Source organism: Tiliqua scincoides, chromosome 1, assembly GCF_035046505.1.
Source record: "Tiliqua scincoides isolate rTilSci1 chromosome 1, rTilSci1.hap2, whole genome shotgun sequence".
NCBI classification, from domain to species: domain Eukaryota; kingdom Metazoa; phylum Chordata; class Lepidosauria; order Squamata; family Scincidae; genus Tiliqua; species Tiliqua scincoides.
In genome coordinates, this window is record NC_089821.1 from 14703013 (window position 1) to 14991107 (window position 288095).

The 288095-nt window shown below is 44.9% G+C and overlaps 2 protein-coding genes and 1 pseudogene across 3 annotated transcripts; all 3 read right to left on the bottom strand.

Annotated features, from left to right (window-relative positions):
* Positions 1 to 10656: 10656 nt before the first annotated feature.
* LTK (leukocyte receptor tyrosine kinase) lies at positions 10657 to 157781 on the bottom strand. The gene is made up of 29 exons (XM_066613728.1): positions 157658 to 157781; positions 88207 to 88320; positions 84805 to 84957; positions 82466 to 82682; positions 68520 to 68659; positions 63298 to 63447; positions 62439 to 62588; positions 61030 to 61130; positions 57866 to 58032; positions 56354 to 56448; positions 46482 to 46583; positions 44875 to 45052; positions 44555 to 44705; positions 41589 to 41720; positions 39867 to 40023; positions 38246 to 38428; positions 36350 to 36448; positions 35268 to 35420; positions 34135 to 34242; positions 30743 to 30929; positions 27031 to 27121; positions 25789 to 25853; positions 19435 to 19564; positions 17683 to 17780; positions 15517 to 15609; positions 14764 to 14865; positions 13713 to 13847; positions 12200 to 12290; positions 10657 to 11430 (listed from the first exon to the last, which is right to left on the bottom strand). The coding sequence occupies exons 1-29, from the start codon at positions 157779 to 157781 to the stop codon at positions 10657 to 10659; spliced, it is 4440 nt and encodes a 1479-aa protein (XP_066469825.1).
* On the bottom strand, positions 83845 to 83964 carry LOC136637139 (5S ribosomal RNA; annotated as a pseudogene).
* Positions 157782 to 223133: 65352 nt separating the features above from the next.
* RPAP1 (RNA polymerase II associated protein 1) lies at positions 223134 to 275743 on the bottom strand. 2 transcript variants are annotated; one of them, XM_066631728.1, is made up of 24 exons: positions 275523 to 275743; positions 271010 to 271155; positions 270134 to 270226; positions 266432 to 266612; positions 265238 to 265414; positions 264754 to 264984; positions 255126 to 255241; positions 251518 to 251616; positions 250493 to 250594; positions 249939 to 250106; positions 247853 to 248047; positions 243185 to 243319; positions 242812 to 242991; positions 241952 to 242109; positions 240170 to 240349; positions 234930 to 235131; positions 233334 to 233443; positions 232004 to 232199; positions 231534 to 231683; positions 230746 to 230888; positions 227136 to 227940; positions 225996 to 226172; positions 224708 to 224764; positions 223134 to 223526 (listed from the first exon to the last, which is right to left on the bottom strand). In XM_066631728.1, the coding sequence occupies exons 1-24, from the start codon at positions 275710 to 275712 to the stop codon at positions 223371 to 223373; spliced, it is 4347 nt and encodes a 1448-aa protein (XP_066487825.1). In that variant the 5' UTR covers positions 275713 to 275743; the 3' UTR covers positions 223134 to 223370. The 2 variants fall into 2 exon arrangements, with proteins under 2 accessions (XP_066487825.1, XP_066487834.1); XM_066631737.1 differs by lacking the exon at positions 275523 to 275743 and having other exon boundaries at positions 271021 to 271100.
* Positions 275744 to 288095: the final 12352 nt, after the last annotated feature.

Consider the following 288095-nt stretch of genomic DNA (forward strand, 5'->3'; position numbering starts at 1 on the left):
GGCTTACAGGAAGGAAAAGATCTCCTGTAAAAGAAGCTGTCTTTAAAAATAACAAAACAGGCTTCCTCTCTAAGCCTACTGCTCACACTATAGCCAGGGCTATCCATAACCCATACTTTTGTGTCATGAAGTTTGGAATTTGCTGTGGAATTTATAGACTTTGAACTCTCTCTCTCTTTTTTTAACAAAATGTCTAGTTCTGCTAATGCAGAAAAAAGTAAAAAATATGCGTATAGTCCTACTGAAGCTTCAGCAATGGAAGGGCAACTTTTGCACCATTGACAACTCCTTGCTCCCTTCCCCTTCCAGTCTACAACTTCTCACCTTCCTTTGCAGCTTTTCTTACTCCCATCTTTGCCAAGATATTGTGCAGCCTTCCAGCAAAAGTCAAATAGTTCAAGTAAATCTAGGCTGTAGTTTTGTCCACCAGTTATGTATGGATAACTTACACATTTTTCAACTGACCACCACACATAACTATAGGCAAGATTGTAGTCAAAGGAAATATAATTTGATTCTGTGCATAGAGGTGGTCTGCGTGGACGTAGACCCACTTCTACACATTCATCTTGGTTCATTCTACCGTCATACCCTAGGAAATAGGGTTAAAAAATGAGAGAGTCTGGTTCACATCAGGTTTTTATATTAGGATTTTGTTTACTGTAACCTTCTTTATGATTGCTAGTTTTTACCTGAGAACACAGGTAGAGAGAAAACACACTTCAGTGTTGGTGGTGGTTCAGCCGTGCCCTCTTGCCACTTGGCACACACTTCTGAATGCCAATGAGGTCTCATTTTAGCACCTTAGTTTAGTAAATGAAGCAAATATACTAACTAATAATAAAGTCAACCTCAGCGTTTTTGACACTCAGGGATTAGAATCTGATCTTGCTGCTTGCTGATGAGGTGTTTGTCCTTTGATTGCCTTCAAATCTGTCACTTGCAAGTGAGTGCATCAGCAGATTGCTGCAGGAATTGAGATAATAGTCCTCCTCCCCACACAGACAGATGCATTGGGGACTTGACCCATAGAAAGTGTCCAGCACCTAGTGTTTCAAGTATTAGAGATCCAGTCAGTATTTCAGATAAAATGTGGTATGCCTGGTGCAACTTTTCATCTAAGCCAGGGGTGCCCAAACACTGGCCTGGTGGCCACTTGCACCCCTCAGGGACCGCCAATCTGGTCCATGGGGAGATTCCAGTCTCCAATGAGCAGCTGCCCCACAAGAGACTTGCTGGAGCCCGTGCTGGTCCGATGTGACTGCACTCAGTAGGAGGGCCAACTGCTCGACCTCTCATGCAAGCTGCAGGCTCCCTCCACTGCTTGCTGTTTCATGTCTGTGAAGCAGCAGTGGCAGCAAAGGAAAGGCTGGCCTTGCTTTGCACAAGGCCTTTTATATGCTTTGAGCTATCATGAGACCTTCATTCATTCATATAAGTTCCATCTCTAATATATTCATTTATATAAATGTATGTAAATTTATTCAAATTTTACATGTAAATTAACTTTTTTTTCCTGGCCGCCCAACACACTGTCAGAGAGATGATGTGGCCCTCCTGTCAAAAAGTTTGGACACCCCTGAGAGCCTGTGGTTCGGGGACCACAGGTGGTCTGTGAGACCTTGAGGAGTGATATGTGAAGTCTTGGGGGGGGGGGGAGGAAAAAATATGAAATTATCAGGAAAAAATTGTGATCTAATTTTCTGCAATGATTTTCTACATTTTAGAGACTTAGGAGTACGCTTGGTTTTCTGTATTACTGTATCTAGCTGTTGGCACAGTGTAGACAGGTAGACCTGGGCTTCACATTGGGAAGCACAGTAGGCCAGGGACCCAAAGACTCTTCCTGCTGTTGCAACCCTCTCCCTGCCCTCTCAGGCAGGTTTCATCCCAACCTGCTCCGGTTGCCACCCTCCCCAGCTCTGTTTCACCCCTTCTCTCCCCTTTGGAAAGGGGCCCAAAAGAAACATACCCCCCGATAAAATTCCACTTGGAGACCCTGGTTGCATGGGGTCCATGCCTTTTCCAATTTTTGTCCCAGTGGTCCATGGGCTCCTAAAGGTTGGGATCCACTGATCTAAGCAGGTAGCCTGGTTTTGACTGTGAACAGGAAAATACTGTTTTAAAAAAATCTTTTCTCCCGCAAGATGAGAGGCTCACTATGGATTTTCTTTCCCACAGGAAATACACTTTTCTGTGTTCACCAGTCTAGCCATGCAGTTCCAGTGAGCATCACTGGCTACAATCTACAGCTCTGTGCATGCATGTGTTGAGTGTTTATGGGTGATGTGACAATGCTGCACACGTTTCATAATGAGCAATGGGGGAATGAGGGCCGTTGTGTAATATGTGAGCAGTTTGACTCCGTGTTCACATGTCATGCCATCTCTTGATTAGACAACTGGGAAATTGAACATAATTCCGGCCTACCATGTTCTCTAGCACTGCAGGTAATGAGGATCCCTAGTGAGACAGCATTATTTCCACTTGTGTAAACAAGAAGTATTGCCACTCAGACCCAACACAATAATCGTTTGGTTTTCAGATATTTTGCTCATAAAGTGAAAAAAACTCACCCATTTAAAGTAAAATAGTTTCTCCTTCCTTCTACCTCGGTTGATCAGCAAAAAAGGCTGATGGGCACTGGGAACAAAAGTGGCCTTCTGTTCTTTTGCCACTGATCTGGTGTCAGCTCTAGCAGGCATCATAACAAGCAGCTTTGCTCCCTGCCTGCTGCCACTTGATGCTGGCCAGAAGGGCCTGCTGAGATTGGGTAATGGGCCCATGACTCTTCCTAGGTTGAACGTGGGAGGTGACCATTCCTTGGTGCCAAACCTTAGCAGGTTGTAACATGCAGCGGAGTGAGGCTGCAGCTGCCATCCTATTCTGTGCTTGCTCTGAGCAAAGGTCATGAAACCTGCATGCGTTTCTGACCAATAAGTTAAAAATTTACTAAAATGCACAGTCGTTACGGAATTCAGAGAAAGATTTGAACCAAGACACAAACTTTTCCATTTTCCTAGTAATCCTTGTGCATGCCAGGCTTCTTCTAAAACAAGTAACTCTGAATTAAGTTTGTGATTAAGTATCCATGGGTCAGAGTGTAAGAAATCGGGGATTAGGTAGAAAAATCCATCTATCAGAAAGGATTTTTTGAGGGGTTGACAATTGGAAGCATGACTGAAAATAACACAGTGATTTGTAAGGGCTTCAGTAGTTTGAGCAAGTCCTTCTAGATTTTCAATGGAAAACTATTCATTTGTACAAGGCAGCTTGTGGATAGGGAGGGAGACTGTGGGACATGGCCATTTCATACTGTACTGGCATCTGTAGCAAACATGGTTTATTTTGCTTGTTTGAGAATAGTAGTTTCCAAAATGGTGTGTTGCCACTTTGTGCATGGTGCAAGGGATCTGAAGCAAGTGGCTGGGAGAGCTTTTTGTTCATCAGTTTTTTTTCTGATGTAAGCCCAAAGATTCAAGGTGGATTACACTTTATTAACAAAATTAAGAAATACAGCAATACAACAGTATTGTTACCTGGCTTTTAAAACACTGAAACTAGTTAAACAAACTTTTAAAAATTCCAATAGAACTCCACCCCACCTGTTCACTGAACCACAGGAGACATCCACTAAAACTAAGTGTCGGGAGAGTTAGGACAGACAAAAGAAAGTGTTTCTTTATTCAGCATGTGGTTGGTTTGTTGAACTCCTTGCCGCAGGATGTGGTGATAGCAGCTGGCCTGGATTTCTTTAAAAAGGGATTGGACAAGTTTCTGGAGGAAAAATCCATTACGGGTTACAAGCCATGATGTGTTTGTGTAACCTCCTTGTTTTAGAAATGGGCTATGTCAGTTGCAAGGGAGGGCACCAGGATGCAGATCTCTTGTTATCTGGTGTGCTCCCTGGGGCATTTGGTGGGCCACTGTGAGATACAGGAAGCTGGACTAGATGGGCCTATGGCCTGATTCAGTGGGGCTGTTCTTATGTTCTCACTCAACAGTATTTATTGGGGCTGTCATGCAACTTTTGAGAGATCTGACCTTAGGCACGCCTGCTTTCTCTCCTTCCTTCTCATTTAATTCCTGGGCCTGGGGGCCTCTCTTCATCCATCATTGCCTTTAGGAAGCCTCTCTTCACAAACCATGCATGGCTTGCAAAGTTCCAGTGGTGTTCCCATTCCTTCTTCTCTCAGTGCATCCTGGCCAGCCACTCTGTTCTGGGGCTCCCAGCTCTTGTCCACAGGACCTGAGAAGTAGTTGTTGCTCAGGTACCCCACTATTTCATCCCAGGTCTCCCTGGTTGTCTTGCCTATTTTCTTCCCTTCCCATCCCTAGTGCTCATGGCATCAGACTCTGACCTTCACCCCAGCTGGTTCTGCAGGAGCACTTATCATCAACTGAGAAAGAAAACCCTTTCCATCTGTTTCTGCAGCAAATGTGAATATTGTTCCTTGCAAATTGCTGTAGAAACACTTGGGAACTAGGGAAAGAACAAACCCGGAATTAGTGACCACTGTTTCCCTTCGTGATTATAAAAGAGATGTACGTTGTGTGAAGGGGAAAACAGGGCTGTAGTGCAGCACCTGGATCTGGAGAATAAGAACTCCTCTTCCAAGCTTGCTGTTCTCATTTTTCCCACCACTTAAAAATCCGCAAACCTGGAATTGCTCACCTCACAGGGTTGTTGTGAGGATCCTAAGTTGTTTTAAACCATTTGCTTAGACTCATGGAAGAAAAGTGCAATATAGAGAAATGGAAAGAATTTGTATCTTGTGCTGGACATAAAATTGTGGAAACCTCAATCAAGAGATGACAGGTATACACTGATGTGAAGTGATAAAAAAATCACTAAAGGCCTGATCACCTCCTTATGTTGAATTCCATTAATAGACTTCATTGTTGGGGAATCATGTTTTTAAATGGTTGAGTTGACTTTGGTGACAATTACTACAAATCAGGCAGAAAAACTTGTCTACAGGGGCTCTTGCTCTGAACACTACAGTGCAAACATACTGATTTTGACATCCTAACTGTATAGGTTGAGAACTTTAGTTCTTTGAGATGTGTGATAACCAATAAATTTTAACTAAAAACAGATCTCTATTTTTACTTTTAGAGAGTCTTGTGTCATCTTTTTCTGCAATAACATCTAAGCCTTCCAGATTTGCATTACACTCCCCTATTTTTGCCATACAACTGGCCTGTTTGTCATAGATCACAGCAGTGCCTTACAGTGCTTGCTCAGTGCTAGTTTTCCTAATCATTTCTCGACATCTAAAAGAATGCCGAGAATGAGCTGCAAATCAAGCAGATTTCAAAAGGGTACTGCTCAGCAGTACAGCTTGAAGAATGTTTTTGAAGTAATGCACCGTTTGGGGTTTCCCCTGGCCAGCACTGACTGAACTCAGTGTGAGGTTTCTATTTTGAAAAGAAAGGTGGGGAGTATAAATGTTACAATAACAATAAATAAATGAATACCTCAGTGGTAGAAGAAGAAAACACTTTCTCAAATGAAAATATCCAAGTGTAAGTGGATATTCTAAATCCAAGTGTAATTAGTGATCACTCTAAATAGGTAAAGTGCTTTGTTCATTAAGACAACTCTGGGAGATATTCTGCTGCTTAATGGAAAGGTTGATATCATCTCAGTTGCCTTTGGGCACCTGTCAGAGGCAAAAATGAAGTTCCTGAACTGTTTCAGTGGTCTTGTTTCCATTCACTTTAAGCTGTGGTGCTAAGGCTGGTTTCTGCTTATAGATTCCCCCCTCCCTCGCCACTGAAAGCAGATTCTGCTCATTGCATATACTCTTCTGTATATACTACTCATTGTATATACCACCTCAGTTCTGTCACAAATCTGTCATATTTCAATTCTGGTTTTATAAAACAGCTTGTGTGAAGCTGGCTATTTTGACAGCGCAGACTTGAGACATGCCTTCTGGCCTGATTTGGTGTTAAGGATCCAGGGGAGCAGAGCTCTGCTGGTCCCACCCCCTCCCACCCGGTTCCTCCCCCACCCTGAGGTTCTCACTGTCACCCGGAGTTCTTACCTAGCACTGGTCGGCGTCTGGCTGGGGCAGCACCACCACTGACTCAGTGCAAGGTGTTGTGAGCTTACCTAATGGCATGTTTGCATCACCCAGTACCGCTGGCACTGAATAGCTCAGGCTTGGGCTCTCAGGGCTCAATCCTATCCAGTTTTCCAGTGCCAGTGTAGCTGTGCCACTGGGGTGTGCACTGCATTCTATGGTGGGCAGGCAGTCACAGAGGCCTCCTCAAGGAATGGGAGCATCTGTTACCTTGGGGCTGCATTGTGGTTGCACCCATGCTGAAAAATTGGATAGGCTTGGGCCCTTAGTCCTTATGTGAAATGTGCAATGTATTTTTCATTGTATATGCTTCTTTCCCCACCTGTTACTTTTTTCTCCCCCCTTTTTTTTCTTTGTAAAAGATGCTGCTGTTAAACTTCATTTTATGTCAGACATGGATCATATATGTGTTCCAACATACGAATTGAAGTCCAGGGATCTAGTTGAAAATTAACTTCCTTTTCCTCATTCACCTCTCATTAAGTCTAGGAACAGTTAGAGAAGAATGACTAGCTGTGTTAGGATGTCTTTATTTCTGTGTTGCAAATATAGAAGTATACATTTATCTGATTTGAAATTGCATAGAAGCAGGCTTGTTAACCAGGCATTTACAATGACCCCAAGGGATGGGACAGCAAGCAGTGTTGCCAGTCTCAGAGGTAATCGCAGATCAAAAGCAAATCATGCAAGTATGAAAAGTGTGAAGAGGAGGACATTTCTTTTATCTTCATCACAGAAAGCTCTTGTCTGGGTTATCTCTGCCAAAACACTTTTAATGAGAAAATGAGGTTGACCCAGTCAAATTCATAAGGGGGAGGCTGAATAAGGTGATGAAGTGAATGGTGTCTGGATAAGGTAATTGTGAGAGAGCATGTTACAAAATGTATCAAGAAAAAAAGGGAGTTATTAGAGGGGAAACCCCCCAGAACTTAAACCACACTTTTTTTTTTTACTTGTAACTGTATTACAAAGCCTTCTCAATATGTATGTAGAAAGCTGCCTTATGGAGTCAAGCACATGGTCTGCACTGACTGCAGCAATTCTCCAGTTTCAGTCAAGGGTCTTTCCCAATTCTAGCAGAAGATACCAGGGCTCTTTTACATGTAGCAAAGCATGTCCCCCTCTAAAATGTACCTTACACATTAAGCTCTGTAAGCACAGCTATGAAAACTTAGCACCCTACCAGCCAGGGTCTGATTTTTTCCAAAACACCTGCAATAATGAGAGAGTTTGGAGAGAAGGTTTTAAATAAAGGTGCTTAGCTTAAAGGGGTGGGAGGAATTGTAAAGCCAGCCTCCTAGCATGTTCACTGCTTTCTCAATGTTGATGTCTCCACCTCCTCCCCTCAAGCAGCACATGACCCAGGTAATTTAATGACTTTGATGTATTACTTCAATAAGAGAGTAACTGGGGAGAGTAACCGGCCCACCTCACCCCAGCACTGTCTGTTCTAGTGGCCGTCTGCTGGTGTTCTTTTTGCATCTTTTTAGATTGTGAGCCCTTTTGGGACAGGGAGCCATTTAGTTATTTGATTTTTCTCTGTAAATCGCTTTGTGAACTTTTAGTTGAAAAGCGGTATATAAATACTGTTAATAATAAATAATAATACTTGCTCCAGTTCTCAGAAACAGAGGGAAAGGGCCCATTAATGTTGATGAATGTATAAGGTCATTAGATCTAGGAGGAAAACGATACACAAATGTACATATGTATATTACTTGTACTTTCTATGAAATTATAAGCTGTTAAAATCTGAAAAATCTCAACTGAATGCAACAATGAAGACCCCCCAGAGAGAGAATGAACTGATACAGCATGAAGAACACTCTGCTGTTTGCCATGTCTCCTAAAACTACGAGGTGACTGTCTTTTTCTTTTTTTTTAAAGCAAGCATGTTGGCTTTCAAAGTTGCTACAAAATCCCAACATGTTTGTTAATAAAGGCTTTTTCTGATGAATAAGCTATCAACCAATTATGTAAATTTTAGTTGTTCGCTGCAGGAATTTGCATACGTTTGTACACAAGTAATCAATCTGAAGCAAAAAAAGATAAAGTACTTCATTTTTAGATGACGCACAGCTGAGTCATATCAGGTATCAACTGACAGCCCAATCCTAATCTGTGCTGGCACAGCCAGGCCACATGGGCTGCATTGTATCCAGTGCAGATTAGGAAGAGGGTGGAGATTTACTTGGGGATAACCTTATGGAACTTCTTGGATCTCTGCCAGCCATTTAGCTGGTAGAAGTCAGAGTGGCCCGGTGCAACACTGAGAGGCCCAGGATGGGGTTAGGATATGGTGGAGGAGGCCTCAGCCAATCCTGCCCCCCTCAGGCCTTGATCAGCTCTGGTCCCCCCCACCTCCAAACCACCTTCCTGCCGCCCCTGTGCCACTTGGTGTTTTAGTGGTCTGTGCTAGCAGCTGGGGGCTCAGAATGCAGCATTGGTGAGACTGTGGTACTAACTCACCAGGTCTCAAGATTTGGCCTATGGCATGTTTGCAACACTTTCTGCTGGTGCAGGGACTTCTGCACCGGTGGAGCTCCGAGTTAAGATTGCTCAGTGAGTCATACTTTAGGGCAAATAGGGATGCCTTCTTTAAGATGACGCTTTCCACCTCTGGTCTTTATTAACAGCTTAATATATATTGATAAACATCCACTGTCCAATTCATTGGCACATCTTTTCTGTTTATCAAAAAATGTTAAACCAATTGAACTTTGTAGCACTAACTGCTATTGCTTCAGTTCTTAACTTCCAGTTCTTTAATGCAAGTAATCATTCTGTACCTGCTGCTATTGATTAAGATGAACATTAAAACAGGTTTGTGGCTGCAGGGGAACCTGGCACTAGAAGCTCCAGTTTTTCTTGCCTGCTATGACTTCAAGAACCATCTCTTCAGAAATCTGGTTCTTTACTCTTCTACACACAGATTTAATCTTCTGGCACGGAAGAAATGGAGCATGGCTACTTTATTGCCAGTCACAGCTGTATCTGAGTTGGGCCTGAGATGAACCTACCTTTGCCCTGAAAGGATCATGCCAGAATTCTTTAATTCAGTCGAGAGGTACAGCAATACCTCAACTTTCATCACTTTGTCTTTGAGCCGTTCTCAATTATAACCACCTTCCAAAATTCATCCATGTGCTTTCCTCTGTTGTCCAATTTCATCTAACCTTCCACAACATTTCTCAGTGTTGTGTCTCTTTTTCATTTATTTCTGCTTATTTAGGTTTTGCATGCATTAACTTGTGTTATATAGTTATTTATTTTTTCCCCCCAGCCAAAATATATTTGCAAACTAAATAAGGTTATGCTTTGACATTCACCCATTTTTGACATGCATCAAAAATGAATGTCCCTAACCAGACAAAAGTACAAGGTATTGCTGTAAAGGTGAATTTTCTCTCTCAAAGTAGGGGTGTCAGTGAACTTAAGCACCTACATATGCCTTAAAACATGTTATTGTAAAGGATATTCTGAGTAAAAATGCCTGCACGTGAAATGGTGAGAGGCTGAAGCATGCAAGACCATGAAGCAAATGACAGCTCCAAACTGTGTAGTGTTTCATTGAGGGGCAAAGTGGAATTCTTTCTTTTGTAATCACATGAAATGGCCCTGATGTGTTTTGTGTGAGCATGGTAGACTTTGCCAGAAACAATGCTTGAATTGTGAGCCACAACAAGAATTTAAAGGAACCTTTTCAGTTCCCATTTTTCCATAGTTCACCTTGCCCTATAGGGCAGCTAGTGTAGATGTGCTGTAACCCATACAAATACATGCTCCCCACCCCACTTCAATCAAGGCTCTCCTTAAACTTTCTTGTTGGCCTTGCATCAAGTAACAATTCTTGTCATGTTTCACCTTAGAAGATCTTTCCTGTTATACAAAAATTGAATCCTAAATTGTCACTTTACAAAAGTACTACTACTGCTGTATGAGTTACTAAAGTCAAATAGAGTTCCTTGAAAATAAAGTTCCTTAACAGAGAGTTCATTTCTCTATATACAATGAAGGGATTCCTGAAAACCACCAGGGTTGAGAACCAAGATCATCTGAGTTAGACTCTATGGTGCAAAGTAATTTTCAGTAATCAAAAAAGATAATTCTGCTTTTGCATTAAAAATTTCATTTTCTGAATTTTAAATGTTCTTGGTGAACACCTAGTATTTTCTGCTCACACCTTAACACTGGTTCGTTTTCACTGTGAATGCTCTGATCGCTCAATGTTGTTGGGTATAGGCAATGTATGGTTTTGCCATTTCTTACCTATTTAGTTGATGGTAGAAACCATCTTTCACCAGATGCAACCACTACTCTGGACTAGTAGCACCCCATTCATTGTGAACAGGACCGTCATCACAGCCTGTAACCGCAAGCACTGGTTTAGTAGGCCAATTTTATCATTTTGACGAGCGGGAGCATAGCCCTGGAGTCCAGTGCAAGACAGTGTTGACCCAGCTGCTTTTAGAACATGGTGAGAAGGAAGAGGACAAAAAATTTAATTGCTGTCTCAGCCCCGCTCCCAAAGTGAAATGCTGACCTGTTGGAGAAGTGCCCCTTGCTATACCGGTGTAACATTCAAGTCATCAGATAAGGAGAGACCAGAGTCTCGCTCCCTTGCAGTTTCCTCTGGTTTAGTGAAGAGCTTGCCTTCTCTGTGCAGGCTTGCACTCCTCAACACTGTGGCTGGTTCTGCTGCCAAAGTTGAAGGCTGGCCAGTATTAAAACAGAGATCATCATAAGCATAATTCACATTGCCACAGGGGAAATTCTGAAGCTTGACTAGTTCTATTCCACCAATATCAATATGAGGAGAATGGCTCTGGCTTGGGGAGGCCGGTGATGCCCGAGAACTAGGGGAAGAGCTGCAGTTCCCATCAAAGCCTGAATCCTCCCGCTCTTGAGTTATTTGAGGCATGGAGTTGAGACTGGGCTGGCAAATGCTCTCTAGGACCCAGGACCCGTAAGTTGGGTTCCAAAGGTTTTTGGTTTTATTCTTCAGCTTGTGCGCTGGTTGGCTACTGAATTCCAATTTCCGGTTCAGGATTGGCTGAGCCAAAGCCTCACCGCTGGAATCATTGAAGCAAGGCATGTTTGGTTCTCTGCTGGTCCAGTTAGCAAGATTTTCTACCAGCAGCTCCTGTGGACACTGTTCAGATTTATGCCCTGAATTATGGTCTTCTGTTGTTCTGGGGCTCAGGTGAGGTGCAAGGGAAGGATTCCCTAGCAAAGGAACCATCCCGCTGGAACTATTTGGATGCAACATAGCACTTCCTTCATCCTCTGGTGTTGGGCTGCATTCAATGGGTAGTTCTGTGTTGATCACGTCAGGGTCCTGAAATACAAGCAAGCATGTTAGACCTTCCAGCTACTACAATAAGAACATAAGAAGAGCCCCACTGGATCAGACCAAAGGCCCATCTAGTCCAGGTTCCTGTATCCCATGGCCCACCAGATGCCTCGGGGAGCACAAAAGACAACAAGAGATCTGCGTCCTGGTGCCCTCCCTTGCATCTGGCATTCTGAGGTAGCCTATTTCTAAAATCAAGAGACTGAATATACCCATCAGAGTTTGTGACCTGTGATGGACTTTTCCTCCAGAAATTTGTCCAATCCTCCTTAGAAGGCACCGGGGCCAAACGCCATCATATCCTGTGGCAAGGAGTTCCACAGACTAATTACATGCTGGGTAAAGAAATATTTTCTCTTTCTGTCCTAACTCTCCCAACATTCAGTTTTAGTGGATGTCCCCTGAGAGGGAAAAGAACATCCCTCTATCCACTCTATATATCCCCTGCATAATTTTATGCAGACAAGAGACACTCATGCATTTTAACCCCTTCTCCGCTTGCTGTTTCTTGGTGGGGGGAAGTTGAGAGAACTAGTTCTTCCCTTCTGGCTGCAGCCAGTTGTGCCACCCCCCCACTTTAGAGAAGCACCAAACCTTTGTAAACAGCTTCTCAGAGGCACAAAGGTGGGGACCAAAAAGGCCCAATAGGCCTTCAGAATGCTCTTGAATGCATGCCGTGGACCCTGGCTTAACATATCGCTCTCTCCACCCCACCAGTTTTGGGGCTGCTGCATTTTACAAGGCAGACCCTTACCTGTGTGCAGTACTTGATTCTTTCCAGAATGGTGGAGAAGTTGGGTCGGTACTCTGGACTGTGCTGCCAACACTGTGTCATGATTCGGTAACTTGGAAAAGAAAGTCAAGAAACATTCAACATCAGAATGGCTTTTAAAAAAAAAAAAAACAAAGCTCCTTGTATTGCTATTTTCTTGTTCTCTCAGCGGTTTGGTTCTGAGCCTCAGTAAATGTTTTGAGTATAAGTGTTTAGATCAGGAAGTGTCAGGAAAAGCAGTGATTCTGGTCACTGTTTTTAAGCAGGTATGTAAAGTCTCTCTGTTTAACTTTGTGCAGAGTGCAAAATTAAGATGCTCTTTTATGATGGGGAAAGAGGTGCAAGAAACTTTCATATCACCTATACCAAGGCTGTCAAACTCGTTTCATAAAGCAGGCTGAATAGCATTCGTGATGCCTACTGAGGGTCAGAGGTGATGTCATTAGGCAGGAATTGATGTCACTAAACAGGTCGTGACCAGGAATAAGCACTTTTTTCTCACTTAGGAACTTATTTGTTGCAAATAACAGAAGAGCAAATATGCAAATCTTAATTATATTTCAAGATATAAGAGAGCCCAATTATCATGTGGGTTGCCCTTTCAGCAGTGCCACCTCAACACTGCTCACCAGCTGAGAGCTTGAGGGTCAGATAAAAAACTTCAGTGGGCTGCATCCAGCCCCTAGGCCTCATGTTTGACACGCCTGACCTATACCATCAGTTCCCAAACTATGGGTCTGGGATCCAGTAGGGGGTCATTACTAATTTTTGGTGGTTCATGAAATTGACAGGGCAGATTATGCTATGTGCCAATGGCATAGCTAGAGGGGGTGCAAAGCACTAAGTTTTACAGGGACCCCCACCATGGCATACAAGCAGCCCCTCCCTTTGGAGCCTGCAGCTATTCTGGGTGGTGGGAGCAAAACAGCTGAATACCTCCGTTTTGCTCTCACTGTCGGGAAGGGCTCCGAAGGGGGGGGTGCTTGCATGCCACAGTGAGGCTCCCTGTAAAATTTAGCGCTTTGCACCCCTTCTAGCTATGCCAGTGCTATGTGCATCAAAGATTAAACAAGCTGAAACTTGGGGGGCACTGCTGACCCATCACCATTATAGCCACACCCCTCAGCATTTATAAATCAGGCAGCAGCCTCTAGGGCCTCTAAAATGTTTGAGAACGGCTGACTTGTACCATAAGAGAGTCTTCCGCTTTCTCCTCTCCCACTTCTTGGAATTCTCTTACGAAAGCATAAACCTGTCTTTTCTATTCTTGACAAAAGGATGCAGTTGAATGTGCTTTGCACTTTCTATACATAGCAGGCAGAATCAGTTGCCTGGGTTTTATTATATCATCGGTACACAATCCTGCTCCATTTGAAACATGAATATAAACAATTTACATTTCTCATTGATGCAGCGGTCACTCACACCAAACACCTTCTGGCCTTGAGACCTGGTGTTTTTCCTTTTGTTGCTTTAAGAAGGAAAATATACTTACACAGGCCCTGGGCAGTTCTTTGGTGGATCCATTCGGCCCCCACTGGTGACAAACTCTAGCACTTCCTGGTTGGTTTTGCAAGGGTAAGGCATGTAGCCCAAGGAGAAGATCTCCCAAAGCAGGACTCCAAAGGACCTAGCAGAAACCAATGAACACAAGCCATTATCCTCTTAAATCTGTTCCTTAACAGTTTTATTTCAGTACAGAAATCTGGTTCACTCTAGACAGAAATATTTACAAGGCTCTTGACTTTGTCTCATTTTATAGATGTGAGTGATAACTCTCATATAAATGTCCTTGTCTTAAGTATGACAGACACCCAATATCACCAAATGCTTATGTTGCATATGCTCTGAAATGTTTTATTCTTGTGGGGGAAGTCAGAAACATACTCAGGGTACCACTGAAAGCAGATGATATGAGGTTGGACAGTGCCCACCCTAAATGTCTCAGTCCTCAGATCAATAGCTGCAAACAAAGTGCTGCTAGGAAAGGACTCCTCTAAAACTCTAAGCTAGAGTTCACTGAAAGGCAGGCAGTTATATACTGTTTCCACAGCAACAACTTGGCACTTCCAAATAAGGCTGGCGTCACTTTGCATTTAGTGGCTGAGTTTTAAAATACACAACTAAGGGCAATGGAGACAACATGTGTAGTTGCTGCAATTGCAGTTACACCACAATCAGTAGCTACCTTTCTTTTCCCCGGAGAGCCAAGCTGCACTCATGCTGTATTGTAGACTGAAAAGCCAAATTTGTCTTGCATCTACCAACCTGCACAATTCTGAGCCATGAATCACACAAGCCAGCACTGTGTTGTGGCTGGTTTTAATGCAAACACATAAAAAGCAGCTTGGTTTTTGAAAGATGCTTGCTCTTGCCAAGCAAAACTGGAGATTCTGACCACATCACCCCACACTCATTCGGGGGCTGTTTCCTGTTAGCAGCAATAATGACACCAAACTGCTCCTTGCAGTGATCTGAGTTGCTTAACCTGGGTTTAAGCTTTCTTTTCCATGCTGGATTCACAGCAGCAACCTAACCACGCTTACCAGGTGTCAGTCTTAGAGGTGAAGATGCCTTCCAAGAAAGCCTCTGGGGGCATCCACTTCACCGGCAGCATGGCTCGCCCTCCTTTGCGGTAATAGCTGGCCCTGGCACAGCCAAGGAAAGAGAACTGTGAAGGCTTCAAGCAAGGCAGGCCCACTCCCCCCCACCTCCCAGCATTTCCCCCTGGAAGGCAGGCACATAAACAGCTTTCAGTGCCTGTTCACAAAAGCAGGAACATGTCCATTTCTTTCATCGACATAGACAAAGAACCTAATCCTATCCAATTTTCCACTGCCGATGCAGCTGCAATGCAGCCCTCAGCCCAGGGAAAAAAATGTTCCCTTACCTTGAGGAGGCCTTTTTGACTGTCCCACTCCCCACTATAGGATGCCTCATTGGCACAGCTGCAACAGTTCTGAAAAGTTGGACAGGATTTGGCCCAAAGCCAAGTTCTGGTTTGGGCATGCCACTCTCCCAGTCTACTATGCTCTCCTTTCCACTATGGATCACACTGGGGGTGCCTGCATGACCAAGCGACGGTGGAAGGGTTCTGTCAGCAGCCCTGCCACTAGGTAGGCAGGAGGTGTAGGGAAAACCAAGGGGGTGGGAACAAGAAAACTAAACTAGGTTGCACTTGCAGCTAAATGTTTTCAGACATGCCTAAATTCTCAGCACCTGCACAGATGGGCTGAATTTAATTAACCTCGGCCACCTCCAAAGGCAAAGCTGCTTTTATGTAGATACCAGATATTCACCTGTAGATATCTCGGGCCATGCCAAAGTCACCAATTTTGGCTACTCGCCCAGGCCCGGTGCATGTCAGAAGGCAGTTTCTTGCAGCTATATCCCTATAAAAGAAAATATATGCACAGACAGAAGGTGGAAGCCATTAATCTGGAGTCTTGACTTGGGACCACAGACATGTAATTGACAGTATGCAGTACTTAATCCTTTGAGCATTACATCAACTCTTATTCCTGAACTCCCCCAACTGTACTTTTAACAATTATTAACATGTTCTTATTCAAATACCATTTATGGTTAAAAGAGACATGATGCTGTGACTTTGTCGCCTGGAAACACTGTCGGAGAGCACAAGAGTAGCGCTCTTAGTTTAGAATGCTGGCCCTTCCCAGAACAGCCCAGCCCCGCCCCGCCCCAACATGTCCCTTGTTTGGTGTCCTTCCCAGCCTGGTGCTGATCGGGCAAGAAATACTCTTGGACTTTGCCCCACCCACATGTGCCTGGTATGCATATTGCAGCGGCATAGGACTGAACAACAGGAAAGGGGCTCCCGTGCTGCTGTGGGTACCTGTGAAGGAATAATTGAAAATAAGCTGAAAGAGGGTTTAAGGAAATCTTGAATGGTCACCTGTATGGTCACTTCACCTGGAGGGGCTGGTGAGTGAAACATAGTAAGCAACTACTGTACTGGTTTGCTGTTGACCTGGCATCGTGAATGAGGTGGCTAAGCTGCAAAGCAGGAGGCCCCCAGTTTGAATCTCACCTCTGCCACAGATTCACACTAGGTAGCATCAGACAAGTCACTCCCTCTCAGTTCCACCTCCCCAGCTGCAGTATGGAGACAGTAATACTTACCTTGCATGTAGAACTGGAATCCAAGAAAATGCTTAGGAATAACTAGCAGATATACCCTACTTATATACCCTAGCAGTTAATCTTTTGGCTATTTCACCAGGGGAGCCTGTTAAAATAAGACCAAGCCATGCAAAAACTGAAATGGTAGAGACAGAGGTGTAGCTAGAGGGGGTGCAAAGTTCTAAGTTTCGCAGGGAGCCTCACTGCGGCGTGCTAGTGGCCCCTTCCCTCCCATCCCCTTTGGAGTCATTCTGGGCCACAAAAGCAAAATGCATACACTCCACTTGCATGCCATGGTGAAGCTCCCTGCAAAACTCAGTGCTTTGCACTCCCTCTAGCTATGCCACAGGGTAGAGACACTTATTAAAAGCTAAAGTACAACTGTGAGAAACAGCCATCACAAACATTTTTTTGCCTGATCAGGCTTACTTCCAGCTCTGTCAAACACTTTCAAATGCAAACATTTTGCCTTGTTTGAATCAAGCAGCTCAATCCTCTGCATGCTTACACAAAAGCAAGTCTCACTGTGCTCAGGAAAAGTGTGCATAGAATTGCAGCCAACATCAGTTTGCCTTGAGAGCTTGGAGTATGTATTTGCAAACATACACAGTGTATAGGAATGCTGAAAATGAAAAAAAAAACACAACAAAAAACTAAAGCAAGCTTCTATGGTCACACAACACTACCATCTAGTGGGCAAGATGAAGAATCTCAGATCTGTAATTCATGCAGGTATCCAAGAAGAATGGCAAGGTGTTGAAACATAGGAAGTTGCATCACACTGAGACAAATCATTGGTTCACCTTGCCTAGAATTGTCTAATCCAACTGCCAGGGGCTCTACAAGGTCTATGGCAGATGTCATTCCCAGTAACTATTATGTGATCACTGTTAACTACTAATACTGTGATTAACTACTATTAATTACTACTACTATTGCTATTAAATATTATTTAACTGAAGATGATGGAGCCGGAAACTGGGACCAAATTTTTCGAAAGTATAACAAGGACTGGAGATCAGTGGAAGTTTTATCACCTATCTTTTCCAAGTGTCTCTTTGAAAATGTAACACACAGCATCACAAAGATTTCACTGCCTTTCTTACTGCTAGTAGAAGAAGAGCCACTGGCTTCTTAATAGAAATGAAAACCAGGTACCCTGCCTCTTTCTCCAGACATCTTTCATCAGCGGTTCTTTAAGGTAGTACAATTCCAATTCAAATCTGCTTGGCAAATGTATGCTTATATACTGAAGCACACATGCACGACTCCCTGAAAAGCAAATAGAGGATTGCAGCACTTTACTAAGAAACTTCTCTTACCTGTGGATGAAGTGGTTCTCCTCAAGATACTTGCAACCACAAGCAATGTCCCTGGCTATGTTGAGGAGGTCCTGCATTGTCAAAGTGGATGGCTGAGTCTGCATGGAAATAACAAGGAGAAAGGGGGGGAAAAAGAGATCAATATAAAAGGGAAGTTGGTTGCTTGGTAGGTAGGTAGGAAGGTAGGTAGAAAGAAACTGAATAGGCAAACTGGGGAGCTGCCTGAAGCACATGTTTATCAGACACAGCAAATTTGAACTCCACTGTGTACTCATCCTACACCCTTTGCCTGGATGTGAACTGATGTCTTTTAGAGCATGATCCACTGCCAGCCGTGATCTATCAATATTCCATAAGGACTAAGGCATGGTTAGAAAGCAGGTCAGGTGACAGATCACTGCCTAACTCTGTCTAACTTACCATACGGGTGGTACAGTAAGGACGATTCACCTGCAATTTGTATACAGCTTCTTCTGGAATTCCATAGACTGGCACTGAATTCAGGTGTCCTCAGTTCACCTGCTTTTTGCTTGTTACGTATGTGTTGTACAGATGCATAGAACTATGAATTGAGACAATCTGACCTGATCTTAACAATGCACACAATTGTTTTAATACAAGAATGTGCCATGAGGGAGTTGAGGTGGATTCCCATGGTGGAATGGGGGGGAAATCCTAAATTATCACAAATATCACACAGAATATCAACTTGCCACAAGGCAAGTGTGTTGTTGACACCGGCTTTTTGTCTGCCAAAGGTGGTACTGATGGCATAGCTGGAGGGGGGCGGAGCACTCACCCTGGCAGGAGGGTGAGCGAGCAGCCCTTCGGAGCCATTCCCGGCGGGGGGGGCAAAACGGAGCCATATGAAGGAAGGGGAAGCTTGCCCACCCCCCTGCCAGGCTGAGTGCTTCGTCCCCCTCCAGCTACGCCACCGGGTGGTACAATTCAACACAGAAACTGCAACTAGGGCTTGGCAAGATAACCCAGTTCTAAGCAAGGCAACAATGAACATCCACTAAACCTGGGACAGATTTTAAGTTGATGATGAGGAAGTGCCCTAACTTGGAGTGTTCTGGAGTACAGTCTGCACTTACGTGTAATGCAAGTGGCCCTATATCATTATCATCAACCTGATCTGCAATGTGTGGAGATCTCTATACTGCCTTGCATTTTGGGGGCCTGCGTTCCCTTTTTAAAAATGTATTCTGGGGCTATGACCTTCAAGTCAATGGGGTACACTGTGGGCAATTCTGTTACAGCTTTAGTTTAAACTGAGCAGTTCTAGTCTAGTTTCAGCTACGTAGCATGGGTTGCTTACTGCAGATGCCACAATGCACCATGTAAGCTGTTCCTCCCACTTGCTCCTGGAGCCACTTCAGGCAGCAACAGAACACATGCATTGCCATCACTGCCTGAAATGGCTCTGATAGAGAGTGGGAGGGGCCACTTACATGGTGTGTTGCAGCACCTGAAATACTTGCTGCACCCCCCTTTAGCTACGCCACTGGTTGGAGGGAGTTTTCAGGTTAAAATACTGATTTACCAATGGAGCTTATTCTTCTTTGCTATAATTCTCTCTTCGCTTTCTGACAGAAAAGAAGTCAATCATGTCCATAGTGAAGACCTATCTTTTAATGATCTCTTGGGGCATGGAAAGGTACTTATTTGGATGGCTGGAGCTGGGCATTGGCAATAGGCTCTCTTTCAAGAAAATATCAAATCACAGAGAGGAAAGAAGGGCTGGCTTACCACCCGTGGCCGATTCTGCCGAAGGAAGCTCTTCATATCTCCACCGGTCATAAGTTCCAACAGGATGAAGCGAGGCAAGGTCTGGAGGCTCACCCCAACGCACTGCACGATATTCTGGTGATTGAACTTGCTGTAAATTAACCACCACATAGCAGAGAGAAAGAACTGGGTATCAATTTTATCCATTGGTCAGAATCCTTGATTGAATTTCTTCCTAAGCTCTGGTGAGCCAAGAGCTTAGGATCATCCTTGAATCTCTATGCAGCCTAGAGATTTAAGACTCAAGAGTTGCTTCTTTAAAGTCCAGGGCAGCAGTACATCTCACTGAAAGTCAGAGGAAGGGGTATAGAAAAATGTGCCAAGCACTCATTATCACTTCTCAGAATGTTCTGCTGGCAAGTTCTAAAATCACAGGCCTTGCTAACTCTTAGCCAACTCTCTTTGTGCGTGTTTGTTGGGGGGAATGCTAAGTGGGAGCTGGATAGGCCCCAGAGCTACTGGTTGCTGACCAAAAGCATTAAAGAAAGAAAAATGACCTCTAAAGAATCACTTAATCCAGTGGTTCTCAAACTCTCTGGGAGAGCCACTAAGTTCTTGCGTGGGCGGGAGGGGGGAGGCAGCAGGGGCGGGGGAAGGCAGTGGCGCGATCCCCAGGATCGCGCCTCTCAGGGGGGCTGCAGGGGCTTGGGTACCCAAGCCCCTGCAGCCTCCCGGGGGTGCGGGGAGCCCGGCGCGACATGCAGCAGGACTCCCTGCAGCAGTGAAAGTAGATGTGGAGCGATCACGCTGGGAGTTATAACTCCCAACTCTTCCCACATGCAGGACTGCCCAAATGCCCTTGGCAAGTGTCCCATCTACCTGTAGCAGGGAACATGCAAGTATGTCAACAAAGGTAGTATGTAGTTCACATTAATAATACAATTTGCTCTTTGTAACGATTTGGAAAGGTCCTTCCTCATAGTGAAGTGGCTGTCAATGGATGCTTTTCTAATAATTTAGAAAGAGCAGATGGGGACATGCAATCACAGACCAGCACAGGCATTTCCTGCAACATGTGCTTTGGCACTAGGAGCGCTCAAACCTGGTCATAGTAAGCTTCCCTAAAGAGGAGAAAACATTTTGCCACAAAGAGTAAAATGCAACACAAAGTTGAAGTCTCTATAGCAGCTTTCATCATCCTAAAATTATGTTTCACAGTTGAAATTTGTATTTCATTAAACAAAACTGAATGTGCCCATTTGAACTGGGCACATCAGATCAGATCTCCAGCACTGGGTGGTGGTGGTGGTTTTACGCCAGGTTGTTGTGTTGGCTATAACATCAGCTCTGCCCCATCCAGCAAGAGGGCTGCACCAACCAGAATGAATAGTGCTATATGCAGTTGTTACAATTAAGTGCACAGAAGGAATTACAATTTAGTCAGCTATTAGAAGGAACAGCAAACTAGCTGAATTGCTTTAGAAGATATTAAAATCTTTGAATTTAAAATGTTGTTGAATTAATCTCAATTTCCTTAGCTTATGTCACTGTCATTATTGCCAGCTGATGTTGGACTTATGAACAAAATGACTGACAGATAGTGGCAATCCTAGCCCCTGTGCTGCGTGGGGCCAGGGCTGCAAAATGCCTCCCCATCAAGGAGAATTCTGCCCCCAGGGGTCATCTGAGAGCCTGAGGAGGTGTGTGTCTTCCTCCAGCCTTCTGAAGGCCTTCCGATAATCCCTGGAGACCTTAGAAGGCTTCCTGAGGGTCAGGAAGTCTGTACATGGCCTCCCTAGCCAGTGGCCTCTGTATGGAGGCAAGGAAAGTGGGAAGGGCGAGGAAGGGGGTGCTGCCCCTGTAGGTGTGGCTCCCCAGGCATTTCACCCCTTGACCCCCCAGGTATGCCAGTGCAGACAGACCCCTGGAACTTTATGTATTTCTAAGTAGGGTGGGTGTCTGTTATGCTGCTGGTACTGAACAGCATTGCAAGTCTTCTATAATAACTGGGATGCATGGGATGTTAACTTATGGTTCCCTGATGAGCAATTGAGTTGAATATATTTGAATTTTTTTCCCTTCTAACTCACATCTGCTCTCCTGTGCCTCAAATTGCCACTCAAAAGCTGCATGAACTTGTGAAGGAGGCAGATTCTTGTCATTGGATTAGTCCATAAACTTAAGCGAGAGGGAGAAAAAGGTCACCTCCCACAAATGTGTCCAAGGGTGTCTGTCTTCCAAACATGCAGGGAGAAGTGGAGAGCAATTAAGGTTGATCGATTAAACCATAAATAATGCAATCTCTCCCATTTACTCAGTAGTTTGATGTGTAAAAATGCACGAGGAACTTTACTAAGGTATGTCTTGCTTTTATAGTTCAGGGATAAAAAGACAAGCTGTCACACAACATGGCTTTGGGACTGTCTGTCAGGAGAAATCAACTGTGTTCTGCTCTTAGTTAAGCACACCTGCTGGGATACATCTTATATTAAGGGGAAGACAAGTTCCTATATGCCCAGCATATTATCTTCACAGTAATGCATAGAGAAGAGGTATGTGTCTAAAATAACATGTGCCCAGGAATCTTTGCCAATTGTAGCTTTTGAATACAAGCAGACCACATGTTTAGACTTGGGCTCTCTTCCTCACATTGTTGTGGCTGCAAAAGCATGAAAACAGGGAACATTTTTTAACCCTATAACACATGGCGTGCCTGCCCCTTTAACCCCAGTCTTCAGCAAAAGGAAATAGGAAGAAGCCACTGAAGGCCAGTTGGCCAACAACTTGTATTTGCAATTCTTCAGCAGGGCCTTCCTGTGTTCTGTAGCCTTGGTTGCTTCTCCTGCCTTCTAAGCAAGTCTCACTCTCACTCCGGTCCTGCCTATTTGCCTGCCATGTATATTTCTGGCCTGAAACCTGCCTCTTTGGTCCCTGATCCAGCTTTGTCGCTTATGTCTTGATAAATTCCTAATTTTATCTGACAGTATCTGGTTATCGAGTAATGCCCCAGTGAGAGGATCTCCAGTAATACTGCGGATACCCGCCCATAAGTCAACACCACAGATAAGTCAAGGGCAGGTTTTGAACAAACAATCATGGAATATTCTATGGCCCTAGGATAAGTCGGGGGGGGGGTGTTAAACTTAGGGGAGTATCTAACTATAATTTTGTCTGATTTTACTTGGGGCCAGATCCTGAAAAATAACCTACCACTAATTGTTACCTAAGAACTGTAGTCTCGAATTTATTAAAAACACAGTAAAAGATCATAAGGTATATCTTTATTCTTTTTAAAATTCTGGTCTTCACCACCTTTTTGTAAACACTATCAGAGTAAGTGCACTATAAACTACATAGCAGTAAAACAGTGGTTCCCAACCTGGTATTCACATACTCCCAGGGACACTCAACAGGACCTTTAGGGGTACTTGAAAAAGAATGGAATAATGGCAGAAAAAGGCAGGCCGTGCTCCAGAATGCCTTGCAAGGACCAACAAGGCAGGAAGGTAGCTAGTTGGCTGTGAAAGCCCCACCAATAGCTAGTTTTTGGTCATCAATTCATGTATGAACCAGTGATTGAAAACCAGCACAGTAAAAAAGCTGAACCATAATATGGAAAGTGATCAATCAACCAGAATTTCTCAGCACACTTCTGGTGCAAAACAGTGCAAAGGCAGAATCTTCTGTTCCTCAGACATAGAAAAAGAGAAAAGACTGTGATGAATACATGAAGTCTGGGCTTTCATATGGAGGAGATGAAGGTTTGTATTAATTACAAACATTTTGCTAATATAAAGGGTACAATTTATGGAAATGGGCTGCCAAGGGATATGCAAGTGAAAAAGGTTGGGAACCACTGCAGGAGATCCATGAATCAAATCCACCTTTAAGGTGGACATGAGGGGAACCATGAATCAAAGACACCTTTAAGGTGTCTGGTGTGTTAAGCCAGAAGCTCTACATACAACATACAACCCATAACACATAACTGAGAGTGTGCAATTCAATTCACAGCAGAGAGATAAGAGATTTGCAACCCTTTTTACTCAGAAGTAGACCCACTGCTTTCCATGGGTGTTATTCTTAAATAATGGTGCACTGAATTGTAGCCTGGGATGGAGGGTCCCAACCTGGTGTTTCAAAAAACAGACCTGCTTTGCAAGCATTTGCCAAGCAGAACCAGGCTGCAGCAGAAGGAAGGAGAATAAAAGGTTAACATTGGCTGGAATGTCCCTGGAAAGTAACTATAGCAACTAATGAGGTGCCTGCCTGAGCTGAGCTCAGCTGAGGAAGGAAACTTTACAGAGTTGAAAGGCTCTGCCCTCTGATTGACTAGGAGATAAGTCAAGTGTGTCTTGTATCAAGTGTGTATCAAGTGTGACAAGTATCAACTCGAAGTGATAATTGGAGCTTGATTACTTGGCAAAAATTTCACATACTATACCTGAGTATCTACAGTAGATTCTGAAGTACAGGTTCAGAAATTTTCTCTTAATTAAATTTGTACTTTTCTTTAAAAAACTGTTTCTCTGTAGGTGGAAGGAGTGTGACGGTATATAGTAGAATACCATACAATTTAAGTTTACAGTTGCCTAGAATTCCAAGAATGAGCCAAACATTTCACTTCCAACTGGCAAAGAAAATACGAAAGGCATTTGTTTGCTTGCAGGTGCTTTTGGCAAATACAGCTGATCTGATCAGAGGCAGTAAAGTTACTAACGGTGAAGCATTGGGGATACCTACCTTTGACATCTGGAGAGTTTTCAAAATTACCATGAAATAGATCAACAGCTATTAAAATAATGTTGTAAGTTTTGCAAAGTTTCCTTCTCAGTACAGAATAATCAAGACTGCAATCCTAACAGGCCCTAGTGCCAGTGGAACAAATGTATGCACAAATGTATGGCAAGCTCCTGACACCAGTACTAAGGCCTGCACCTGCCTGCTGGCACCAGATCCTAGCGAAGCATCCAATGGAGCAGATAAGCTCCCACCAGGGGGTGGGGAAAGGTGAAGCAGAAGCAGGGAGGGGGTGTAATGGGGCAGGAGAAGGGCAGATTGGGCCCAGGTGGGGGAGCAAGAAAAATGGCAGAGGCTACCGCCACACCCTAGTTCCCTTCCCAGGCCTGATTTCCCAACACAATTCCAACTTGGAATTGTGCTAGCCAGGGCTTTTTTTGTAATAGAACGCACCGGAACGCTGTTCCGGCACCTTTCCCCCCGACTAGCTCCACCCCTTTTCCCCCCACTAGCTCCATCCCTTTTTTTTTGCACTGCAGGCTAGGGCGGGATTTGAACCTCCGACCCCCACAGCCCAGCACTCTCTCCATTGGGCTATAGGATCTCCTGTAGTCAAAGTGCTCAGAACTAATATATAAGGTCTTAAACCCAGCTGGTGGCCATCAGCACCTCAAGTATTAGTTCCAAACACTTTGAGTCTAAGAGCTCCTATGGCTCAATTGCTAAAGTACTGGTCTGTCGAGCCAGAGGTTTGGGGTTCAAATCCCCATAAGGAATAATTTTTTCTTCTTCTTCTTTTTTTTAGGTAGGGAGGTAAATAAATAAATAAAAGATTAACAAGTGAGTTCCTGCACCTTTTTAAAAAAAAAAATACAAAAAAAGCACTGGTGCTAGCTATTTTGCTGATGCAAGCCCAAGAAGCCCCATAGTGGCTGCTAGGGCTTACTCCAGGGAAAGCGGACAAATGTCTCCTTCAGGGAGACCTCCAGCAACCTCTTTTCCCATATAGTGGAGGCCATTTTGGTGCCACTGTATTGCAGTGTGGAATGTTAGTAAGGATTGGGCTGTAAGTTTGTTTTTAAAACATACAAGTCTTGGAGGCACTGTGGGGAACAGAGGGAGGCCGAAGCAGAGGCATTTGTGATGATCTATAGTAGCCCAACAGCTTCTGAATAGGACAAGCCAGTCTTCCAGGGCCAGGAGAACTATAAAATTGAACAGCACAGCATTGAAAAGGCATAACCATTCTTAACATGCCCTGTTGCTGGATTCTTGGGAAGAGGGATGTAGAGCTGGGAGCAGGCCCTTTTAACTGATATTATCCCTGCTTTCTCCAAATTGCTGCTGGAATTGAAAAGCAAACCTAAAGAAGGCACCATGAGACAGATTTAGGGCCCAATCCTATCCAACTTTACAGCACCAAGGCAGCTGCAATGTAGCCCCAAGGGAAGGTTTGTTCCCTTATGTTGAGGAGCCTTCCGTGACTGCTTCCCCCCAACACAGGATGCAGCCCCACATCCCATTGGCACAGCTGCACTGGTGCTGGAAAGTTGGATAGAATTGAGCCCTTATTCTCCGGTCTTGTCTGGTGAGCCAAATGATCCGTTCAGCTAGGAAAGTTAAAAAAAAAATTACCTGATTATCAGAGCTTCCATGAGGAAATCCATCTCATCCTGCTCAGAACAGATTTCTGGCAGTGTCTGTTGACAGGAAGAGAAAAATCCATTTCAAAGAAACAAAATTACTGGCATGCAAATAAAGGAGGCGGTGCCGTTGAAGTCTTTAATAAAAATATTTCTTTGTGTTTTGTTTCATTTTATTCTGCTTTTTGGCCTGAAAAAGATAGTGTGTGCTCACAGATGCACATACAAACCACTCACCCTAGGGAGCAAACAGACCCAAAATAGAATAAAACACCCCCATTTAAAAACAAATCCTTAAAATAACATTCTTATAACTTTGATGCCTTCTGTATTCATTTGATACTTAAAACATTTAAATCCATCCTTGTTTTCTGTAGCAAACTATTTTCAAAGCCACAGTCATGCCAACTGTAAGAAATTATTGTGCAGTTTCTGAGTGGAAATGATGCAGGGTTAGGGAGGAAGAGAAAGAGGGTGGTGTGGGATACTGTATGTATATTACAGGGAATTTTCAAAGACAAATTATTCTCCCCCACACAAAGGGTGGGTACAATCTGTTTCTACATTGTTAAAATGGATTAATAGAAGATACACCCCCCCCCCCATTTGTTCTGCACCTCAGGGGTAGGCTGATTTTGGTTCTGCTGGTAACCTTTGTTACTGGAGTAGCCATGATGGACTTATGAGTTCTAAATGTACAATGCAAGAGCTCATAAGAGTTCAGGTATAAATAATCTATGCCAAGTGATCCTAAAGGTGATCTCTTGCTAGAAGCAAAAAGAAGCACAAGGTAGATCAGTTGAATATTATTCAATGTAATAATGAATGCATGGAGCTTTACACAGAATAAATCCCTGCCCTGAGGAGCTTACAATCTAGGGAGAGAACAGAGGGAGGGAAGGGGATAGCTGTATTTTTCAGGAATTCCCCCCATACTGTAACACTTCCATGCTGCCCATGGCACAGCTAAAAGGGGATGTGGTAAGAACTGCAGGTGACACAATATGTTGTATAAGTGGCCCCTCTCAATCACGGCTGGAGCCATTCTGGGCAGTGACGTGCTCCTATGCGTTGTCATCACTGCTTAGAATGGCTCTGAGGCGAGTGGGGCAGGGCGTTTACACATTGTGGCACCTGCAGTAGTTAGTGTGGCATCCCCCCCTCCCCACTGTAACTATGTTGCTTAAACAAACCAATCAATCATAATTTTAGTTCATTTGCTACAAGCACTAACCTTGACGGCCACTTGTAAAGGGCTGGGATCCCCTGTGATCCCTACCACTGTCCCCTTGTAAACTTCACCAAATGCCCCATGTCCAAGCGCACTGAAAAGAGGAGAGACAAAGCATGCATCACTTTGCTAGGTAAAGGTATGGGCTGTATACAAACATTTTATTATTTCATGTGATGGGACATTCTACATGCAGCTGCCACAGATTCAGATTCCTTGTGAAAAAACCATACTGGAGATTAATATTTTTGGTTTACATACAAATGGGCAAGTTATGTACAAGTGGGCAAGTGAAGGCAAGCATTCAGGCCGTGTTCATTTTCCAGCATCTGTTCCTTCCAAATAAAACAGCAGGCTTTTGGAGCAGCCAGCCAGTACAACCTTCAGATTCCCCTCCCCTTTCCTGGCTACATTCCAGCTCTTAAACTGTTCGTCTCCAAACCACACCTGAGCATGGGTGAGGAGAAGCTTGTCACAACTGCATTAAGTACTGGCCATTGGCTAGTATGCAAACTCCTTCAGCTACCTTTAAAAACATTGACTGCTTGCAAGCGATCGAATTACACGTCACTTCATTGGACACAATGCATTATTGTGGTGGTGGCGTATTTTGGAAAGGTTGACTGTAAACCTCTCCTGAACAAGTTTCAGTGCTCCTGACCACATGCAGGAGTGTTACTACAAGGGTGCATAGGAACTGTAGTTTTCTATGCCTCCTGGCCCAGAAAAATTACAAATCCCAGGCACGGTGGCAGAAAATGTTGGGCAGCTCAATTCTATTCTCTGTCTGGGCATAGCACACAGCACTGCCAACAGAGCATATGCTGCATGCTACGCTGGGGGAGTGACCAGACTGCCAGCAAGAGGTAAGTAGTTTTATACTTCCTAATAGGTCACCTGGTTGCTAATGCCATAAAAACAAGTAGCCTCAGGGGGTGGGTCTGGGCTAGAAAAAGGGGTTAGGATCCAGTGTGTTCGACTGCCACTGAGATCCATCCTTGAACCACCCGATTCAGCCCACCACCATTCTCCCCTGCAAACTGCTCATGAACCACCCTCACCACCTCCTTACATGCACCAATAGAGCATCTGGATCGTTCTAGTGCATGCATGGACCCTGTGGCAGTTCTTCTGGTGGCTCTGCAGTGTGCAATGGTGTTGTGACATCTGCACTGTCACAAGACAACTTGCAGCAGTGGATCACTAGATGTATGTATTTAATTATTTGTAGTGTAACTGCTCCAAGAACTATTTTTGTTGAATAACAGCATGTAAAAATTCTTAATGATAAGGCCTCTTGTGCCACCTGTTCTCCCTTCTTTGAATGTGACAGCTTGCCTGGAAGAGAAGGGGACTGGAAGGAGGAGAACCGCCCAAATATTTGCTCTCCTCAAGTTTTCTTTTTAAAAAATTCTCAGAAGACCAGAGTTTTTCTCAAGAATTCTCCTAGAAAGTTGAGAAAAAACAAGAGGCAAGCTGGGGGGTACATACCCATCACTTGTTACAATACTGTCCAGGAATGCAGGCTGCACTTTCTTACATAGGCAGAAGTGTTGGGGGAGTGACAATACCCTGTATATGGTCAGCAAGTGTGTAGATGTTGGTCTTAACCAGTAGGGGGAGTTAGTTTGTTTGCTGTCTGCATAGCAATGGCTGCTGCTCTATTTTCAAGTAAAGCTCTTAGCAAAAGTCTGCTATTGCTTCTTTAATCCCTCAGCTCTACTAACCAGATGGAATCATCACATTTATCATCACCTCTGGAGTTATACTATACAAACTAAAAATGTGTCCATTGTCGCATTTTTCACAGTACTAAAATTTGTGGAAATGGTTATACTACAAGAAAATGGCTTAACTGTCTGGTAATGCTTGGTTTCGCGCAAGCTCTGAATGAGGCTATTATTATAGAAATGAAAAGATGTTTGTATTATGATAAATTATTTCCATAAATCTAATGAAAAATGACAATTAAGTATCTAAGGAGCTCCACGGAAAAACTAGTCAACAAGAGGAGTTGGGGCTATCTGTGCTCAAAATGGAATGTTTTCTTGAAATGATGCTTTTATTACAGTTTTTACACAACAGAGCTCTGGAACACAGGGCAGAGTCCAAGAAGCAGAATAGCGTTAGTGATCCACCCACTGAAGACTTCTTATGAGATACCTGATTCTTCATTTTAAAAAGCAAGCTTTTACATACATGTATGCAGTTTTCAATTCAAAATGCAATGATCTATCATACCACTAGGCTGCCAAAACCTTATTGAAGTATCTAGTTCAGTGATTCTCAAACATTTTAGCACCAGGACCCACTTCTTAGAATGATAATCTGTTGGGACCCCTGGGGGCTTACCCCTGGGGGCTGGAGGATAAGAATAGGTCCTCAGTTTGGCTGTACTTGTCATAAGAGGTGACTAAACAGCCACCGGATAGATGGGACTCGTTAGCCTGGGAAGGCAGCTCATCTGAGAGAAGGAAAACTCTGATCCCAAACCTCTACTGCCTTGTGGCTTCATCCAGTTATGGAAAAGGCTTCAGGAGTCAACCTCGAGGCAAAATCCGGAGCCGGAGTCCCTGAGGCAGTTCATGGCTGAACACAGTCACATTCTGGCAACTCCTGCAACGCTGCTGGAACCAACCGTATTGGCTTCTGCCTTTCCATTGGACCATTCCAGCGACGTGGAGAGGGGGGATTTGCTGCATGGGTAACAGTCTATCCTCGATATCTACTTTACCCAGGCTTTGCGCACTGGAGAGGACACTCTGTTCCAGAACCACCATTCAGAGCGTGATACCATAGTCTTCCAAGACTGAAGGATGCCAACACAATCTGTTGGGACCCCTCAGAAGTGGTCATTAACCTGGAAGTGATGTCATGGCCATAAGTGACATCATCGATTTAGGCTTAAAACTAAGCCGCAATCAGCCAATGGTCCCACTACACAGTGTGCTCATGCTGTTATTTTGCAGTGCTTGGAACTGAAATATTTCAGCTCAGAAGTCAAAGGAGAATGCAGACTTGGGACACTGGAAAGGGTTGGAAAAGCAGCCATCTTCCCACCTATTCAGGGCAAAGTACCATGCCTCTTTTCTACCAGGAGCCCACCCTGACCTGCAGCTCTGTACCCTGTACTTTCATCTCTGTATTTTCAATGGCCGAGTTAGGCGCTACACAACCCACCTGAAATTGTCTTGTGACCCACCTAGTGGGTCCTGACCCACAGTTTGAGAAACGCTGATCTAGTTGAACGGAAAAGTTTTGGGCAGAGCTTGAAACAGTCAGTTGCTTACTACAAATCCGAGTTTCTTCCTGCATTTCAAATGTGTCTGTCTCTACTCCTCTAATTCCCATGTATGTTCTGGGTTCTAATCCTCGTCTTTAAGCTTGCACCAGGAAAAGGATAACTTATCCTGTCTTTGAAAACATCTCTAAAAATATTTATGCAGCCATAAGAACAGCCCCACTGGATCAGGCCATAGGCCCATCTAGTGCAGCTTCCTGCATCTCACCAGAGGCAGTATTTAATTTCTTAATGGATGCAAATATCTTAATTCATGGTGCAACTGAATCCAATAACACAACTGAGTTTTAGCCTAATCAAATAATTTAATATGTTTTTAGTGCCAAATCCAGTTAGCAGGAGGACATTACTCAAAATGAAACCATCGCTTTTGCTGGCAAGGATCCCTTCTTCAAGAATGCAGCAAAACTTTACCGAAGCAGGGAGATGTTCTTCCGTGGGATCTCCTTGAGTTCATTGAGAGTGGCGGCCTTTCCCGCAAAGCTGTAGTTGGGGTTGTAATCTGTCATTATGGTAGAAGTGCGGATTTTGCTCAGATTATATTCTGGGCTTTGCAGGCGTGTTCTGACACCTTCTAGCTGCTGCTTCTTACGATGATAAACTGAAGAAACAAATCACAGAACTAAGAGGGGAAATAACATCTGGATAGAGCAGCAGCAGGAGGAAAATCCTGCAGAAGAGTGAGGACAGCAGCATTCCAGAAGTGCCATCTAGACATTTATTTAATTACTAAGACACTATTGTTTTTAATTGGTTTTGTTTGATTTGTTAACGTTGTCAGCTATCTTATTGTAGAATCATAGAGATGGTAAGACAGGCCTATCTATTCATCAGCGTCCCAAAGATTGATCCCCACACCCTTCCTTAGAATGTATCCCAGGGAATGGCCATAGTGAAATGGCACAAGGCACAATCTTAAATTTCCAAAATATTTGTAACTGTGAAATTCTATTGCAAAAGTTTTTGCAAGCTGTAAGTTGGTAGCTGCTTATGAAACAATCCATAGAAAACACACAAAAAAGAAAGAAATATAAAGCCTTTCAATCAAATCCAAACTGTTCCGCATAAAAATACATACAGGTCAACCCCTGGTATCCATGAGGTTTTGGTTTCCCCTCCCCCCCCCACAGATACTGATATCCACTGATACTGGGATTTGCTTTTTAAAATGCTTACAAGTATTGAAATAAGTCAGAAAATAAGTTTTCCCACCTTCATGATGCAAAATTGCTCTGTTTTCAGAGCTGCCAAAGGAGGCAGTCATGTGAACTGGAAGTGGCTTCCAGGAGTGCAGAAGACTGCCCTGAAGCCCTGATAATGGAACAATTTTGCATCGTGAAGGTGGGGAAACTTATTTTCTGATTTATTTCAACATTTGTAAGCATTTTTAAAAGTAGATCCCAGTATCCATGGCATCCGAGGTTAGTCAAATCTGCAGATGCTGGGGCAGGCTGTATACATTATCTTTTTGCTCCTGTAAAATCGCTGATGAATTTTGGGTCTTATATGGACCTCTTTCAAGGGTGAACAAAATAATTTAGAAAGCTCAAAACATTTAGAGGCAAGATAGATTTGAGTTACTGCAAAACTTAGTGCTTTGCACCTCATGTAGTTATGCCACTGCTTTAAATCAATCATAGTTTGAACAAACCACAGTAAATTTGGATGTAACAAGAAACTCTGTTTAGCTCAGAAATTAAAGTAGAAGCTTTCAATCTGCTCTCATTCATGAAGAACATGAGAAGCATGCAACCACAAGGCTTATGCAGGTTTATTCACAATAATCTCTAGATCAGGGCCAGCCCAAGACCTCCTGATGCCTGAGACAGCATGCCAAAGGCAGCACCTCTTATCTGATGGCATGCTAGCCTCTGCTCCTCACACTCTCCCATGTTCTAGCTCAGTACTATCCTCCCCTTCATGTTTCCTTCCTTCCTTCCTTGAGAGCGGAAGGAAAAGAAGCAGCAGTGAAAGCAAGAATTTGGCAGGGATGAGTTCTCCCTGCCGCTGCCTGAAGCAACTGCTTCAGTTCATCTTATGAATGGGCTGGTCCTTGTTTAAATGATCATTTGAACTGGGCCACTATCTTCCAGTAATTCTGCAGTTTTCTAATATGCCTGGAACGTCCACAAAAGTAAGAAAATGATGGAAATACAGAAGCAGCTTCCCCGGGCCTCCCAATGCCTTTTAAGGCATTAAAAATGACACTTCGGATTTCATGGAGAAACCAAAAGTCACATGTTTTCAGCTCTAGGGCTCTGTTCGAGAAGCTGTAAAGGGATATCTGCGGCCTCTGCTGGGCTCAGAGGACCTTCCCGCGGCTAAGGGAGCAGAGTTTCCCTTGGCTCTGGAGTGTATGGGGGGGGGGTGGCATTCACCCATACCCATGGTTTGACACACGGCCTAGGAGAGGGGGGTAAAGGGGGTAATTTGTACCTGGGCCCAGGATCCAAAGGGGGGCCCAGGAGCCAAAGGAGGGGGCCCAGAAATTTTCTGGGATCTGACATTTTCCTATCTACTCAGAGCCCAATCCTGTGGTCTGCGCCGCACCTCCGCGGCATGGACCACAGTCACAAATGTGCCATAAGGCACATTTGCGGGGCTTACTGCCGGGCTCCCGCCAGAGGTGGCTCAGCTCTGGCTGGCGCTAAGCCATCGCCCAGTGGGCGCCCGCGTTCCACAGCTCAGCGGTGCCTGCGACTGCTGGGCTGCAGAACAGGGATTGGGGGCGTTTCTGGGGGCATGGGGGAGGCGTTCCGGGGAGGGGGAGGTGTGGTCGGGGTGTTCCCGGGGGCAGGGGAGAGGCGGGTCCGCGGAGCCGAGCTCTCCAGGATCCAGGGCGCTCAGGCAGGGCTGCTCACCCTACACGAGTGCCTTCACTTTAGCGGTGACCAAACAGTTGCCGCTAAAGTGAGTAGTCCCATTGCGGGACTGCTTCCCTTACTCGGGGGAAGGGGATGAACATCCCTTTTTCCCCGAGGAGCCTCCCACGGTAGCACAGGAGGCTCTGGATCCGGCGGGAGCCCTTTGTGGAGCTGCCGGGTCCCGCAGCTCCAGGCAGCTCAGGATTGGGCTGTCCGTCTTGTTGCCCATACGGGATGCTGGGGACACTACCATGACTGGGGATGCTGGGGACACTACTGATGCCACATGGGTGGGTAAACCTTTTCCAAAGACTTTTCCAAAGAGTTTTCCAGCTGACTCTAGCCTACCCTCACCCTGCTTCACCCCTCCCTGCCCCTATTCTGCTTGCCTGTCACCACTCTCCCCTGCTCTGTTTCACCCCTCCCCCCTTGCAAAGGGGCCCAAAAGAAACTTTGTACCCCGATAAAATTTCTCTCAGAGGCCCTGGTTTCACATAACCACAGGGGTTTCCAGAACAGAACCCCCACAGATACAGGAGCAGGTAAGAACATAAGAACATAAGAAGAGCCCCGCTGGATCAGGCCAAAGGCCCAACTAGTCCAGCTTCCTGTATCTCACAGCGGCCCACCAAATGCTTCAGGGAACACAGCAGACAACAAACACAACCTGTGTCCTGGCGTCCTCCACTACATCTGGCAATCAGAGGCAGCCAACCTCTACCTTGCACATACCTACCATGACTTGTAACCCGTGATGAACTTTTCCTCCAGAAATTTGTCCAGTCCCTTCTTAAAGGCACCTAGGCAAAATGCCATCACTACTTCCTGTGGCAAGGAGTTCCACAGACTAATTACACGCTGGATAAAGAAATATTTTCTCTTTCATGTTTGTATGAACGGGTGAGATAAGCAAAAGCACAAAGTAGAGTAGATATTTCTTACCAATTGACAGGCTGCCACAAGTGAGAGCTGTTCCAAGCACCACAATAACAGCAACCACAGCCAAGAGGAGCGGGAGAGGTAGATGTCCTGAGATGGGTCCACGGAGAACTGAAAAAACATTTTTTTTAAATAGCACATGCCATTGCTCTATACCAGGGATCTCTAAACTTTTTGGTCAAAGGGCCGCATCAAATATCTGGTACAGTGTCAAGGGCCAGAAAAAAAACGTTAAATATAAAATTTAAATAAATACATTAGAGATGGAACTTAGATGAATGAATAAATGAATGGGCTCAAATGTCCAGGAGTTCCCCAAGCACGAACACAGCCCAAGAAATAAAGAACACACTTAAATGGATCCCCATTCCCCCACCCTACAAGCACAACTCTGGTTGGGTTTGGTCAACTGGGCCAGAGGCTCTCAGGGGATCAGAGGCTGGCCGCGGGCCGGATTGAGCCTGGCTGCAGGCCACATTTGGCCCCCGGGCCGGGGTTTGGAGACCCCTGCTCTATACAGTGCTGCAGAAGAACTGCTTGAACTGGAACAAACTGAGAGCCCAATCCAATCCAACTTTCTAGTGCTGGTGCAGCCATGTCAACAGGGTGTGTGCTGCATCCTGCAGTGGGGGGGGGGGCAGTCACGGAGGCCTCCTCCAAGGTAAGAGCATGTTTGTTCCCTTACCTGAGGGCTGCACTGCAGCTGCATTGGTGTTGGAAAGTTGGATAGGACTGGGCCCCGAAGGTCCATATAATCCAGCAGTGTTTCTAACAGTGACCAAAGAGATGCAATTACAGTTTGGAAAGTGTTGAAAATTTTCTGTTGCAGATTTGTTCACCAACGCCTCTTATCTACAGCTTTGATTTATTTGTTTAAAACTTTTACATCCTACCTCTCCAAGGCCTGGAATAGCTTACAACAATAACTAAAATTATTTCTAAAAATACAATTTTAAAAAATCACTTTCGTATCCCAACAAGCCCAATAAATTCAGAACAGCAATAAAGACATTCAGTACCCCAGCTTTCCATAGGAAATGATTATTAAACCAGCTTAACTCATCATCATCTTTCCTAATGAGACAAAGTAAGAAATGAAACAATTTCTTATTTGATGAGAACGTTCTATGTTTTACCTGTGCAGGAGACATTGTCACTGGCCAAGGTGGCTCCAACAACACAAATGCAGACTGGCAGGTTGGCGTCAGGACTCTGTTTGCAGATCCCCGACTGGCAGTGGTTGCAATTCAAAAAGACTTCAATCACCACTTCACCGTGACTCTCCATAACTAAACAATAAGGAAATCAGTGGATGGAAATGAGGGTTTAACTGGCTTTCTAACCAATCTCACATCTCAAATAGGGTCCAGTTGTAATTCACTAATGAAGAATGCACATCACCCATTCTTGGAAAATAATCATCTCACTTCTTGGAAGTGAGAAAATAAATGATGATTTCTTCCTTCATACCATCTCCACGATCCCTTGCCACTTGTAAGGTCCTACAGATTTCAACTGGCCACAATCATTGGAAGGATCAGTGGTGTAGCTAGAGGGGGTGCAAAGCACTAGGTTTTGCAGAAAGCTTCATCGCAGTGTGCCAGTGGCCCCTTTCCCCTTCAGATCCATTCTGGGTGGGGGGAGTAAAACAGAGGCATTCTTCTTCGTTTTGCTCCCCCGCCCCCATGCCGTCAGAATGGCTCTGAAGGGGAGGAGGAGGGGCCATCTGCACACCATGGTGAGACTCCCTGCAAAACTTAGTGCTTTGCACCCCCTCTAGCTATGCCACTGGAAGGATGTCTAAAACTTGAATATATACAGTCCCTGGGGCTATGTCATATAGCCCCACCATGTGAAACCTACTGAAAAACACCTCTGTATGGCGGACTTCAATGAAAGCGTGAAAAAGAGAGTTTTGTGAACTTATCCCTGGACAGTTATCTGCATGGGCTTTACCAACAACGCTGACTGCACTATCCACTATTTGGAACAACAGCAATCAGCATGATCAATGATATAGGTTCTCCTGAGGCTTGCACAGTTTGGCTAAATTAAATCAGCATGCCCATCACTTGAATACCTCTGTACATCAGCGCCCTTAAAAAAGCAACAAAAAAGTGGAATGCTGTACCTGGATATACAGGTAGGACACAAGAGTAAAAATGAAGTAGCCACCAGAAGGGGTGGGAGAGTGATGAGAGATAGAAATCTCCCTTACCTGCTAAAGGACTCAAGAAGATTTCCCCTATTGGATTCACAAAGGAAACGCCATACCGCCCATCTGCTGTGATGTCATCTGTTTCAGCGGCATGACCACCTGGGAGAAAAAAGAAAGGGTCACATTCCAAAGAAGAAGCCTAAAGGAATTCATTGGTTGTCAGGAGTGCCAGTTTCTCACAAGACTTTTCAAAGGTGGAATTAACAGATGAGTTTTCTCATAAGGCGATATAATTAGACTTTAGAGCTGCTGAGGCATTGCTCTTCTGGAAGCAGGTCTGTTTCTGTGCTTCCACACAGCACTTAACACAATATAGTATTCTATTCCCAATTCCAATCTCACAATCCCTGTTCCCAAGGCAATGACGTGAGCCATAATACGTCATAATCCTAATACATAACATAATCCTAATACAGTTTTCAAAAAACGTTTTCTGATGATTTTGTTGTAGTGGCTGCTGTTGCTCCAAGAAGGAAGTGGAAGGTTTTAAAAGATTATTTCCTATGGTCATCAGCTATTTTAAAACAATATTTTAAATTATAAAAATAAACTGGACAGATCGATTCATGGATGGAGGGGGACAGTGAAGAAAATGAGGGATTCACCAAACAAATCACCAACTAGCTCATGAACCAATCCTCCTGCTGGATGATCAGGAGTGTTTTGCTAGTCCTTGGCGCAATGATTGTACAGGAAGTTGAAAAAAAAAATCACACAAAGCAGCTCTTCAGAAAGTTGGGATGCAATGATTTCACCAGCAACATCATCACTCAGCAACACCACCTAACATCAAATTAAAATTATTGTTTTAATGATCACTAAATAAACAAATAATGATAATTTCAGAGAAAAGGACTTCTGTGGATGCAACCATGGCTAGCCACTTTCACAAATGATACAATGAGTTTTGCATTTCCCAGGTTTGTAAAGGAAGCAAACTATGCATTGTCCTTGATGCACACTGGATTTTAAAACAGTTCTCTCTCTATTTCCAACAGCATTATCAACATTCACAAGAAGTATGTTTCAAAGAAAGTGTTAGCATCACTTATAAAAGTGCCCTTAACTGATATGTCCTCCAAGAGGATAATGAAATCATCATAACTATCCAAGTCTGGTTATTGATCAACCAGCCCACAATTGTCTATTATGGCTGCCAGCAGCTCTCCAACATCTCAAGTAGAGGCCCTTCCCAGCCCTGGGACTATGTGCTTAGAAAAGCAGGTCCCAAGCTCTGGGGCTCCCATTTCCCTTTCCAGGTTCCACTTAGAATGGTCTCAGGGCTATAGAAGGCTGCCTGTCCATTGTGCAAGCCCATTATCCAAAATTTTTGGCAGAAGGGCCACATCATCTCTCTGACACTGTGTTGGGGACCAGGAAAAAAAGAATAAATTTAAATTTGAATAAATTTACATAAATGAATATATTAGCGATGGAACATATATGAATGAATGAAGGTCTTGCAATAGTTCAAGGCCTATAAAAGGACTTGCACAAAGCAAGGTCAGCCTTTCCATCACTGCTGCTGCAGCATCACAGACATGAAAAAACAGCAAGGAGGGAGCCCTCATCCCACAGCTCACACAAGAAGTTGAACAGTTGACCTCACGCTGAGAGCAGCTGCGTTGGGCCAGCACGGGCTCCAGCAGTCTCCAGAGGGCCAGAGGCTCATTGGAGACTGGGGTTTCCCTACAGGCTGGATTGGGAGTCCCTGAGGGCTACAAGTGGCCCCCGGGCCAGGGTTTGGACATCCCTGCTCTAGAGTCAATTGTTCTGCAGAAGTATCAGAATAATATCTGCATTACAGCTTCTTGATACATTGTTATCCATTTAGCTCCTTCATTGGCTACCACAATAATATTTGATTGAGTGAAATGAAGGTATAGCCTGACATACCTTTGTAACCTCCACCTCCTCCACCAGATGTACATGCTCCTCCACCACCACCAAAACCACCTGACGTGGCCCACTGAAGTTTCTCTAGTGCTTGGGGGCAAGCCTCACCACCTTCTCCACCCTCCAAAAGAGATTTCCCAGTCCAAGGAAACTGAGTGATATCATCCCAGCCACCACCTCCACCTGTACAAATGAACATAAGAGGACGTGAAAAAAAGAGGAGATCACCTTCACAGAAAGGTAGACATTGGAATTCAGAATAAGCATTTGAGAAATATAGCAATTCTACTCCACAAATAATTACCCAACATTTTGCTTACATATGAGAACCATCATGCAAGTTTCTTGCAAAATGTGTGATAATATAAGCTGATGTAAATCTCTTGGAAACAGGTTGAAAATTCAGTTAATGAAAAGGGAATCTCATACTGATGTATTGATTAACCTTCTGAAAGAAGAAAAATCACTATGGTTTGTGATCTTACACTGGCAAATCTTGACAAATGCCACTCTAGCATTTCTGTGCCTTCAATACTAGATCATAGGTCAGCAACCTTTTCAGGAAAAGGGGCCAGATGTTCAGTGATGATGTCATCGCAAACCTTCTACGTTGCCAAGCTGTGGAAATGGCTGTGGAACTCAGCTTGGGAGGCAGACTCACACCCAATTTAGCGCATGCCAGAAAGGCTCTGCCATGCCTTGTCTAATTTGTCCTGTCCAGCAAATTGGGTGGGAGGCTTTGCTTCCCGAGACAAGCCCTGCGCAGGCCAGATGCCTTTGGGTGTTGGGCCACATCCGGCCTGCAGCCTATAGGTTGCTGTCCCCTGCTCTAGATATAAAATGAATTCTACCACATGCTTACAAAATCATTTTGGAACAGTGTAGTCTCACTTCTAAGCACAGACATAGATTTGCTGTCCATCTTTGAAATCTAGCCTGTCCCATGTTGATATTAGAATATATTTGTAGTGATGTATTATTACCCACAAATTAAATATCTTTCTATTGGATCTTTCCTTTTACAAAGATGAACTTATTATTACTACAGTATTTTTTCCTGACTCACTTTCTCAATATCTCCATTCCTAATTCCATGTCCAAAGGTTCCATGGATCACTCTTGCTCTTCAAGTCAAGATGTTGGAGCCATTTTTTGCAAAGCAGTGCTTCTCAAACTGTGAGTTGGGAACCACTAGGTTCCAATTTCAGGTGGGTCCCCATTCATTTCAATATTTTATTTCTAAAATAGTATACTTGATGCTCCCATGGTATGTGACTGCATTTGTGGAAATGTTACAGACCTGTACTTTTAACAAGCTACTATGTATAATCTTTTAACAATTATAGTAAATGGGACTTATTCCTCAGTAAGTGTGGGTAGGATTGCAGCCTATGATTGCTAAAAATTTTCCTGCTTGATGATGTCATTTCTGGTCATGACATCACTTCTGGTGGGTCCTGATAGATTCTCATTCTAAAAAGTGGGTCCCAGCGCTAAATGTGTGAGAACCACTATTGTATTCCCATTAAACTTTGGAGAGCTACCCGAACAACTTTGTCACTTGTTCCTAAAATCTGCAGGTGTTGTTTGTTCAATGGCTAAATCTAATGCAGACTCTCACCTGCTGCTCCAGTCCTCCCACTGACTCCAGGCACTGCTGTGCTGTTCACATACTGTTCCAAGAACACATCCTCCGAGGAAGCATCCTGATATTTCAAGTAAGCCTTTCCTCCACCTCCTGCCGCAATGAGCAAAGGTTCAAAAGCTCCATTGTTCTTCTGCTCAAGAATACACATATGGACACACACAAAATACATTAAGAAAATTGAAAAAGTGCAGCAGGGTTTAAAATCGGACACCAATTTAAGAAAGACAACAGATACGTGGGCTCCGTATCCACAGATCCTGTATCTGTGGTTTCACTTAACCGCAGATTGGATCCGAAGCCCCCCCATGCTGCCTCTGGAGGCAAGGGAAACTGGGCTTCTCTCACCTCTGGAGGTTCTTCCCTGGGCCTCCCAAAGCCTTACAAGGCATTAAAAAGTCACTTCTGGTTTTATCGCAAAATTGGAAGTAGCTTTCTTTTTTTTTTGCCATTGGTCATTCTGAGCTCTGCAGCAGGCAGTTGCGAACGACCTCTGCGGGCCTCAGAAGAACCTCCAGAGGCGAAGGGAGCCCAGCTCTCCTTGCCTCTGGAGGGGGGGGGCATTCCCCGGTATCCACAGTTTCAATTAATAGCAAGTGTTCCAAAACAGAACCCCTGTGGATACCGGGGCCCTCATGTACGAATAGCTGAAAATAAAATTGACAACACACTTAGTGTTTCTATCCCCTCCTTCTTGGTTCTGTGGGATTGTTGTGAATGTGTGTGTTGAGAGTCTAGGACACCTTATCTTTTCTATTTCCTCCTTTCTTCCATTGTACATTTGAGCTGTCCTGAGCTGTCTGTGACATCTTCAGTTAATTGTTTTATTTTGATATGCACCTTACTTTGTGGCCTTCTACATCCCCTCCCCATTTCTTCTATTTTGCCTTGTTTATTCAGGACCTTTTAATAAATTCCTTTTTGTTGTTCTTTGTTACCTGCCTGGTCTCAGTTCACAGGATGTGAGTTGGTCACATTCTCCCATATTGCTTAGTTCTCATTTGCAGTTTGTTTCTGAGTGAGAATCTTCCAGATTTTGGGAACCCCTTTTTCCAATCAAGGATAAAGGCTTTCCAAGGTGGACTCTGTTTTTCTCTCTCTAGTCACTTAGGGTTGGCAGTGTAGGCCTATCAAATCCCTAAATAGTCCCAGCCCAACCACTGGGATAGGAAACAGGGAGAGCTAGGACAAGATGGCTGTTACTAACTGCTAGGCATTGCAGCTGGTCACCCTTCTCCCATGCTTCCTGCAAATGCCCTTTTCCATCACAAAAGCCATGCCAGTTAAACTGATACATAAAAGTTTGTAGTATAAATAATGGCCATGAAAAACAAAACCTCCAAACCTTCAGTGCAGAGGAAGCCAGAAAGAAATAGGGCAGCAGAAGTATCTGTAACATAAACTTAAAATTACAACTTCCATCTGGGGGCTGCTAAAAAAACTGGTGTCTTCAATTTGGAGCAGCAGGCAGCTACTTGCCATGTGGGTCAACCAGGTGGGAAGGATAGTCTGCACATCCCCACACTGAGATTCTCAACAAAACAGGTTGAGGCACGTAGCGAACGGCTTACACAGGCTGCAGGACTAGAATGTTGCTGTTTTTAAACAGTCTTCTTATGTGGACATAGAGATTGAACTGGCCCTTACTTAATCACTGGCTACCTTCAGGAGGAAACTGGCAAGAAGCAGGACACTTACCCTGAAGACATAAGTGGCCCCTCCGCCTCCACCCCCTCCGCCAGCCCATTCAGTCAGTCCTTTTTCTTTCTTGTGCTCTTCTTCAATTTCAGAGGATTCCCCCAGGCAGATCTGTTGTGTCTGAGAGTTCCCCTGAAAGGCAGCAAAAGGCAGCAAAAGACTAGATACTGTCAACCAGTTAAGGAGAATTCTGTCTGAAGAAATCACCCTGTATTGAGCTCACTGAAATGTTAACTGTTTGATCACATTGAAATACATGTGCATATTGCAAAACCTTAGCCAAGTTGCCTTTCTGAGATTCTTGAAGGAAGAATTAGGATGGCCGATCTGAAATGCAATGTAAAAATAATACACAAAACCAACCAATTATTTGAAGGCCAATTTTAAGACTTTATTTTTTTTCAAACTGGGTAAAATAGAAAATTCGCTCTTTCCAAAACAAACCGCAGTGAAAATAGCTCTGAAAATAAACAAGTGTAAGACTCATAACTATTGTGCAAGATTTAGCTTTAATGATGTTTGCTGAGAAATTTCAATTTCTGTTACCTGTAGGTCTAACTCTTAGAAGAGAAAGCATTGAAATCTAACCACAAATGGCAAAATACCTCCAAGCTTTGGACAGGACAAGGAGGAACAGCAATCCTTATGCTTCCGTTTGTGAGATTCTGGGACAATAGGTACACGCCATTTATGTCTCAGACTAGAGAACAAACTCCACATAGAAGCCTCTGAAGTGAGGCTTACTCATCAGCTGCTCTGGGCTTACATGCATTCATATGCAGTGGCGGAGAAAAATGGAAGTGCTGTTCTATTGGCTCCTATGGGTCCCTGGTCAGGTCGCTACCCTCCTTAAGGGTGCAGCATCCCAAATGAAGGTTGGGAACCACTGTTGTAAACAATAGATCTTGCCATGCTAATCCATGTTTTTGTATGGATAATATAGGATTAACCAACATAAAGTACATAAGAAAGGCTGTGTTGGATCAGACCATCTAGTCCAGCATTCCATTTACCACAATGGTCAACAAGATGATAGCAAACAGCCCTCTTCTCAGCAATAGATATGCAGATGCATGCTGCCACTGAACCAGGAGATTACATATAGCTACTGTAATGCACACTGCACATGGCCAACAATGAAAACAGTCTAAACGCTGTATCTGGTTCAAAATGTACCTGGGAGGGGAGGGGATGTTGAGCTGATTGCATAATTATATTAGTTGCTATTCTGCTTTCAGACTGTACTCCAGGTGCTGGTGCTCATTTTAAGGCTTTACATGGCTTGGATCCTAGAATACTAATTTTTCTTGTATAAGTCCCAGTCACAGCTGCACTCTGTGGATCTGGCTCTGCTCCAGGTGCCATTGTTTCAGGAGCAAAACTACACCTGCTGGAAAGAGCAGCAGAAATGCCTTGACAATAGTGTTCCTGAGGCTCTGAAACGCATCCTTTGCCAAGGTGGGTACTCCCTGCTCTTCTTGTATTGCTTTCTGAAGACTTGCAAGACTTGGCAAGACTTGACAAGGTCAGCAGACCCATTTCCTCTGAAAGAGACATTTGTTGGACTGGTGTTTATATTCTTTTTTTTTTTTTTATAAACAATTTATAGCTTGGGTTGAAAGTCAGCAAAATCCAGTTTGTGGAGAAATATGATCTGAATGAAGCAGATCACAGCTTGACACTGACTGTGGTTGCTCCAGTACAAGAAATGAAAAAGGAGGAGCCCTCCTTGTGAATCCAGTGGGGATTTGATCTTTCAACACTGGCACGTGGATAAAACCTGAACCTCCCTGGCAGAAGGAGCAATTAAATTCATCCTGTGGAATACGCTTTACATGAAAGCCCAGCATGTGGTGGCTTCATTCAAGCAAATGAAAGGAGGAAGCACGCTGGCAAGCCAGTTTTGAATTCCAGAATCAATATTTTAAAACGGAACTTGCTGTAGCTATTTTTCTCTTTTCCCCACTTTTCATACAAGCTTATTGTCCTTTGAAGCCCTCAGACTTGGTCATTCAACAGAATCAAGAGACACGACTTTCTCTGGACTGTACCACTTCAGACTGCAGGGAGTGGGTTTTCCCCCACCCCGACAGAAAGCCAGGCCAGACCCTTTCCCTTGATCTGTGTGTGCAAGGAATTATTTAGTGGAGTGTCATCTCCACTGCCTCCTTCCACAAGGGGAACTCCACTACCAGGGTGTTAGTGCCGTGACACTTACCACCTGGCGAGTCTGTGCTGAGCCAGTGCTGGGTGGAGAACAGGCAACTGCTGCCTGGAGCTCCAGGCGAACGCTGGGTGGCAGAGAGGTGAGTGGGGGCATGGGGGGAAGCGTTAAGGGACAGGGGGAGGGTGGGGAGAATGTGTTGTGGGGGAGTGGAGCAGGGCAGGAATGTCCCCTTCCCCCAAGGAGGTGTTGGGAGTGCCTGCAGCTGCCCAACATCCATAGGTTACAGTGGCAGCCATATCAGCACTGCTGCAGCCTTGGATGCTGGGCAGCTCAGGATTGGGTAGCCCATCAGTTGGTCCACCACACATACTATTAACACTTTCTTTATTACCTCACAAAAACAAATGAGAGAGGTCACCTCCTCCCTCCCCCTAGGATTTCTCTTCACTTTCCTCAAGGAGGCCTGGCCTGGACTCTCTCACAGGGAGGCCTGCCTCCTATAAGGCAGTCTTGGGTAGGACCTCAGCCCCCAAGCCACTTGCTGCCCCCCATCACAGTCCAGTCCATTGTGCAGATTTGATCTGGTTCCCCGAGGCCTCATCTCCTGGCTCTCCCTTCTCACTCTTCTCCCTTGCGGTACTGGTGATGGAGGCAAACTGTCTCTGCCTCCACTGCTATGTCCGAACTCCTGCCTTGGGCTCCCTCCTCATATAACCACCGCTGCTTCCTCATCCATCATCAAAGTCTGTCGCTTTCTCTGGCGCAAGTCTGCTCAGTGTTGCAAGTTTACGTCTCTTACCCCTGGGCAGGCATCTTCCCCCTGTTGCCCCACCAAGATGTAGAGGAGCTCATCTTTCTTCAGCTGGAAATTAGCTGAAATAAAGACTCCATGGGATTGCTTGTTGTGATTCTTGGCTCCTTTTCCTCCAGCTGCCCCATAGGCTGAAATCCTGGAAAAGAACAGCAGCAGTTAGGGGATAATAGCACTGGCCCACCTTACAAGTGTGTTATCGGCACTATTGAAGCAAATGAGTTTGCAATGCTGGGAACACTTAAAATTGCCATACATATATATATATGCTCAATATTAGTATGGTGACAAACCGCCATGATACTCACGTATACCGCTTTGATGCTGGCACTCGCCAAACTTGCACCCCTCGCAGCCGCCCCTCTTTCTCCACAGTCACAGAAACGTTGGTGTTGGTATAGGCACTATCACACTGCGCTTGGGTTGGCCCTCGAGGCCCACTGGCCCCACAAGAGCCGAACCACCAGACATTTTCAGGCACTTCCCCTGCAAGCAGAAAAACATCCAGAGTTGAGACTGAACGTTGAGCTCCTCTTCTTGCAGAGACAAATGCCATATTCACACAACTTGTCTGGCTAGCAAAGGAAATTCTTTTTCTTATCTTCATTATTCCTGCCAGTTTTAGTATGACCAGCAGAGGCATAACGTGCTGCCCCGTTCCTGGGGTAATGATGTCATGTGACATTGTGACATTGCTTTCGGGTTCTCCCTAGAGGAGGAAGTGCTCGCGGTGGCAGCTTTGCACTCCCCGTTCCTTCTCCTTTAAAGGGGAGCCTCCACAGGAGAAGGAATGGAGGGCACAAAGCCACCAGAAATGCCTCCTCTGGGGAGAACCTGGACGTGGCTGCCTTGTGCTAACAAAGCACATACCCCTCAGGCTCCACCCTAGTTACACCTCTGATGGCCAGTGAAGGAGACATAAGACCACCTTGACTGCAAACAGAAACTGATCAGCAACAAGATTGTTTGCAGAGGTTTTCAAACTGTATGCCATATAGGTACTTGCACATCACCTTCTTTGTAATGGAAGTAGACACAAGACAATAGGTTGGAAGTCAGAGCCCAAAGAAGGGCAGGAATTGGTTTCAATATATGAAACACTTATGACATCGGCTTTTGCATATGAATCTCCAGTTCTGTTAGGGATAGAGAGGGCAAGAGAATCAAGGAATACCCAGTCAAAAAGAATTCTGACTACATTTCTGGCCAATGCAGAATTTTTCAAGAATTCTATCCTTTTTTCCCTTGTGCCCCAGGTATGCCTGGACAGGACATAAGAACATAAGAACAGCCCCACTGGATCAGGCCATAGGTCCATCTAGTCCAGCTTCCTGTATCTCACAGCGGCAACCACCAAATGCCCCAGTGAGCACACCTGATAACAAGAGATCCACATCCTGGTGCCCTCCCTTGCATCTGACACAGCCCATTTCTAAAATCAGGAGGTGGCACAAACACATCATGGCTTGTAACCTGTAATGGATTTTTCCTCCAGAAAGTTGTCCAATTCCCTTTTAAAGGCATCCAGTCCAGATGCCGTCACCACATCCTGTGGCAAGGAGTTCCACAGACCAACCACACGCTGAGTAAAGAAATATTTTCTTTTGCCTAACTCTCCCAACACTCAATTTTAGTGGATGTCCCCTGGTTCCTGGTTCAGGAAAAGGAAGATGGAAACCGATCAAAAAAGGATGTGCTAAGGGAAGGAAACTTCCTCTCTTCTTTTCCCAATCCAGGAAATGAGAGTAAGAGAAGCAATGGGACCGAGGAAGGTATTTAAAATTGGTCGCCTTCACCAACCTGCTTCCAGAGGCAACTACATCAGTCATGGATAGGCAGGCCCTGGTTATAAGATAACCAGAAGTGAGCTAGTAATAAACAAACAGCATGGATACACAGTGGGGTACCTAATCACCTAGAGGAAGGGGCTCTTCCAATGGACTGAGGAGACGTTCACCCAGCATGTCTGTTTCCCGTGGGTGCTGTTGCCTTCCATCAGGGTGGCTTTGTCTTCTTCCTGCCAGAATGTGAGAATGAGTGACAAACAGGAAAGAAAAAGGGATTCAGGTGAATAACTTTTGCTGAAATAAATACATCATGTCCAGGGTATAAGCCACAGGAAACAAAGCCTTTTTGTTTAAAATATCAGAAATTACACCATCAAGAGGAGCAAAAGGAACACAGAACTCCGAGTGGGTAAGCAGCCCAATCCTATCCACATTTACCTGGGACTAAGCCCCATTGACTATAATGTGACTTACTTCTGAGGAGACATGCATAGGATTGGGCTGTAAGTACTGTACCACAATATACAAACATCTGGAGTTGGATAAGAAAATTAAGAGGGGAAATAAGAAACAAAGAGCATTTAAAAGTTTTCCCCCCAATATGGTTTTGGTTATTATGTTTAGTCAAACATATTTCAAACTCCCTCTACATACTCAAACCCACTATGCAGATATTGGGCGTGGACGCTTCCCACAGTTAAATCAGGATCAATGATAGGTCACTGATCACAAGACCAGCAGATTTGCTGCAAAACAAAAACAAAACTACCCCCAGACTAAACAATCCAATATTTCTACTGCATTGCTCCCCAAAGTAATAGGCTTTGAGACTTCTCTAGCCATGGGAAGAGCAGCAGTGATGTCATGGAAGGTTCATGATCATTCTAATTGCAAACAGAAACAGTGTGCTGATAGTAACAGCTATGAACTGGGAAGGGATGCAAAGGAAATACCATCATACTGTTGCAGTGGAGATCAGTTATTTAGTCGAGGGTGAACACAACAGCTTTAGAAAGATAATTTTTTTTAAGTCTGTGAATTTTCAGGGTTCTCTGCTTGTAATATAAAATATGCTGCTCTGAAGGTCAGAGTGACGGGAACAGAACTCTCAAAAAGGGGTTTAGGAATTGATGCGGGGTAAGGATAGAAGGCAGACATGACAAATCAGCAGTTGCGAGTTTCATCCTAGATGGTGTAGTTCACAAATGTCCACACCTGCAATGGAGGGGACTAGGGCAGTGTTTCTCAATCAGTGGTACTCATACCACTGGTGGTACTTGAGGTGGTGTCTGCTGATACACATGGGACCCCCACATTCCCACCACCTGGCAGTGAGACCAGCAATACCACCCAACAAGCAGCAGTAGTAGGTTCAGCTTGGAGAGCTTTTTACATACTCAAAAAAGCCCTCTCGTCTGCCCCAAGCATCATACTGGTGCTTGTCACATTGTGTCTGGCCTCCCAATCCAGAAGTAACTGGTGATAACATCACCATGAGAGGACCATGAGAAGTAGTACAATGGGGACAAATGGTGGAGAAATGCTACACTTGGGGATTAGCACACGCTAAAACAGGGGTCTCCAAACCCCGGCCCAGGGGCCAGATATGGCCCGCAGCAAGCCTCTTTCTGGCCCGCAGCCAACCTCATGTCCTCTGAAAGCCTCTGGCCCACTCAACTGAACATGACCAGAACTGTGCTCTGATTGTGTCTGGAGGGTGTTCTGAGGGCCAGAGAGGTTGAATGAATGAGCCCATTCATTCATTTATTCACTCATCTAAGTTCCATCTCTAATTTATTTATTTAAATTTTTTTTCTGGCCCTCCACACCACGCCAGATATTTGAGGCGGCCCTCTGGCCAAAAAGTATGGAGACCCCTGGGCTAAAGCATTAAAAAAATGTCAATTCAATATGCATCTAAGGGCGCAATCCTAACCAACTTTCCAGCACTGTGCTGGACATAGCTGTGCCCAGGGCCTAGAAGAGGGGGGGTAAAGGGGGTAATTTGTACCTAGGCCCAGGGCAAAAAGGGGGTCCCAGAAGTCAAAGGAGGGGGCCCAGAAATTTCCTGTGATTTGACATTTTCCTATCTACTCAGATTTGTTGCCTGTATGGGATGCTGGGGACATTACCATGACTGGGGGTGCTGCGGACACTACTGATTCCACATGGGTGGGTAGACCTGGGCTCCAAAGACTTTTCCAGCTGTCTCTACCCTCCCCTCACTATGCTTCGTCCCTCCCTGCCCTATTCTGCTCACCCATCACCACACTCCCCGGCTCTGTTTCACTCCTGCCCCTTTGCAAAGGGCCCCCCCCCAATTTTGTACCCCCTGATTAAATTTCTCTCAGAGGGCCTGGCTATGCCAATGTGGTGTGCACTGCATCCTTCAATGGGGAAGTAGTCAAGGGGGCCTCCTCAAGCTAAGGGCATGTATATTGCCCTATCTTGAGGGATGCATTGCATCTAAGGCAGTGCTGGAAAGTTGGTTAGGATTGCGCCCTAACACCCATAAAATTCTCCATGTACTGTAGAGTTGTTCACTACAAACTCATAGATATTTTCTACTGATAATACAGGGTAGTTTTACAGGACAGTTCACACAATGCACCCAACCCGTGGCCTGATTTTACCCCAAATCAGGCTAGCAGGTGGGACAACTGTAATAAAATTAGTGTAAAAGAAATTATCTGGATGAAAGGAAAACTGAATAAAGCTACTTTACGCTGAACACAAAGAGGTTCTTGATCTTCTTGGCCTTCAGTTTAATTTCATAGGAAGCGAAAGGTCATGAACTCCTTCCAGCTCAGCTGCTGATATCCAGAGATGCACAATAAACTCAGTCACATACACAGGATGTAAATCGCTCATGAGAACAGTCTGTATCTCTGGGTTGATCTTTAACGTAACAGGATCCTAACCGGCTGTCCTCAGGCAGTTCTTCATCAATTCCAAACAAACAGCCTTTCCTCCTTTTCCAAACAGTCTCAATACTTCACCAACTATGTCTCCATAATGCTTGCAAAAGAGACAAACTAATTTCTGACCCCCCACCAAGAATCAGGTTGCCCACATTCTTGGAATTTTATAATCTGATGTAATATGTAACAATAACTTTGAGGGACTGACCAGTGCCAGGAGCGGGGCAACACAATGATGCCAACACATCACCTCCCTGCATTATCACGGCACCCTTCATGTCAGGAAACTGTATCCGATTTGGAGCCAAACTGAGCCGGGGCGGCAGGGAGGGCCCTCAGTGCTCTGCTGATAACTCTTAGCACTCAGGTAGTGAGTGCTGGCCCTCCCCAAAGAGGGGCCAATCCACCCCAGATACTCCACCCACACTATGCTACTCATCAGTAATCAGATGCTAACTACAGTATATCATATGAATCAAGAGCCCTGGTCATCTCTACATTCTAAAAACAGCCTGTATTTAAGGCCAGTAACAGACTTGTCAAGCAAGTGGCCCACTTGCTTAGGCCAGTTCGGCACTGGGAGGATGAACGAAAATGGCCAACGCCTGCTAGAGCTTTGCTGTCATCACGGTCTCTGCGTCAGCAACACCTTCTTCAACATGAAGCCCCAACATAGAGTCTCTTGGAGACACCCAAGATCAAAGCACTGGCACCAGCTCGACCTGATTCTCACCAGACGCTCCAGCCTTCCCAGCATCAAGATCACACGCAGTTATCAGGGTGCTGCCTGCGACACTGACCACTCCCTGGTGTGCAGCAGAGTGAAACTGCAAACTAAGCGACTGTATCACACGAAAAAGGAAGGAAGACCTCGCATTAATACGAGCAAGACCCGGAATCAGAGAAAAGTGGAGGAATTTGCACGAGCGCTTGAGGAATCTCTTCCAGGCCCGGCCGATGCAGATGCATCCAACAGATGGAAACATTTCAAAAATGCCGTCTACAACACCGCCTTGTCCATATTCGGCAAGAAGACCAACAAGACGGCAGACTGGTTTGAAGCCCACTCTGAGGAGTTGACACCAGTAATTGAGGAAAAGAGGAGTGCTCTAGCAGCATATAAGCCTGTCCCAGTGAGTGCAACCTGCAGGTCCTCTGAGCTGCTCGCAGCAAAGTCCAGCAGACTGCCAGGAGATGTCCTAATGACTACTGGCTCCAACTCTGTTCCCAGATTGCAGCTGACATGCGCAACATCAAGGGGATGTATGACGGTATCAAGCTGGCCCTAGGTCCAACACAGAGGAAAACTGCCCCTCTGAAGTCTGCCACAGGCGAGGTCATCCAGGACCGGGCGCAGCAGATGGGACACTGGGTGCAACACTACTCTGAGCTATATTCCCGGGAAAATGCAGTAACCGAGGAAGCACTGAACAACATCGAGTGCCTGCCTGTGTTGGAGGAGCTTGACAGTGGACCAACCCTAGCAGAACTTCACATGGCCCTGGACTCCCTTGCCTCTGGCAAGGCACCTGGGAAAGACAGCATCCCTGCTGAGGTCCTAAAGTGCTGCAAAGAGATCATTGCCACTGAGCTGCATGAAATCCTCTGCTGGAGAGAAGGTAGAGTACCACAGGACATGAGGGATGCAAACATCGTCACGCTGTACAAGAACAAAGGCGACAGGGGTGACTGCAATAACTACCGCAGCATCTCTCTCCTTAGCACTGTAGGAAAGCTGTTTGCCCAAGTTGCACTGAAGAGGCTCCAGGTACTTGCAGAGAGCGTCTATCCAGAATCACAGTGCGGATTCCGAGCCAACAGGTCCATCACCGATATGGTATTCTCCCTTAGACAGCTGCAGGAAAAATGCAGGGAACAACAACAGCCACTCTTTATACCCTTCATAGATCTCACAAAGGCTTTTGACCTGGTCAGCAGAGACGGCCTCTTCAAGATTCTCCCCAAGATCAAATGTCCACCCAGGCTCCTCAGCATCATCAGATCTTTCCACGAGGACATGAAGGGCACCGTAGTCTTTGATGGCTCCACATCAGACCCCTTTGACATCCGAAGCGGAGTGAAGCAGGGCTGTGTTCTTGCGCCAATCTTGTTTGGGATTTTCTTCACTGTCCTGCTGAAGCAGGCCTTTGGAACTGCAACAGAAAGCATCTATCTCCGGACCAGATCAGACAGAAAGCTCTTCAACCTCTCCAGACTGAGAGCAAAGTCCAAAGTCCAGCTGAAATGTCTGCGTGACTTCCTCTTTGCCCACGATGCAGCTGTCACCATCCACTCTGCCAAAGATCTCCAGCAGCTCATGAACTGTTTTAGCAAGGCCTGCCAAGACTTTGGACTGACAATCAGCCTGAAGAAAACACAGGTCATGGTTCAGGATGTGGACTCACCTTCCTGCATTGCAATCTCTTCACATGAGCTGGAGGTTGTCCATGACTTTGTGTACCTTGGCTCAACGATCTCCGACACTCTTTCTCTCGATACCAAGCTAAACAAACGCATCGGTAAAGCAGCTACCACGTTTTCCAGACTCACAAAGAGAGTCTGGTCCAACAAGAAGCTGATGGAACATACCAAGATCCAGGTCTACAGAGCTTGCATCTTGAGTACACTTCTGTATTGCAGCGAGTCCTGGACTCTTCGCTCACAACAGGAGAAGAAGCTGAACGCTTTTCACGTGCGCTGCCTCCGATGCATCCTTGGTATCACCTAGCAGGACAAAGTTCCAAACAACACAGTCCTGGAACCAGCTGGAATCCCCAGTGTGTATACACTGCTGAAACAGAGACGCTTGCATTGGCTTGGTCAAGTCGTGAGAATGGGCGATGGTCGGACCCCAAAGGATCTCCTCTATGGAGAACTTGTGCAGGGAAAGTGCCCTATGGGTAGACCACAGCTGCGCTACAAGGATATCTGCAAGAGGGATCTGAAAGCCTTAGGAATGGACCTCAACAGATGGGAAACCTTGGCCTCTGAGCATCCCGCTTGGAGGCAGGCTGTGCAGCATGGCTTTTCCATGGGCAGGAGGGCAGGAGGTCTGGTCTAGAGAGTAGAGCCTCTGTTTGCCTGAGGATAACATCTGCAGGTCGCCAGTTCGAGACCACCTGCTCCGTGAATGGTGAGACCTTGAAGCAGCTGACAAGCCGAGCCAAGTTATTCTACCTGCTCTTTGGTGTGAGCGAAGAAGCTTCTTGGCTGCCCTCCATGTGAGAGATGAAGGAGCTGCTTGTCAGCTTGCGTGGGAGGAAACTGGAGGCCAGAATGTGATACCAGATCAGAAAGATCCATCTGAAATGTTGTGGTTCTTGAAAGATAGAACCTTTAAATTGTAAAAATCCCTACGGGGATTTAGAACAGCCTGCCTTGAATAAAGTCTGAGGAGAAATCTGACGACCAAGAAAGGCGGTATATAAATACCTGTATTATTATTATTATTATTATTATTATTATTATTATTATTATTATTATTATTATTATTATTATTTCCCAGTTTGAAGAGACACTTTGCCAACAGACTGAGGCAAAGAGGCAAAGAAGGAAGGCCCATAGCCAGGGAGACAGACCAGGGACACACTATACTTGCTCCCAGTGTGGAAGGGATTGTCACTCCCAAACCGGCCTTTTCAGCCACACTAGACACTGAGCCAGAACCACCATTCAGAGCGCGATACCAGAGCCTTTTGAGACTGAAGGTTGCCAGCAACACACTGATTCATTCCCACACATGCCAAGAGAGAAGCTCTTCAACTCCTTCTCTACCAATGAGGACAGCAACAGCGACAGTGGCAGATGCCTTTGTTAGGCACCTCAGCAACTCACTACCATTTTCATGTGTGCCCTAGTTTGCCCCACTGTGCAAACTACAGTGAGCAGCTGTAGTGCATAAGGGAACAACCACTACATTGCATTCTGAATAACATTTTTTGTGTATACACTGGGGCAGAAAGAGTTAAAAGAGCCCTCTGTATCTCAACTTGGGAGAAAGTAGTATACTACAGGATGTGAGAAACCGTGGGTGGGGTTCCTTGGAAACAGCAGCTGGGCAAAGGCTGTATGGCAAGTCTTTGGGGGTAGATTCAGCTTCAAGCCTCCAATTATCTACCCCTAATCGAAATACTCCAAAAGCTTGGATCTGAACTTAACTAAACATAGAGTTAGGAAAGGGTCACCTTGAAGATCACTAAATGGGGAGGTTATGAACATATCTGGACCATGTTTCAGCTGGAGCTGAGGTCTCCGTCAGCTGCTCCCTGGCCTGAAGAGTTCCTTTGCTAGTTTATTGCAATTCCAAACAGAGCGGCTGCTTAAACAGCCAACTAGAGTACCCTTAAAAGAAGTGCAGCCAGAAGCAGCCTTAGGTTTTTCGCTGCTTGAGACAAAAATGCTAAATGGTTTCTCTGTCCAACTCTGCTTTCTTCTCCCCATGTACCCCCCTCATGAGATATAGTGTTATTCTGCAGCAGGGGGGTGGGGTGGAGGAGGACTACAGTCAATGGGTCTCATTTGACCCACCAACACATTTTGATCAGCCTGCTGAAGTCAATGGCATTATAATTACATGTACCCCCCTCTAATTCCGCTTCTCCCCCAACTCCTTTCCATTACAATGTGCCTTCTCTCTCCTGCTGAATAAAACAATTGCTGGGCTGGATCACTCTTGCTGGGAGGGACAATAAGCAGCCCTTCAGCAGCAAACAGTTTTCTCCTATTGTGAATAATCTTAGTTATGTACAAAATATTTATTATTGTCTATAACTGACTCTCTACAGTCCACCACACTAGCAAGACTGAATGATGTGGCCCTGGCAGTGCACAATAGGCATCACTGGTACCAGCTTGGAAGTACAGGCTTAGTATCCCTTATCTGAAATGCTTGGGACCAGAAATGTAGAATTTTCCACTTGTGTTATCAAGTTGGCACTCAAAAAGTTTTGGATCATTTCAGATTTTTGAATCGGGGATGCTCAACCTGTACTTCCCATCCACTCAAACACCTTCATTACCCTTTGGCAACTTTTAATAACTCTCTCTCCTCCAGATGCAATGAAAGGATGAAAGTCCTGGGTATGGGTCAAATAGCCAAGCAGTTATGGGTGAAGATGGAAGAGAAAATGAGACAGCAAGAGAGAAAAAGTTTGCAGCTGGGAGAAGCGGTTTTCTCATCCAACTTCCTTTGTGTTCCTTTCCATGATTGAGACAGTAGCAACAGATTCCCAGAGAGGCCTGCCTTCTTGGTTTATGCCCCAGATGCATTCACAGCCTTCAACATGTGCCCTCTTCAAGAAGTGTTCTTGGTGCTTGCCAAGTGTTTATAGCACCAGTTAATGAAGTAAATTAAAAGCCTGATAGCAGCAGCTGCCTGCCGGTTGTACAAAATCCCTCCAGGAAAAATGCATCATTTTCAACAGCAGGTGTTAAGCGTGAGCTCAGAAAATAAGCCAGCGCTAAGGCAACCCTGAGGACACGGATACAAGGACAAATACGGTGACAAGCAAAGGCAAGAAGAGCTGCTGTGGTCCCAAATCATCAGATCCTGGTCTAGGATGCTAAACAGAAAAATGATCCAATGAACAAGAAGATGGCATCTGACCAATCAGAAACAACACAGGTACATAAAACTGTGCTTTCACAACCTACTGAACTGCCATGGCAATGAGGTTTCATTCAATGAGGTTTCATTCTCTGCCCCAGAATCCAAGGAACTACTACTCATGCCCAATGTAACTGTGGATCTTTACACCCCACCCCTTTAAACAAAAACCCACATACCCACATGACATTCAAAAGAGAAAGGCAGTGAAATGTACAGCCAGAACACATGAGGATATAAGCATTTCCATCTAAACAAGAACTAAATTGCACTTTCCTGCTGGCTCTCCTTCCTTCCTTCCTTCCTTCCTTCCTTCCTTCCTTCCTCCCCCCCCCCCCAAAGCTCCCAACATAATCTCTTTTCTATTAATTGGCTCCGTCAATGACATCTGAAACCTCTCCTGGCAAAGGGAGCAGTAATTTTATTACTAAGAGCAAAGCAGAGCTGCTGGGATTCTGCAAGATCAAATTGAATTAAAAGGATGAGATGATGAATGAAATGGCTTGTACTCAGAGGCAAAACAGTGCCAGTTTACAGGAATTCAAGAGATAGTTACGGACCTGAGTATTTCAAGAAGCAGTTACTTGTGGCTGCATTTCATGTTGAAAACTGTAATATACATTTCAGCTGTCCCAATTTCCCAGTAAGAGTCTCTGTTTTCTGATAAATTGTTATCTTAATCTTGTTCCGCTTTTGCCTTTGTGAAAGATGTTTCGGAGGACTTAACATTAGGTTTGAACTGAAACACCTCCTCCATTTCACTGTTCCATTTGCAGGTACAAAATGAGGGGAGCACTTTGGCAATTTTCAGAGAAGCGGGAACGGGGGGGGGGGCTTACCAGGGCACCTATATTCTTCCTGCTGGTTGGTAACTACCAATTTTTACCCATAATTCCAGTCTGCATCATCTAGGCTGTGTTAATTTTTCAACTAGAAAATAGCCAGAAGTGAAGTCGCTAGCATGCCTCTAGCATGCTAGAAGCATAATTCATTAAAAAAACGAAAGGAAAATGTCAAACGTACCTCAGGGTGCTTCTGCAACATTTAAACATTGTCTTATAGCAGTGGTTCTCAAACTGGGGGTTGCAACGCACCAGCCAGAGAGTCCTGGCCTTTGCCCCCTTAAGGGGCAGAGAGGGGGGGGGAGGCAGCAATGCAATCGCCAGAATTGTATAGCTTTGGAGGGGTGCAAGGGCTTGCGTGGACTCACCACAGCCTGCAGCAGCTTTCTGGGGGTACGGGGAGTCCTGCGCCAGACTCTGCAGGGCTCCCCAACATGCAGAGACAGTGCTGCTAACAAACATGACTCACTTCTGGTTTGCGACTGCGAAACCAGAAGTGTGTCGCAATCATTATTTTCACTGTTTCCGCATGTTGGGGAGCCCTGCGGAGGAATGCTGAGAACTGAAAGCTGAAAAACAAACGCAGCCATGGTGTCATTCTGAAGGAAACCGGTGCATTATGAACAACTCACCATTAGAAAGGCAATCTAGACCAAAAGTAATATTGTCTACAGCAATCTCGGCTTGAGAATTCCAGCCCCAGTTGGCCAGGAGTTGCAGGTGAAACCTTTGTAATAAAGCAGATATTATAGAGAGGGAGGCTGACAAAGAATATATTAATGATAAAACCAAGACACAGCAGAATTTGTAGTATAGCTCTGATAAACGAAACATAAACATCAATTTATTTCTTCACAAAAGAAGCTTTCATAAGCAATATTGCTTGAAAAATAAGAATGCTCTGTACTTTGTTGCAATTCCTAGGAAGAATAAGCTATAACTAAATTATATTACAGAAAACATGCTTGAATGCATACACAATAAAACTTTAAGGAGCCCTGATTTTGCTGTCATTAACAAAGTAATAGTCAATAGATATCAGATCACCAGTCAAGGATCTATCCCTGGAAAAAGAAGTTTAGCATGAGAGCTCTGGCTAGTTTACATTCAGCATAAGCAGTTGCATTACCCAACCACAGTTGGCAGAAGTAACCACTAAACATCAACTGTAATAGTTGTATCACAAGAGCTGTACATTCGTTTGGAGGTTTCCCCATTTACCCTCATCTTCATAAAGTTCCTTCCCTCTATGATCTCCCATGGGTAAAATATTATACTGTAAACTCTTGGGGGGAGGGGGTCATTTTATTGTACCTGTCATTTTATTGTACAGTTTTATTGTACCTTTTAAAGGCTATAACAGGCAGGCTTTGTCCTGGCAGGACAAAGTTCCAAACAACACAGTCCTGGAACGTGCTGGAATCCCTAGCATGTATGCACTGCTGAAACGGAGACGCCTGTGTTGGCTCGGTCATGTCGTGAGAATGGATGATGGCCGGATTCCAAAGGATCTCCTCTATGGAGAACTCGTGCAAGGAAAGCGCCCTACAGGTAGACCACAGCTGCGATACAAGGACATCTGCAAGAGGGATCTGAAGGCCTTAGGAGTGGAGAATGGATGATGGCCGGATTCCAAAGGATCTCCTCTATGGAGAACTCATGCAAGGAAAGTGCCCTACAGGTAGACCACAGCTGCGATACAAGGACATCTGCAAGAGGGATCTGAAGGCCTTAGGAGTGGACCTCAACAGGTGGGAAACCCTGGCCTCTGAGCAGCCTGCTTGGAGGCAGGCTGTGCAGCATGGCCTTTCCCAGTTTGAAGAGACACTTGGCCAACAGTCTGAGGCTAAGAGGCAAAGAAGGAAGGCCCATAGCCAGGGAGACAGACCAGGGACAGACTGCACTTGCTCCCAGTGTGGAAGGGATTGTCACTCCCAAATTGGCCTTTTCAGCCACACTAGACGCTGTTCCAGAACCACCTTTCAGAGCGCAATACCATAGTCTTTCGAGACTGAAGGTTGCCAACATATCAATTGTACCTTTTATTGCACCTCCCATTTTATTGTACCTTTACAAAGTGTCATGCAGACTGATGGTGCAATACAATATAGCCCTGTAATATACACTGCTGATTTCCTACTTACCAGTTCTGAAGCCTTGGCATTTCCAATGTTATGAGAAACCACTGGTCACTCCAGGTCCCTGTCCTTTCCCACACCAGTGGGGTGGCACTGGTGTCACCTGCCTCTTCGTGGACAGCAAGCGAGATGGTGCCATTGTATCGGCCAAACACATATACTGAGTACTGAACCTAAAGTGAAGAGGCATAAAGCAACTATCAGTGAAACTCTTTCTTGATGTATGTAGGCTCTACGCTGGACTATAGAAGTTTTTTTTTTTTCAGGATGAGAGCCATGGTCTAAATTAAATCCAAAAACTAGAATGAAAATAAGAACTAGAACTAAAAACTCTGGTAAAAACTGAAAATAAAAACTGATAAAAGTAGAAATTGAGAACTAAAACTGGAAACTAATACTATAGCCTCTGAGGAAGCCCACCAAAGTTGTGGGTGAAACGCAAGGTTTTCGTTTCTAGCGTGCAGTTCTTGCTTTTCATTGTCGATTTTAGTTTTTAGTTATTTCAGCCTCTAGTTTTAGTTTCCACTCCACTCAGATTATTAAGGATCGCAGTGCTGTGCTTAACACACTTTGGGCGCAATCCTAACCAACTTTCCAGCACTGACTTAGCTGTGCCAATGTGGCATGCACTGCATCCTGCAGTGGGAAGGCAGACAAGGGGACCTCCTCAAGGGAAGGGCATGTTTGTTACCTTAGCTTGAACCTGCATTGTGGCTAGGTCAGTGCTGGAAAGCTGGTTAGGATTGGGCCCTTTGTTCTTCTAGGGAATAACTCAGACAATTTCTCCCCTATGAGTAAAACATGATATGGAATGGGATACTGAAGTGGCCTCATGCAGCACACCTGTCTGAACTGGTCCTTATTCTCTGTAGCTTTATCACAGCGAAGGAATGAGGAAACACAATTTCCTCAAACTGTTCTCATGAAAAGAAAAACATGCAGAAACCACTATGTCCTGGATGGAGGTGATATCACCCTGGACCTGAACAGAAATGCTTACAGGGATTAACAGGAAAAAAGATTTTCCCCCTCCTTCTTTTGTGCTCTACTTTTCACTTTACCACACCACCTGTTCTGTGCGCAATGTGTGCAAGTGCTCTCCCATCCCAAAATCTTCACCAAAGTAGCGAACACCTTGTATAAAGAATAACTTAGGGCACAATCTTAACTGCGTCCTGGGCCAGTGCAAGTCCCTTGCACCGACCTGGGAGGGTCGCAAATGTGCTGTAAAGCACTTTTGCGACTCCATGGGAGTAACCTGTGCCAGCGCACAGAAGTGTGCTAGCCCAGGGAGGCCAGATCTAGCCTCTCTAGAGACAGCAGCACCTGAGTTTGCGTCGGCCAAGTTCAGCTGGTGCATGGGTCGGTGGGGGGGGGGAAATGGTAAGGGCAGGGAGGAGGCAGGAGGGAGGTGTTCCAGGGTGAGGGGAGGGTGGGGAGCGGGTAGGCGGGGAGCAGGAGACAGGGCCAGGACCCAGCAGTTATGCTGGATCCTAGCCCCATTCCTGAGCAGCGGGGCATAGCTCCAGTCTGCTCAGATCTGTGCCACCTCATTAAGTGGCGCAAATCCGAGTAGACCCATTGGGGCTGCTGCCACTTTACCCAGGGTAAGGGGGAAAGTTTCCCTTTGCCTCGGGCTGAGCAGCAGTCAGTCCCAACCTTGCGCTGGATACAGCGCAGGCCTCCTGGCCTGCCCGTTCCAGTGCAGGTTAGGATTGCACTGCCCATTCTGGTACCTGCCTGCATACAGTAGCCAAAACGGCATATATTTATTTCATAGAAATAATTTTGCTTCTGCTCAACCCACACCTCCTCCACACAGGTATCAGCCTGTGATATTTCACAAGGAATTGCCAATGCTCTTTCAAGTCTTAGAACAGAACACAATGTAGTAGAAGAATAGAATGGCTGAAATTCTCAGAAAGCTGAATTCTTCCTATGTCCATTACCAGTTTCTGTGCTTATACAGTACAGGAATACACACAGTACTGAAGGAAATGCAGGTTCTTGTATTAGAATGGAAAGGAGTGAAAGTGAAAATAAAAATCATTCCTCAGTGTTTATTATGTATTTGGCACTATAGCCATACTATACAGCAGGGGTGTCCAAGCTTTTTGGCAGGAAGGCCACATCATCTCTCTGACACTGCGTTGAGGGCCGGTAAAAAAAGAATTAATTTACATTTCAAATTTAAATAAATTTACATAAATGAATATATTAGAGATGGAACTTATATGAATGAATGAAGGTCTTTCAATAACTCAAGGCCTGTAAAAGGCCTTGCACAAAGCAAGACCAACCTTTCCCTCACTGCCGCTGCTGCATAACAGACGTGAAACAGCAAGCAGTGAAGGGCGCCCTTGTCCCACAGCTCACATTACAGGTCAAATAGTCGCCCTCACACTGAGACCAGTTGTGTCAGACCAGCATGGGTTCCAGTAAGTTTCTGGAGGGCCAGAGGCTTATTGGAAACTGGGAGCTCCCTGCAGGCCAGACTGGGAGTCCTTGAGGGCCACAAGTGGCCCCTGGCCCGGGGTTTGGGCACCCCTGCTATATAGAAAAGGTAGTAATATTCATTCGTGCTTGAGAATTCCTTTCCCAAATTAAGCAGGGACATCTGAATTCTCTATAGGGCATAACAAATGCTTCTCAAGTCAGAGATTTGTTTTATTTATTGTAAAAGATTATACCCCACTTCATAAAAAAAAAAAACCTTTAGGCAGCTTACAATTCAATTTAAAACACAATGAAAATACAATACAATAAAATAGTGTGAAAAAATAAACCAATGAAAACTTAAACCTAGCCAGGGAAGGCCTGGAGAAATATGGTTTTGAAGAGCACCAAAAGAAAAAGAAAAAAGTTCAGCAAACTTCTCATTAGAGCATGTTCTATAAAGAAGGGGGCTATCACCAAGAAGGTCCTCCTGTGAGTCTCCTCTGACCAAATCCTGGTCGGATGAGGGATGAAAAAGGGGGATGACTCTGAACTCCATGCTAAATTTAACTGCACAAAGATTTCTTGAGCTATTCTTTTCAAAAAGTCATTTTTTCATAATCTGAAAAGATCATTTTAATTTTGGGGTTTTCAAAACAGCTAACAGTCAGAACTACATGGAAAAAGAATGGGCTGTGACAGGTTTTAGAGTACAAGGATGAGAAGCAATGTACCTGGTAGGTTCCATTGGCAAGAGCAGCTGGTAGACTGGCACTATGTGCCTTGGCGATGCCATCTGTGTGATCGCTGTGTACGTATAGATATAGAAAGTGACCTGGAAAATAAGTTTAAATTGCATTTCAGCAGTTAATTTGGTTTGTACTTTGTTGGAGCTCCTGGAGAATTAGACTTGGAACATTCCAGAAACTGCCAGCTTCACAATCAGATTGTGGTAAATTTTCACTCTTCACCCAGCCACGAATGAGTGGAGGTCTCCAGTGTGTTCTGTCATCCACATCTCTGTGTCAAACACTAGAAGCTCCCCACGGATGCTCACAGAAGATCAACAATGGTCCAGATAGGTTCCCAGGTTAGTTTTGCTAAACTACTAGATGGAGCATCACTTGATTACCAGGTGCACTCACAGAGAGCTTAGCACTCAGAAATCACAGGCGGGTCACATTTCCCACTGCTGGTCCAAATGGCAGACCAGAATGACCTAGCAGAATCAGCATGGCAGTCCAAAAGACTAATGGCTGCACAAGCTCAGTTGCTAATTCCTGATGGGTAGCTGTGTTAGGGCTCAATCCTATCCAACTTTCCAGTGCTGATGCAGCCATGCCGACAAGGCGTGCATTGTAACCTGCAGTGGAGGGACAGTCATGGAGGCCTCCTCAACATAAGGCAGTGGTTCTCAAACTCTCTGGGAGAGTTTGAGAGCCACTAAGTCTTTGCAGGGGAGCAGGGAAGGCGGTGGGGGGGGGGGGAGGTAGCAACGCAAAGGGGGGGGAAGGGGCTGCAGGGTCTGGCATTTACTTACCAGTCCCTGCTGCAGCCTCCTAGGGGTGCAGGGAGCCCTGCACAACCCTCTGCAGGGCTCCACAGCCAGAAAAAAAAACCTCCACAAAACCAGAAGTGGAGCACGATCGCTCTGCTTTCACTTTCTGAAGCTCGGGCTCCTCACACCCCTAGGAGGCTGCAGCAGGGACTGCTGCCTCCCCCCTGCCCCCACCCCTTTTGTAGAAAGGGGGGGATCCAAACATTCTAGGTAACCTTAGTTTCACAAAACAATTGACACAGTTACACAAAAAGGCTTGGGATCATTTTGCTGAAGAACTATGGGCTACTTTAATAAAGTAGCGATAAAGAATAGTGAAGTGGTGATACAGGAAACGTGTGATTTATACTAACTCTTCTACCACTTCCAGTTTTTGTGTAAAAGAAAAAGATATGCTTGCCCACAGTGAAGAAACACACATTCTCCAATGTGGGGGCTGTGTGTGTCTGCCCTCTCAGGTATGACGTAGAAGCACAAAGAGAGGAACTGCAAGTCTCTCATGCTTCCTCCACATCAGAGTCTTAAAAATGTCCCAAATGGCATTGTGCTTTGGGCTAAACTGAAGATTGTAAATATGGAACATACCTCCAGCAGCATGTAAGGCAGATCCTCCAAATAGGTCTCCATTCCTTTTTGTAAAGCCCTTAACAGACCATGAAAAATTCATGTTGCCATCCAAAATCCAGCCACAGGAACCTTCCTCAAAAGAGCAATGTGCCTCCTCTGGGAGATTGTCTGGTAAGGACAGAGCACTGGCAGTCAGGAAAACATAGATCTCATTAATAAGCAAAACAAGATGAACATTATGAACTGAACTATGGCCTCCCTTGTTGAGTTCGATTAGGAAATACAGGGTCTTGTTTCATCCTCATCTATATATAGTGTCATGATAACTTGATCTTAATTACAATCATCACATTCCTTGTAGCACATTATTTCTTTACTTCTACCCCACACATCTGTCTTTTTACAAGACTCATAAGTCAGACATTAAATATGAAATTTAATGAAACCATGACAACATCACAACACGGCACAAACACCGTTGAAAGATCTTGACTAGTGCAGTTTGTGGGGCTGCCGGAAACTAGGAACCTGGTAGGGAATTGGTATGTGCACCTAGCACATAGATGCTTGTCAGACTTAGATCTGAGACCCAGGGGATCATGAGCCAACACTTGGACTTCCTGAAGGAGAGCAGCGGCGGTGCTGGATACAGAGGCTGCTTGTGGAGGGGAAGAGATTTAGCTAAAGACGCTGCAGGCTGTGGTTGCAAGTGTGGCATAGGGAGTTGGGAGTAAAGCAAAAGCTGCTTCACTCATACTGAGGTAATTTTCCCAGATTAGTCTTGGAGAGAAGGGCAAGATCAAAATGCTCATGCAACCAAGCTGACAAACCAGAACCCCCAACCAGACAGCATGAAGGAGATACAATTCACACTCACCGCAGATGGATTCATCTTTATCAGAGGGGCAATCCGTAACAAAATCACAAATTTGCAGGTGGCTGACACAACCCCCAGGTGGACAGGGGGTTGTGGAACTCTTGTCAGTGGGACCCTTGTCAGATTTAGAAAGATGGAGACCTTCTTCATCTAAAGTGAAAAACCAGAAAATCACAAAATGGAAGAATACTGTGGCATGGTCCATAACGAGATGTTTCCTCCTCAGGGCCAAACTACTTGTGGCAACAAAGATGTTTCAGAGACATAGTCAACACTCCTTGCTAGATAGAGTGCTCATGTTTTTCGGTGGGGCCACGGTCAGCCTACTAATGAGGTGCAGTGATTATGCCACATATTGGTGGCATAATTGATGATGACTGCCACATATTGGTGCACCATTCTTAATTCTTCTCCTTACCCAATTGGCACCTCTTAGTCCTTGCTACCCTTTCTGTTGCTGCTGCTCCCTGACTTTTGAAAACTTAGAGACTTTCTTCTGCTTCCCATTCTTTATCTTTTCAAAAGGCAAGGAGTGGGAGAAGCCACCAAACCGCTATCGACTTCAAATAAAAGACGAGGGGTGTGTTAAGCATAGTAAAGGATAAAAACAGATAGGGAAGAATGACTAGCAGTGCACTGTGTGCAGGGATAGGGAGCAGTAATAGCACACGGCATGCTCTACACACCATGGGACAGGGCAGGGGAATAGCACACTGCATACTTTTTATATTGTGGGGTGTGGAGGTACTGCTTTGCTGTCCTCAGGCATCAGAGAAGCCAGACCTGGGAGAGACTTCAGATACACAATAGGGAAATCAGCGATTTCCTTCAAACCCACAAAAACGTACATAACAGGCTATGTCAATAGGGTGGTGCAGCCCTGAAGCCTAGTTAGCTTAGCCTAGATGCCAAGCTAGCTGGTGCATGCAATCTTTCTGTTCCTCTCATGGAGGTTTGCTTTCCCCAACCCTTCCTTATTTAAGAGAATGGAAAGGGAGCAGTACAACTTTCCAGTTCAGGGAGGAGAGAGGTTCCTGTTCCCAATCTAAACAAGGTTATTCCTTGGAAGAAGGGAAGGCAGCCTGACCATTTCTGTACATGCATTTCTGTGGAGTGAAATGTTCTGTTCTTTTTGTGGGGAAAAGTCATGCATATGTTTGAGGGCTGTTCCCACATGTATAGGTGTGTTTTCATCCTTTATTATTCTTAAGTGCTCCTAAAATCCCCCCTTTTAGCCACCATGATTGCAAGTGCAGCAAGATACAGCCCTAAAAGAGAAATGGGTAACTATTCAAGATCACTTTATCTTTCCCCCCCCAACCCCATTAAGCCCCCTGCTCAACTCTCTATCATAATGATTTAGGGTGTTTTTGGGGATCACACTGGCTGAATGTACTGTAGATACTCACTTATAGTGAAATTTTTGCCAAGTAATCAAGCTCAAATTCTCACTTCGCCTTATCTCCAGGTCAATCAGAGGGCTGAGCCTTTCAACTCTGAACAGTTTCCTTTCTCAAGGGCAGGCAGGCGCCAAGTTTCTCAAGCAGCAGGCAGGCACAGCTCCATAGAAGCAATGTGATAACCTTTTATTCTCCTTCCTTCTGCTGCAGCCTGGTTTTGCTTTGCAAATGCTTGCAAAGCAGCTCTGTTTTTTGAAGCACCAGGATGGGACCCTCCATCCCAGGCTACAATTCAGTGCACCATTACTTAAGAATAACACCCATGGAAAGCAGTGGGTCTACTTCTGAGTAAAAAGGGCTGCAAATATATGCAGCTGCATCTCTCAGCTGTGAATTGAATTGCACACTTCCAGTTATGTGTTATATGCTGTACGTAGAGCTTCTGGCTTAACACACCAGACACCTTAAAGGTGGATTTGATTCTTGGTTCAAACTTTTTCACTTGCATATCCCTTGGCAGCCCATTTCCATAAATTGTACCCTTCATATTAGCGAAATGTTTGTAATTAGTAAGACAAGCCCTCATCTCCTCCATATGAAAGCCCAGACTTCATGTATTAATCACATATTTTCTCTTTTCATCTGTTTGAAGAACAGAAGACTCTGCCTTTGCACTGTTTTGCACCAGAAGTGTGCTGAGAAATTCTGGGTGATTAATCACTTTCCATATTATGTTTCAGCTTTTTTACTGTGCTGGTTTTCAATCACTGGTTCATACATTAATTGATGACCAAAAACTAGCTATTGGTGGGGCTTTCACAGCCAACTAGCTACCTTCCTGCCTTGTTGGTCCTTGCAAGGCATTCTGGAGCACGGCCTGCCTTTTTCTGCCATTATTCCATTCTTTTTCAAGTACCCCTAAAGGTCCTGTTGAGTGTCCCTGGGAGTACATGAATACCAGGTTGGGAACCACTGGTATGTTGTTTACAGTGCACTTACTCTGATAGTGTTTACAAAAAGGTGGTGAAGACCAGAATTTAAAAAAGAATAAAAATATATCTTATGATCTTTTACTGTGTTTTTAATAAATTAGAGACTACAGTTCTTAGGTAACAATCAGTGGTGTGTTATTTTTCAGGATCTGGCCTTGAGTAAAATCAGACAAAACTATAGTCAGACACCCCCCTAAGTTTAACCCCCGACTTATCCGAGGGTCATAGAAAATTCCATGATTGTTGGCTCAAAACCTGCCCTCGACTTATCGGTGGAGTCGACTTATAGGCGAGTGTCTGCAGTAGCTCTGCTATTTCTAAACATTTGCAAAAAGTAGCTCCATGGTCCCCTAATACAAAAAGAAACCTTGGTGTGTGGGTGTTAATCCTTCCCCCCTCTTGTTTTCAAAATGAAAACTGGCTTGCAAACCGACTGGAAAATACATATGCATGTATGTTTTTCTGATTTGGGAAGACTGCAGCTGGGGGAATAGGAATTTTCATCAGGAAAATCATGCAGACAAAAAGGGTTAAACTCCTCTGTAGATCTGATTCAGATCAACTGCTCTTGTGCTATTTGTTGAGTTTAAAGATAACAAAAATGCATTCATCTAGTCTGGCCTTCAGTCACACAGCAATGGAAGAAGATACTCATCACTGGGAATATGACAATGATATGGTGAATGAAACTTATAAGTGAGTTCTTGTAAGCAGCATGAACAGGTCTGGCAAGAGTTCTTTATTTTGTTTTAAATATTCCACCAAAATATTTCTACCAAGTTCAGTACTCCAAGGATGAATTCATTCACAAGCAGAGTTTGACTTTTACAGCTCCAGGGGTAAACTTCTGCAAGGTTAACAAGTGATCCTTCAAGAAAGAAACTCTCCTGACCTCTGGGCACGGGTTTGATGACACCAATTATACTTAATATTCAAGAATAGCAAATATTAGCCTGGTTTATACTTTTGTCACCCTTTGTCTCCAAGACACATGTGAAAGGATTGTCAGCCCAATCCTATGCATGTCTACTCAGAAGTAAATCCCATTAGAGTCAATGGAGCTTACTCCCAGGAAACTGTGGATAGGATTGGGCTGTGTGTCTGAGTTGACCCATACTTTATCTGCAATGATTCATTAGTGATGTCTGATTCACACATATGCAAACTATCCCGAAACAGTTCAAAATTCAGTGCTAGCAAGAGAGATGGTATTGGAAAGTTGCAGACACTTTTTCTCTCTGTTTTTTAAAGACTATCAGTTTCTGTATTTAAATTCATGTGCAGTACTTCTGAAATTCTTTCAGATGGACAACAAATTATTTAAAAGAAAAGTAAGTCAATCTTAGAAGTTCACTTCCTGAATAACTAAAAAGTGACCTTTGCAGTGGTGGATTACCACGACATTCCAGCATGAAATTCCCTTGGGGTGGTAGCTCCTTATCAAAGGAGCAAAATGTATTGCCTCTTTTTTCAATTCTCTCCTCATCCTGTCATCGTATTTCTTTGTGCTTACATTAGACTCCCATTCAAAGGCATGTTGATAAATAATCCAGGTTGACTTAAATCACTCCAGTTCCCTTCCACAGAAAGAATAAATTCCTTACTTGGGGTTACTGCTTTTTTAAAAAGAAAAATGGTAAGAAGGGTGACAAGGATAATATAGGAGAATGTATACAATCTAACAATGCCAGAACTTATTTATGAAATTCTAAAACCACAGTGCCTAGTGTAAATTCTACAAAACCACCACTAAAAGGATGTCCCTTGTCCCTACATGTATTGAGAACTGTTTATTCAGTTGCGGACCAGGCCCCTGTGCTGCCCCACAACACAGGACCATAACATGCTGCCTCCCCCCAAAGATACTGAACAAGCCATACAGAGCCTCACGCTATGTTCCCAAGCATTCTGAAAGCCTTCTGAGGCCTCTGGAGCACAGTTAAACAGTACTTCTGGTTTTCCAACAAACCGGAAATACTGTCTGAGAGCACTCCAGAGCCCTCAGAAAGCTTTTGGAGTGCCCTGGGACACTGAGCGGGGCTTCGTCTGTCTGCGGAACAGCTCTGGAGGGCAGGAGGAGGCAGCAGCAGAGGCACGGCGATGCCGTAGGGCCCAAAGGAGTGGCGCCTGGGGCTTTTCCCCCCAACCCCCCTCCCAGGACTGCCACTCTAATTTATAAATTCAGTAGAGTTTTGGATCCAAGATGCTCTCTATGCTGGACTGAATTTAAGAACATAAGAAGAGCCCGACTGGATCAGGCCAAAGGCTCACCTAGTCTAGCTTCCTGTATCTCACAGAGGCCCACCAGATGCCTCTGGGAGCACACAGACAACAAGTTACCTGCATCCTGTTGCCATCCCTTTGCACCTGGCATTCTGCGCTAGCTTACTTCTAAAACCAGGAGGTTGCATATACCCATCATAGCTTGTAAACTGTGATGGACTTTTCCTCCACAAATCTGTCTACTCCCCTTTTAAAAGTATCTAGGCCAGATGCCATCACCACATCCTGTGGCAAGGAGTTCCACAATTTAAAAAATATTTGTTTATACATTTATAAAGGTTTTTTCTCATTTTATACCAATATAACAAAAATTTTTTAAAAAACCAATTAAAAAAAGAAGGTAATCAAGGAGATTTTTTACAGGATGTTTCTTAAAAAAAATGTAGTATCATTCTTCAACACAGCATTTAAAGTTATTTACTCTATTTACATTGTTGAATGGTAAGCTGGATACATAGGCAGTCCTGAGGTTTTTCTTGTTCATTGATTATGCTGAACAAATCTCCCAAACTTTTAGGCCTGAATGGCAACATTAAGAAATACTTACCATGAAAGCAGTTCTTGAGCTGCAAAGCGCCCAGTGCCAACAGCCCAGAACTCTGGTCTTCACAACTTGAATACAGCAGAGTGATCTCAAAGGGCCTCTCCATTCGTCCAACTGAACCCACAAGCACTTTCCACTTCACCCTACAAAATTTATTTTATTGGTTTTAAAATACTCCTAAACCACTTTTTTTGGCCTCATTGAAAGGGCCACTAAGGACCCAATCTTACCCAACTTTTCTGCATTGATCAAATGGGCCAACAGGGCATGAGCTGCACAGAGGTCTCCTCAAAGTAAGGGAACATTTATTCCCTTAGTTCAGGGCTGCACCGGTGCTGAAAAATTGGATAGGATTGGGCCCCAAGACATCCCACAATGGTTAATGAAAACAGTATTAAAACAATTTAAAAGCAACCAACCACAAAATAATCAAAATAAAAGTGGAGAAGAAAACACAATAATTAAAAATCATGGAAAGTCAGGTTAAACAGACAGTGAAGAAGCCAGGGGAGGAGTTCCAGAAATTGAGGGTTGCCACTAAGAAGTTCATTGTGTGGCCCCACTAGCCACATTCCAGCTTACAGTGGAATGTGAAGTATCCAGGCCCCAAGCCATGTAGGGGTATTTTTCAGCACGTTGAACTGAGCCTAATGCAAATCAAACCATGTGGGTGTGATGCACTTAGATCAGTGGGTTCCCAAAAACACCCTAGCCTAGCTGATACATTCTGCATCAGCTGGAATTTCCAAAACAGTCTTCAAGGGCAGCCCCAAATAAGAACATTACAATAGTTCAAATAAGCCATGACTAAGGCATGAATCACCTTAGCTAGCCTTCTTAAAGAGAGGCTATGCAAAAGCTGGCATATCCAGAAGCAAAGTTAGGTCCAGGTGCACCCCCAAGCTGAGAATCCAATCCTTCAATAGGAATGCAACCCCATCCGGAACACCCCAGGATCAGCTTCCCTACTGTCTTGCCCAGAATAAGTTTAAATTTATTCCAGCATCCAGTACTTAACAGCTGCCAGGCAACAATTCAGGATATTCAGAGCTGCCCTGGAGCCAGATAAAAATGAGAGGCAGAGCTAAGGTCTATACCTCTATACACGGATGACACTGCACTCCAAACCCCTGGACAATCTCTCACGGTGGCTTCATACAAACACTGAATAGCATAGAGGACAAGATAGAGCCAATAGTCAAGGGGTCAAGCAGCTGTCTCCCAGCTCTATCTTCTGGAACCTGTCTGTTAGGTAAGAGTGGAATCACTGCAAAACAATAGAATTGCCCTGCTAGTGAGGAAACATTTGAACCTGGGACTTCCTGACTCATAGCTCGCACACTTTTATCTACCACTGTTCTGCTTAAATCATTATAACAGTATCATAAAAAGTACACTCAATTAAGACAGAAACTTTGCTCATTGTAATCCCCAATGTCTTCTGCTGGATGATCTGGAGGAGAAATGATTCAGCAAGCCACCCTTCTGCACTCCCATTCTAAGAATATATAATGACGCAGACTAGTCATGATTCTCTAACTCCGCGTTTCTCAAAGCATGTTCCTACAAGCCCTGGGGCTCCCTGAGATCTCTTCAGTGGCTCCACAAATACACAATAAGCAGCCACTATCCGTTCAGTGCTGTGTGCTTTATGGGCTCCCTTTGACTCTGCATTCACTGGTGGAGTTTCCCGGGACTCCATTTAGAAGCATAAAGGATTCTGGAGACTGAAAAGTTCAGGAATCACTGCTCTAACTTATATTTGTGATGTCGCCCATAGTGAACCATGCTGCACTTTGAAGTAGACCCATTACGTCAGTATACTAGATCCTGTAGTGCTTGAGCCACCACCTTCTTTCTTCTGTCCATCTTCCAGGACTGCCAGCTCAGCTTCTTCGCTTGACTCATAGTGCATCACACCAGCCAGGACCCCATAGCACTGAGTCACTCTGCATTAACACTCTTGCTAATTACATCAGAGCACCCAAGCAACCTCCAGAATTTAATCATGAATACATTATGCCAGATGTACGATCACAGCACAATATCCAGTCAGCCCCAGCAGTATCCATTAATGCATTTCTCTACAACGTAATCTTGACAGCAGAGCATCCAGAATATGGAAGGGAGAGAGAGAGGCAGCTTTGCATCTCCAAAAATAAATGTGTTAACAGCCTACCGCTATCATGCTGTAATGAGGCATTTCCTTGTGTCACTGGATTTTGGCAGACACCAAACTTCTAGACAAAATGGTCGCTGCATTTCACCAATGCCATCAATAAGGCTCTTTCTAGGATTGGTCCAAATAGGAATGATTTGGAGCCAATTTAATTTCCTAAATGGAACCCAGACCAAAGCTCTTTGTATACACAGCAGAAGACAGATTGTCACAGCAATAATTCAGCTCAGCTCAGCTCAGCCTGACAATAACTTTACAATTGATTTCATGTCAGGGCAACATATCTTGTGAAACTGCCTAATATTACTCTGCTGCTAAATACAGGCATTAATGCTGCGATGTGGGGTTCAACAGGTCTCGAAGAACGATGCATGTAGCAAAAGACTTCGGAGCAGCAAGCCAATTTCAAAATGAAGAACAATTAGGTAGGTATATTGTGGTGTCATGGTGCAGCAACAACTTGGTCATATTTCACAAACACTGGAATATGGTGTAAGAAGCTGTCACTGATGCCATAAATTCCAAGACACACAGTGAGACGCAGTAACTGGCTGTTTCTACTGTTCTTCACGGGTTGTTTCATAAGATCAGGAGCCTTGCATGCTTTTTCTCCTACATTTGAACAAAAACACATCACTAACTAAACCCAAGGCACTGAGTTTCTAAGCAGAAACTGTTACCGAATTTGAAGCAGGGACAATTGCCTTACCTAAGAGAGAACAATTTCTTCTTGCACTTGCAATAAGATGCTGTCAGGCAGGAAGAGGGACTGAGAATGAGCATGTCTGTGACCATGTCAATGTCAGGCTCTAGCATCTCACCTCCTGTGCTCTATTTCTGCTGCAACTCTCCACCTAGCCAGAGCTCTGTAGTTTGAGGAAAACTTCAAGGCTAGGAGTTCCCAAACTGTGGCTTGTGACCCACAGGTGGCTCATGAGCCCACACAAGGTAGGTCTGGTCCACCTTTGCTGCCCCTATTTGGAACCATTCCAGAAGCTGAACGACATATCGGGAGATTCTGGAGGGCTTCTCTGGGTTGCATCAGGCTGTGCAGTTACTCTGTCGGCCTTCGTGGGCCTCAGGATGGCCTGCAGAAGCCTCTGGAAGCCACTTCTGGTTTCAGGAAACCATTTCCAGTTTGGATTCTTCCACAGGCCATTCTGAGGCTTGCAGAGGCCAACAGAATGGATCTGCAGCCCAGCGTGACTGGGCTCCCTCCAGGGACAACCAGGAGTGTCGCAATCCAACGCAGAGGACTAGGTGGGTCATGGCACTAAAAAGTTTGGTAACTGCTGTTCTAGGCTGCAGTACCAGTCAGCTGACCTCCAAGGGCTGCGCGAAAGACCCTGTAAAGCCCTTCCTTGGTAAGTAACTTGTTTTTTTGTGTAAGTACATTACCTATCTAATTGGGTAAGAGGCACTTTTACCCCCTGCTAATTGGATGAGGCACTTTTTCAAGTGGGTGCTCCTTTTTTTAGCAGGGGGAGAGTAACTGGCCCACCTCACCCCAGCAGTGTCTGTTCTAGTGGCTGTCTGCTGGTATTCTTTTGCATCTTTTTAGATTGTGAGCCCTTTTGGGACAGGGAGCCATTTAGTTATTTGATTTTTCTCTGTAAACCGCTTTGTGAACTTTTAGTTGAAAAGCGGTATATAAATACTGTTGTTTAATAATAATAATAATAATAATAATAATAATAATAATAATAATAATAATAATAATAATAATAATATCTAAGGGCCCAATCCTATCCAATTTTCCAGTGCCAGTGCGACTGTTCCAATGAGGCATGTGCTGCATCCTGTGGTGGGGAGGAAGTCACAGAGGGGTCCTCAAGATAAGGGAACATTTGTACCCTTACCTTGGGGCTGCATTGCGGCTGCACCGGTGCTGGAAAATTGGATAGGATTGGGCCCTAAGTCCACCACTCCCTCTCCTTGATTGCTACTATTAGACCCCTGCTTGAGCCACATACTTGCTTCTCAACAATTTGGACTGGCACCCAGCACCCCCAGTCCCAGAATCAGATTGCCTGGGGCCTTACACTTGCTGAGCCCTGATGGAAGCAAGAGAATTGAATTGAATTAGCAACACAGGTAATGCATATCTCTGGTTTGGAAGAAGTCTGGCAAATGTTGAAAACACATAAACTTTTTAACATTATACTTTTCTATTACTTAAAGCAAAAATACAGGAATTTATAAAATGAAAACACTGTCCTAGGCAACCCCTGGGGGCTGGGGGCTAAGAATAGGCCCTCAGTTTGGCTGTACTTGTCGTAAGAGGCGACTAAACAGCCACCGGGTAGATGGGACTCGTCAGCCTAGGAAGGCAGCTCATCTAAGAGAAGGAAACTCTGACCTCAAACCTCCACTGCCTTGTGGCTACATCCAGTTGTGGAAAAGGCTTCAGGAGTCAACCTCGAGGCAAAATCAGGAGCCGGAGTCCCTTAGGCAGTTCATGGCTGAACACAGTCACGTTCTGGCAACTCCTGCGACGCCGCTGGAACCAACCGTATTGGCTTCTGCCTTTCCATTGGACCATTCCAGCGACGTGGAGAGGGGGGATTTGCTGCATGGGTAACAGCCTATCCTCCATACCTTCTTTACCCAGGCTTCGCGCACTGGAGAGGACACTCCAACTTCGCCATACGGCGTCGGCACAACACGGGAAGCAGCAGTTTACCGGTTATAAGTCTTTGCTCGATTGGCGTAGAGCATGACGCCAGGGGCTGCTTCCGACGGTGGGAGAGATCATTGCATCTCATTGGGCAGCTACCGCCTGCCTTAAGCTGGGCAGTCCCCAGCCAGTAAGGTGTTGCCTCGCCACGGTCCGTTAACCTCATGGGGTGCGTGGGGTTTAGGGTGAAAACCGACAAGCGGATCGACAACTCTGCACCATGCAACAGAAAACAGAAAACTACTGCCCTAAAGCTGGGCACCTGGAACGTTAGGACAATGACACCTGGCTTCTCTGATGACCTGCAAGAAATAGATGACGCACGCAAAACAGCTGTCATCGACATGGAGCTGAGCAGACTGCAGATGGACATCGTCGCCCTTCAAGAGACTAGGCTGCCAGATTCCGGATCTGTCAAGGAGAGAAATTTCTCATTTTTCTGGCAGGGAAAACCACCAAACGAAACCAGGGAACATGGCGTTGGCTTTGCGGTCAGAAATACCCTGCTGAAATCCATCATCCCACCTACTGTGGGAAGTGAAAGAATTTTGTCCCTGCAGCTCCAGTCATCAGCAGGACCTATCACTCTCATCAGTGCTTATGCACCGACTCTGTCGTCTCCAGCAGAAGCCAAAGACAAATTCTATGATGACCTGGCCACCACTGTCAAGAAAATCCCTGTAAAAGAGCCATTGTTCATCCTCGGCGATTTCAATGCTAGAGTTGGTGCTGATAACAGTTCATGGCCCACTTGCTTAGGTCAGTTTGGCACTGGGAGGATGAACGAAAATGGCCAACGCCTGCTAGAGTTTTGCTGTCATCACGGTCTCTGTGTCAGCAACACATTCTTCAACACAAAGCCCCAACATAGAGTCTCTTGGAGACATCCAAGATCAAAGCACTGGCACCAGCTCGACCTGATCCTCACCAGACGCTCCAGCCTTCCCAGCATCAAGATCACACGCAGTTATCATGGTGCTGCCTGCGACACTGACCACTCCCTGGTGTGCAGCAGAGTGAAACTGCAAACAAAGCGACTGTATCACACGAAAAAGGAAGGAAGACCTCGCATTGATACCAGCAAGACCCGGGATCAGAGAAAAGTGGAGGAATTTGCACGAGCGCTTGAGGAATCTCTTCCAGGCCCGGCCGACGCAAACGCATCCAACAGATGGGAACATTTCAAGAATACCGTTTACAACACCGCCTTGTCCATATTCGGCAAGAAGACCAACAAGGCGGCAGACTGGTTTGAAGCCCACTCTGAGGAGTTGACACCAGTCATTGAGGAAAAGAGGAGAGCTCAAGCAGCATACAAGGCCTGTCCCAGTGAGCGCAACCTGCAGGTCCTCCGAACTGCTCGCAGCAAAGTCCAACAGACTGCCAGGAGATGTGCTAACGACTACTGGCTCCAGCTCTGTTCCGAAATACAGATAGCAGCTGACACGGGCAACATCAAGGGGATGTATGATGGTATCAAGCAGGCCCTAGGTCCAACACAGAAGAAAATTGCCCCTCTGAAGTCTGCCACAGGCGAGGTCATCCAGGATCGGGCGCAGCAGATGGAACGCTGGGTGCAGCACTACTCTGAGCTATATTCCAGAGAAAATGTAGTCACCGAAGAAGCACTGAACAACATTGAGTGCCTGCCTGTGCTGGAAGAGCTTGACAGTGAACCAACCCTAGAAGAACTTCACGTGGCCCTGGACTCCCTTGCCTTTGGCAAGGCACCTGGAAAAGACAGCATCCCTGCTGAAGTCCTAAAATGCTGCAAAGAGATCATAGTCACTGAGCTGCATGAAATCCTCTGTCTCTGCTGGAGAGAAGGTGGAGTACCTCAAGACATGAGGGATGCAAACATCATCACGCTGTACAAGAACAAAGGTGACAGGGGTGACTGCAACAACTACCGCGGCATCTCTCTCCTTAGCGTTGTAGGAAAGCTGTTTGCCCGAGTTGTACTAAAGAGGCTCCAGGTACTTGCAGAGAGCGTCTATCCAGAATCGCAGTGTGGATTCCGAGCCAACAGGTCCACCACTGATATGGTATTCTCCCTTAGACAACTGCAGGAGAAATGCAGGGAACAACGACAGCCACTCTTTATAGCCTTCATAGATCTCACAAAGGCTTTCGACCTGGTCAGCAGAGACGGCCTCTTCAAGATTCTCCCCAAGATTGGATGTCCACCCAGGCTCCTCAGCATCATCAGATCTTTCCACAAGGACATGAAGGGCACTGTTGTCTTCGATGGCTCCACATCAGACCCTTTTGACATCCAAAGCGGAGTGAAGCAGGGCTGTGTTCTTGCACCAACCTTGTTTGGGATTTTCTTCGCTGTCCTGCTGAAGCAGGCCTTTGGAACTGCAACAGAAGGCATCTATCTCCGGACCAGATCAGACGGAAAGCTCTTCAACCTCTCCAGACTGAGAGCAAAATCCAAAGTCCAGCTGAAATGTCTGCGTGACTTCCTCTTTGCCGACGATGCAGCTGTCACTACCCACTCTGCCAAAGATCTCCAGCAGCTCATGGATCGTTTTAGCAAGGCCTGCCAAGATTTTGGACTGACAATCAGCCTGAAGAAAACACAGGTCATGGTTCAGGATGTGGCCTCACCTCCCTGCATTACAATCTCTGAACATGAACTGGAGGTTGTCCATGACTTTGTGTACCTTGGCTCAACGATCTCCGACACACATTCTCTCGATACCGAGCTAAACAAGCGCATCGGTAAAGCAGCTACCATGTTTTCCAGACTCACAAAGAGAGTCTGGTCCAACAAGAAGCTGACGGAACATACCAAGATCCAGGTCTACAGAGCTTGCGTCCTGAGTACACTTCTGTACTGCAGCGAGTCATGGACTCTTCGCTCACAACAGGAGAGGAAACTGAGCGCTTTCCACATGCGCTGCCTCCGACGCATCCTCGGCATCACCTGGCAGGACAAAGTTCCAAACAACACAGTCCTGGAACGTGCTGGAATCCCTAGCATGTATTCACTGCTGAAACAGAGACGCCTGCGTTGGCTTGGTCATGTCGTGAGAATGGATGATGGCCGGATCCCAAAGGATCTCCTCTATGGAGAACTCGTGCAAGGAAAGCGCCCTACAGGTAGACCACAGCTGCGATACAAGGACATCTGCAAGAGGGATCTGAAGGCCTTAGGGATGGACCTCAACAAGTGGGAAACCCTGGCCTCTGAGCGGCCCGCTTGGAGGCAGGCTGTGCAGCATGGCCTTTCCCAGTTTGAAGAGACACTTTGCCAACAGTCTGAGGCTAAGAGGCAAAGAAGGAAGGCCCATAGCCAGGGAGACAGACCAGGGACAGACTGCACTTGCTCCCGGTGTGGAAGGGATTGTCACTCCCGGATTGGCCTTTTCAGCCACACTAGACGCTGTGCCAGAACCACCTTTCAGAGCGCGATACCATAGTCTTTCGAGACTGAAGGTTGCCAATACTAATGTCCTAGGCACATTGTTTCTCTAGTAGCGTGTAGCTCCATGTAGCCATCATACCAAACTATGGTTAAGAGGCTTAACCATGGCTTTGCAGGATGTCTGAATGGACCAACCACAGGATGAAACAACATGTAAGAATCATGTGCCGAGCGTTTCCATGTTTACTTTTTTCACAACAAATAGCAGCCAGGTTGTGGCTCCCACAGATGGAGAGTGTGGTGGGTTTAGGGGGGCTTTAACCTACCATATGCAACCCATCATGGTCCTGATCTGGATTGCTGCCCCCAATGCCTGCTATTTGTCAAACTCTAACCACAGTTTGCCTGTGTGTTGGAATCTCAAATATGGGTACTAAACTAATTAATGTAAACCATAATATAGTGTGGTGTATGAGGTGGGTCTATATCAGGCACTCCTGGAATCTAATTCTGGCCTTCAGTGTTACTAGTTACCTTTATTAATTACACAAGCCCTTTGATGAGGATTTGCAACTTTGAAAAAGATACTTTAGAACATAAGAACATAAGAACAGCCCCACTGGATCAGGCCATAGGCCCATCTAGTCCAGCTTCCTGTATCTCACAGCGGCCCACCAAATGCCCCAGGGAGCACACCAGATAACAAGAGACCTCATCCTGGTGCTCTCCCCCACATCTGGCATTCTGACTTAACCCATTCCTAAAATCAGGAGGTTGCGCATACACATCATGGCTTGTACCCCATAATGGATTTTTCCTCCAGAAACTTGTCCAATCCCCTTTTAAAGGCGTCTAGGCTAGACGCCAGCACCACATCCTGTGGCAAGGAGTTCCACAGACCGACCACGCGCTGAGTAAAGAAATATTTTCTTTTGTCTGTCCTAACCCGCCCAACACTCAATTTTAGTGGATGTCCCCTGGTTCTGGTATTATGTGAGAGTGTAAAGAGCATCTCCCTATCCACTCTGTCCATCCCCTGCATAATTTTGTATGTCTCAATCATGTCCCCCCTCAAGCGTCTCTTTTCTAGACTGAAGAGGCCCAAACGCGGTAGCCTTTCCTCATAAGGAAGGTGCCCCAGCCCCGTAATCATCTTAGTCGCTCTCTTTTGCACCTTTTCCATTTCCACTATGTCTTTTTTGAGATGCGGCAACCAGAACTGGACACAATACTCCAGGTGTGGCCTTACCATCGATTTGTACAACGGCATTACAATACTAACCGTTTTGTTCTCAATACCCTTCCTAATGATCCCAAGCATAGAATTGGCCTTCTTCACTGCTGCCGCACATTGGGTCGATACTTTCATCGACCAGTCCACCACCACCCCAAGATCTCTCTCCTGATCTGTCACAGACAGCTCAGAACCCATCAGCCTATATCTAAAGTTTTGATTTTTTGCCCCAATGTGCATGACTTTACACTTACTGACATTGAAGCGCATCTGCCATTTTGCTGCCCATTCTGCCAGTTTGGAGAGATCCTTCTGGAGCTCCTCACAATCACTTCTGGTCTTTACCACTCGGAAAAGTTTGGTGTTGTCTGCAAACTTAGCCACTTCACTGCTCAACCCTGTCTCCAGGTCATTTATGAAGAGGTTGAAAAGCACCGGTCCCAGGACAGATCCTTGGGGCACACCGCTTTTCACCTCTCTCCATTGTGAAAATTGCCCATTGACACCCACTCTCTGCTTCCTGGCCTCCAACCAGTTCTCAATCCACGAGAGGACCTGTCCTCTAATTCCCTGACTGTGGAGTTTTTCAGTAGCCTTTGGTGAGGGACCGTGTCAAACGCCTTCTGAAAGTCCAGATATATAATGTCCACGGGTTCTCCCGCATCCACATGCCTGTTGACCTTTTCAAAGAATTCTATAAGGTTTGTGAGGCAAGACTTACCCTTACAGAAGCCATGCTGACTCTCCCTCAGCAAGGCCTGTTCGTCTATGTGTTTTGAGATCCTATCTTTGATGAGGCATTCCACCATCTTACCCGGTATAGATGTTAGGCTGACCGGCCTATAGTTTCCCAGGTCCCCCCTCTTTCCCTTTTTAAAAATAGGCGTGACATTTGCTATCCTCCAATCTTCTGGTACCGTGGCCGTTTTGAGGGACAAGTTGCATACCTTAGTCAAGAGATCTGCAACTTCATTCTTCAATTCCTTAATAACCCTTGGGTGTATGCCATCAGGGCCCGGTGACTTATTGATCTTTAATTTATCAATGAGGTCTGAAACATCTTCTCTTTTAACCTCTATCTGACTTAACTCTTCGGTTAGGAGGGGCCGTTCGGGCAGCGGTATCTGCCCGAGGTCTTCTGCCGTGAAAACAGATGCAAAGAACTCATTTAATTTCTCTGCCATCTCTAAGTCTCCTTTTATCTCCCCTTTCCCTCCCTCACCATCCAGAGGGCCAACCGCTTCTCTGGCGGGTTTCCTGCTTTTAACATATTTGAAGAAGCTTTTATTATTCCCCTTAATGTTGCTGGCCATGCGTTCCTCATAGTCTCGCTTGGCCTCCCCTATCACCTTCTTACATTTCTTTTGCCACAGTTTATGTTCCTTTTTATTCTCTTCATTAGGGCAAGACTTCCATTTACGGAAGGAAGCTTCCTTGCCCTTCACAGCCTCTCTAACTTGGCTGGTTAGCCATGCGGGCACTCTCCTGGATTTAGTGGAACCCTTCTTTCTTTGCGGTATACACCTCTGCTGGGCCTCTATTACTGTTGTTTTAAGCAGCCTCCATGCACTCTGGAGAGACTGGACTCTTTTTACCCTCCCTTTCAACCTCCTTCTAACCAGCCTCCTCATTTGAGGGAAGTCCGCCCGTCGGAAGTCAAGGGTTTTTGTTAGAGATTTGCCTGGTATTCTTCCCCCAACGTGCACGTCAAAACGGATCGCAGCATGATCACTGTTCCCCAATGGCTCAGTAACGTTTACATCTCTAACCAGGTCCTGCGTACCGCACAAAATTAAATCCAGAGTCACCTGTCCTCTGGTGGGCTCCGTGACTAGCTGATCTAAGCCACAGTCATTTAGCATGTCAAGAAATCCGGTTTCCTTATCGTGACCAGAACACAAATTGACCCAGTCAATATGAGGATAATTGAAGTCCCCCATGATTACAACCCTGTCCCTCCTTGTCACCTCCCTGATCTGTTTCCTCATTTCAAGGTCCCCATCAGATTTCTGGTCTGGAGGACGATAGCACACCCCCAGTATTACATCGCTGCACAAGCCTGGTAATTTAACCCACAGAGATTCTACGGTGGAGTCGGACCCACCTTCAATCTCTACTTTGCTGGATTCTATCCCTTCCTTAACATAAAGGGCCACCCCACCTCCAACACGCCCCTGCCTGTCCCTCCTGTAGAGTTTATAGCCCGGGATTGCGGTATCCCACTGATTCTCCGCATTCCACCAGGTTTCCGTTATGCCCACTATGTCAATATTTTCCCTTGTCACCAGACATTCCAGTTCTCCCACCTTTGCTCGTAGACTTCGGGCATTCGCATAAAAGCATTTATACACGGAATGCCCCAGGATGGGCTGCTTATTAGCTCCTTTGTCCCCGCATCCTCTCATTGTGCCAAACCGTCTATCACATCCCATCTCCCTACCTTTCCCAATTTCTTCTCCTACCCTGCCTTTGTCTTGTTGTTCTCTAACCTCCCCATCCTCATCCCATAGGGATGAGGAGTCCCGAACCGGATGCCCCTCGGCTCCTGTCGGCCTTCCCCCAGGGATCAGTTTAAAAGCTGCTCTGCCACCTTTTTAATGTTATGCGCCAGCAGTCTGGTTCCATTCTGGTTCAAATGGAGCCCGTCCCTCTTGTACAGGCCCCGCTTGTCCCAAAACGTTCCCCAGTGCCTAACGAATCTAAACCCCTCCTCCCTACACCACCGTCTCATCCACGCATTGAGACCCCTGATCTCCGTCTGCCTAGCTGGCCCTGCACGTGGAACAGGTAGCACTTCAGAGAACGCTACCTTTGAGGTCCTGGCTTTCAGCTTCCTGCCTAAAAGCCTAAATTTGGCCTCCAGGACCTCCCAGCTACACTTGCCCACGTCGTTGGTGCCGACATGCACCACAGCCGCTACCTCTCCCCCAGCACTGTCTACTAGCCTGTCTAGACGAGAAGTGATGTCCGCAACCTTCGCACCAGGCAGGCAAGTCACCATGCGGTCCTCACATCCGTCGCAAACCCCCCTCTCTATGTTTCTAATAATCGAATCCCCCACTACAAGAAGCCCCCGACCCCCCTCCCGCCGAGGAGTATCCCGAGTGCGCTCGGATACGGGCCCATCCCCTGGAGAAGGGATCCCCCCTAGGGGATTGTTTCCCTCCTCTCCAGGATGACGTCCTCCAGTCCCGAGACTTCCCACCCGGGCAGCCGAGGAGCTGCACGCCTGAGGTTGGGACGAAGCCTGATCGTCCCCGGAAGTCTCCCAAGATATACTTTCAGAAATATCTGTGAATTTCTCAAGAAATTAAATCTGTTAGCATACCAGCTGTATACTCATCGATGTCATTGAGTTCTCCCCAAGGGAACTCAAGGCGGCTTACAAAAGGGCAGGTACAAAAAAATAAAAACACAGTTAAAACAAATGTACTGCCCTAAAAATCCAAAAAAAATTTAAAACAGGGGTGTCAAACATAAGGCCTGGGGGCGAATGCAGGCTGTGGAAGCTTTTTATCTGGCCCTCAGGCTCTCAGTCGCTGAGCAGAGCTGAGGTGTTACCTGAAGAGGCAGCCCACATGAAAATGGTTACCTGAGGTGCCACATGAAAATTGGGCTCTCTTGTAACTTGAAATATGATCAAGATTTGTGTATTTTCTCTTCTGTCATTTGCAGCTAATGAGTTCCTCAGTGAGAAAAAGTGCTTATTTTTAGTTATGACCTGTTTAATGACATCAATTCCTGCCTAATGACATCAATCCCTGCCTAATGACATCACTTCCAGCCATCAGCAGGCATCACGAATGCTATTCGGCCCCCGGTATGAAAAAAGTTTGACACCCCTGCTTTAAAACATTACCCCTGCTTTAAAACATTACCCCTGCTAACTGAGTAAGAGGCACTTTTTCAAGTGGGTGCTCCTCTTTTATTTAGGGGGAGAGTAACTGGCCCTCCTCACCCCAGCAGTGTCTTTTCTAGTGGCTGCTTGCTGGTGTTCTTTTGCATCTTTTTAGATTGTGAGCCCTATTGGAACAGGGAGTAATTCGTTATTTGATTTTTCTCTGTAAACCGCTTTGTGAACTTTTGTTGAAAAGCAGTATATAAATGCTGTTATTAATAATAATAATAATAATAATAATAATAATAATAATAATAATAATAATAATAATAATAATAATAATAATAATAAACCATAAAACAAAATTTACATACAAAGACCAACAACAAGAAGAGATTTAAAACAGAGACTCTTACAATCTGCTTCCTTATGCATCTGTAGGAATTGTTTATATCACTGAATGCCAGAGGGCCAGTTCTAGTGTGGTACAGTGTCTCCCTGGAAAACTTTATCAATATGCTTACACCAAAGTTCTTGTCAGAATAAATAATCCATGTACTTTGCTCACAGCTGATTTACTCAATCACTGGTTTTTCAGAATCCAGGTCACAGATCAATTCAAGCATCCACTGCAAGAACAAATCTTACCAGACTTTCTGTTCTGGTCCTTCTTGCAGCACGATCATTGCACTCTGGTTAGTGTCCACATATTGCATTTGGACAGACAGCCCTTCAATAGTGGTGGCCCGTGAATAAACTGCCAGTTCCAGCAGACAGGAAGTGGAGCTCCATGGTAAGATAGGGCTACGGAGGCTGAATGTGCACCGGTCGGAGATCCTACTGGTGTTCAGAAGAAGAATGTCCCCTGTAGGATAGGAAGAGAAAAAGAAGAAGCAATTGGAGCAATAACAATATGCAAGCAAGGAAGACTGGATGGAAACTAGACGCCTGGGGTGAAAAGAAAGAATAAAATAAAAAATAAGGTAATAAAGTAGTGAGAGATGTATAATTTACAAAGACAATGAATACTAATAAAGAGGTCAAAATGAAACTAAAAAGACAGATAGGGTTTTTGCAGGAAAATAATTTAAGGAATAAATTTCATGAGCAAGAGCTCTGTGACAGAGGTTCTCAAATCCTATGACTACTCAATAATATGTTCTGCTAAGTACAATAAGACTTTCTTCCACGTAACTTCCTATGTGCATAGGATTGCAACCTTAGGATCAAGGTGCAGGCAAATATTAAAATGTTAAGAGGAACATTTTGAATCAGAAGCATCCCTCTTCTCATTAGAGAAACAGCCTGGGGAGTTCAGTCCTGATCTGAACAGCAGTGTGCAGATATGAGGGGGATTACTGTTTCCCCAAACTCCATTTTCTCCCAAGAAATCATCACTGCCACCATACCCAAAGCTGCTTCCCAAAGGGGCTATTTGCTGCAAACAGCCACTCTGGGGCAAATAGCAAAAACAGGAAAGGAGAAAGATGCAGGAAGCATATTCCAAAGTTGAGCATAAAAAAAGGAAACAGCCCCCTCCCTTCTCTCACATAAAGGAGGAGTGTGGGACAGTTTTCAATGATGTGCTGAGCTTTGCAGCAAACAGAAAACAGTGTGAGAGATGTGTGCTGCTTCTGGCTGCTCCAAAACCACAAATTACATGAGAGACCTTCCTTATCCCAAATCCTGGAAACATGCTGAGAATATGGAGGAAGGGAAGTGTTGGTAGTGAACACAAATAACGCTGGTTACTCAGCCAATACCAGCCATTCTTTGTGAAGTCCTGCAGAAATCACATTGGTGGGACAATGATGTTGCTTCTTCCCACCAAAATACTGACTGGTAAGAAAGAAGGGGGATGTTTGGGTGGTAATGTATTGTGTCAATCATTGATCTAGGCCAGGGGTGTCCAAAGTTTTTGGCAGGAGGGCCACATCATCTCTCTGACACTGTGCCGGGGGCTGGGAAAATTAAATTACATTTCATGCTATGGTTGGCAACCTTCAGTCTCAAAAGACTATGTTACAAGCCTACAGCACCCGGTATTCCCAGGCGGTCTCCCATCCAAGTACTAACCAGGCCTGACCCTGCTTAGCTTCCAAGATCAGATGAGATTGGGCATGTGCAGGGTAACAGTTGCTGTCAAATTACATTTGAAATTTGAATAAATTTACATAAATGAATATATTAGAGATGGGACTTATGAATGAATGAAGGTCATGCAACAGCTCAAGGCCTATAAAAAGCCTTGCACAAAGCAAGGCCAGCCTTTCCTTTGTTGCCGCTGCTGCATCCAGATGTGAAACAGCAAGCAGTAGAGGGAGCCCTCGTCCCACAGCTCACACAAGAGGTCGAACAGTTGGTTGAACAGTTGCATCAGGCCAGCGCGGGCTCCAGCTGAACAGGGTCAGAGGCTCATTGGAGACTAGGGGCTCCCTGAGGTCTAGATTGGGAGTCCTTGAGGGCCACAAGTGGCCCCAGACCCGGGGTTTGGGCACCCCTGGTCTAGGCCACACAGCTCCTGAATCCACATGTGACCAGACCAGCATATGAAGAAGTGACTAGGAAGTGACTCCCATGCTGCTCCTATAACATATGAATCAGATCTTGGTTTCAACTTCTTCATGAGTTTTACTTACTGAGAGAGAAATGTGCAGGACACAGAGGAAGAAAAGAACAGCCAGTTCTCTACAACTGCAGCACCATATAAAAACCATACAATACAACTATTGTATTCATTTTAATTATTTTATGACATAAAAAATTTAGCACATGATGCAGTGCAATGAATGGAGTGTTATTAGGAGGAAAATATTTTACATGTCTCCTAATTGCACGTCATCCAATAACTGATATCAGCTACTGCAGCAGAGAAGCGGGAGAACAGAATATCACCTGGCAGTCTGCTGCTTGAGGCAACTTCAGTCAGCCTCATGGATTGGCCAGTCCTGTTCGCTACAAATGTGCATATGGAGTAAATGGAGTACCTTCTAGGTTTCTGTTGGATGAGCTGTTCTCCATGTCCTGCTGTGGCTCCTGAGAAGTCAGAGCAATTACTGAAGATAGCAACCAGTCTGGTTTTCCAGAGGCATCAGTAGATGTACTCCAGGAGCAATTCCATCCAAAGTAACATGGCATTTCTATCATAAGAAACACACAAAAAGAATAATTAGGGTAATCATTGAAGGAGATTATTATAATTTAATACACACACACATGTACACACACACACACACACACACACACACAGAATTTTTTTTATCTTTTTACAATACTCAAAACAGCCATGCCCCCCCCAAAACACTACTGTTGTATATAGAAGCTATAGGCCTGGCAATGCATAAACATCAAACAGAAGACCCTCTCAGTTGAAAGTTCAATAAATGTTCACATTTTTAAAGCATCAGGACTGCTCTGAAAGCATCCTCACTGAGTTCAGTTTCAAATGCACCTTTCCTTTGTAAGGGCAAGCTCTGAAAATATAGGCATGCCCCCATGTCTGCAGGGGTTCCATTCTGGAACCCTCTGTGGATAGCTGAATCCACAGATATAAGGGAATGATTCCAGGAGCATAGCTCCCCTCGCCTCTAGAGGGTCTTCTGCCTGCGGCCACAGGGCATGCCCCCATATCTGCAGGGGTTCTGTTCAGGAATCCCCCATACATAGCTGAATCCATAGATACCCACCCTCCCACCCACACCTCCCATCCTCCAAAGCATAGCTTCCCTTGCCTCCAGAGGGTCTTCTGCCTGCAGCCTCTGCCAAGCTCAGAATGATTCAGAAGTGCAAAAAAAAAATCAACTTCTGGTGTTTCGAAAACTGGAAGTGACATTTTTAATGTCTTATAAGGCATTAGGAGGCCTGGGGAAGCCTTCAGTGATTCTTTTCACATGCCCTGTTCCAGTGATTATTTTGAAATCAAAATGCCAGGGATTCTTATGACAGTTACCACATCTCAGTGACACAGAGGCACAGTCTATGAAAATCTACCAAGGCCAACCTCCAATTTAACAAACCTCCCCCTTTTCCTTCACCCCACACACTCAATCTCTTGGGTGAATTACTCATAACAGCTGCACTGGGGTGCGGAAGGCACCAGGTTTTAATTCAGAAGTCTTCCAAGCATCATCTCAAACTTGAAACATTTCTCCACTAAAATGTTGTAGATTGCAAAGAACAAGCAAAGCACTGCACTTTTCCTCAGTGCAACAAAGCTTGAGAATTGCAGGTCTGGACATTTTGGTTAGGATATAAGAGACCATAGACTGGGTTTTGTTTGCTTGTACTTGGTAAAAAATTGCTGTTCAAAAGCAGCCATTAAAAGCTCATTTTGCTATGTTGCACATCACATATGCCTATTTCCTTGATTGCAGTCACCTGCAGAGCAGAACCACAAAGAATCCGAAAAAAGCGAGAATAACTTCACTGAAGCTTGGTTAGCCTCAGGGTAAAATTATTCATCCATAGCAGAACATACATGGTTCTCATTATTTAAGTATCTGGATATTTTTCAACTGTATAAAACATACAATATCTGTGGCTTTTCCTTCCAACCCAAACTGTGAAAGGATTGGGAAATACCATTGCTGATGCATAAAGACTTTGGAGAAGAGAGTGAAGTGACTTTGAACTGAAAATCAATCAATCACATTTCAACTTCCAAATCTGGGGTGTTTCTAAACTATTTTGTACTGTGGTGAAATGCAGGCATTAAACAGACTGCTGGCCTTCTTCTGAATTCCCATTATGTTATATATGAAGAATCCATGCCCCATAGACTCTAGTTTGAAACGAAAACAAACCAATTCTAATAACTTATTAAAAGAGTGCAATCTATTAAGACATAACATTCTTGTCCCTTTCAAATCAACCATATCAGGAACAAACTGGTGGTTAGAAATGATTGAATTGATCTGATTCTTTGTAGGAGTCAGCGAGTGACAAATATAAGGCAAAATAAAGATGTCCCCCAGTATCAACAGGAGATCTGTTCAGCCACCCATCGCGGATACGGAAACCGCAGACAGTGTTGGGAAAATCTAGTGTGGCTTGACTCAAGTCGAGTTGCCGAGTCACCGCCCCCTGTGACTCGACTCAAAAATGACTCATAAGGGGGACACGTTCCAATTCACCAAGTCACCCTCTAGTGACTCTAAAAGACTAGAGTTGAGTTACCCCCCACCTTTAAAAAGGGTGCTGTGGAAAAAAATACAGGGCTGCTGCCAGTGTGAGTGTGTGTGAGTGTGTGTGTGTGTGTGTGTGTGTGTGTGTGTGTGTGTGTGTGTGTGCGCGCATGCGCGCACGCATGTCGGAGTTTTCTTTACTCAGTCCCCTACTGTCCCCGCCCATCTGTAAACAAGGTGGGAAGGGTGGGAGGGACAGAGAGAGAGAGAGCGGGGGTGGAAGTGACAAGAAGGAGGAGGGTCGCAAGCAGCAGCTGCAAGGCTTACTAGGACAACCCGATCCTTGGCAGCTCTATGCAGAAGTAGTTCCATTGCAGCTACTGCATTCCATGCAGTAGGTCATTCAATGAAGCTTGCTTCTCCCCAAGTAACAACAGAGCTTACTGCAGCCATGCAGAGGAAAGCGTGATTGCTATGAACCTCCCCCCCTTTTTGCTGCCTCCCTGGGCTTCTCAAGCCAATTGTAAGGCAAGAAAGCTCTTGGCTCCTCCTTCTGCCCTCCCTCAGTTAATAAAAATATGAGAATGCCCATAGTTTGTCCCATGATCATTGGTTCTTTCCTTCCTATCAGATGGGGAAAAAGAGCTCACTTCTGTCTCCTCCCCTCCCGCCCAATTCATTAACCCTTCCCTGCCTCCTGAACTTCCCTGCTGTTCACCCAGTCAGAATGATGAACCCACGAGGTTTTCCACGTCGCGAAAGCAGTAAGGAAGCACACCCAGACACAGGGAGACTTGACGCAGCATGCGTGGTAACAAGTGCCAAGTCAGGGGGGCCCTGACTCGAGACTTTTCAGAGTCTTCCATGCGCGCAACTCATGAGTCACTGAGTCAGCAAAAATCACATACTTTTGCGACTCAAGTCCAAATCATTGACGAGTTCCCAACACTGACTGCAGATACAGGGGAACTCTATCTCTGTGCCCCCCCCCCCGATGCCCATCAGTGTTGTTCAGGTGCTTAATAGAGCAAAAATGTTTTACAGAGCTCTATAACTATGCAAGCTCGTTGCATGTGCCGGCAGGTTGCACAAATGTAACAAATGTAAACAGAAAGTAGTTTACTTTTACTGCTTTTATACATAAAATTAACCTCTAAAATGAATGAATGTTGCATGTGAAGAAAGATCCACAGTCTTGGAGAAGAGTTCCACTCCTGTCTTTGGATTGATGAGATGTTCCTAATGCACAAAATTTGTAGTACCTACCTGAATGGGAAGACTGATCAGATGAAACTATCCCATTTCTGCTTGGAGACAGCCTAGAAGGTATATGCAGAAATGAGGGGGCTTTTGCATGGGATTTGGTAGAGGCAGCAACAACTGCAACAAAAGAATCAAAAATAAAGTAGTGAAAACCAAGTAAAATAGAAAGAATACAAAAAAGAAGAAAAGGAAGGATGAGTTGAATCCATTTATTATACAGATTTTAGATATATTTCCTGGGGCTACCACTATCAATTCAAGTATTACGTATAGCCCAGTCCTATCCATTCTCTCCCCCCCCCCAACAATGCACTGGTACACAAAAAAGTTATTGTTGCTTTCTGTGGGGGATAGAGCAGTCATGGGGGTCTCCTCCGGGGAAGGGAAGGGAAGTGTGAAGGGTAGCCTCCACAGCACAGAGGGGTCTACCACGACATGCACTAGCAAATTTACTGGTTCAGGTTCATGAGGATCCATGCTCTGGGATCAGGTCCAGGATAGGGGCTATAGCAGCCACCATTTACACTGAACCCACCCCCTTTGCAAACCCAATCTGCCCTTCCCTAGTCTTGTCCCACCAACCCCCATCACCTGCAGAAGAAAGCAAGTAACACAAAAGAAAGAAAGCAATTTTCACTTTCCTCATTGTACAATAATAGGGCTACCCAAAGATGGCGATTTAAAGTGCAACTTATGCTATTCTATTCTTAGATGCCCGATAACTTTATTTCTACCACCCAGCAAGACTTTTTCTTGCACATACACCAATAAGCCAATTTCCAAGAGACAAAGTTTAATTAAAGACTTCTCAGTATCAAAGTCACTATATGTATACTCATATACTCTACGCACGTGTGTGAACATGCACTATTTTATTACAACAGCAAAAGCATTTCTCTGAAGATGCCAAGCGGGACAGGTACGACATCTATCTTCTGTATACCGGTACTTTGTGCCGTTGACAATAAACAAGGGTTAGGCAGAAGCCATTCTGAATGATTCCCAGTGTCACCCAGGCTATTTGGATAGTTTGTGCCATATCGTACTTACACAAAGATTGAATCTTTTTCTGAGAAACTCAGCTATTAAGGGTCTGACTTGTACAGATTATTGCAGTGGACGAGGCAGGTTAAGTTTTTCAACTTCCTGAAGGCTAGCAAAGTCTCACTACTGGCATCTGTGTTGCTACCAATCAAGTTTTTGTTAATTTATTATCCCGCTTTTCGGTCAAAATTGACTCCCAAACCAAATTAGCATTAAGATCTACAAGACTTACCAGTTAACCAGGACAGACTTCTGAAAAGCTAGTGAATTCCAGGTTCTTTCCTGCTCTGCCCATTACCCACCATATTTGCCAGGCTATACCCATAGCCAAGGCTGCAATCCTATACCTGGGAATAAGTTCCACTGAACTCAGTGAAGCTTACTTCTGAGTAGACATGCATAGGATTGGGCTGATAGCCAGGTTGTGCCCTGGCAATATTTCTGAGCTGCAAGAGTCTGCACTGGCTCCTTCTGTTATTCTCCTGGTTCTATTGCATCTTTAGCCCCAAGCCTGGTATTTCTCCAAGCTCTCTTCAGTTATGCCTCTGTCAAGATCTGCCTGGGCTCCATCTATCCTGGCTTGGTTCCCTTGCTCCACTCAAAAGGTCAGTATTTTTGAAATATTTTGAAATCAGAAGTTGACAGTCCTAGCTCTCAGCAGGGTTAAGACATGATGACTAGTTCCCTCTGTCAAAAATAGCACCTTGGTACAATTTGTGATCTCCCATAGGATGGAATTCAGAAAGCTACCTTCATACCATAGTCTTTCGAGACTGAAGGTTGCCAACAACCTTCTACCAAGCCTGACCATCCATCCTTTTAGCTTGGCACTGACGGGCATGCAGATGGGCATGAATGCAAGAGTGCAGAGGTGGCAATACTGGGGGCAGATTCAAGCAGTGCGGGGGCAGGGTCCTCCACTGATCTCAACCATAAATGGAAGAATAACCAGGAGACATTTCAATGTATGGAAGGAACAATATAAGCTAATTTATTTCATGGGCAATTATGGAGGAGAACCAAATGGTCACATGAGAGTTCATGGCAAGAAGAACCCAAGATGCATTAAAGTAACACAGAGGCTTGGTCAAAGAAGTAGCACTGAAATAGATATTAGAATGCTTATGATGTGCCAAAATGATGTTACTGTATGAATTTCCTTTTGGTTAAAGAGGATTCATTCCTCATACAATACAAAGGATTTTAAGCAACTGAGGTTTCTCCCTGCATTATGAAATTTTACAAGGTTTCTGAGATGCGGTGGGTGTTATAAAACTATAGGCATAGTGAAAGAAAAATGGAGAAAAGAGAATGTCAAGAACTTTTGTGACAGGAGATGAAAATTAATGCAGATTTGCATAACTGGACGATGCTAGCAACCGTGGGAAAAACAGCAATGGTGAAAGTAGGCAAGACTCTCAGCACCAGGGACCAATTGTGATCCTGCCCCATGTGCCCGCCCAGGACCAGGACCACAAAATGCCACCCCCATGCCATCCCACTCTCACCGGGCATGTGCGGCCAGACAGGCCACCTGTGGCATCCCTGGTCCCTACAAGGCCTTCTGAGGCCTCCAAAGGGTCTAAAAATGTCACTTCCATTTTTGCCTGGGTGCCAAAGGTGGCCTCCTTGGGCCTCAAGAGGCCTTGGAAAGGCCAGTAAAAAAATTTTTTTAAGGCAGTGGGGGGGTCATGGTGGCATCCCTTGATGGCACCCTGGGCATTTGCCCCCTAAACCCTTCCCCTGTACGCCACTGCCATGGACCATTTCAAAACTGCAGCTACACATTTTACCCACATTTATCATGAAGCCCTGAAAAAAGGTAGAATAGCAAGGGATTTCCAAAAACAAATATAATCCACTCTGATCACTGGAAAAAAATTGCAGCATAATTAACTCTCCAAAATGTTTGTGCAGGTCAAATTTTGAAAGCCAATTAGAACCGAAATTTCTTTATTAAATTTTTAAAAATTTATTTTGGAAAAAAGGGAAAAGATGGTATGTGCTGCGATTGTGGTAAGCGCTTGAACTGTAGATAGCTCTCTCAAACCAATCTTCGTATGTGGTCACATTGGGCGACAGCCCTGCTGCCCACTTCCTTTCAAGAGTGAAACAGAGAATTCGGATAATTCTCAGGACTGGGGGGAATCACTTTCACTTTCATTCACCAGAAGTTAGAAATCCTACACCTTCAGGGAGCTGATAACGAAGGAGGGCGCTTCATGGTTTAATAGAAGCTGAATTACAGCTGCAATGGATGAATGCATTCGGTAAGATAAGGGCCTGGTTTGCTTTAATTCATACGCTCTGTATGAATAGAGGTGTGAGCTTTGTCTGATAAGGCCACTTCAGGCTTTTTTTTTTTTTTTTAAAGAAGCAAAAGATACATGTTCACAATAGTACCTGTACTCTACTTTTTTACTACCTTGTTTCTTTTGGGTGGGAGAAAGCAAAGAGAAAATTCCAGGGACAAAAACTCTCCATTTTGCCTCAGCAATTTTACATTTTGGGTCACTGTTCTCTTACTGAAAAATCACACACACACACACACATATTACATGTATTGCAATGAGCTCTCGCAACAGGTGACACAACCTCTGCTACTTATCTGAGAGCTGTACCTAGTTACTATTTGTCTAGGCTTAGAACTACTCAGGTTCCGGAGGAGATTGCACTGACTCACAGCCCAGTCCTATCCATTTCCGCAATATAGCATGCTGCTGAACCAAAACAGGCTGATTGGAGGAGCTGATTGGGAGACTTATGAAATATGAAAAAATAATTTCCCTTACCTCCCTGTAAGCCACCCAACTACCTATAGGTATTCTCAGACCTGTGCCAGCTGTTTAGCTGGTGCAAGTCCAAGGAGAGAAAGGGGTCAAGAAAGCTGCCCATGGAGGTGATAGGATCTGGTATGTGCCAATATTTATCTCTTCTGTTTACTATGATATTAACTCAAGAGTATCACAGAACACTGCTGGCCTTCCAAGCCAGCAGCACCAGAATCCAAATGATGTTGTTAAATTATTGCAGTCCAGCAATATGCATGGCAATTTTGGGGTTTGGTATGAAATACAATTATAGCATCAGCATATACATGAGGCTAGGCAAAGTGCTAAAAAGACTTTTTCAGGGCTCTCTTAAATTAAGTATGTCCATTTGCTGGTTGTTCCCATTTTAAGGCTTCCTGTTGATCATGGCTTGAGGACAGTGGATAATTTCTTAATTAAAATTATTTTTCCTCTCTCATTTTTATAGTAGAACACCATTTTGCTATTTAAAAAAAATGGGAAAAACAAAAATAATGCAAAGATCAATAATTAAAGCCTTTTCCCTATTCAAAGGAAACAGACATTGCCACTGGGGCAATACTGAGAGGCTATTTGTGGTACAATTAAGAAGCTATGTATCACTAATCCCCAAACCAGAATCAACAGGAAGCAATAAAATGAGCAGAACCCCAGAACAGGACACTTTTAATTAACATTGTGAGTGTTTGCAAGACTGACTTATAAGTAAACAAGGCTGCAATTCCATCCACACTAACCTGAGAGTAAGCCCCATTGACTATAATGGAACTTACTTCAGAGTAGATATGCATTGGCTTGGGCTCTAAGGATCTTAATGCTATAATCCTTTACAGATGTGTGTTGTTTAAGATGCTTCCACTTAACGATGGACCACAAATATGACGGTGGTCAAAGCACAACAAAGAGGCTCTTTATGAGTCAAGTCTTCCATAGCCTGCAGCAGAGGGTATGATAACACCACAAAAGAGCTCTTAATGCAATGAATTGGCAATCCATCTCCAGTAGCTTGTGCAGTCAGCTGTTGTCTGGCAGGGAATGTCTACACAACAAAGGCACTAGATTGGGATGAATGTTCGCTTAATGACCTAATTGTGCAACAACAGGTATTGGAGACGCATCCCCCATCGTTAAGTGGCACACACCTGTACACACTTTCCTAAGAGTAAACCCCATTGGACACAATGGGACTTCTGAGTAGATATGCATCAGTTTGTGCTGTACATTGTTATTTGTAATATTTTTACCAAAGGATCTTGGCATGGAGAATATAGCATTACTTAAAGCACCAAGTGGAATCTCCATTAGTTCCACTCCATTATGGGAAAGTAATATCTCAGTTAATAGCCACTCTGTACACAACAATTCAGAAAAAAAAACTTCATACAGCTCTTAAGTGGTACAACAGTATATTGAATGGATGGAGTTGGGGCAAAATGCCTTTCCTCTTCTATTTCAGGATGGGGCGCATTATGGTTGATTTGGTGAGATGTCATTCTGCAGTGATAGTTTTAAATAGGTGTGCTTTGTATATATAATTGTATGCATCTTTCAGTGTATGCACCTCCAAGGACCATGTTATACTATACTCTAAAAAAGCAGTGCATCCTTGTGTGGGAGGCAGGGGAGAGCTTCCTACCAGTAGGAAGCAGGGGAAAGCTTCCTTCCCAAAGCAAATAGCATCTTTGAAGGGCAAAGGAGTTAAACCCACCCTGGCCTGCCACAGTTCCAATTCTGAGTGGGACCCTCTCTCACAGTTCGTATTTTGAAAGGAAAAAAAATCCACACACACAAGGTCAAATTATGAGCTTAAAGTAATGTGACTTTTGTTCTTGGTAGTCACTGTGTCCTAGTTCCTTCCAGAACTTCCACGTGTCTAAAAACTGATATTTCTCTAGATGTATCTTGTTAGATAGATGTTTTTACTCAGTATCCCCATGGTTCTGAAGTGCAGATTTGACCCATGTGGGATCATAGGAAGTCTTTTTGTAAAAAATAAAATCAAACAACGTAGCAGCCAAAAAGCATTTCCAATTGAATGAGAGACAAACACAATCTGTAAATCCTTAAAATCTGACATTATTTTGCTTAAACAACATCAAACCCACTAAAATCAACACATTAAACTGATCCATATTACAATTATGCTGCTTGCTTTCAGTAACTCTGTGAATAGCAGCTATAGTCTGCTGACCTAATGGCATTCTGCTGTCCACAGAATTGTGTCATTTGCTTCTAGCATCCAAAGATGTGGACACATCAACCACTTTTATAGTAACGTCTTTCCGTAATCGAAGAAATAATAGTAGCAGTGAGGACTCAGTTGAGATTGGTGAAGACTAGGATGCTGGTAATACACGTGATTGGTGAAGTTTTGCTAAATGGTAAGGGTTTTATTAGCAGAAAGAAAGAAATTCATGGTAAGGTTTAGGCTGATTGCAGCTTTTTATCTTCACAGAGGCAGGGGACCGCACTGAATGGTCTGCTCCTGGAGGCTAAAGGACCCTGAAGATTTCCTGAGGGTTCTGGGGGATTTTCCAGCTGCCAAGACTGGTGTCTCATCTGAGGCCCTGGTTGACCTCTGAAATGGGGAAATGGGCAGGGCAGTGGATGAGATTGCTCCTGAGCCACCTCTGCCACGTTGCAGACTCAGAGTGGCCCCTTGGTGACCTGAGGAGCTGCGAATGATGAAGCGGCAGGGTAGACGTCCAGCACAATGGTGAGAGAAAACTCATGATGAGTCCAACTGGACACGGATTAGAGCCTATTCTGTGGCAAGTAATAGCAGCGAAAAGATCTTTTTATGCTGCTGCGACTACATCTGGAGGGAGCAGTCCAGCAGAATTGTTCCATGTGGCAATGTCTAGTGATGTCCCTTGGCATCTGTTTGTCCAGTTTTGTGGGATTCTTTTCAGCTTGTGCAGCCTGAGGATGTGGACAGACTCCCTTAAAGTGTGTGGCCATCTACCTATTGCTTGACCCTTCCCCAGCTTGGCTAATTACAGCTGCCCAGGAAGGTTTGGCCAAGCAGCTGGAGAGGGTGGTCAGCTTCTCTTTGATGGAAGGGATGCTGTCGCTTGCTTTGAAACAGGCAGTGGTTCGGCCCCTCCTGAAAAAGCCCTCCCTGGACTCTACTATACTAAACAATTACCAGCCAGTCTCTAACCCATTTCTGGGCAAGGTGATTGAGTGGGTGGTGGTGTCTCAAATTCAGTGGGTCTTGGATGAAGTGGATTATCTGGATCCTTTTCAGGTCTGGTTTCAGACCAGGCTTTGGAACAGAAACTGTCTTGGTCACCTTGGTGGATGATCTACACCAGGGATAGGACAAGGGGAGTGTGTCCCTGTTAGACCTCTCAGCAGCTTTCGACACCATCAACCATAGTGTCCTTGTGGGTCAACTGGCCAAGTTGGGGGCACTGTTTTGCGGTGGTTACACTCCTACTTGAAGGATCAGTCCCAGATGGAGGTGCTGGGGGATGCCTGTTCGACACCCTGGCTCCTGAGGTGTGGGGTGCCACAGGGTTCAATCTTGTCTCCTATGCTATTTAATATCTACATGAAATCAGTGGGAGAGGTCATCCAGGGATTTGGAGTGGGGTGCCATCAATATGCTGATGATACCCAGCTCTTTCTCTCCTCCAGAGATGAGATCCTGGAGCACTGCCTGGAGGCAGTGGGGATCTGAATGAGGGCTAATAAACTGAAATTAAACCCAGACAAGACAGAGGTTTTTCTGGTTCAAAAATCCTCGATGCAAGTACTGGAGAATTGGCCTGCACTGAATGGTGTTGCACTTTCCCTGAATGAGCAGGTCTGTAGCTTGGGGGTTTGCCTGGACCCCTAATTCCCAGGTGGTGCCTGTGACCAGGAGTACTTTTGCTCAGCTTTGACTGGTGTGCCAGCTGCAGCCATACTTGGACCGTGTAGACCTGGCCACAATGATCCATGCCATTGTGACACTGAGTTTAGGTTATTGTAACTTATTCTCTATGGGGCTGCCCTTGAAGATGGTTCAGAAACTGCGATTAGTGCAGAATGTGGTGGCCCTGCAGGTAGGTCAGGTTGCTTCTCCAGGGGCTGCATTAGCTGCACAATTGTTTCCGGGTGCTTCAGGTGTTTCCAGGTACACTTCAGGGTGCTGATTTTGACCTTTAAAGCCCTATGGCCATATAGTTGGCAACCTTCAGTCTCAAAAGACTATGGTATCGCGCTCTGAAAGGTGGTTCTGGAACAGCGTCTAGTGTGGCTGAAAAGGCCGATTCGGGAGTGACAATCCCTTCCACACTGGGAGCAAGTACAGTCTGTCCCTGGTCTGTCTCCCTGGCTATGTGCCTTCCTTCTTTGCCTCTTAGCCTCAGACTGTTGGCCAAGTGTCTCTTCAAACTGGGAAAGGCCATGCTGCACAGCCTGCCTCCAAGCGGGCCGCTCAGAGGCCAGGGTTTCCCACCTGTTGAGCTCCACTCCTAAGGCCTTCAGATCCCTCTTGCAGATGTCAATGCAGATACCTATGCAGATACCTATGGCCAGGGTATCTGCAAACCACCTATTTCCATACAATCCAGCTTGTCTCCTTAGGTCAGCCATTTTCAACCACTGTGCTATGGCACACTGGTGTGCCGCAAGTGGTTCATAGGTGTGCCACAGGAATTTGGGGGAAGGTCATGTATTAATAGGGCCAATGGGAGATGTGAGCCCCCACTGGCAGCATGGTGTACCTTGTCAATTGTCAAAAACCTGGTGGTGTGCCTTGACCATTTTAGTGCCTTGTCAGTGTGCCGTGAGTTGAAAAAGGTTGAAAACCACTGCCTTAGGTCATCAGAAAAGGCCCCCTTACAAGTGCTGCCACCCAAGGAGGTATGTGGGGCAGCAGCAAGAAACAGGGACTTCTCAGTAGTGGCACCAACACTATGGAATTCCCTCCCCCTTGATTGATGAACTGCTCCCTCTCTTGAAATTTTCCAGCAAGGCCTGAAGACATTTCTTTTTAGACACACCTTCTGAGTTCTTGGCCTTTTTAACATCTTTTAACATCTGGTTCACAGGCTTGGGGCTTTTATAAAATTGCTGCTGTTGTCCTTTTTACTCTTTTAATGCCTGATTGTAGTTTTTAACATACTACATATTGTGATTTTTAAAATTTGTTTTAATTGTGTTTGTTTTTGCATTTTTTATTTAATGTAAGCCACCTTGGGTCCCTTTGGCGAGTAAGCCGGGAAACAAATGCAGTAAGTAAGTAATAAATAAATAATAAGGAATTGTTTATACCAGTGCCTCAGCTAACCTTCAGTGATACATTAACTCTGAGAAACCTATCTGCAGAAACAAGGATGCCAAAGAGTTTCCAATTACAAGTCTTACTGATTTCCTAAGTTATTCCAGGTCACTGAAGCAGCCAACACTGCTATTGTTTACACTATCACTTATCAGAATAATCACCCATCATACAATAGGGAGCATGCTGGATTAAAGTCTCGGTGACAGTGGTGGAATGTAAGTTCAAGCATCTTCACAGTCTGAGGAATATGGAATGATTAAACCATGCATGTGACTAGAGGAACAGAAAGTCACAACATCACAATCATACACAAAAGCAGCATGCAAAAATCCTGGGTGTGACACTTAGGGTGCAAACCAAACCTGCGCTGGAGCAGGCAAGCTAGGAGGCTTGCGCTGCATCCAACGCAGGTTCGTTGGGTGCAGCAGCTCAGCTAGGGGCAAGGGGAAGCTCTTCCCCTTACTCCTGTGTAAGGGCTGCTCACTCCAATGGGTCTCCTCGGACCTGTGCCACCTCTGGTGGTGGCACAAGTCCGAGGAGAGCGGAGTGGCTTGAAGAGATGGAGCCGCCCATCGCCCACCCGTCCCCTGCCCAGAAATGCCCCCCTCCCGCCTCTTCCCTGCCCCCCACGCAGGCGCGCCAACACAAGCGGCTGTGAGGGCGCTTCTGCCAGCCTCTGCCCGTCAGCGCATCTACATGCGGCTTCCTCCCATGGAGGTGCAAACGTGCTTTATGGCACATTTGCAACCCTCCTATGCTGGCCCAAGGGCCAGGCTGGCATAAGGCACATTTAGGATTGCGCCCTTACTGCCTTAAAGGTGAGGCTCATCTCCTGAAAAGAGTGACTCAGAGACCTTTCAAGGATGGATGATTTAAATCAGAGGTAACCCAACCAAGGGTCATGCAGATGTTCCTGAGGTTCACAGAAAACATTTCCTCTAAGCTGTGCAGCCATGCAGCTGGAATTGAAGCCCGAGAAGCTTCCCTCTTAGTGTTCTGGAGTCTTTTGTCATTACTATTACTAGCAGGGATGTGCCCAAATCTCTAAGTTTGAGTTGAGTCACAAGTCACCAACCCCATGACTCGACTTGTCAGTCATAGTATACTGCCGTTGCAACTCGATTTGAAAAAATTTTTGAGTCCCAAGTCTGAGTCAATTCAAGTCGTGAGTTGCAAGACCTTGAGCAAAAATGCACAGAAAAAAAGAAGGTGGTAGTGGGGTAAGTAAGCAAGAACATACATGCGCTAAAGAAATAAGGACTTGAGTCATTCCAAGTCCAGACTCTTTATTAGAGTCATTGGCCCCAAGTCATGAATCGAATTGGGGTCAATGACATCTATGACTCGAGTCGTCAAAAACAGCCGCTTAGCGTGACTCAAGTTGAATCAACCTGAGTGTCCGTCCCTGATTAATAGCATGTATCAACTCCATGGATTGCCTGATGGAGAGCATAACAACTGTATTTATAGTTCAAAAAAGTTTGGAAAACATGGATTTCTAATGGTTTTTAAAAAATTTTCTTCAAGCTAAGAAAGCTGAAGTTGTCACAAAGGAGGCTGCCTGTGTAGAAAACAAAAATCATGGTTTCTTCCTGAACAAAAGGGCTGCTAAGAAAGTGGTCTTCTCGTATCTTTGGATGAGGCAGCGGAGAATACAATGGTCCAGCTTGCACAAAAGGCACCCAGGAAAGAAAAGAAGGCACAGCTGATACCTCTAAAATGATCCTAAAAACAAAGGAAACTTCATTGGGGCAAGTTATGTCCCAATTAGGCCGTGTGCTGTGACTGGTCAATACAAACACGCACCATGAAATATGTAGAGTCTACATATGGGGGAGAGCCCACATAAAATGAAATGGGGTGTGAAACTGAGTGTATAAGGGTATAAGAAAAGTATACTGATAAATGAAAAAAGGGAGGATTGTTTTCCCATTTGGGGGTAATCTTTGTTTTTAAACCTGGCACTTTGTTGGTCCCTCTGAGACCATGCACATATTTTTATTTTCCTTTTAAATACATTCCTCATGTACTTTATTTGTAGATTTTTCCTTGTTCTAATTTTACATTATCAGGTTTTGCTTTTCTACAAAGAACCAGTTTTGTCATCAAGGTTGTGGACTAACTTTCATTTCTGGGTTGTTCCTGCAGATTAATCTAATTTCTGCATCTCTGGCAATCTTTCTGCATCTCTTGCTGCATCTCTACCAATCAGTCCTGAGAGATTCAGACATGCCTGGTAGGCTGTGAACTTGATTATTTCTCTTTAACGTAATGGGGTTGGCTTATTGAATTAGAGAACTTCTAATGCAGTCCTGTTCCAGATTGTTCAGGACTGAATCTCACTGTATTCAGTAGGGCTCATTTTCTGAGAAATGAGTTCGGGGACTGCAGTCTGCAAGTAATCTGACAGGCTTTTTGGCTTTAAGGAGTTTAGGAGGGCTTTTGCATAATACTGAAGTATTATTCAATTATGCTGTATTGTGCAATTTAATTTAAATTTGTTATTTGAATGATTATCAATCATTAATCTAATGCATTCCATTTTATTATTTTATAGTGGCTGTTCTGTCAGTTTCACTTTAATATGCTCCACAATCACATACGCCTCACTGTCTCCCCCATAACTTCAGAATGTGATGCATTCTGGGGCAAGCAAAACCAGGGCAAAGAGAGGGGCTTCCTTGTGATCCAGAAGAGACTGCAAAGCCCTCAAAAACACAGTGGGGAAGCTACTGGGGTTTTTTTTTTCTTTACTTTTCAGACATTTTTAAAGTAGGTCCTGGGTATCCACGGATTTGTGGCATCCGTATCGGGGTTCAAAACTGAACCCCTATAGATATGGTGACCCTCCTGTACCAATACATCTTTTTCCAGCACATAATGTGGTCTGGCTCTCCTTGGCTAGTCTGATAAAAGCAGAATTTGAGTAGACCAGCCTCTGAACTTGAAGACACACAGTACTATTAAAATCCCACAATTAGGAAAATCCCACAAATAGGAACTGGGGAAATATTTCTACCCTGTGTAATTATGAGGAGCTGAGATTGGGTAGGTGGGGAGTTGTGCACTTTTTCTCCTCATGCAACGAGCCTTTAGTTTTATATTATTGTCTGACCAGCCCATTACTTTTCATACAATCTCTGCATCTACCCCCTGAAAGGAGAAATGGAAGGGAGAGAACACAATTTAATCAAAAAATGAAATAAATGACTGGTTTTCTGTTCTTCCACATGAGAATCATGCTGAAACCAGTAATCATAATATCTAGGCCAATCTATAGCACTTACGATAGAAAGCAGATACACCAGAAATATACATGCATCTTGCTTTTCTTTTTATTAATATTTTTCTCTTCTTAAGATTTAGTAAGTATATCTGGAGCACTTCCTTTAAAAAAAAAAAAATACAATCATCCAGCCCAAATGCAGAATTCCAGAGAACTCAAAAGCTTGCTTAAGACTGCATGTCTTTTTGATCAGCTCTAATAAAAGTCTTACCAGAATCTGACTTCTGGATTATGGGTTTTCTGATAGACCATAATATAAATATAATATAAATATATATATTATATATATATAACAATATATAAATATTTTTTTGATTAATTTGATATCAGATTTTGTGGTCTAAACACATTTTCCTAAGATCTCAGTTAGGATGGAGCAGCAGATAAGAATAGCTTTTACTCAACTTTATGAAGTTCTGATTCTTGCTGATGGTCCAGGATGCTTACTTGATGTTTCCTTAGTGGGACCTAATCATTAGGAGGTGGTATCCTGATGCAGATATCTAGCTGGGATGTTTGGAATGGAAATGCCATCAGCATTTAGGAAAGGTGCAGGGTATGTGAATGGGGGGAGCATATGCACGGTCTCCCATGGGATCTGGTGTGTGATTCAAATGTGTCAACTAATAGGAGTGCTGCTTGCTTCTCCCTACATATTTGTGAATAAAATGTAAAAAGGTATTATAAAAATGCCACAAGTCTTCAGTGATTCCCTCATGCAAAGGAAACAAAAATCCAGCTAGCACTATTACTGGAATATCTTACCACTTGGGGAGGTAGGGAGTATGCAGCAATATGAAATATTTCTGTATGTTTGAAACAACCATTGGCTAACCAATGACATTTTTAGTACAAAGTTGCTGCCACCAGCACATTCTTTTAAAAATAAAGACATTAAACAATTTACCATGTATAAAAATTCAAACTTACTGACTACCATAGCAGAAGTAGTAGTTAATGAGTTTCACTGGGACAGTAATAATTCAGAAACAAGATTGCAGCTGGGAATCTGTATCCTGATATGTCAGTGAAACTCTGGTCTAGCGCACATTAGATCTGAAATGACCTGAAATTGCCAGAAAACCCTGCAGGTCAGTGTCCTAACAATAGAGGAGGATACCCGATAACAAGACAATGCTCTCATGGGCAGTAGGGTAGAGAAGCTAGGTTATCAGTAACTCTAGAATCATCATAGAAATCCTACCATCGACGGCATGAGCAAAAAGCCAAAATAAAAAAGATCAAAGAGGATCGCTTATTACCTGATTTGCAATGGACCCTACAAATACTTCATGCAGACCACATGCAGGAACAAGGCCCTCCAACTCTTTACTTATTGACAAAGACACAATCCACCAGAAGTCACGTATGGAGGTCCAATGGAAACGTGCTCTTGAGTAGTTCCTATTCATTTCCAGGAGATTTATAACACAGATCTTCTGGTTGGACTTCACTGCCCATAACTCTCCTGTTCTGAAAAGGTACTAGGGACAGGTGAAGAGTGCTCCTTGGCTTTATACCACCCCCCCCCCTCAAGTGCAATGAGATGAAACAGTGTGCCGCAGGGGTTTTGCTATTTTGGGGAGAAAGACATAGGACCAAGGCGGATACGTAACTACAGACTAGTCCTAAATATTGGGGGAATACTTATATGTTCAAGTGACCTCACATTTTGACTAACCTTGGTAGGAAGCCCAAATCTGTACTTCTTACCAGCTGTGCCCTTCCCCTTAGGGAGAAGGGGCAGAACAGGGGCTCTCATCTCACAATGAGCTCACAAGTGTGATGACTAGTTCTTGCCCTCTTCTTCAGTACTAGCTGAGGAGAAGGGAGGAAGCTTGTCCCACTTGCACTCAGCTTCACATTCAATGGAAGGGGGAAAGATATTCCCATGGTTTACCCCTGCTAATTGGGTAAGAGGCACTTTTTCAAGTGGGTGCTCCTTTTTTTTTTTTTAGCAGGGGGAGAGTAACTGGCCCACCTCACCCCAGCACTGTCTGTTCTAGTGGCTGTCTGCTGGTATTCATTTGCATATTTTTAGATTGTGAGCCCTTTTGGGACAGGGAGCCATTTAGTTATTTGATTTTTCTCTGTAAACCGCTTTGTGAACTTTTAGTTGAAAAGCGGTATATAAATACTGTTAATAATAATAATGGTGACTGTGGTGTACAAAATTTGTGGACATCTGTAGATGGATAAGGGACTCTTCTGGAACCCAGTTTTGACAAACCTGTAGGTGGTTTGTAACTCATCCATTGGTAAAATGTATTGTTCTGCCTATATACACAGAAGGAGCAAAATTGTTCCACTTATCTAAACCCCTCAGGTAAAAATCAAATTTGTTTTATTAAAGTATATATTTCTAAAGCCTCTCACTTCCCTACACTCTCAAGACAATGTAGGCTTTTCATTAGCAAGTTGCCTGTAAAACTGCTGGTATCATCCCTCACATGTCTGACAGATTAGTCAGGCCTTTTTTCCTCTTCATCCAGAGGGAAGCCTTTGTTCTTCCCACCTTCCCCAGAGGCATAACACTTTTGACTGACGGCACATTGCCCACCCTTCCATATGCATTTTTTTCCAAGATGAGGAAGTATCTAAGTTCTTCAAGTAGCTACTTTGTTTTTCCTTCTTAATAAAATATAAAACAAAACCAGTAAGAACCTCAGTTAAACCGACTTGCCCGTTTGGAGCATTTCTTTTGCAATGTGGAGGCAAGAAAAGAACTTACAAGGGTCATTGGTCCACAGACCTTCCCATTTAATTGCTATACCCTTGTCCAAAGGTCTGCTTCCCAGCTCATTCCATGGTACCGGTGGAGTCGTTTGTTTGGCTCCACAATGTAGGTACTACCTTCCTCCAAAAGGAACTCAATGGCTCCATCCCCTGAGAAGTCCACTATATAACTCAGAAGAGGGAATGATGGTTTGCATTTTTACTAGCTGAATGTCCTATTGGTCCACTTTTGGGGAGGAATCTACCATGTCAAGGTTTGTTTCAGGATTTTATGGAACCCAAAGCCAAAATCATGTCCCCACGACAATCAATACTGCATGAGCACACAGGTGACAGAATCTAGATGTTCCAGTAGCCCTTCTATCCCATCTAACAGATGACTACTCATTTCAGTACCTTAAGTTACTGAGGTCCCAATCCTATTCAACTTTGCAGCACCCATACAGCCATCCCAATGGGGTGCACACAGCATCCTGTGTTAGTGGTGGGTAGTAACATTTGTTCCCTGACCTTGGGGACTGCAAAGTAGCTGCATTGGTGTTGGAAAGTTGGATAGGATTGGGCCTTGAATCCCATTCTGACAGTGCTGGTTGCCTATTAGGAAAGGGATGCTCAAATTCAGTTGGGCACTGGAGCGGGGAGGGAATGGACAGAGAAGCATCCAGAGGTTCCTTTGATTTTGTACCTCTGCCAAACTCTGGCCATGCACACTGACCAATGGTTTTAAAGGTCTTCCTACAACAGTACTTCTGGTGAGCTACCTCCAGCAGGAATGAGTGCACAAAGCTGTAGATACCAGAGTGTTTATTCACAAAGTCCCTCACCAAAGTCTACTTTGTTTATTGTTTATTTATTTTATTGTTTTGTTTATTGTTTATTATTTGTTTACAGAGTGTTTATTCACAAAGTCCCTCACCAAAGTCTACTTTGTTTATTGTTTATTTGTTTATTGTTTATTTGTTTGTTTATTTTTATTGTTTTGTTTATTGTTTATTCTTTGTTTACAGAGTGTTTATTCACAAAGTCCCTCACCAAAGGCTACTGAAAAAACTCCACAGTCAGGGAATTAGAGGACAGGTCCTCTCATGGATTGAGAACTGGTTGGAGGCCAGGAAGCAGAGAGTGGGTGTCAATGGGCAATTTTCACAATGGAGAGAGGTGAAAAGCGGTGTGCCCCAAGGATCTGTCCTGGGGCTGGTGCTTTTCAACCTCTTCATAAATGACCTGGAGACAGGGTTGAGCAGTGAAGTGGCTAAGTTTGCAGATGACACCAAACTTTTCCGAGTAGTGAAGACCAGAAGTGATTGTGAGGAGCTCCAGAAGGATCTCTCCAGACTGGCAGAATGGGCAGCAAAATGGCAGATGCGCTTCAATGTCAGTAAGTGTAAAGTCATGCACATTGGGGCAAAAAATCAAAACTTCAGATATAGGCTGATGGGTTCTGAGCTGTCTGTGACAGATCAGGAGAGAGATCTTGGGGTGGTGGTGGACAGGTCGATGAAAGTATCGACCCAATGTGCGGCGGCAGTGAAGAAGGCCAATTCTATGCTTGGGATCATTAGGAAGGGTATTGAGAACAAAACGGTTAGTATTATAATGCCGTTGTACAAATCGATGGTAAGGCCACACCTGGAGTATTGTGTCCAGTTCTGGTCGCCGCATCTCCAAAAAGACATAGTGGAAATGGAAAAGGTGCAAAAGAGAGCGACTAAGATGATTATGGGGCTGGGGCACCTTCCTTATGAGGAAAGGCTACGGCGTTTGGGCCTCTTCAGCCTAGAAAAGAGACGCCTGAGGGGGGACATGATTGAGACATACAAAATTATGCAGGGAATGGACAGAGTGGATAGGGAGATGCTCTTTACACTCTCACATAATACCAGAACCAGGGGACATCCACTAAAATTGAGTGTTGGGCGGGTTAGGACAGACAAAAGAAAATATTTCTTTACTCAGCATGTGGTCGGTCTGTGGAACTCCTTGCCACAGGATGTGGTGATGGCGTCTAGCCTGGACGCCTTTAAAAGGGGATTGGACAGGTTTCTGGAGGAAAAATCCATTACGGCTTGCAAGCCATATTGGGTATGTGCAACCTCCTGATTTTAGAAATGGGTTATGTCAGAATGCCAGATGTAAGGGAGGGCACCAGGATGAGGTCTCTTGTTATCTGGTGTGCTCCCTGGAGCATTTGGTGGGCTGCTGTGAGATACAGGAAGCTGGACTAGATGGGTCTATGGCCTGATCCAGTGGGGCTGTTCTTATGTTCAAAGAGACCATCTTTAGCTCTTCAGCAGGTTTTCCAAAGTTCAAAAGCCTGCTGTCCCAACTACTTACTTCTAAACATTTATAAGACATTTATCCTTGTCTGTAACCTGGCGATGCTCATACAATAGACCAGTCCGCACACGAGGGATCTATCCCTCTCCTCTGGCTTGTTAATGCAAATTGGGGACTAAGAAAATGCTCTATCTGGCAGAGTCCTCAATGAGCAAATGGAGACCAAGCTAAGTAACTTTGTGCCCTGTCTTTTTTCAAGGTTCTCATGGCATTTCCGGTGAAAAACAGAGTCATGCAGACCCCTTTGTTTCATGCCTTCAGAACTGAGTGGCAAAGACTCAGGAACTATCCTGGGGGCATCCTGATCTCTTAACCTCATTAAGCCATTTGCTGTTAGAAGGATGGGAAATTTCATTAGTGGTGTCCGAATGAGAGTCCGATTCATCTTCCTCAAAGAAACCATTCTAGTTATCAAGTTAACAAGGAACAAGAAGGAAATGGATGATTCCTATTTTCTCACTGTTCAACTAGTTGGGCTAGCTGGCACCAGGACACACAGCTAAGCCTCATTTCCTCAGAGATGGCACTGGAATGCAAAGCAGATCTTTTGGAAAAATTTCAGAGCCTACTGAAAAGAAAAACAAATATCTGGTTCCGTTACAATGTCCCAGTTAATGGAAAGCATCCCCCCCCCCCGAACAAGGCTATTACATGTGTATAATAAGAGTATAAGATAATGTATTGTTTCCAATAATTCTCATTGGAAATAACAGGACAGTGACAAATAACTGGAAAAACTTAGTGCAGTATTTCTCAAACTGTGGGTTAGGACCCACTAGGAGGGTTGCGAACCAATTTCAGGTGGGTCCCCATTCATTTTAATATTTTATTTTGAATATATTAGACTTGATGCTACCAAGGTATGTGACTTCACAGGAGGAAATGTTACAGCTCTGTACATTTAACAGGTTACTACATATGTTTTTAACAATGATAGTAAATGGGACTTATTCATGGGTAAGTGTGGGTAGGATTGCTACTTAGGATTGTTAAAAATTTTCCTGCTTGATGATGTCACTTCCAATCATGATATCACTTCCAATGGGTTCTGACAAATTCTCATTCTAAAAAGTGGGTCTTAGTGCTAGAGGTTTGAGAACCACTGACTTAGTAGCTCAGGGAGGAACCAGATGTTGTAGAAGTCACTTATAGGTCTCTTATAACATCTAATTTGGCTCTTCATGCAGTATTAAGTATATAGTGTCCTGAACCTTTATTTCTGACTCAGGTCAGGATAATGAAAAATTAATATTCTCGTCATATGAGAAGGCTCTCCACTGTCATTCTCTCAGTTGGTTATTTTTACCTTCCTAGGCTTTCAAACAAATGCTGAATATGAAAAGGTATCAAACAGAAGACAAAACAGCTGAGATACTAACAGGGAGAACAAACTGGGAGATAAGGATGCCTGATGGCTGAATAGTTTATTCTGTTTTTTTCTTTATTTAATGATCTGTGAAATACTAATGAACTTAAGATCACACAAGCCTCTAGTATTCAAAAAGGGCTACTTGGGGATCAGTGATTGACCTGCTTGACACTGCTGCTACAGCCATTTCATAGTTTCCCAAATTCTATTTCAGAAGCTTGCAAAGTCAGTTTTAAAGGATATCATGCATGTTTAATGTTTCTGTATCACACACAGAAAGTATGTTTGTGAATTATGGTTGAACTTCTTTTCTTTTCCTGGAATTCTCAACTGAAATGTTGAACAGTTTGTAACTAAGCAGGAATGCGGTTCCCCATCTCAGGAGTATCTGAGAAAGGAAGAGCATCTCAAAAGAGCAAACCCATCTCAGACGATATCATTCACGCCTTGTCCAGTTCTAACTAGACCGAGATCCTGGACATAGGCATGATCTTGTTGCAAAAGTGAGCAAAGATTAACAGGCATATTACGCAACTGGACAAATCACCAGTACGCCTCTTGGAACAGGGTCATTGTACCATATGGGACAAGAGCCACTGGATTTGCACCTGCTCTATGATTAGCATGCTCTAGTGTTCAAAGGAAGATACCAAAACCTAAAGGCTTCCTTCCTCCTTTCAGCTTCATACATCCAAGGACTGAAACGGTTGCCAATGCAATTCTCCCTGGGTCACTTGCAAGAAACCAAAAACCATCTGTCTGATCCTCTATTAGGGAGTGTAGGTTCCCTCTAGAGCAGGGGTGCTCATTATGTCGATCGCGAGCTACCAGTCGATCTCCAGGCGAAATGAGTCGATCGCAGGCTTCTCTCCCATCCATGCATCCCTAGGAGTGAGCCCCTGGCAGGCTTGTGAGCCCAGGGAGAGAGCCCAGGGAGCCTAGGGAGTGAGCCCCTGGCAGGCTCCTCCCTGGGAGAAGAGCTGCTGGCAGGCTTTTCTCCCGTCCACGCATCCCTGGGAGTGAGCCCCATTGACTCTACTGGGGCTGACTTACATACCAGTGCAAAAACAGGGGAAAGGTATGGAGATCTACCCCCCCCCCACTTCCATCTGTTGGTGCTGTGTGCAAGGGGTTTTGCACTGGTCTTGCTGTGATGTCTATACAGAGATCTTCCCTCCCTCACACCTTTCCCCTGTTTTTGCACTGCTCTGTATAGAGATCTGCTCCTCCCCCCCTTGTATTGGAATCGAGGAAGATCTGGTGAGGAGGTAGATGTGGTATTAGCAGTGGCCCCTTTAAGGGCAAGGCCTGGGCATCCAGCAGAGTGTGCTGCACAGCTGCAGCCACTTGAAGGCAATAGGGCCCTCAGGGATATAAGAGCACCTGAGGCAGGAAGGGCTCCACTTATTTATGTGAGTCAGCCTTTTCCTACATGAAGATCATTAAGTCCAAGTACCATTCCACTATGACTGATGAACATTTGGAAGTGTGCTTGAGGCAGACTGTCAGCAGCTACTGTCCGGACTATGCATCCTTGGCTGATTCACTTCAGTGCAAGTCATCAAAGTAAACTCAAGTAATTACAAAAAATGTTTATAGTTAATTATGTTGTGTTGTACAATATTGGCTCATGCGGTTATGCAAGGTACACCAACATACATTGTACACATAAATGTTATATGTTATGATGGCGTGAACGTTGTAAAAAAAAAACTCTGGTAGATCTCCGGGCCTTGCTGGGTTTCAAAGTAGCTCTCCAGCCAAAAAAGTGTGAGCACCCCTGCTCTAGAGTCTAGAACCAAAGGCTGAGTTGGAACATCTACTGCCATTCTAATCACATCTGGAGACACATTTCAAGACGATTGAGACCAGGCTTGCTTCCTGGCAGTGGATTTGGTAATGAGGTTGGGCTACACACTACATTAAGCACGTTATTTGGACTGATGAATCGTTTTAGCAAGGCCTGCCAAGACTCTGGACTGACAATCAGCCTGAAGAAAACACAGGTTCAGGATGTGGACTCACCTCCCTGCATTACAATCTCTGTGCATGAATGGGAGGTTGTCCATGACTTTGTGTACCTTGGCTCAATGATCTCCGACACTCTTTCTCTCGACATCGAGTATTGGTAAAGCAGCTACCACGTTTTCCAGACTCACAAAGAGAGTATGGTCCAACAAAAAGCTGATGGAATATACCAAAATCCAGGTCTACAGAGCTTGCATCTTGAGTACACTTCTGTACTGCAGCAAGTCCTGGACTCTTCACTCATAACAGGAGAAGAAGCTGAATGCTTTCCACATGAACTGCCTCCGACGCATACTCAGTATCACCTGGCAGGACAAAGTTCCAAACAACACAGTCCTGGAACGTGCTGGAATCCCTAGCATGTATGCACTGCTGAAACTGAGACACCTGCGCTGGCTTGGTCATGTTGTGAGAATGGGCGATGGCCAGATCCCAAAGGATCTCCTCTATGGAAAACTCATGCAGGGAAAGTGCCCTAAAGGAAGAACACAGCTGCAATACAAGGACATCTGCAAGAGGGATCTGAAGGCCTTAGGAATTGACCTCAACAGATGGGAAACCTTGGCCTCTGAGCATCCCGCTTGGAGGCAGGCTGTGCAGCATGGCCTCTCCCAGTTTGAAGAGGCACTTGCCCAACAGACTGTGGCAAAGAGGCAAAGAAGGAAGGCCCACAGCCAGGGGGACATACCAGGGACAGACTACATTTGCTCCCAGAGTGGAAGGGATTGTCACTCCCGAATTGGCCTCTTCAGCCACACTAGATGCTGTTCCAGAACCACTTTTCAGAGAGCGATACCATAGTCTTTCGAGACTGAAGGATGCCAGTGAAGATGAACTGATGGTCTTCTGTTTTGCTCTGTAAATAGCAACTATTGGGATGGAGAAGGCAATCTGAGTTGGGTTCAGGAAGGAAGGAGCTTTAACCCTGTCTTTGCCCCAATTCCAGTCTGGATCCTTCCCCCAGTAGTTGCTAGTTCCTTCAAGAGGAAAGCTCCCACTGGCACTGCCCCAAAGGGAAGGAAGATTGTGGTCTTGCCCTCACACTGCACCTAAGTGCCCTCTGCATGTCAACACCACTGGTGATCAGTTGCTAGAACCAACAGATGCTGTTCGAGCAGATCGCATTCTGCTTACTCTGAAAATTAATCTTTCTTGCTTGCAATCAGTATCTTGGATGAAGTATTTTGTACTTTGCTTCCCATCTTACTTTTAGATGTGCAGATTTATTGCCCATAAAAATGTCATGCTGGGTTATATTTGAACTTCATGTAAAAAATAAAATGGCACAATATCCCACCAGTCAGCTGAGTTGCAGGCTATAATCTGTTGTGAATTCACTTAGAATCCCATGATTTACAAACATGTATTCATCAAGTACTCATGAATTGCGAACTGTTATTGGTAACATAATATTCTCTCCATGTTTGACATGCTGTTCAAAAGCTTTGTTCCAAAGAACAACCTTCAGCAAACAAAAGTTGTCCTTTCACAATTCATTTTGAGAAATATACATCAAAGACCAAGATTAGAAGGAATCTGTTGTGGTTTTAGTCATGCTTTTGCATTATGCTTTTAGCATCTAAATTCACATGGTTTTCTTATCATCGCCAGGAATTTTGACTTATAATTAGAATTTTGCATAGTTTGTGAATTTATTTTAATGAAACAAATGTTCATTTATCACCTGCTTTTCCACCCTCAAAGGACTATCAAGATAGCTCACAACAAATTTTTTAAAAGTAGCACAAAACAATGCTACCTAGACCAAAATAGTTTGCCTGCCAAAATTTTGCCAAGGCCTGCCAAGATTTTGGACTGACGATCAGCCTGAAGAAAACACAGGTCATGGTCCAGGATGTGGACTCACCTCCCTGCATTACAATCTCTGCACATGAACTGGAGGTTGTCCATGACTTTGTGTACCTTGGCTCAACTATCTCCGACACTCTTTCTCTCGATACCGAGCTAAACAAACGCATCAGTAAAGCAGCTACCACGTTTTCCAGACTCACAAAGAGAGTCTGGTCCAACAAGAGGCTGACGGAACATACCAAGATCCAGGTCTACAGAGCTTGTGTCCCGAGTACACTTCTGTACTGCAGCAAGTCGTGGATTCTTCGCTCACAACACTTTCCACATGCGCTGCCTCCGATGCATTCTCGGCATCACCTGGCAGGATAAAGTTCCAAACAACACAGTCCCGGAACGTGCTGGAATCCCTAGCATGTATGCACTGCTGAAACAGAGATGCCTGCATTGGCTCGGTCATGTCGTGAGAATGGATGATGGCCAGATCCCAAAGGATCTCCTCTATGGAGAATTTGTGCAAGGAAAGCGCCCTACAGGTTGACCACAGCTGCGATACAAGGACATCTGCAAGAGGGATCTGAAGGCCTTAGGAGTGGACCTCCACAGGTGGGAAACCCTGGCCTCTAAGCGGCCTGCTTGGAGGCAGGCTGTGCAGCATGGCCTTTCCCAGTTTGAAGAGACACTTGGCCAACAGTCTGAGGCAAAGAAGCAAAGAAGGAATGCCCATAGCCAGGGAGACAGACCAGGGACAGACTGCACTTGCTCCCAGTGTGGAAGGGATTGTCACTCCTGAACTGGCCTTTTCAGCCATACTAGACGCTGTTCCAGAACCACCTTTCAGAGCGTGATACCATAGTCTTTTGAGACTGAAGGTTGCCAACAAAAGACCAAAATAATTGCAAAATAGAGGCAGATCAAACAAACTGAAAAAAACTAGCACAAACATTAATATTCTATTTTATATTTCACATATTGTATTTCACTATAATTTTTCTATTATTCCATTAGCTGCCCTAAGCACCCCACATTTATGGGAGGAAAGGAGGGATAAGAATATTTTCAACAAGTAAGGGCACACTCCTAACCCCTTATGTCAGTGTTTTCCAGCACTGACATAAGGGCAATGCAGCTCTGAGGTAAGAGAACAAACATTCCCTTACTTTGAGGAGGCCTCCGTGACTAACACCCAACTGCAGGATGCAGCACATGTCCCATTGGTACTGCTATGCCAGTGCTGGAAAGCACTGACATAAGGGGTTAGGATTGCACCCCAAATAAAATACCAGGACCACTAAAAAGCTCCTGTCTCAATGTTTTGCCTTTTCAAACTTGGCTTAGAGAACTTATGCCCACTATAAGCTAATTAGTTCCCATTTTCACTCAAAATAGCCCTAGTTCTGCAGAAAGCACTGCTGGATACTGGCCCACCCCCAGGATGGCTCACCTGCTCAACCTGCAGAGGTCCACCTTCCTCCCCTCTCCTGCCAGCAGCTTCTCCAGCCACCACAGCAACACCTTGATGCCCAGCAACTCCTGGGCATGGCAGCCATAAACCAGTCTCCAGAATCTCCAGCTGTTTCTGTCCCAGCAGTCTTCACTAGGCTCCAGTCAGTCCTCTTTCCTCCAAGTATCTTCCTTCCAGTCTCTCCAACTTCCTCCAACTTTCTTCCCTCTACACCCATCCCTTCTCCAAGTGGTGCTCTTATACTTGAAGACCTTGTTGCCTCTAGTGGCTGCAGCTGTGCAGCACACCCACTGCTGAAAGCCAAATTTTTAACCCCATGTGTCCCAGACCTGTCAGAGCAAGGGGTCACTGCTGACACCACATAACACAAGGATCTTGTATGTTTTCATTACATTCAGTGAGCCACACTTCTTCAGGCAACAGAGCATTAAGCAAGGCCTCTAATGAAAACAGCTGTGAGCAGACAGGGAGGGGAAAAGGACCTGAGCTCCTTAGAGCAATGTTTCTCAAACTGTGGATCAGGACCAGAGCCAAAACTGTGGGTGGGTCCCGAGCCAATTTCAGGTGGGTCCCCATTTATTTCTAGTATATCAGACTTGATGCTACCATGGTATGTGACTGCATTTGGGAAAATGTCACAGGTTTGTACTTTTAACAAGCTATTATAAATATATGCTTTCAATAATTATAATCAATGGGACTTACTCCTGGGTAAGTGTGGGCAGGATTGCAGCCTAGGTTTGTGAAAAATGTTCCTGCTTGATAATGTCACTTCCAGTCATTACATCACTTCCAGTGGGTCCTGACAGATTTTCATTCTAAAAAGTGGGTCCTTGTGCTAAACGTTTGAGAGCCACTGCCTTAGAGGAAGGATTGCATATGATAACAAGACAGTGTCACTGAAAGCTAATGATGAGGCAAAAGTGAAGGAGGGAAAATAAATAAATAAATCCTTGTAACTATCCAGGCAGTGGAGTTGGTCATGCGGCCATTTTAGTGTTAAAAATATATGTACCACTTTTCAACAAAAATGTTCAGAGTCGTTTACACAGGTAAACACTCAAAACACATAAATGGTTCCTTCTCCCAAAAGGACATAATACCTAACAAAAGATGCAGGAGAAACACCAGCGAGGAGCCACTGGAAACATGCTATCCTGGGATATATAGGGGCAGTCACTCCCCCCCCTTTAAATACAAGGGGACCACCACTTTGAGGCGCCTGTTTGCCAGCTGCTCTGTCTGAAATAGTGGCCTCTTAATGATTTGAGGGCATCACAGAAGTATGTTTTTAACAGCAGATTTATGTATTTATTCAAAACTTTTCTCTTGGCAGGGCAAGAAGCTAATGGAACAATATATATCAACCCCAGTGCCAAAGCTAAAAAGAGTTCTGGACAAAGGCAGATCTCCACTTACTGTAAAGTGCAGTAAAGACCAAGATTTCCTGCCGAAGGCAAAATTTAGAAGGCATAAAAATACCATTTTATGCCCAAAACAGTAAAGCTAGATTCAAAATAGATGCTGTGATGAGATGCCTCTGATGGGAGCATTGGGGCAGTATTCTTGCAAGAAGGGGCTGACAAGGAGCTGCACCCTGTTGGCTACCTCAGCAAGAAGCTGACAGGGAGGGAGTCCAACTGGTGCATCTCAGAGAAGGAATGCTTTGCTGTTGTATATGCCATGGAGAAGCTAAGGCCCTACTTTGGGGGCAGAAGTTCACGCCTCACACTGACCATGCTCCACTCCAGTGGCTCCAGACCACCCAGGGCACAAACCGTAAGCTCTCCAGATGGAGTCTTGCTCTCCAAGTCTATGATGACGAGACTTGCCACATTGCTGGAAAGGACAATGTTGTTGCTGATGCCCTCTCCTGTGAGGGATCCTCAGCTTAACACCTCAGTCCTGAACTTTTGCTCCAAACATGGTTGTTATCCCAGGAAAACTAACTTGTTAAGTTATCCTTTATTATATAGATTCCATTTTTCTAAAGCCAGCTTAGATGCTTCCTTCTCAAACGAAATCTAGCAGGGGAATATGATGAAAGAGTTGTTGTTATTGGGGAGGATTTTCCCTCCAATTCTGAGGGGTGTCATTTTTCCCTCCAAGTCTGAGGGGCTCTGTTTTTCCCTCCAAGTCTGAGGGGCTTCAAAGTGGAGCTAGTCGATCAGAGAGCTGGGGAGGCAGGGCCAGAAGAAAGATCACCAGGCCTGCAGAGCTCTCGCTCTCTTCTGTGTGCTTCTGACAGGGCAAGATAGGGAGAGCCATTCACTGGGAATCAGAGTGGAAGGCTGGTTGGAAGATTCTCAGGGACAAAGACAGGGACCATGTATCAGCGAGGACAGAGCATTAGGTTCTGTTTGTGGGTCTTTATCCCTCTCCAGTGACGTGTGGCGAGTTCCTGTGTCAGTGAGGCACAGCACCGTGGAGCTCGCTGAACCAGAAGTGACTTGTGTGACATCACGGTCACAGTGTGACCTGTGAGCCTAAATTTGGAGACCCCTGTTCTATCCCTTCCTGAGCTTGCCAAGTTCTTTTTCCAACAAAAACTGGTTCAGTAATTAAAAATGTTTACACATTGCTTCCGTTATTTACTGTTATCTACAATCAACACAGAACCAACAGTTGTCCAAATAAATCTTAGTTATTAAACCAGGCTTCCAAGCAGTGGGAGGCGAAACTAAGACACAGAAAGGTAAGCGGTCTTGCCTGCCCTCTCCATGGAGCTAGGCTTAAGCCCTCCAGGATCTGTGAACACAGAATTCTCGAAACGAGGCCACAGGATAGGATTGTGCCCTTAGTGTCCTATACTCTGTGTGCACTCTGCACATGCTCAAGCGTCCACACATGGGTTCCTCCTAAACACTTAGGCTACTCCTCCATTTGTGTGCCAGTCTATCTTTGCAGAGGCCATGCAAGGGTTGAAGAAGCTGCCGAGGATGGATATCAAGTTGGTTCCATAAGGCACCCTTCCCTTGTGCTAGTGAGGAGAAAACTGAAACTGTGAGATAAGCACTGTGCCCCAGTGGTACACTGGTGACATGCCCCAGAAGTTCAGAAACCATGCCATTTATTTTAGAAGTATACCCCACCTTTCAGTCAACATGATCCTGAAGGCAGCTACAATAATTCAAAAGAAGCAGTCCTTCAGTCTTCTGGTTGAAAATGGAGGCCAGTCAGATTTAACCCCTAACCACTTCTCCAGCCCCCCCCCCCTTAACTGGCAGCTGAAACAGAGTTATTTTTAGGCAGAGAGGGAGGTTCCCAGCAGCTGCTCTATTCTTTGATCTTCCCTTTGCGGTGCTGCTACCAGTGAGAGGCAGGGATGCAGCCTCCCAGTTCCTTGGTCAATAGTCAACATACTATGGGAGAAGTCAGTGAAAGTGGGGACATGGAGGGCAAGTAGACAGCTAGTAGAGCTTAGACAGCTAGTAACTTCAGTTATGTGCAACCAGAAGGGAAAAAGAGAATGAACTGACCACACTTTGTTACACAAGAAACAAATTATGCAGATAGCTTTTGCATTAAAAAAAAATGGCATATCTGATAGGAAGAGCTTTGGAAGGCATAAGAACATAAGAACAGCCCCACTGGATCAGGCCATAGGCCCATCTAGTCCAGTTTCCTGTATCTCACAGCGGCCCACCAAATGCCCCAGGGAGCACACCAGATAACAAGAGACCTCATCCTGGTGCCCTCCCTTGCATCTGGCATTCTGACATAACCCATTTCTAAAATCAGGAGGTTGCGCATACACATCATGGCTTGTAACCCATAATGGATTTTTCCTCCAGAAACTTGTCCAATCCCCTTTTAAAGGCGTCTAGGCTAGACGCCATCACCACATCCTGTGGCAAGGAGTTCCACAGACCGACCACGCGCTGAGTAAAGAATAAAGGCATTCATATAAGTTTCAAAAAGTTGAATTTCAAAAAAGGTAGGAGTTCAGCAGAACCACCACTAGAACTCATGTATGTTTACTCAGATGTAAGTCCCACTGAAATCAATGAGACTTACTCCCAAGTAATTAATACAAGATGGCAATCTTTAAACACATGAATTATGCCAGGGAAATGATTGTTTTTGTCTTTCATTTCTCTCTCTCTCTCTCTCATTCCTTTTCCCTTACAATTTAATTGTTATGGTTGTATTTAAGGTTTCAGGATAATAATAATAATAATAATACAGGTATTTCTGTACCGCCTTTCTCAGTCCTCAGATTTTTCCTCTGACTTTATTCAAGGCAGTTTACATAGGCAGGCAAATTTAAATCCCCGTAGGGATTTTTACAATTTGAGAGGTTCTATCTTTCAAGAAACCACAACATTCAGATGTTTCTTTCTTGATCTGGTCGCACATTCTGGCCTCCATCCTCCCAGTTCCTCAAAGGTCAGAAAGGTATCTCAAACAGATGCACAAAAGTGTTTTGGGCATACTGGAACATTTGTTCTAGCAATGTCAATACTACATGTACTGTGTATATTGAACACCACTCTCATAGGGTGCACTAAAAATACCAAAGAAACCACCAAAATGTGGGTGTCATTCATAACAGAAGACAACTACATGTAGTTTTTTATCTGGACAATTGAACCCAAGCCCCAAAAGCAGAGCAAGGAGGATCTACGGGAGAACCTGAAAAAGGGGTCACAGTGCACATGGTGCACATGGGACTTGGATGAATTGAAAAAATGGTTTACAAAAGTCTGTATTGTTTTATAAGAGTAATTTTTTGCACATTAAAAACCTTGTATATTTTATGGACAACAGGGATATCGTAAAAAAATGAGCCTGCCAATTATATTCTAAAATTCAGTGCTGGACAACTTATGTCTAGTTCTCCTCTTTCACATTAGTGTCCCACCCAGTGTGAATGAATTCACATATGATTCCTCCTGGCTACAGAGATGTCTGGCAAATCATGCTGGTTCCCATAGGCAAGCAGTGTTTTATGAACCAAAGAGAGAGCTCATTGAGAACTTAGAAGAGAACAAGGTTATACCAGCTCTAACCTTAAATAGATATACGCCCCTCTAATGCAATTTTTCTTTTTACTCGATCTGGTGCTTCAGGCTGCCTTAACTGCACGTAGCAGACAAGCGTCAGTATATCACATCAAACCCCCTTGACTTCAGCATGAAATCAGCGCCACAGCATCAAAAGATGAGGAACACAGAAGGAGTGTCTTCAAAAAACAAAGACCCTTGGAAAAATGCTCCATTTCTAACTGTGGCCAAATTGATTAAGCAAGACGGATGCCAACACATCCAATATTGAAAACAGTTCTTCATGACCACAGTGATCTGCCCCTTTTGCAGACATTGGAGAGTACCAATTAACCACTGTTGATTTTTCTGTGTGTATTTTCAGTGCTCCATGTGACACAGAAGCAGATGCCAAAACAATGATAAGAAGCAAACAGAACTTGAAAATTCAGTATTCTACCTCCGCTTCTTCAAAGAAAAGATAATATATTCGAGCAGGGATGCGACAAACTAGTGGCCCGAAAGCCAAGTTTGGTCTGTGAAGCAATTTTGTCTGTACTTCCTCCACCACAGCAGCTTTACCAGATTTTAAAACATTTTATTCTCCCTGTGTCCTGAGCAAGTTATAGTAGCCAAACTCATTAAACAACCTCCACTTTAAAACAATTACAGTGCAATTCTAAGTACAGCATATTCCTTTGGCTACAATGGATATCATTTGTAGTTTGCTTTTGCACAAAGATATATGGACGCTGCGCATGTGGACTCCGCACATGGAGTGGACTTTTTGCTGTAGCAGCCAAAAAGTGAGCCTGTTAACTGTTTCGGTGACTCTGAGTCACCGAACGGGGCTTGCTCCCAGATGAATAGGCATAGTATTGTAGCCTAAAACAGATGAAATAAAGCAGGAAAGTTACTACAACAAAATCCCCAAACAATCTGTAATCTAGATTTGAAACTGTACTCTAAAAATAATTGTGGTTTTTTTACCCCCCGAAGGCCAAAAGAGGTTACATTGGCAAGCTTTCTTTGGGAGATAATTCCACAACCTCGAGGCTACAACCGTGAACACATGGTCATCAAAGTATGACAAAAAGTTGGCCTACAGTTTCATTCTAAAGGAAAACAAAATTGTTTTCTGTTGCAACAGTGGAATACTCCATCGCTACTAGCCTCTCTCTTTCTTGCTTTAAAGAATAAAGTTTTCAGGTCTTTTCTTGCATAAAATTAATCTGTTAATTATAGCTCTTAGATTATTTATGGTTGAAAAGCTAAAATCCAGGTATTGAGTAAATAGCCAACAGCCAAACACGATCAAAGGTTACAGAGGGGTTGTGAAAGTGACTGACTCACAAGATCTACTGGAGACAGTCTGAAAAGAACACAATGACTCTTCCATCTCACTTTAAGTGTACAGTGAAAAATGAGGGCATCTGTAGGATTAAGAACTTTCCCCAAGGGAATTTGAAGATACTGTGCAGATACATACCCCTTGTCACTTTTTAGTCCGCTTGATTAAAGAGCATCTACTTTTGCAGGAGCTGAATACTGCCAATGCCAAGCAGAGAAATGTCACTACTTCTCCTTTGCAAGGCCAGTTGATACCAGTTCAGTCCACCACCACCCCTCCCATCAATTCTGCTATGTTAGTTAATGTAATGGAAGGTTTCACGCAGTAGAAAAAAGACTTCAGATGTTTTCCTATGTGAGATGGGGAACAGGAAGTGCTGTGTCGTCCCCTTGTTGTTTTGGGGACTGCTGAAACTTGAGCCAGAGCATCCCTCCAAGAGGGAATATGAGAGAACACTACTGGTGGGTGGTCAAACATTTTTGATAAAATTAGTGCTACCAAGTAATAAGGGTATCTTAAAGATATCCAGGCATATCTACTCAGAAGTAATTCCCATTATAGTCAATGGTGCTTACTGCCAGGTAAGTGTGGATGGGATTGCAGCCTCAATTACATAATTTATATGCCAAGGCAGTGGCATTTAAAAAAATCTAATGAGAGGGATAACCCAAGATGAACCTTCACTTGATGCAGGGTCCTCACTGCAGCCATGCCCCCCCAAACCATATGGAAGGCATCGATCCAGCCCCGTGGCTGTGGGCCTTTTCAACCAAACAAGAAGTGCAGGAATTCCCACTGCATCAGCGCTCTTCCTGATTTGTTTTTAGGGTGTATATGTGGGAGGAGGAAAGTGGATTGAGAAGCAGACTGCTGCCTTCCAATGGTGTTGGGAGAGGGGGAACCAAGCCAAGACCCCACCTCTTTCCCTTATCTCCAGTATGCTCTTGCTCTTCTGGATCATTTTAAACAGGCCCTATGAAGAGCAAAAAGGTTATGCTCAATGCCACTTCAAGATCACCCCAATTAGTTCATGCAGGGAGACTGTTGGACAGCAGGGCAGGTGGTGCTCCAACAAAATCTCAGTCCTGTCTCACCCATCCAACATGGTACAACTGCACTCAAAGTCAGAAAAAAACTGCTCTACAGGTTATCTGGTAGTGAGAATGGTATCAGAATAGACCAGTGGTATTCAAATTGGGGCATCACGATGGCCCAGCCTGTGGTTCCTGGCCTCTGCCCCCTTAAGGGGCGGGGGCAGCCAGGAGACAGGGGGAAGTCAGCAGTGTGATCCGCAGGATCGCGCCGCTCAGTCGGGCTGCAGGGGCTTGGGTGCACTTGCCCAAGCCTCCTGGAGGTGCAGGAAGCCCTGTGCAACCTTCGGCAGGGCTCCCCAGGTAAGGAAAAGTGAAAGCGAAGCAATCGCAGCCCACTCCGCAAAACTGGAAGTGGAACATGATCGCTCCACTTTCCCTTCTGACGGGGCTGCAGGGACTGGGGCCCTCCAGTCCCTACAGCAGCTGTCCCTGTGTGTGGGGAACCCTGTGCGAGCACCTGTGTAGTGACTTTGCGGAAGATATCACCGAGGAGATAGGGTGTGGTGTCCACAGTGCCCCTTGCTCTAAGTAAATGCAGGGTTAACGCCCAGGTGGTAGCTGGAGGTGTACTGCACAGCTGCAACCACTAGAGGCTAAAGTGAACCTGGGAGCATATAAACAGAACCTGGAGGAACTAGTGGTGTGGGTTGTAGAAGGAGTGTATGTTGGAGGGGACGACTGACCTTGGACTGTGACTAGGCTTATTGGCTCTGGATGCTGACTTGGCACCTTTGACTGATTGGACTGACTTACTGACAAGCTGACCTTGGACTGTGACTTGGCTTAGTGGCTCTGGACTCTGACTTGTCAACTTTTGTTGATTGGACTGGAACTGACTCTGACTTTTGCTGGCTGCACTGGTGAGTCAAACAAGGGAAACTAATCAGCCTTAAGCAGGCACAAGGCCCAGTGGAAAGGAGCTGTGGCAAGACACCTGGCCCCTGCTGCCTCCCCCCGCCCCTGCAAAGACTTACTGCAGGTTTCAAACTCCCAGAGAGTTTGAAAACCGCAGGAATAGATAATTGCAACCTCACCTTCCTGCCTCCACAGTCTTGCCTGTAGCACCCAAAAGGCACTTTGTTACACCTTTCAGTAAAGTTATGGCTGTTTGACCCAAGCCTAATTTGTCTGAAACAGCCTAATGGCTGTTTGACCCAAGCCTAATGAAGACCCAAGTCTTTATCCGGTGTGGGGGCAAACGGTCTGTTTCATTACCAGTGTTGGAAAAAGGCGTCTAAGTTCAACAGAGTCATACATCAGAGCCATACATCAGCAGGCCTTTTTTCCAGCTGATTCCCACCAACCTCCACTAGTTTGCTGCTAACAGAGCAGGAGCAGAGGCAGTAAAAAGGTTTCAGAGAAAATCCTTTAGAATTCACAAGTATGTGCATCTGTACTGGTCCCAGACTTTATCAGGGAATCCTAGTGTTGCAAGTTCAAAAGCAAACTCAGTAGGCAAGAGTGGTGATCGTCTGCAAGCTTTATTTCGTTGCCAGCAACGGGCCTCTCAGGGACTCCTGTCCAAATGAAGAGAGCAATGAGAGCCATGTGGGAACACTCAGAGCCCTCAGAGAGAGCCATTTTCTAGTGTGAGTCTCTCATTTATATTCAATTCTGGCTCCTTTGTTTGAGGAATCTTACATTTCATTGGCTGATGTGTGACATCAGAGATGGAGGCCTACTCAGGATTGGCCACAGATAACTTTATGTCTTTTGCTCTTATCTTTTGCTACTCTTTACTTATTTATTACTGGCTTTTGGTATGTCTTTGCTTATCTCTGGCCATTCTTCACTGGCCTGACCCTGACATGTTTCAAACAACCATCTGCTTATTTATCTAAATTCCTTCCGTCTGGTTTTATCAATCACTGTGAGTCTTCTGCTAACCTCTGTTTCAACTAATCTCTTTTGGTTTTCCTTCCATTTCATGTGTGATTCTCTATTTGTGATGTATAGTGGTATACATTTAATACAAGACACACTAACTTCTTATTGTAAGTAAAGATTTTAAGAAATCTTTCTCTTTATTTCAATTAAATCTAGCCCCTCCTGTCAGCTTTTAGCTCTGACAGAGGTTCTTAAGAATGTTTTGCTAATTAGGGCCTTTCTCATATTATCTTGTTCCTGTCCAGCTGATTTGTAGGCATCTGTAACTTAGAAAACTCTAATTTAATTAGCAACAGATTTACTGTCTTTGCCAAGGCCTTTCTTATCTAATGTTGCTAGTTTTCCCTCATTAAAATGCTTCTAACCTGTATATAACCCTTAGTTATCTGTTCATGGTGCCAAGAGAATTTATTATTGCAAGTGCATCCTGGCTACTCTCTATCTGTCTTTCCTGTATGTTGTAAATCTGTCTCTGAGTTGTAACTCCTTAGTTCCTCATTAAAAGTATCTAAATCTGTCACCTTGAATCTACAGAGATATACAGAGTTCTTATCTGTAAAGAGTAACCACATTCCAGTGTCTCCTTGTTAGAATAATTAACTTCTGCCAGGCATCTGCCTCTTCAAGGTTACATTTGAATTACATGTCTTGAGCAACCCCAATGTTCAAATTTTAACTGCTATTACTATTCTGTGTATTCAGGCTTTGATCTAACTATTCTGACAGCTAAAACTCATTCCTAAACTATTACATGTGTTAGTTACACTCTATAACTATTAACTATTAAAATATTGAAGAATATTTGGCATTTCTGTGATGCTCTGGTATGTTGCTTTGGTGTAATGCATATACAAGACTCTTTGGTTTAAAAAGAGAGAGCCTGTTTGAATTGTATTTTAAAAAGCCTTTCTCGCCATGGTTTAAGGAAGCTTGAATGCAAAAATCCCTTTTTTCCTTTTTAATTCTCTGTTCACTTGTTTTGACATTCAAGCTTGGGAGTGTATTTCTGATTTAAAATTAAACTAATCTGTTCACCTTAGTTTCATTTATCATACTACCAATTAGCCTCAGATGTAAATTCCAGCCTCACACTCCCTTTTTGAACCTTATTTGATGCTTTGACAGCTTTAGTTAGAAACATTCCTTGATTTACAGCCCGTCTCTGTTAAAACTGCTTGAGACAGAGAGGGCAAAATGGATTTTTGTAAACATTTGAACATTTTCCCTATTCCTTAATTATTTGTGAAATGCTAAACATATAAACTTAACATTTTGTTTTAAACTAATTTAACTATAAACATCCATAAACATAATGGCTTATGACTTTCACGGCCTTGCCTCACTACAGCTATTCCCTTTGCATGGGTTTGCAAGACCTCCTGTCTCACCCACCTGGACTTTATGGAGAAAGGTCTGCACTTGGGAAATCAGGGGGAGGGGGAAGGAAGCCTAGTAGGGACGCATGCACACAAAGAGGACAAGAGTAAAGGTCTGAGACTGGTGCCATCAGAGTCATCTGCCTCCTGGGCAATACACTCCCCCCCCAGTGTCCTGCAGGTGGTGCTGTACCTATTTTCCAACAACTGGTAAGTCCTCATTATAGTTACACAACCACATTCCACACAACATTCCAAATCTCATTGTGCCTGCTAGCTGGCAACTGAACTACATTTTCCCAAAGCAGAATATTGCATGTGTGTTTGGTGAAAATGCAATTTTGCTACAAAGGAAAATCTGGCTCATAAGCTACAACTTAGCAAGTAGCAAAAATGTATTTTGTGAAGAAGGATAGCCTGGAAGGTCTCCAGGGAAGTGGAGAAGCCATAACTTCTTTTCTCGGATTCTCTCCAGACTAGTATTAACCCTCAAGAGTTTCATAGCTTCCCTGTACCTTTTCATTGCAGTTGATTTTAGGCTGTTTACGCCACACCTGGATCTTTACTTTTTCAACCATAAATAATTTTAAAGGGTTATAATTAGCAGATTAGTATATGCAAGAAAAGACTTGACAACTCAACAGGGACTCTGGAAACTATTTGTACTAAACAATAAAACAATGTCCTTATGCCCTCACAGTAATCAGGGCATGACATTTCAAGTCTCAACTCCACCAGCCAAACACAAATTCCACACGCTACTGGTTGTGAGCTTTGCCATTCAGAAAGTCAGTCAGTTGTAGTTCAATCCAGTCATAACTCACAGCAAATACTTCTGACTTCAAGATCAAACTCAAATCACCACAGCAAACTGGAAACTAAAAATGTCATGCCTTGCAGTAGTCCTTGAAGAGTTTCTGCAATTCATTGGGGAGGGGGTGTTAATGGATTTGTTTCCCTATTTGTTTGTATTAAAATATGTTCGCTTTACTTGGTCCAATATTAGTGGCAAGTTTGGGAGTTTTCCATCTTTTGGGGCAGAACGACCAAGCTATACATCAGTTTGTCAAAATGATTCAGACAATACCTTTGGGGACCCCAACTGCAATCCTATGCGCATTTACCTTGCAGTAAGTCCCTCTCAAATCAGTGGGGCTTACTTCTGAGTAGACATGCATAGGAGTATGCTGTCACTCTAGTACATTTGTACATGGCACTTCATTCTCCTTCATGGCAGAGCAGGAAAAGCAAGTTCCCTCAGTGATAGAGTTATGTGCAGCCTGGAATGAAAAGTATAAGCAAATCCTATTTTTCTTAAGAACCAGCACAGTAACACCATGACCTGACTTTGAATCTTCTAAGGCCCACCTATATGCTCAGGTGAACCATATGGTTTTGAACTCTCAGACCGTACCTATTCCAGATTTTGAATGAGGGATCACCAGTGGCACAGTGGTAAATTTTAACTTTCAAGAGTTTGTCATGATGCCCCCCCCCAGCCATGCTCTATTAAGACTAAAACAAAACCAAATCAACTTTAAACTCCATTAGACCAGTGGTTCTCACTCCTTTAGCACCAGGATCCACGTTTTACAATAACAATCTGTTAGGACCCACCGGAAGTGATGTCATTACAGGAAGTGATGTCATCAAGTAGGAAAATTTTTAACTATCCTAGGCTGCAATCCTACCCACACTAACCCAGGAGTAAGCCCCATTTGCTATCATTGTTAAAAGCATCTTCATAGCAGCCTGTTAAAAGTACAGATCTGTGACATTTCCCCAAATGCAGTTACATACCATGGTAGCATCAAGTCTAATATACTCGTATTAAATGAATATTGAAATGAATGGGGACCCACCGGAAATGGGCTCATGGCCCACCTAGTGGGTCCCGACCCACAGTTTGAAAAACACTGCATTAGACCATTTTCTTCTCCTCCCACTTATTTCTACTTTGAAATATGTTACACTTCATTGAAAGACTTATCTCATTTCATCTCAAACTCTTGAAGCAGCTTCATTAGTTTAATACAAATGTTAAAAACTGAAAAATGATATTAAGAAAGTGACCCAGGTAAATAGAACTGGAATGATAGCCTAAGTATACTCAATAAGTTCCACTGTATTCAACAGGACTTACTCCCCAGTAAATTTGCATAGAATTGTAGACTGGGGCTGTGTTCATTCTTCAGCATCCAGCACTAGAAATCTGTTTTTCTTCCTTCCTAGCACACTAGGATCACATTCATTTTTCACCTTCTAGCATGTACACCAAGGTAGCTATTTTTCCTTTGAGCTCAAGGCTAGAAAACACGGCAGCCTCCATGCATTTCAGTTCTAATGGTAGAAATATGGCAACCTCCTTGCATTTTGGTAAAAAATGGCAGCCCCCATACATTTGGGTTCAATGACTGGATACCATTTTATCGTTTGTAAATCGAATCGTGCTAGAGGCATACTAGCAACTTGTGGTTATTTTCTAGCTGAAAAATGAACACAGCCTTATTGTCACATGAGCTCTTAGGTTGCCCTTGGAAAAGAGAATGGCCTAGCATGATAGAGAATAGCAAATTTACCTCTTTGCCATCCAATTATTCCAACTCCCTTCTAATGCCCACTTTTTGGCTAATTAACCCTTTCTTCTTCAAAGAACAACAGCTACGGTGTGCAAAGGAAACAACTAGAACTCCTTATCAGTTTGAGCAATTAACAGTAATTTATTGATACCAACACACATTCCCTGCAATTCCTCTTGTCCAGAGGATTTCCCCTCCCCAAAACTCCACTTAACTTAGTGGGCAAGGTCTGAAGCCTCCAGTCCAAGTCCACAGTCCAATCTCCCAAAGCACAGTCCAGTCTTCCCAGTATCAGTCCAATGCAGCAGAGTCCCTCCTCTGTGTGTCCAGCAGAGTCTCTCCTCCAGCAGGGTCTCGTAGGTCGGGGGTGGGTCTTTGTGCCTTCTGAAGCTGCCTTTTATCTTTGGATGTCCCATTATCCAAAATGCAGCTTAGCTGTGAGCTACCTTGTTAGCCCATGACCATTCAAAGCCCCATCAAGGTCAAATAAAGCTCAGGTGTCCATCAGAGTCTCCATTGGCCTTGATTGATTACAGCTGTGGGGCCAGCCCTGCCCTTCCCAGAGCTGTCAACCAGCTGTCAAAACATGGGAATTGCTGTCAACACCACATCATCCACCTGATGATTTTCTGATCTTCCATTACAACCTTCTGCTAAGCCCGATGCTTCTTCTCCTCTAAGGTCCTAGGAGAAAAGTTTCAAAGGCAGCACCACAGCACTCCTGCTGATGACCTTAGGAAAAACCACTGAGGTTTTAATCCAGTTTTGAACTGAGGCAGAAAAGTGCTTTATTATAATTTCAGTCAGTGCTGCTTACTGCCTTGTCTGAAGTTAAAACCACACTGTCATAGATTACACTATAAATAATAATAATAATAATACTGGTATTTATATACCGCCTTTCTGGTCATCGGATTACTCCTCTGACTTTATCCAAGGCGGTTCACATAGGCAGGCTGTCTCTAAACCCCTGAGGGGATTTTTACAATCACAGAAAGGTTCTGTCTTTCAAAAACCGCACAACATTTCAGATGGATCTTTCACGGTCTGGTCTCACTTCAGTTGCCTCCCACGCTGGCTAACAAGCAGCTACTTCATCTCTGAAGGGCAGCCAAGATGCTTCTTTGCACACACCAAAGAGCAGGTGGAATAACTCAGCTCAGCTTGTCAGCTGCTTCAAGGTCTCGCCAGTCAGGGAGCTGCGGTGGCCTTGAACTGGCGACCTTCAGATATTATCTTCAGGCTAAAGTATATTTGATTCCTTGCAAATACACAAACACACTTTTGGAAAATCAAATGTCATCACAGCCAATGTAGGCTTTGTATTTTCGATTCAAGCATCTTTCAAAACTAAGACATTCCAGTCTATTCCATTGGCTTAAAGCAGTTCCTACCAATAACAGTGATGCAATGCACACGTAAAACCAACTTTGACCAATACGTTCCTTGACATCACAAATGTCTCTCTCTGGCTTTCTCTTCTGCCTGACCAAGGAAGCATAATATAAATCATGGGAGAGACTCAAAAGCAATTTTAAACCTCAAGAGCGAAAGGTAATTTGGAGATGGCTGCAAGTCCTATTGTAGGTGTTCTCATTAGCGATTCCAGAGAAAGCACAAACAACCTTTTCTTCTGCCACTAGTATCTTAACAATCCTTCCTTTAGCTGTGCCTTCCAATCGGCTGGACTCCAGTTCAGTATAACAATTAAAACAACCTCCAAAAGCTGACAAGAAAGCTGAAATATGCAGCTTTGCAGGGAAGAAGGCTAGCCAAGATTTGCACATCTGCTTTTTGTGATGGCTGGTGTCTTGTGCTAGAGGAGTACTTGGCTTTGAAACCATTCGGATGAAAGGATGTCACACGTGAAACATACAAATGCACACTGAACAATGCTTTTGTTGCTCCATTAATGACACATTTTTATTTCTTTTGGTGAGGCACTGGTGCTGGGACTAAGACACAAGATGGGTGCCAAAAAATTATTAAAATAATTTTTTTAAAAATCAAAAACATGGAATTCTGTTGCAGTGTGACAGTTAAGCTTGATGGATCCACATGGTTATGCTATCTCTGACTAATTCATGTTGAAGACCAACTAAGTAAATACTTTGGGAGGAGCATACAGAAGCGTTCCCCATCAATGCCACTGTCTCCTACTTTTCATTGCTTCTTTTCAGCTCTGGTCAGTGGTGTAGCTATAGGGGAGCAGCGCAGTAAGTAGTGCAGGTGCCACAATGTGCTGTGTAAGCAACCCCTCCCACTTGCCATCAGAGCCAATCTGAATGGCTCCAGTGGCAAGTCAGAGGAGCCGTTGTAGCACCCGCAATGCTTACTGCACTGCCCCCCCCCATAGCTACACCTCTGGCTCCCTTTTTGTGCACCTCAAACCATTTCAGGAAACAAGTCACTCCTTTGCCTCCATCCCCTCCTTCCTCTCTCCCCTTGAACTGGATAAGTGTGAGGGCCAAAATCGACATAATGCTCAGCTAAGGCTGCAATTCTATCCACACTTACCCAGGCATAAGCCCCACTGTATTCAAAAGGACTAACTTCTGATTGCACTGTTATGCTTTGTCCCCAGTAATTGCCGGCACCAAATTATTAGCTTTTATTATCTTTACATTGACTCTTGGGGAAAGTATTTTCATGATTTATAGAGGCTTACCTTCTGGCCTTTCCCCAGGGCACACAGAACATGGTTTGTCAGTTAGTTTCTTTTGGAAAGAAAGGTTTTGATTCCAAAAATCAGGAAAGCAAAATTATTTGAATGGAACATTACTCGCTGGATGCTTGCCAAAAATGTTGGGTTGTTATCGTGACAGTTAATATATTACAAAAAATAGCTGGTGCACTGAAGGATTTGCTGCATAATGCAAGCAGTGCAGCATCTGGGTCTTGTTCCTTAGGGAACTCTGCTGACGGAAGAAATGTTTGGACCAGGAATATTAAAACATTGTTGAAGTTGCGGCAGTAACAGCAGAGCTGCAATCTTGTAGCAGTTAGAAAGCATGTGAAGCAGCTCCCAAAAGTTTACAAAGCCCTGGGAAGTGGTCTTGTTGCAGGTGTTTTTGCAACATATTCAAATGCATATGATCTGTGCATAGCTAGACGAGGTGCAAAGCACAAAGTTTTGCAGGGAGCCTCACCATAGCATGCAAGTGGCCCCTTCCCTTCACAGCCATCCCAGGTGGGAAGCAAAACAATGGCAAATACCTCCAATTTGCTCCCCCATCTGGAATGCTCCCTGAAAAATTTTGTGCTCTGTACACCCTCTAGCTACGCCACTGATCATATGTATTTGGAAGGAAAAAGAGAAATAGAAGAGAATGCTCTTCTGGCTAACTGTAATAGCAGTTTTGGTGAACTTTCCAGCACTGACATAGCTGTGCCAATGTGGTGTGCACTGCATCCTGCAGTGGGGAGGCAGTTAAGAGGGCCTCCTCAAAATAAGGGCATGCTTGTTACCTTATCTTGAGGCGTCATTGCTGCTAGGTCAGTACTGGAAAGTTGTTTAGGATTGTGTCCTTACTCGAGTAACTACCATGTCTTTCTTCAAAGAACCCTGGGAAAAGGTGAACATGCTGAGCATTATTTGTTAGTGATCTATAGTCATCATTCCTCAATAATAAAACAGATCCTAGGAGGAGAGAATAATGATTAATCCAAAGTGTAAATCCAAAGTAAATCCTTCTCTTACCCTGAACTGCGGACTGTTGCAAGGCCAACAGCAACTCAGAATGACTCAGTACACAGGGATGAAGGTTCACAGGCTTTTATTGAATTGTATACAGTTGGTCCACGGGACTCATGTCCAAAGCATGGACCCTGTCTGAACGCTGGTCCTTAACCTCCATACCACACAATCCTTTGTCTGAAAATCTAGACCTCATTCACTGAAAGTCTGACATCATAAATGGGGCTAACTCTTAATAGGATATAGATAAGATACCATTTACATACAAGATGGAAAATAGGTGGGCAACAAGTGAGCAAAACCATTGATTGGCTCTTATTTACATACAGGTGGGGTTTCATCTTAAAACGTTGCCAAAATTACACAATTTCCAAAAGTTTCCCAAACCAGCAGGGTTCGCTGTAACATTATTCCATCCTCACTCATATTTATCAATCTAACTAGGGACCTCTTTGAGAAAATAGGTTTTCCGTACTATCCTCATTAAAGAGAACACACAAACATGGGTGTGAAGACCTTAATTTGGTAGAACTTCTAACCCATTTATTGACATATATTCCTTTCAAACCCTTCCTAATTAGGATGGCCTTACTTGTGCCACCTATCTTATCTCTTCTGTACCTTTTCTCCTGGTTTTATAATAATATAATATAATATACAGTATTTATATACCGCCTTTCTTGGTCTTTATTCAAGACTTTATTCAAGGCGGTTTACACAGGCAGGCTTATTAAATCCACGCAGGGATTTTTACAAATTGAAAGAAGGTTCTTTCTTTCAAGAACCACTACATTCAAGGTGTTACACTCCGATCTGGTTTAACATTCTGGCCTCCATCCTCCCACGCTCCGAGCAGATGGAACAGCTCAGCTGCAGCTTGCCAGCTGCTTCAAGGTCGCACGGTGCCGGTGGCCTCGAACTGGCGACCTTGTGGATGTTAATCTTCAGGCAAATGGAGGCTCTACCCTCTAGACCAGACCTCCTGCCCAGGTTTTAGTATATTTCCTGTGGGCCCTCTGCAAACCAGAGTCTATTAAACTTCCTTTTAACAGTTTTTTAAGATACTATATGTCTTAATTCTATTATAACTATTGTGACTAATTACTTATTAAGGGTATAGTGGTGTATATCTCTTAAGACAAGCCAAACTTTCTCTGCATATAGGATTTCTTAAGAAATCCTTCTCTCATTTACCTTCAAACACATTACATGTCAGGCAAGCTGTTTGAGGCAACTCTGCACCAGCCCCCCTCTTTTGAAAACTTAGAAGAATAAACAAGTGAGTCTTGGTGTAGTGATATCACGGAAGATATCACCGAGGAGATAGGGTGTGGTGTCCACAGTGCCCCTTGCTCTAAGTAAATGCAGGGTTAAAGCCCAGGTGGTAGCTGGAGGTGTGCTGCATAGCTGCAGCCACTAGAGGCTAAAGTGAACCTAGAAATATACAGCACCTGGAGTAACTAGGGGGTGTGGGTTGTAGAAGGAGCGTAGGCTAGAGGTAGGAGAGGAGACTGACTGACCTCGGACTGTGACTCAGCTTATTGGCTCTGAATTCCGGTTTGGCAACTCTAACTGATTGGACTGACTTACTTGGAATCTGTGGACTGGGACTTGACTCTGACTTTTGCTTGCTGCACTTGTGAGTTTAACAAGGGAAACTAATCAGCCTTAAGCAGGCATGAGGCCCAGTGGAGAGGAGCTGTGGCAAGACACTTGGCACCTGGCATGTGATAGCCTTGGCCAGCCCTGTGAGCCTGCCAAGAAGGAGCTTTATCTTATTCTATGTTGCCTTATTTTTTGCTACTCCCTTTCTAAACTCTGAAGTGTGTAACTTCTGTGAAACTAGCAAACAACTTCTAAAAATTTTCTTCAAGCAGCTTGCCCCTGTTCTGTGAGACTAACTATGATGTTTAAATAAAACTCTTTTTTCCCTTTATGCTGTAGCAGTGTGGCCTTTAAGCTGTTTAAGCATTTGTTTCTAAAATCAAGCATATGCTATAGCATTAAACTCTTCCATTGTGCATATGCTATAGTATTAAACTAATTCTTAGTACTCTGCTTATACTTTTCTGGGCTATCCAGAGACTTACGGTCTAGGGTCAAAGGTCACTGTGCCTCATGGACTACTGTTGAGGAAAAGAGTGAACTTCAGACCAACTTATAGGTTGGTTTGTAGACTCAGGGCCCATTCCTATCCAACTTTTCAGCATTGGTGCAGCCACAATGCACCCCCAACATAAGGAAACAAATGTTCCCATACCTTGAGGAGGCCTCTGTGACTACCTCCCCACCACAGGATGCAGTGAATGCCCCAAAGGTAGATTTAAACAGCCCAGAATTTTTCTATCCAGTGGTTCGCTCTTGCAATTGCAAGTAGTCCACAGGGACCATACAGTAATATTTTAAAGCAGTGGTTCTCAAACTTTTAGCATCAGGACACAGAGTCTGTCAGGACCCACTGGAAGTGATGTCGTGACCAGAAGTGACATCATCAAGCAGGAACATTCTTAACCATCCTAGGCTGCAGTTCAACCCACATTTACCCAGGAGTAAGTTCCATTTACTACTATTGTTAAAAGGATATACATACATAGTAGTCTGTTATAAGCATCGATCTGTAACATTTCCCCAAATGCAATCGCATGTCATGGTCGCATCAAGTCTAATCTATTAAAAATAAAATATTGAAATGAATGGGGACCCACCTGAAATTGGCTCGCGACCCACCTAGTGGGTCCTGTCCCACAGTTTGAGAAACTCTGTTTTAAAGTATTCCATTGATGATAGACTTTGTGGTCAATGCTCTTCTGGCATGCCTCAAAACTGTGACCAACTTTTTGTGACCAGCTCTATGCAAGGAAAAACTGAATCCATGGATTCAACCTGGATATAACAGGGATCTCAGTTTCTGCATTTTAAAAGTCTGTCTTTTTCTTTCAAGTCTACACTGTTTATAGTCTTGGCATTTACATGCAAACATTTAAACACCTGTAGATGTTTACCAAGTCAGATTGTAAAAATAGCATGTAGTCATCAATTAAGAATTCAGATTCACATTCGGAAATCTGAGGGGGCTAAATTGGCTAATACTGCAATCTCTGCAGCCTTCTGACTAACCTGTGTTGGTAATATCTACACTAGGCTAAAGGTAAGCAAAGACCCTATACCAGGGGTGCCCAAATCCTGGCCCTGGGGCCACTTGCAGCCCTGGGGGACTCCCAATCTGGCCTGCAGGGAGCCCCCAGTCTCCAATGAGCCTCTGGCCCTCCTGAGACTTGCTGGAGCCTCTGCTGTCTCGACACAACTGCTCTCAGCGTGAGGACGACTGTTTGACCTCTTGCATGAGCTGTGGGATGAGGGCTTTCTCCACTGCTTGTTGTTTTACATCTGTGATACAGAAGTGGCAGTGAAGGAAGGTCTTTTATAGGCCTTGAGCTATTGCAAGAGTTTAATTCATTCATATAAATTCCATCTCCAATATACTCATTTATGTAAATTTATTCAAATTTGAAATGTAAATTAATTCTTTTTTCCCCAGCCCCTGACGAACGGATGATGTGGCCCTCCTGCCAAAAAGTTTGGACACCCCTGCCCTATACAACTGCTCTCAACCTGGTTCTATATTCCCTCATGCTAGCTGACACCCATAATTATTACATATTATTAATCACCATCATCTGTTTAAAACTAGAATTTTCTCCAGATGACTTAAATGACATTTCTTCATGACTCAAATCCACATGTACATTGGAGTCAATTCCCAGTTATCCAGCAGTGACTGCAAGGAGTAAGATGAGGCCATGGGGAATATCCCTGTCATTCCACTCAATCTCCATAGCCGACTGAGAAATCCTTGCACCCCAGGGTCTAGAACTTTTTTCACCCTTGTGTCCCAGAGTTTTTTTTGCCCCCAGAGTAGTACATTTTCCCGCAGAGTACCACAATGACCCTGAATATCCCCATGAAGTGGGACTCCTCCAACAGAACCCATTAGCAAACTGTTGCTTCAGCATACCCTCTCTTTCTTCCACATGTTAAATCTGCACAGATTGTACAACTGCTATATTATGACAACATGGTCACTTGTGGGCTTTGGCTCTCGCTCTATATATCATCAAAGGGACTGAATCAAGTTTGTCTCTGATGTCATCTTGGGCTTCTGGGACTTCACTCTCCAGCAGGTCACCCATTCCTCGTTAAAAATTTAAAGCCTCTGCTATCCCCTACCCCCCACTAAAGCTCTTGCCTTCATGCTATTTCTCACAGGCCTCTTGTCACATATGCCACCCTGTTTACACACAAGGATCCCTTCGTCACCACCTTTTTCTTTTCAGACCCTGTCATGCTAAGTAGTAGGACATTCAGTGCTGTAATCCAGGATGAATTTTACATATGGAGAGGGGACTAGAAGGAGAGGAGCACAAACAAGGATTATTGGGCTATCTTCACTGGAGGAAGGAAGGTTCAACCTCAGGACTGGATTACAAGCATAAGAGTTCCAGCTATGCACCCAGCCCAATAATATAAATACACTAACTAACACTAACTGGGAACAAAAATAAATTCAACTCTTTTCCTGTTTAAGTTTCAGAAATTGTAGCATGTTTTGCTGTTCAAGCTTTACAAAAAGGCCATTAAATATCTTCCAATGTGACCGACAGAAAGCTGCACATGTAGATTTCTATCAGATCAGAATCTGCCCTCCCGTCCAAGCTCTGTTCATTTCCTTTCATGGGCCCTTGAGGGCTGGTTGAAATCCGCGCAAGCAGTCGTTAACATCTTTGGACACAAGTGGACAAGTGGCATGTATGAACTGGGCATACAGGGGCACACAGAAGTGTAGCTAGAGGGGGTGCAAAGCACTAGGTTTTGCAGGCACCTCATCACACAATGCAAGTGGCCCCCTCCCCCTCAGAGCCATTCTGGGCTGCTAGAGCTCTAATAGCCTGGAATGGTTCTGAAGGGGAGGGGGAGGAGCCACTTGCATGGTGCGGCGAGGCGCCTGCAAAACTTAGGGCACAATCCTAAGCAGGTCTACTCAGAAGTAAGTCCTATTGTGTTTAATGGGACTTACTCCCAGGAAAGCGAGGTTAGGCATGCAGCTGTAGAGATTTGCACCCTCTCTAGCTACATTACTGGAGGCACCGCTGGAAAACATGATCTTGGGATTTGCTGCCAGCTATATCTGTGAACAACTTGATCCATGAGTTACTTTACAACTACAAATGTGCCCAACTCTAAGAACCCTCCATTTCTCCAGACGTTTCCCATTTCCACCGTACAGTCATCTTCCTGGCTGCATAGCTCTCATGCCTTCCCAGCTTTCTGCAGGCAGCAGCTACAAATCATGCCCAGATAGGTTTTCAGGTTGTTATTCATTCTTGCCAGCCGACTCCTTCTATACTCCTTGCTCTCTCACAGTGGTTTGTCAGCTCTGTTCTCACAGTGACTTTTGTCACCAGCAGGTTCTAGTCTCCCCACCAAAGGCATGACCCGAACTCATCCCGCTTAGCTTCTTCAGGCAGGCACAGCAGCTCCATCTTAAAATAAGGTCTATTGTGTTACTTTGAACCCTGATCTGTTTTACTGAAAGATCCGAAGTTGTGTAGCTTAGACTTTCAGCTTAGTACAATGTCTTAAGCCAGCGTTTCTCAACCAGTTGTACTGTATGGGTACCACCAGTGGTACTTGGTGGTGCCTAGTGGTACTTGCAGTACCCCTGTACAGCCTAGCAGCAAGACCAGGAATGCAACACAACAAACAGCAGTAAGAGACTTGGCTTGGCCCAGGGGGCAGAGCTCCGAAGCATGCTTTTCCTGTTTTCCACGCTTTAAAAAGCCCTCCCATCCACCCTGAGCCTCTTACTGGTGTTTGTTGTGTCACATCTGGCCTCTCAATCCAGAAGTAACTGTTGAGTTCCTGAGTTAGCTTGAGCTGCAATCCTGTCCACACTTTCCTGAAGGTAAGCCTCACTGAATACAGTGAGACTGACTTTCAAGTAGATATGCACAGGATTATGATGTTACAGACTTTGTTTTTGTGTCAAAACTATTGCATACCTTTCAGAGGTTTACATCCCATATGTTGCAGACTGATGAGGCTGAGACGACATGCTCCTCCCCCCCCCATGTCCCTGAATCGGTAGGACTCAAAAAGTTCACAGTTTATATTGGTCCAAAATTGCCAAGCTTATCCAGGACTGAGACTGAAAAAACTTTGCATTTGCACTCATGTGCATGCACGCACTTGAAAAAAAATTCTGTATCAAGGTAATCCAAAATACCTTGCAAAGATATTCAAATTTTGTAACCAGAATTCATTTATTCTGAATAAATTATGAAAATGTGCACATTTTTTCCAGAAATATTTTTCCCATCTTTTGCATCTGGTAGTTACGACTGAAGCAAGGAGCTGTGCAAGGCTCTCTGCAGCCCCATGAGCTCACCATTGGAAATCCTTCCTAGCCCTCTCTCACGCTGATTTCAGAAATTCCACAAGGCATTGCTAGCAGGTATCTGGACCTGATCAATGTTCCTGCAAAATCCCTATTTATTATTATTTATTTATTTTATTAATTTATATCCCGCCTTTTTGCCCTATGGGCACACAAGGTGGCCTACAACAATTAGCTCCAACAAATACAAAATTAAAAATTAACAATTAAAAACAATAATTAAAACAATTTACAAATAATTAAAAATCTAAAACAAACCCCGTGGATTCTCATATAAAAAAGCAAGAAAGCCAGCCAGCCTGTCAACAATTAAAAGCTTTTTGAAATAAAAAGGTCTTCAATCCACGCCGAAATATTAACAAAGAGGGAGCAGTTCTCAATTCTAAGGGGAGGGTATTCCAAAGTTTGGGGGCCACCACCGAGAAGGCCCTCTTCCTGGCTGCCGCCCCTCTCACCTCTCTTGGTGGCAGCACAGTCAAAAGGGCCCCCGCAGATGATCTAAGAGCACGGGCAGGATTGTAGGGAAGGAGACGGTCCCTCAAATACCCCGGACCCGAGCCGTAAATGTTGATTTTTACATTCTAATGCAAGCGTTTCCCACAGATGGTCTTCCATAGATAACCACTGTGTGGCAATTTATATAATCACATGGGTTAGCAGCACTTGCTAAAGGGACACACATCTAGAACTGCACAGACTTTGGGTTTATGCAAACTATGGGCACGGTCATAATATATTCAATAAGCAGCTGGAACATAAGAAGAAACTAATCCAGTTTCCTGTATCTCACAGTGGCCAACCAGATGCATCAGGAAATAATCAAGATACCTGTATTCTGTTACCACCCCTTGCATCTGGCATTCAGAAATAGGCTACCTTTAAAACTCAAAGGTTACGTGTAGTCATCATGACTTGTAACATTTGCTGTAGGTTTCATTGCATGTAGTAAGGAAGTCTGAAAGTAAGAATAGGACGACTCATATAGACATAATCTACAAAGGCACTTCTTGAACAATCCATCTTCCTGTTCTCAATTACTAACAGCTGTCCGTTACAAAATGAGTTTCTGTGGGCTTTTCTGATATGAACATTATATTGGCAACCTTCAGTCTCGAAAGACTATGGTATCGCGCTCTGAAAGGTGGTTCTGGCACAGCGTCTAGTGTGGCTGAAAAGGCCAATCCGGGAGTGACAATCCCTTCCACACCAGTAGCAAGTGCAGTCTGTCCCTGGTCTGTCTCCCTGGCTATGGGCCTTCCTTCTTTGCCTCTTTGCCTCAGACTGTTGGCCAAGTGTCTCTTCAAACTGGGAAAGGCCATGCTGCACAGCCTGCCTCCAAGCAGGCCACTCAGAGGCCAGGGTTTCCCACTTGTTGAGGTCCATTCCTAAGGCCTTCAGATCCCTCTTGCAGATGTCCTTGTATCGCAGCTGTGGTCTACCTGTAGGGCACTTTCCTTGCACGAGTTCTCCATAGAGGAGATCCTTTGGGATCCGACCATCATCCATTCTCACGACATGACCAAGCCAACACAGGCGTCTCTGTTTCAGCAGTGCATACATGCTAGGGATTCCAGCACGTTCCAGGACTGTGTTGTTAGGAACTTTGTCCTGCCAGGTGATGCCGAGAATGCGTCGGAGGCAGCGCATGTGGAAAGCATTCAGTTTCCTCTCCTGTTTTGAGCGGAGAGTCCATGACTCGCTGCAGTACAGCAGTGTACTCAGGACGCAAGCTCTGTAGACCTGGATCTTGGTATGTTCCGTCAGCTTCTTGTTAGACCAGACTCTCTTTGTGAGTCTGGAAAACGTAGTAGCTGCTTTACCGACGCGTTTGTTTAGCTCAGTGTTAAAAGCCATTTCTGCCCAATGCTGCAGGTATGCAACTGGGATCAAATGTGTACACCTGTGGGCTGGGCAGAAACGGGTTAAGGATCTAAGACCTGTTTGAGCTTCCTATGAACAGGACACGGTGACCCAGCAGCAATTACCAATGGAATTTCACATACTGAGCTTAATTTTGCTCATTTGCCTTCAGAATGTTGCAAAACCACAACAACATTAATGAAAAGCAATGAGAGTCCATTTTCAGAAAGTAACCTTGTTTGTCCTCCCTCTTCCCGGCCAACTCCGGTATTTTGTAGCTTCTGTTTGGCTTTGGAGTTGGCTCAAGCAGCTTTCCCTTACAGTACTTGTAGTATGTCATTAGGGTGTGATCTTCCCAGGGTATTTTTGTGTTCCATTCCTTCTCAGGTGTTTTTTTTTTCCTTTCAGATAGGAAGACTTTATTTTCTTCACAGGGGCCCTAAGTTCTAGTACTCACTTAAGACACATTTGTATCAGTGGGGAGGACAAAGTGGGAACTAAATTCTGTCTGATCTCTATACTTTTAATTGCGATCAACAGCAATCAATCAGTTGAAGAAGAGAACAGAATGGAGGTGGGATGAGAGCCCAGGACTAATATGAGGAACCAGAAGTTCAGGATTTGCCTCACAGATTTTCCATTAAAAGACTAAGGGCACAATCCTAACCAGGTCTACTCATAAGTAAGTCCTATTTTGTTCAATGGGGCTTACTCTCAGGAAAGTGTGGTTAGGATTGCAGCCCGAGAAAACCAAATTGCCGCTATGAGTTTAAACTAAGGACTCTAAAAAAAACTAATTCTGCAACCTGTGTAAAAAGAAACTTCATGCATTGACTAATTTTGCATTCTGTTTCTGCTAATCCTCATGGAAAGGAAAACCAAGCACTGAAGTACTACTGTCCCCACATTGTAGGAATTCCTCCTCCCCCTGTCTCATTGGACCATTTCACCAGGCATTGCTTCCACAGTTCCAGCCAAGACTTTCTTCTGTGCTGCAAGGATCACAAAGAAGCTTTTTAAAATAAACCCACACATAAAACCTGCAACTTCTCAGGGTGTGAAATTCTGTGCCCCATAGCAAGTTCCATGCTTTTTATGTGCTAGTGTCAGATATACGCATGGTTAAATCTAGCTTGGTTGAACGAACCACAGTTTGTGTCATGTGGTCAGACCAGCAATTTTTAACCTTTTTCATTTCATGACACAGTAAAAAGGCACTAAAGTTATCAAGGCACACCATCAGTCTTTTTACAATTGACAAGACACACCATGTGACTGGTGGGGGGGGATCACATCCCTCAATGGCCCTATTAATAAATGATATATATTTAGTAAATAAATGAATTCAACAAACTCCCACAGCACACTAGTTGACCACTCATGGCACACCAGTGCGCCATGGCCCACTGGTTGGAAATCACTGGGTTAGACAGAGGAAAACATTCTTGTGAGTATTCTGTAAACACACACTCCTTTCTACCGTTTAATGCAGCAAGAATTTAAATTTGGTATTAAAAACTAGCAGGTAGCCTTGGAAAACTGCTTATAAACTGAAAAATTAGCACTCCAGAAGGCTGTTTAAATCCACTGCTAGCCCTCAGAATGGGGACTAATCCCTCACACCACCGAGGAAGACACAAAGTTATGCTTCTCTAGGCCCACTCTGTGACAGTTTAAAGAATGGAGAGCATCCTCACATGAGGAAAAGATCCAAACTGTGAGGCGCTAAGTCTCTTAGGCTCCCAATGACATCAATTTTTAGGCAGACGTGCCTGTGGAAATGGATTGTGGCTTGCTTTTTAAAAAAAAAAGTTTATGACTCAGAACAAACAGAAACATCTCCTTAGCCAGGTTTTAAGTGTATGCAAAAGTCAGGGAGCCCCAGCTGCCAAACAAATGATGTTGAAAAAATTCTCTCTCAGAGAATTTTACCTTCTCAAGAGAGACAGTAAGCAATGTCAGAATGCCACAGGGGCGTCACAGCAAACAAGGCAACACATAGGAACAAAAATGAGACTTGAAAGAATAAATGCTTCACTTAAATGGAGCAAAAGAACCAAAGTTTGACACGACCTTGACACTTTTGGCTGTGTACCACTGCTGCTTTGGATTATTTACTTCAATAGCACTTTTTCAAAGTTAAAAAAAAAAACACTCCTTGAGCAAAGGAGCTCACAATCTTCTGCACTCTGTTGACGCACAGAGGCATTTTGGCAATTGAGCCTGTCCCGAAAAGCATGGCCAAGGGACACTGTACAATGCAAAATGGCCCAGGAGTTGCCCTGTTGAAATGGCAGTCCATCACAGAGCTTACATTGGATTGTTTCAATGCTGCAAGCTGCTTTTCAAGCAAATTGGAATAAAACTATAAAGAACGTATAGAATTATCTGTTGCCTCTTCCCTCCTCCTCCATCACCATCCTTCGAGTTGCATGCAATTTCTTCTTTCCATTCTTTCATCCCCCAGAGTTCCTAAACCACTCTTATTTCACCCCTCTTTCTGTGGTTCAGCAGTAAAGCTGACAGCAGTAAACAAAACTAAACAGAGAGCCTCTAATTTGAAACTCAGTGTATGCACCATTCCCTGGGTAACTGTCACACTCCTTCCCTCCAGTGCTCTCATATTTCTCCAGGACTCACACATGTCCCAGTCCCTATCCTCATGCACAAAGCATCCCCTTCTTGCCATTCCCTTCATTTCCACTATTACACCTTTCCAAAGTTTCCCCCTGTATTTCAGTGTCCCCCAAAAAACACCCGATGGCAATACAGCATCTGTCCACAGCCACCAAAGAAAGAGGCAAAAACATGTTCAGCACCAGCATAAGATATGGCAATGTGTTTCATTCTTGAATCACTGCCTGCTTTCTGAATCTGTTTCCAGGCTTTGCAGCCCATCTCTCATTAAAGCCTTTCCAAAAAGTATATTTCGTGACAACATGTCCACAACCGAAGTCTCTTTGGAGGGGACAAGCAGCGGGCCCATTGTGACAGCCGCTTTATGAGCTTCTTATAAATTATTGCCGTCTAACAGTTGACTTTTTTTCAATTTCCAAAAGGTGAAATAAAAAGAATTAAATTGCATAAGGAGAGATGCAGGGAGCACCAGCAACTGAGTGCCTTACCTAGTGAGGAAGCCCAGAGCACTAGCTGAAGAGAGAGCACCAGCTGCAGAAAGAAATCCATGACTCTGCTGGGTCCAGGATGCTTCCAGCCTAAACCAGCCCTCTTCTCTGTGTCAGTCCTTCTCTCCTAGGCTCTGCACAAGCTCTGATGTTAATGCTTGGACTCTTGCTGGCTTATAGATTTCACTTCCTGCCCTGAGATTCTCTCATGGGTCCTAAAACCCTCATGCTTTTTCATCACATCCTATACCTTCAACTCCTTCGGTGATTCAAGAAGCAGTACAGCATGAATTATTAATACCTCCAAGTGTCCATTTATTTAAACATTAGCATTCACTTGGAAGAGCTGATTTCAACAACTTTGCAATCATTTTCAGTCCCCCCTTCTCATCCTGCAGCTACCTTGAAATAAATGCTTCAGGGTTTGCTGGTTTATGATCACAGCCACAGGGCAAGCGTATAAGAAAAGAGATTACTCCCTTTGTATGGAGATTTTAATTCAGAATTTTTTGCTTACTTCCATTCACAGCACTTCATGGCCCCCAGAAAGGAATAGTCATTCCTATGTAGCTAGCTTGCCTGTTTTGAATCTTTTGAAATAGCACAAAAGCTGGTGGAGAATTTGAGTCATGTTCTCTCTTATATTTCTGAGCCCAGTTCTGAAAAATTTAGGAAGGGTTTGAGGCTTCCTTCTAAAGAAGACAGGGCAATAGCTAAACCACGCCAGATATTTTGCATACCTGCATTTTTCTTGGAAGGAGACACATGTATAAACACTCCCTATGGGTGTTTCTGCACTGGCAGTTGGCCATGGGAAATACTACAAAGCCCATCCATTAAATGGTTCACGCCTCACCAGTTGAAGTTTGGTGTTTAAATTACTGCTGGAAAGATCTGACATAAGTTTATGGCTCTTCCCCTGGGTTGTATGCCTGCTTCTACTGTGTGTGTGTGTGTGTGTGTGTGTGTGTGTGTGTGTGTTCATTCAATCATTCATTCAGGCTTTAAAAAAGCCCCCGAGATGGCTTACAATAATTTAAATCTAATTAAAAGTTTTCAAAGGTAGGATCTTTCACACTTCCTATTTTAAACAGCAGAAGCTGGATTAAGGACCCTTGATGGCCAAGTTTTTAACCAGGCTCCAAGATTTCATTGTTATCAGTTAAAGAAAAGCTGAGCCCATCAGCTCTGATAACACTATAAAAATGTCACATGTTGTTTGGCTGACTGCCACGCCACCTACTGAAAATTGAAGTCGTAGCTATCCCATACTTTATTCATTTAAAACAGTGTTTTTCAAACTGTGGGTTGGGACTCACTAGGTGGGTTGTAGGCCAATTTCAGATGGGTCCCTATTCATTTCAATATTTTAATTTTAATATACTAGACTTGATGCTACCATGGTATGTGACTGCATTTGAGGAAATGTTACAGATCTGTGCTTTTAACAGGCTACTCTGTATATGCTTTTAACAATGATAGTCAATGGGGCTTACTCCTGGGTAAGTGTGGGTAGGATTGCAGCCTAGGATTGTTAAAACTCTTCCTTGTCTGGTCATGATATCACTTCTTGTGGGTCCTGACAGATTCGTATTCTAAAAAGTGGGTCCTGATGCTAAAAGTTTGAGAACCAATGATTTAAAATATTTTTACAATTCCAAAATAAAAAGTCATTAGGATGGCTCAGCGGTCACCAAACTCATGACAGCTGTCCAATGGTAAACTAAATGGCTCATACTGCATGGCCCGTCCCAGTGCCAAGTAGATCTCAGCACCAGGACACTCTGGGCAGTCGCGTCTGTTGCCCGTCATCCCAGAATTCTGTGCAATAGGACATCCCAGCAGACACAACTGCCCAGAGCACCCCGGTGCCCAGATCTACTTGGAATATGAGCCACATGGAGGCAGAACGGTAAGCTCTGCTCACAGAGCAGAAGGCTTACCCCCAACCCCAAATCCAGCCCCCAGGCCAGGGTTTGGAGGAGCCTGGAATGGCTCATGATGCAAAATATTTAAAATAACAACAATAAAAGTATCCTAAAATGAAAAGCGGTAAGATAAAGCATGCAGCAGTAGCATATGAAAATCAGCAGTACAGGACACAAATAAGAAAAGCCCTTGACATTAAGTCAGTCCTTAGCTAAACCGACCAGGCTTACTATTACTTCAATGATAATGATGATGAAGGCAAAACTCATTAGAGAAGATATTCCAGAGGCAGGGGGCCACCTCAGGAAAGGCCCTTTCTTTAGTAGCCATTCACCTGACTCCTGAAAGTAAGGGTATGGAGAAGGGTCCCAGAAGATTATTATCAATGCCCGGTAGATCCATGTGGAACAGTGGTTTTTAGCATTGGGATTCACCTTAAAAAAAAGTTTCAGTTTACCAACTGCTCTAGCCTCTGTGACTATAATGGTGATTGGGCAGCAGTGCTCCCCCTAAGTAGCAGAATGTTTAACCCTTGATGCACATAGCCCAGTGGTTCCCAAACTTTTTTGGTTGGCAGCTCTTTTGACCTACTGGACCATTGGCTGCAGCTTTCCATTAGAGTTACAATTCTCAGGGTTGGAAACTCAAGTCAGTGACTCACTCGAGTCATGAAAATGCTTGATTTTGGGTGACTCGGCAACTCGTGAGTCACGCCACGTGGAAGACTCTGAAAAAGACTCAAGTTAGGGCCCCCCTGACTTGGCACTCATCCCCATGCTTGCTGACTCGAGTATACCTGTATTCTGGGTATGCTTGCTTACTGTTTTTGTGGTCTGAAAATCCTCATGGAGCCAGCATTCCTATGGGCAGGGAGGAGTCAGGAAAGGGTTCCAGCCAGGAGTCAGGAAAGGGTTAATGCGAGCAGAGGGGGGAGGTGGGACTGGGTTATCTTTTCCCATCTCTGATAGGAAGGAAGGAATGGATGATCATTGGACAAAGGATGGGCATTCTCATATTTTCATTGGCTGAGGGAGAGCAGGAGGAGGCGCCCAAGGGGGTTCTTGCCTTATGATTGGCTGGGAAAGCAGTTCATAGCAATCACGCTTTCCACCATGGCTGATGGGGAGCTAGAAACCTCATTGAATGACTGGCTACAGTGGGACTACTTCTGAGTAGGGCTGCCAAGGATCAGATAGTCTTGGTAAACCTCCCAGCTGCTGCGCATAACCCACCTCCCTTCTGTTCCACTATCTCGCAGTGCCTCCCATCCCTCCCAACACCAGGGGAGTGTTCAAAGAAAACTCCAACATATACACAGAGCCCAGCAGCAGCCCCATTTTATCTGCAGCAGGCTTTTTGAAGGGGAGAGGCGACTCGACTCGACTCGAGTCTTTTAGAGTCATTAAAGGGTGATTTGGAAAGTGCCCCATTAGGACTCTTTTTTGAATCAAGTCGTGCAGGGTAGTGACTCTGTAACTCAACTTGAGTCAAGCCATGCTGGATTTTTCCATCCCTGACAATTCCATACATTGTATAGGACAGCGAGTTATTTGCAAGGATTCCGTGGCTACCCTGGCTGATTTCAGCAGCTCCCTGGGGAACCACAGCTCACAGTGAGAACTACTGACATCAGTGAGAATCTACCCTGTCAGTTTTGCAAACCACCATAAATTAGGTCATGACTCACTGGTGGGCCACAGCCCCACAGTTTAGGAATCGCTGTTGTGGGAGAAGTCAGTTAGCCCCTGCCCATTTAAAACGAAATAGATCAAAACCAGCACTTCAACATGTTCCCTTTTTTTCTATCTTTAAAAAACACTGTTCCTCATTTTCTGACTTTTCTCTGGTTTTTCTTAAAAAGTCTCAGAAAATATCCAGCCAGCTAGAGTCATTCTTTTGGAAATCTCCCAAGTAGCAACTTAGGAAGGTTTGATATTAATGTGACTGTAATGGACCTCTTTACTGACTCTATTCCCCCCCCCCCCCCCGCCCACGGTCCCCTGAAGTTGTGAACAGAGCCTATGTGTGTACAACAGCTCTGTAGCTGTAACTGGGGATCTGGCAAAATTTAAGAGCCTCAATTGTGCACGGAGAGATACTCATGTACAGTACAGGTTACAGGTATATAGTTTCTGTTCACAGCTTCAGGAGAATGCATGTGTGGGTGATTCAGCTGGCAAAATATCAGTGAAATCCATTTTGTAACTAGTTTCTTATCCATGTTTGTTGGAGGGGGCATTATAAATCCATTTTGTGCTGGATTAAATCCTTGCACTTCCTGTAAGATACAGTTTTCTAGTGATGAAGGTATATAACTCAATCATGCCACTGCACCCCAAAATGTTTCCTTATTGTGGTAGTAGATGGATGGGGCACAGAGCACAGCATGTAAAAGCTGGCACTCACTTCCAGCCTGTCCCTTCCTGAAAATGGGATAGTTAAACTGCCTCCATCCAAGCCCAGGGAAACTCAGACAGAAAGAGGCTGCCTTGGGGAAACCTCCCTCCTTGTATAATGGAGCACCCCAACATCCCCGAGCGTTTCTTTAAAGCTGGACAGTCTTGAGAGACAGGGCAACCACAGTGAACTGATAAAAATAGTAATAATAAAAGTTTTGTTTTTTTTAAATGCATGAACATGAGACAAGTGAAGTAAAAGCAAAAATTAAGATGCTTGATGAATCAGAGAAAGGCAGAGGAAAAATGGCACAGAGGTTAAAAGGCAAGCTGAAATAAAATCAAATGCTAATGTGACTTGCCATATACATTCCGTACCCTAAGTTCTTGAGCAAGTTCAGGATCTTAGTCTGAACACTGAACACCTAGTCTCACAGGCAGTTACCCTCCTGTGGATACGAACCTTCTATAACCTGCAAACGTTAACCAGGTTCTACCTGTGCTATTGGATATGAGAAAGGTGACTTGAGCCCTTGACTTTCCCATTTGGGAGTCAGGTGGGCTTATGGTCCAATGAGCTAACTGAAAGCCAAGTCTTTGTTTTCCTGTCATTTGGGAAAGAAGAGGAAGAGCAAACAATAAACAACAATAACTATGAGGCAGCAAGCATGACTAGTGCATCCAAATGACTCAGCAGACCTTTCAAGATGTTGCAACTCAAGAGTCTCCTTGGGTGATAGGAAGGTCCAAAGAGGTTTTTTTTAAGAAGGAGAGGAAAATCTGAGATTTTCAACACACTTATTCAGGCTGCTCAAGCAACACGCCTGTACTCTGATGTGCTGAAAAGGTGGTAGAAAAACATCATAAATAAATGCAGTTCTCTCTCTCCAGCGAACAAAGAACTTGGAATTAATAACCAGCTTCAGCAGTGTGATTTAGCAGTTGTATCAGACTTCAAAAAAAGTCCACTGGTAGTTACTAGACCCCACAGGAATAAAATTAGCATTTTTTCCATTACTTCATTTTATTAAAAAGAGATGCGGGAACTGAAGGCTGTTTGTTCTGGAAGTCCTTTGTCCCAATCCTTGATGCAAAAGAATTCTCTGTAGCAGTGGTGGAGCTAGAGGGGGTGCAAAGCACTAAGTTTTGCAGGGAGCTGCACTGCAGTGTGCAAGGGGCACCTTTCCCTCAGAGCCATTCCGGGCAGTGGGAGCAAAACGAAGGCGTTTGCACCAAAGGGAATGGGCCGCTTGCACACTGCAGTGAGGCTCCCTGCAAAACTTAGTGCTTTGCACCCCGTCCAGCTACACCATTGCTCTGCAGTTACGCAGTGGTGACTAAACTTCACTCTGTGCCATCACCTAGTCTTCCTTCATGTATTCAGGACCGAGAGCTCAATTCTGAGCTTGACACACCGGCTTGCTGCCAGCACACAATGTTGCAAACATGCCTTATGGCACGTTTGCGAACTCTAACGCCAGGCGAGCACCTATGCTAGCCCAGCACTGGCTGGCACTAGGCTAGCACCAGCCAGGCACCTGGCCTCCGCCACTCAGCAGTCGCACGGACCGCCAAGCTGCGGAGAGGAAAGCAGGGGCGGGGGGGAGGCGGAGGAGGCGTTCTGTGGAGGGGGGAGGCGGGCAGAGGGGGGAGGCATCATGGGCAGGTGGGAGGGGGAAAGGGTGGGGGTGGTGTGCCAGGGGAGGGAGCAGGGAGGGAGGGAGGCAGGACTGGTGGAGCAACACTCCACTGGATCCTGAGCTTTCACATCAGGCTTGGCGCCTGACACGAAAGCTCTTACCATTGCAGGGCTACTCCCTTTACCCCAGGGGAAGGGAGCAAAAGTCCCCTTCTTCCAAGGTGCTGCCTGCAGCTGCTGTGGGTGCGCAGGGTGTGACAGCAGCCGTTTTTGGTGCCGCCACAGCTGCGTGCCCCAGGAGCTCAGGATTGGGCTCTGAGACTTTATAATGCTTGCAAAAAATAAACCATGCTCTCCTTTTCTCTTCCCCCCCCCCCAATTTACAGCCAGGTACTGAGCACTATTGAAAAGCAAAAAAGCTTTTAATCTTGTACATAATCCAAAATCTGATCTGTTAGGAGCCCTCTCTCCAGAGCTGGCATTTAAAACTTTGAAAACCCGACTGGAGGATATAGAGCAGCAAGAGCATCCACGACCTGTTCACCCCTCCAGTTTTCGCTTTTTCCAATCTTGGTCCGCTTACTTATACTTCCTATTTAACTCACAGGAACAGAGAGCCTTCTCCCTGGTGCGTTGCAACATTATGCCATCTAATTTTACATCGGGGAGATACAGTGGCCTGAGTGTGAAAGCAAGGGTGTGTAGTTGCCAACTCTCTGGACACTGAATCTCTTCCACATATGATCCTAACTTGCAAATGGTTTCACAATCTGGGTTTACAGTTGCCCAAGCTGCTTTTGTCCTCCATTTGTGGGTCAGAGGACCTTGTGCTACGTCATTTGCTATTAGGAAAGGATGAGAAATGTACACGCCAGGTGGTGAAATTTATTTAATTTTGAGGAGACACGGTATAAGTGAGTAAGGGCGATGTATTGGTTTGATTTATGGAGGCTGTTTTAAGGTTTAAGTGTATTGTTCTATGTTTTTATGTTTTATGTCAGTAAAAGTTTCCTGAATCTGAATCATAATTCAAAATCCAGATAATTCAAATGATAAACAGTGTGCCATTCAAAAGATTTAAATTTATAATCAGAATTGACCAATAAAAAGAGAACACCCAAATTCAGTGCCCTGTACAGAGTGCCCCTTCTGCATGAAAAACATTTACAATATATTTTTTGTGGTGTATTCAACTGCATTGAATGATAAGTGCTATCTTAGAACTTTAAAATCTCACTATTTGACTGTATCTCACACAAAAGCATTTTGTGTTTATTTACCTTTGGAAAAAGAGTGCTCATGAACTGGTCAGGTGGACTTGGACAGTGCTGGTGCTTCACAGGTGAAACTAGTCCCAAGTATTCTCATATATACCAAGCCGACATGGAAATGGGCAGATTCTTATTCTTCAGCAGATCTGAAAAATCTGCAAATGCATTTGATATACTCAAGTCATAATAACATGCATCTGAAACTCTCTTATGTTGTCCAACTTAATTAACATTTCAATCTGTTTTTCATTTCAGTTTTATCTAATATTAAAATATTCCTGTTGAGATTAATCCAAACTCCATTATACTGGCAAAAAAAACCCCACGTTTTTTCTTTGGAAGGCAGTAAAAACCATCAGCTGACTTTAACACAGAGAGAGAGAGAGAGAGAGAGAGAGAGAGAGAGAGAGAGAGAGAGTTTCCACAATCCCAATATAGAAATACCTGACCAAAAAAATTATGTGCAATCTTCATTCAACATGTTTTTAATTAATTAGAACAGAAGACAGGAGTTACTTAAAGTTAACTTATTGAACCATTCATCATTAAATGAAATTGATTTGTGTTGTTACATAGTGATGTACTGAGTCTCACTAGGGTGATTCATGGTCCTTTTAGCATGATGAGTTTGCCACTTCTGTAGCGTGTTTCAGTATATGAAATGCTTTAAAATTCTTACTTCATTTAGTCAGTAACTTCCCAGGGCTCCCTCCCTTTTCCCTGTGATTACCTTCCCCAAACTCAGAACCAGCACAAGCACTGACAGCCAGGCTGCCTGGCTTTGCTGCATCTGCAGTATTCTCAGAAAGATTCAACAGCAGTTTGCTTACTAGAGTACAGGAGGCTTTACGCCACATTATTTCAACCAAGTTTTGTTTAAAACAGGCAGAAACTGAGTGAGGCCAGGCCTTCCTGCTAATGGTAATAGAGTTCCCCCTCCACTAAGTGACACAATGTAGGTTACCCACAATACATGATATGCATTTATTTAAAACATATAGGTAATATTATGATATCAAATTTATTTCTACAAAAAATTACAGAACCACAGGTTGTAAAATTAAACTCTATGATCTGCTAGCAAACCAATGTTGCTGTTAATTTTGCCCTCTTTCAGTTCCTCTGTATATTCTGCAAGGAATCAGTACATCTTCAGCAGTCATCAGCTCACAGAATGATAACCATTCTGCTCATACTGTTTATTCATGCAGCTTCAGCAAAGGCCTCACTCATTACTGAGTTACTAATACCAAGTTCTTCTGATCTTGATAAACTGACTTCAAAAGCAACACTGACAGCAAGGCAGGGCAAGCTTTTCATCATGGAGAGAGCAGCACAAGGTAAAGCAAATTTGCTATTGGAGATTATTGTGGGATTATTATTACAACATCGACAATGTTGTAAAAGTTAATTACCCAGTGCATAGAAATGGAAGCTATTTGAAATTAAGAGGTGAAAGCTCCTTTGTGCCTTGGCAGGTAAGAGTGAGAGATGGTGCAGGCAGCAAAAAAATAATAAAGAAGGCTGTGCAATTATATTACCAAAAACAAAGGGGATGGGGTGAACATCCCAAAATTGCTAGAAATATCTTTAATCCAAAATAGCCTTATGCATCTTCCTTTATTACCAGACACAACTTTCCAGCCTTGATACAAGCCATACCAATGGGGCATGTCCTACACAGAGCTGCAGAAGACGGTTAGGATTGGGCCCATATTTTGGGCCCCAAAGGCACCCAAATTTTGGTGTAGCTAGAGAGGGTGCAAAGCTCTAAGTTTTGCAGGTGTTTGAATGTACTGTGCAAATAGGCCCTCACCTTCTGAGCCATTCCAGGTGGCGGGAGCAAAATGACGGGGATGGGCCGTTTGCATGGTACACTCAGTCGCCTGCAAACTTAGTGCTTTGCACCCCCTCTAGCTACACCACTACCTACAGGTCAGAGCCAGCCTCATTGCAAGGTGAACTGAGATGGGGATGGAAGCTGCTGACTTTTCACCTGCTATCATTGTTGATGGTGTAGAAAGGGGCTTGCCCCATGCCTTTCCATTCAATTCTTTAGGATCCCAGCAGTGCTGGGCTACTCTGTGGGCTGAGCAGGCTCTCATCCAGTTGCTCAACCTCTTACTTGCCAGGTCATTGAATGGTAGCCACTGATGCTATGAAAGCAGAAGACTCTAACACGCCACTCTCCTCCATACTCTCTCCTGCTTCCTTCCTTTTCAAATCGGCGGGAAAGGAAGAGGAAAAGATGCACCAATTCAACATCTGCCTCCTGGCTGGATGTAACAGACCACAGCTGCGCACCACCAGATCAGGGAGAAAGGGTGAGTGGCAGAGGATGAGGAGACAACATTTGATGCCTGGTGTCAGGCACTGGAAAATTTTGGGGTGCCCCCTGCCACAGGCTCTTCCTTAGAGAAGTCTAGATCTATTGCCAGAGGAGCTAGGTTTTATTTCTTACCTTCTGAAAAGCAACCAGATATTAGTGGATACTTTAGGATATTTTTGCATTAAGGACATCTTTTTGTACCTTTTGAGTGCCCAGAGGCCTTTAGACCCAAAACATTTCAGTATCATGAGAACTTTATATGAATCTATGGGACAGTCACATTTGAAATAGTCTGTACAGTTCCGGTCAAAAAGGATATTGGAGAGCTGGACAAAGTGCAGAAGAGGGGGATCAAAATAATCAGGGTGTCGGAATACTTCCTATCTAAGGCAGTGGTTCCCAAACTTTTTAGCATTGGGACCCACTTTCTAAAATGACACTCTATCGGAACCCATCTAGCTTTATGAGATTTTTAAAACGTTTCACTTTACCAGCTGTTTTTATTATTTTAATTGTTGTGGGAAGGGGGAATTGCCTCCTGGAGTGGTGCTAAGCTCCATATTCATCAGATCTAGACCATTCTGGTGGCCTTGTGTTCCCCTTTGCAGTGGACCAAGGCAAGTTCACTTACTCATGAGTAAATGTACACATGTTGCTCTATTTTGGTTTCCATAGGGATCAATACACTTTCCTTGTCAGTTTCGTGACCCACCAAAAATCAGACGGCAACCCACTGGTGGGTCCCAACCCACAAGTTGGGAATCACTGGTCTAAGGACAGACTAAAGCATCCAGGGCTTTTTCATTCAGAAAAAAGGACAACTAAAAGGTGATATGATAAAGGTTTATAAATTTACACTTGGCATGGAGACAGTGGATAGAAGGAAGTTTTTCTTCATCTCTCTCAATATTAAAACTGAAGGTCATCCAATAAAATTGAGTGACAGTAGATTCCAGAAAGCCAAAGAACTTCACCACACAACCAATAATTCATGTTTGGATTCACTACTACAGGAAATGGTCAAAGTCCAGAGGACTTTTGTCAGAGGATGTGGAAAGAGGAAGAGTCACATTTTAAAGAGTATTTGAACTCTATTAGTCATTTTGCCTGTATGGAATCTACAGGTTAAGAAGCAGATTGCCACTGAAGACCAGTTCTGGGACGTGGCACTGGGAAAAGACAATTGCCTTCACACCCTGCTTGTGGCTTCCCCAAGGCACCTGGCTGACCATGGTGGGAACAGGACGCTGTTAATCAGATTTGGCAGACCTCTTCTTATTTCCAACAATATTTAGTCCATGTCTAAAATCCAACCAAGTTCTTGAGAAACCAAACAACCTAGTGACTAAAGGATGTGTTCCCTTACGGCAGTGGTTCTCGAACTTTTCCAGCTCACGCCTCCCCTGATCCTTGTAGCTCCCCATTACAACACCTCACCTCAGTTACCCCCAAAATGGGGATGAAGGTGTTATAATTATACACTAGAAACAAGGCTGCCAGCACGCTGAGGCTGCAATCCTAACCACACCTGAGAGTAAGCCCCATTGAACAAAATAGGCCTTACTTCTGAGTAGACCTGGTTAGGATTGTGCCCTGAGTTTGTTAGCAGTACACCTGGAGGGTTTTGGAAAGGGAGGGGCAAAGGGATGAATTTGCTGGGGGAAGGGAAGATTTTGTTTTGTGTGTATCTGCTAGTTGCAAACTGATGCAAACTGAGACCTAGAGACTGTTTGACTGGAATCCTAACCCCACTTTCCTGGGAGTAAGTGCCATTGAACACAATAGGATTTACTTCTGAGTAGACCTAGCTAGGCTTGTGCCTTTTATCTTACAATAGCAGCCAACAGAGTACCTCCCCCCCCCCCAAAAGGAGGCAGGAGCAAAAAGGGGAATGGCTAAAAAGGAATGGGGATTTTTATTTTTAATCAATTTTTGGAGACAAAGCCATCAAGAGTTGCTTTTTTCCCTTTTTGAAGGGGGAGGAAAAAGAGAAAGGTGAGGATCCTTGGTTAAGCTGACACAGCCCCCAAGCCTATGTAGGTCTACTCAGAAGTAAGCCCCATTTGAGTCGATGGGGCTTACTCCCAGGAAAGTGTGGAAAGGATTGCAGCCACACCCAGCAAGATTACAACTCACCCCAAAGTAGATGAGGGTTGCTCACACACACACACCCAACATGCAGATGCCACCCCTGTTCCCCCAGGCAAGTCGGAGGGATGCAGGTTGGGTCATTTGGACACCCCCCCCCCACTAGGAGCAGGCTGGCTCCTTCCTTCCCAAGCAGAGGAAAGCGCTGCACTGCCTGTACTTACTTTAAAGCCTGCCAGGAGCACACCCTGTGTTGATGAGATGCAGTACCTCCATACTCTTCTCTCCTCCAGCCTTGACCAATCCCAGGATGCCCAGGGCGAGGGGCACACTGGGAAATGTAGTCCTTGGGGGCGAGGTTGCACATGGGCAGAGCTCCATGAAGAGGTGGGGCACCTCTGCCTGCCTGCCTGCCCAGCCTGCCTTCTCTCCCACCTCCCCCACCATGTTTCACATGCCCTCCCAGCCTCACACTGCCCCACACACCTCGTTCACAGCTGCAGAAAAGCAGCAAGTCAGCAGGCAGCGCATGGAGCTGAGCAGAGCAGAGCAGCCTCTCTTCCTGAGATGCCTGGTGATGCCCCTGGAGGCTAGCCACGCCTCACTAGGGAGGCGGGACACAAAAATTGAATACCTCAGCCTTATGGATTAAGAAAGAGAAAATAAAAGTATAGGAATTTTGTTTTGTTTCTGAAAAACGAGAAACAAAGGAGCAGTTAGTGGGGCCCCTGAAAAACCTTTACCGGGACCAGTTTTCTAAATTAGGATTCTCTCTTGTCCTGTTGCAGGTGCAGACATACAGCTCAGAGTTCTGTTTGGCTATAAAACAGGGCTATTTCCCCATCCCACTGCCATTATGAATAAGCTGGATATCAAAGTATTGTCCCCTCTTGGGGGACAATATATTCTCTTACATTTAGTGGGGGAAAGCAATTGCCCCTCATCGCCCAAGCATGGTAAGGAATTATTTAATTGCATATGTCTATGTACTTACATATTACATATTTTAAATGTTTGAAAATAAATAAATATTAATCTTCATTATCTTTTTCTTTCCAGCTTTTTTCTCTCCTTTTGATCTTATTTGTGATGGGCAGAACATCTGATCAGTCTGTGGTGTGGGCTTACCATATTCATTTGCAGGGTGATGGAAGAAAAGTCTTACTTCTTTATGGGAGTCCTCTCTTGTCTCACTTGTCATGGTGGCACAAAGCCCTGATATGGACTTTATTACATTACTCCAGTGGTTCCCAAACTTTCCGTGGTCAAAGTGCCCTTAAGAACATAAGAACAGCCCCACTGGATCAGGCAATAGGCCCATCTAGTCCAGCTTCCTGTATCTCACAGCAGCCCACCAAATGTCCCAGGGAGCACACCAGATAACAAGAGACCTGCATCCTGGTGCCCTCCCTTGCATTGGCATTCTGACATAGCCCATTTCTAAAATCAGGAGGTTGCACATACACATCATGGCTTGTAACCCATAATGGACTTTTCCTCCAGAAACTTGTCCAATCCCCTTTTAAAGGCATCAAGGCCAGATGTCGTCACCACATCCTGTGGCAAGGAGTTCCACAGACCAACCACACGCTGAGTAAAGAAATATTATCTTTTGTCTGTCCTAACCGGCCCAACACTCAATGTTAGTGGATGTCCCCTGGTTCTGGTGTTATGTGAAAGTGTTAAGAGCATCTCTCTATCCACTTTATCCTTCCCATGCATAAGTTTGTATGTCTCAATCATGTCCCCCCTCAGGTGTCTCTTTTCTAGGCTGAAGAGGCCCAAACGCCTTTCCTCATAAGGAAGGTGCCCCAGCCCAGTAACCATCTTAGTCGCTCTCTTTTGCACCTTTTCCATTTCCGCTATGTCCTTTTTGAGATGTGGCGACCAGAACTGGACACAATACTCCAGGTGTGGCCTTACCATAGATTTGTACAACGGCGTTATAATATTAGCCGTTTTGTTCTCAATACCTTTTCTAATGATCCCAAGCATAGAATTGGCCTTCTTCACTGCCGCCGCACCTTGGGTCGACACTTTCATCAACCTGTCCACCCCCCCCCCCAAGATCTCTCTCCTGATCTGTCACAGACAGCTCAGAACCCATTAGCCTATATGTGAAGTTTTGATTTTTTGCCCTTCCTCCATGGTGCCCTGTTGAGGATCGCGTGAGATTTTGGCCCAGCTAAGTTGGCCAAGCCAAGATGACAGACAAAGATGGCTGGCCAAGAAAAGTGAAAATTGCTGGTCTAGGTAAGAGGTGAATTCCTAATAATGATGGTTAGGTATTAGCTCAGGCAAACAGTTCCTCAGCCTAGGTATCACTACTGTGAAATCATGTTCTGAGCACCCACCATTTGTGAGGCAATTGGCATAATGAAACTGATGTGATGTGAAAGAGCACTTGCAGAGTTTCAAACCAGCTTTGAATAAGCAGTGTAAATATTGTGTTTGTGTACTGTATACTGACAAAAATGGGGTGAGAAGGTGGAGCAATGGTCAGATAAGAAAGACAAACTGTTAAATGGCATCTGAAAGTCTCTTTCTCAACTGGTTGGAGTCAGCTGGTTACACTTACAATCAAGCATTTCTATAAGTTTGCTACCATGCTTCAATTAATTTTCACAGATTTCTGCTTTTTCATGCAAGTCATGCATCTTTTGAGCTCACAGTTGTTTACTCTGTGTGCTCATTGTATGAACGGAGTATGTAGCAACAGGCCTCTGTGCATTGTTTCAAGTGGAATAAAAGCTGTTTCTTTGGAATATCTAGCTATAAACTTTCAACAAGGCACTTGTAAGTTTAGCTTTCCATAGTCTTTACAGAGGGGTCTGATGTGGCGCCATCGAAGACAACAGTGCCCTTCATGTCCTTGTGGAAAGATCCGATGATGCTGAGGAGCCTGGGTGGACATCCGATCTTGGGAAGAATCTTGAAGAGGCCGTCCCTGCTGACCAGGTCGAAAGCCTTCGTGAGATCTATGAAGGCTATTAAGAGTGGCTGTCGTTGTTCCCTGCATTTCTCCTGCAGTTGTCTAAGGGAGAATACCATATCAGTGATGGACCTGTTGGCTCGGAATCCGCACTGTAATTCTGGATAGACGATCTCTGCAAGTACCTGGAGCCTCTTTAGTGCAACTCGGGCAAACAACTTTCCTACAATGCTAACGAGAGAGATGCCACGGTAGTTGTTGCAGTCACCCCTGTCGCCTTTCTTCTTGTATAGCGTGATGATGTTTGCATGCCTCATGTCTTGAGGTACTCCACCTTCTCTCCAGCAGAGACAGAGGATTTCATGCAGCTCAGTGACGATTATCTCTTTGCAGCACTTTAGGTGGAGTGAAGCAAGGCTGTGTTCTTGCACCAACCTTGTTTGGAATTTTCTTTGCTGTCCTGCTGAAGCATGCCTTTGGAACTGCAACAGAAGGCATCTATCTCTGGACCAGATCAGACGGAAAGCTCTTCAACCTCTCCAGACTGAGAGCAAAGTCCAAAGTCCAGCTGAAATGTCTGCGTGACTTACTCTTTGCCGACGATGCAGCTGTCACTAACCACTCTGCCAAAGATCTCCAGCAGCTCATGGATCGTTTTAGCAAGGCCTGTCAAGATTTTGGACTGACAATCAGCCTGAAGAAAACACAGGTCATGTTTCAGGATGTGGACTCACCTCCCTGCATTACAATCTCTGCGCATGAACTGGAGGTTGTCCATGACTTTGTGTACCTTGGCTCAACAATCTCCAACACTCTTTCTCTCAATACCGAGCTAAACAGACACATCGGTAAAGCAGCTACCACGTTTTCCAGACTCACAAAAAGAGTCTGGTCCAACAAGAAGCTGATGGAACATACCAAGATCCAGGTCTACAGAGCTTGCGTCCTGAGTACACTGCTGTACTACAGCGAGTCATGGACTCTTTGCTCACAACAGGAGAGGAAACGCTTTCCACATGCGCTGCCTCCGACGCATCCTTGGCATCTCCTGGCAGGACAAAGTTCCAAACAACACAGTCCTGGAACGAGCTGGAATCCCTAGCATGTATACACTGCTGAAACAGAGACGCCTGCGTTGGCTCAGTCATGTTGTGAGAATGGATGACGGCCGGATCCCAAAGGATCTTCTCTATGGAGAACTCGTGCAAGGAAAGCACCCTACAGGTAGACCACAGCTGCGATACAAGGACATCTGCAAGAGGGATCTGAAGGCCTTAGGAGTGGTCCTCAACAGGTGGGAAACCCTGGCCTCTGAGCGGCCCGCTTGGAAGCAGGCTGTGCAGCATGGCCTTTCCCAGTTTGAAGAGACACTTGGCCAACAGACTGAGGCAAAGAGGCAAAGAAGGAAGGCCCATAGCCAGGGAGACAGACCAGGGACAAACTGCACTTGCTCCCAGTGTGGAAGGGATTGTCACTCCCAAATTGGCCTTTTCAGCCACACTAGATGCTGTTCCAGAACCACCATTCAGAGTGCGATACCATAGTCTTTCGAGACTGAAGGTTGCCAACATTAAGTCTTTACAGGGTTGAGCAGGTATCTTAGAAACATGGACCTCTCCACTCCAACAGTATTTTCTGTCCATTTGTCCTTATCAGTCCTTTTAGTCTCTCTGCATTAGTGCATCTTGGGTTTGGGCAAGAAGTGGAACCTATAGAAAAATATTTGGATGCCTACTCTAGAGTTGCATTCAGAGGATAGGGAACATAGAGTATTAAGCCAAATTAATAGCACAATCCAAGGTAGATAAAAATAAAGGATTTTTTTAAAAATTGTAAATAGATTTTTTAAAGTTAAATGGAATTTTTAAGATTTATTATTTTTTTATGTGAAGTCCTATGTGAATAGTTTTCTATGTGAATAGTTTTCATCAAAAATGTGTTATAATTCAAAAAATCTCATTATGCAATAAGGATTATAAATTAGAATTCCATATTATGAGACCATGTATTCATAAAATTTTTAAAAAGGTTTTGCAAACAGGTTCTATCTGTTCTTGAATTGGGGCCTCATTTGAATGAGGTTCCGTAGGGTTAATCTTTCTATATACCCAGGTACTCAGTCTAATACCATCGGAAAATTTTGTGATTTTCAAATTGGGTTTGTGTCTCCAGAGATAACATACTTGTTAAGAGCATTATATGGAGATGAGAAATAACAGAGCCTGATCCTGTGGTCCACGCCGCGCCTCCGCGGTGTGGACCACAGTTGCAAATGTGCCGTAAGGCATGTTTGGGGGGCTTACTGCCAGACTCCCGCTGGAGCTGGCTCAGCTCTGGCCGGTGCTGAGCCAGCGTGTGGCAGGCGCCTGGGTTCCGCGGCTTGGCAGTCTCTGTGACTGCCAGGCTGCGGAACGGGAGATAGGACATGTCTGGGGGCATAGGAGGAGGCGTTCTGGGAAGGGGGAGGCATGGCCGGGGGTGTGGGGAAGGCATGGCCAGGGGTGTGGAGGAGGCGTGGCGGGGGGTGGGGGGAGGCAGATCCGCGGAGCCAAGCTCCACAGGATCCAGGGCACTCAGGCAGGGCTGCTCGCCCTACACAAGCGCCTTCACTTTAGTGGCGACCAAACAGTTGAAATCTCCAGGATTGTTTTCAATAATCTGCTTGAGCAGGGGTGCCCAAACCCTGGCCTAGGGGCCACTTGCACCCTTCAGGGACTCCCAATCTGGCCCGCAGGGAACCCCCAGTCTCCAATGAGCCTCTGTCCCTCTGGAGACTTGCTGGAGCCCATGCTGGCCCGATGCAACTGCTCTCAGTGTGAGGGTGATTGTTCAAACTCTTGTGTGAGCTGTGGGGTGAGGGCTTCCTCCGCTGCTTGCTGTTTCATGTCTGTGATGCAGCAGCGGCAGTGACGGAAAGGCTGGCCTTGCTTTGTTTGAAAATATTTTATTGAAGTTCTTGTACCTGCAGGTAAGACAAAAATAAACTTGATATTAAAATGTGAAAAAATTAAAGATTTAACAGTCCGATTCTAACCTGCGCTACAATAGGTGGGCCAGTTGGCCTATTCCATATCCACCCTGGAGCTGGGGCAGGCTGCCACGCAATTCTGAGTAAGGGGAATTAATTCCCCTTAACCTGTGTTGCATGGCAGGTGTCCCAATGGGGCTACTCAGATCTGCGCCACCCTCCCTCTGTCCTGGAACGTCCTCATTCTGTCCTCCCCCCATCCTTCCCAAACTCATACCAGCCTAGGGAGACCCATACCAGCGCAAACTCACCCATCCACTTTGGCATGGAGGCTGGATCTTGCCTCTGCTGGCTGGTCTGAGTCTTTGCGCCGGCCCAGTCAACTCACAAGAAGGCCAGGTGCCTGGGACTTGTGTTGGCCAAAGGACAAGCCAGGATTGCGCGCTAGATGTTAAAAGTGTTAAAAATCCGTATGCGTGTTAAATATTATGTGTATTTCCTATCAAGGAAACAAAAATCCAAAATACATAAATATTGTTTTAGTTCAAAATAATAATTTAATTGTCTGGTGATAGTGGTTGTTCTTCTAACAGAGTAACGTACAAAAATTCTCCAAATATTCATGAGTAACCTGTTGAAGATTGGAACCTGTTCCAATGCCTTCACAAATATCTGTTTCAATCAGCTTTGCCTGTATCGAGATTGCCAGTGGCAGGTGCCCGGTGACCGCTGCTACCACCGCACGGAGACCTGTAAGGCAGTTTTGATGAAACACACCTCTGTTAAAATTGCCCTATTCTAGGAGGAGTAACCTGCAAGGTATGAAATGGCAGGGGATGAATGGGTGCATAGACCTCTCAGTATCTGCTAATGTCCCCCTCCGTACATGTGACCATGCAAACTGTTTGTGCAGGCAGGTTGTGGAGGAACCAGGGATCTGTTAAGTTCTCTTGAGCTCTGTGCACAAGCATTCAATCCATGATGCAAGTAATTATTCCCCTTGTCTTGCCTATGATACCTACAGCAGATCCAACCCTAATCTCAGCTACAGTCATACAAACACCATTGGCTTCATTAACTTTTGTGTGCATAAACAAGAGCGGAATTTGGCATACTATCTTTTTAAGCTGGGCCAGGAGTGCTTTGAATTATGAGTAGAGGTCAAGAGAAATTTCACTTGCATTTTACGCCATGTCAGGAGGAACAGGGGATGGGCAAAAAGTGCAAGGCAGAACATTCTTCCTGCATACCCTTCCAGGTTGCTAAATTATTAAGGAGTTGAGAGCTGATAGTGCCCCCTGCTGGGAGTGCATGGGAGCACAGCCAAATGCTGCAGTTGGTGGCCAGGAACTGAATGCAGTTCCTCCCTCTGCATCCAAGTAGATGAAAGCCACATGCTGCACAAGATACAGTCTTGCAGTTATTAGTCAGCATGGTGGATGTGTCTGCCAATGAAAACAAGAAGCTTGTTTTTCTTCTAGCTCCATGTACTGCCCTTATATTCATGGAGCCTCTGTGTATATTCATGGAGACGCTTATATTTGGGTCGCTGTGAGATACAGGAAGCTGGACTAGATGGGCCTATGGCCTGATCCAGTGGGGCTGTTCTTATGGAGACTGAGTTTTTCTCTAAGGTTCCTAGATCTAAACCCTGAGAAAGAACATAAATTATGCTTGCTAGAAAGGAGGTAAAGAAAGGAAACCGCCTGCTATTATTGCATTTCTTATGACAAAGCGGTGATACAAGATACTACATTTGATGAAATTTTCCTCTTCTATGAACTTATGACATTAGAGATGTTAATGAAACTTGTACTCCTGCTATACAAGTATGGTTTCACAGGCTCATAACTGCCTCATCTATAAGGTGAGTACTAGAAGGTTCGATTTCGCTCCTATACCCAGTTCGACCGATTTGCATGTCAGGACCACTACGGACCTCCACCAGAGTTTCCTCTGGCTTCACCCTGCCCAGGCATAGTACACCATCTTTTGGGACCTAGCGCGCATGCTCATGCTCCACCTCCCCGACAAGGTGGTGGACCTTCCGCTCAGCGACTTCAGGATTCCCCCTCAGCTGGCGCGCACCAGCCCTCACCTTTATAGCATCACAGGGCTTTCCAGGGCAGCCTCCGACTCGCGGGCATGTTAGTCTCCTTGGTCTAATGCAGGGGTGTCTAAAGTTTTTGGCAGGAGGGCCACATCATCTCTCTGACACTGTGTCGGGGGCCGGGGGGGGGAAAGAATTAATTTACATTTAAAATTTGAATACATTTACATAAGTATACATGAATGAATACATTAAAGATGAACTTGTATGAATGAATGAAGGTCTTGCAATAGCTCAAGGCCTATAAAAGGCCTTGCACAAAGCAAGGCTGGCCTTTCCTTTGCTGCTGCTACTGTATCATAGATGCGAAACAGCAAGCTGTGGAGGAAGCCCTCATCCCACAGCTCACGCCAGAGGTCAAACAGTCGCCCACACACTGACAGCAGTTGTGTCAGGCCAGTGCGGGCTCCAACAAATCTCCGGAGGGCCAGAGGCTCATTGGAGACTGGGGGCTCCCTGAGGGTCACATTGAGAGACCTTGAGGGCCGCATGTGGCCCCAGGGCCAGGGTTTGGGCACCCCTGGTCTAATGCTACCTCCTAGCCAATTCTTCTGTGGAAATAACGGATACTGTGGCAACTTTCCTATATCAGCTCACTGAGCTGCACAATCGAGAAGCTGATTTGCTATCTGACTGACTAAATGTATAATAGTTGTAGATTGGTTTGTTTGATATGCCAATAAAGGATTCTATTCTATAAGGTGAGTATTATGAGTCATAATTTATGACCCACCCAAATTCCTATCCATCTGAAATCCTAATCTGAGCTAGAGAAGGATTCCCATCTTATCACCGGATGTCAGGCAGGACCCAATTCACATACCTGCACATAGAACAGTGTTTCCTAAACTGTGGGTTTCCCCACCAGTTGGTCATGAGTTGACTTTTGGTGGTTTGCAAAAAGTTACTGAAATAATTTTTTTTTAAACTGTTGTGGTACCCTTGCTCAATTTTCTGAAGAGAATTGCAAACACCTCTGTTTTGCTCTCGCCGCCGGGAATGGCTCCGAAGAGGAGGGGGAGGGGCCACTTGCATAGTGTATTCAGGTGCCTGCAAAACTTAGGGCACAATCCAAACTGCGCCATGGCCAGCACAAGTCCCTTGTGCCAACCTGGAAGGATCACAAACATGCCATAAAGCACATTTCCGCCTCTGTGGGAGTTGGCTGGGGCAGCACAGGGACATGCATTGGCCTGTGGAGGCCACATCCAGCCTCCGTGCTAACAGAGACATGTAAGTATGCCCGGCTGAATTGAGCTTGGCAGGCGTGGAGATCTGGGGGGTGTGGGGAGGTGGGAGGGGGCATTTCAGTGCAGGGGGGTGACTGTGGAGGGGCCCATGGGTGAGCAGGCAGGCAGGGAGTGGGACACAGGGTCAGGATCCAACACTTATACTGGATCCTAGCCCCATTTCTGGGCAGACTGGTCCAGCCCTAGGCTGCTCAGATTTGCGCCACCTCTATTGGTGGCGCAAATCCGAATAGCACAATTGGAGCTGCTGCAGTGCAGTTTTCTTCCCCTTGCCCCAGGCTGGCCTACAGTCAGCCCAAACTTGTGCTGGATACAGCACAGGCTGCCAGCCTGCCTGTTCCAGCACAATTAGGATTGCGCTGTTAGTGCTTTGTATCCCTCTAGCTATGCCACTGATCCAAGTGAATTTTTAAACATCTCTCACATACAGAGAGCCAGCAGGTAGCTAGAAATAGTGACAATGTTTGCACATTTGAAAATATCTCCTTCATGTTTCAATCGCAAAGCAAAAGTTCATATAATGAACAATGTCAACCTCTTTGTGAATGATTCTTGTTGAAAAGTGGTATATGAATATTCTTAATAATACTACTACTAATAGCAGACTACAAGAAAAATGTTGCAATGTGTTTGCATCACGTTGAGAAAGAAGATGATGGGTATCTGGTAGTTGTCCTATTTCAAGCCTATTGTCTCTTCTTCAAATCTCTTCCTTTGATATGGAACTCTTCTATAGCTCCAGCTTTTGTTTTAAAGAGCTATTCAGATAATAAAATGCCAGCACGACTATGAATGCCTGGTTCAGATGTTTAAGGAAACATTATCCTGGCAGCAGAAGCCAAAGGCGGCGTACTAAGCATGAACTTTGAAAAATACAGCTAGATGAATGAAGGGAACGGAAGATGTTTGACTAACTCATACAAAATTGCATTAAACCTTTTTTTAAAAAAAATAAAATAAAGCAATGATACATAATTGTTGCAGTTGTGTACTGTGTAAACATGTTGCTGTCAGTAACTGTCATTCATTGGTGTTTTTTAAATGTTGCTAGCAGGAAATGACTCTCAGACCTTGTTTCCAAGGTTTGTACAAAAGGGGGTTAATGAATTGTAATGGCCAAGAAGCCCTCTGAATGGGAGTCCTCCAGTAAAGGAGACACCTGGTTTGGGGTCTGAGAGAGTCAGGTGACTAATACCATTTTTTAGGCTGGTGAGAAAGACAGGCAGTGTGTCCTAGAAATCTGGGGGAAGACAGACAGATAGACAGACAGACACACACACACACACACAGAGAGAGAGAGAGAGAGAGAGAGAGAGAGAGAGAGAGAGAGAAATCCCTCTATGTAGATAAGATAGAGTATCATAGAATATGAGTTGGAAGGGACTTTCAAGGTTATTTGGTCCAAATCTACTTACTTCTACAGCATCCTTGACAGGTGTCTGTCCAGCCCCTGAATGAAAACCTCCAACAAGGGAGAGCCCATTACTGTACAAGGCAGACTGTTCCAGTGCCAAACAACACTTACAGTTAGGATATAATCTGGGTGAGACTGCAGTGGAAGGCAAGAAGCTAAGTTGGCAGCTAGACACTTAGGCTCAAAGCCTAACCAACTTTCCAGCACCAACATAGCTGGGCCAATGGGGCATGTGCTGCATCCTGCAGTTGGGTGGCAGTCACAGAGGCCTCCTCAAGGTTGTTCCCTTACCTAGGAACTGCATTGCCCTTACTTTGGTGCTGGAAAGTTGGTTAGGATTGCTCCTTTACAGAATTAGAAAACACATGTTGTGACATTGTGATGTTGTTTGCCAGAAGTGTGTTAACTCCACCTAATGCTTCAGTGTGTATCTTTGTACATAAAGCAAATATTACAGACATCACAGGCCTCCAATGCTCTCTCATCTGAAGAAAATCAGAACCCAAATACAGTGGCCTATCTAGGGAAAGTGGTGTCCATGGCAAGCACCCCTAAAATGGCATCCCTGTCCAAAAGGAGAATGGGAGATCATGGAGTGGGTAGCCAGCTCTGTTCATCTCACCAAGTGAATTTATTTAGCAGGCTACACAGAGAAGGGGAGATGGGGAAGAAGCCAGCCCTGTTCCACCAAGTGAATTTATGCAAAACAGGAGTGCTAAGCCCCCCCCCCCCAAAGAAATGAAAAATAGCATTCTGTACATGTGGTAGAAGTATCAGTAGGTTTGTATCACCCAGTGAGAGAGCTCATTGAGACACCCCCATGATGGACCTCCTCTCATACCAGACCATACAGAATAAATTACCATATCATATGTACAGCCTAAATGCCCTGGCATCAGTAGGGTTGGTATCACCTCCATTGACTTTATGTATGTATTCATGGAACAGTATAAGTCACCATATAAATCAGAAACCAATAAAAAACCAGTGGCCAACTTGATGATACTCACACAATTGAACAGGAGTTCTAGTATTAATCCTGATACATGGAAAATAGGAGCGGACTCATATTAACACTTTATTGGTTCCCTGATGTGTCATAATTACATCACATTGGCTCTTGGAACAATCAGTCTCATTGGTCAGTTCTGAGTTAAAGGAATGCACTTTTAGATACATAAGGCAATTGTGTTTTCTTTTTAATAATAAACTGAAAATAAACATTTTCAGGTTATTTAAGCTATCGCTTTTGACAGAATACAGATATTTCAATGTGGTTTGTTTCATTGCATTCTGCATTAAAATACCCGTTGAATGATATATATCATGATGGTATTATTTGAAAATATGGCGGTAGTGCAGAAATGCCCCATGGGTAGAATATGGGTAAGTCTGTGCCCAGCGGCCCCCTGCAAGTAACACCCAGGGCAGATCTACCCATTTGCTACACCCTAGATGCACCACTGCCCAAATAGTGTCAAATCCCTGAGATGTCTCACCAGTTGGGGAAGTGGAGCGTGATCATGTGATGTGACAGCCAAATCACTTGAATGGTTTTAAAAGTGCAAGTATATTTTAAAGATGCACTTAAAGCCAGGAGCCTGGTGAAACTCCAGAGGAAGGCTATTCTAAAGGATGGGGTGTCACCCAGGGTGGGGTCAGATCTAGCATAGCCAGGAGGCTGTGCCCATCAGAGAGCCCACCTACCTGAGCAGACACCTGGTGGCAATGGCAATGCTCAATGCAACGCTGAAGTGGGTGGGGACCCACCAGAGCATTCCCAATGGAAGAAGGTGGTCCATTTGTATATATAGTTTCTGGCTATCTAGGAGCTTTATCTTCTCTGCTGTTCTCCCAGTTCAGATTCACCAGCATTGGCCAGCTCACCAACGCAATACTGCACATGGGCATGTTGGAAAGTGTTATCTTATCCGTCGCTTCCCACAAAGAGGACAGCTGGAGAAGTGTCAGCTGTCAGCGCTTATCTTCTCTGTGCCACTTAGCTTGCCGTGACTTCACCGTGAAAGTGAAGTTTCAGCTACATTTGGGCTTACTTTGCTTAAGAGTCTCTTGAGAAAAGGAAGCACTGACTGATGGGCTTTTGCTCCTTAACTTTATTCGGTTGACACTGCCTGCCCTCTTGTCCTTTACAGCACTTATACCTCCTTCCACCAACTTCAAAAAGTCATTTGCAAATAGATCTGTTTCTCCAGGAAAAGAATTGCTGTGTAATAGTCAAGGAGAGAGAGACAGCAGGAATGTAGTAGGTGGTAGGTATCAAAAAGAGACAGGTGGGAACTCCTGCTCTGAACTATAAGAGCTTTCCTGTGGGATGCCTCGGACTTCTTTCCAGTCCCTATGCTTTTTAATGTCTACATGAAACAGTTCTCAGAGGTCATCATGAATCCACTCAGGAGTTCATTAAGAGATTTGGAATCGAGTATACCAATGACATCAGTTAAAGCTCTCTTTCTTCTCAAATTCCAGTGAAGTAGTGTCAATCCTGAAATGTTGCTGAGAATCAATAATAGGCAGAATCAGAGCCAATACACGGAAGCTCATATTCAAAAAGACAGAGGTGATGGTGATCAATGAGACCTTACATAGAAGAGATGGTGAATAACAGCCTCCTCTAAATAGGCAGTGCAATCCTAACTGGGTTACCTGTGTGGCAACACAGCGGAGCCAAAGCAGCAGCTGCTGTATCCTGCACAAGCAAAGAGGCTGCTGAGTGTCTCCCTGAAGTTGTCTTTCTCCCCTTGCCCCAGGGAAAGCCCCATCGGCCACTATGGGACTACCTGGCCCTGTTCCAGCAAAATCACTGGTGCACGAACGTGCAGTCCTGTAGTCCTGTGTTGGCAGATGTGGCCAGGGAGGGGGTATAGGCCCAGTTCATCCACCCCCAACCCTGTGCCATCTTTCTCCACCCTGTCTTGCTCCTTCCTGCCCCCCCCCATTCAGAACGCATGCATGCTGCTTGGCAGCAAACTTACCACTGTCAGCTCCCTGGGCCTCCTCAACCAGTGCGGAGGCTCATTACGCACCTGCGCTGGCCTCTGCTCCTACCCCGTCTCTTCCTGGCCAGTGCTACATGCTTTTCAGCACTTTTGTGAGGGCCATTTCCAGGAGACCAGCATTACAGCCCTGGAGGATTGGACCATAAGTGACATTCCCCAGAAGGACTACTTACTTGATCAGTGGTTTCCAAACTGGTGGGTTGCAACCCACCAGCTTTGGAAGCACTAGTCTCTGCTTCCTTAAAGGCCGGGGGTGGGGGGGGGGGTCGTCAGCAACATGATCCCCAGGATTATGCTGCTGCCAGGGACTGAAGGGGTTTACTTACAGCACTGGCCTTTGGGGGGGGGGGGTGTAGGGAGCCCTGCAGACATCTCTGCAAGGCACCCCAACATTCAAAATAACTAAAAATCATGAATGGAACCCACTTCCAGTTTTGCAATTGAAAAGTAGAAGTTGGATACGATCACAGGTTTTAGTAATTTTGAGCCTTGGGGAGCCCTGCGGAGATGTCTGCAAGGCTCAGTGTACCCCCTGGAGGCTGGCACTGTAAGGGGTAAGTACAACCCCCCCCTTCAGTTGCTGGCAGTAGCAGGATCCTAGGGATTGTGTTGCTGCCACTGCCCCTCACCCAAAAGCACGTAGTTCCCAGCTTCTGAGTAGAAGTTTGGGAAACACTGCACTAGATTCTTTGGTGGCACCATTAGATCCAACCTTGCTCTTGGGGTCTCAGGTAGTACAGTTGCTATCATTTCCTTTTCTTAAAGCCCAATCCTAACTAAACTCCCCTGTGCTGATGCAGTAGTGCCAACAGGGTGCACGTTCTGGTGGGGTGGAGCAGACACAGATGCCTCCTTGGGGTAAGGGAACTTTCATTGATGGACCCCACCACAGCTGCTGGATCAGGTAAGGAAGTGGTGGGGATAGGATGGGAGTAAAACTGGGCAGGGAGTGGGGAGGAACAGGGGCAGGGAGGCTGTGGGAGGGGCTGGATCCAGCAGCAATGGTATGCACTGGATTCTATCCCCTCCATCAGTAGACTTCCTGCCCCCTTTCTCTCTTCAAACTTTCACTAGCTAAAGAGCTGGCGCAGGTCCAAGAAGACCCATTGTGGAGTGGGAGGCTTACGGAGGGGTAAAGGGGTTGTAATCTCCTTTCCCTTCTGAAGCCTCCCAATCATAACCTCCACTGCTGGATATAGCACACTCCTTTTCAGCACAGCTGTACCAGTGGGGGAGGACAGGGCAGGATTGGGCTCTTAGGGTGCAATCCTCACCAACTTTCCAGCACTGGCATAGCTGTGCCATTGGGGCATGTGCTGCATCCTGCAGTTGGGGGGCAATCATGGAGGCCTCCTCAAGGTAACGCAGTGTTTGTTCCCTTACCTCGAAGTTGCATTGCCCTTATGTCAGTGCTGGAAAATTGGTTAGGATTGCGGCTTTAGTCTCATCATAGTGTTGCTGTTTGAACCTTGTTTCCACTTCTGTTAAAGGAATTAGGAAAATGCATCTAGTGTTTCCTTAATGTTGCTTTTCTTCAAAGTACTGGGGAGAAGCTATTTGACTGCCAGCAGGAGATAAAAGAATATGAGGTTTGTACACAAGGCATTCTGTATTAAATATGGTCCACGCTGTGTAACGCTTGGATCCTCCCATGTTATTACCTATAATTCCAGATAAGTGATCTGGATTCGTTTTATAAATATCATGCTGCAACAGTAGCATAGCTAGAGGGGGGTGCAAAGCACTAAGTTTTACAGGTGCCTGAATGCGCCGTGCAAGGGGCCTGTCCCCCTCCACTTTGAAGCCATAAGCCTCTGTTTTGCTCCCACCACCTGGAATGGCTCTAAAGGGGAGGGGGAGGGGGAGGGGCTGCTTGCACAGCACGTTATGCCATTGACATAACTAGCAATGCCACTGAATTGGACTGATAGCAATAACTCTGAAACCCATTTCCTAATTCCATAATACTATTTTCTCATGCAACTGGTTTCTGGTTTGTTTTTAATCAACACATTCTTATTTAGCATTTTCATGATTTTAGCAGTTACATTTTATATTATAAGCCTCTTTAAGGGTCTGACTCAGGCCATGAGGCAGGATATAAATTGACTATGTATACAACAACAAAATTAAAGATGGAATCCTGAATTAGTGACATGCAGGAAAAAAGGCCACCTTGGGTGCCCCTCCGGGAGAAAGGCGAAATACAAATCTAATAAATAATAAATTGCTTTGTTTTTCAGAATGGGTTCCAACATGAACAGTGCAGGACCCAAACTGCCCTGAATTAATTCAAATGTAAACATAGAAATGAATAGGGTTCCAAAATGAAAAATTTTACATGCACATGCCACTTGTTTCTGTAAAGTGTTCTTTTGCATTCTTTTATTATTATTATTATTATTATTATTATTATTATTATTATTATTATTATTATTATACTTTATTTTTACCCTGCCTTTCTCCTCGAAGGGACTCAAGGCGGCTTAAGTCTTAAGTCTTCTTTTAAGAGACTAGACCAGAGATTTTCAGTCTTTTTCATCTCATGGCACACTGACAAGGTATTAAAATTGTCAAGCGCACCATCAGCTTTGGGACAATTGACAAGACACACCATGCTGTTGTTGGGGGGGCTCTACTAATAAATGACCCTTGCCCAAACTCCTGTGGCACACCTGCAGACCATTCATGGCACACCGGTGTGCCACAGCACAATGGTTGAAAATGGCTGGACTAGACTTTACGTTTTATTGTGTTATAGGTCATACTAGTACACCCAATCATTAGCTGCTTATTCTAACCAAGTAGGTGTCTGGGAGAGGAATTTCCATCACTCATAGCCCAATGCAGCACCAATGCAACTTTGCCAACAGACTGTGTGCTCTTCCCCCTTCCACGTGCTATTCTATGGATGGGAATTTCATGCCCCTGGACTTTTCCCTGGACTGTTGATGGCCTACCTTTATACCCTCATATTGCACTCATGGAAGGGCTGTGCATATCTACTGGCACATGCAGAGGAATTACTTATGGCCCAATCCTATCCAATTTTCCAGGGCCAGTGCAGCTGTGCCAATGGGGCATGCACTACATCTTATGGTGGGGCAGCAATCACATTTGTTCCTTTACCTTGGGGCTGCATTGCGCCTGCACCTGTGCTGGAAAATTGGATAGGATTGGGCCCTGAATCATTTCCAAAAGATTTTTGCATATGAGTCATAGTGAGAAATACATTTAGCCAAAAAAAATGTTTCTGACATGTGGTGTCAGTCCAACTGAGATGAGGAACCCTTCTTGAGTCTTTATTTCACTTACTGAAAGCAGGGAGACATAGAGAAGGGAAAGTCTTGCAAGGTCCCAAGGTACAATCTCTAGGTGGGACAGAGAAAGAAACCCTGGAGAGCTACAGCCAGCCCATAAATCACATGTATGTTTTCAAAGATCATTCAAAGGGCAGGGATTACCTTCTTCCAATGATAACTGATTATATTTTCTTGTGAGTAAAAACTTCCTAAGTGCAGACAACATTCATTTCAGCTTATAGGGTGAGTTCATTCATGCTGCAATCCTATGCACACTTTCTGGAAGGGGCAGCCCAGTCCTATCCAGTATTGGTGCAGAGTGGCTGCCAGGCCCTCACTGTATCCAGTGTTGGATTAAAGCAGGGGGGAGGTCTCCCACCTGTAGTGACCCAGCCTCCTCAGTAGGGCTACTAGGATCTGCGCCAGCTATTTAGCTGGTGCAGAACCGAGTAACCCTGTGTAGGGCTTTCAGGATCCAGATGGGGGTTAAGATGCAGCGGAAGCCTGCTCCGTTGTCCACACTCCCTTCCTGGGCCTGAACAGTCCCTCCCTACCCTCTCCTGCTCCAAAACACCCTCTCCTGCCTCCAGAATGCCCTTCTGCCACCCTCTCCCCACCCCTACACTGCCCAGTGAGTGCAACACTTACCTGCCCCAGCAACCATGTGGCAGGATGCAGTGGCCACGGGAAGGCACAGGCTTACTTACTGGGTGTCAATAAGCGGTTTAATGCACTTTTACAACACCCTGCGCTGGTGCTGCAGTCACAGTGCTGGTGCGGCCCAATTATAGCATTGGGCTCCAAGTCTCATTGAACACAATAGGACTTCCAAGTACCTACGGTTAGGACTGAGCTGTCGGTTTTCTTAGGCGATGGTAACATCTGGATGGGACTGATCACCTGAAGGGTGATATTAATCTCTTTTCATGCTATATGCTACAGAATTATCCTATTCTTCTTGCTTTAGGTCTAGAGACTCTGCTCAATTTTCACAGTTCAATAGAATAAATTAGAGTACATTATGTATACTTTGCCTAGCTGAATAAACTGTCTTTTAAATTATTCCCATTTCTTCTCTTTTAAAATGTTCTCATTGTCCAACCGAAGTTCAGAATTTTTAGATTCTACAGATCAGTGGGATGTAAAATTGCTTCACTTGCTGTATGAAAAACATGCTCATCTCCATGATCACAAGGAGTCACCAGTGCTGTCTCTCATCCAGAGGAAATTCAGCTCAATGGCTTGGCCTTTGCCACTTTTCAGGAGCCCAGGAGGTGGAGAGAGTGTACCAACCAACCCTGGCTTGGTAAGTAAGTACAGTAAGCTCCTGCTACTGCCCATTTCATTTCACTCTCTAGCATCTCTCCCATCAATTACTGTGGACAGTGGGTGCTGCTACTCAAGAGGAGCATTCCAGGAGCACAGAATGAAATCTACCTATTTCTTGAGCAGAGTTTCAGTGGTATCATCACCACATTGGATTCAGCCCTCTTCACTACCCATCCCATACCGCACTTGCAGCTTCAACAAATAACAATTTGGCTGCCTGCAGAAAAAAGGTGCTGCCCTTCTGTTGATTGTCAGGATAGTATAAGCATTTCTTGTTATTTCAAAAAGAGAATTTTACATCTCTACATCATGCTTATTTCATGGGACCTCTACTATTCCCCAGATCATTAGGTTGTGAGCCCCTTGGAGACAGAGGTCTGAGCACTTAGAAAAATTGCCATAAGCCATATGGATGGATGGATGGATGAAGCAGTATCTAAATCTAATAAATAAATAAGCTGTCTAGGAAGCCTGTTTTGGGACCAAATGATGGACTATAAATGAGGAAAAAATGAAAAAAAATGAAACAGAATACCATTATTTCTGTTTTTCTCAAAATGATTATAAATTTGTGTGAATACCATAACTGCAAGCTCATCTAGAAGAAACGAGAATAATTCCAGTTACAAGTGAATGATTCTTGTAGCATTTTCCTAAAAGGCACACTCTACAGGGAGGAGGTCAGTTTGCAGAACACTTGCTTAGGAAGCAGAAGGTCCAATCCAATCTCTGGTATCTCCAGGTAGAGTTGGGGGGTGGGGAACATCTGAAATTCTGAATAGCTGCTTCTACTAGTCACCATTGCAGACAATGGTGAGCTAGATAGATCAGTGTTCCGGCTCAGTATAAGGTCTGTTCAACCAGGTCCTGTATGAGCCCTCCTGAAAATGAGAGCTGCACAAGCGTTACAGTACTGTACTGTTACCATTCATTTAATGGTACCTGTGCAGGCAAATTCCCTAATAGACTGTGCCCTAATTAAAAACAAAAAACTTCATTTGGAGCAAAAATGCATACTGAGCATCTTTGCAAAAGAATCTTCTACCCAGGCCTCTTAGGCCCACAGTGTGAGAAGTGTGGATGTTCCTACTAATTGTTATCCTTTTCAAGGACCTCAGATTGGATCTATGCATCTAGAAACAACGTAGAAAATCTGATTTTCCTCCAAAACATCAAGAATGGCAGTTCATTTCCTTGATAAAAAAGAGGACCAAGTATGTTGAATTTTGTAGTATCTTATCCTCAAGTGAAAAAGAAATTTGGGATTTTGGTTTAAAGACACCCTTGAAGAATATTTCTGCAGACAAATGGAAAATGATCTTTTTGAATATACGTAGGAGATCCAGGCCAAAGATGACAGCATGATTCAAAGCACACATTGCCAGTTGGAAATTCTCTGGTGCTCATTTCCGTGGCTTTTGTTTGGAAAGAGGTCAATAAAGCTCTAATTAATGGCTCTGGGAGTAGGAGGGATCTGCGACAGCTCCCATTAGACTAAGGACTAAAACATCAGCCCACACAGGCATTAAACAAAGCTCCGCATCTTGCTGAACACAGTTGCTGTTGACCCTTCCAGGAGCAATTTGAAATCTCTCATTTCATTTTCGATTGACTGATTGACTGATTGATTGATACTACTACCTGGGAGTAATATGAGCAGGAGACCACGAACACCCCACAAACAGTGGGGAGTAATCCCCACTGAGCAGGATACTGTCAGAAGGAAGAATATGTCCTCCAGGCAGAACCATCACCTCTGCAAAACAGTACCCCTCAGATCCAACCCAGTCAGACAATCCAATCTCCAGTCTACAGTTTATGCCATAGGTCATTTACCAAAGTGATCAAGGTTGCTTCTATCTCAACACCTGGCTGGAAACTGGACTGAAAAAGATCCAGAAATTTCTGGAGTTGGGACACCACTGCCCTCTTAAGCACCTTGCTCAGGAATTAGAAAATTCTCCAACGCAATGGGATCTAGGGAAGGTTTTTCAAGACCAGGAAGATATGCAGAGTTTCAACAGCCAGGATTACAACGTCCTTCAATGCTGTGAATTGGGGTTGGGGGATTCACAATGCTGAATGCTGAATGTTGGGGGATTCACAATGCTGTGAATTGGGGTTGGGGGAAGAAGAATTAATTTACATTTAAAATTTGAATAAATTTACATAAGTTTACATAAATGAATATATTAAAGATGAACTTATATGAATGAATGAAGGGCTTGCAATAGCCCAAGGCCTATAAAAGGCCTTGTACAAAGCAAGGGTGGCCTTTCCTTTGCTGCCTTTGCTGCATCACAGACATGAAACAGCAAGCAGTGGAGGGAGCCCTCATCCCACAGCTCATGCAAGAGGTCAAACAGTTGCTGTCACGCTAAGAGCAATTGCGTCAGGCCAGTGTGGGCTCCAACGAATCTCCGGAGGGCCAGAGGCTCATTGGAGACTGGAAACTCCCTGAGGGTCACATTGAGAGTCCTCAAGGGCCGCAAGTGGCCCGAGGGCCAGGGTTTGGGCACCCCTGCTCTGGAGATTTACTCAGAAGTAAATCTGTTCAATGGGACAGGTAAGTGTGACTTCCTTCAGAGGAGAGATAACTAGATATCTGCTATACTGGATCACTGGATAATATATATTTATATTATCTATATATTTATATTTATATTATCTATATTGCCAAAGATAGCGGTTGATCATTGGAATAAGAATATAAGAACAGCCTCACTGGATCAGACCATAGGCCCATCTAGTCCAGCTTCCTGTATCTCTCAGCGGAATGAGGTAGTTAACATAGCACCTCAGCAAACAATGTCAAGCTACATGTGTTTTCAGGCATTCTAGCTTGCAAAAGATGCTACATCTGGTTTCCACCTTAGCTCTTAGCTTCTATTCAAGCCTCTGGCTCAGATCACCTCAAGGGTCACCTGTCATCCCCCCTCCCCGAAACTGCCATCACGTGCTGCCTTTGTTCTTTCACTGTCCATCTGGCAGGGGATCACTTTCCAGCTTGGTCCATCTCCTCTGGTGCTATATATTCAATTCACCAGCTTTCCAATGGAGACCACCCATTCAGAGACTCATCAGTCAGTGATCAAACCTTGGCCCCTGATTTCTATGAAAGATAGTTTAGTGCCATCTACTAGCCTGCTCGGTTCTCAGCTTAAAACCAAGAGCTGCAAAACATCTGGCCAACAAACACTCCAGCAGGTAAGAGCAGCTGATATATTAATATTGATAATCATCAGTCTGAATCCATTTTTTCATCCTTCAACAATTGAATGGGCAATACTCCCTCAGTTCCTTCTCTAGTGGAAGACTAAAACACATTCAAGAAGTTATGAAGGCTGCTTTTTTATCTAGTTATACAAGGTTGTCTTGTTTTCTATTGAAGAACACTGAAAAACAAAATTAAGTTCACTTGGGGTCATTTCTTACTTATTTACAGCCCAAGCCTAGGCATTTCTACTCAGAAGTAAGTCCCATTATAGTCAATGGGGCTTACTCCCAGGTAAGTGTGGATAGGATGGCAGCCTTTCTTACTTTCCGAACAGGTCGATTTCTCTTGCTGTTGTTGATGGCAACAATGTTGAGAAAGTCACTTTTCCTAGTCTGACTACAGCTGGCCACTTAAAACATCTGAGGATATATTTGGATGGGCCATGCCTTGTTATTTTTGAGACTTGTACAGTTTTAGGCTGTATATGAAAAGTACAGTTTTAAGCTGATAATGAAAGCCTAGAAGATCTGTTTCGGCTGACACTAGGATGGAATAATCTGTGCACTTGAGATGCTGGACTTCCATTTTAACCATTCCCTCTCTGAGCTTTATAGCAACGGCTACATACACCTATGGAATCAGCAATGGCTACAAATTGATGTGTGCGGTTGATATTAATCTTAAAAGGTTTTGTGTGATGAGGTTGATTTGATCCAGTTTGGCCCAGGCATTTGAATTTGCAGTGTTTAACATTTGTGCTTTGGCAATCAGGGCTAATTTTGACAGCCAGGGTAAAGGATGACAACATTTAGGCTACAATCCTATCCACACTTACCGCAGAGTAAGCCCCATTGATGATAATGGGACTTACTTCTGAATAGACATGCATAGAATTGGGCTTTAAGTTGGTTAACTTGTTTGTTTAATCCATTAAAAACTTTGTGTTTGGTTGGAAAGATCTCTAATTAACTGGTTAGCATTGGTTTTTAATTATCAATTATTTTTGGTAGTGTAAAGGCTGACTTCTTGTCAGCTGTAAACTGAATAAACCGTCTCTCCTCCTCTTATATATGGGAGAAGGACTAAAGTGACACATGTACCTAAAACAAATAATAAAGAATGCATTTTTCTTCAAGAAGATTGTTCTGTTTATGCACAAATGCATGCATATTTAATTGACTGATTGATTAAAACCCAGTTGTTTCACCAAACAGCATTTCTGGTGACAGTCCTATGTGGCTTACAGTTCAATGCTGGGCAAGTTCAGCTCATTTTCAGCATGCGTGGAAGGCCCAGGGGACTAAGTGCTTCCTGATAAACTATGTGATGGTGATGGTTGGCAACCTTCAGTCTCGAAAGACTATGGCATAAGCCTACAGCACCCGGTATTCCCAGGCGGTCTCCCTTCCAAGTACTAACCAGGCCTGACCCTGCTTAGCTTCCAAGATCAGACAAGATCAGGCATGTGCAGGATAACAGTGTACATGTAAAGCCGGCGCTAATTTGAATGGGAGCGGGTGTGATGGGACACAGCTGCATGCATGACTGGTTTGACTCAGACTGTCATACACTGTGAGGATGGATGAAAAAATATGGAATTACAGTCTTGGGCCTTATGCATTGCTGACAAGTGGCAGGCACAAATGAAACACACACACACATACACAGAGCCCTATCCCACTCTCTCCCAGAAATCTTCGACAAAAAAGACAGTTATTACAATCTATATTCTAAACCAGGGGTGTCCAAACTTTTTGGCAGGAGGGCCACATCATCTCTCTGACACTGTGTTGGAGGCTGGGGGAAAAAAAGAATTAATTTACATTTAAAATTTGAATAAGTTTACATAAATGAATATATTAGAGATGGAACTTAAATGAATGAATGAAGGTCTTGCAATAGCTCAAGGCCTATAAATGACCTTGCACAAAGCAAGGTCAGCCTTTCCTTCAATGCCTTTGCTGTTTCACATCTGTGAAACAGCAAGCAGTGGAGGGAGTCCTTGACCCGCTGCTCCTGCAAGAGGTCGGACAGTCACTCTCACTATGAGAGCAGTTGTGTTAGGCCAGTGTGGGCTACAGCAAGTCTTTGCAGGGCCAGCGGCACATTGGATACTGGGGCACATTGGATACCCTGTTCTAAACTTACATAATCACTGGTCTTGCTGGCCTTGTGATAAGGGAATAGGTACTAGAATCTGGTCTGCAGGGAATTTAGCACCTCAGGTTGCAAGGAGGAGAAGGAACAGCATGTGGAGAACTGTGGCACAGGAGGGGACCACACTGGCATAAGTGCCCTCTTCTGTCCTTCTTAGCTGTATCATTCCCCACCAAGAAAGCCATCTCTTAACATGGGTGTATTCATTATTTTATGTATTCCAGGGTATTTTCACCCTATTTAGGCATTCAGCCCACAAGGCTCCCTGTGGAACTGACATAAAATCAGTAAAAGGACCAAATACAAAAACTGGTCTAGTGAACTATCAGTGGCATAGTTAGAGGGGGTGCAAAGCACTAAGTTTTGCAGCAAGCCTCATCGCGCTGTGCAAGTAGCATACTTAGTACCTCCGTTTTGCTCCCGCTGCCGGAATGACTCTGAAGGGGAATGGGAGGGGCCACTTGCGCGCAGTGGTAAGGCCCGCTGCAAAACTTAGTGCTTTGCACCCCTTCTAGCTATGCCACTGAGCCCTGCAGTTTTGGAGGGACCCAATCTAGCACAAATTGCACATCCATTGTACATCCTTTTAAAAATGACTGAGGAGGGGAGGGAAAGGCAGCTTTGCCTTTCACTTCTCTGGTAACTGGATCAAAGAACTTCTTTCTTATTATATATCTGGACTTTCAGAAGGCGTTTGACACGGTCCCTCACCAAAGGCTACAGAAAAAACCCCACAGTCAGGGAATTAGAGAACAGGTCCTCTCATGGTCCTCTCAGATATTATATATCTGGACTTTCAGAAGGCGTTTGACACGGTCTCTCACCAAAGGCTACTGAAAAAACTCCACAGTCAGGGAATTAGAGGGCGGGTTCTCTCATGGATTGAGAACTGGTTGGAGGCCAGGAAGCAGAGAGTGGGTGTCAATGGGCAATTTTCACAATGGAGAGAGGTGAAAAGCGGTGTGCCCCAAGGATCTGTCCTGGGACCGGTGCTTTTCAACCTCTTCATAAATGACCTGGAGACAGGGTTGAGCAGTGAAGTGGCTAAGTTTGCAGACGACACCAAACTTTTCCGAGTGGTGAAGACCCGAAGTGATTGTGAGGAGCTCCAGAAGGATCTCTCCAGACTGGCAGAACGGGCAGCAAAATGGCAGATGCGCTTCAATGTCAGTAAGTGTAAAGTCATGCACATTGGGGCAAAAAATCAAAACTTTAGATATAGGCTGATGGGTTCTGAGCTGTCTGTGACAGATCAGGAGAGAGATCTTGCGGTGGTGGTGGACAGGTCGATGAAAGTGTCGACCCAATGTGCGGCGGCAGTGAAGAAGGCCAATTCTATGCTTGGGATCATTAGGAAGGGTATTGAGAACAAAACGGCTAGTATTATAATGCCGTTGTACAAATCTATGGTAAGGCCACACCTGGAGTATTGTGTCCAGTTCTGGTCGCCGCATCTCAAAAAAGACATAGTGGAAATGGAAAAGGTGCAAAAGAGAGCGACTAAGATGATTACGGGGCTGGGGCACCTTCCTTTTGAGGAAAGGCTATGGCGTTTGGGCCTCTTCAGCCTAGAAAAGAGACGCCTGAGGGGGGACATGATTGAGACATACAAAATTATGCAGGGGATGGACAGAGTGGATAGGGAGATGCTCTTTACACTCTCACATAATACCAGAACCAGGGGACATCCACTAAAATTGAGTGTTGGGCGGGTTAGGACAGACAAAAGAAAATATTTCTTTACTCAGCGCGTGGTTGGTCTGTGGAACTCCTTGCCACAGGATGTGGTGCTGGCGTCTAGCCTAGACGCCTTTAAAAGGGGATTGGACAAGTTTCTGGAGGAAAAATCCATTATGGGGTACAAGCCATGATGTATATGCGCAATCTCCTGATTTTAGAAATGGGTTATGTCAGAATGCCAGATGCAAGGGAGGGCACCAGGATGAGGTCTCTTGTTATCTGGTGTGCTCCCTGGGGCATTTGGTGGGCCGCTGTGAGATACAGGAAGCTGGACTAGATGGGCCTATGGCCTGATCCAGTGGGGCTGTTCTTATGTTCTTATGTTTCCTGCTCAGTTGGTTATTCCTAGCCCTTCCGTCCCTGCATCTGCTGAGGCAATCTCCACCTCCCACTTCAGTCTCATTCGCTTTTTGTAAACAATCAAGGACTAATCAAGCTTTTCAGAATGACGCCTGTATGTTTCTGTGCTGATTTCCTTCCATCTGACTGTTTCAGCTGCACGCTGATTTGTCTGATTAGATTTGAGTTCCCTTATGGGGATGTACATATTTCATTTTCTGTGTTTACATGCTTAACATTTAAGCATCTCCTGAATTCAATTCATCATTACATTGGTTTTCCTCAAACGAGTGTGATTTGTGTGTGGGGGTTATGCAACATGGTAATGAGTAGAGCTACAGCAAGATTTGGTATCAGGGAGCAAATGTACTTTAAACAACAGGTTTGCAAGACACTGCAGATAAAATCACTCATATTTACCATGACTTGCTCCGGTTTAACAGTTCTGGAAGTTGTCCCTATAGTACCTGTCAATTCCACCTCTATGTTTTTCACCTTATATGGCCTGAGGATGTGGACAGCGTCCTCTGGAATTTGAGATGGTCTTCATGCTTGCTTCACCCTTGCCCAGCTTAGCTATTAGGATTGGCATGGGTCAGTCTGGCCAACTGGGTGGAACCCACTGCGAATTCATCTTTGCAGGAGGGAGTAATTCCTAGCATCCTGAAGACCGTAATTGTGCACCCCATAAACAAACAGGTAAATGAGACTCATAGTCCTTTTTAGACATTGAAGACAAGTATGTGAACATGTTGGAGGAGAGTGACTAACCAGGGGTTTGTGAGATGCTTTGGTGAGATTATGGTGAGATGCTCTGCTCCCCCCACCTATGTACAATCATTAGAGTTGGCTGTGCACACAATCTTCTCCAAGCTTGGTCTCAGAGAAAAACTCTACCAGCCCTTTCTGCCAACTCAGCAGTACTCAGCAAACACAGTTCCCCTGTCCTTTATGTACTGCTACAGGTGGGATCAACAACGGCAGAGTTAAAGGCTGCGAAAAGACCTGTTGCCTGCCAAAGAAGGTTCAGTGGGTGCCAGATTGTGCTGGGCTGGCGCAAGTCCCTTATGCCAGCTTGGGAGTGTCGCAAACTTGCCATAAGGCACATTTGTACCTGTCAAGTCAGCCAGGCTGGTGCACGGATCTGCACTGGCCCATGGAGGACAGATCCAGCCTCTGTGCTGATGCGGACAAGTAAGTTCACACCAGTAATGGATAGCAGGCATGGGGGTTTGGGGAGGGCAGAGGAAGGGCATTCTGGGGGTGTTCCTGGGCAGGGGGAGGGCAGGTGGTGGGTGGGCCCATGGGCGGGTTGTGGCTGAGTGGGGGGTAGGGCTAGGATCTGGCACTTGGGCCAGATACTAATCCCATTCTCGGGTGACCTGGCACAGCTCTGGGCTGCTCGGATCTGCACCACCTCGTTAGTAACTACAGCCGCATTACCCTGGGTAAGGGGAATGAATTCCCCTTGCCCTGGGCTGAGCTGTAGGAAACCTCAACCTGCTCTGGATATAGGGCAGGCCAACCGGCTTCCCTGTTCCAGCTCAGGTTAGGATTGGACTGTGAATCAACTCTTCATTTGCACAGGTGATCCACCACCCTTTGCACTCCACTTCCTGCATTTCTCATGATAGGGGCAGTCTGAAATGGTAAAAATGAAATAAAAACACATGTATACCACCTATATGACAGTGAATACACCATAAAAATGCTTTGAAATTGATTAAAATGTTAATTTGGAAAAAAAACAACAACGCATAACGCTGCTTCACCAATTGGGCTGGCGCAAGTCCCTTATGCCAGCTTGGGAGTATCGCAAACTTACCGTAAGGCACATTTGTGCCTCCTGTCAAGTCAGCCAGGCTGGCGCACGGATGTGCACTGACCCCCCCCCCCCAAAATAAAACCATTTTAGACTGCCTGTTGCACCAGGAAAGGCCAGGCAGACACTGCCTGGTTTTGATACTCATTGAATTCTCCACTCCTTCCTGTATCTTCAGCTGGTCCCAGACAGGGCATGTACCTGATCACCTGGCCTCCCTTTTACAAGTAGGTCCAAGGGAAGGGTAGCCAGGTGGGCAGTTTGACCATCACCCATCATCACCACTGCTCTTGAGGTCCCAGACAGGACCTAGTTAATCACTCCATATGCACTAGTGCAGTGTCTCTCAAACTGTGGGTCGGGACTCACTAGGTGGGTTGTGAGCCAATTTTTAATATATTAGACTTGATGCTACCATGGTATGTGACTGCATTTGGGGAAATGTTACAGACCAGTAGTTTTAACAGGCTACTATGTATATGCTTTTAACAATGATAGTAAATAGGACTTACTCCTGGGTAAGTGTGGGTAGGATTGCAGCTTAGGATTGTTAAAAAATTTTCTGCTTGATGATGTCTCTTCCAGTCATGAGATCACATCTGGCGAGTCCTGACAGATTTTCATTCCAAAAAAGTGGGTCCCAGTGCTAAACATTTGAGAACCACTGCACTAGTAGGAAGTCCTCAGAGGACCCTGCTTGAGGTTGATCCTCAGGAATTGCTGCCTCCATAGGGTTTTCATCCAGGCCAGATGTCTTGGCAGGGTCTGGCTCTTCCTCCACATCCTCTTCCTCCTTGGAAGTCTCCTTGGGATCTATGTCCAGGCCTAGCTGGGTCTTGACCCCAAGCACACAATTCTTATTCATGTATGGGAAAGCCCATGAAGATTATCTGGGGGACATTGAGGGGCTGGAGGTAAATGGAATATATATGACGAGGTATTGGTGCACAGACCTAGCTATAGAGAGCAGGGTAGCTTCTAGCAAACTGTGAACTTCTGTGGTTGGATGCCTAGTTCTGTAAGTGCAAGCAAGCCCTGCGCGGATGGTCTTGGAATGCCAATGAGTTGCAATGTGGGCATTTGGCTTAATCCTCCCCTTATTGGAACATGTTTGCTTGCCTTGAAGTCTGCAATGGTGTTCAATCCTCAAAACAAAAGGTTCACTTAAGGAATTGCCTCATTTGTACAAATATATTTGGCTTCCAAACAATTTTTAAGTACATATTAGATTATTATGCAGAATGTTCCTGCAATAGATGCAAGAGGGTAGATTTATCTTTGCTGTATACAGTATTTCAATATTTTCAATGGTGTGAATAAAATTATCATTACGTACTGTTCCAAAGATCTGTCTTGTCTTGTTCAATGAGAAGAATAATTGGAAGAGTGCAACACCGGGAAGTATGGAAGGCAGCAGACATGAGGTCAGGATTTCCTTACGGATACAGATTCAGTGTTTGATTAGTCAAATGCCATTTCAAGGTAGAGTTCAACGCTATGGAACTCCCTTCCCCCTGACTTAAGAATGGCTCCCTCTCTTGAGACCTTTCAGCGAGGCCTGAAGACCCTTCTGTTTAAACAGGCCTTCTGAGTTCTCGGCCTTTTAACATCTTTTTAACATCTTTTAATATTTTTTACAGGCCTGATTCTTTTATGACTTGCTGCTGCTCTATGCTCTTTTTACCTATTTTTTACTCTGACTGCTGTTTTTTATGATGTGTTAATATGTTTTTATTTGTTTTTAAATTATGTTTTTATATGTTGTAAGCCGCCTTGAGTCCCTTTGGGGAGAAAGGCGGGATAAAAATAAAGTTATTATTATTATTATTAGAGGATGGAAGAGTGAATCACTGCAAGTGATGCATCCTAGAGCAGCTACTGTAGTTCTGAAGGATAAAATAACTCACAACTAAGTAAAAAAATGATGTAAAGGAACTGATTTCAAGAGATGATCTTATCTGTTAAGCAAACTACATGGGAGGTGTCCCATTATTTCACCTTGCATGTTTCATTACTTTTAAAAAGTGTTTGCCTGACCGACCCCCACCCCCCACCCAGCATCAGCCTCCCTGAGCTGGATCCAGTCCTGGACACAGTGAGTTTGTGCCAACCAGGGCAGGGCAGCAGGGGGGGGATGGAGGGGTAGTGGAAGGACATACCAGAGGTGGGAAGGGAGGTTTCGGTGTGGGGAGAGTGGACTGGGAGGGGGGCAGAGCACAGTCCAAATCTAACCTCTGTCCCTGGCCCAATCAGCCTTACGCGGGCTGCCTGGATTTGTGTTAGCGAAATTGCTGACGGAGATCTGCATTGGCCTGGCTTGGACACTGCTCAGCGTAAGGGGAAAAATATCCCCTTACCCCAAGTTGACCTGCAGCCAGCACCCACCTTGCACTGGATAAAGTGCAGGCCACTCAGACTGCCTGTCCCAGGTCAAGTTAGGATTGGACTGTAGTTCAGATTGGGATCATGTTTTCCTTCCATAGTCCCAATCTGAACTGAAGTCTTGCATGAGTGCTGTTTGGTGCTGTTGGCAGCTTTTATCCAGGGGCAAAATAACAGTGATAGAGGGTCTCAAGAACTTTGGGGGGGACAGAACAGTGGCAGACCTCCCCAGCCCCATGCCCCGGGCAAAGGTCCGCGATGGCACCCCCCAAGGGATGCCACCCTCCACATGCAAATCCACCCCCCCCCCACTTACCTGGAGTGCACGGTGCCTCCTGCGACTCAAGGATGCATTGGGGAAGCCTCCTGAAGGTTCTCTGACACTTTAAACTGTGCCTCCAGAAAACCGGAAGCACAGTTTCCGACTCTGTCGGGAGCCTCAGAGAGGCTTTCACGGGGTCCTAAAGCTGTGCGCAGCTCCATGCCCAGGGCATTTGCCCCATCAAATGAATGGGAAGTCTGCCAGTGGGACAGAACCAAGTGTTAAAGTCTTCCTTCCCATGGTCCCAATCTGGACTAGGGTCTCTACAGCTATTGTTCACATTTTAAAAAAAATGCATGACCAAATTACAAGATTAACATCTAGCTTGGCTCTGAGTAAAAAGCAATAGATTGGACCCCCACTTTACAATGGATTCACTTTACAATCCCATAACTTTACAATGGTCTCTCCTTACTAAAAAAAAAAAAAAAAGGTTCATTATACATAAGTTATTCACTTTACAATGGGCTTACATTTGTTACTAACATGACCTTAAGGGCAATAGATGTGCCAATCAGTGATGTGAATGCAAGCATTTGATAGCATCTCAGCCAATGGCATCTCAGATTGTAGCATGGTTTTAGCATTCAAGTACCTCCAAACATGTCATTCTTAAGTGTTTGAGATAAAAAAGAAATACCACACATAACCGATCATCATCTTTTTTTTTTAAACACACTTATAAATGAATATTTCCATCACACAAGCAAACTCTTGTGGATTCATTGCAGACATGATTGAGAGGGGGAAATATGTGTGATTGCACTTTAGATGTTGGCAATGATAGTTCTGTCATGCCATCTTCCATCCTTGCAAAATGATGACCAGCTTTCTGGTACAGAAAACCCAGTTTACAGTCCTGGGCTACTGGGCAAATACCAGACAGGCATCATTTTGACTGCCTGTGTCTGTACAAGAATCCATCTATCACATTTTTTAAAACTTCATTTTAAGCCTGCGAGAGAAAGGTCAATGGGCTTGGAGTGTGAAATCTCCATAAACATCTGTCATTCATTAGGAGCCATTAACAACAATGATAATGGCACTAATTATGTTGCATGCAAACATACACATGTTTTGATAGAGCTAGAGCCTAAGGCAGGAATCCAATATTGTCCTTGTTGACAAGTGAAAAACTCTCACCATTTAATCATTTAATTGGCTCAGATCAAATGAGATATTTTGCAGGAGGGTTTGCCAGATTCCTTTCTTTGGAATGGCAATAAAAACAAGCGTTTGAAGTGCTGACAGTATACTGAACATACAGGCCACTCAACAAGGCCATTTCCCTCTCGAGTCTATGTATCTTGTATGTATATGTTGTATTTGTAACTCACCCAATTCTAAAAGTTTGGAGCAGATGACACTGTTCATCAATCAAGGAGTTAACTCATTTCCAGAAGATACTTAGATCCAGATCCTCGCAAACAAGGTCCTGGCAAACAGTTTCTGGCAAACAATTCCACAACAAGGAACAGTCAGAGAGAATACTGCTCCACATGCCCTTGCAGTCCAAATGTGACCCAGAGATGGTCAACTTAAGAGGGTGTTTTCCATTCCATCGACCATAAAGAATGTCAGAAAGGAGTGAAAACAGTGTCCGCACTTATATTGACCCTGAACAAATTAGGGGTTAGAATGTCATAACCAGCAGAATCCAACAGAACCCAGAAAATGATAGAAGGTCAGTAGAAATGCTGTTGCTTATATAACTCATCAAGAAGGGGGCCAACTCATTTTTACCAACTTAGGGCCTGATCGAATGCTGCCAGCGCCGGCCCTCTGCCAGCACCCAGTGTCACAAACAGTGCTGTAAGGTATGCCTGCGATGCTCACTGCTGGACCGGGCTGGGTCAGCACCAGCTCATGCTGGGCCCATGCTGGCTGGAGGCCCATCGCATGTCACCTAGAGCTCCGGACAAGCTCTGGGTGGCAGAACATTGAGTTGGGGTGGGGAGATGTTCCAGGGTGGGGGAGGGCGGGGGACGGCATTGTGGAGGGGACAGAGTGGGGCGGGAGCAGGGTAGAACCAGCACAGCAGAGCTCTGCCAGATCTTCCCAGGCTGACACAGGGCCTCTTTACTCTGCACTGGCTAAATAGCCTTATTGGAGGGCTTGCTCCCTTTACCCAGAGGAAGGGGACAACTCTCCCCTTCCCCTGAGGAGCCGCTGGCAACTGCAAGGCATCCATTGGATGCAGCGGCAGCCATTTTGGCACTGCTGCTCCTCTGAGTGCTGCTTCTACAAAGCAGTCCCCAGTGGAGCACATTACAATGGTTAAGGAATGAATGCATGTATTTTGGTCACTGTTACACTTACAAGTCATGTTCTAGATTGCTCTTCCCCATCATTTCATCTGGGTTGCACCTGGGTCTTGATCCTGCAAGGTCCATAGCTCCAGTGGATTCACTTCTATGAAACCAGAAACCATCTCTTCCTAATCTACAATCATATCATGATCCCCAAATCTGTTTCTCCTCTATTTGAATCATGCCATGAGAGAAAATTATCCCTTAACATGATAAACAGAAGAGATAAAAGATGTCTCACAATGTGGTGGTTTCATATTATTGGATCACAGTGCACTTCACTCTGTTGTGTGCCAATTTTCCTCTCCATGTTTATCTTCATCTTATTATCAGGGTATCAAGGGAGGCGAGTGACATCTGTCCTGTCCTAGATATTTTGGTTCACAAAAAGAACATCCTAATTCAATCATGGTACAGATGGTGAGGACTCAGAAATATAGTGCTTTATGGAAAACTCATTATTTGCATATATTACGAGCAGTATTAGGATGACTGTCCAATTAACTGTTCTAGCAATCTTACATATCTGTTGATTAAGTGAATCTGCAGTACTACAACAGGACAAACCAAAGAGAGCCAAAGCTGTGATAGAGTACATTCAGGAAATGAATGACGTCTCTCATGTACCATTGCCTCATGCAAGACTGTACTTGGCATCATTCTGCCTTCTTGGAATAATAATTGCCTGAAAAATGCAACAGCTACAGACTGAAGAGTTGCTTGCAAGAATGCCAAATAAACAAAGCTTGTATTTGAGGTATAAAAATTTGAATTTTCAATCATTAAGTGCCACAGTTCTTCTTGCAATATGCCTCGTTTTTCCCCACCCCAATCTCCAAATCCAAGAAGTTTCAGTGCTGATGAAATGCCCATGGCCAAATCTGAGCCTTAAAAACTGCTCACATGAGCAGTAGGGATGAGCCGTGACTCGGACAACTCGGACTTGAGTCATGAAAACATACTGTTTTCGCGACTTGTGGTGACTCGAATTAGACGTGTCAAAAACTCGGGCACTGACTTGGGACTCAGGGATTCTACCCTAAGAATGAAAAGACTCGAATAGACTTGTGACAAGACTTGCTTTTATGTATGCTTACTTGCTTTTTTCTGGCACTTGTGACTTGACTTGTTTCTCAAAGACTTGAACTCAAGTAAAAAATGACTAAAAATGGCTCTGGAAAAGTTGCGATGGCCGCCTGTTATGACTCATGGAGGACTCAAATTATGACTTGTGAATGACTCAAGTCAAGGAGGTGGAAACTCAGGACTCGACTCCAGACTCAGTGCTCCGAGCACATCCCTGATGAGCAGTCTAGCAATGTAAACAACGTATCGACAAAGCCATGCTCTCATGCAAGATTGTAGCTCCTCTTTTCTGAGATGTAAAATTGCAAAATGGACAGCAAAGCCCATGAAGTAGTAATAATTTAAAAAAGGACTGCAATCTCATGTAAGGAGATGGGTGTAATGTAGCAGAAGGGTCAACCCAACTAAGAGGCTAGCTGAGGCAGTCACCCAGGCATCTATCTGATGGTTAGGGGGTACTCATCTCAGTCAATCTGCGCATGTCCACTGTTTCTCCTCCTCCCACTCCCCATGATTTCCTTGTTGATAAAATGAAAACACAAATGTTTTCATTTTATCTAATGGACAAGTGGTCCATTAGTTATGGTACTGATGTTGGGTGGATTCAAAGTTGGTTGAACCATTGTTCCCAAGGAGTGCAAATAAATGACTTCACTACATCAGTCTAGAGCAATGGTTCTCACACATTTAGCACCGGGACCCACTTTTTAGATTAGAACAGGGGTGTCCAAAGTTTTTGGCAGGAGGGCCACATCATCTCTCTGACACTGTGTCGGGGGCCAGGGGGAAAAAGAATTAATTTACATGTAAAATTTGAATAAATTTACATGTTTACATAAATGAATATATTAAAGATGAACTTATATGAATGAATGAAGATCTTGCAATAGCTCAAGGCCTATAAAAGGCCTTGTACAAAGCAAGGCCAGCCTTTCCTTTGCTGCCACTGCTGCATCACAGACATGAAACAGCAAGCGGAGGAGGGAGCCCTCATCCCACAGCTCATGCGAGTGGTCAAACAGTCGCCCTCAAGCTGAGAGCAGTTGCTTCAGGCCAGTGTGGGCTCCAACAAATCTCTGGAGGGCCAGAGGCTCATTGGAGACTGGGGGCTCCCTGAAGGCCACATTGAGAGGCCTTGAGGGCTCAAGTGGCCCCAGGGCCAGGGTTTGGGCACCCCTGAGTTAGAGAATTATGCCCATTTTAAGCTCATTAGCTCCCCTGTGTCCCCCAACAATGGCCCCCTACACTGCAGCACTACTGGACCCCACCACCAGGGTAGCTTGCCTGTTCAACCTACAGAGGTCCTCCTTCCTCCTCTCTTCTGCCAGCAGCTTCTCCAGTCACCACAGCAGCACCTTGGTCCTCAGCAGGTCTTGAGCATGGCAGCCACACGCCAATCTCCAGTGTCTCCAACAGTCTCTGTTCCAGCAATCCTCAGAAGTCCATTCACCCGTCTGTCCATTAGTCCATTGGTCAGTCAACAGGTCCAGTAGTCCATCAGCTGGTCCATTAGTTCTTCAGTCCATTAATCCATCAGTTCAGTTCCCTCCAGCTTTCCTCCTTCTGCTACCCACCAAACCCTCCTTCATCAGGTGCTGCTTTTATCCCTTAATGGCTTTGTTGCTTCTAGTAACTGCAGCTGTGCAGCACACTCACTGCAATCTAAGGCCCTGGTGTTAAGCCTGTGCTTGCCTGCCAAAGCAAAGGGCCACTGTTGACACCACAGCTATCTCCTCAAGGGATCTTGCACATTTCCATTTCAGCTACAAGAAACTGTCCATGTAGGCTGGACATGAGGAAGAGTTTCCTGACTATAAGAGCTGTCTGGCCCTGGAACAGTCTGCCTTGTGCTGTAGTGGACTCTTCCTCATTCCAGGTTTTCAAGCAGAGGCTGGACTGCCACCTGTCAGGGATGGATCTGTATATTTTATTGGGAGAAGGGCTGGCTGCATTGCTTTCCTGTTGGTCCTTTATTGAATTCCCTCAATGAAGGAAAACCAACAGGCAATCAACATGGACAATCCTATATATTTTACTGTATCTTTATAGCCTTCATAGATCTCACGAAGGCTTTCGACCTGGTCAGCAGGGACGGCCTCTTCAAGATTCTCCCCAAGATCGGATGTCCACCCAGGCTCCTCAGCATCATCAGATCCTTCCACAAGGACATGAAGGGCACTGTTGTCTTTGATGGCTCCACATCAGACCCCTTTGACATCCGAAGCGGAGTGAAGCAGGGCTGTGTTCTTGCGCAAACCTTGTTTGGGATTTTCTTCACTGTCCTGCTGAAGCATGCCTTTGGAACTGCAACAGAAGGCATCTATCTCAGGACCAGATCAGACGGAAAGCTCTTCAACCACTCCAGACTGAGAGCAAAGTCCAAAGTCCAGCTGAAATGTCTGCGTGACTTCCTCTTTGCGGATGATGCAGCTGTCACTGCCCACTCTGCCAAAGATCACCAGCAGCTCATGGATCGTTTTAGCAAGGCCTGCCAAGATTTTGGACTGACAATCAGCCTGAAGAAAACACAGGTCATGGTTCAGGATGTGGACTCACCTCCCTGCATTACAATCTCTGCGCATGAACTGGAGGTTGTCCATGACTTTGTGTACCTTGGCTCAACGATCTCCGACATTCTTTTTACCGAGCTAAATAAACGCATCGGTAAAGCAGCTACCACGTTTTCCAGACTCACAAAGAGAGTTTGGTCGAACAAGAAGCTGATGGAATATACCAAGATCCAGGTCTACAGACCTTGCGTCCTGAGTACACTTCTGTACTGCAGCGAGTCATGGACTCTTCGCTCACAACAGGAGAGGAAACTGAACGCTTTCCACATGCGCAGAGGCGGGGACCATTTTCTATGGTCCGCCCCCGGAGGCTAATGGATCCTGAAGGTTTCCTGAGGGCTCTGGGGGATTTTCCCACTGCCAAGACTGGCACCTCATCTGAGGCCCTGGTTGACCTCTGGAATGGGGAAATGTCCAGGGCAGTGGATGAGATTGCTCCGGAGTGACCCCTGCCACGTCGCAGACTCGGAGCGGCTCCTTGGTTCACTGAGGAGCTGTGAATGATGAAGCTGCAGGGCAGGCGTCTAGAGCAACGGTGGCAGAAAACTCGTGATGAATCCGATCAGACATGGAGTAGAGCTCATTATAGAGCCTACTCCGTGGCAGTGGTAGCAGCGAATAAATCATTCTTCTCTGCTACCATTGCGTCTGCTGATAGCCGTCCAGCAGAGCTGTTCTGTGTGGTGCGGGGCCTCCTCCATCAGGGCCCTCCAGTGGACCAGGAGGAATACACGGTCAGCCGCTGTGACGTGTTTGCGCAACATTTTGCAGATAAAATTGATCGTATTCGTTGCAACTTGGATGCCACATTGACAATGTCTGACTATGTCCCCTTGGCAACTGCTTGTCCAGTGTTGTGGGATTCTTTTCAGCTTGTACAGCCTGAGGATGTGGACAGACTCCTTTGGAGTGTGAGGCTGTCTGCCTGCCTGTTTGACCCTTGCCCAGGTTGGCTGATAAGAGCTGCCCGGGGTGGACTGACTGAGTGGACGGGGAGGGTGGTCAACTCTTCCTTGGTGGAGGGGACGTTGCCGCTTGCTTTGAAGCGGCCGGTGGTTCGCCCCCTCCTGAAGAAGCCCTCCCTGGATTCCACTGTGTTGGATAACTACCGGCCAGTCTCCAACATTCTGTTTCTGGGCAAGGTAATTGAGCGGGTGGTGGCGGCCCAACTCCAGAGGGTCTTGGATGAAGTGGATTATCTGGATCCTTTTCAATCTGGTTTCAGGCCGGGCTTTGGGACAGAAACTGCCTTGGTTGCCTTGGTGGATGATCTACGCCGGGGACTGGACAGGGGGAGTGCGTCCCTGTTGGTCCTGCTGGACCTCTCAGCGGCTTTCGATACCATCGACCATGGTATCCTTCTGGGCCGATTGGCCCAGTTGGGAGTTGGAGGCACTGTTTTGTGATGGTTCCGCTCCTACTTGGAAGGTCGGTCCCAGATGGTGGTGCTGGGGGATGCCTGTTCGACACCCTGGCCCTTGAGGTGCGGGGTGCCGCAGGGTTCAATTCTGTCCCCATGCTATTTAATATCTACATGAAACCGCTGGGAGAGGTCATCTGGGGGTTTGGAGTGGGGTGTCATCAATATGCTGATGACACCCAGCTTTATCTCTCCTTTCCTTCAGACTCCAGGGTGGCGGTTGAGGGCCTGGAGCGCTGTCTGGAAGCAGTGAGCATCTGGATGGGGGCTAACAAGCTGAAATTAAATCTGGATAAGACAGAGGCTCTCCTGGTTCGGAAATCCTCGATGCAGGTGCTGGATTGTCGGCTTGCTCTGAATGGGGTTGCACTCCCTCTGAAGGAGCAGGTCCGCAGCTTGGGGGTCCACCTGGACTCGCAGCTGCTCCTGGATTCCCAGGTGGCGGCTGTGGCTAGGGGGGCCTTCGCTCAGCTTCAGCTGGCGCGCCAGCTGCGGCCATACTTGGATCGTGCAGACCTGGCCACGGTGATCCATGCTATGGTGACATCGAGGTTAGATTATTGTAACGCGCTTTATGTGGGGCTGCCCCTGCAGACGGTTCGGAAACTGCAATTAGTGCAGAATGCGGTGGCCCGTGTGGTCACTGGAGCTAGGCGGTTTGACACTGTCAGTCCGCTTCTCCGGGGGCTACATTGGCTGCCCATTCGTTTCCGGGCCCAATTCACGGTGCTGGTTTTGACCTTTAAAGCCCTATACTGCTCTGGGCCAGGTTATCTTAGAGATCGCCTACTCTTGTACAATCCGGCTTGTCCTCTCAGGTCATCAGAGAAGGCCTTTTTACAAGTGCCGCCGCCTAAGGAGGTACGTGGGGCAGCAGCAAGAACAGGGCCTTCTCAGTAGTGGCACCAACATTATGGAACTCCCTTCCCCTTGACTTGAGAATGGCTCCCTCTCTTGAGACTTTTCGGCGAGGCCTAAAGACCTTGCTGTTTAAACAAGCCTTCTGACTTCATGGCCTTTTTAACATCTTTTATACATTTTTTTAGTTGCTTTTTACAGTCCTGATTCCCGATGAACTGCTGTTTTATGCTCTTTTTTATTCTGACTTTTATCTGACTACTGTTTTTATGGTTTCTGTTAATTGTGTTTTTAATATGTTTTTATCTGTTTGTTAAATTATGTTTTAATTTGTTTTAATATGTTGTAAGCCGCCCTGGGTCCCTTTAGGGAGAAGGGCAGGATAGAAATAAAGTTTATTATTATTATTATTATTATTATTATTATTATTATTATTATTATTATTATTATTATTATTATTATGCGCTCTGCCTCCGACGCATCCTCAGCATCACCTGGCAGGACAAAGTTCAAACAACACAGTCCTGGAATGTGCTGGAATCCCTAGCATGTATGCACTGCTGAAACAGAGATGCTTGCGTTGGCTCGGTCATGTCGTGAGAATGGATGATGGCCGGATCCCAAAGGATCTCCTCTATGGAGAACTCGTGCAAGGAAAGCGCCCTACAGGTAGACCACAGCTGCGATCCAAGGACATCTGCAAGAGGGATCTGAAGGCCTTAGGAGTGGACCTCAACAGGTGAGAAACCCTGGCCTCTGAGCGGCCCGCTTGGAGGCAGGCTGTGCAGCATGGCCTTTCCCAGTTTGAAGAGACACTTTGCCAACAGACTGAGGCAAATAAGGAAGGCCGATAGCCAGGGAGACTGACCAGGGACAGACTGCACTTGCTCCCGGTGTGGAAGGGATTGTCACTCCCGAATCGGCCTTTTTAGCCACAGTAGTTGCTGTTCCAGAACCACCATTCAGAGTGTGATACCATAGTCTTTCGAGACTGAAGGTTGCCAACACACATGAATAGAATAGATCCTAGCAGCAGAAGGGAGAGGGTCTGCCTGTTTTAGCACCCCCTCATGGCTGGCACCCAGGAGAGACCTCCCCCCACCCCTTCGTTGCTATGCTACTGCTTTTAGAAGAGCCTAATCCTCTTTTGATTCCATTCAGGCACAACAAACTGATCTCTCTACCCCAGAAGTTACCAATTTCTCAGCTAGTTGGCGGAGATGATAAAGCAGGGCAGTATATTACTGCACAGTGACCTGTGAAGGTTGTGCTCCCAAGAAGGGAGATCAGATTAAGACAAATCTTTCTTTAGAGCAAGACCCTCTAGGCAGCCTCCATGAAATGAATGCATTTCTTAGCATGAGTCCAGTGCCTTGTTCCTTCCTCCCCCCTTTAATAGGGCATTTGGTGTTTGCACTACAGAAAGTAAGTTACACAGAACATATGGCAAGCAGAGGCAAGGCACAAAATTTAATAGTTCAAGCTCATAAAGTTTCAAAAGCATTACTTAGACGAAAGTGCCCGGTTCTGTATTTTTCTTACAAGCTGGAATTCTTCACATTTAATCAAAGAATTCTCTTTATACCATACAATATTTTCTTTAGTTTTTTTTTTAAATTGAAGTTCCTTTTAAAACACAGTAAGAAGAAGAAAACTCATAAATTCTTGCTCAGCAAATTCCTAAAAAAAAGAAGAAGTGTATTTTGTCTTTAGCATTCACGACTGGGAGAGAATTTTTTTTCAAAGAAAATACATTGAATAGAATGAATTCTCTGAAATACGGATTTCTATGCCTTAGTGCAGCGATTTTCAATCTTTTTCACCTCAGGCATACTGACAAGGGGCTAAAATTTCAAGGCACATCATCAGCTTTTTGATAATTGACAAGGCCCACCGTGCTACTGATGGGGACGAACATCCCTCAATGGCCCTAATAACAAATGACCCTCCCCCAAATTCCCACAGCACACCTGCACAGCTGGTTGAAAATTGCTGCCTTAGTGTTATATTTGGATTATATCACCATCTCTCTTCACCCCGCATCCCTAAATATTTGATACTAGGGAACGGGCAGCTCAATCCTGAGCTGCCTGGACCTTCCAGGCTCTGCGGCCCCATGCAGGGCTCCCGCCGGATCCTGCACCTCCCATGCTACTTCGGGAGGCACCTCAGGAGAAGGGGATGTTCGTCCCCTTCCCCCGAGTAGGGGAAGCAATGGGGCTACTCTCTTTAGTGCCGACCAAAAAGTCGGTGCTAAAGTAAAGGCGCTCAAGTAGGGCGTGCAGCCCTCCACGAGCGCCTGGCATTCTGTGGAGCTCAGCTCCGCAGATCCACCTCTCTCGCTCCCCCCGACACACCTCCTGCCCATCCCCTGGCATGCCTCCCCCCTTCCCGGAACGCCTCCCCTATGCCCTCGGCCATGCCCCTGCCTCCCATTCCGCAGCCTGGCGGTCTGGGCGTCCACCGAGCCGCAGAACCTGGGCTACTGCTGCGTGCTAGCCCAGCTCCAGCCGGCGTTGGGCTAGCTCTGGCAGCAGCCCGGCGGTGAGCTCTGCAAACATGCCTTACGGCACGTTTGTGATTGTGGTCCGTGGCGCAGAGCTGTGCCGCAGACCTCAGGATTGGGCTCTGAAGGATTTGGTTTAATTTTACATCTGCCTCCTGGTTAACAAGACTCTTCCCCCTCCCCCATACAAAATTGGATAAACTTTCCTTTGGATTTGAGTTTATTCTGTTTTCATTGGGGGAGGGATACCCTACACTGAATCTAACCGATCTCTTATTTTAAACGGGTGGTCGAGACTTAGAAAATCCACATATTCCCACTCCTGGCGATGAACCATTTCTTTCTTTCCTTATCTCTTCCATTTGCTGGACTGAAGAGGCTATTTGTGGAGCCAGTGGTCAGGACAATTTCTGAATCAATATTTATAAAGCCACGAGCTGAATGCCATTTCACACTTCGTTGGACAAAAAGCATCCTCTCTGCTTAAGCCAGTTACCTGACCTTCCTGATGATGGAAGGGCTTCTCTAGGACAATAATGGGTCACCGAGTCACATACGATGCTGTATGTCACAGTCATACGAGTCACATACGGTGCTGTGTTAACAATCGCATTTGTTGCTTTACTTCCTTATGTTTAGCTCTCATTAATGGCTCTCCACAAGATCCATGACCATTAGGGGCAGTTGAGCTGTTGTAAAGAGCGCATTAAGCAATGAATGTTCCCCACCCAAGGGAATTTGTTTCATTTGTGCTTTTAATTAGAATTGATTGGCTTACCTCTGGGGCATACAAAATTGGCTCAGAGTGATTCCATTAAAAACCAAAAGAGGACAACAACACCACCACCAGAAACAATGATAGGGAGCACAGAGGACATCAGCAGAATAACAAGGGATGGGCAAGCCTGACAATAAGCTGATCTTTCTCTTAGTGCGCCAAGAAACAAACAAGGGCAGTACCCAGCTGCCCACTGTTAACATCTTTTCTTCTCCCAAAAGGTAAAAGCCATTTCTGGGAGAACATCTTGGGGGGAGGGAGGGAACAAACATAGTTCAAAGGTGGTCAAAGGAGATCTGACAGTAAATCCTCATTATCCATTGATTCTAATCCTGTGCAGTGGCATAGCTAAGGGAGTGTAGGGGTACATTACCTCAGGTACCACACCTTCAGGGGGTGCCAACCCACACACCCGACAGCAGAGCCCAAGACACAGGGAGTACAGGAGAAGGTACTGAAGTGGTGAGGATCTCGTTGCTACTGCAGTACCTTCTCCTGCACCCCCCCCACACACAATTTTTTTGTGCTCAGGCCCAAGATACCTGTTGTTTTCCCCAATGGAGTTAATAGCAGCCGTGGGAGAAGGAAACTTTGATCAAGAACATCTAGGGGATTTGAAGGGTGACGGGGAAGAGTTAAAACCCTCTTTTCCAGCAACTGTTTTAAAAGAAGGAAAGTCAGGAAATCTGATAATGGACCTAGATAATGGACATCTGATTTGGTCCGTACACAAGTACGGATTTGATGGTAGGTGGGGCTAAGTACATGTGGTGCTAAATATCTGTTTTACTTGTGTGTGCTTGTATGAGTGGCATTCATATGGACTGCATTCCTAACACAGTCCCTGCAGGGCAGTCTGGAATCTGTACAGGTAAAAGGGGCCAGATGCACCACGGATTCTTATTTTTTATTCCATGCCAATACATGTTCACCTTTGCCATGCCAGATAACAATTTTTTTAACCTGTGGCATACATGGCATATATGGACAAAAGGGATAGGAGCCAACTGATTTATTAGGGGTTCATAACTGTGCGCTGTTTCGTTGTTTGGTCCAAAGGCAGGTGCTTGATTGATGCCTAAAAGTCAGCTGTGACGAAAAGCAACGACAGTACAATCAATCAGAAACTACTTTCTGAAGAAAAAGAAGGCATTCCTTTCTTTCTTGTGGACTACTGGTGGCACACCAATGTGCTATGGCACACTGGTTGAAAATCACTGACCTAAGCGGTCTGGATTCAAGATGTTTAAAGCCTCCACCTCCTGCTGTATGAACCTATCTGGATGTTAAGTATTACCCAAGATGTCCTGGTCTGTGTGCCTCTACTATTTAAAGTAGGGCGAGTGGCAACGTAGGTGAGAGCCCATCTTTGTGGGGACCTCAAAGCTATGCCATTCCCTCTGTCATGATGTCTAACTTGCAGCTTCCTTTTTGTAGCAGTCCAGGAGCATCCTTTCTGAGCAAGCCTTTGGGTAGCTCTGTGCTTTTCTAACAAAATTTGGTGCATTTTTCCAGATTTTGCCGCTGCAGGTTATTTTATTTTGTATTGTCATTCCCGTAAGCCAGTAGAGAGATTTGTTTGTTTTAATGCTATAATTATATCTTGAAGGCCACAATCCTAACCAACTTTCCAGCACTGACATAAGGGCAATGCAGCTCTGAGGTAAGGGAGCAAACACTGCCTTACCTTGAGGAGGCCTCCATGATTGACCCCCAACTGCAGGATGCAGTACATGTCCCACTGGCACAGCTATGCCAGTGCTGGAAAGTTGGTTAGGGTTGTGCCCTAAATGTTTTAATAATTAATGACAAGGTGTTATAGCTGTGCACTAGGCAGGGACCCAGGCTTGGTATTTGACATGCTGGTTTTGCAAGTTGATGTTTTCAAAATCATTCAGTAATTCACTTTTTTTAAAAACTCAAAGTGGATGTTTTGGACAGATCGATTCATCGATCTGATACTTGCTGACATTGCAGCACCAGCCATATGGCACATGGAGAGGGAGGGCCCAACCAAGTACAGAGAAACATGGCTTTAATCAAATGATGCAGTGACAGTACAGACAAAACTGATTTTACATTTTACAGCAATACATCTTAATTAAAAGGAATACAAGCATCCCCCCATAACCTCAGGGGTTTCCCCCCCCTCCCATGGATATTGCAAATCCATGGATACCAGGAACCACTTAAAAAACATCTGGAAAGTAAGGAAAAAAGTCCCAAATAGCTTGCCCTATCATTGCACAGTGAAACTGCTGTGTGGAGGGCTCCAGGCAATCTTCTGAGCTCCCTGCAGCCTCTTCCTTAAATTAAAAAAAAGAAGAAGAAGACATTTTTAAAGAGTAGCCCCGGTATCTGCGGAAACCACGGATAACTGAAACCACAGTAATCCTTGGATACCAGAGGATGCCTGTATAAACCAAATATATTTATCCTGCTGCTTTCCTGTTTATTTGCCATTGTTGACACCTGGGCTATTTGCAAGTTCCAAAAGTTAGAAGGAAAAGCATTTAGCAATTAGAAGTTTGTGATTTCCTAATTAGGAGTGAGGATGTTTCACTCATTTGAACATTCTGAAGCAGATGCTCTTAAAGCGTGTAGAAAGGACTCGGGGTGTGCTGTCAGGCTCCATTCCTGCACTGACAGACTTAGCCAGTGCACTCTGGAAGCCCCCCTCCCACTCTCTCTGTGGAGAGAGTTTGTTGTGACAAATGTTCATCCTCATGATTCGGGACTCTGGAATGTTCCAGTCTAGCCATCATGAGAAGGACCTCCTGCATTACAGTGTGACCACCTTACAATTCACTATTCATAAAGTGATCAGCGATGAGGTTTTGCAGACCACCAGCTGGCCACGTGAACAGACAAAATCCAATCAAAGGCAATAAAATTGTGACTCAATAGAGAAAAGTCTTCTATTTCCTTGAAATGAAGATCTCCTGATTTCAATTTTACTTCCTTGCTTGCTGATGACTCAAATATGTCAGCTGCTCAGGGATGTTGGCCCATTTTAATTTTTTCTGAAGGAGAAAACACTTCCCCAGATGCAAACATAAAAGGAAGAGCCCTGCTAGATCAGGCCCAGGACCCATCTAGTTATGCTTCCTGTATCTCACAGTGCCCCACCAGATACCTCAGGAAGCACATAAGACAAGGTACCTGCAGCCACTCCCCTGCATCTGGCATTCTGAGATAGCCTATTTCTAAAACCAGGAGTTTGCGCCTACACATCACAGCTTGTAACCTGTGATGGAGTTTTCCTCCAGAAATCTATCCAATCTCCTTTTAAATGCATCTAGGCTGGATGCTATCACCACATCCTGTGGCAAGGAGTTCCACAGATTAATGACACACTGGGTAAAGAAATATTTTCTTTTCCCTGTTCTAACTCTCCCAACACTCGATTTTAGTAGATTGAACCAGTAGTCCCTTGGTTCTGATGCTGTGTGAGAGGAAAGGACCACTTGATCTACCCCCTGCATAATTTTGTGTGTCTCAATCATCACCACCTCAGACACCTTTTTGCGTGCAGAAGATGTTTTACTTTTTGGTTTGTCCATTCTTCTACATATTCCATTCCATTCTCCATTCTCCATTCTCCATTCTCCATTCATGGTCCATTTTTCCACCTTGGCTAATCACTTTGCGACTCTTCAGATAAACCCTCAAGACTAGAAATCACAGTAAAAAGCAGGGGAACTGCTTGTCAAGGGAAAAGTGATTTAGAGAAGGATACAGGGAAACATTTTACTTTTTCACCACTGTTGCATCAACTCATAGCAGTCCAGCAGCACTTTTCTGGAAGGTTATGGATCTTATGTTTCTTGGCCCAGGCATGAAGAGGAGACCTTGGCAACCCACTGTGACATGCTTTGCAGATAAAGTAGTAATAGTAGTAGTAGTAGTAACTTTATTGTCATTGTGCTACAGCACAACAAAATTTATGCACCTTAGAGACACAAGCATAAATATATACAACAATTGCAACAATCACACTCTACACACTCACCCACACATTCTATACAACATGCATCATAATATAAAAACAATATAACAGACCATAATGCCCAGGAGCATGGTAACAACTATATCGCCTTATTCAACGTAATTATGGCTGTGGGATAAAAACTGTTCAGGAGTCGTGTGGTGCTGCTGCTTTTGTATTGTCTACCCGAAGGCAACAGTTCAAAGAACTTATGAGCCAGATGGAAGGGGTCTCTCAGAATACTATGTGACTTCTGCAGATAGCGAGATGTATAGATGTCCTCCAAAGCTGGTAGATGAAGGTTGATGATGTTCTTAATAATTCTCTGTAGAGCTTTTTTGTCCCCTGTAGAGCAATTTCCATACCACACCAAGATATCATAGGTTAGGACACTCTCAATGGTGCAACGATAGTAAAGTCATTCATATCCATTCTGACATGGACTCCATTATATTTTGTTGTAACTGAACGTGAGCTGCCTTGAGGGCCTCTTAGGAGGTGGACATGCAGCATATAAATCATGAATAGATTAGATTAGAATAGATTAAAAAACAATGCAATCACTACTCTATCCTCAGAGGATGACCAGAGTCCAAGTTTAACACAATATAAGCTATTTTTATTTCATCTTTTCTGGCAGGATTTAGAGTTATTTCATTTGGGAAGACATTTAGTGCTGCAAGCAAATCAGCACAGGGTTGGCTTTCCTGTTTATGCCAACTGTCCCACTAACTAGCCAGAAATGCACATTTTAACGTGGTGCTCCTCTTGTATTTGTTGTGTCCTTCTTCACCCCAGCACAGCATCTTTTCCAGTGGCTGTTTACCGCTGGGGTTTCTTCTGGATCTTTTTTGAGATTGTGAACCCTTTGGGCACAAGGGACCATTGACTGATTTAAACCACTTTGTGGAAGTTGTGGTCAAAAAGCAGTATATAAATTATAACCTTTATAATGACATATTTTAGAGAATTTGCATATTCTAAAACATTTTGTTAACCTCTGTTAGGCCAAGAGATCAGGAGGGCTTCTAATTGAAGCCCCTGGTGTTTGAGGGATGCAGTTTAAATAGATCTGAAATAGTATCTTAGACAATAGGCAGAGCCAACACCAGCCCTTGGGCAGCTACCAAGGTCCCACAATTCTAAAGTGTGTATTAATTCTTAATAAAGCTTCAATCTTTTATTGTAAGTTATTTCTCGGGCAGCCCATTCCTAACCTGCCCTGGAGCAGGCAAGCCTGCTCGCATCCAAGGCAGGGTTGGCATCAAAAGCAGCACAGCCTATGACAAGGGGAATCACTTCCCCTTGCACCATGTTGCACTGCAGCAGCCCCAATGGGGCTACTTGAATCTGTACCACCTAAAGAGCAGCTGACCTGGGCTGCCTGGGAACAGGGATAGGATCCTGGTCCCTCCCACTTACCTGCCACCCGCCCTCCCCTGCCCCAAAATATCTGTCTGCCTCCCTCTCCACACCCCCACAAACTCCTGCACCGGGCCTAGCTTGGCCAGCACGGACTCACTGTTTAGGTCAGCTGAGCAGGTTCCACATTTGCCTCTGGAGGACGGCGCACTTTCACGACACTGGCGTGCCAGCATAAGGGACTTGCATCAGCCCCAGGAGCGCTCTGGACTGTGCTCTGAGTCTCTTTGAGGAAATGGGAATTCTCTGCATTACACTGATATGTTTAACATTTATATGTTCACTTTTGTTAACAGTGTGGCCACACATCTTAGTGGGAACAATGCTGATGATGGAGTAGTGGCGATGATGGTGAAGCCTTTCCAAAGAAATAATGGGAACAGAGCACAACTGGACAGGGACAACCTATGGGAATCTATGTTCTTATCCAGTAAGACAATCTGTAAACCTAATGGTGAGAATCTTCATGCCATAGAACTAAACACCATGGCCATCCATTTTTCAGAGATCCCTCGTTATCAGAACAAGAAACTGGGCAGAAAGTAAAATATATTCAGACCAAATGTAGTGAGAAATTCCTCAAGGCAAGGAGTCATGAAAAAGAAAAGGAATATGTGCTGCTCATTTTTACCGGTACCACATCAATCTCTTGAAAAGAAGGGCAATTTAGGAAATGGAAATCCCGATCAGCCACCAAGAACATTGTAAATTATAAGTTCAGGGTCGTTTATATGAGGCATAAAACTGAAGGTCACGCCCTGCCTTGTCACCATTAAAGATCACATGCACATTTCTGCAAGACATTGGGGTTAATTCCAGTTATTCAAGTTTAGAAAATTACTGATATTATACAAATTCATGGGGTCCTGTGAAGCATAAATGCACAAAATGGCCATTCTCCATTTGCATCAAGAGAAGCCGTGAGCTAATGCCCTGTCACATGATCATTAAGTCATTGGTCTTCCCAAAGAAGTCTCGGCATGGCTTTGCTTTCGACCTCTTTATCTCTCACACAATTATGTCATGATTTTATATATCTGAAGGGAAGCTGTGGAAAGTAGTATCAATCCACTTGAGCACCTATTCTCTTCAGTCAAGAAAAGTGGAATTAAATTGAAACACACATGGGAGACCATATTCCTCTTTGTTCCTTTATAAGTCACAGAGTCCAAAAGGGTTACTCATTTAACAGCCTTTACAGGCTTTCTATGGAGGCTTTACAGGCTCTCTTTGTGCCAGACTGGTACAGAATGATACAACTTGTGACATCCTAGCCAAATATTGTACAGTATAAATATTTCATCAAGGGCTTGATAACTCTACAGATTTTTTGCCTTTCTGGTGTTACAAAACAGGGTAGCTGAGCACTGAACAGACACGATACACAACTGATGTACTGCTTTTGGCTTTGGGGGTTGCATAGGCTGCCTCATTTAATATCTTTCGAAATATACGTGGACACCCTGCCTGTGGTTCCAAACGCTCTCCCACTCAGGAGATGATCAGTGCTGTGATAGCACTGATTAGAGAAGGGGGACGAGTGTCAGGGTTCCGTTTAGCCACCCTCTCTCACTAATAGATTATTGCTGTGACAGTCCATGTACACAGATACGCACTTCCTGAGCACTGATCATCTGTTAGCAGAGGGTATAAGAGGGAACACCTGCACTGATTCACAATGGCCAGCCTTGTCATGACTTGGACCAACATGTGCTGAGAAAAATTGTGCAGGGCAGATGGGAACCTTGCAATGTGTGATGATTTGCATCTGCTGACAGCATAGCAACATGAAAGTGCAGCGAGCCTTGAGATGGGAATCGTCATGGCCAGGACACACTCTAATAATGACAGCTCTCCCTGCTATTTGCATCCCTATCAGTCTGTATCTATCCCACTGATCAACCCTGCTCAGCAATATACATGTATATGCTGGCAGAAGAGACTGGACCCCTGTCCTCCTTAGGTGTTTCATGTGTAACTTCCATCTAGATGTAGAGTAGCCAGTGGGACGAGGAAAAGGCTCTGAGAAAAGCCCGCATGGCTCTTGAGCATAGCCCAAATGGCACTGCAGTAGCACCGCTCCTTTTAGGAAAGCACTTTTCAGCCAGTGTGCCATGGTACATTGGTGTGCCAAGAATGGTCCACAGGTGTGCTGCAGGAGTTTGGGGGATGGTCATTTATTAGTTGGGCCATTGGGGACGAGAGCCCCCAGCCAGCAGTGCAGTGTGCCTTGTCAATGGTCAAACTACTGATGGTGTGCATTGACCGTTTTAGTACCTTGTCAGAGTGCTGTGAGATGAAAAAGGTTGCAAATCACTGTTCGAGGAGAATGTGCTGCTAGAGAGGACAGACATACAGCCTGAAAGTGTTACACCATCCATTTGTGCAAGAGAAGAATTCTTTCAACATACCTTATAGTGATCATTGGTCCATCTAGCTTGATACTGCCCTGTACGTCCATGTCAGGACCCTTTTCCTCCCCCGGGATCTAACTCAGATTGGTGGCGAACCCAAAGTGCAGGATGCTTACCGTGTCAAGGCAAAGACCACAATGTGTGATGGCTAGAATAGATGAATAGAGTTGATTTATTCTAGTTACGTATTTAACATTCACCAGGTTCAGGTTAAGTCACCCAGGCCTGGAGCTATGTGTGTTGAGCAAGATGGTCAAAAGTTCGTGTCAGCACAAAGTGCAGTGTCCCAGCATGGTGGAGGTAAGTTGGCACAGTGATCTGGCAGGAGGTGGTCCCTCAGTAGGAGCTCATGTGCTGCTGGAAGATGGGGATGGGGTCTCCTGGTGGGGCAGAGCTGATCCTGCCTATTGTTGGCCAAAGGGGCCCTGGTAGGATGTGCCCCAGTTGGGGTTTAGAGACAGCCCCGGTGGGTTGTCTTATCCCTTGGGTCGGAAATGACCACCTGGGGTAGAAATTCCATTTGGTTGGGGGATAGAGCAAGAGGTTTCTGTCCCCCAAGCCTTGTTTCTTTCCTCTACCCCTGGCTTCCAGCGGGGCCTCTCTCTCTTCTTCCAGCCCTCTGTAGCTTCCCTTGGCTAGCAGAGCTGCTGTCAAGCCTCTTCCCCTGTGGTAAGGTAGGCCTGTGTTGGAAGGTTTGCTAGTGCGATCTCTCCCTCTTCCTGTGGAGCCCCAGCCCCCAGAAGTATGACCTCCTCCTTCGGTTGCCATGTCCCTTATGAGCCTAGCCACTGGCCTTGCAGACAGCCACCCCTTCCAGCTATGTGACCGGCTGGAGATCCTGTGAGGTTGTGGGCCCTGCAGCCTGGGAGATGGTCTGCCTGAGGGCCCAGTCAGGGCAGAACTTGCAGCTTACTCCAGGGGAGACCCCTACTCCCGAGGACACCCCTGCCACCAGGGCTGGGCCCAGGTGACATGCCCACACATTGGCAAAGCAGTTGCTTTCCCCAGTTTCAGAGACATTTTTCTCCCTACGTTCTACCTGGAGAAGCCAGGAATTGAACCTGAAACCTTCTGCATAAAAAGCATGGGCTTCTCCACTGAGTTATGGCCCTTCCCCTACAGCCCTTTATTCTAGGGCTTTTGGAGAGTGAAGGGCTATTACAAAATAAAATCAAGTATGTAGGCTGACTCCATATAAGGCAACATGAACGCTTAGGGACTTGTGATCTTAGCATTATCCGACTACAGCCTCTCTTTGTCCAGCCAAAGTCATAACATTACAGGAAAAACTTGCCAGTCACTGGACTGTGGCTCTTACACCCCATCAAGACTAAACTTGCCACCCAGTGCGGGTTACTCCTATAGAACTCTGTAAAATCTGCATAATGATCAATTTCTCAAGTGCTGCAACACGTATCCACTGGGGTGAATGGAAATTTGGCCATGGCTTCAAGAGAACATGGATTGCATCTTAAGAAACATTAACTCAGTGTCACTTTGTAAATGTGCAAAAGCAGGAACGGAAAACAAAGTACAAATTATATCCGCAATATACGCCTTATTCGGAAGAAGTGAGCTCTCCGCGATTGGAACACATTCCCAGCGGTGCACAGAACCTCAGCCCCTTCAGAAGCAATAAAAAGCTCTTGGCAAGCCACAGCCTGACCTCCTGAAGACATGAAATACAGAGGCAATAATGCTGAGTAGGTTTATTCCCATCAAAGTGCTCAAGGATGCCCGTAGCCAACCCAGGGAATGTTAACCCTCTCTAGAGATATGGAAAAATGTATCAGCCTCCTTGAACATTTGCAGGGCTTCCCTCCTTCCCTTTCATAGAGTAAGAACATAAGAATTGGCCTGCTGGATCAGGCCACAGGCCCATCTAGTCCAGCTTCCTGTATCACACAGTGGCTCATCAAATGCCTCAGGGAGCACACAAGACCTGCATCATGGTGCCATTCCTTGCATTTGGCATTCTGAGGTAAAGGCAGCCCACAAGTACACTCAATTTACAATAAGAACAAGTGAGTGTTTCTGGTTACCTGTACAGCTGGCTCACTGCTACCTGTGTGGGTGGCCCACTGCTAGTCACATAAGGGCTTCTGTTGTGATAGGGGACAGCAGCACAGACAAAGAGGAGTAATGCCCTGGCAATGGATGGCGTACATTAGTGCTTCCCAATCTTTTTAGTGCCATGTCCCAATTTGTGGGTTGCGGTAGCTGAGTAGCACCCTGGAATGCCTTGTGGCTTTTGGGTGGTGCTCCAGAATGCTTTGTGGCTACCCCAAAATGCATTGTGGTTTTTGGTTAGCACCCCAGAATTCCTTGTGGTGCCACAGCTGGCCAGCACCAGCCTGCAACTTTATTTTAGCACTTCATTGGCCATGGCAACCAAAAACACCTTGTGGCGCAACAGCCAGGGCTGGCTATGACCCCCATAAAAGCGGCTCGTAATCCACTGGTGCGTCATGAACCACAGTCTGAGAACTGCTGGCACAGGATGTTTTGAGGCCCTACCAGAGATTTGATGGCAGAGATCAATGCCTAGACTGAAGGCAGCATAATTAATAACTGGGGTTCTCTCAGCTTCCCATCAGCACAAAGTTACATAAAACAGTACAACTGAAAATAGGGAGGGCAGGACTTTATGGGGAGGGGAGGCTTCCCTTCAAGCCTCGGACGACAGCCCTTTTCAAGATGGTCAAAGGCAAGTGGCTGGCATTTGCTACAGCCCCTTTCCAGACTTGGCTTGCTGAGAGGCTGGTTGTGTCTCACCTTTTCCAGCAGCAGCCATCTCTGCTTTCATCTCCCCTCTGCATTTCCCACCTGGTTTCTGAAACAGGAAGTGAGGGCTGATTGACAAGAGGGTGATCCTTTTGCCCCTCCCCCCTTCAAGTTCCACCACGCCCAGTTCCTTTGCCAGGTAGCCATGGCTTCTACGTGGGCAAGGTAATATTTGGGGATCGGGAAAGAGGTTTCTCCCTGACGGGAGTGGTGTCATGGTTTAGGAGCTGGACTTGAACCTGGAAGATCCAGGTTCGGATTCCATTCAGTCTTGAAGCTTCTTGGGTAGCCTTGGACCAGTTACGATCCCTCAGCCTCACCTACTTCACAAGGGTAGCTGTGAGTACAAAAGGAGGGGAGGAATTATGTACATCACCCTTGGAGCTCCTTGGAGGAAGGGCGGAATAATAAACACGTGGAAAATGAATGAATGAACGAACTGCCAACAGGCTTTTATATCCTAAGAACTTATTCATTTTATATTTTTGCTGACTTTCATATAGATGTGGGGAAATGCGTGTACTGCTGACAGGTGCACACTGCCACTTTCCTCTATCAATATTTTAAACATGTGAGATATTAAAAATGTACATTCTTGAAGTGCCACATTCTCCTGCTATTTATGCCGCCCCCCCCCAACCTGGCCACCACATATAGAATCCTTTTAAGAAAACATTTTTAGGAGAAAATGGATAGAAAAGAAGCAACTGAAGCTATTCTGCAAGACATTCCACTGACCAGAGTATTCTGAAGGTGGGCAATCGTGGGTGGATGCTTATTGATGCCCATCTTGATAGAAGACCAAAAATTGCATCAAGAAAACTGAGACTGGCATTTATTTATTACAGCAGTGATTTTCAAGCTTTTTAGCATTAGGACTCGCTTTTTAGAATGACAATCTGTTGGGACCCACCAGAAGTGATGTCATTAACCTGGAAGTGATGTCATGGCCAGAAGAGACATCACCAAGCAGGAAAATTTAACACCCCAAAACAAAAACAAATCACTCAAGTAAATTAAAGGTTTAAAATCAAGTTTAAAAATTTATTTAAAATAAAGAACCTGCCTAACCCTCTCAAGCAGTTGCTGATTTATTTAAAAAGAATTCCCCAAACATCCCAAAGGCTGCAATCCTATCCATGCTCACCCAGAAGTAAGCCCCAATTGTCTATCATTGTTAAAAGCATATACCTAGCAACCTGTAAAAAGTACATATCTGTAACATTTCCCCAAATGCAGACACATACCATGGTAGCATCAAGTCTAATATATTAAAAATAAAATGAATTGAAATGAATGGGGACCCACCCGAACTTGGCTTGTGGCCCATCTTGTGGGCCCTAACCCACAGTTTGAGAAACACTTATTGCCGTATTTATATGCCACCTTTCTCATAGACTCTGGGGCTGGATGGGGGCAAAATTGGGCTGGGATGAGGGGAGGAACAGGCTTGGGGAGATTGTGAGAGAGGCTGGCTCTGTCGGCAATGGTGTGTGCTGGATCTTATCCTCTCCAGCAGCAGCCTCCTTTATCTCCTCAAACTTGTACCAGTTAAAGATCTGGCACAGGTATGAAGAGACCCATTGTGGGGCAGGATCCAAATTCCCTTTTTCTTTCAAAGATTCCGGCTCTACTACCTCCCCCCCCAAATTGGATACAGCATGCTCCTTTTTGGCATGACTGCACCAGCAGGGGTAGATGGATAGGACTGGGCCATAAATTTATTTCCCTTTCATTTCAGCCCATTGGTTCTAGTTCTGCTCTCAAGAGTCACAAAAGAATAAGATCCGACCCCCACTTGCAGACAGCCCATCATGCGGAAGGTAGCGAAGACATCTACATCCTTTTCACATGCTGCTGTTATGCCAGAGTTATGGATAAGCACGCCCATTGTTGGCGTATTTTAAAAGCATGATAGAACACTACGGGCAGCCTGATCTTCTAGTTGCCATGGCTTCACATAGTAATTGCCACATTAGAATTAAAATAGTATTCATTTCCATTGTCTGTGTCTACCTCCAAACATGCCTGAACATTGGGATGAAAGCTGCTCCCCTTCCCTCCCATTATTGCCATTGTAGCTTTTATTCTGAAGTATGCAATGATGATGCTTAGGTTGATATTCTGAGTGACTTACAGCCCAGTCCAACTTTCCAGCAATGCTGCAGCAACAGTATAGCCCCAAAATAAGGGAACATTTGTTCCCTTAGCTTGAGGAGGCCTCTGTGCCGGCCCCATTCACAAAATGCAGCCTGCACCCGTGTCTGCATCGGCACTGGAAGGCTGGTTAGGATTGGTTTTTAAATGGGCAGCCATCCTTAAGAGGCAATGAAGAAAAGGTGTAGTGACAAAAATGGAGAAATTGGACCTGTGGCAAGGAAAGAAACAAAGAGCTGAGGAAGAAGAAGAAAAGCTAAGAGTCACACTAGATGCAACTCAGTATGTCCAGCGTCCCTTTAGTGGGGTTCTTTTTTTCTTTTTAAAGTTAAAAAGCCTGCTGGGGAGGGAGGAGTGAAATGAGGCTGGCCAAAAAAATGGCAGAAAGCCAGCAAAGCTTTAGGACACTGATCCTGTGACAGTTGCAGTGTGAAGGGAGGAGACTGCCAAGCTGGAGCACTGGAGATTGGGAGCAAGAGAGGCTGGCACATGGTCAGGTGAACAGGGCAGCATTTGGCAAGCTGTCTCAGGCGTCAGGAGGGCTTCATTTGGTAAGGGCAAGTTTTCAAATTCAGGTTTTGGTCAATATATTAATCTTTGCCATTTTAAGATGTCTTTGCTGTACCAAGGTGGTACATATTTAAAGATACTGAAAAAACAAAGGCATTACTCTAAATCAGGGGTGCTCAAACTTTCAACTTTAGGGATGCTGGACCTTTAACAAGTGTATAGAAGAAAGAATTTCAGCAGGTGTAGCTTGTCATCTGTGGGATGACAAGTTGCACCTGCTGCAATTCTCTCTTCTATACACTTGTTAAAGGTCCAGCATCCCTAAAGTTGAAAGTCTGAGCACCCCTGCTCTAGATCAGTGCACAATTCCCACATAAAAACAAAAATAATAAAGAAGAGCATTTATATACAGGCATTCCCCAGTATCCATGGGGTTTCCATTCCAGAACCCCCCACGGTTAAGTGAATCCATGGATAGCCTCCTAATTCCTTATAAAGCATTAAAAACACAACTTCTGGTTACTGGAAGTCACTTTTTTTCATTCTAATCTTCATTCTAAGCCCAGCAGAGGACATGGACAGATGCACACAACCTCTGCTGGGTTTGGAAGACCCTCCAGGGGCGAGGGGAGCAGAGCAGATCTGGAGGGGGCATGCATGGGGGGGAGGGGCTAACTGACCTGATCCGCAGATAAGTGAATCTGCGGACACAGAATCCAAAGATATGGGGGCCCCCCAAGTATTTTCAACAGGAGTAATTTGCAAAGCAATCTATATTGTAAAATAAACCAATATCCTTGTCTCCAAAGGAACAATCTACAGTCTTAAAAAAAAATACTACAGAAGAGGCATCAGTAACAGCCACTAGAAAAGATGCTATGGTGGGGTGAAGAGAGACAGTTGCTCTCCCCTTGCGCAGTTAGCAAGCGTGAAGTTTACAACTTCATTGCATGATGCACAAACATTGCTTTGATCAATTGTATTCTCACTGTTGCTGTGATTAGTTCTCCAAGTCCACCGAGCAATGACAGGAAGCAGGAAAACTCATAATGCGACACCATGTGTTCTAATGGTTTATGCTGGTTCCTTATAATGACAATGATTGTTCCTCCACTGTGTTAAAAAAACAAAACAATATTAGGTTGAAAGCAAATGCTTCCTGAGATGGGAAAAGAATTAACACATAATAGGTTACAATGGCTGGAAAAGATATGATGGTGGATGATGTGTCTTTAATTAAAGGATGATGAATCATGGTATCCAAACCAAACTACTAAAAATTTGAAGGCAGTTGGGGAAGCAGGATGGCATGAAATAGTATTCTTGCAAGAGAAAGAAGACCCAACCAGGAAACCGAAAGGTTTTTAAGCAATATGTAACCTTTTTTTGCAACTAAATTTGATCACAAATATTAAACTGGGGAACGTTTATGAATAAGATTTTATTAAAGAGCAGAGGGAAGCCAACTTCATTCATCCTCTCTGCTTGGATTCTCTAAATGTATCTCCTGCCCACTATTAAAGGTGAATGTGCAGGGTATTTATTCCCACAGCTCTCATAGCATGCATTATTTGCACATCAGTCACTGAAGAATGCACCTCAGACTGTTAAACACTGAACGCTAAGAGGATTATTTAGGATACACAGTTGAATGAGCCATGGCAAGGAGGAAAGCAGGAGGCCAGATTTTAAGTTTTGTGCAGTTCTATCTTGACATTAGAAAGAACCTCAAAAGTATCTGGGTAATCTAATCTAATCTGGGTTGAGGCTAAGACAGCATGAAAACCAAAGCAAAAGCCACAATGGAGAAGGTACTGATGATAAAGAAGAAACCACCACAGGAGATAAAGTCAACACAAGGTGCTGAGATAATCTACTCAATCTGCTAAAGTTGGCTGACCTGAACTGGATCACTGATTCTTGTCTGGAATCCTGAGTCAGAGCCTAGGGAAGAACCTCTTTCTAAGCAATTAGAGAAGACCTGAAGGAGCATTGACTCTTCACACCTTGTCCCGGTTCTCTAGCATTTCTGAGAATGTGTTTGGCTCCCAGGTCAGATTTCCCATTGATTAATGCCCCATATAACTACTGGTCCAGTGAGGACCCCATCCTGGATTTTTGACTGACAACCTGCTGCTAGAATACCCAAGTTTCTGCAACACCTGTCTTTGCTTGTCTGCTCCACGTACCCTACTATGGGCACCTCCTGAGAATATGGCCATGTATTATAGTGAATTTTACTCTGGGGATGGTAACTCCTTACACCAGTGCCAGGATAACTCTTCAGAAGCCAATCCAAATGCCAGCTTTGGGGTTACACTTGCTTGTTGGCTGATCCCCTGCAGTTGACTGTTCCCACTCAGGACAGTCAATTTGTTAGCTGGTGTGCCTAACCACAGCTATCACATGAATGGAAATCAAAAGCCACTCACTTGTTGTCCTTTCTAACAGCAAATATAGGAATATACTAAAATATCAACACCACCCATCCCTCATTTGAGTTGATGCAGGAGTGGTCCCAGCAGTCCCCACTCCACCTGAATTGGGGCAGATTGCTGCCCACACAAGCTTGAACATCTCCCTTTTAACAAAACCGCCTTCTCCCCACCACTACTGTCACTCTTCCACCTCCTCACACATCTAGCAGCTTTGGGAACAGCTGAGTGGGCAAGGAGAGGGTGCTAAAGTAGAGAGCAGTGCAGTGATCTGGAGCTCCCCAATGACTCCCTCACCACCTCCCCTTGCCTGCTCCCAGTGGCATGTTTGTAACAGATATGTGGGGAGGCTTCCCAACATGCTCCACTCATCCTATTTATTGCCCCTAAATGTCTAAATGTATTGCCACAGAGGCCTCCTCAAGGTAAGGAAAAGTATTCTCTTACCCTGGGGCTGCATCAGTGCTGGAAAGTTGGATAGGATTGGGCCCTAAGTTAATCATACAATACCAAATGACAAGATAAATCTGCTCTGACTTCTCTTCACTAGTCTACTCTGAAGGGAGGCTGGATTAGCAAATACATTTTGGTGAAAAACTGAGACACAAGGACAATCAAATAACTGGCACTGAAGACTATGAATGTCTTTAATGCTGCTTTTAATGCAACATTTGTTTTGTGTTTTGATTGTTTACTATGTTTTAATTTCTTCTATACTGCCTTGAGCTACCCTCTGAGTAGGAAAGCTGGGATACAAAAGTTTCTGCATAAACAAAATACATTTCTGGTATGGAAATTTCCTGCATCTTTTATCAATATTTGGAAAATAAAGATGCCTCTCATAGCAAAATGGGGAAAAAAATGAAATGTATCTTATGAAAAAATAACATTAATTATTTCTAAAATGTCAAACCTAATTCTGTTGTACTTCATTTCTCTTTATAAGAAACAAAAATGTATGAAATTCAGTATGAAATCAACATGATTCAAACAAAGATGTCCTCCTCCTTAGGTGGTAGCAGAAAGAACTACCAGTTCCCAATTCATTCCCAATTTACCCAGTTAAAGGGGTGTAGCAGGGGGCAAAGGGGTAAGTGCAGGTCACTAACAGCTCAACTCTGGGCCCATCCTGTTCTGTGGCTAGTATGACACTTTCCAAAGACACTTTCTCTGCTGACAAAGTTTCCTAACCACTGCTCACCAGATAAGAACACTCACAAGTATTTTAACACTTAAAAATGTATTCTGTTTGCTCTGCAAGTTTGCTGCAAAAATCATCTCTGGAGTTCAGGAGAGGCTGCACGTCCAGACTTGTACATAGACTGTATTTTGTTCAGCAGCACCCTCTAGTGATCTGCCAAAAGAAAACATTCTGAAATGTTAGCCATAGAAATCTGGCAAGGTTGGGTATGTATGCAGAACTGAAGATCACTTCTGAAATTATAGAATCAGAGAGTTGAAAGGGGACCCACAAGGTCATCTAGTCCAACCCCTGATACAAAGTAGATATGCAGCATTTTTCTAGGATGCTTTGTATCATGGTTTCCAAAGTCACACGTGGTTTCAGTCTTGGGGTCAGTTGAGGCTGCTATTGCTTCCAAATATTTATATACTGCATTTCAGCCAAAAAATTTCACAAAAATTTACGACAGAAGAAATAAAAAGATGGTTTCCTGTCCCAAAAACACTCATATTCTTTTTTTAAAAAAAAAGAAAGGCAAAAAGGAGATGTCAGTCTTCATTAGAAAAGGCAGAGGGAATGAATAGGGGCAGCTGCTCCCCCCTGCTAAATATAAGACAGCCATTACTTCAGAGGTGCCTCTTTGCCCAGGCAGCAGGGGATTTTTGGATCCTGCTTCCTAGCAGACAGTGCAAATATGCACTAGGGCAGTGTTACCCAAACTATGGACCAGGACTCGCCAGTGGGTTGTAAGCCGAACTTTGGTGGGTCATGAAAAGTTTCTGAAATATTTTTTAAAAAATTTGCAGAAGGAAGTTGCAGGAGTAGGCAATCCAGATGGCGAGACCACCCTCATGGCTAGAATGTGAACCTGTGGTATGTGGTAATATTCATACCCCCAAATTAAAATGTCACATATTCCAATCTTCTTTAGTAATTGACATGCTGTAGATGAAGTGTGAACCCAGTTTCAGCTTTGCATCTGACCTGGAAGTACCCAAGTGCACATATTGTTCTCTAGGTCAACCTTATGGTTACCTTGGAATAACTGTGAAGGTTTGAGGGAACAGTCCTTGAACTCCATTTCCAGGGAGAGTCTAGCAAACGTCTGCACACACATACTATATGTAAGGTCTCTAGCAGCTTTGGGAGCACAGGACCCTGATTATTATTAGTGAATAATAATTAATGAAGTATTAATAAAATATTTCTTACTCGATCACTTTTTTTTTCTAGTAAAGCTATGTGGGTCATGACAGATTATCATTTTAAAAAGTGGGTCCCAGTGCTAAAAGGTTTGGGAAGCACTGCTCTAGGGCAGTCACCAGGGTATATCAGACAGCATCAGATCGTTTTGTTTCATAAAGCTGGCATGCTTTTAGTCAACTGGATTCTGCTTTTGTTTAAATGTATTTAACTTTCCTAATTTATTTCAGTGGTCAAATCTTTCCTTGCAAATGCGAGAGCACTTCTTATGTACTTAAGGAAGTGTGCACATTCCAAATCACTAGCATAATTACCCAATTACCCACTATGTACATTATCGGGGTTCCCCTCCTCGCACAAGTCCCCAGCTTACCCAGGGAGAAGGCTTCTGGGCCAGAGGATCAGGGAGGAAGCCGGTGGAACATGGGGCCACCTCCCCATAGGCTGCCTGGCACTCCTGTAGGCGGCAAAGCGCAGCCAAGGAACACGGCACGCTGAACCCCCAGCTTCTCCCTCTGCCTTGGAGGAGGGAGGGGGGAGACAGGATGCAGGCCCTTCGGCTGCTGGGCAGTCGCCCCTCCCCTGCCTCGGGGGAAAAGGGGAGCACTCCCTCGTCCAGCCAGCTGGGAACTGCCTTGCCGGGCAGGGCACCTGGCTATGATGTGGGGGCCCACAACTGGACCTCCCAACATCATCTGCAGAGCTACAGGACCCAGGTGGGCAGGACCAGCCCAACCCCCAAAGGCAGAGACCAAAGCAGAGGCAGCAGCCTTCCCAGAACTCTCAGGAACAACCCTGGCAGCTCCAGGTGAGAGAAGGTGGGAGGGAAACAGAGAGAGGAAGGGGAGGAGTGGTGGTAATCCCAGGGGAGGGCAGTCACATCCCTGTGAGGGAAGGGGAGGGGCCAAAGGGGAGGGGTCTGCCCTACATAAACCTGGAGGCCAGGGATGAGAAGGCAGTTAGGAGTTAGAAGAGCAGGCAGGAGGATCTGCTGCAGCAGCCCCTGCTCCTGACCGGCAAATGCTGCCAACCCAAAGAGGGGGAACCGGGTGACACAACCCCCCTTCTTCTGGTGAACTGGGGCCCCCCTTGGAAAGGCCGGGCAGGCCCTCCCCTCCCCCCACTGGGAGGCCTCACATACATCTCTACAATATTATTTGATGGTTAATTTGGCATCCCCTCCACATTTGTAGATCCTCATCATTACTACTGTGGTATCTCTAGCACGTGTTTACTGCCTGTTGAAACCCACTTGCTAACATTTTCTAAGTGTAAAATACAATTTGTACAATACTTGAAAGTAGTTCTCTCTGAGAGCTGTGGGCACTGACTGTTTAATTTCCTCTGTGTTAACAGAACCCAAATGAGTTTCTAGCTCAGCCCCAAGATCTTCAGCCTATTTTCTTTGAATAGTTTTCTGTTGGTCTGCTCAAAAGATTTGTGTCACATTTTGATCGTACTTCTATAGTACACTGCCAACTTTTTTTTTTTTTTAAAGGTGTAGGGAATATGTTGACATTAAACTTTCTAATAATACTTTGAATAAAGTGACACCTCTGAAAATGCTGGAACATGGGTAATCTTTGCCCCAGGCATTCCTTCACTTGCTGCTTTAAACTGAACAATTATTCCTTCATTAAGAACACCCATAGATTTGTGACGCGCATCAGTTTTCACATCAGTTAAAGAATTGCCTTGTGGTGGGGATGGACTGACCACTCTTGTGTGGTCTCTGTCTCTTCGTCTGTGGTCTATATCCAATTCTGACTGAGCTGCCAGGTTTCTAATATTATCTGATAATCTGCCATTCCACCCCCCTCCCCCACAAGTGTAAATGATCAACTTTAGAACCACTGCATCTCCAGCAGGAGAACTCCTATTACTCTTAATCCCAATAGTGCAAACTCAGAATTTCCTAACAAAAAAACCATAACTATTTCTTGTAGGACAAATGGTATATTTAAAAGTAATTTATAAAGGACATTGTCAACAGATGTATGACCAAAGCTGATAGTTTACCTTGTAATTTGTCTATTACTGCAGGTGTTGAGTCAACATATAGGTGAAAGAGCAAGATGGGCAGTGGCTTGGCTATGTATATGGAATTAAACACAGATTAGGATGAATCATTTAGTATGTTTTTTTCATTTCCAAATTAATAACAAAGTATCAATACATATGCAATCCATAGTTTATGTCTATCTAAAAGAAAAGGTTAGCAAGCATGAAGCAGTAAGTTCTATTTACTTACATCCTTCCTCTATCTATTCTGTACTTCAAGATTATATAATTCTGCTCTCCATCATAATTTTTTGTACGTCATGGTCACTAAGCTTTTCTCTATAATTGTTTGTTTCCACTATTCTTATTCCTCAAATCCACAAATCACTGTCTCGTTTTGTCCTTCGTATACAGAAAGTCAATGAGTGGTTTCCAATTTTCTACAAAAGAATTTACAGGTGATACCTTCTTATCCAAGAGGGTTCTGCTCCTGGATCCCTTGCAGATACTGAATTCTGCATGAAATCAAATCATGAGAATTCTGGGTGCTACTGAGGTCTGGCTGAAAACTGGAAGTGTCCTTCCAGGACCTCCGGAGGCCATTTGGAGGTCTGTGGCGGCTGCACCTAGCTTCCACAAGCCTCAGAAGAGCCTCTGGAGGCAACTGGAGTACAGCTGCCATGACCTCTGGAGGCTTCAGGTTGGGCTGAATTTGGCTCAAGCAAGGGTCTGGGGACCCGTGTTGAGCCAAATTTGCTGTTAAATACGCTCAACCTGTATTGATTTTTCTTTAAGCAGGGTCATCAGTTTGGCCATTTCTGCTAAGTCCAAAATTTTTATCCCCCATTCATCCACCGAGGGTACTTCTGATGCCTGAAGCATTAGTGATGTATAGAGAAGGGAGAGAGGCAGCTGGCCATATTATATCTCCAATTTCAGATTGGAATCTCTTTATATAATACAGTGGGCCCATAGTATCTGTAGGCTCAGCATCAATTTAACTGTCAGCAGATTGAAAATGTATGTAAAAAAATTTATTTTTACCTACCCTGCTGTAGCCTTCTGCCATTTCAGTGCTCTCTGTCTGCTGCACTCACCTCAGTCACGCAAGTTTAGGCAATTATTGCAGATTTAGGCAAATTTCTGCAATTTATCCCATTTTTCCAGCATTACAACTGTGGACTGGAGCATCTATGGATTTTGTTCCTGGAACCAACCCCCTTGTAGATTTGGAGAGCCCACTGTACTAGAATATAAAATACAATCAAAATGTACCAGTTGAAATTCTAATCTCCATTCTTTCCCCCCTTTTATTGACATACATCTCCATTGATGCATGGAGATATTTAAATCCTAGAGTGAGAGATTTTACATATTTTTCTAAAAAATATGCTACTTATTCAAGAATTGTCATCTTTTCGTTTCAGAAAATTTGGCTTCATATTTAGATAAAATACAAGTTGCTCCAATCATGACCTCTGACCATGCGCCAATAAAACTTTCTTGGACGAACAGAGAGAGGAATAAATCCAGAATTTGGAGATTAAGTTCTAATATATGTTTAAATACAGAGATTATTGGAAAAATAAAGGAGGAAATGAAAACCTTTTATGCAATAAATGATAAAGAAGGAATTAAACCTGCATTGCTATGGGACACTTTAAAAGCTGTTCTACGGGGAAAATTTATTATGGAAAGTTCTAGATTAAAGAAAGAAAGAGATTGCAAGAACAGTTGGAGAATAAAATAAAAATTTTGTTTATCAGCATAAAAAACAAGGATCAAATAAGGTATATAATGAATTAATAAAAGCTAGAGCTGAATTAGAGGCACTTGATGCATCAAAGATTCAGACAGCTATGAATCATTTAAAGAGAAATTAGTATGAATATGGGAATAAAAATACTAAATTGTTATCGTGCGCAGTAAAAAGGAAAGCAATTAAAAGGGTAATTGTGTCTGTGGAAATGAAAGAGGGCATAGTAGTAAATTCACAACAACAAATAATAACTACATTTATGGAGTACTATAAGAATTTGTATGAAACAGAGATAACATCAGATAGAAATGCTAAAAAATTTGTAAACTCAGAGTTAATCAAATTTTAGAAAAACATAAAGAGCAACTTAATTCTCCAATAACAATAACGGAAATAAAATAAGTGGTAAAAAACTTTAAAAAGGAAAAACACCAGGCTGCGATGGGTTCACAGCAGATTTTTATAAAATTTGGGAAGATGATGTTATAGAGCACCTCCTAAAACTATTTAATTCAATTTTGGAAGGTAGAGAAATACCGGTCTTGAAGGACAGCTAGAATAATAGCCATATTAAAACCAGAAAAAGATCCAATGCTCCCATAGACCAATCACATTGCAAAATCAGGATCAAAAGATTTTTTCATCAATATTCGCACAAAGACTAAATAGTTTTATTACTAATTATATCCATACAAATCAATATGGATTTATGTTAGGAAGACAAAGGATAATAATAATAAAAACTAGTTATTTATATACCGCCTTTCTGGTCATCGGATTACTCCTCTGACTTTATTCAAGGCGGTTTACATAGGCAGGCATTTCTAAATCCCTCAAGGGGATTTTTACAATCATAGAGGTTCTCTCTTTCAAGAATCAACAACATTTCAGAATGGATCTGCCTGGTTTGGTCTCACTTCTGGCCTCCAGTTCTCCCACGCAGGCTGACAAGCAGCTCCATCTCTCACATGGAGGGCAGCCAAGACGCTTCTTGCTCACACCAAGAGCAGGTGGAATCACTCAGCTGGGCTTATCAGCTGCTTCAAGGTCTCGCCATTCTCAGCTGTTCAGGGAGCTGCCAGTGCCCTCAAACTGGCAACCTTCTGATGTTATCTTCTGGCTAACAGAAGCTCTACCCTCTAGACCAGACCAAAGGATGCTATTCGTTGAGTTTTGAACGTAATACATATAGCTAATTAAAAACTCAGTAATTAGCAATACTTTCGCTAGATGCGATAAAGGTGAAAATGAAGACCTGAATTAGATTAAACTTATCGATGTTAGCATTAATTAAAGCATATCTTATATATATATATATATATATATATATATATATATATATATATATATTGATTAGGAAGGGACAACAAATACAAAACCCTTTTACTTTTGAAACATTAAGAATATGGTGTAAATATATGAAATTCCTTGCTCCCCCCTATATCTCCTCTATGTCCTTTGTTAGATCATCCAAATTTCAAATTCCAGAAGAAATATATACAATTTAAGCATTGGAGACAAATTGGAATTTATAGAATTAGAGATTTATTTGAAGCAGGGAAACCAATTACAACCAGACAATTAGAAGAGAAAACAAATCAAATAAGAACTAATTGGCTACAAATAAAACAAGTAAGGAGTTTTGTGATGCAACTATATAAAGAATTTGGCCCTATGAGACCATTAACGGAATTTGAACAATATTGTATAGAAGAAAATAAACATAATAGAAAAGGATTAACTTCATTAATATATAGAAATATTATTGAGAGAGAATATGGAAAGGGTATGGGCGTTAAAATAGGGAAAAAATTTGAATATTGATATATCAGAGGAAGTATGGATGGGAATATGGACCAAATGCCCCTATAAATCAATATCGGCTAGAACGAAATAAATCGTTTTAAAGGTAGTTCATAGATGGCATTTGTACTGCACAAAATTGCATAAAATTAATGGAGATATATCAGATATGTGTTGGAGGAATTGCAGACAAAAGGGTACATTGGAACATATGTGGATTTTTTTTCCTAAAATAGAAAAATATTGGCAGGAAATAATCACGTGGATAGAAGCTTTGACTAATCAAAAAATAATTGGAAATGAAACATTATTATTATTTTCATTATTCACTGGAGAAAATGAGAAGTTGACTAATAAATAATTAATTGCAAATCTTATTGGACTCACAAGGTGTGAGACTGCAAAAAGCTGGAGAAATATTATTATTATTATCAACTTTATTTTTACCCTGCCTTTCTCCCTGGAGGGACTCAAGGCGGCTTACAAACAAGGTTAAAACAAATTAAAAAACATAATTTAAAAACAGATAAAAACATAACGGCATATCATAAAAACAGTAGTCAGATAAAAAAAGTAGTCAGGTAAAAGAGCATAGCGCAGCAAATTAGAAAAGGATCAGGCCTGTAACCAGATGTTAAAAAAAGATATTAAAGGATGTTAAAAAGGCCAGGAACTCAGAAGGTTTGTCTAAACAGAAGGGTCTTCAGGCCTCGCCGAAAAGTTGAAATACCAAGATCATACATCACAGAGATTTTGGAATAGGACCTGGCAAATAGTTCCTATGGAAAAATTGACCAAGAAGGCCAGAATATATAGAGGAGAAATAAATGATCAATTTATGAAAATATGGCAGCCCTTGTTAACATATAATGCTGAGTTGGATAGGAAGAACGATGTGAAAAGTGGTCTGGATTGTTGGTCTTTTATTTTTTAGGTAATGATATTGTATACAAAATTATTGCCTCTGGAGATCAATTTCCTTTCACTTTGAACTTTAGTTCTTAGATATGTTAATATATACTAAACCTCCTGTCCTCCTGAATGTTTTGGGAAGTCTTGTGGGTTTATGAGAAAAATGGGTCTTCAGTCAGTGATTAGTGTTTTTTGCTGGAGCGCCAATGTCTTTTGAATTTGGAAAAAAGAGTAATGTGGAAAATGAAGAACCTATTTATATGGTCATCTTAAATAGATTCCTTTTGTTCTAATTACAAAATGTTGTACTTGATGCTTAAAATAATAAATTAATTTAAAAAAATAAAAAAAGTTTAAGTTATTGCTACCTTAGTTCTTATAAAATTTTAAAAAACCAATAAAAATAAACTGATGGACACTTGTTGTTGGCAACCTTCAGTCTTGAAAGACTATGGTATCGCGCTCTGAATGGTTGTTCTGGAACAGCGTCTAGTGTGGCTGAAAAGGCCAATTCGGGAATGACAAACCCTTCCACATCAGGAGCAAGTGCAGTCTGTCCCTAGTCTGTCTCCCCGGCTATGGGCCTTCCTTCTTTGTCTCTTTGCCTCAGACTGTTGGCCAAGTGTCTCTTCAAACTGGGAAAGGCCATGCTGCACAGCCTGCCTCCAAGCGGGCCACTCAGAGGCCAGGGTTTCCCACCTGTTGAGGTCCACTCCTAAGGCCTTCAGATCCCTCTTGCAGATGACCACAGATCGCAGCTGTGGTCTACCTGTAGGGCGCTTTCCTTGCACGAGTTCTCCATAGAGAAGATCCTTTGGGATCCGGCCATCATCCATTCTCACAACATGGCCAAGCCAACGCAGGTGTCTCTGTTTCAGCAGTGCATACATGCTAGGGATTCCAGCACGTTCCAGGACTGTGTTGTTTGGAACTTTGTCCTGCCAGGTGATGCCGAGGATGCATCAGAGGCAGCGCATGTGGAAAGCGTTCAGTTTCCTCTCCTGTTGTGAGCGAAGAGTTCATGACTCACTGCAGTACAGAAGTGTATTCAGGACGCAAGCTCTGTAGACCTGGATCTTGGTATGTTCCGTCAGCTTCTTGTTGGACCAGACTCTCTTTGTGAGTCTGGAAAACGTGGTAGCTGCTTTACCGATGTGCTTGTTTAGCTCAGTATCGAGAGAAAGAGTGTCAGAGATTGTTGAGCCAAGGTACACAAAGTCATGGACAACCTCCAGTTCATGCGCAGAGATTGTAATGCAGGGAGGTGAGTCCACATCCTGAACCATGACCTGTGTTTTCTTCAGGTTGATTGTCAGTCCAAAATCTTGGCAGGCCTTGCTAAAATGATCCATGAGCTGCTGGAGATCTTTGCCAGAGTGGGTAGTGACAGCTGCATCGTCGGCAAAGAGGAAGTCACGCAGACATTTCAGCTGGACTTTGGACTTTGCTCTCAGTCTGGAGAGTTTGAAGAGCTTTCCGTCTGATCTGGTCCGGAAATAGATGCCTTCTGTTGCAGTTCCAAAGGCCTGCTTCAGCAGGACAGCGAAGAAAATCCCAAACAAGGTTGGCGCAAGAACACAGCCCTGCTTCACTCCGCTTCGGATGTCAAAGGGGTCTGATGTGGAGCCATCAAAGACAACAGTGCCCTTTATGTCCTTGTGGAAAGATCTGATGATGCTGAGGAGCCTGGGTGGACATCCAATCTTGGGGAGAATCTTGAAGAGGCCGTCTCTGCTGACCAGGTCGAAAGCCTTCGTGAGATTTATGAAGGCTATAAAGAGTGGCTGTCGTTGTTCCCTGCGTTTCTCCTGCAGTTGTCTAAGGGAGAATACCATATCAGTGGTGGACCTGTTGGCTCGGAATCTGCACTGCGATTCTGGATAGACGCTCTCTGCAAGTACCTGGAGCCTCTTTAGTGCAACTCAGGCAAACAACTTCCCTACAACGCTAAGGAGAGAGATGCCGTGGTAGTTGTTGCAGTCACCCGTCACCTTTGTTCTTGTACAGCGTGATGATGTTTGCATCCCTCATGTCTTGAGGTACTCCACCTTCTCTCCAGCAAAGACAGAGGATTTCATGCAGCTCAGTGACGATGATCTCAGGGATGCTGTCTTTTCCAGGTGCCTTGCCAAAGGCAAGGGTGTCCAGGGCCACGTGAAGTTCTTCTAGGGTTGGTTCACTGTCAAGCTCTTCCAGCACAGGCAGGCACTAGCCAGATGGTCACTAGCCAGATGAATTCTAGGTGATTTAACTGTGGTGTTGCAGGTTTCTAGGTCTCCATGAAATGAAAAAATATCAAACCTCAGAATATAGTTAAAAAGGTCACTTTGCTCCATTTTTGCAGAATTTTCCTGGCCTCAACTCTCTGCTTTATCCAAACAAAACACACTCTTTAAAAAGGCCCAAAATATTAATATGCATACCAAATTTCATGTGTTCTCAGAAACATGCTAGCATGGAACAAGCTGAATAAATTTTGTCCGGAAAAAGTTTGGAACAAAAAGTACAAATGAAGACAATAAATTATCTCATGTAACTGAACAGATGTACTAGCTGGGTACTTTTTTTTCTTAGTAATCCAAACTGGAAAGGATTTGTGAGGAAAAAAACAAGTTTGATAATAGAGTTCACAGCTCTCTGAAAAGGAGAAGGGGGGGGAAAAAAATCAGCCATTTCTTGTCCACCCACCTTTGGCCTAGGAGAACTGCAGACAGTACACAGATGTGAGAACAAAGGGTGTGTGAATGACCTGCACAAGCCCACTTTATGCTTCTTGTCTTATGCTTACCGGGAAATATTTATCTACCTCTCCAGGGTTGCGGCACAATGCCCCGGTACCTCAAGCAGTGATGTCATGTGACACTTCTGGGTTCTCCCCGGAGGAGGGGCACTTGCTGTAGTGACTTCACACTCCCATTCCCTCTCCTGTGGAGGCTTCCCTGCAAAGAACGGGGAGCACAGAGCCACCAGTACCTCCTCTCTAGCTATAGCAGAGCCTGAAGGTCTGTCATGCACCTCCCTTGGTGTAGCATTCAGGACAGGTGACCCTCAGGCTGCGCCCTAGTTATGGCTCTGTACTTCACAATGAGGGAGATGCAGGAGTTTTCCCTGAAGACCACAAGCAGATAACACAAATTCACAGTCAAGTCATTCCCTCATACTGTCAACATGGGTTTTTTCCAATTAAATCTTAACTTATCTAAGAGAAGCCTGCTGAATCTTAGTGTCAATTTTCCCCTCCACAAAAATCACTCATCTCCCCTGACTGCAGGAACTCATGATGGCAACCCGATCATGCATTCAGATCTAGAAAGTTCGGTATCTTGCAGTGTGCGTTCTCAACCAAACCACCACACACTTATTTTTCTTGTCCTTCCTGGGAATGGTTGCAGATGCCACATGTCCTGTGCCTGGAAATGTAAGTTTATTAAATATACAGCGCAATCCTATCTTGTGCTGGAACATGCAGGCCTATATCTGGCGCTGGAACAGAGGGCCTGCTCTGTATCCAGCACACGATAGGGCGCCAAAGTGGCTCAGCAGGAGGTGAGGGGAACCCCTTACCCCTGTGTAAGCCACTGCAGCCCCAATGGGCCTCCTCAAACTTGCACCACCTCCTGTGGTGGCATAAGTCTGAGGAGAGCAGAGTGGCTTGAAGCCGCTCCACGCTGCTCGGGAATGGGGGTTGGGATCCGGCATAACTGCCAGGTCCCAGCCCTGCCTCCTGGGCCCCACCCGCTTGCCCCAGGGCTGTCCTCCGCCTGCCCTGGAATGCCTCCCTCCGCCTCCCTGCCCACCCCAGATCCTTGCATCAGCCTAGCTCAGCCAATGCAAGACTCCTTCCCCGAGTCAGTGTAGAGGCTGGATTCAGCCAACTCACAAGGAGGCGCAAATGTGCTTTACAGCATATTTGTGACCCTCCTAGGCCGGCGCAAGGAACTTTCCCCAGCCCATCCCTGGATCAGCTAATTAAGCAGCTAATAAAGATAATGCTTCACACAGCGGTGAAGACTTCTGACATGGTTTCTTGAGATGTCTGATAAGTATAGCCACAGGACTTAGATTCTGCAAATCATCATGCAAAGAACAATTTCAGAGCATTGGTTCCCTCTTTCCCAGATATTTCTATCCCAGACACTGCCGTTAAACCTGCTGCTGCAAATCAGACTAGTATTTCAAATATTAATAACTGGGTACTAGAAGCAGGCATTAATACATCTCTCAGTACAAGATAATAAATCTTACCAACTTCTTACCAAATAAATCTTACCAACACATCTGAATCAAATTTTATTAAAAAGAAAAAACGCCATCAGAATTCCATCTTGGTACATATACTTTTTTCATTCTTTTTCATCAAGAAAAGTCAGTTGGCTAGAGATAGGAAATGGAAAGCTATCCCAATGTTCTACAAAGGCTTGGCAGGGCATAGGTTCACAATCCCTGAGCAGATCCCTTGCTCAGGAAAAACACACTGGAGCAGACCATGTTTTCCCACTATCTCAGCACTGCTTCTCTTGTCTCTCCAGTCAATGGCTGAGATTCTTTTTTAACAGTCTAAGGTGGACATGCCTTCCTTGTGATCCTTTCGAGTCACTGCGTGCAGATAGTTCATTCGGATGGGAGGAAGCTGGTCATAAAGGTCAAACCCCACTGGGCTCTCTTTGTTTGGCAATTTATAGTAGAGAAGATGTCTCTTTAACACCTGAAAGAATTTGAGAATTGTTGAAAGAAGAGCAAATACAGAATAAGGGTTTTCCCAGCACCCTCCAATATAGCTTGAACCCCATAGACCAGGGTGGTCCAACTCTGGACCGCCAGGGGGGGTCGCATGACCCTTGCGTAACCCCTGGCTGGGGTGCCACAGGCCAACCCGGAAGTAATTTGCGGTGACATGATGACACCACCACCAATTACTTTCACGTTCTGAGTTGGCCGAATGACTTCGGCAGGCTCAAAATGGAGGCAGATGCAGTAGGACTTTCAATCTCCCTGCTACACCATTCTGGCTTCTCCTTCTCTAAAGGAGAAAATGGAACAGCACAACAGGAGGACTTAAAAGCCTCCAGCACACCCTGCTTCACTCCAGCTGAAGTTCTGCACCTTTGCGCTTGTCAGCTGGAGTGAAGTAGGGTGTCCTGGGGGAGGCCTTGCGAGGCCAGCCGGCTTTGCAAGACCTCCCTTGCTCAGTGTGCCCCCTCCTCAAGGAGATGAGCAGCTCACTGCTTGAGGACAGGGCACTCTGAGCAAGGGAGGTCTCATGCAGCTGGCCGACCTTGCGAGACCTCCCCCAGGATGCCCTGCCCTGCCCCAGCAGATGACAAGTGAAGCGCCTTCACCAGTCGTCTGCTGGAGCAAGTGGCAATGCAGCTGCCTAAGGAGGAATGGGGGTGCACACCACACAGGGGCTACCAACACATGCCTCGTGGGCCACATGCGACCTACGGGCCATGTGTTGGACTACCCTGCTATTGACTACGGGTCTTTGCAGACTAAGATGGGCTGTTCAGGGGAGTGGGCAGAGAAAATGTAGAGAGGGCACTCAATTGTTGCATCCAGGCCACGTGATGTTCACTCAACTAGAACATTTGTTGTAGAGAAATCACATCTTATCAGAACTGCTATATATCAGCAATACTGAGTTGCTGGGAACTTCACCTACAAGTGCGGATATTGCTTCCAGCCACAGCAAGCAGTACTGAAACCAGCACAGATATCTGCAGTAGGGGGATATTCTGGATCAATGCTCCTGAGCCCAAACATATACACACTCTGTAAACATGTCTTCAAAGTGGGGAGTATTTTGAGAATTCCTTTTATGTAAGTAAGGCTCCATTTTTCATATTACGCAACTGGTGTTGTGAGAGTCTGATACCAAAAGCCTACCTCGTCTGCTAAGAGCCAAGTCTTCTGTAGTAGGCTTTTTCTGGCAACATCGATCTCCTGCAGCAAAACACAGAAGACATTGGACTTCTTTCTAGCTGTGTTGTAACAGCAAGAGCACTGACTGAGTCCCAAGAGAACGGTCTTGCCATCATAATCCATGCTAAATGTCGAAGACGGAAGTCATCATTCCTAGATAAGTGCCTCTTTATGCTTGAGATGCAGAGTCAGGTGCAGACAGAACTAGTGGTGACAATCTAAACATACTAGTATCCCACTACTCCTTGCTTCCTGGGCTGCTCCCTTTGGCATTTTGGAAATTGTGACTCCCTGGACTGTACACTATTTGGTTTGATGGGGTGGCAAAGTGTGGTGGTAGGTGGGTGGGTGCAATAGCAGAGCAGGGGGAGCGGCTTGGTAAGTACTGCAGGTGCTGTGTAAGCAGCCCCTTCCACTTGTCATTGAAGCTATTTTGGGGAGCGACAGCAACACAGTTGCCCTGACCGCCCCCACCACAGCTACACTACTGGGTGGGTGGCACCTCTAGCTCCAGTTTGAATTCTGCTATTTTCTACCTAGTATCTAAAGATTCAATTCATGTTCAACATATGACAGATAAAGCCCGGTGGCCATCACGTCTCAGGTAATCTATAGGTCATATGGATTCTCACTCTGCACTGCCTGAAAGCATCATAACACAAAGGGAAACCATTTCATGTCTCTTTTAAGTTGCTTGGCCTTACTGGGTCACTTGCGTGCTTGCATAAGTAGTTCAAGCAGAAGGAAACTCATGCAAATGAACTACTCCACCCCTGCCTCACCACAGTAGCCTCCTGTGCTCCCAACATCATTCTCCTCCTGAGGATCAGGGGATCATCCAGAACAGAATGATATTGGGAGCAGAGGAGATTGGCAAAATTTTCTTCCATTCATGCAGGAACAGCTTCAGATTTAACCCACATGTTTTTCTACCAAAAAAAAAAAAAAAAAAAAGGCAAATATAATTAGTGAAGGAGCAATTATGCAGCAAATTGTGTTCACAACATAGAAAGAATCCTTTGAAGATGGTTGTGAGGATTACTCTGCAGGTTCATATTGGCTTTGAAATTCACAAGAAATTCATAAAGAACCTTCCAGCATCAACCACATCATTGCTTTACATACTGCCATCACCAGTGAAAAGATATTTCAAACAATGCAGGGAAGATAAATGCATATCACACAACTGGTTGGTGGAATAACAGAATGCACTATGGGAAAATTTAGGTGGTACAGAAAGATAATCACATACCTGTGTGGTAGTATCTTGGGAGAAAATGAAGCTGTTCACATGAGCCACAGCAACCACATAAAGTACCGGGCACCAGTTCTGCCGCAAGGTTCCTGTGACTAGAGTCTTGAAGTACTGCCTTAGGAGGTTCAGGTTGTCCTCAGGGGGGGAAAGGTACTGCTCCAGGGGCACAGGAAACTGCAACAAAGCCAAGAAAGTCATACTGCCCTTCCTGAATTATGAAGCTTGTACAAACACAAAGAAAGTTTAATGTGCTCCATGTTTATTTAGAAGAGTAAGGGAAGGAAGAACCCAGGAAACAGCCGAACGGTAGTGTATGAAGAGGGTGGCCCTGACCCCGGGTGCCAGGCTGCAAGGGAGTGTCCAAGAGAGTGCCCCAATATGCCTCGCTTTGGTTAGCGCTGGCTGTAGCCACCCGCAAGGAAAGCATGCCTATTGGTATGATTACATATACTAAGTTACAAAGTTAGATATAAATATAAACTTACAAACTTACAAAATACAAAAGTTAGCATATTGAAACACACACACACATAGAGAGAGAGAATTCAATAAAAGAAAATATTCACTGTCTGTACTTCTTCTCTGGCCATTATTATTATTCATTTTGTGCCATGACTAATACTGAAAATAATTTTGTCATGGAGAGGTGCCACAAAACTATGGGCCCTGTACGCCAAATAACCTTGGTACGCCACTGCAGCCTAGGGATTCCTTAGAGCCAGAGGTTTGGGTCTATCTGGGCTCAGAGAACAACTAACTCCAGTGGCTTTAGTTATGCAGAATAAATTCAGGGATCCACAAGTCCATCCTTCTACCAGCTTATATTCTTTGCTGGCTCCTGACCATTAGCTGTATTTTGCTTGGGAGATCTTGCAGGACTGCAAACATGTTTTCTGGGTGTCTCTCCTATATCGCTCCTTGTGCTTCCTGGTCCACCTGCTTTCTGCTACCCCAAGACCACTCCTTAAACATTCCCACAGATGACTGCTCAGTGGGTATGGCCAGGGAAGCACAGCAAACCCCTGAAAGTTGGCCTGTTCCACCAAAAATTCGGCACACTATTTAGTCAGCAACCCGCATCTGGCTACACTTCAGTGGTTGCACATACCATTGGCAATTAATGTGTATGAGACCTACCTGCTGAAGTGGAACTCCCAATGCCCTCAAAGTGCTCACATGCTCTCCAAATACAGCCATCCTTAGCTGAACACTGAATCTCCTTTGCAGAGGAAGAAGCACAAAGACTCCGAAGAGGGGGTCTCCAAAAGAGACACCTTCAAACTGTTCCAGGAGGTTGATGTAGAGGTCATGGAAAGAAGCCAAGCCAGGCAGGGGAGCGTCTAAGTCCAAAGAGTCCAGGATTTTGGAGCAGCAGTAAAGTGAGAGAAGAGCAGCTGTGTAGCAATGAATAGGTCCCTCCAGGAATAAGTCACTGCCCGTGAGGAAGACACACATAAGCCTTGCCAGCTTGGCTGCAGCTGAGATGCCCTGGAGGACTCCAGCTCTCCACGTCTCCAGCAGGAGGACCCACTGCAGACTCTGAGTCACTGTGTTCGCCAGATCCACAGGGAGGGAGCTTAGCACAGCCCACCGTGTTTCTGCACCAGTCACCTTGTTATAAAGGCTGATAAGGGGAAGGAATGGCCAGTCAGAGGGCAGGATGGGCCCTCTGACTTTAGGAAGCAGCATGGATTGGACCAGGTGAGTCTGTCCTTGGTAAACACCTCTGGAACGAGCAAGAGCTGGCTCCAAGTAAGCAAAATGAGAAATGTAGCAGGCCTGGATGAACGGGAGGTGCTCATAGGCGTCCTGCAATAAGGCCCCACGACTTGGGGGCTGAGAAACAGCAGCAGCTGAACCTGGCTGGGTCAGCTTTGCCCCTGAGCTCAGGTGCAGGATGTCTGAGAAATCAGCAGCTTCTGGCCCCCCTGCTTTGCCTTCTCTGTAAAACATCAAAATGTTAATGTGTTTATGTCTACAGAAGAGGAACACAAACTTATTTATTTCTTACAGCACATGAATAATCCCCGGTAGAATACATTGTCTCCCTCTTCACCAATAATGATGCAGCATGATACCAAGGCATGGGTCTGGAAAGATATATGATCAATAAGAACCCAAGTCTTACCTTACTGGAGAAGACCAGAGAGTCTAATCCAGCATTCAATATCTGACACTGTGCAAGACAAATATATCTGGAAAGCTCACAAATGGAGTATACAGGGGGCCTGTGTTACCTGTGGGTTCGGCATCCCAGGGAAGCCCTCCCTGGGCCTCAGAATGCCTTATATGGGCAAAACACTTCCAGTTTCCTGAGGGAACAGGAAGTTGCAACTTTTCATCCCTAATGGCCATTCTGAAGCTTGCAAAGGCTGCAGGCAGTCATGGATTTTGGTATCAGAAGGCGTTCTTGGAATGGTTTCCAAAGATAATGAGGGCCACCTGTACAGGTAAGTAGTTATCCCTTTGTGTCCCCAATATCAGGTACTGCTGTTAAACATGGAGGCTCTACTTGGTTACTACAGTTTACAGCTATCAAAAGACTTTTGCCATCACACATTTGTTTTATCTAAGGTAGCAGCCATCACATTCAGCGAGTGAATGTCTCCAGGATTTATCTAGCAATGGGCTTAAATGGGTCACCAATTACAAGCACACTGACAGCGAAAAAAAAAAAATCACCCCCCTCCCAATGTTCTAAACTGATTCATAATGCTCACTACACTGTACCATATTCCCTTTAACTGTTTCATCTACTCTTTCCTCAAGTCCTGGATACTAATTGCACTTCAGGCAGAGCTAAGCAAATATCCTCAAAGGAAGGTTTTTGAGGTCTAGAGATAATTATGGGCAAAGGCCAGTAAGCTTCAGAGCCTTTGAGAAGGAGAGAAGGAGCTGTGCAGTTTTGCAAATTTGTATTCGACACCCTGAAACTTCTGGAAGGAAAGCTTTTTTGGCCTCACCTTGAGCTGTGAAGGTCAAGAAAACATTAGCTAGAGAAAGAGAGCAACTAGAGTACCCATCAAAAGTCCTTGGCAAAAGTTACAGGCTGATGGGGTTGCAGTTTCCCAGTGCAGGGTCAGATAAGCTCAGGGTCTGCAGAGCTCCTTTACCCCTGAGGTTTTGACCACAGATACCTAGAGTCTTAAAGACCCTCTCTTGGGAGCACATGCTTAGTCCCGTCTACAAAAATTTAGATTTGAATTACAAAGCTTGCTCTGTGCATGGGTAGGACACAGTTTTGCATTCCAATCTGAAGATGCATCAAGAGAAGAAATATTCAATTCATAGCCAAGCATTATCAAGCAGGCAAATTTTTATTCCAAACCTAGTAACGACGACATTCACTGAGCCTTTTGATTTCGATCAACAAATGTGGAACCTGCCAAGTACCAGCTGGAATGATTTATCAAACTGCACATACAACGGCTGCTGGGACAGGACACAGATGTGGGAAAATGCTAACATTTGAAATTTCACATGGATCTAATTGAGGAAATGCCACAAATCAACTACGTAATCATGTGGAAAGCCTGGCTCCCTTTTTCGAGGTCCAGTTCATAGGTGATCTTCTAGAAGTCATCTAGGGCTCAGAACAGTGGAGAAAATCCTGGGTTTGGACTCAGTGAGTTTTAAATCACGTTTTCGCCTTTATGTTCACTGTATGATCACGGGAACATTGTGGTCTCTCAATTTTAAAACTTCATAATGTTAGATGTGGCTATACTGTACTAACAAAAATGCAATACAGGTCCAACCTTGCTATACACTGATTTTTTATACACGGATTTGACTCAGCACGAATGGCCACTGCAAATGAGAAGGAATGTGTTGATCCCTGGAGAAAGGGAAAAATGCACCCCCTTAAAATGCTTTTCCTACTGTTGTAGAGATTTTTATCTCAACATGATGAGAAGGGCCCTTTAAATTAAAGGAAAACTCATTTATAATAGTTAGAGAGAGGGCAACCAGCTTGACAATCCATCAATCATTCTCTCCCCAAGCAACCCCCTCCCTTCTCCCTGAACACCTGAAAGAAAGATAATCCTTTCTAAGGGCATGGAGAGAGACTGATTGGTTTGTCAACTTAATGACTCTACCTTAACATCACAAAGGTCAGCAAGACTGTTTTTAAATCACCCCAGGGAAGGGACTTTGTTTTTAAATTGATTTGCTATAGTGCGATTTTTGCCATCCACGTGAATTCTGGGAATGGAACCCTCATAATAATAATGAGACTCAACCTGTAGATTGAAAATGAAACACCAGCCTTCCAGGGATGTGCAGTGGATGGGGAGGCAGAGCCTCCCCACCAGAGTCCTTTGAAAAGCGCCACCACCGTGTGAGGTGCGCAAGCACTCACAACCCACACTTTTGCACATGGGTTGTGGGTTCTTGGATGCCTCACACTGCGGAATGGGGAGGTTCTGCCTTCCCTGTCTCCCTAGCCACTATACATTCCTGTAGCCTTCAGATGGTGTAGAAGAGCATCATCTTTTCCTCAAGGCACTGAAGAAAGTGTCAGATCAGAACTTTGCCTCAGTTATGTCACTAGCAGAACCCACTTCACAGGGAGACCTAGGCAGCAGAACAATGCCCCCTTAGGTCTCTCCAACTAAAACGCATCTATAATGCTCTTTTTCCCTCTTTCCCAAATTGTTTCCTCGTATCATAAGCTCTAGAAAAGGAACTGAGTTATTCAAGGGGAGTAACAGACAAGGAGGTGTGGGGAGGAAGTAAAACTTACGGAATCAGTTTTGGATTAAAGGCAAGGCCCAATAGGAGCTGGTGAGCCAGGTACTCGCTGCCTGGCAACAAACGGCTTAGCAACACCATGGCAACACAGTGATAGAGCAAAGCATGCTGGCTGAAATCCGGATAAGTAACTGCCTGCACAGAAAACAAAAAAAAGGCGCATTAAAACATGGCAGTCATTTCTACTGACACAGCTGTTGTGATGTGGAGAGGACGTTGCGGGACAAGGCCATGAGTAAAGTGAGATATGCAGTGCCAACTGGCAGCAGGGGAGTTTTTTATTCATAAATGTAGACAACACTCATCCCCTGTTTGCTTAAATACCTTCACCCAGCTTCTAAATCACAATATAATTTTGTACTCTGTGTATTCAACACGGCAAGACAAAGTCTCTGGTTTGCCAAAAATTTTATACAGCAAGTCACTGACAACCCATTTGTCATCTAATTTCATCTTAAGAATGGTGGGTACACAATAACAAAGGGGGGAAGCCCCGAAGCCCCTTGTTACTGAGTCTGTTTCTGTCACTGAGGAAAACCTGGAATGAGACTAGGTTTTTTGCATCTGCACATTGTTAACGAGTTTCCATGCACTGTTTGCGTGCGGCAACCTCATCATCATCATTTTGTGGCTTCTTTTGTACATTTTCTTTGAAAGGGAATCAAGAAACCCACTGTGGGCCTCAACATCTAAGAAGTTCCAGCCTCATCCTTTATCCTCCACTCTCATATCCCTTCCCACCCTGCAAGCCAGAACAGACACTGGAAGCAGAAGGCTCACCACTTTCTGAGCCAGGGCAAGCACAAAGTACTGCAGGTGGTATTCGTGACGCAGGAGCCACACAGAGGAGGGGCACAGAGAAGGAGGGGCAGCAGTCCAGCTGTGGAGGAGATAGTCTTTCAGATCCTTCACGTCGAGAACAGAGGCGTACTGCAAAAGAACAAAGATACTTGAGAGACTGTCCAGTGCACAAACCGGGGGAAATTTAGTATTCAATTATGCATTCAACTGTTAGTTTTTCTGTGTGGCTCACCCAACACACCCCTAACTTTAACTGGCTATCTAATAAGCACTAGTCTGACACCCTGCTTTAGAATGAATGCCATTGTCACAGTGTCCCAAATATACAATATTCCAAAATGTAGGAAGTGCTCTACTAATGACACTTCCTGCAACTGCACAGGTACAGCATGTCCCCCGAGAAAAGGCCCCCCCCCCCAACAACAGCCTGCCAGGGCACTAGTACTCACCTGGCCAACTAGACCTTTGTGGACGTGAGTGATGCTGTCAACAAGAACGAGGAGGGCAGTCAGGAAGGGGAAAGGTGACTTCGAGCCCGCTAAGCTCATTGGGGGCTTGCCTCCAGTGCAACTCAACGACACAATGCTGGGAAGGGACTCTGGAGTTGGGGAACAGGACAAAGGATTGCAAAGAGCAGAGCACGGCCTGGGTGGAAAGAGGTAAGACAGAGAATGATGACATGCAGAGGCACTGCTTTTACCAACAATTAAGTAACTCATTAAGAAAAATCCATACAGTAAGTCATTTCAAATAAGCTAACTGTGTTGCACTTAAATGCTGTGATGAAGGCAACACATGTTTTGCCAGTACTGATGCGTCCTCCATTGATGCATGCCTATTTTAACTTCATAGTAATGGCACTTAGCTCGTGTCAAATCTTTCAAACAAATTTCCACCACTTCTTTTCGCAGCTGTCTTGTAACTACTGCCTACCGCTTTTTGTCTGTTATGCCTACTTCAATAAACTTATTTTGTTCTTTATCCTGTTTATTCTTTTACACATTTGCCTTGCTCCCATGACTGCTAGCCCTAAGTTACTGCATCCACCTCCAGGAACCTTCTGGAAATCTGGGGCTCCTGTTACACAACTGGGAGGGAGCCCCCGTTTATCTTGGTGTTGGCAGTGATTACTATCTTTTCTATACCAAAATAAGGAGGGTGAGTTGGAGGGAGAAAGGAGGGTGTTAGGAACAGAGGCACCTCCCTTTAACCATCACATGATGTTTAGCAGTGGTGTCAAAGGATTTCAGTCTCTGGCAAAATGGTGGCAGGTTGAGGGATTTTTGGCTCTTCTCCTTCCGAAGGAAGGCACAGTTTGGCACACAAAAGGCAGGGTTTAAAGACAAATGAAGTCTTTTATTTATTTCTGTCTCAGAGTCAACAGGATAGTGAGGATAGATACATAGATAGGGGTGCATTCTGTACATGCCCTTGAGAAGTGAGAAAACTGCCCATAACTGCCCAAAACTCAGTGTCTCCAAGAGTCCAAGAAATCCTGCCTTGCTGGGGGTGGGGGTTAAGGGTCAGCGCCGGCAGTTAGGTGATCTCTAAATACCAGTTGGAAATGAAATGCCTGGTGCTGGAGATAAAAAGGCTGGTAGCTAACCAAACAGGAGCCAGAAGAAAGTCAGTTGGAGGCTCAGAGGAGAGAAAGCGGCACAACGAGAGAAGAGGCTTGCAATTAAAATGCAGGAAAGGAAAAGAGATTAGCATAAAACAGCACCAGATCTGGACTGGTATTCCCAGCAGCAGTGGCAGCATTTCTGGAGATAGTTTTACCTGAGCATCTCCCACTGTGCTTGCATGGCTGGCTGGCTGAGAAGAGGCAACAGCAAATCAGATGTCAGGTGCTCCGCTTGCTCTAAACAGTCGACCGGGTTTACTGATGGCTGTGAAGAAGGGACAAGAGGGGTTTTCTGAAGGTTGGTAGATGAAGACAACATCTGAGCCCAGAAAGAGCCAGACTTATTAAGAGGCTTTACCTCAGGACACTACAGATAATAAATTTGCTCCATAAAAACCTCTAAGAGATATGTTATTATACATGGACAAACTCAGCACATTTGCCTGCAGTTGTTTTACTGAAGCACAAGATGCTTTACCTGATAAAGACCAAACCTACAACACAAGAGCTAATAGAACTGCCTTAACACTTCAAGCGGGACAACCAAATGATGCAGAGTTTCTGCTGAAGCCAGAACACGGAGTCTTCTTGATCTCCTCCCTTGCCCGATACAGAACCTCTGCTCCTTGCAAGATAATCACCCCTTAATGACTGCTTCTTTAACACAAGATCAACGGCTGGTTAAGAGCATCATCGAAATACAATGAATGTATTTTATATAGTGGGATGAATAGTATTCATGGTGCCTGCTGTGGGTTGGAAGTGACATCGTTAAGCAGATGATGGCCAGAAATAAGCACTCTGTTCTCGCTTGGGACTCATTAGCTGCAAATGATAGAAGAGAAAATGTGCAAATCTTGTTCACAATTTCAAGACGTGAAGGAACCCAATTATCACATTGGGTGAGCCCAATTATAACAGGGGCCAGATAAATTGCTTCTGGGGGCCACAATTCAGCCTGTGGGCCTTATGTTTGACAACCCTGGACTAGAAGATACTCTTTCTTTCATGCAGGTCACTGGAAAAGGCACTGCCATTTTCTGCTGCCATATAGGTTTGCTCTCTCTCCTTTCCTGTTCTATAGGAAAGAGATGATGTGAAAATAGCAGCCAAAACACAAACTGGAATAAATGCACACAGTACTACTCTTGCTCTACGACCAAACCACAAGCAACTAAATTATTCCAAATGTTAACAAATAATGAGATTTTCTTTTCTTGACTGACTGACTGACTGACTGAAAGATTGTCTCAACGACAACAGGAGTAGAAAACGGGTGGTCAATTCTGAGAAACCTCTCCCACTCAATTTCTTCCATTAGCAGATGTATAAGAATAAGGTGCATTGTGGGAGGCTGCCTACATCAGTTGTATCAAGGTGCTTCCAGTAGATGATCCTCACTGATCCTAGCTGATCTTGCCCACTAAGTCTACCCAGTGAAGGATAAGAACATAAGAAGAGCCCCACAGGATCAGGCCAAAGGCCCATTTAGTCCAGCTTCCTGCATTTCACAATGGCTCAACAAATGCTCCAGGGAGCACACAAGACAACAGACACAACCTACGTCCCGGTGCCCTCCCCGGCATCTGGAAATCATCGAGCAAGGATACAGGTGCATCCCTGATGCATGGCTGTGGTGTCATAGGAGGACTGCTAAAAGTGCTAAACAAACAGGAAAGATGACATCAGAATCCACCCAGCAAGCCAAAACACACCTGCAGGAGAGGCTGCTTTGTTTCCACAAGCCTCACCTGCTCAACGCAGTTACTGTAATAAACCCCCATGTAGATAACATAAGCCGTTGTAAGGGGCTTCAGTGCCTGCCAGGTATCCTTCTGAGATATCTCTTTAAGGCATCTCTTCAATTCGGTTTCAACTATAGGTCTGAAGCCTGACACCTGACTCCAGCTGACTGGTGGAGGTGGGATTTGATCGCCATCTTCCGGGCCACTCCTGCAGTGCAAGTGAAAAAATGGTATCATGAAGAAGGAATATAAACTTTCAGCATTAGAACGCCCTCAATGGATGGTTTGGCTGATATGCTGAATCAGCCACTTATCCCAAGCTTATTAAACCAGCAATACAACTGGAAAGTACAAAGTTAAAGCCAGAAGTTCCACTTCTGGATGAAAGCAAGAACTTCCTTGCTCCAAATAAATAGGAAAGAAAAGCAAAAGAAAAAAGAAATTAAGAGAAAAAAAAGTAGAGAAGGGAAAGACGAAAGGCCACCTAGGAGCTTAGGGATCCACATGCAAGCACAGCGTCTGATACAGCCATTTTCAACCTTATTCATCTCATGGCACACTGACAAGGCATTAACTTTATCAAGGCACACGATCGGTTTTTTGACAATTGGCAAGGCACACCATGCCAGTGGCATAGCTAGAGAGGGTGCAAAGCACTATGTTTTACAGGCGCTTGAACATGCTGTGCAAGCAGCCGCTATCCCTCTCCTTCGAAGCTATTCCAGGCAGGGGAGAGCAAAACGGAGGCGAATGCTTGCACGGTGCATTCAGCTACCTGCAAAACTTAGTGCACTGTACCCCCTCTAGCTATGTCACTGCACCATGCTGATGGTGGGGGCAGTGGCGTAGCTGGAGGGGAGTGGAGCACTCAGTCTGGCAGGGAGCCTCAGCGAGGTGGGCAAGCACAAGAACTGGTGCCATGTTCTCAGTGGTCTGCAGGTGTGCCTCAGGAGTTTGGGGAAGGGGTCATTAATTAGTAGGGCCACTGGGAGATGAGAGGCTGGACCCCCACCCGGTGGTGTAGCTGGTGGGGGGCGGAGCACTCAGTGAGGCAGGCAAGTGGCCCCTCCCTTCGGAGCCATTCGGCGGGGACAGCAAAACGGCTCCTCAGCCATGGCTCCGTTTTGCTCCCCCCCCCCACTGGGAATGTCTCCAAAGAGAGGGGCCGCTTGCCTGCCTCGCTGAGGCTCCCTGCCAGACTGAGTGCTCCGCCCCCTCCAGCTACACCACCGGGTGGGGGGCCGGCATCTCATCTCCCAGTGGCCCTACTAATTAATGATTCCTCCCCCAAACTCCCGAGGCACACCTGCAGACCATTGAGAACATGGCACCAGTTCTGAAGTGCCTGCACTGATTTCTTGTGTCTTTCTTGCCTCCAAAGGAAATCAACATACCTTTTCTTGAGCAGGCTTTCAAAGATTCAGGATGCAATCCTATACATGCCTACCTGGGAATAGGTCGCACTGAATTCAATGCAATTTACTTCTGAATAAGTATAGGACTGGGCCGTTGGGGTGATTAAGTCAGACAGTTTGGTGTGCTCGGTCAAATATGTATTTTTGAAGTTGAGTTTTGGCAGTTTGGTTACAATCAATCAACAGCATTTTAACATTAGACATTTTATTGGCATTTGGTCTTTTTATTGCTACTCTGTGTCCAAAGATGATGGAAGAACGCCAAGTGCCTGCTTGACCAAATGTTAAGTGTTGGTTCATCTATCACTTGATTTCTCTACCTGTGATCACTGCATAATTGATAACTAGTAGCCAAATACATGAGCCAACTCCATTAATGATCATTACGTTTCAGGTGATGCAAAAAGTTCTTTTTCAAAGAACTTTTTCAAAGTTCTTTTTCAAAGATGCAAATAAAAATCAGTGGACATTACTCTCAATTATACCTGCAGCATTTTTCACTGCTGCAGGACCCACAAAATGTCAGTGTTCCACCTTTAACAAAGTGGTACATTAGAGTGGGACTTCATCTTGTCTGCCTCTGCAATCTACCTGTTCCTGTTTGCTTTATGTCAATGTGGTCCTACACCTGCCCCAGTCACTCAAGTTTCAAGGTACCAGCCTACAGCAGGTACTTACACCCACTTAAATGATTATGTGTTCAATCAAATTCACTGTCTGACTCTTTCTCTCTAAGCAGAAATAAATACTGACACTCACTGGACTCAATATTAAATCCCTGGGGATTCCCTTATTAGCTTCTAGAGAGACAAGCTTTTTCCTCCCACTCAGCCTGTGTGGGGGATGTGGAGGGAGGGAAGGAACAGAAATAGAAGGGATGCAACAGTAAGAGAGCCAAATAGAAACAGGTAAAAAGCAAGGATCTCTCATGAGAGGGCAGTCAGTGTGACAAAACTGGTCTACTGAGAATATGGACTTAAAGAGACAGGATGGTGTAGTGGATCTAGAGCTGAAGGATCCAGGTTCAAATTCCCACTCAGCCATGAAGTCTTTTGTGTGACCTTGGGCCAGTCACTACGTCTCAGCCTAACCTACCTTGCAGGGTTGTTGTGAGGACAAAAGGAGAAAAGGAACTATGAACACCACCCTGAGCTCCTTGGAGGAAGGGAAGTATAAAAAATGTGAAAAATAAATTAAAAAAGGATCTGTGTCAAGGTTGTGATCATGTCACAACATTGCAGGCCAGATGGATCAATTTCCAATTTGTTTATTTGATTTTCACTTTGTGAACATTTTTGTCAAAAAGCAGTTTATAAATATTCAGAATGATGATGATCCACCCTATCATGTGATGATTCCCCCTCACCAGGCAGATGCTGTGCGTACAAGTACAAAAGGAACTCAGTATTCCAAATGCCTCATTTGCATGTCTTGATACAGCTTTGCAAGCAAGTTGTGAGAAACAGATCATGTAAAAACCTTCTTCACTGGTGTCCCACACTGGATGAAGCAGGATGCAGTCCCATGAAAGTGCTTTTGCAATAAACTGGTTCTGCTGCAAGTCACAAAGCAGCAGAGCTGCATAGCGAAGAACTTCCAGAGGCACCTGGAAGTTTGGAAGTTTGCCAGAGCCACCTGAAGTTTCACTTGCTTGGTTGAACAGGCTCTGTTTGGAAGTCAGCCTGCCTCTGGTCTTGCCATGCATATGGCTGCAGCCATATTTCAACTTTTAGACACAAAAGAACTGGACAGGTTACCTTTGTTTTCTTTCTCAAAAAACAACAACAAAAAACTATAAATCCTGGGGACTTTTATAACATTGTCAACAAGCAAGAAGCCTTTGTGTTTTAAAAACCTATAATCCCACACTGCAATTAAGAGAACTGCAGGAATGCAGCTATTCCAAATGGCATTTTATAAAAATTAAGGGGCCTTGCTCTGCAAAGACTACCCATTTCACCTTGCTCTGCAATTCTTGAGCAGATAACTGGCTTTCCCTGTCATTTTAAATCCGTTTCTTTATATAAAGTGCCACCTTCCAAAGGCAGATGATGAGAATTCTACAGCGGAGTTACGGCTAAGAAAAATACTCAAGGAATTGCTCTGACTGTATTTCGCAGAAGGCAAATTGACCAGCTGCTTCTCCTACTTAACTTCTGGCAGAATTCCAGCAAAGCCAGTAATTTTTATCAGGCAGTATTAGAAAGAGCTGACACGTGATGGCGCCCTAGATTCCTGAATGGAATATTGCCACCGCTCAGGTTCACAATGAAATCTCTCTACGGCCCCAATCCTAACAGTGTCCATGCTCCACTGGCATGCTAATACTTCATGCTGTCACAAAAGCACCATAAAGCACTTTGCAATGATGCACAGGCTAGGCATGCCAGCAGGAAAGCTAGAGTCTCCTTGCGCGTGCCAGCAGCTGAACGGACTCCTGCTGGAGCAGGCAAGTATGGCCCAGAGGTGTGGGAAGGGTATTGGGGCAGAACAGGACAGAGGAGGGCAGCGATGTGGGCAGGAGTGGACGGATTAGGCCTAAAACGGGGCAGGATCAGTGGTGTCAGCAAGCACCATATCCTATCCTTCTTCCCAGGGCTGATCCACCAATATGGATCAACTCAGACTTGTACCAGCAACTGTGGCTGCTGGGGCTTACCCGGGGGCAAGGGAACAAATGTCCCCTTAACTTGAGAAGACCTCCAGCAGCCAAAATTCCCTTGTGGGCTGCCACACCAGCACTGTTGCGTCCGCACGGAGGAATTTAGCTAGACTGGGCTGCCTGGCAAAGAAAAACAGGTGGGAAATATGGTTGAATCCACAAACTCACATTTCTCCTGGTGGAACCTAGTCTTGTGAATGATTTTCATCCTAGTCTTATAAATTATTCAGCACTGTAAAAAGTCAACCTTCCAAAAATGGAAATCTATAGATGTACCAACTAAAGAAGATTTAATAGATAAAATCTATGAAGTAGCAGAAATGGAAGTTTTAACAGAAAGAATGAAAGAGAGAGATTTAGATAGAGTAAGAAAATATTGGAAGTTTTTTTATGATTGGGTAGATAAATCTAGTTAGATAAAATTGAGTGTTGCGTATAAATTAATTTTTTATATTGATAAATACGCGAACCTTTGAATTGATGATTATTGTGTTTTTTTTCTGTGTTAACTGAAGGATGTATGTTGGAATCTGGGGCCAAACCTTATGTGTAACCTGTGTTGTACCCTACCCAAAGTTAAGCCTATTTCCTTTCCTGTATCTGTAATGAATGAATAAAATATATTTAAAAAAAAAAAAAGTCAACCTTCCAAGCAAGGAGTGGCCCATGATAAAAGCATGTGGTGAACCATTCATAAAACTAAAGATGCACACAGACTATTCAGCATTAGCTATGGGGAGGGGGAGCAACCATTCTGCTTGCAAGAATGAGAGGCACCCCTTGTTGGAACACTACATTTGATGGAACTGTGTGATCCAACAAGGCACACACTTACTATATCTATCAATCGTTACCGAAAAAGACAAGTTCATGGAGGAAAACAAAAAATATTCAGGGCATGGTCTGAAGACATTTGCTGCAGCTGCCTTGCTATAGCTCAACAAGTCCAGGTCAGGTCAGTGCCTGGATGTGCCACTTAGGAGCCCCACGTATACAGCCTTACATGGTGGAAAAAAGGTGGGCTAAAAATGTAATAAGTTAATTCAAACAAACATTTATTTAAGATCTAAGAACCCATTTTAAAATGCTACTTGTGAATTGAAAGAGGTGGTATATGACACTGGTAAACGTTGGAAAAATAAATAAGGGTGACAAGAAAATGGCCATACCTGCTCAGCTGGGCCTGGAGCTCTGCTCTGCAGCCTGCAGTCTGTGTAACTTGGGTAAGTAGAGTCACCATGGCTGCGGCTCGCTGGACAGAAAGCTCAAAGGTAGACTTATTCTCCGGAAAACCGCTGACCAAGTGGGACAAGGATGAGACCATCTTTACTAGCACAGGATAAAGATCCCTATAATGGGGGGCAGTCATAAAACAAAGTCATGTAAACTAAAAGTTCAAAGCGTTTTGTTTACACCCAAACAGAAGCCAAAATCCCATGATAAGAATATATAAACATGCCCCCATATCTGTGGGGAATCGTTCCATGGCCCCCCCCCAGTGGATATGGAAACCGCAAATATGGGCGATGCCTGTTAACCACTTCTTGTGCAGTGATAGAGCTAGTTTGATCAAGTATACAGGCTGCTGGCAGCCTGATTTCATCATGCTGTAAGTGTAAATGCTTACAGTGACCTGTTAAACCAAGATACATTTTACCTCCGGTAAGTTTTTAAACAATGTTAATGTGCGCTGGGGGTGCGTGGGGGGGGGATTCATGGATAACTGAATCCGTGGATACAGGGGCCCACCTATATAACATGAGCCAAATTACATTTGGGAAATTACACAAATTCTGCAAAGATGTTTTTAAAAACTGATTTATCATATAAGTCACCTTCGTAGGAAAAATGTATCACTCAGTTTTGGTTTCATTTAGTTGTGGTTTGAACACAGAGTCCAAGTCCCAGTTGTTTAATTGCTCCAATCAGTTTCATCAGGGTTAACCCCCAATACAAAAGCAGTACAGCAAGTCCTCACTTGAAGTCATTTATTTTTTTTATTATACAGTTGATTTTTTAAAAAATGATTCCTGGCCAAGGCCACTGACTGTGTGGAGTTTCTATGTTCTCCCCAGCCCTGAAAGGTCATATTTATTTTAGTGTCTAATATTAGAAGTGTTTTGGGTTTTTATTTAGAAAGTTGGTGATGCTTTTGTGACCAGAAATATGCTGTAGGAACACAACACTTGTTTACATAAATCGATTAGCCTACGTAAAACTGATTTCATTACAAGTTATTTTGCTTCAAGTTCCAGTTTCCAAGAACCTATCAACAATCTTAAGCAAGGACTTGCTGTACATCGGTATATGGGAGCCAACAAATCAAATGCAGCCCCTGCTAAGGGAAGTTCAGTTAATTATGTTGATTCCACGAGCACTGCCTCTGCTCCAATATCCTTCATTCAGGGAGTGTTTTAGGAAAGAAAACTGTCCTTTCCTTTCAGAAACAACCTCGTTACTGTCTGATCCTCATCAGCTTCTGCTTTGGTTACTTCACTGATTGGTTTTTGTGGTCTCTCTCATCAATCTTGCCTTAGGGATTAATTCAAGTAAACAGACCTATTGATCTTATTAGATGTGGCCTTCAATGCATTTGATCATGTGGGGTAGCTACACCTCCATGCCCAGTTGCTGAATGGCTTATTCCAGCTCTTCCCTCTGCTGTCTACTGAAGAACAGAATCTCATTTCCACCTATAACAAAGGTAGGTGAAGATGGATGGTGTAAATCAACCACAATAGCTCTATGCTCCACAATAAGGGCTAGAGGATTTGCTCCCTAACCTGGAGGCCTTAACACAGGATTTTCACCCAAATTAGTATCTGATGATCCTGATGGAAAGTGAATTTTTGCTGCTCAATTTTAGTGCTGAGGTTTACAGGAGGGAAACACCAGACTACATGCCATGACAATTTAAGTCCACTCTCTGTTCACACACTTTTGAGCCATACCTGTACAGATCACAGGCCTGACCGTAGCCAGCAGACACTGCCCACAAGCGGAATGCCTCTGTGCTCATCTTTATGGCTTCCTCTATTCTCAGAGAAAGGTCTTTGGGGTCTTCAGCTACAAATCGACTCAGTTGACTTTTCATCTGAAATTTATTAAGCTGTAAAGAATAAGCAGACAGTGAGTAAAGAGGGAGGACGTGGAAAGAAGGGAACACATTGTCTGCAAACAGCCTTACTCGACTCTGGGCTCCAGGAGAGAGGCAAGGGTGGGGCACTTCCCTGGCCAGAGCAGGACATGGCAGGAATTTCAAACCTTGCAAGGTTGGTGGAGGCTGATGTGCCCCTCCAACAACACTTGAAGGCAGGACACAGACAGAGGGTCATTGGGTGAGGACCGGCACGATGGATGTGTCCACCACCCTCTGGGAGGCCTCCGAGTCCATAGCCCATTTAGGATAAGGGTCAGCAAAAGGCAGCTGTTGTCTCCTCTCCTAACAGTCTTCCACCCTTAGCAGACGACTTGGGGGAAGAAATGGGCACTAAGACTGGAGCATAGGAAGCTGGCTGTTTGGGCAGACCAGGGATGTAATACCAAGAGCCAGGGATGAGAGGTTGGTCAGTAGCAGCGCAGGCTGTCTAGAGGCTGAGGGTTTGTGTGAAACCTGCGACCCCTGGAAAGGGGGGTCAAATTAATTTCAAGTGCATAATTTGTGTTTCCTTTGTTTAAAATGTAAAAGTTCAGCATGTGCCAAGGGGCACGCCCATAAATTCTGGACAAAACGAGGAACATTTTGTTGAGTCCACTTTTGTCTCATTTAACTCACTGAAATAGAGTGGTTGTGGCTCACTGCAATACTCACCAGCCTGGCAGCTGTGTGTCGCCCTCCAGAAGCCAGGATTCTCATTAGTTTCATGGCCTTGGCACATGGAACGCCATGCAGACTAGTGAGCAACTGCCCAGGTTCAGCTACTCTGGGATCCCACTGGGTAGGAAGGAACTCTCGGATGACAGTCTCAACCAGACGGGGGCAGTCCAGGATCTGCAAAACACATAGAAAACACTGCTAGCACCAGAAAGCTGCTGACTTCTCACTGCTGTGATGCAAATTTTAGCTACCAAAAAGCGAAAGCATATTCCAAGGGTTTGAGATAGTCTTCCAATGATCCCTTAAGTTCATCCCTGCCTCCATTTATTCACAATTGCTCTGATCCGGCAGACACACAGGGACCTACCTGACAGCATGCTTCAGTGGAGTGCCTCCCAATGCGAATGAAGATCTCTAGAATCTCCAGGACTACCAAAGGCACAGGCTGCATTACTTCCAGAATGTACCTTAACCGGGGAAGAAGCCTTGTCTTCAGAAGGCCCTTGGAGACAATATTAAAAAAAAGAAAAGAAAAGATTATCCTTCATTATTTCTGAAGTTTATATCCCCAATATAAACTTATTCTTGTTTTATAGCTAACAGTACAGTGACTTACTCAAAAAAGTATATACTTTTTTATATGGGCTATATATGGGCTATAAACTTTACAGGAGGGACAGGGAGAGGCATGTTGGAGGTGGGGTGGCCATTTATGTTAAGGAAGGGAGAGAATCCAGCAATGGACAGCTTGAAGGATGGTCTGACTCCACCGTAGAATCTCTGTTGGTTAAATTACCAGGCCTGAGGAGCGATGTAATACTGGGGGCGTACTATCGTCCTCCAGACCAGAAACCAGAAGGGGACCTTGAAATGAGGAAACAGATCAGGAAGGAGTCAAGGAGAGACAGGGTTGTAATCATGGGCGACTTCAATTATCCTCATATCGACTGGGTCAATTTGTGTTCTGGTCACGAAAAGGAGACCAGATTCCTTGACATGCTAAATGACTGTGCCTTAAGCAGCAAGTAATGGAGCCCACCAGAGGACAGGTGACCCTGCATTTAATATTGTGCGGTACTCAGGACCTGTTTAGAGATGTAAATGTTACTGAGCCATTGAGGAACGGTGACCATGCTGCGATCTGTTTGACATGCATGTCGGGGGAAGAGTACCGGGCAAATCTGTCACAAAAACCCTTGACTTCCGATGAGCGGTCTTCCATCAAATGAGGAGGCTGGTTGGAAGGAGGTTGAAAGGGAAGGTAAAAAGAGTCCAACCTCTCCAGATCGCATGGAGGTTGCTTAAAACAATAGTAATAGAGGCCCAGCAGAAGAGTATACCGCAAAGGAAGAAGGGCTCAACTAAGTCCAGGGGAGTGCCCACTTGGCTAACAAGTCAAGTTGGAGAGGACATAAAGGGCAAGGAAGCTTCCTTCCGTAAATGGAAGTCTATGAGGAGAATAAAAAGGAACATAAACTGTGGCAAAAGAAAAGTAAGAAGGTAATATGGAAGATCAAGAGAGACTATGAGGAACGCAAGGACAGCAACATTAAGGGGAATAATAAAAGCTTCTTCAAATATGTGAGAAGCAGGAAACTCGCCAGAGAAGCGGTTGGCCCTCTGGATGGTCAGCGAGAGAAAGGGGAAATACAAGGAGACTTAGAGATGGAAGAGAAATTAAATGAGTTCTTTGCATCTGTCTTCATGACAGACGACCTCGGGCAGATATCACTGCCCAAACGGCCCCACCTGACCAAGGAATTAAGTCAGATAGAGATTAAAAGAGAAGATGTTTCAGACCTAACTGACAAATTAAAGATCAATAAGTCACCAGACCCTGATGGCATCCACCCAAGAGTTATTAAGGAATTGAAGAATGAAGTTGCTGAGCTCTTGACTAAAATATGCAACTTGTCCCTCAAAATGGCCACGGTGCCAGAGGATTGGAGGATAGCAAATGTCACACCGATCTTTAAAAAAGGAAGGAGGGGGGACCCGGAAAACTATAGGCCGGTTAGCCTATCATCTGTACCTGGTAAGATGGTGGAATGCCTCATCAAAGATAGAATCTCAAGACACATAGAGGAACAAGCCTTGCGGAGGGAGAATCAGCATGGCTTCTGTAAGTCTTGCCTCACGAACTTTTAGAATTCTTTGAAAAGGTCAACAGGCATGTGGATGCGGGAGAACCCAAGGACATTATATACCTGGACTTTCAGAAGGTGATCGACACAGTCCCTCACCAAAGGCTACTGAGAAAACTCCGCAGTCAGGGAATTAGAGGGCAGGTCCTCTCATGGATTGAGACCTAGTTGAAGACCAGGAAACAGAGAGTGGGTGTCAATGGGCAATTTTCAAGATGGAGAGAGGTGAAAAGCGGTGTGCCCCAAGGATCTGTCCTGGGAACGGTGCTTTTCAACCTCTTCATAAATGACCTGGAGACAGGGGTGAACAGTGAGGTGGCTAAGTTTGCAGACGACACCAAACTTTTCCGAGCAGTGAAGACCAAAAGTGATTGTGAGGAGCTCCAGAAGGATCTCTCCAAACTGGCACTGAGAAAACTCCGCAGTCATGGAATTAGAGGGCAGGTCCTCTCATGGATTGGGAACTGGTTGAAGACCAGGAAACAGAGAGTGGGTATCAATGGGCAATTTTCACAATGGAGAGAGGTGAAAAGCGGTGTGCCCCAAGGATCTGTCCTGGGAATGGTGCTTTTCAACCTCTTCATAAATCACCTGGAGACGGGGTGAGCAGTGAGGTGGCTAAGTTTGCAGACAACACCAAGCTTTTTGGAGTGGTGAAGACCAGAAACGATTGTGAGGAGCTCCAGAAGGATCTCTCCAAATTGGCAGAATGGGCAGCAAAATGGCAGATGCGTTTTAATGTAAGTAAGTGTAAAGTCATGCACATTGGGGCAAAAAAAAAAATCAAAACTTCACATATAGGCTAATGGGTACTGAGCTGTCTATGACAGATCAGGAGAGAGATTGTGGGATGGTGGTGGACAGCTCCCTGAAAGCGTCAACCCAATGTGCAGCGGCAGTAAAGAAGGACAATTCTATGCTTCGGATCATTAGAAAAGGTATTGAAAACAAAGCTAATATTATAATACCGTTGTACAAATCAATGGTAAGGCCACACCTGGAGTACCGCGTCCAGTTCTGGTCGCCACATCTCAAAAAGGACATAGTGGAAATGGAAAAGGTGCAAAAGAGAGCAACTAAGATGGTTACTGGGCTGGGGCACCTTCCTTATGAGAAAAGGCTACAGCGTTTGGGCCTCTTCAGCCTAGAAAAGAAGCGCCTGAGGGGGGACATGATTGAGACGTACAAAATTATGCAGGGGATGGACAGAGTGCTCTTTACACTCTCATACAACACCAGAACCAGGGGACATCCACTCAAATTGAGTGTTGGGAGAGTTAGGACAGACAAAAGAAAATATTTCTTTACTCAGCGTGCAGTTAGTCTGTGGAACTCCTTACCACAGGATGTGGTGACGGCATCTGGCTAGATGCCTTTAAAAGAGGATTGGACAGGTTTCTGGAGGAAAAATCCATTACGGCTTGCAAGCCATATTGGGTATGTGCAACCTCCTGATTTTAGAAATGGGTTATGTCAGAATGTCAGATGCAAGGGAGGGCACCAGGATGCAGGTCTCTTGTGGTCTTGTGTGTTCCCTGAGGTATCTGGTGGGCTATTGTGAGATACAGGAAGCTGGACTAGATAGGCCTACGGCCTGATCCAGCGGGGCTGTTCTTATGTTCTTAAGTACAGCGATCTCCTTGAGGCAGCGGATGAGCTCAATAAAGAATCCATGAGTGAGGAGGTCAAAGTGATAAACTGCATGGGTGAAGGAGCTATCACAGGTCAGGCACCACAGATGTCCATGTCACTCCAAGCACAATAACAATCCATTCAGTCCTCAGTGATACAAGTTCTCAATGCCCCATGCAGGTTAAGCTCTTACAAGAATCAAATGCTAGCACAGCTGAACCCAGCTGTAAATACACAAATTTGAGTTCTACTCATTGGTTGTCCTGATATTGTTTCAATATTTTTATTGCAATGAAATACTTGGAGGCAGAATTTCTTTCCGTCTCCACAAAGATAGCAGCAAGTCATGTCTTTGAGTTTTTCTTTCTACTTTACTGACAAAGGAAAAACAAGCAGGGAGCTTGCAAAGTACATGAATAAAGGAAGTGAATTCTGTGCAACGTTTGACCTGAATCTTTGACTTCCTACAGCACAGTGACGCTTGTAGGATGGAGCAATCCCAGCTGTTCAAGAACCACTGCCACCCTTTAGAGCAACACACTTTTGCTCTTTGAAAATTCTTCCTACGAATACAATGCAATTCAGCCAAAAGGATCTATACTGTACACTTATTTCCCAAAAGGAAGTAAATGTTTCTAAGCGAGCAATTCCCATTGTGGCTGCATCTTTTTTCCAGGTTCTTTTTTTGTCCTACCTACTGCGATTAATTTCATCATTTTTGTTTCTGTTCTAATTGCTGGTTTTCAGTATTGGTTTGTTGTTGGCCACCTTGTACAGCTGGCTTGACCTCCAAACCACAGGATATAAATATGAAGCTAAGCACATTGTATAAATATTACTGTGGTCATGCTTAGTTTGAATAATTAAATGGTTTTATTAAACTGTAACAGATTTGAAAAATAGAGATTGGCCCTCCATTCCCAGACCCCTCCCCCAAGGACAGCAAAACCCACAGATAATGGAAACCACAGGTTGGGCCATCAGAGGACCATCGGACACAACTGGAAGAGCTTCAGAAAGCTTCCCGGACATGACCAGAAGGCACTTCCAGTAATTACCAAGAGATCAGGCTCTCCAGGGCAGGTTCAGAAACTGTGCTGAGTGAAACCATGGATCAAGAGGGCCCACCTGTATACACTTGTTTCCTAGATTGAATCTCATTTCTCCTTCAGCCTACGTAAAGGTCTTCACTGCCTCTACATAACTTTTGTAAGGATACTGATTTGTTAGTGAGATCCTGGATACTGACAGAGGCTCACCTTTACAACATCATAGCGTGCCACTTCTGGATCTGGCTTGTTTGCATCATTTGATTTTCTCCCCAGTGCCTTTTCTGGTGGAGTTTGTCCACTGTCCTCATTTTCCTCTTCTACCTCTTCTTCCTCCTCATTGTTTGAGATAAAAGGGTAGACAGCCATACCCTGGTACCATGAGAAAGTCTTGTCCAGATACTCCTGGAATGACATGAAATAGAAAAGCTAATTCTTGCTGAACGTTAGTGGAAGAAGGGGAGAGGGGATGTTGGAGAGCACTCAAGTTCAGCAACAGAGTACATGCTTTGTATGCAGAAGGTCCAAAGTTCAACCACTGGCATCTCCAAGCCTAACAATTTCTTGGTTACTAAAGCTAGAAAGACTTCTCCCCCAGAAATTGGCGACCGGCTACCTGAAGGAATAGACAGTAGCGGAATAGAATAAGATAGTCATAATGTAGTTATGCAGTCGAACGCTACTCTACCGATATGGGAACACTGAACAATTCTGCATTAATTTTGATCAGACAAAATTCCACCCAAACAAAGATGGTGTTAACACATAATGGACAACTAATGCTATTTACTTGGAAGTACAATCCAACACATGCTTAACCGCTTTCAGGACTATGCCTTCAACAGTCAGATAGAGAAATCTGGTTGGGGATTGCTGGCTCTGCCAGTTACTCAAAATGCTGAACTTCAGAGTCTTTACTGGACAACTGGTTGAAGACAGCAAACTAAGAGCACAATCCTATGCCAGCGACTGCCAGTGGAAGGGGCACACGCACTGTTGCAAACTTACTGTAAAGCTTGTTGTGGCCACACAGAGGCCAGTGCCACTGGCAGGCCACCATTGGTGCTGGAGCATCACCTGCCAACTGGAGTAAGTGAACTGTCAGGCAGCAGGGATAGGGTGGAAAGGGGGTGGAGAGGGGGAGTTTTAGGGCAGGGAGATGGCAGCCCGGGAGGGGTGGTTCAGGCCCAGGAGAGGGGGTGGAGACGGCAGTAGAGGTTGCCACATCATCCTTATTTTCCCCTCCTGTGCCTGAAAGCCCTCGAATTTGCACCAGCTATTGAGCTGGAGACCTCCGTCCTCCTCTCTGCCCTGCGAGATACAGCAGCAGCTGTTTTGGCACCACTATACCTCAGGGCAGTAGTCTCAACAGGATTGGGCTGTAAACGTCACTACCTATCATCCATTTCTTTTGTTCAGTTATGGTTCACAACTACCACCTGATAATATCAATTCTCATTTTTCAAAAGTCACTTTTTAAAGATATGAATACTAAATTTTAAAAAAAGACCCGACTGCACAAATCTGAATGACAGGACAAGCTAATATTCTGCCCTGAATAATTGTTCCAAAATTGAACAAAAGACTACCGTTTGTCTGAAAATAATCTGATTGCTGTGGCCACTTCAACCTCATTTATTTAATTTAACAGCTTTTTAAAAATCTCAATTTCCCTTTAAAGCTACTTTATTCTGATGCTAGCAAATTTATCTTATGTTAAAATGTGCATTTCCAGTGAATGCAATTTTCCAAAAACAGGAACTAAATCACTCTGTGGAAATGATCACTTAAATCTACTATGTGCTTTGTACATCCCCAAAGTAATTATCTCTGGAGTGAAAGGAGTCTTGCCTAATGTTTGTTAAGTGCCTAAGGGCCACTCAGAGGATTGGTGAGCATGCATACAAGACCAACAAACTTAACGCAGCGGTTCCCAAACTTACTGTGGTCATGGCACCCTGATCTCACAGCAGCTTCTTCTTTCCAACTCTCCCGGGCACCGCCATCTTGAATCGTGCAAGATTGCATGCAATCCAAGATGGAGGGGACTGGACAAGCCAAGAAGAAAAGGCAGCCAGGGACATCCACGGTGACCCTGTGAGTTTGCTGGGGCGTCCTCAAATGCCGTGGCACACAGTTTGGAAACCAGTGACTTAATGGATTAGCTCAGAGCAGGATACTTAAAGGGCGATTTGAACAGGTCTCTGTCATGGACTAACGAAAGCGGTTATCTCTTCCAACAGTTACTGACAGTCAAAGTGTTTTAAATGGATTCATGTTTTCTGCAAATAACCACCTCATCATCAGGAGAGACCAACAGTGCGTGCAGGGCATGGACAGCAGCAGCAACAACATTATCCACTGGGTCATCCAAGGAGAAACGAAGCAGGAAGAGGAAGCCAGCATCAAGTAGGACACGCAGGACACTTCCCTTCAGTAAGGAGGCAAACTCCCCTGCCTTGGCCTGAAACACACACCACAAACACAAGTGAAAAAGAAGGTTTTTGCTGATTCTCAGTAAATTGCTCAGCTAAGAAGTGTCACAGGATGGGGCTTTCTGCAATATATTTTCTTCTTTAATCCTGTTCAAGTGACTAAAGGGAACAGTCTCACATGTCATTGAATAAAGCCCACAAGAGTTCCCCAGGACAATGACCTAATGTACCTGATTGGCAACCGAGGAGCACACAGGTGATTTGATGAGGGATAGATGGCTTATGTGGCATCAGAAAAAGGAGGAACTTAGTTATCCAGTTTGGCATATTTTGTCGCATCAACTTCACCAGTCACAAAAACAATATAAAAAGCTGCAAGAAGGAGGAGGGAGATTTCATACAAAAGTTAACCTACCTTCTGGACAACGTGGCCTAGCACCTGTAAAGCCAGGGTCCTCTGTTGAATAACCTGGCTGCGAGACAAATGGAAGAGTTCTTGGAGCGAGTAACCAGCCCGCTAGAACAAAATAAGAGTATCCAAACAGGATCATTATGATAAGAAGACTACAGAAATGTTGTAACTGTATCATTTCCAAGCTGCAGAAGAGACACACAATCCTGTCAATAAATCTATGCATTTGTGCATGTATGCGTGTGTGCAGACAGAAGGACCTACAAGGTACTGGCACTAAGGAAGGTTGAACAGCATCATCTCCAAAGACATCTAGCACACAAAACAAGCCATACACTACAAAAATGGCTGGAAGAATATACACTGCCCAGTATGACCAAGACTAGCGCACTGGGGGGGGGGGGGCAGCAAGAGACAGATTCTTTCCTGACATGGAAATCAGTCAGTCCTTAACAAAATATAAAAACTAAGGGTCCAATCCTATCCAACTTTCCAGTGCTAAAGCGGCCATGCCAACGGATGAATTCTGCATCTTATACTGGGGTGGGGGGGCTCACAGAGGCCTCCTCAAGTTAAGAAAACATTTGTTTCCTTACCTTGGGGCTGCATTGGGGCTGGGAAGTTGGATAGAATTGGGCCTTCAGTCTTTCAAAGGAAACATTTATACAATGAAGCACTGTTGGACTGCCAAACATCTTAGCGGTAGTTCAGGTAATCCCTGATGCCCCAGGAGGAGGTGGAGACAAATCCCAACATCATACACAATGAGAAAATTCATTTTACTGACCGCATACTAATAATTTTCTTTGAAAGTAGTATTTTTCTCTGTTTCACGCTTCCATTTTTTAAAGCGCTAATGTATTTTTGCACATCTCCTGCTGAGCCCCAGCTCAAAACCATTAATCATCACCCTTCGCTTTTTCAATTATCTAACCCAAGACTGCCTAAGAATAGAAAGAATATTGAGAGTCCAACATGCAAAAGAGACAGTAAAATATGCTCTGGTGTTCTAGAGAATTCTTCCTTACTTCTGCCTCCTCTCCATGGTGGTGCAGGCCCAGGTGCGTAGGGAAATCTTGGTCAGGGGAAAGAAGTTCTCCCTTCAAACTGAAGCGTACTTGCATTCCCTTTCAGGGAAGGAAAAAAAATTAAAATTAAAAAGATTGGTGTATTTACATTTAATAAAATCAATCTAGTAGAATTTCGATCCCTTACCTTACCTCCTCCCAACTCTCTCCTGTTCACATGTTCTAGGGCAGTGTTTCTCAAACTGTGCGTTGGGACCCACTAGGTGGGTTGTGAGCCAATTTCAGGTGGGTCCCCATGTATTTCAATATTTTATTTTTAATATATTAGACTTGATGCTCCCATGTATGTGAATGCATCTGGGGAAATGTTACAGCTCTGTACTTTTAACAGGCTGCTATGTAAATGCTTTTAACAATAATAATAAATGGGACTTACTCCTGGGTAAGTGTGGGTAGGATTGCAGCCTAGGATTGTTTAAATCTTCCTGCTTGATGATGTCACTTCCTGTTATGAGATCACTTCCGGTGGGTCCTGACAGATTCCCATTCTAAAAAAGTGGGTCCCAGTGCTAAACACCTGAGAACCACTGTCCTAGGGAAAGAGAACTGGATGTTTCATCCCATTCCATCATTTTTGCTTCAACCCTATAATGCATTTCACAGGGGGCTGCCCTTGGCACTCAGAGGCTGTGGGAGGCAGAAAATATTGGTCTTTGCGCTTTTGTGATTTATGGCATTTGGATCCCATCCTTCCTCCAACCAGTCCAGGGTCATATTTTACCCTAAAGAACGTAAGAAGAGCCCTGATGGATCAGGCCAAAAGGCCCACCTAGTCCAGCTTCCTATATCTCACAGTGGTCCATCACAGGGAGCCATTTCTCCCTGTGTACAAGAGACAAGATACCTGTATCCTGCTGCCATTCCCTTGCATCTGGCATTCAAAAGTAGGCTACTTCTAAAACCAGGAGGTTGCACATACCCATCATGGCTTGTAACCTGCGATGGATGTTTCTTCCAGAAACCTGTCCAAACCTCCCTTTTAAAAGTATCTAGGACAGACTTCATCAACACATCCTGTGGCAAGGCGCTCCACAGATTAATTATATGCTGGGTAAAGAAATCTATGGGCCTTGCTACAAACTAATCAGATAGGTTAGTCTGAGAGGTAAAAACTTGTCAAGCCCATTCAGTGAGTTTCATCACTGAGGAGGGGTTGAAATATGGCTTTCCTACACCTGAAGCTCAATGCTCTAGCCAGCAGTAGGCAAACATTTTGGCAGGAGGGCCACATCTTTTCTCTGTGTCGGAGGCTAAGAAAAAAAAAATCAATTTACATTCAAATTTGAATTTACATAAATGTACATAAGTGAATACATAACAGAGGAAACTTACATGAATGAACGGATTTTACTGGGCTTATTTATAATACATATGAGAACTATAATACAGGCACGTAGGGCCAATGAGAACTATGAACAGTGCCACACACCTCTTGTACAGAAGACAATGAGGCAATGTTCAGAGGCAATGAGGGGGTTATAACACCCAGGGGAAAGTAGAACACACATGGAGACTATAAAAGTTTTGCTCTAACTTAGCCCGCAGCTCACGTCTGGCAGTCGCAACCAGCAGTTGCTGGCCAGCGGACTTCAAACAGTCTCTGGAGGGCCAGAGACTCATTGGAGACCGAGAGCTCCCTGTTCCTAAGGGGGGTTCCCGAGGACCGCAAATGACCTTCAGGCCAGGGCTTGCCCACTCCTTCTCTAGCTCAGCGGTTCTCAAACTTTGTCTTGCCATGACCCACATCACCTTCCAGGTTGGGCTGCAACCCAATGCTCAATGCCACACCACAAAGCATTACTGGGAGCCACAAGAGGCCACTTCTGGGTTGTGCCAGGCCCACAACCCACCACACTGGCACTCAAGGGGCCCAAAATGCCTTGCAGAAGCAAACCAGAAGTTGCTTCTGGTCGCTTCCGCAAGGCATTCTGAGACCCACAGAGGCCAATGCGATGGGTTGCGGGCAGGGCGCAACCCAGAAGCAGTCTCCTGTGGCTCCCAGAAATGTTCTGCAGCATGACAGCAAGCATTGGGTCGTGACCCGCTGCACATCGGGTCACGACCCACAGTTTGAGAAACACTGCTCTAGGCCACCCTGGCTGACTGACTAGAATAGATTATCAGAAACATGTTACACTAGTTTTTTCTGTCTAAAGAGTATTCTTGTTGCTTTCTACATAGAATCCAGGGGCCTGACTTTCATATATCAAGCCCTTCATGATTTTCTTCCACAGTGCTTTGGAAACTATGTTCCACATCCTTGGCTGATTCATGCCTGAACACATTCACTCTGAAAAACAGCAACAGCATGTCAACTACGAACTTCAAGGGTTCACAGAAAAGCCTTCTTGATGGGTATCTCACTGTCCAAGCCAGACCAGATCTGGACCATAAAATTTTGTTTATGCCATTTTTTCCTGTCTTGCCAAATGAGTCAGACTGCAACCTTATGCACACACACTCCTATGTAAGACCCATTAAACTCAATGGGGCTTACTTCTGAGTAGACATGCATGTTGTTGTTGGCAACCTTCAGTCTCGAAAGACTATGGTATCACGCTCTGAAAGGTGGTTCTGGAACAGCGTCTAGTGTGGCTGAAAAGGCCAGTTCGGGAGTGACAATCCCTTCAACACTGGGAGCAAGTGCAGTCTGTCCCTGGTCTGTCTCCCCGGCTATGGGCCTTCCTTCTTTGCCTCTTTGCCTCAGTCTGTTGGCCAAGTGTCTCTTCAAACTGGGAACTGCCATGCTGCACAGCCTGCCTCCAAGCGGGCCGCTCAGAGATTGTGATTGTGCTGAAAGTGGTGTATAAGTTTGTAATTTAATATACAAATGAATTGTACATAACTAAGATTCCTAGCAAAATCAGTCATCCTGCCAAATATGATTTAGGGCTCAATCCTAGCCAATTTTCCAGTGCCAATGAGGCTGTGCCAACAGGGCATGCACTGAATCCTGCAGTGGCAGAGGGACATTCAAAGAGGCCTCCTCAAGGTAAGGGAACATTTGTTCCCTTACTTTGGGGTTGCATTGCAACTGCATCAGTGCTGGAAAGTTGGATAGGATTGGGCCCTTAGAGGCTAATCCTATATAAGTCTACTCAGAAGTAAGTCCCATTATAGTCATTGGGGCTTGCTCCCAGGTAAGTGTGTATAGGATTGTACCCTTAGGGCAAAATCCTATCCCATTTTTCAGCACTGGTGCAGTCCTGCCATCCTCTGGCATGCGCTGCAGCCTTTGGTGGGAGTGCAATCATGAAAACTTCCTCCAAGTTAGGGAAGATTTGTTCCCTTTCCTCAAGGCTGCATTGCAGCTGCACCGGCATTAGAAAGTTGGATAGGATTGGGCCCTTAGTCAACTCAACATGGTGATATCACCAAGACACATCGCTCCTGAAAAGATTAATTTCACAACAAGAGAAAATGACTTTGTGCTAGGTTTATATAAGGATGGTAACTTTGTAGTCACAGAGTGCACATTAATAGTGGGGAGAGGTAAAAAAAAGAGAGAGAGAGAGAGACAGAGAAAATAAACCGTTTTATTTCCCAACCTTTCTCGTTTTCCTCTGCCGAGGCTGCGGAAGATCCTTCATCCACTCCAGCTTCTCAAATTCCACACTGTCCATGTGGATCCAATTCTTCTGAGGCTTCACAGGAAGGTCATCAACTTTTAAGAAAGACAACAAGAACCGTTTTTCTTCTTGGCACAAAGAGAGCACATCACTGTCTTTGCCAACACTGTCTTTGCGCTTGGCTTTGAAAAGTACTCAAATTACAGCTTTCATGCATCGGGGTGGGGGGAGGAGAGACACCCTGAAATTGACTCATCATCAATACATAAACATCAGAGATCTGTCATCTATTTAATCTTCCATAAAGATCTAGAGAAGGAGGGCGGATGGAGTCATTAATGAAATTCACTGGTGAACTGAAGAGGGGCTGAATAGCAGCTTGGATGTGGAATGAACACAACAAGATTAGAAATCAACAGCAGAAAATAAAATGAGACTAGTTATTTAAAATGCATCTAGCATTTAGAAAAAGTCCTGACAACAAAGATGCAGGGGGGCGGGAAGAGAAGCTGAACATTTAGAAAAATAACTGCTGCTGAAGAGCAGCCTGACTAAGACCCCCCAAACAGGGGGCTATTTCACAGCAAATACACTTCCAATTCAGAATTTTAGAATTTAGAATTTTGGGTCCCCCAACAGGCAACAGAAAATTGAAGACCAAAATAACATAAAGAGATATTGGCTAAATGGGAGAGTGTTATGATATCCATCAGGTCTTCAAATGATTTGAACGCAGGGAATACTTAACTACCCTCTCTTTTGGGCCCTAGGTCAAATCAGGCCTTTCCCCCTCCTCTCCCCCATGACTAAGCTTTGTTAAGAAAAAGAAACAAGGAACCCCAAGCAGTGGATTCCAACAAGCTTTCGATGTACTGTCTAGCTTGGCCCCAGTATGGAGACTACTGCTCTTTTTCATGCTTAGATTTTAGCTGGTGTGTTTTTGCAACATCTTCACTGTTTTTATTAATTGTATATTTTGCACTGGTTATTTTCTTAGTAATTTAAAAAGGTATGACTGTGTGGTGGATAGTTACTTAAAAATATATGACTGGTTGCAGCTTCTGCACCCCCAAAGTTGGGCAAAGGCTATCCTGGCCACGGCAGCCACCTGGTGAGAACAGGTCAATATGCATCAAGTATTTCTGAACCAAGAGAACCTCTGTTTTGTCCAGACTTAATTCCAGCTTTCTAGCCCACATCCAGTTCTCAACCATCTCTAGCCAGCACTCCATGACTTCAACAGCTGCCCCACCCCATATTTGGTAAAAAAGAGAGTCGGAGTTAGGTGTTGTCACATACAGATGGCATCCTACTCCAGGTCCCTAGATGATCCCTCCCAGTGTTTTCATGTAGATATCAAACAGCACAGAGGATGATAGAACCTTGTGACAACCTACACACCAATGGCTAGGGTGCTGAACAGAAATCTCCCAGCACCACCTTCAAGGCTGCCAGCCAGGCAGGAGCAGAACCTGCAAAACGTTGCCTCTCAGCCCCAACACAGCCAACTGTTCCAAAAAGATACTACAGCTGATGGTGTCAAAAGCCACTGAGAGATCCAGAAGACCAACAGGGACGTACTCCCCATATCCAATCTCTGTAGCAGGTCATCTGTCAGGACAACCAAGGCAGTCACCATTCTGAAGCCACACTGAAAGAGATCCAGATCATCTGTTCCACCCAGAACACCCTGGAGATGAGATGCTACTACCTGCTTGATGACCTTGCCCAGAAAAGGGAGGTTTGAATCTGGCCTTACATAGAAATCTGGCCACACAGAGAAATCTAAGGAGGTGGTCTTTCGGAGGGGGCATACCACTGATTTTTTCAAAACCAACAGCTAAAGCCCCTCCTTGAGAGTTTAACTGACCACCCTCCCCACCCACTTGGCCAACACCGGGCCTTATAAGTCAAGCTGGGCAAGGGTAAAGCAGGCAGACAGAGGGCCACACACTCCAAAGGATACTGTCCACATCCTCAGGCTGCACAAGAAGAGAGAATCCAGAACTAAGGACAAACAGATACAGGAGTGACATCAATAAATCCGATCAGTGTGGAATCCAAGTTATGTAGGATGCGAGCAGTTTTATCTGCGAAGTGCCTGACAAATTTATCACAGTGAACAACCATATGCTCCTTCACCCCTGGGAGGTCCAGATGGAGCAAGCCCAGTGGAAGCGTTCAGCAGAAGCTTGAGTCAACACCCATCCTATTTTTATTTTTTAAAGCATTCTAAAATGGTGGAATGAAGAATCAACACACCAGGATGGTGGGTGTGCAGCAGGAGGAAGCAGAAATCAACAGAAAATGCTCAGTGGTGTGCGTAACACAACAAATATTTGTTTTTCCTGGTTTCTCCTCTCTGTTAATCACTAAATGGAAAGAGCTGATTAAATCTTGCTCCAAATAGGATTAGTAACAGGCACCATCAGACGCTGCACTGCAATCTTGACAACGGGGGAAAGAAAAGACCCCATATATATTCCAGGGCATCAGCAAGCTGATTGCTGAGGAACCTTTTATAGAAACACAAGCTGGCAGCCTGGACTGTGAATATGCATTGAACCTTTTCTAGCATATGCTTTGTTTCTTCAGACCGACATGGGCAACAGGCAAGCAGCCTATAGTGTCATTTCCTGAAGTTTGGTTTCTCCCCCCGCTGTGCCGTTTTACAGCCATGGCCTGCTAAGACAGATCACCACGTCTGTGGAGGTTTTCAACTCCCAGTAACCAAATTTAGTCTTAACAGACTTCTTTCCTCCATTGTGTCTTCATAAAGCACACCAGGACATGTCCTCCGCGCGCATAGCGCATTGAACAGATTGACAGAGAAGACATTGAACTTGGGCATGGTGAACTCCCCCTCAACAATGAAGCACACTGGGCAGCCTTGGGCAAGTCATTCTCTTCCAGATTAATCTTCCTCTACCTGTGAGGCTTTTCTGAGCTCTCTGGAGGAAGAATGGGATGCAAATGTAAAGAATGCATGAAACTGAGGAACAGAACCTGCAGTTCATGGTCACACAGCTTCCTGGAAGCCGCTCATTCAGAATTATTTCATGATTCTGAGCTATTCAGTGACTTGCTGCTGAATGTACAACATCTATTGAAAAATAGATGTGCTTGAGGTGACACAATGCAATATCATGTGCGGTGAATGACTCGGATCAAAACATTACATTACAAAGAGGTGGTAGAATTCTGAATGGCTCCACTTCATGCTGTAGCTGTGGAGATGTTTCAGAATGCAGGGGGGCCTCTGTATCCGCGGTTTCACTTAACCACAGTTGCTTACCCCTGCACCCTCCAGGGGGGCCTCTGTATCCGCGGTTTCACTTAACCACAGATGCTTCCCCCTGCACCCTCCAGAGGCGAGGGAAAATTCCCCTATGGGATGCAGCACAGCTTGTGCCAAACTGATGCATTGCCACTACTGGGCTATCAGTGAGAACGAATTGTTCCCTTTCTGATGCAAAAGCAGCCGGTCCTCTTTCCTCAGGAATAATGGCTGCTGCTGGTTTATTCATGACAAATTTATTCCTTCCCATCAACAGTGGCAGCTTTCCAAAGCTAAGTGCTATTGCAAAATTAGTATTGCATCTCCTGCTGGGCCCAAGGTGCTGCATGCACAACCTCACTAACCTGAAAAGCTTCACTGATCTTTTGTAATTGCTCCTCTCTCTTGGGTGATAGACTAGTTCATCCCACATAATTCACTTGCACTTGGTCCAACACATTTTTTTTTGAACCCCATGAACCAAAGGCTGCCTTCTTCCTGTACCTCTCCTGTCCCAACATTCCATTTCATTGGTCCTGTGCTACAGAACTGAAGACGGAACAATAACATTTCACTTATATAACCACACCTTACATGTTATTTTTTTTAGCGCCACTGTGCCAATAAAAGCAAACCCAAAAATAAAAGCAAAAGCAAAAATAAAAGCATGAGTAGAATGCGAAGAAGATGAAAAATGTGGTGGAGAAAAACAGGAGGTGGGGAAGGGAGCTGGGGTGTGACAACAGGGTCCCTCCAGAGGTGCTAATCCACCTGCTCCCCTTCTCCCCCCTTTCTGCACAGTTAAGCTGCTCTCTCCACAAGCAAACAGTAAACACCGCTGTTATCTCAGCAAACCATGCTGCTCAAATCCAAGAGCAATTCAAAGATCTCATTAGGCAGGCTCCATGCTACAGTGAGAACCAGAGAACACAACTGAGCAGAGGATGAGAGAGGACAGCAAAGGAACGAGGAGAGACAGGAAGCCAAATGCTCCAGAAGAGAAGCAACAAGATGGGTGGAACAGAAGATAACCACAGCCAGGAAGGTCTGAACTGAAGCTTAAGAAATACCCTGCACAATTCATACTCCATTAAATAATTTTATAATATGGGGACCCCCTAAATCTGTGGATCTTGTATCTGCGGATCAGGTTGGGGGGCTCCCAGCACATATGCGCCCCATCCAGAGGGGCTTCTGAGCCTTGCAGAGGTTGAGATTGTCCGTCTCCAGTCCCTGAAGGGCTCAGTCTGAGCTGTATAGTTCAAAACACACGACTTCCTTATAAGGCATTTAAAATGTGATTTCCAGTTTTACAGAGGAACTGGAAGTCGTGTGTTTTTAGCTATATAGCTCAATCTGAGCCCAGTAGAGACCGGGGATGGATGTCATCTAGTAAGTGCATGGCAGAGGTAAGATTTAAACCCATGACTTCCCAATTCAAATCCGATAGACACTAACCTGGGAGCAAGTCCCACTGAACTCAATCAGACTTACTTCTGAGTAGATATGCATAGGATTGTGTTGTCGGTCTCTTAGCCACTATGCTTCACCAGATCTATGGTGCACTTATTATTATACTTATGTTCTGCCTTTCTTTCATAAGAAAGAACTCAGGGTGGCTGATGATAGAATCCACACAGTCACCTGTACAAGCACTGACCAGATCTAGACCAGCTTAGCTTCAGCAAAGTGACTGTGAGCCCAGTCCTATCCTTTCCCCCACCATAGCAGGCAGCTGCATCAAAACAGGCGGTGCTGATTGCTATGGTGGGCGGCAGAGATTGGGAGGGGAAATTATTTTCCCTTACTCCTGCATAAATCTCCTGATCGTCAATAGATCTCCTTGAACCTGAGCACACAGTTCAGTAGGTGCAAGTCTGAGGAGACAAAAGGGACATGCTGGCTGCTATTGGAGGGGAAGGCATCTTGCGAAAGTCGCTGGCGCTGGGTGCCATGCCCTCCCACCTTTGGCATGCCCCCATTCCACCCTCCCCCCTGCCAACTTTCCTTGCCCTACCCTCCACCACACTTGGGGCCACTCCAGTCTCCCTGGCAGCAGTGCAGTAAAAGGTATCTTCACTTGCTGCTAGAGCGCTATTTACAACTGGCATAAGGCCAGCAGCGCTGAAGTCCAATATGATTAGGCTGTGTAATATGCACCCTCAGACCATGCCTGGGCAGGACGCAACCTCCTGGTCACAGACCATCAGGTGCTCAGCAACTCCCTTGTTTTTGCAATCCCAGACAGGCCGCAAAAACAGGAGGTTAATTATGCCACAGTGGGCTGAGGGGGATCTCTCTTCAGCATGGTGTGGCTGTTCAGTCCTCCTTCAGTGGAAAACAAACTTGTCCTTACTACTGAGACAAGGGGTTGAAGGACAGGATCCAGAAACACGAATCAGGCCTCGTACCAAGAGGCTCACACCAAAGCCATGAAATCTCTGCCTCGACACCTTAGTCCTCACCCACAACCGAAATGAGACAGAAGTGTCTGTAACTACATTTGCTCGCATTCCTCTTTTGCTGTTCTGGTCTCTCCCTCTACTTCCTCCCTCTGCTGTCGCCCAGAATTTAAAATTAAGCTCCTCTTTCTTTTGCTTACATCACTCTGGAAAGCTGAATACAGCACTGCTTGGTACAGTACAACCAAAACAACCAGGACACACTTCTCCAAAAGGTCACCATGCTGATTTGTAGCACGTCTCTCCATTTTTTATGCCAGCCTTGTTATTCAGGGACAGAATAGACTACTGGTGCTGCAGAGCCTTTGGAAAGAACAGCTGCCTACAGGTAACTCAGTCCAGACCACCAAGTTTACTTACGTACAGGAAAGAGAAACGGACCCTAAGACATTACAAGAACACCAAGGATACTGCAAGCTCACCCACCACAGCATCTGAATTCAAGCTCAAACAGAAGCCTGAAGGTCCCTCTCATGAGCTGGACTCCAATATGAGCTTTTAAGCACCGCAACCACCATATAATATACAGATGGATTTTATCAGCTTCCTCTCCACAGCTGTAGAACGCCAGACAACCACCACCTCAAGCTGTGTCTCTCTTAAGCCTTCATACTCCATGCTGAGGAAAATATCATCCAAACATAAGCTTTTCAAATCATACACGCTTTATCGGCCTTGAAAGGAGGGAAACACCCTGATATGCCGGCATTAGCCTCAAGCAGCTCCAGAAAACACTTTTGTTATGTTCATGGCAAATTTTGACTGGAAGGAACACCTCCGTTTTTCAGTCACTCTTTCCCAATAGCCACAGTCATTTCTCACTAGCCTTAGCAAGCCTCACAAAAGCCAAAATGGAAATCCAGTAATATTGTCATATGGGTCGGCAACTTTCAATGTGTTTCATTTCACACCATCACTGACCATCTTTTCGCCTCATGAGATGTCACACTTCCATCTTCCTGGACACTCTTCTGGGTTCTGTGGCTCTGTTTCTAGGGCAACTGTCTGTAGTAATGAATGGTCTGTTCCTCTTCCTCCACATGAAGAAGGACAGACAATTCAACACTACAGAAGGCTGTCCTTGAAGCAGAGCCACAGAAGAGTTTTTCAGCACTTTTCAACTGCTGTGCTCCAAACTCCTACGGCACCCCTGTGGACCATTTGTGACGCGCTAATGTACCAAGACACAGCAGTGAAAATTGCTGCTATAGCTCCAGACAACATTCAGTTTTCTATCTCAAACACTCTCCAGCTTAACTTCACCTGAGACTCCTACGGCACAAGCAGCAAACAGCCTTGGCAATTTTGTGATTAGTGGCCATCACACTCTTCCTTCCATTCCCACAGCTCCTGATCTCTTAAATCCAGTCCTCTACTTAAATGTAGAAAACAGTTTCATTCTTCCTGCTATGCCTCTGCCCAAGTCCTTAACAATAAACAACACGTAAAGTTGCCTATAGATTCGTGGATTCAGTAACTTTAAGTAAAACAACTTATAATGAAACCAATTTTACCGCTGGCTAGTTGATACGTGTAAACAAGAGTTACATTCCAACAGCATATTTCTGGTCACAAAAACATCTAAATAGACTCCAAACACTTCTAATATTAATCAGTGAAGTAAATATGAGCTTTATGAGCCTGAGAAAACCCACACAGGCACGGGGAGAATGTGCAAACAGCACACACAGTGGCCCTGGGCCACAAACCAATTTTTTTTTTTTCAATCAATGTTACAACGAAACGACTTAAAACAACTTTAAGTCAGGACTTGCTATAGCTTTTGGGAATCAGAGGTTTTCCAGGTGGAATTTGAAGAGTGGGGAGATAGCTCTAATAGTAGAGCACCTGCTTTGCACATGAAAAGTCCAGGGTTCAATCCCTGGTTTCTCCAGATAGGATCCCTGTCTGAAACCCTGGAGAACTTCTGCCAGTCAGTGTAGATTTCTGGATTTAAAAAAAAACCCTCTGGGTAGAAGCAGAAAACTGAACCCAGAATGGGAAGAAGTAAAAATGTTCCCTAAATGCGCATGTTTCACAAGGACCAGGTTAACACTGCCACTTGGCACAGCAAGCCTAATATTATGAATGAATCAGCAACAAGACAACCAAACATACTGAGTAATCCCAAAGGACACACAGGCCGCCAAGAAGTGAAGGTGCCATTCAAAATGACTCCATCAGCAGTCGCATCTCTAATTGCTACCGGCTTTCCTCTCCACCAACCTTGCCAGAGAGGAGTGCAGTAGTAGCAGATGTAAAAAACTTTTCTTATCAAGACTTTAAGTGAGGTAAAAAAAATTATTCCCCTAGAGCAGTCATTTTCAATCACTGTGCCGTGACACACTGGCGTGCCACGGATGGTCTGCAGCGTGCCACGGGGGTTTAGGGGAGGATCATTTGTTAGTTGGGCCACTGGGGGATGGGAGCCCCTGCTGTCGGTGCAGTGTGCCTTGTCAACTGCCAAAAAACGGATAATGTGCCTTGACAATTTTAGTGCCTTGTCAGTGTGCCAGGAGATGAAAAAGACTGAAAATCACTGCCCTAGCAAGAAAATCATGTGAAACAGCCCTATCCAATTTCATTACATAAATTACTTGGTGCTCATTAACAAAAAAATGGTACGGTGGGCTCTCCTTACCCACAGGTATAGCATTCAGATTTGAGCCTATACAGGTGCCCAGTGTACATCTGGAGGGACTCACAGACCTCCCAGACATGACTGGAAGTGTCTTCCTGTTGTGTCCGGGAGGCCTTCACGTACTTCAGAAGGCCTCCCGGTGGCTTCAAAAGGGTACTTCCTGTTTTTCCGGCTCTCCGCCCCCCATTCTATTATCCGCTGAATTCAGTAATGCACGGGGGTGGGGGTGGTCCTAGAACTGATTTCCTGGGGATAATGAGGGCCCACTGTACTGTTATCCCATTTAGGGTGCAATCCTATCCTGCAGTGGAAAAGGCAAACCAGGAGGCTTACGCTGTATCCAGCGCAGAATAGTGGCCACAAGCGGCTTAGTCAGAGGCAAGGACAAACATTTCTCCTAACCATTGTGTGAGCGCCGCTGGCCCCTATGGGTCTCCTCGGACTTGTGCCACCTACATAAGAACATAAGAACAACCCCACTGGATCAGGCCATAGGCCCATCTAGTCCAGCTTCCTGTATCTCACAGCGGCCCACCAAATGCCCCAGGGAGCGCACCAGATAACAAGAGACCTCATCCTGGTGCCCTCCCTTGCATCTGGCATTCTGACATAGCTCATTTCTAAAATCAGGAGGTTGCACATACACATCATGGCTTGTAACCCGTAATGGATTTTTCTCCAGAAACTTGTCCAATCCCCTTTTAAAGGTGTCCAGGCCAGACGCCACTCCGTTCTACCCAGGAACAGGGATTGGGATCCAACAGTTATGCCAGATCCCAGCCCTGCCTCCCACTCCCCTCCCGCCCACCCCTGGGGCAGGCCCCCATCCGACCTCTCCCCGCCCAGGAACGCCTCCCTCCCGCCTTCCTTTGGTTCTTGCATCGGCACATCCAAGCCAACGCAAGGTGCTCAGAAGAAGCCGGCTTGGAGGCTTCCGTCAGCCTCCGCAGGCCGGCACTTCTGAGCACTGGCCCAGCTTCCTCCTGAGGAGACGCAAAGGTGCCTTACAGCACGTTTGCGACCATCCTGGGCCAGCGCAACGGACTTGCACTGGCCCAAGTCAAGGGCAGGGTTGCGCCCTTAGTCTTCAAAATCTGACTTTAAAATTCCTGGCTTCTAAACTGGGCAATAAACAACACCCTGCAAAATGAATGTGAACTGGAAACTTTGCAGATGTCCTTTAAAGCCAAGATTTCCTCTGTTGACAGACAGCCACACAGTTATTACCTGTGACATCCATTCTTGCCTGGGCTTCAGTCCCCTCCATGCCTGGTTCTTCTTCTATGTCTGGCTCTGATAACAAAGGAGCCTTCAGCACTTCTTCTGTCTTGTGCTGGGGTTTTGGCCCCGTTTCTGGATGCGTAAGATCTCTCGGCCTCTCTTGCTCCATTTTTTCTTCTCCTTCCTGACCTGAACCAGCTCCACGTCGTGACTTTAAGAAAGCGACTAAGCTGGGGTCTAATTACAGTGAAAAAGACTTGTTTCAAGACATGCATGTTTCAAGATTGGCATTAAAATGCAGAGACGTATTTCTAACAAGGGCAATCTGACCTCCTACAGCAGGGTCACCAAACTACAGCCTGGGGGCTGAATCCAGTGGCACTAAAAAAAATAGTTAATTATCCAAATAAACAAATGAATAAAATACAGAGTGAGGTAGAGTTCACCCACTACTGAGAACAGCTAAGGAAAGCCAGCAAGCTGTTTGTACCTAAGTGGGCCAGCAATCGTTTCTGCTCCTCCAAGATCTGGTCTTCAGACATGGATTGCAGCCTCTCCAAGTTCTCCTTGTGGATATTCTGGGCTTCCTGCTCACCAGTCAGGCTTTGTAGACCCTCACCAGTGACAATACGAGCTCGTCGAGTGTGTAGGGTACCACCAGGTTTATCTAGAAACCAGGAACAAAGGAAGCTGCATTCATAATCAAACATTACTAAGAGAACGTGCTACGCTGCCTCAAACACTGTCCTACGTGCTTATTAATCTAAAGAACAGCATCCAACTTAATCTTTATCCACATTTTCTCTCAATCACTGGCTCATTTTTACGAGAAAAAAATGCTGCAAGACTGACATTCTGCACTATTTTCATGCTGTAACTCCTGTAGATAAAGATGTGTGAACAGGAAAAAGCTAAAAGGTACTCTTCTAGGGGAAACTAAGCAGACACTTTTCTTTCCTTTCAATTACAGTCTCCTCCCACTACCACCACCATAACAGTACTACTACCTGCATTGGTCAGAGCCCAAATCAAAGTTCTATGGGGAAGTGGAACTGGACAGAAAGACCTGAGACACCTTGTACATAACAGCCTGGAGAAGCTAAGGGACAAAGGAACTTAGACTCCATGTTAGGTAGGCCCTTAAATGTGGACATCTGAATAGCTTTTACAGCCTGGACATTTAATATGATGTTTCACTGCTGCCCTTGCATTTTTATTGTATTTGTACTTTTATTGTAATCTGTTTATAGACTGTTTTAATGTTTTATTAATATTATACTGTAATTTTTAACTGTGTTTTTATTTTTTGTACTTATTGTAAGCCGCCTTGGGTCCTCTTAGGTAATAAATGTATATGATAAATAAATTTCATTTTTAATGGCGGCTGCTCCCCAAGCATAAGGCAGGTCGTGAAAGAGAGTAAGGGCAGTTCTGGAAACATTCAGCAGTCTGGGCCATGAAAGAGAGAGAGAGAGAGCCCAACTAAGTCTACTCCCAATCAATACAGGAGACCATGTGCCAGACCTCTTGGGCTGACGGTTGTTCCCAGGAGTCCAAATGGCAGAGCACTGCTTTTCAAAAGCCATCTGCTTCCTGTATCCCTCTTCATTAAGCAGTTTCACAGCTGCCATCAGCCCAAGAGTACTTGGAGAGCCAATCTCCAACCACATATTTCTGGATTCACCTTCCTCGGCTCTGTGGAATTCCGCTTCCAAAGGCTCCAGAAGGAAGGCATCATCCTGAATCGCTTGCCCTGCGTCTGTCAGTCCAGCATCAAGAGGTGGAGATGCTTGAGCCACCTCAGTTGCCCTCATAGCCGCTATCTTCTGGGCAAAGATACTTTTTCTTCCAGGTGCCAGTTTTGCCTGCAGGATTACAAGACAGCAAGTGACTATGCCTCTATCTTAGTCCTCATGGTAACCTAAAACAGTTCCAACATTTCCTGCACAGGTGTTTCTTCCCCTGCCCCATCAGCAGATCTGGTTCTCCAGATAACATGAGATGCAGACAAGTAGTCTGCACACTATGGGGACACAGCTAGAACATTAACTGCTTCCTCTTAATGTTCAGTTAATCTCTCCCTGTAGCATTCAGGTTTGTTGCGTTCTTCAGTTAAGCAAGAATGTTCATGTGTTAAAGAAATGCCCTTGTTTCAACAATAATAAAGAAAAATTAAGGTAATGGAAACAGGGGGCTATTTATATGAGGTTCCTCCATATCGATGGTTACCATATACGGGGGGGACACTCGTACTCTGATTCAATCAGGTCAATATGTGCTATCCAGACTTTGTCACATTTTCAACACATATTTCTACATACAATTCTGCCTCCCTCCATCTCTCCCTGGAGCACTTGCTATTTGTATAGAAGACAACACATCTGTAAAAGACCTCGCTATAACATTCAATACCACCTGTGCTAATGCAGTTTACTCATTAAAACAGCCAGAAAAGAGTTATGTTTATCTGCACAGACTGCAATTCAACAGTTCGGCATAAAGTAACTTTAAAATACTCATGTCCTGTCCAGAACAGGTTGAACACATCCCTAGTTAGATGAACCACCCTCTAAGGGTGTAATCCTAAGTGTGACTTGGGCCAGCACAAGTCCCTTGTGCCAGCCCAGGAGGGTCACAAACGTGCCGTAAAGCACGTTTGCTCCTTCTCTAGAGTCAGCTAGGCTGGCACAGAGATGTGTGCCGGCCTGCAGAGGCTGAATCCAGCCTCCGCACCAACTTGGGCAGGGAGGCTTGTGTCGGCTGAGCTCGGCTGATGCAGGGGTCTGCGGTGGGTGGGGAGGAGGTGGGGGAGGTGTTTCGGGATGGGGGAGAGCAGACGGAGGGTGGTCCCGGGGGCGAGCAGGGGGGCTGGGACTCGGTGGATATGCCGGATTCTAGCCCCCCATTACCAAGCAGCACAGAATGGCAAGCTGCTCCACTCTCCTCTGACTTATGCCACCTCCAGAGGTGGTGCAAATCTGAGGAGACCCATTGGGGCTGCGGTAGCTTACACGGGGGTAAGAAGAAGAGTTTCCCCTTATCTCTGACTGAGCCACTTTGGGCCCCATCTTGTGCTGGATACAGCGCAGGCCACTTGGCCTGCCTGTTCCAGCGCAAGGTAAGACTGCACAGCACAAGAACATCCACCTTGTCTGAACTGACTTTAAATTTGCTGACCCTCATCCAGCATTTCATTTCTGGATCCAAGACCACCAATTTACCACTTCCACTGTGTCGCCTGAATCTGGCTGGAAGAGAAAAGCAGAGGTGGTAGACCCCAAACTTCTGAATTACCTCACTCAGTAGTTTCAGGTGCATGTTAAACAACAAGAGAGAGAAAACTGAATCGCTTAACAGGAATGCCCTGGGATGAGCAGAAGTCTTTCAGCACCACTTTTTGAAATTGCCTATCCAAATAAGAGCAGACCCTCAGCAGATCAGGAGCAAAACCACAGGAGATCAGCTGCTGATCTCCAACCCAAGCAGCCTATCTAAAAGTATACCATAACTGATAGGACTGAATGCCACCAATACATCCAGGAGAATTAACTAGATAACGCTTCCCCATCTGTCTCCAGCACGTCATCTGTTCGGATGACCAAGGCACACTTGGTGCCAAAACACAAGACTGGACTAAAACGCACCCAGATATTAAGACACAACAGTCTTTGAAATGCTACAAAGACCAAACCCCACAAAGTGTCCTCAAAACCAGGCTCTGAGTTTAATCGTTTTAATGGGGGATGGCGTCATACAGCTTCTAATTTGCACTTTCTCATTCTCTGCTATACACAGTGAAATGTATTTCTTTGCTATAAACAATGAACAAGGCAATCTGTACACTTCTTGGCATGGCAGAAAAGAAACCATCTGGTTTCATCATAGGTAAAGTCTGGCTAGCTTGTTCCACCCTGATGTGCACAAGAATTTATTCTGGGTGATTAATGTGCAAGTCTGCTTATCTGAGTGTTTTGCATTTCTGAGGAAAAAAACTTCACTGACTTGGAAAGGCCATTTCTGAAGAGCTGGGGACTTCACAGAGCAATGATTTCACAGTAATAAATTGGATTAATGATGCTTAACAATCCCTTTTAAAATTCACAGGGCGTTTACAGTCAGGCTCTGTCACAGACTTATTGACTATTGATAAGGAAATCAGGGAAAGAAGGCATGAAGCAACTTCACCTTCAAGGTAAAATACCACTACACCCTAAAGTTGCACAACCTATATGAACACAATTAACTGTGTGAAAGAAGGCTCCAACCTGCACAAAAAGTTTCTGGATTTGTAACTTCACTTTTCCCTCAGTGAGAGCAAAAACAGCTGCACACAGACAGAAACCTTTTTGTGCATGCAGAAGAAGAAATCAGATCTTGGTCCATTTCCCTTGTCTGGAAATAAAAAAATGGGGACAAAAAGTGTCACCTTTCCTACAGAGCAAACCAAGACTCTAGACTACCATATTCTTAGTAAGGAACTTTGCAGCATTCTAGAAAGCCTGTTTTTTTATTTTTGCCACATTTGAAATACTGCTTCTGACCACCAAACCCCAAGGATACTGTAGAGCTGGAAAAGGTGCAAAATGAGCAGAGAGCTGAAGCACCTTCCCAACAAGGATAAGATACAATACCTGGGGCTTTTTAACTTGGAAAAGGGTGGCACGTTTAACACTTACAACATCCTGCATAATATGAAGAGAGCTGAGAAAGGGATTCGTTTTTCTCACAGTACTAGAGCCAGGGATCACCCAAAGAAACTGACTGGCGTGAGAGTTAGGACACACAAAAGGAGGTGCTTCTTCATGCAAGACGTAATTAGTCTGTGGAACTCACTGCCACAAGATGTGGTAATGGCCACCGACTTGGATGGCTTTAAAAGGGGATTGGACAAATTCACAGAGGGCATGACTATCAGGACTATTAGTCATGACAGCTATGTGCTACCTCTGGGTTCAGTGGCAGTATGCTTCTAAATACCAGTTACAGGGGAACAATGGCAAAAGAGAGGTATGCCTTCCTCTATGGCTTAAGGGCTTCCCAGAGGCAGCTGCTGGGTCACTGTGGAAAATAGGATGGTACACTAGACAGCCCTTTGGCCTGATCCAGCAGAGCTTTCCTTATGGGTTTTTTTTTTTTAAAGTATTTTCCTTTACAAGAACTTCAGGCATGCCAGTTGACCAATCTCATAGCCTCAAGTTGCCTCCCAGGATACAAACTCCTGCACATGCTCTCCTTATGTTTCCGAGCCAGTCTCTCCAGGTGCTCCAATAAAGAGGCAGGCACCGCTAAACAGAAAGCAGCTGTAAATTTGGACGGTAGAGAAACTAGCAAGAGCAAAGTGACATTTGAATGGACAAGCAGAATGGAGGGGGTGTCTACTGCTTACCTCGGTTGTTATTTCAGACCTGTGAAAGGCTCTGGGGAACGGCTCTCCAGTGAAGACTGGTGTGGTCACAGTGGCAGTACTCGTGTCATGCTCCTGCCGCAGACAAGGAGAAAATGGGTACATGCATGCAAACACTTGTATAATTCAGCCTCTCTCTCTCTTGTGCTACTACCAGCGTCTTTTACTGACAGTTTTGTGCAGCTGCTTTTGGTGTTTCTTTCTGTGTATAATTTTGTGTGCTGGGCAGTACTTTCTGGTGCTATGTTCTGCTTCTAATCTGATACTTTATATTGTATAACATTATAATGTTTACCTTCTACAATGATACAGTTTTTGTAAGGTCTCTTGCACAGGTGCAAGTTGCTGAACGACCTTCCACCTTGGACCACATATACAAAGGTAATCAAAGCACAATGAAGAGGGTCTGAATGAAGCAATCAAGTATCCAACAGCCTGCGCAGCAAGTGTCTGTTTACACCACGAACAAGAGACTATTAATGAGGGAATCAGGTATCCTGCAGCATGGTGTCTGTTTACACAACAAAGCTCTTAAGAGGCTCTTAATGAGGCAATCCGTCTCCAGTAGCCTGTGGAGTGGTGTCTGGTGTGGAATGTCTGTTTATACAGCAAAGGCACCAGGTGGGGCTGAATGTTCACATAATGACCTGACTACATAACAGGGATCAGAGAAGGTATCCGCATCCTTAAGTGACGCACACCTGAATTTACTGCTTTATACTTTGTGACCCACATTGTGTGCCTCCTTATGGAGGGGGGATACAAACTGAATATAAATATTTATCTATAGTTTTCAGTGCTTCTCAGCAATATCAGGATTCTTAATTCATTATTATTGATTCAAAAACTAGGACACACAATTATTTTACTGAGGACTGCTGTGATGTGTCGATCACCATGATCCAACTGCTCCCCTGGATCCACATCAAAGTGAACACGAGTACTTTTAAACTTTGATTTCTTTGGAGGAGCTGGTGTCAGAGGTGGAGGTACATCGGGAAAATCTGAAAAAAATGAAAAGAACAAAAATTACATAAGAACATAAGAGTCCTGCTGGACCGGGCCAGGGGCCCATCTAGTCCAGCTTCCTGTATCAGACAATGGCCCATCGGATGCCACTGGAAGCTCACAAAATGACATGTATCCTGCTTCCAATTCTTTTCACCTGGTATTCAGAGACAGGCTATCTCTAAAATCTGGAGGTTGCATAGTCATCATGACTTGTAACTTGTGATGGACTTTTCTTTCAAAAATTTGTCCAGTTCTGCTTTAAATGTATCTAAGCCAGATGCCATCAATAACAACAACAACAACTTTATTTTTACCCCGCCTTTCTCCCCGAAGGGACTCAACGCGGCTGACAACAGGTTAAAACAGATTAAAAACATAACTTAAAACAAATAAAAACATATTAACCCATATCATAAAAACAGCAGTCAGATAAAAAAAGATCCTGTGGCAAGGGGTTCCACATATTAATTACGCAGGTATCAGCAATCCATAGGCACTTATCCTCTTCCAAAGTTACAAAAGCTCCACTTGTCTACTATCTTGACAAGACTTGACAAGACACACACAGAATTCTCACCTTTCCCCTTTCCTTATGCAAACAATGTATGCTCATAAGAGAGAACACTGCAAAACCACTAATGCTTGTATGCATTATTTTTAACGTTAAAGTGGTAACATTTGCGTCAAGTTACTTCTGACAGAAGACAGATTAATCATAACATTAATGCAAAGAGATACCAGATGGCCTCAGAAATGCTTTAGCAACTTGAATGCATACAGGTGGAAGAAACAATCGAAAAGAACAGGATAAAGTGGGTAAACCACAAGAAAGCATTCTGCTGCAGTTACAGAAGCGAACAGATGGTGAGTGATGTTGTCATCAGCAAAGATGGCTCCTTAGGTCGTTTGCTCCTCATATCCACCAGCAAAATCTGCATTCATGCCCAAATTAGCAGTCCGTTTGGATCGAACCAAGTGGCAAGCACCACTGAAAACCATGCGCAACTGCAAATAAAGCTAAACCACTGAGAGATTTCCTTAAGCCTGGTCTGCCTCTTAGTTCTATCACTGATCAGGCATGTAAAATGGCTGTTGCAGCTACAGATTCTACACAAACACAATCTGCACCTTCTATTTTAACAGCCAAAAATTCTAGCACCCAAAAACCATTAGACAGACTAGAGAAGAGAACTCAGTTTAAACATCTGAAATTACAGATTATTTCTCTATTTTTTCTGTCCATACAGTAGAGTAGCCATTTTTAACCAATGTCTCGTAGCACACTGGTGAGCTGCAAATGGTCTACAGGTATGCTGCAGGAGTTTGGGGGAGAGTCATTTATCAGTAGGGCCATTGGGGGATGTGAACCCCCCACCACCAGCATGGAGCGTGTTGTCAGATGTCAAAAAACTGATGGTGTGCCTTGACAATTTCAGTGCCTTGTCAGTGTGCCACAAGACAGAAAAAATTGAAAATCACTGCAATAGAGGTTGTGGGCAGCATTGCTCTTACTGAAACCCTCAGCTTGCAAAAAAAAGTTCAAGTGAATGTTGAAAAAGAGACTCCTGCTGGGGATAAGCTAGATGACCTTAAGAAATGAACTCATAGAAACAACGAGAGATTTTGTGAGAATCCGGAACAGGCAGAAGAAAACCCTCTTAAACCCTTTCTGCAGTGATAGATAGAAAGTTAAGACCTTTATTGGCATACATAACACAAACACAACAACACAACAAAGAGAACAACAGTAGTGAGTACAAGCCTATGATATATGATACATAACAACTGGGTAGATGGGACTTGTCAGCCTAGCAAGGCAGCTCATCTAAGAGAAGGAAACTCTGACCTCAAACCTCCACTGCCTTGTGGCTACATCCAGTTGTGGAAAAGGCTTCAGGAGTCAACCTCGAGGCAAAATCAGGAGCCGGAGTCCCTTAGGCAGTTCATGGCTGAACACAGTCACGTTCTGGCAACTCCTGCGACGCCGCTGGAACCAACCGTATTGGCTTCTGCCTTTCCATTGGACCATTCCAGCGACGTGGAGAGGGGGGATTTGCTGCATGGGTAACAGCCTATCCTCCATACCTTCTTTACCCAGGCTTCGCGCACTGGAGAGGACACTCCAACTTCGCCATACGGCGTCGGCACAACACGGGAAGCAGCAGTTTACCAGTTATAAGTCTTTGCTCGATTGGCGTAGAGCATGACGCCAGGGGCTGCTTCCGACGGTGGGAGAGATCATTGCATCTCATTGGGCAGCTACCGCCCGCCTTAAGCTGGGCAGTCCCCAGCCAGTAAGGTGTTGCCTCGCCACGGTCCGTTAACCTCATGGGGTGCGTGGGGTTTAGGGTGAAAACCGACAAGCGGATCGACAACTCTGCACCATGCAACAGAAAACAGAAAACTACTGCCCTAAAGCTGGGCACCTGGAACGTTAGGACAATGACACCTGGCTTCTCTGATGACCTGCAAGAAGGGATTGTCACTCCCGGATTGGCCTTTTCAGCCACACTAGACACTGTGCCAGAACCACCTTTCAGAGCGCAATACCATAGTCTTTCGAGACTGAAGGTTGCCAATACAATACAATTTGTCCCATATAAAACATAGTGGCCTAACATATAAAATATACTGGATAGCCTCTCTTGGGTCTACTTGCCACCATCAGCTACAGATAGACTGCCACTCTCTCGGTGATAGGACTGAACACATCATTCGGCTGTTATGGCTGATCACCGCCATCAAGAATTTTGAAACTTTTTTCAACACTGAGGGTAAGCAATAATTTAATAATAGCTTAATTTTTTCCATATCTGGAAGACCCACCTTATTAACCAGGATGGGCATTAGATAGGTGGAGCGGGCGTATTATGCCGAGGACAGTAGAAAAATATATGTGGAAGAGATTCAACCGACCCCATGTTACAAGGGCAGAGACTATCTTGATAGGGAGTCTTATGATACCTCCCAACTGTCACCCTTGAGGGAATAACATTGAACCTTGCCAGGGTTATGGCACAACATTCTATGGGGTCTGTCAGTGAGGAGAGATAATAATAATAATAATAATATACAGTATTTATATACCGCCTTTCTTGGTCTTTATTCAAGACTTTATTCAAGGCGGTTTACATAGGCAGGCTTATTAAATCCACGCAGGGATTTTTACAAATTGAAAGAAGGTTCTTTCTTTCAAGAACCACTACATTCAAGGTGTTACACTCCGATCTGGTTTCACATTCTGGCCTCCATCCTCCCACGCTCCGAGCAGATGGAACAGCTCAGCTGCAGCTTGCCAGCTGCTTCAAGGTCGCACGGTGCCCGTGGCCTCGAACTGGCGACCTTGTGGATGTTAATCTTCAGGCAATGGAGGCTCTACCCTCTAGACCAGACCTCCTGCCCAGATTATTAACAGATATTATTAACAGATAGATACTGTTAATAATAATAATAATAATAATAATAATAATAATAATAATAATAATAATAATAATAATTGCCATTTTCCCTAACTGGTATGGGATGGAATAATATAAGGGTGAGCATACCTTTGTTTCCTGTTCATTAAGATTTTGAATTTCAATATTCAACAGTCTGACTGTGAATGCCTGAGAATATGAACACATGTACAGATGGTCTAGTGAGATCCCTATTGTCCTTTCTGCAGTGTTAAGTTGGATGAGCAACTCCCAGTTTCCCCGCTGATTGTTTGCTTAGGGAAATAGCTCGTGGATCGTGCTACTAAAAGACCATCTAAAGTCATAGTGAAGCTTACATTAGGTTCTTTGTTTTACATAATCACTGGATAGAAAGATTCAGTCTCGGGTACGCAGAGCATCAGCTTTCTGCGTATCAGAAGCTTTCATCGAGGGACGATAACAGTGTAAGCTGAGAAGATGCAATGGAAGCCAAGTGTTGGCCACACATGGTGTCACCCAACGTGGGTGGGCCTAGCATATATGCTACTGAGGCATAGCCTAGACTAAGTCACACGATGAATTGTGCCATACCAAGTGTGGGCAGAGCAACAGTTAGAATAGTGATATTCAACCTTTTTCATTTAACACCACACTGACAAGGTGCTAAAACTGTCAAGGTACACTATCGGTTTTTTGACAATTGACAACGCACATTGTACTGCCAGTGGGGAGCTCACATTCCCAATGGCCCTACTAATAAATGACCCTCCTCCAAACTCCCACACTACACCTGCCGACCATTTGGGGCCCACTGATGGAAAATCACTGGGTTAGAATGTCATTAAAACATACAGTACGTGTCAACCCACAGGTAGGGAGGATATTTTAAATGAGCAATGCCTACTAAAACAATAATATGAGAACACTGCAAGTAAACTTACCATCTAGTGTCACTACATCCTTGCTGTGCTGCAATGGGGGTATCTCATCATCTCCACTACCGCCATCTCCTCTTCTCTTATCTGCTTTCTTGACAAGCTTCACTGCTGGGGAAGTCTTTGCTGCCAGGAACAGGTTCTGGAATCTCAGCAAATCTGCCTCCGATTCCCCTGGTTTTGGCCTGGAGAACATCTTCCTCTTTAGCTCTCACTGTCTTCCTCAGGAGAGTCTATAGCTTACCTGCTGTGGGCACAGATAAAGGAAATAAATGAAAGGCCGGGACTTAGGAATCTTGTTTTATAGTTTTTCATCCGATTACAAACATCCCCAAAGACTCAAAGATTCTTTCTTCAGTACTTAGACCCAGTGGTGTCACTAGGGGTTACGGGTTCCACCGGCTGGCACGTGCGGGGGTGTGTGTGACATCACTACTACCAAAATTGTTAAAATCTTGGTATTCTAGAATGATACGATCATGTTATATATCATTTGATGCATAATTTCATTCAGAATACAATGAAACAAACCATGTTGAAATATCTCTATTCAATAAAAAGTTATAGCCAAAAAAAAAATCATCAGGGGATAGGGCAATTGTGCATCACCATGCTCACCGCCTGGGGCACTGCTCTGCCCGCTGCATGGGAGGAGGTCCATCGTGGGGGTGACACAATGGCCTCTCAGACTGGGTTATGCAAACCCTAGCAACACCACTGCCTAGTCCAGAACAATCACCTGCCCTTTTTGCCCAGGTATACTAAGCCATATATGATAATGCTATGATGAGATAAGGACCATGATAAGGACCAGAACCATAGGCCAGAATAACTTCACATATTGTTTATAAATATGTCTTTTGGCTAGACACGATCTCTAGCCAAAAGGAGAAAAAAAAAAGAGCTATAATTGCTGTATAAACTGCTATCTCAGGAAGGCAGCCAAACATGCCCCGCTCTAATCCCCCTGCCTTTGATTTGACTGCTGTTCTAAAGCATTCCAGCCTTTTTTCTGAATTTCACAGCACAAGCACTTTTTCCCCAAGTTATTTATGGAACTCTTCGCCTCAGCAGGGGTAGCAGTAAGCGCATTTCAACCGCCTAGCCCACTTTTGATGTGTAGAACAGCACTACAGGGGCGATAGAGACCCCGTGTTTGATACCCTTCAGAAACAGGCTTCAAAGAAGACTGTAGCACAAATTGCAACAGCTCATAATGTAAACAGACTACTTTTAATCAAAATAGTCTTCCAATTCCCCTCTAATGGCTTCCTCTGGCTTTGTCCTTCTTTCAGAACAAAGTGAGCCGTGCGAGTAAACTCACGTACGCGGGAGTCTAGAGGTCCTTTATTTTAAGGCGTGACTCATAACTCCCAAACATGCAATGAACAACAGACGCCCCTGATGTCAGAGCATCGTACACTGGCAGAATGGAGCACCACAGAACAGTCAGAAGGCAGCAACATCAATCATTCTGACAAACAAAACTTTCATCATCTGAAGGGGAAAGCTTGCAACTCCCGAAGTCCAGGAGAAAAGACACCTGATGCTTTTACCTGGTGTGCGTCAAAGGAAAGAGGAAATTTTATCTCTTAGAATCAGACTGAGACCCGGTTCAAATATTATGGGAAGTGAGGGGAGAAAAATTTCACCATAGCCACGTCCTATGCCACTCCCCATATGTTGTGGAGAAACAGCTCCACCTATTTTTTTTTTTTATTCCACCTATTTTTACATGATGAATCTCCTCACCTCCCCACCCCATTTGCTGCTCACTGTGAAATAGATCATGCAGGGGGACTGTAACTGGCCTAAAATCACCCAATGCACTTCATGACTGAGTGGGAATTCAGGTCTCCCTCAACATTCTAGTAGCATATGAATCACCCTTAAGGTACAATCCTGCACAAGACTTGATACTTTGGGTACTGATGCCCAAGTTAAAACACAAAATTCACCTGTGCTGAAGTGTACGTCTGCCTTACTCATCACTTGGGCCTTTAACATATACAGATACAACAACGGTGAACTTGGTCCCCATTTTCACATGCTTTAAAAAGGCGAGTGCTGAGAACTACATGTTTTAGGACAGAGGTTCTCAAACTTTTTAGCACCAGGACCCACTTTTTTAAAATGACACTCTACTGTGACCTACCTAGCTTTATGAGACTTTTTTTTAAAAGGTGACCTAGAAAGAAATGATTTTTTAAAATTCATTTTACAGATCACATTTTATTTATTTGCAAAAAACTCAATCCATTTATTGTAATGAGGCAGCCCTAATGAAAAGCCTCAAGACTTGAGGGGCTTAAAGCCCAATTCTCTTACTGGACCTTCGCCAGTGCTGAGTGTCACAAATGTGCTGTAAGGCATGTCTGCGAACCTCAGCACTGGTCCAGCACTGGTGCTAGCTAGCGCCAGTGGACTGCAGCTGCTCTGCTGCTGCCTGAACTGCTGGGCAGCAGAGAAATAGGTGGGGGCGTGGGGGGAGGCAGGGAGGAGGCATTCCAGAGCAGAGCAGGGTGCAGAGGAGGTGTGCCAGGGGAACGAGTGGGGTAGGACGGACTGGAGGAGCTTTGCTCCTCCATATCCAGAGCCTCTGTGTTGGGCTGAGGGTCCAACACGGAAGCCCTTGATTCTATGGCAGCCCAAGGCCATAGGCTTGATTCTATAGCAGCTGCAGAAGCAAGCAGCCCCATTGTAGGGCTACTTGCTTTACCCGGGAGAAAGGGAAAAAAGTCCCCTTCTCCCGAGGAGCAGCCAGCAGCTGCCCTGTTGCATGCAGGATGCTGTGGCAGCTGTTTCGGCACCATGGCAGTCCCGGCACAATGGGCAGCTCAGGATTGGGCTGCCCATTAAGTGACCCAGTCTTCACCTGCCCCCACTACTTGTCATTGATGGTCTTGGGGAAAAACACTAGAAAAAAAGACACTTGGACATTTACCTCCCTATGTTTACACAAACTTGCAGACTGGAGGAGCTAAGCTCTATGCAGCTATCTGATATCTGAACAGCCTCAGGGCTTGAGGCAATTAGTCAGCTGATCCTGTATTTTCATTGGAGACTCTGCAGAACCCACCAGAAATTGGGTCCTGACCATCAAGTGGGTCCTGACCCACAGTTTGAGAAACACTGTTCTAGGGCACTACTTTGTTCTCAGCCATTAATACCAAAGTACACAGCATTGCACAAAAAACCATCCTAAATCCTTCCTTATTCCCATTACCTATTTTATCCATTCTCAATTCCATGTTGACAATAAATCACAAGAGCCAGCACATTTGCAGCCTGAATAAAGCCCAAAGGGTTACAGACATGTTTGCCTATAATGTGAGCCACAGTACTTATGGATTAGCTGTCACATTCCCACCATCCACCCTGCAAGCTCTACTGGGAACTTTTTCACTTCTGCAGTGGTTCTACCTCCACAGCTGGCAATGCCAATCCGGAAGTTTCCATAGGCCATGCATTTTTAGTCCCAGGTTTCAACCACATCATGATGGTGATGTTACCATGTGGTAACCAATAAGGTTCATTTGCCTTATATTGCCAAGTCAAAGGGCGACATCTCCCAACAGATTAGAAAAGCCCAAGGAAACTTCAGATGCCCATTTAGAAGTAAAGAATCAGCTACAAACTTGCCTCATGGCAGTGCCAATGCCTCATGCAAGGTCAGACTCCACTTCTAATTAGTGTCGAGTCAAAGAAATTCTAACCAGAAGGCATCTGTTTGCCCACATAAGTGTGCATGTGGGTTTTTTTGGAAAGGGTTCTAAAATTTCAAGGGTAAAAGAACAGTACTGGGAACACTTCCACTTCCACACAACCATCAAATGCTAATTTGTAAGTGAAATGCGGCCCTTGCTCTTGACATTCAACTCCACTGGCAAAGAAAATGAAAATATACATAGAAAAAATATATATACAGTATGAATAAGGAAAATGTATTATGGGCTACAGGAACCTTGGCGAGATGTTCCCTTGTAAGGGTGTAAAGTTGATCACTAGTGCAAGTCTATTTGCAAAGTATTTGGTGCTCTGTACATTGAGAAGGCTTTGAAATGGTAAGGGCATCCAAACTGGCATGTTTTCAACAACATGAAACCACATATGGACGTGCAAAGCATCCCTTGACCTGTCACCCAATTTTGTTTCATGGACCTCACCACTTCGGGGTTTTCCTACACCAAAGTTTAATAGGTGCATTTATGCTTATTGGTCATATAGTCTACAAAGCAGTTTCATTTTCTCAGGATTGGGTTATAAATAATGCCATCCCTTCACCTCCCCATCATCACCTTTTCATTAGCTTCATGCAAGGAGAAGAAATGCCAGCAAGACAAAATGCCACCACTGCCTGCTGGCACCTCTTTAAGCTTGAACTGTGCCCCTTGAACTACAAACTCACCTGGGAGGGAGGGGGGAAAAGGAAAGGCATATCCACGCCCCCTTCCCTGTTGCAATGATCTCCTATTGCTTGAGTTTATGTAGGCTGCTCTGCGAGCTTCCCTGGCCGAAGGGTGGTGTACAGATGCCTTAATGAACAGGATTCCAGGAGCACTCACAGACCTAAATCTGCCGGGGGGGGGGGGCAGCAACATAAGGAGCTAAATGAATGTGATCTGGTGCGGGGAGCATGCCAAATTGTTGCACCAGTTTTGGCCTGTGTGACTGTGGTACACATCTCCAGAACTCAGCTAAAGCCAAAGGACCAAATCTAGACTATTGTATATCAGGGCCCAAGTAAAGAAGGTAATCTGAGGTAAAGAGGGTAATTTGTACCTAGGCCCAGGGTCAAAAAGGGGGCCCAGGAGCCAAAGGAGGGGTCCAGAAATTTCCTGGGATCAGACGTTTTCCAATCTCACCAGGACTCACTGCCTGTGTAGGATGCTGGGGGCACTACTGTAGGCATGATAGTGGCTGCTACTGCTGCAAGCCATATCTGCTGGGCCAAGGAATGCATTCATGACACTCCTTAGCACAGTGTCAAATCTGGGAGGAAAATGGCCTGCTACAGTAGCTCTTTGGTGTGTAGATCCACTTGCCACTAATGAGCGTATGGGAGGTCAGGGACACAGCTAAGGGACTACAGCTGCTGCAGAACATAAGAACATAAGAACAGCCCCACTGGATCAGGCCATAGGCCCATCTAGTCCAGCTTCCTGTATCTCACAGCGGCCCACCAAATGCCCCAGGGAGCACACAGATAACAAGAGACCTCATCCTGGTGCCCTCCCTTGCATCTGGCATTCTGACATAACCCATTTCTAAAATCAGGAGGTTGCCCATACACATCATGGCTTGTACCCCACAATGGATTTTTCCTCCAGAAACTCGTCCAATCCCCTTTTAAAGGCGTCTAGGCTAGACGCCAGCACCACATCCTGTGGCAAGGAGTTCCACAGACCGACCACGCGCTGAGTAAAGAAGTATTTTCTTTTGTCTGTCCTAACCCGCCCAACACTCAATTTTAGTGGATGTCCCCTGGTTCTGGTATTATGTGAGAGTGTAAAGAGCATCTCCCTATCCACTCTGTCCATCCCCTGCATAATTTTGTATGTCTCAATCATGTCCCCCCTCAAGCGTCTCTTTTCTAGGCTGAAGAGGCCCAAACGCTGTAGCCTTTCCTCATAAGGAAGGTGCCCCAGCCCCGTAATCATCTTAGTCGCTCTCTTTTGCACCTTTTCCATTTCCACTATGTCTTTTTTGAGATGCGGCGACCAGAACTGGACACAATACTCCAGGTGTGGCCTTACCATCGATTTGTACAACGGCATTATAATACTAGCCGTTTTGTTCTCAATACCCTTCCTAATGATCCCAAGCATAGAATTGGCCTTCTTCACTGCCGCCGCACATTGGGTCGACACTTTCATCGACCTGTCCACCACCACCCCGAGATCTCTCTCCTGATCTGTCACAGACAGCTCAGAACCCATCAGCCTATATCTAAAGTTTTGATTTTTTGCCCCAAAGTGCATTACTTTACACTTACTGACATTGAAGCGCATCTGCCATTTTGCTGCCCATTCTGCCAGTCTGGAGAGATCCTTCTGGAGCTCCTCACAATCACTTCTGGTCTTTACCACTCGGAAAAGTTTGGTGTCGTCTGCAAACTTAGCCACTTCACTGCTCAACCCTGTCTCCAGGTCATTTATGAAGAGGTTGAAAAGCACCGGTCCCAGGACAGATCCTTGGGGCACACCGCTTTTCACCTCTCTCCATTGTGAAAATTGCCCATTGACACCCACTCTCTGCTTCCTGGCCTCCAACCAGTTCTCAATCCACGAGAGGACCTGTCCTCTAACTCCCTGACTGTGGAGTTTTTTCAGTAGCCTTTGATGAGGGACCGTGTCAAACGCCTTCTGAAAGTCCAGATATATAATGTCCACGGGTTCCCCCGCATCCACATGCCTGTTGACCTTTTCAAAGAATTCTATAAGGTTCGTGAGGCAAGACTTACCCTTACAGAAGCCATGCTGACTCTCCCTCAGCAAGGCCTGTTCGTCTATGTGTTTTGAGATCCTATCTTTGATGAGGCATTCCACCATCTCACCCGGTATGGATGTTAGGCTGACCGGCCTATAGTTTCCCGGGTCCCCCCTCTTTCCCTTTTTAAAAATAGGCGTGACATTTGCTATCCTCCAATCTTCTGGCACCATGGCCGTTTTGAGGGACAAGTTGCATACCTTAGTCAAGAGATCTGCAACTTCATTCTTCAATTCCTTAATAACCCTTGGGTGGATGCCATCAGGGCCCGGTGACTTATTGATCTTTAATTTATCAATGAGGTCTGAAACATCTTCTCTTTTAACCTCTATCTGACTTAATTCCTCGGTCAGGAGGGGCCGTTCGGGCAGCGGTATCTGCCCGAGGTCTTCTGCCGTGAAGACAGATGCAAAGAACTCATTTAATTTCTCTGCCATCTCTAAGTCTCCTTTTATCTCCCCTTTCCCTCCCTCACCATCCAGAGGGCCAACCGCTTCTCTGGCGGGTTTCCTGCTTCTAACATATTTGAAGAAGCTTTTATTATTCCCCTTAACGTGGCTGGCCATGTGTTCCTCATAGTCTCTCTTGGCCTCCCGTATCACCATCTTACATTTCTTTTGCCACAGTTTATGTTCCTTTTTATTCTCCTCATTAGGGCAAGACTTCCATTTACAGAAGAAAGCTTCCTTGCCCTTCACAGCCTCCCTAACTTGGCTGGTTAGCCATGCGGGCACCCTCCTGGATTTAGTGGAACCCTTCTTTCTTTGCGGTATACACCTCTGCTGGGCCTCTATTACTGTTGTTTTAAGCAGCCTCCATGCACTCTGAAGAGATTGGACTCTTTTTACCCTTCCTTTCAACCTCCTTCTAACCAGCCTCCTCATTTGAGGGAAGTCCGCCCGTCGGAAGTCAAGGGTTTTTGTTAGAGATTTGCCTGGTATTCTTCCCCCAACGTGCACGTCAAAACGGATCACAGCATGATCACTGTTCCCCAATGGCTCAGTAACGTTTACATCTCTAACCAGGTCCTGCGTACTGCACAATATTAAATCCAGAGTCACCTGTCCTCTGGTGGGCTCCGTGACTAGCTGATCTAAGCCACAGTCATTTAGCACGTCAAGAAATCCGGTTTCCTTATCGTGACCAGAACACAAATTGACCCAGTCAATATGAGGATAATTGAAGTCCCCCATGATTACAACCCTGTCCCTCCTTGTCACCTCCCTGATCTGTTTCCTCATTTCAAGGTCCCCATCAGATTTCTGGTCTGGAGGACGATAGCACGCCCCCAGTATTACATCGCTGCACAAGCCTGGTAATTTAACCCACAGAGATTCTACGGTGGAGTCGGACCCACCTTCAATCTCTACTTTGCTGGATTCTATCCCTTCCTTAACATAAAGGGCCACCCCACCTCCAACACGCCCCTGCTTGTCCCTCCTGTAGAGTTTATAGCCCGGTATTACGGTATCCCACTGATTCTCCGCATTCCACCAGGTTTCCGTTATGCCCACTATGTCAATATTTTCCCTTGTCACCAGACATTCCAGTTCTCCCACCTTTGCTCGTAGACTTCGGGCATTCGCATAAAAGCATTTATACACGGAATGCCCCAGGATGGGCTGCTTATTCGCTCCTTTGTCCCCGCATCCTCTCATTGTGCCAAACCGTCTATCACATCCCATCACCCTACCTTTCCCAATTTCTTCTCCTACCCTGCCTTTTTCTTGTTGTTCTCTAACCTCCCCATCCTCATCCCATAGGGATGAGGAGTCCCGAACCGGATGCCCCTCGGCTCCTGTCGGCCTTCCCCCAGGGATCAGTTTAAAAGCTGCTCTGCCACCTTTTTAATGTACATTTTGGTGTACAGAAGACACTTTCCAATCCAGTATGAGCCTAAATACAATGAGGCTAACTTTCCACAATGATCTTCTATATTTAAAATATTTTAGAGAGACTTAGGAGTGTGTTGGATTTTCTGTAACTAGCAGGCAACACCATGCAAGCGGGTAGACCTGGGCTCCGCATTGCAAAGTCCAGTAGACTTGGGCTCCTAAGATTATTCTGGCTGTCACCTCCCCCACTGTGTTTTGCACACACCCCTTTGGGAAGGGGCACAAAAGACACTTTGTACCCACTGATAAAATTCCTCTGCTGCATATAAAGGATTGTGCCTTGCAGCTGTTCCCCGCCCCCACAACTTTAGGTAACTCAGGCTGCAATCCTATGCACACTTACCTGGGAGTAAGCCCCAATGACTAGAGTGGGACTTACTTCTGAGTAGACCTGCATGGGATTGGGGTGTCAACCCCCTAAGAGCCCAATCCTATGCATGCCTACTCAGAAGTAAGTCCCACTCTAGTCAATGGGACTTACTCCCAGAAAAGTGTGAACAGGACTGTAGTCTAAGTCATGTCATGCTTGTTCCAAGACTCCGGCCCTGGAGCCCTGCACGGTTTGGCCCAGAGAGGTACGGGGGGAGGGAAATCTCCTCTGCACATGCTCAGAGGCACTCCTTTCCTGGTCGGTGGAGCCCAGGGGCGAAGGGGCCGCTGCCACTGGTCCGGCGCGGGCTGCAGCTCCGAGAGCGAGCGCAGCATCTCAGTCGCGGCGGTGCTGCCCAACTCACCTGCGCTGCGCGGCGGCTGCCCGTCCCGCTCATCCTCCAGCGGCACCAGCCGAGCAGGGCTCCCCGCGCACGGCTCTCCTTCCGCCGCAGCCAGGATGGGGAGGTCCCCGGGCTGCGCGGCTCCTCCTCCGCAGCCATCTTCGGCCAGGAGGAGGCTGGCTGCGAGGCAGAGCCCCGATTGGCCTGCGCCCCTCCTGTGCACGCTTCCTACGGAGGAAGCGCCGCTGGCTGCAGTGCAACTTGCGCCCGAGGACACGAGCACCGCGTTGCCTTGCATCAGTGGCGTAGCTAGAGGGGGGCAAAGCACTACGTTGTGCAGGGAGCCGCAGCGCAAAGTGCAAGCGTCCCTGCCCTTCGGAACCATTCCGGGCGGGGGAGCAAAACGGAGGCATTCGCTTGCACTCTGCAGTGCGGCTCCCTGCACGACTTAGTGCTTTGCAGTCTGCGGTGAGGCTCCCTGCAAAACTTGGAGCTTGGCACTCCCTCTAGCTCCGCCGCTGCATTGCATTGCGTGGCTTTTTGTGAATCTTCCCAGTTCTGATCTGGATTTCTCGCGGCGGACACATCCTATCTCGTGCCTTCCCCATCCAAATGCCTGTTTTGTCTTGTGTGGCCCCCTTTGGTGTGGTCCCCTGGTTTTCAGGGTCTGCAGGCAACTGGCATGTTTCCTGTCAACTGCCATGTCCACATCAGCTACAGCTGTGCCGGTTGGATTGCGGTCTGCCTAGCTGTTATTAAAGGCTTAATAAGCACAAGGGAAAGTCTTGTAGCACCTTAAGGGCCCAATCCTATCTAATTTTACAGCACCAGTGCAGCCACATGGTAAGGGAACAAATGTTCCGATACTTTAAGGAGACCTCTGTTACTGCTGCTGCACTGTAAGATGCACTGCACGCCCCATTGGCCCAGCAGCACTGGCACTGGAAAATTGGGATAGGATTGGGCAGTGGTTCCCAAACATTTTCGGACTTGCAGCTCCCTGGACTTACTGGGTCATTGACTGTGGCTCTGCATTAGGGCTACAATCCTATACATTGTATAGGGTGGCTGGTTTTTCTTGCAGATTCCATGGGTCCCCTGGCTGGTTTCCACGGCTCCTCAGGGATTACTGGGGTGGGACCTCTCCCTTATAAGGAAAGGTTTCAACATTTGGGGCTCAACATTTGGGGTTGCAACATTTGGGGCTCTTCAGTCTAGAACAGGGGTGCCCAAACCCAGCCCCAGGGGCCACTTGCAGCTGGCCCTTAGGGAGCCCCCAGTCTCCAGTGAGCCTCTGGCCCTCCAGAGACTTGCTGGAGCCCATGCTGGCCCGACGCAACTACTCTCAGCATGAGAGTGATTGTTTGACCTCTCACATGAGCTGTGGAAAGAGGGCTCTCTCCAGTGCTTGCTGTTTCACATCTGTGATGTGGCAGTGAAGGAAAGGCTGGCCTTGCTTTGTGCAATGCCTTTTATAGGCGTTAAGCTATTGCAAAACCTTCATTTATTCATATAAGTTCCATCTCTAATATATTCATTTATGTAAATTTATTCAAATTTTAAAATGTAAATTAAGTCTTTCCCCCACCCACCCCCCCCGGCCCCTGACACAGTGTCAGAGAGATGATGTGGCCCTCCTGCCAAAAAGTTTGGACACCCCTGGTCTAGAACAGTGGTTCCCAAGTTTTAGTCACACTCGGACCTCTAAGGCAAAAATTGGAATTGTTGTGGACCCCGTACAGCTGTGGATGGTCTGGTCTCCACCCTCTCTGGTGGTCTGTCTCCCAAGCACTCCTCCACAGACTATCAAAAAGGATGGAGAATGGACCACCCACAGCTGACACTTCAGTGGCTGTCAACAGTCTGTTCTCTGCTCTCTTTGGTGGTTCGTAGGAGACTACTTGCTTGGCAAGACACTGGAAGTGATCAAATGTGATTTTTTTTTCCCCTGAGACCTCACAGACCACTTTTCAGGGTCTTGCAGACCACCTGTGGTCCACAGACCACAGTTTGGGAACCAGTGGTCTAGAAAAAAGGTCCCTGAGAGGGGACATGATTGAGACATACAAAATTATGCAGGAAGTGGATAGAGCAGACGCTCTTTTCCCTGTCACACAACACCAGAACCAGGGGGCATCCACTATAATTGAGCATCAGGAGAGTTAGAACAGATAAAAGAAAACATTTCTTTACCCAGCATGTAACTGGTCTGTGGAATTCCTTGCCTCAGAATGTTGTGATGGCATCTGGACTAGATGCCTTTAAAAGGAGATTGGACAAATTTCTGGAGAAAAAATCCATCACAGCTTACAAACCGTTAATGAGTATGTGCAACCTCCTGGTTTTGAAGTAGGCTACCTCAGAATGCCAGGTACAAGGGAGGGCACCAGGATGCAGGTCTCTTGTTGTCTTGTGTGCTCCCTGAGGCATCTGGTGAGCCACTGTGAGATACAGGAAGCTGGACTAGATGGGCCTTTGACCTGATCCAGCGGGGCTCTTCTTATGAACCATGACTCACAGTTTGTGAACCACTGCCTTAAAGGCTAATGATATTACTGTGGCATACATTTTTGTGAGCCAGAGCCCACTTCACCAAATACATTTAAGCAGTCTCCTCATTAGATATGTACGTATTTATCTGGCTGTCTTTGCGCTGCCTTTTTACCCCTAAATACCCAAATCTAAGTCAACTCTCTCACCGTCCAGCAGTGTTTGTGTTCAGTCTCAGTTTATTAGCCCACATCCATTTTATCACTTTGTTCAAACACTAGTTCAGAACCTTGACAGGATGACATGAAAAAGAACGGTAGAGCTGGGTGTCATTAGTATCCTGACAACACTCAAGAACACTCAACAAAGTCTCCCAGAGGTATCATGTTGCTGTTAAACTGCCTGAGAGACAAGGCAGAACCCTGAAGGACCCCACTGTCCAGAGACCCAGGAATCAAACAGCAGTTTCCCAGCACCATCATCTGGGACCTGCTTTCCAGGAAGGAATGAAGCCGCTGCAAAAGTGGGATCCCCCAATCCAATCCAGCAAGGCAGCCCAGAAGAAGACAATAACTGATGGTGGCAATTTTCAACCGGTGTACCGTGAATGATTGTCAGGTGTGCCACTGGAGTATGGGGGAGGGTAATTTATTAGTAAGGCCACTGCTCAGGCACTATAAGAGATAGGTCTTGATATGTCCTTGTACTGTGAAGACCAGAAATTAATATAGAATTCAATCAGATGCAGAAGACCCCATCAGTGTGACCCATTCCTAAATAGCAGCCACTGGCAATATTCGGTATTGTAAATAAACACAGGCAGCCCAATCCTATGTAACTCCTTGCACACTGATGCACCCATGCCCACATGGCAGCCTCTGAATCCTACTGGGGAGTTTTGGCCTCTGGAGGCCTCCTCAGGGTAAGGGAATATTCGTTCCTGTGCCCCAGGGTAAGCTTGTGCTGGCCCACTAGTCTACTTGGACCTGCAT

Bases quoted from the DNA above. Each gene is read 5' to 3' on its own strand.
- RPAP1 (XM_066631728.1), bottom strand. From the start codon at position 275,712: ATGTTCTCCAGGCCAAAACCAGGGGAATCGGAGGCAGATTTGCTGAGA. The intron at 242,110-242,811 runs GTGAGTATTGCA...TATTCTTTACAG, and splicing joins GACACACAGCTGCCAGGCTG to CTTAATAAATTTCAGATGAA. The intron at 240,350-241,951 runs GTATGGCTCAAA...CCCCCATTATAG, and splicing joins CAGGCCTGTGATCTGTACAG to GGATCTTTATCCTGTGCTAG.
- LTK (XM_066613728.1), bottom strand. From the start codon at position 157,781: ATGTCCTATCTCCCGTTCCGCAGCCTGGCAGTCACAGAGACTGCCAAG. The intron at 46,584-56,353 runs GTGAGTTGTTCA...ACATTCTGGCAG, and splicing joins TCTAGATTGCCTTTCTAATG to GAAGAAGACAAAGCCACCCT. The intron at 11,431-12,199 runs GTAAGGGTCTGC...CTTGTATTTCAG, and splicing joins GAATCAAGTACTGCACACAG to GACCCTGACGTGATCAACAC.